The sequence below is a fragment of the Canis lupus genome, chromosome 2 (genome assembly GCF_048164855.1).
Source record: "Canis lupus baileyi chromosome 2, mCanLup2.hap1, whole genome shotgun sequence".
NCBI lineage: Eukaryota > Metazoa > Chordata > Mammalia > Carnivora > Canidae > Canis > Canis lupus.
Window position 1 is genome coordinate 56118996 of NC_132839.1, and position 220228 is coordinate 56339223.

Sequence of the window (220228 nt, forward strand, 5' to 3'; positions counted from 1 at the left end):
CAAGTGGCAGAGGAGAAGCAGGAGGAGCACGGCAAGGCTGGGCAGGTGGGGAGGTGCCCTGGGAGGCCTTGAGGAGGTGGGGAGGTGGGGCTGGACCCGATGCCTCCAGCCTTAGGAAGAGGCCCTGGGCAGCTTCACATAAGAGGAACCAGAGGGTGGAGGAGCTCCGGGATGATGAAGGCCAGGAGGAGGCAGGGGTGTTCTGTCTGCAGACCGTGGCAGGGGTGAAGAGGTCAGACAGCCCGAGGGGAGGTCCCCAAGATCACGAGTCACTGCACAGGCAGCAAAGATGGGAACTCAATTGTGTGGCCAGGGGAGAGAACGTCAAGGGAAAGTGGCCCCAGGCCAGATCCTCAGAGACCTCAACACTCCAAAGCAGGAGGATGAGTGGAAGGAGGAGGGATAGTCAGAGCTAAGACAGGATTGGGAAGAAAAACTTCAGAATTGTGGGAGGATTATTTCAAGACCCAGGTCAACCTGGCCAAATGTCCTAGAGGTAAAACGCAGGACCTGAGGTAGTGTAAGGAGGCCCCCGGGGAGGTAGTAGTGTAAGGAGGCCCCCGGGAAGGTGGTTGTCGCAGTGGTCAGGGTCACAGGCTAACCCACAAGGCAGCTGTGAGGGCCTGCGGCCATCAGCAAACAAGCAGGTACTGGTGGCCACAGAACCACTTCCACTCAGCAGGGAGCTCCCGTGCAAACGCATCTGGCCTATCCAGCAGTCCCTGCAAGTTAAATCACCCTCCACCAGAAACCTTGGCTGTCAAACGGGATGTTCTGCAGAGAGGGCCTAGGACAGCCTCAGGGAGAGTTCTGTAGCATGGGAACATCTGGGTAGTTCTTGTACTCCCAAGCTGCAAGCGCGACACAGAAGTAGCAGAGTGAGAGACAGCAGGGCAGGGGCAGGCACAGAGGATCCCTTGGTAGGCACTACCCCCTCCTCCAAAAACCTTGAAAGATACATGAGCCCCACCCCCACCCCCAGAACCTCTGAAGACTCACACTGGAGTAAAGAGGGGAGTCCCAGAACTGACCAAGACCAAATTGCCTGGGCCCGGAAAAATGCGGACTCAAAACAGAAATGAACTTGAATGAAGGGAAAAGAGAGATGGTCTTACTTTCTCCACTCCTGAGCGGTGGGCTGAGATTCACACCTCCTACATGTGTTTGGGAGAAGTTGCTGTCTGCCTGATGCAGACTTTGTCATGTGAATATCTGTTCAAACAGCTCTGGAAAAATCTTTTCCAGTAGAATAAGTCTCTGGGATTAACTTTCCCCCAACAGCCAGGAATGCAAGCATACACCCTGCTGCCTTCTGCTCAGAAGGCTAGGCCTGCAGAAGAAACTGGTTGGGTTGAGAACAGGTCTGGTATTGACAAAATGTCACCACCTAAAGGGCAGGTGTCCCTTAAGCATACCCAACCACAGGTTGGGTTGCCCCAAAGCAGAAACTGGAAATGTTGGTATACTCGAAAACTCTTATGCTGTTCCACCAAAAGTGTATGGGCCTCAACCCACACTGCCAGCCTTGCTTTAGCTCAGGAAGTGACCCCAGAGAACATCAACTTACCCTTGGGGTGATGAAGAGCTTCTAAAATACCTTAAGACACAAAGGATTTTTGAAATCCTGAAAGATTTTTGTGGACTTAAAAACAGACACAAACATTTTACTGAATTGTGTATTTCTACATAAACAACTCTGTTACAACAAAATCAGGTAAAATTCACAAAGATATACAAGTCTTCAAACGGACATTTTCTTCCCCTTAAATATAAAAAGATAATTTGCCAAATAACATCATACTCAAACCATAAAGAAAAAATCATTAGATACACAAGAGAAATAGACAGAAATTCAACAGTAGTGGGAGACACACACTTTCCTTAGTCTTTAATGGATCGAGTAAAAATTAACAGTCTATAATATAATTAATAAGGTCAAATTAATACAGATAGACTGAATTTTGTTCCCTTCAGACATACACCTTCTTTTCCAGTTTCCTGGGAATATTTATTAAAATTGACAAGTGTTGTTCAGTCCCAAGAAGAGAGCAATAAACTCCAAAATGCAGAAATTGTACAGGCCATACCCTCTTGGACAGCAAAGCGGTTAAACTCAAAATGATTAACAAATATTAAAAACAATAGTAGCAAATAAACTATCTGGAAAGTTAAGAACATAATTTCACATAACTTTCCAGTGAAAAATTAAGTTAGATCTGAAATTACAAATTATTTATAACTTAAAACACTCTACTTAAAAATGAAAGGGAAATGGATAAAGAAATATTCAGAAGAGAAGTCACGGCCTTACAACTGCTAGTAACTGTGTCCATCATTAAACAAGACAAAGCTTGGGAAGCCTGGGTGGCTCAGTGGTTGGGCATCTGCCTTCACCTCTGGTCGTGATCCCGGGGGTCCTGGGATTGAGCCCTGCATCAAGCTCCCCACAGGGAGCCTGTTTCTCCCTCTGCCTATGTCTCTGCCTCTCTCTCTGTGTCTCTCATAAATAAATAAAATCTTAAAAACAACAACAACAACAAGACAAAGCTAAAATGGCAGTCAACTTGAGAAGGTGAAAAAATTAAGGAAATAACAATAACAAAATAATAAAATTGTGAAAGGGTAAATTTGGGTTTAGGTTCTTTGAAAAGACTGATAAAATAGACTAATTCTGGAAAAACTAATCAGGATAAAAGGAAAACACAGACATATAATATTATAAATGAGAAAGGAGAATACTCCATGCTGGTAAATCTGAAAATCTTAACGGAATCATTATTTAGCAAACTTAAATGGGCCAAAACTCACAGAATAGAGTTAAAATTAAAAACAAAAGAGAGTTAATAAAAAAAAAAGTGTCAGGGAATTATTTCCTAAAAAGGCACTAGACGTGGACAGTTTTACACAGGTTATAAAAACTTGAAGGAACAAAAAATTCTAAATATTATTTAAACTGTTTCTAGGGCATAGAAAAGAGAGAGCAAGAGCTCCCCAAGTTCTTGTTGTTTTTTTTTTAAAGAAGTTAACATAAACCCAACACCAGTACCTGACAAAGCAGAGAAAAAAATTACACAACTATCCACCCTAACATATGAAAAATTCCCAAGATAGGAGCAAACCAAATTCAGAATTTTTTTTATTTTAAAGCTCTTTTTATTATACAAGTAATATGTGAGACTTCTGGAAAAATCAGAAAATTCGGTAAGAACACAAAATAAAAATCTACCCTAAACTAACCCACCATAAATAACCACTATTAACATTGAGTAGAGATCTATATGAAAAGAATAATATACCATTACTAAGCCAGTAGTTTTTAGAAATGCAGAAAGGGTTTAGACATTAGCACGTCTATGAAAATGATTCATCTTAGGTTATGATAAAAACCATTCAATCACCTCAAAAAAAAAAAACCATTTAATCATCTTGACAGATGTGAAAAAAAAGGAATTTAATAAATTTCAACATCCACTACTGATAAAGCTTTCAGCAAACTAGAAAGACAGAATTTTAATATAGAAATTAAAATATTAAGAATATCTTACACTAAGTCAAATCTGTACTTTTAGTAAAACACTAGTAGTATTTTTGCTAAGTAAAAAAAAAAATCTTTTTTTTATATATACGTAAAGATTGTACAACGCCGGCACAATGATATATGTGTTACTTAACGTTCTTCCAAAAGTGCTGGTCAATGTGATAAGGAAGAAAATGTGGAGGTAAAACTATCATCACCACCCAGAACTATTAGCTACCTGAGACAGGCAAAAGAATGAACAATAGCAAAACCACCAGAACAACAGAATACTCAGTAATTGTCTAGGTACAAAATAAACCACCAGTTGCTCCATTAAATAAACCAGTATACACCACTATGTAGAGTTAAGGATGAGGTAGATTGATATGTCCTGACACAGAAAGATGCCCAAGCCCTATTGCCAAGTAAAAAATACAAGTAGTGGAAGAGTTGTAGCAGGTGGTCAAAATGATAAAAGAGAAAAACATTTTTAGAAAAAAAAAATTTGAAGAATTTGCACCAATTGTTGACTATCTCAGGGCAGAGGGTATTTTCATTATGGGGCACTTTTGGTCTGTTTTCCACTAATGTGTACATTTATATAACTCATATAATACTTTAAATAAAAATCAGTGAGTCTGATTTTCATTAAAAAAAGTAATACTTAAAAAAAGTAATATTTTATATGGACAATAAGCAGTTGGAAACTATAATGAACAAGGGGGCTCATTTACACTAGTGAGCACAACTACAAAAATTACTGATACTAGAAAAAAATATATGGAGGAACATAATACTTTATTAATGTACTGCAATCAAAGTTAATATCATAAAGATGTTACTTCTCTCTGAAAAGTTAGAGTAAGCCATCAATTTTTACATGATCCAATTTCTGATTCCTCTAAACATTACAAAATGATCCCAAATTTCTTTTAGAAATAGTAATATAAAAAGTACTAACATTTTTTTGAAAAAGTTTAACTAATGGAGACATTTTGTCTAAATGTGTGATGGCCAACAGAGTGGGACCAGCGTCAGAACATACACAAGAGAATGCTCAGAAGCACACTTAATGATATAGAAGGACTGGGTGCAGGGCACCTGGGTGGCTCAGTTGGTAAAGTGTCTGTCTTCACCTCGGGTCATGATCACAGGATCACAGGATTGAGTCCTGCTTTGGGCTCCCTGCTCAGTGGGGAGTCTGCTTCTCCCTCTGCCCCTCCCCCTTGCTTGTGTACTCTCTCTCAAAAAAATAAAATTAAAAAAAAAAGATTCGGTATATAATAAAAATGGAATTTCCTATCAGTAGAGAAAGATTTCCCAATTCCGAAAAAAATTTCAGATGGATCATAGATAACATTTTTTTTCATTTTTATTATTTATTCATTGGTCTCTTTATTTTTTAAATTCCAGTATAGTTGATACAGTGTTCTATTAGTTTCAGGTGTACAACACAGGAATCAAACAATTCTAAATATCCCCCAGTGCTCATCACCATATGTGTGCTCTTCATCCCCTTTGCCTATTTCACCCCCCCACCACCACAGACTTAACTGTTTAAAAACAATGAAAGTATAAGAATAAATCCTGGTGACTATACAATCTTGCAATTGGAATCCGAAAGATCTTCATAAGCCTGAGTGCAAAGGTAGCAGGCATGAAGGAAAAGATAGGTTTGAATAAAAAGAAAAAACTGTTTAAATGTCTAAACATTTAAAAAAGCCATACACACTTTTTTTTTTTTTACGGTATTTATAGGGAAAGGAGGTTCTTAGAAATCATCAAGACAGCTACACATCTTATGAGAAAAGTGACCAGAGGAGATGAATAGGTAAAGTACAAAAGAATATAGTCCAATAAGTATTTTTGCTAGTGAAGGTCACACTTTAATCAAAAAAATGCGTATCAAAACTAGCCCCCAAACCCCCGGGTAACACCAGTAATTACAGGGTAAGGAGGACATTCTTACACATTGCTGGTGGGAGTAGAATTTGGTATCGGTCTTCTGGAAGGCAATTTGAGGCAATATATATTAAAAGTCCTAAAAATATGTGTACCCTCATTAGAATAGAACATGTCACGCTGCAGTGACAAATTAACCCTGAAACCCCAATGGCGTGCCACCGGAGGTTTCTTGCTTATCCACACTCCATGTCTGTGTGGGCAGGCGGGCGGGTGTTGTGAAGGGAGAAGGAGGTTCTTCTGCAGCCACTCAAGGACCCAGGCTGACAAAGTCTCCATGGCTAGGACGCCCCGCATGGAGGCAAGGGCGCAGAACCTGGAAAACTGGTCACGAGCATCTCACGATCTCGGCCTGGGAGTTTCTCAGGTCACTTCTGCCCATGTTTCATCGGCCAGAATGTCAAGGAGGCTCCTGTGTGCCCAGGAGGAGACACAGAGCAGCAGGTGTACTGCCTACTAAACTTCTGAGCCAGCAAGTCCAATTTTAGAAATTATCCTACGTAGATAATTATAAATTTTCTGAAAAGTTTATAAAGACATTAGAATGAAGGATTTCATCATATCCTTGACTGTGACAGTAAAAAAATCAGGAACCGCCCACGTACCCAAGGGACAAATCTATGCAGATACTAAAAATGATGAAATTACATCTTCAGTGATACAGAAACATAGTCACAAATATACTATCACAAGGGAAAAAAGTTATAAAACTGTGTATAACAGAATTGTTATAATTTCATAATTTCATGAAAAAAGTAATAAAATAAATACAGATGCATAGAAAAAAGTCCGAAAAGCTATATATCAGTATGTTAACAGTGGTTATAATCAGATGGTCTAATAGCAGGTAATTTTTTCCTTTTCACTCATCTGTAGTTTCTTTTTTAAAAAATGTATATATTATTTACGTACCAAAAATGCATTTAAAAAGGAAAAAAAAACACACCCTAGTACCCTGGGAGAGTCCCACTTGACCACCTCATACTAATCATTAAATTCTTACATTTGATATAAGAAATGCCTAATGGGCTGTTCTATCACAAGACCTTGATACACCAATTTATTTAAAATCAGGACTTTATATTAAAAGTGGTACAGCAGGGTAAAAACAGTAACACATTCCCCATAACAGCTGCAGATCATCAGATCTGTCAATCATCTGCTAAAACGTCCCACAGTCTGGCCTCCACTGTGGTTTCTCTGGGCTCCTGCCAGGGGCGCCAGGGGTCTGTGTGGCCTGGGGGACCACTTTTCACAAGGCTCTGCATCATCAAAGAGAGTAGGGCACTGTACAATTCCACTTGAAACAAAAGACTCGCAAACTCATCTTCTCCTCAGCGGATTCCAGAACACGTAACGTCACCACCAGGATTATTAAGGACTGTTCTTAGGTATATAGATTTTTTTTTAATTTAAAACCGTTCCTTATAGTTTCTCCCACTTTTTCAAACACACACGCACGCACTCGCAACTCCTGAGTTCACCAGAACATTCCACCCAGCTGCCAAATCATTACCAAAGTCGCCTTCTTGCCTGGCTTGTGTTTAAAGAGGAACCAGAAAATCCCACATCCTTGAGACAGGTGTATGGAAAAGACAAAGACATGTGAAGAACATACATTTCTGTACAGGATTCCCTCTCCGTGATGCCACCCCCACCAACCCCAGAATATGTAATATTTCTTTTGGAGAAACCACGTACTCAGAATTAGGCTCCTTTTAAACCATGCATATCATTTAAAAAGGTATACAGACACGGATTTGCAAGCTTCTAGTTTAAATTGTCAGCGCTTCAAAATCCAGTGACTATCTCAAAGAAATAAAAGAGTCATAACTTCCAGAAGGACCAGCAATACAAACGACCCACTTTCAGTGATTAGCAAAGAGCATGGCCAGCTCCTTCTTATAGGGCAGCCTTTTCAAACGCCTTTGCTAAGTCATCTCATGGCTGCTTTCCTTCCAAGGGTGTGCCTGGCCACATGTGGGGTGCCCCAGGATGGTCCCCGGCATGCCCTGTGGCTGGCTCTCATCCAACACTGCCCCTCACTTCTACAGAAAAGCAGTCCTTTAAAATGGGCAGATGGCAGTACCTCCAGGGAGTGCCTGAACCATACACTCTGTTCTACCTCTGACTCAAGCTTCACGTCCAATGCAGTACAAACCAGCCAGGCAGCACCATCCTCAGGGTGATGCTCATGAGCTGCCCAAGTCTGGAAAGTCCACAGGGAGCCTGCAAGCTGGAGACCAAACGCCCACCCGGACAGTCCTCTGGGGGTCAAGTCAGGTCCTGCTCAACCCACTCTAAGTACTGGGCTGGCCTGCTCCTCCCCCAGGGCTGGCTCCTGTCTGGGAAGGGGATGTGGAGCGGCTGGACAACCTCCCAGCCACAACTCTGCTCACCGCCCTGCCATCTCGGGCCTTCCCGCTTGTTTTGGACAAACCGCTCTACTTCTGCTAAAGCCACCAGTAAAGAACTTGAAGTGTTTGTGTTTCACAAAGCTGGTCTCTCAGAACACGGTTTTAACCAACACTCTCGGAAAGATCCTTGCAAAGCCAGAGCCACTCAAAAATGGAACCTCTTGTCTATAATGAATGTAAATGTAATTCTAGGTCGCTTGCTTACAAATCATCACTTGCTGTGGACATATATTAAAAGAATATAGCTGCAATGTGCTCTCATCAGGACATCAGAGAATTCTTTTCCTGGCATCTAAAGGTCACAAAGGGAGAACGGTGGCATGGCCCACAGAAAGACACCAGACCAACAGCCAGGAGAGCCAGATGCACAGCCGACAAGGCTGCTCGCTAGCTGGGTGACGGTGTGTCACCGTCGGTCTCTGCTTCCCATCTGCAAAATGGGGAATAACTCTGACCAGCCCTCTCACCCACCTGAAGTTTATTGTGAGAGCACACAGGAAAGTGTGGGACTACGTGCCACCCAAGCTCCAGGTCTTGCGTGGACACTGGCTTGCTCTCCCTCTGAGGCATGACCACACTGTCCCAACCTGTCACTTGGGGTCTACATTCCCTGGGCGCTAGGAAGATTTCTCCACTCACCTCTCGATTTTGTGATGCACCCAGCTGGGTCTTTACTTAGAAAATCTTTATTTATTTTAGAGGGAGAAAGAGAGAGTGGTGAGTGGGGGGAGGCACAGAGGGACAGAGACAATCCTGAAGCATGCTGAGCAGGGAGCCCATCACGGGGCTCGATCCCAGGACCGAGACCATAACCTGAGCCGAAATCAAGAGGTGGCCACCTCACTGATGGAACTACCCAGGCGCCCCAGGAGTAGTTATTTTTAGGGCCTGTTATGAAGGGGTTCCATGTTTCTTTCATGTCACCCCCCCTTTGGCCCCAGGTTTCACAGATGTAGGACAAAAGCTAATCCAGGTCCGGGCGGCCAGCCCTGTGCATGTCAAAATCAGGAGACATGACCTGGAAAGGAAATGCAGTCCTGGCTCTAGATCCTCCAGAAGCATGGCTGGCAGGTTCACAAGTGAGAGGCACACCTGCTGCCCATGCTCGGCTCCAGTGGTGGAGCTACATGTCCCGGTAGGTGAGGGCATGTCAACCTGGCTCAGGCGAAACACGGGGTGAATTTAGTGGGTCATTTTCATTCTGTGGAGCCCACCTTCACGGTGCCAGGAGCTGTCAGATGGGTAGTCTCTCCATGGACCCTCCAGGTTGCCCCCAGGGCTATCTTTTTTAAATAAAGTCAATGAAAAAGCATTAAGATCTTCAGAGAAAAGCAGAAGTGAAAGGCCAGTGGTTTTGTACAGCTGTGGTGCTTTCCCTGCTGAACCCAAGCTCCCTTAGAGGAGCCCACCCTGCTCTTAGCTCCTGGGCTGCAACCCACGAGGCCACATCATGCATCCTCACCTACTACCCGCAAGGTGCTTCCAAACTCCCCAGGGACAGGTGAGTAGATATCATGGGTCTCAACCACAGAGGGACACAGCAGCCCACCATGGTCATGGCGCTACTTCTGCCAATGTTTCTCACCATCACTGCTATGGAGTGCATGAAGGGCTTTGGCAACTCTATTATCCTATGAATATGCCACCTGAGTGTGCTCTGGTCAGTCAAGATGGTTCCTTCCAGATCAGTAAGTCACCCAACAGACAGGTGGCAGACACCATAAGACTCAAGCTCAAGTTTGAGATCCCAGTGAGCACTGCTCCCAGACAGCCCTAGGCCTGGTCTGCTGATGGGTGGTCTGATCTGGCCTGAGAAGAACCCCCTATAGCCATTGCTGGGCCACGGGGCCGGACCACGGCCAGCCTGGCTCTCTGGACCAGTAGGGAGCTGCTACCAACTGTCCTGAGGCCCATCTGGAGCTCTGGGGAAAAGGCAGGCCAGCAGCACCCTATCTCAAGTCACCGAGAGGTGACCATGCTCTCCACTTTGTCAGCCACGGGCCCAGTATGCTCAGGCAAAGCCGACGCACTCAGCCTGTGGGTCCCCCCCACCCCTGAGCTGCCTTGCTGCTCTGGATGACTGGCCTTCTCTCATTTCAATGAGACCTCTCTGCTCAGAGATGTGGTCTCAACGGCAGGATTCATCCTGGGGCCAGGGAGGCATCTGTGTGTCCCACCTGCCTCGTCAGGCTGTTTTATTGTTCATCCAAATTCACCAGGGGGGAATTCTAGAAACTCTTTCTAGAAAGGGATGTTCTCTTGGTGGTTTCTCAAAGCAGGTAAGAGGGGGTAAGAAGGAGGCACCAAAGCCTCCACCACCACAAAAGGCATTTAGAAATGCCTATGACCGGCGATTCAAGCCATTTTGCCCCATGCAGGGCACCCACTGAGAAACTCAGTAAGAGAAGGGAGCGTTATGGCTCTGGCCCTTACCTTAGCAGGAACGGAGAAAGACAGAGGCAGAGCTCCTATGTCACTAAGGCCATGGCTCAGCCAGTTTGAGCAAACTCTCCCTCATGGGCTTGTGTGATTCTTTAGTCATCCAGTCCCAACACAGGGTCCTATCCTAGATCCCCAGCCTGGAGAAGAGTGGTCCCGGTTTGAAGGCACCCAGGGGCACAGCACCATGGATGGGCTAGTGAGGGACCTCAGACCAGCTCCTGCTGTTTCCACTGCCACCTGCCCTGCCCTGGGGCCACCCGAGCCCATCCGGTACCTTGACCACACACAATGAACGCCTGTCTGATAATCACCTAACACGGCAAGATGATGGATTATTAAACAGAGTCCGATAGAGGCTGCTGGGGGTGGGGGGTTGATTAACACACTAAGTGCTGTTTATATGTTGAATTGAACAAATATTTATTAAGCACCTACTTTGTGCCAGGCACTGTGCTAAGCACCCTCACTGCACGCTGTTCCCACAGCACAATCATCCGCTTAGAAATTAAAACCCAGGAAAGGAACATTGTCGCAACCCTACAAACTGGAGGCGGGAGGAAGGGGGGCAGAGTGGACGCAGGCGATCCCTGTGCGCCCACCAGAGACTTGTCTTCTTTCTCTGGACGAGCCTCTGCTACGTGGCACTTGCAAACATCTTGGTTCTTACGGGAGGGAAGCTGCTACGTGTCCCACGTGCTGGTGCCCACTGAACGTTCAAACACTCTGAACGCTCTTTCAAAAAAAAAGGAGGTGTAAAGGGTGTTTGTATTTGGATTAGAAAATGCTCTGTTCAGTTGGTATGGTTGCAACAGCCCTTGAGAGAGATACAAACGTCCCTGCCCTGACCGCGTAAAAGTCGAAGGGAGACCGAGCGCAAGGTTCCTGAGTCAGCATCGTCCCGGGCTCGGCAGCCTGGCCAGGCCGGGGAGGTGAGAGGGGACAGCGCCACCGGGGTGCACACACGACGACCCGCACCTGCGCGGACGGACAGACAGACGCTCCCGCCCTCTGCCCCGTGGCCCTAGCTGTCGGCCCCCAGCTTGGAGAGGCCGCGGCGGAAGTCGTGCAGGTCATCGATCTTCCCGTCCAGCACCTCCAGGAAGCTCTTCAGCTCCACCTTCAGGTGGCGCTGGCGGTACTTACTCTCCTCAATGTCCGTCTTTAGGGAACGCACTTTGTCCTCCAGGTTCTGATTGTCTCTCTCTGCCGCCTGGAGGGAGACAAATGGAGAAATGGAGAAATGGAGAAATGGAGAAGGGTCTGGGGCTGGGGTGGGGGGCATCCATGGAGACCAGCCACGCCCCAGCTGGCCTCTCTCCCAGATCTGCACCTCCCAGTGTCCAAGCCTGCCACCCTGGGTGGCAGCACAGAGTTCAGAGCCTTCTGGGGTGTCCCCCCTCCTGCCCATTCCCCAGCAGAGGTGCTAACAGGCAGGGCACGTGACCAGGGTCTGGCCTGATGAAGGACCGCCCTGCAGAGAATGCAGAGCTCGGGTTCTGCCCAGGGGAGCCTGATGCAACTGGGCCCTCTCGCAAAGCCCCGGGCAGAGAAAGTCTATAGACCCAGCACAAGGGGTTTTTCGGCCTCAGGCCCAGAACAGTCAGCTGAGGCCACGTGTTAGTTCCATTCCAGGAGACAGAAACAGGACAAATGGGGCAGTGACTTGTCTCCCTGGTTCCACATAGAGGCCAAGGCCTCCCTGGCCCCAGGCCAGCCTCTGGCTCAGTGAGGAGGGACAGGCTGCGCCAGCCTCAGGGACAGTAGTCTAGGCCCCAGGATCACATGGTGTGACCAGGGAGACCCTCAAGCTCCTCCTCAGGCCTCCTAAGGTGGCTGTGAGTTCATAAATGACGTGCAAGCCCGTGCTCTTCAGTGAGAGCCTCACTTTCTGGACATGATGATCAGACTGTTCTGAACAGCCGTCCAGGAACCAGTGACTAGTACTAGGTTCACACACCTGAAAAAAACGCTCCTGAAGGAGGAGGAAGTGAAAGAGGACGTGGAAACTCTTCTCTGAGAATCTGAGGCCAGGAAGGGGCGCTGCCCAAGGTCATGTTCAAAGTCAGTGGCTGTGGAGTGGCAAGATGGACTAGCTCCGGGGTCTTATGCTCTCTACCCTCCCCTCTGCCCGGCTCCTCACCGCCCCAAGGCTCTGTGGAGACTTCTGTGGGCGGGACATAGTCCCTGCACTATCACTATGCACAGGACACCTTTGTAGAAGTGGAAAAACCATTAGACAAACACAGCTGAGTGTGCACCCAGGAGGCAGAGACGGCATCTGGTGTGCGGTTACTGCTGGTTTTTCATGACTAGAAAGTCGCTCTTCTTTACCAGCAGAGGTGTGAAAGGGGGAAGCCCCAGAGAAACGAGTAACACCATGGATGCCTCCAGGTCGGAGCCAAGGCAGGTGTGCCCCCCACCCTTACCTCTAACTTCTCTGAGACGTATTCACACTCTGACATGAGCTGAGGTATGATTTCACTTTGTTTGCGGAGGTCTTTCAACTCCTACAGGGGACAGAAATTCAAAAAAGAATGTGAAAAGGAGTCGATAAAAGGCGATAAAATGCCTTCTTGAAACAATCTGTGTGCACACCAGCTCTTGGTGTCTGTACCCTCCTCAATAATAACAAAAGTGGTGGAGTTAATAATCAGCACACAGGTAATTCTACGGGCTGTGTTACGGGCATTGCCATGTGAAGTTTATACATCACCACACCACCACAAAGAGACAGGGATTCTTATGATCCCCAACTTCCAGGTAGGGAAACTGAGGCAGGGACATTTGGTGCTTTGCCCACGGTCTCCAGCATCTGTGCACTTAGCTGTCCTGCCACCCATCCTTGCCAGAAAACAAAATGTCTGCCTGGCCGGGGCTCTGGCTGCATGAGCAGGACAGCACAACTCCTCTTCTGACGATAGAGCACCTATAGAAGTTTCTGAGCGTTTCATATATATCCAGCTCCCCCTCAGCTTTGAGCTCAGTACAGCTCTCGGCTGGGCCGGTGCTGATGTCCAGGCAGCTGCCCCCAGGTCCGGTCACCTGCCCCTCAGACACCTGCCATGTCCTGGGTGCATGAGGCCTGCAGGCGCCTCTACTCACCGTCTCCTTCTCCCGCAGTTCGGACTCCAGGTCCTCGATTCTCCTCTTCAGCTGGGTGTTCCTCTCTTTCTCTCTGTTGATCTCGCTGCACTGCTCTTCCAGCTCGTCAATCTTTAACAGACACCACACGCTGAAGCAGGGATGCTGGTTTACTTTGGTCATTAAACAAAAGATCAGCCCGCCTGTTGACGCTGTCTTTTAAGATAAACCATGAACTAACCCACTCACATGTTGTTCCTTGGGGCTGTGAACAAACTCCATGTGGCCCCCCCGTGGGGCTGCCCGCCCTGCTGGCACGAGAGACCCTGCTTCACAGCAGCAGAGCCCCGGCAGTCACAAAATCTGGCTGCAGGACATGCTGGGCTTCGGATTTTCTCTCACCACCTCGGGACAGGAACTTCAGGTTCGCTTTAAAGGATTCATCACGAGTAGGGGCCAGCTGTCCCATGAATCTATCTGCTTCTCCCCATAATGATTTTTTTTTTTTTACATCATTTGGTCATGTCCTGAATTATTCTATTTCATCTCAAAGGTTTAAGACAGCAGGGAAGGGAACCAATCAACTCTGTGGGACAGTGGCCACCAAATGAGATGCAATGACATTTCAAACGCTTTAAATCAGGGTGACCTTTCTTGACTGATGCACGCAGGAAGGGCCTGGCCTGTGAGCCTTCTCCCGGAGAGAAGAGAGTGGCAGACTGTACTGGCAAGTCCCCAGAGTGCCTTCTTCTCCCCTTCCCAAGCCTGAGACCTCAGAAGGGCCTTGCTGTGTGACAGTGTTTCCCAGCGGCCAGCACATGTGTGCAGAGTGGAATAGGACCCACAGGAACACAAAAGCAGCACACTGATGGGGTCCCACAGGCAAGCAGCAGTCCTCGAGCTGAAGGGTGCTGGCTGGTCACGATAAGGTCACTTTCAGGGGTGGCTGTGCACCAGCCCTCAGGACTTGGACCCCCCCAGCCATGGGAACTCGTGGGGAGTCCACCAGCTTCTACCTTGTGCCCTGGAAATCAAGCTCCCAATGCTTCCTGGACAGGGAAGCAGATGCTCCCCTCAGGTGGCGAACTCTATGGGGTGTGCTTCCTCTCCCCCAATCTCCCCACCCCATCACATTCACGCAAAGTGAGAAACCCAGCTCTCTGCTTGGAAAGAGGATAGGGCAATCGATCCCTCTGGCAGACAGATCGGCCAGCCCTCGGGAGGGAATGCACAGTCAGCACCTGGCCTGGTGCCCTCGCTGTCAGCACTTAAGGCACTGAAATGAAAAAAGGACAAGAGGCACTTTTATGTGCCATCTGTACCAAAGCAAGGTGGGGAAATGGGAGAGTGGTCTCCCATGGCTCCATTCAGGCCGAGTGGGCAGGTTACAAATGGTGGGGGGGGGGGGGCAAGAGAGAGTGCATGCCCATCTCAGGGTGATGTGTCTCCCTGAAATCCTGCACTCATGCGGCGGCCGCTGTCCACGGCCTGCTGGATAAATGTGCTGCCCATCCACACCCGGCCACACAGAGACCCCCAGGGTCTCAGCTGGGGATTCTGTGGCCACCCCACAATGACCTCATCAACTCAGCCTGACCACAGACAGCGTGAGAGACTAACTACCGGGAAGGCTGTTGATGAACTGCCTGGATGTGGCGGTCAGAGAGCAGAGGGCACGGGATGGCAGTGAGCACCCATGCGGCTCATACTCAGAGGCCACATTCCCCGTCCAGCCTCTGAATGCAGATTCTCAGACATTGGGATATGCATGCTAGCAGGGTTTCCACGTGAACGCTCCTCACCATGTTCTCAATCCGTTTTCCTTGCTCACCCTCTGGATCCCCCTTTCTCAACAGAGGATCTGGGAACCACAGAAAAGGCCAAAGGAGGCCACCATCCAGGAAGGACCCCCCACAGCTAGCATCAGAGGGATGAGGCTGACTCTCCCATGTGCTCACCTTCCCCTTTGCAATAGCAACTCCAAGACGTGGCTCCCTTGGCTGTGCTCCCACAGAGAAAGTGGGGAGGTAGGCGGAGGGCTGCAAGGGGAGTAGCAGCGAGGCTTCCTCCCACCACAGGGAGGGAGAAGCCCAACAGGGACCCCGGACCCAGGCCCACCCTGACACCCACCTTGTTCCGGAGCCGGTCGTTTTCATCACGGCAGATGGAGAACTGCCTCTTCCACTGCTCCACGCTGGCGGCCGACTCCTGCAGCGCTGTGCTCAGCCGGGCATTGCTCTCTCGCAGGGTCTGCAGCTCAATCTCCCATTTCTTCACATTGGCAGCACTATGGGGTGGCCCAGGTGGTCACCCGGTGGGTGGGTGCCGTCCACCCGGCTCTACCCCCACCTGCCACACCCCCGCCCGACACCCACCTGCCACCCCCTCCCGACCAACGCCCACCTGCCACCCCCCCCCGACCAACGCCCACCTGCCACCCCCCAGCGCAACCCCTAAGTGCCATCCCACCCCACCCACCTGCCTCTGGGGGGGCCACATGCCTGCCCCCCCATCCCTCACCCCGAGAGGCCAGCTACTAAGATCAAATGCCAAGAAGGGCTGGTGCCTCTCTAGTGCCCATGTGTCACCTTGCCAGGCTATTTTCTTAAAGAATTGCTTTAGGAAAGAACCAAACTCATGGAGAAGGAGGAGCCCTGAAGCTAAGAGCAAAGACACAGGATGTGGAGAGGACCCCCTTCCTTCCTACTGGTCCCTGCCCCAGAACCCTCTGTTGTGTCCCTTCCTGACACAAGCCCCCAGGACACATGCTCTGCAGTGGGACTCCAAGGATCTCATGAAAGCTATAGGCCCTTTTGGCCATCCCGGACACCCCAAGACCCCAGGTGTGAGAGACAGCCTGGCTCCAGGTGACAGTGGGCACCTCCCAAGCCTGTGGAGGAATCCAGAGCTGGAGATCAGAGGGCAGAGGGGACAGCGACAGCATGCGAGGGTGCCCTGGCTGAACCTCCATCTCCTCAGGGGCAAGGAAGGACCACAGGTCTACTGGACACCTCCCCTGGACAAAAACAACCTCGAGTCTGCCTTCCATCCTATGTGCTCCACAAAGAAGTTTCCAGAAACAAACTGGAATCAGGGTCCCCTCAGGGGCTTGGCTTTCACATGCCGCTGTCTCCTGGCTTTGCAGCCCACGCAAGCAGGGAGCTGCAGGTGGCCGTGGGCAGAGCTGTGCAGGACACGCAGGATATGCCCTGTGCAGTGTCCCGCTTCTAATTGATCCTGCCTGGCTGAAGTCACTTCTGTCTCGGCAGGCTGTTTTGGGGGTGAGGGTGGGGTAAGTAAATAGAACTGCATCTCGATTATCTGTGTTATCTTCCTTCCATCCCCACAGCCTCAAAGATGTAGGAACGTGACTAGAAATATAAGCTTTCAGTTTCAAACACCACAAGCAAAAAAAAAAAAAGTAAAATGTAATCTGATTAATTTCAGAGCTGTTGATGGAGAATTTAAACTGATTTAGGGAAATGACTTCACGCTCGTTCCTATAATTCACTTGTTCATTAAGTTGGGATTTAAAAACATTTATTTTTAGGGGTGAAATGTTTTTATCCAGGCAACATCTTGTGGCTTAAACAACAGAAGAGTGAAAAGCAGGCAATATGGTGGAGAAACTGACTAGCCATGTGACCTTAGGCATAGACTCACTCTACCCTCCGGGACTCAGTTTCCTCATCTGTAAAATGGAGTTAATATGATCCAGCTCTTTAATGGGGCAAGTTGGGGAGAGCAGCTTCTCAGCCACAGAATGGCTGGGGGAAAGCTGGCCAAACCCCTGCCCGGGGGGACCAGGATGATTCCCAAGGACAGCAGCAATGAGCACCGTCACAGGGCCAGCCCCACCATCAGGAAATGGGCCACAGTCTCAGGGGAAGAAAACATAAGCATGGCCTGTGCGGGTCATTAAAAACTAAATTGTGTTGATGTTATTACAAGGATGTTAAATTTATATGTCAATTTAGGAGAGACCCTTTTTAAAATATGAAGGCATTCTTACCACCTCCCAATAGAATGTATCTTTCTGTTTGTTAAATTAGTTATTTATGGTCCTTGAGAACATTTTAAAGCTTTCTTCACAGAGATACCATGCCCTTCTTAAGTTTTCTGTATTTTATGGTTCTAGTTCATATCGTAATGAAATCTCTTCTTCAAACACATATTCTATGGGATGTGTGTTGGTACACAGAAAAACTGTTGGGGGCAGCCCGGGTGGCTCAGTGGTTTAGTGCTGCCTTCAGCCCAGGGTGTGATCCTGGAGACCCGGGATCGAGTCCCATGTCGGGCTCCCTGCATGGAGCCTGCTTCTCCTCTGCCTGTGTCTCTGCCCCCCCCTCCATGTCTCATGAATAAATAAATAAAATCTTTATTAAAAAAAAAAGAAAAGCTGTTGATTTTTGTGAGAGGTTATATTCTTTTTAATAGTTTGTTAGGGTTTTACAGGTTTTTCTTGGATATTCAAGATTCAATCTTATTATCTATAAATAAGACATTTGGCTCCTCAAAAAACCGAACCAAAACACAAGCATGGGGACGCATCTCTCTCACACTTATCCATGTACAAACACACCTCCTTCATGTACCCTGTAGTCTCACACACACCCCTGGTCTGGTCGGCCAGACAGAACCTCCACAAAACCAGCTGGCCTTCTTTGGCCCGGAGACAGGACTGGACACTTGGAGCAAGACCGAGTCTCCTTGTGAAACCCCGCCTGGTGGGAAAGGCCGAGGGAGGCACTACACTCAGAGCGAATACCATCTGGAGTTTAAACACACTTACCTCTGTGTCAGGGCAATCTTCAGCTTGTCGTTCTCAGACTTGAGGTGTGTGTCAGCAGGACCCACATGAGAGGCCTTTTCATCGTCCGTCCCGTTGACACTGGATGCCTGAGTAGGAGATGGGGTTTCACACCCAGATTCCTGGCCAAAGTGAATCACCTTCACACATTATTGCTCACAGGAGCAGCAAACCAGGCATGAGGAAGGAGCATGTGCGGGAGTGGGGGAGGACCAACTCATCAGACCTGAGTGCTGTAAAGACTAGCATGGCCAGACTATTAATCACCTAGTTCTGCCTCTGAAACTTAGTATAAAAAACAAAACAAAAACCAAACAAACAAAAAAAAAAAACAAAAAACAAAGGAAAAGACCCAGAGGAGTCCACAGGAAGCTCAGAAAAGTCTGTGTATTTTACTGACAAGAGCACACCTGGGGCCCTGGTTTTGTCTTTTTTTACTCAACTTTACAGATAAACCTGATACCTGATAAAGCTTGGATACCTGGTCTCTCTTACTTAACACAGAAGCCACGGATTAAAGGGGGAGGAGGATTTACAACAGGGAGCAAGAGAGAGTGAACGAGGAAAAAGTATTAGCAGCTGGAACAACTCCAAACCCCGGGGCCACGGAGAGAGCAATGCTCATTAAGTAAACAGGAATCAGATGTGGATGTGTGCGGCCTCCACTGCTACTTAGCATTATTATGAATATTCTGAAATATTTTCTGTAATATGTCATGCCACAGGGAGGTGAAATCTCATCTGCTCTCAGGTAAGATCTTAGATCTTATTTAGCTTCCAGTAAACATAAAGGCAAAGGAAAAAACAGGAAGGGAATGATGCATACATTTGACTAACTTTACATTTCTGCACTGTAAAAAAACAAACAAACCACAGATGCCATAAATAAAATTAAAAATGCACACAGAAACTTGGGGAAAGTATCTGCTGCTGAATATTTGCATATATGAAAAACAAGGTGTTAATACCTTTCCAGTACTGAAAAACCCTCCAGGCCTTATCTATTATAGCCACACACTGACATATCTACCAATGAAATGATAAGATGTCTGGGATTTGCTTTAAAATTGAGGGGGAGGGGCAGCCCGGGTGGCTCAGCGATTTAGCACCACCTTCAGCCCGGGACCTGATCCTGGAGACCCCAGATCCAGTCCAATGTCGGGCTCCCTGCATGGAGCCTGCTTCTCCCTCTGCCTGTGTCTCTCTGTCTCTGCCTCTGCCTCTTTCTCTCTCTCTGTCTCTCATGAATAAATGAATAAAATCTTTAAAAAATAAAATAAAATTGAGGGGGAAGGGGGGCACAGATGAAACAATTGGTTATAAATTCCTAATAGTTAAAGCTGACCTATGTGTCCTGTCGAGGTTCATTATATAACTCTGCCTAGCTATGAATACATTCACACAAATTAAAAAATAAAATCCTTCGGGATACCTGGGTGGCTCAGTAGTTGAGCATCTGTCTTTGGCTCAGGTCACGATCCTGTGGTCCAGGGACCAAGTGCCACATCAGGCTCCCCGGACGGAACCTGCTTCTCCCTCTGCCTGTGTCCCTGCCTCTCTCTCTCTCTGTCTCTCATTAATAAATAAAAATAAAATCTTAAAAAAAATTAAAAAATAAAATTCTTAGAAATGAACACGAAAAGCGGTCCTGGGACAGAGTCCCACATCAGGCTTCCTGCTTCAGTGGTGAACCTGCTTCTCCCTCTGCCCCTCCCCCTGCTTGTGCTCATGCTTTCTCTCAAATATAAAAAATCAATGCAAAAAGATTACCACTTAATTTTTTTTAAAGGGGAAAAATACAAAATTGACATTTATAGAAGAATCAGTAGACACAAAAAATATTTAATCTCACTGGTAAAGAGACAAAATGAAAAAAGCAACAGAATACATTTTTCTTCTGTCAAGTCAACAAAGCTTTGCTGGTAAGAGTGTGGGAGGAAATATCGCCCTCAGTCCTGCTGGTGGGAGTTATGATCATACATTCCTGTAGGCTACATCTGCAGTATTTATCAAAAGCTTTTAATATGTCCCTGCCTTTTAACTCAATACTTCCACTTCAAGAACTTATCCTGTAGAAATTACCAAATGCACAAAGAGGTACAAGGATGTTCATCACAGTGTCACTTATGAGTGAAAATGAGAAACCACGTCAATGTCCCAAAGTATAGGTTAATGGGATAAGTTGTGATGCAGACAAATACTAGAATACTGTCTAGACATTAAGACAGTTTTGAGGGACGCCTGGGTGGCTCAGCGGTTGAGCGTCTACCTTTGGCTCAGGGCATGATCCTTGGTCTGGGGATTGAGTCCCACACATTGGGCTCCCCTTAGGGAGCCTGCTTCTCCCTCTATGTCTCTGCCTCTCTCTGTGTCTCTCCTGAATAAATAAATAAAATCTTAAAAAAAAAAGTTTTGAAAAGGGATATTTGAAAACACAGGGAAATGGTCATGACATATTAACGAAAAAGTTAAAAAGAGAAATATAAAACTATACTAGAAAACTCTATCAGGAAGATACACACCAGAACAATAGCAAAATATCTGTGTGTGGTAAGAAAGCAGGAGATTCTTACTCTCTTCTTTAAAGTATGGCATAGTTTTGATTTCTGCCATAAATACATATTGCTTTTGCGTTCAGGGTAAGACCCATATAAAATGTTTAAGGTCTTCAAATAGTTGGAAAAACTGGCAAAGTGTTCACTCCCTAAGAGATTCAGGAAAGCAAGCAATCATATGATTTCTAATAAAAATTAAAAGAAAAATGTACAGTGATCTCTACATCTGGGGAGACATCAGGAAAATAAATTAAAAACTAAAGATTAGGGCTGCCTGGGTGGCTCAGTGGTTGGGTGTCTGCCTTAGGCTCAGAGCCTGGTCCCGGGGTTCCGGGATCGAGTCCCGCATCAGGCTCCCCACGAGGGGTCTGCTTCTCCCTCTGCCTGTGTCTCTGCCTCTATTTCTGTGTCTCTCATGAATAAATATATAAAATCTTTTAAAAAATAAAATAAAAACTAAAGATTAGAGAAAATTGATATATAATTAATACACATAAAATAGCACCTTATGGGTATAGTTGATTTTTTTTAGGGTTTAAAATACTTTTGGGAGGGGGTGCCTGGGTTGGTTGAGCATCTGAATCTTAATTCTGGCTGAGGTCATGATCTCAGGATCATGAGACCAAGTCCCAGGTTGGGCTCTGAGCCTGCTTAAGATTCTCCCTCTCCCTCTGCCCCTCCTTCCATGCACATGATCTTTATTTCAAATGTACAAATACCTCTTTAAAAAAATAAATAAAAAATAAAAAACTTTTTTGGGAGAAATAAACATTAAAACAAAAACCTGGAACGCCCGGGGTGGCTCAGTGGTTTAGCATTTGCCTTCAGCCCAGGGCATGATCCTAGAGTTCCTGGATTGAGTCCCACATCGGGCTCCCTGCATGGAGCCTGCTTCTCCCTTTACCTATGTCTCTGCCTCTCTCTCTGTGTCTCTCATGAATAAATAAATTTTAAAAATCTTAAAAAAACAAAAACAAAAACCTTATATAAAGAACTTCTGATTAAAGTTTAAAGGTATTGCTATAAAATGTGGCATTCAGAAGAAGATTTTGTATTAGAAACTCTTCAGATTATTTCCAGTGTCCAATTTTATAGGTTCTCAGCAATTACTCGGTATGGTAATTATTAGTACATGAAATTAACAGTATCTCTTAAAGATTCCTTAGAAAGATTCAGGAAAGCTCCTCCTGTCCACCTTAAGTCGAATTCACTTCCATGAATTCACATGGGGCATCTTCTATAGGATGAGCCAGGACAGGCGCTGGGAAATCTCTGGTCCTCAGGGTCAGCCACAGCAGCGGACAAACCCAGAGCCCTCTGCTCTGCAGCATGGACACGAACCTCATTGGGTTCAGCAATGGGGAAGGTTCTTCTTCTCTGCTCTTCACTGGCTCCTTTCCCATAGCTGGTGCATTTCCCAAGGCTCTAGCTTTGCCCTCCTCTCCCCACTGCTTTTTGGGACAGCCAACGCTTCAGCTCTTACTTCTTCCAGGCTGCTGGTCAAGTCGAGAATGTCAGTCTTGACAGCTCAAGATGCCCAGCTTCCTGGTTCTCTGCCTACAGGCTGTCCCCGGCATCCATCCCTTACTCTTTATTAAGTCCTGTGGCTGCGTCCTTGCCAATCTACTCCCTGTTGGCTGCTCCCTGACTTCCTCACCACCTGCATGCAACCCTCATGTCAATTCCAGAGAAACAATCATGCAGCGCCTCCAATGTCTGCCCAAACTACCCAATAATAATTGAATAAATGAATACTAAATAATAAACCAGTAATGAAGATTTCCAAGTCTTCTGCAGGATCTCCAAGGGCATCTCTCATTCCTCCCACAGTGCACCTCGCTCCCAGCCATCTGGGTTGTCTGGCTGCTGCACGGTGCTTATTCCTCACCCCAAATCTTTCCCTCTATGTCTCCTTTTGCTTGTCTCTCTGCACAGAACCTCGCTGCCCGGTTAAGCCTTCCACCTCCCACTACACCTATCAAACTAGACATCAAGAATGCAGGTATTTTTACTTTGGGCTAAAATAGATTCCTTTTAGTCAATCATCACACTTTTAAATAGGCAAAATGCTCAATTTCTGACAAAGCCGTATCTCCTTTGCTAAACCAGAGCTGTTAGAATACTATCTCCCACCTGACTTTGTTAAAACAGGGAAACAGAGACAAGGGCTCTCTATAATTACCAAGTTTTTTGTCTTGTGGCCACGAGGCACCTGTATTTGTCCTGTAGACTCACCTGCCAGCACAGAAAGGAAACACATTGCCTCGTCTCTGGTATTGAAACACAGCAACAAAGAATGCCTCTTAGCAGCCATTGCTCTTAGGCATGTAGCAATTCTAATCTCATCAACTGCTTTCTGTCAAAAATACATGAGCACATCTGGAAAACTCAAGAGTCTCATAAAAACATGTCAGATCCACCTCAGTGGGGGCAGGCTAACAGTCAAAAAAAGCCTTCAGAATGCCCTTCTGCGGGTAGTCCCTATTTCTTGTCAAAAGTGACAAGGTGGGATCCCTGGGTGGCACAGCGGTTTAGCGCCTGCCTTTGGCCCAGGGCGCAATCCTGGAGACCTGGGATCGAGTCCCACTTCGGGTTCCCAGGGCATGGAGCCTGCTTCTCCCTCTGCCTGTGTCTCTGCCTCTCTCTCTCTCTCTCATAAATAAATAAAAATTTTTTTAAAAAGTGACAAGGAATGAAGAGTCCCAATTACTGATCACACTCAGTTTTGTGAACAAATTACTTACTTGGGAATGATTGCTTGAGGTCTCGATTTTCTCCTGGGACTTGTCTCTGGCTAGTTTGGCAGCTTCTTTCACCTCCTGGAATTTCTCTGCAAACTGAAGATGATGAACAAGAGTTATTGAGGTTGTTCTCACTGTTACACACTGCTGGTCCTCAGAGCTCACCTTCATTGCTTTGCATTCATTTTAAGTCAACAAACTCTGTATAAATCCAGAAGAATAATTTTATTTGAGATTGAAAAGAAAGGAACATAAGGAATACTTCTTCCAGGATACTACCAGCCCAGATCATATCTGAAGCTCTTTTAAGATTTGAGAGACAGAGAGAGAACACATGTGCCTGGGAGAGGGGCAGAGCGAGGGAGAGAATCTCAAGCAGATTCCCCCTTGAGCATGGAACCTGACACAGGTATTGATCCCAGGACCCTGAGATCATCACCTGAGCTGAAACTAAGAGTCGGATGCTTAACCACCCATGTGCCACCCACGTGCCCCAGATCTGAATCATTTTTTTTTCCTGAATCATTTTTTAAGTTGCTGAAGCTAGTTTAATAATGCTAAAGCAAGTACTAAAAGCAAGTACCTCCAGTGAACGGTAACTCATACAAATGTAAGAACATCAATGTAGCTGTACCACAGAAGGGATCCATGAAAAACTTGATCATCTCTACAAAGGATCCAAGAACTCATACAATATGATGGAAACCAACAAGGGATGCCTGGGTGGCTCAGTGGTTGAGCATCTGCCTTTGGCTCAGGGTGTGATCCTGGGGTCCTGGGATGAGTCCCACGTTGCACTCCCTGCAGGGAGCCTGCTTCTCCCTCTGTCTACGTCTCTGCCTCTCTTGCTGTGTCTCGCATGAATAAATAAATAAAATCTTAAAAAAAAAAAAAAAAAACAAGATCTGAAGAGCTGGGGAGAAGGAACTGTTCTTGATTTTAAAGGCTTAAGCTATAGGGGTACCTGGGTGCTCAGTCAGTTAAGCATCTGCCTTCAGCTCAGGTCATGATCCTAGGGTCCTGGGAGCCTCAGGTCAGGCTCCCTGCTCAGCGGGGAGCCTGCTTCTCCCTCTCCCTCTGCTTCCCACCCCCACTTGTGCTCTCTGGCTCTGTCAAATAAATACATAAAATCTTTAAAAAATTATTTTAATGAAAGCTTAAGATATAAAATAGCAAAATGCAAAACAGCAAAAGGGAACATGGAGCCTATGACTATATTCTGTGCTGAAAAGACCATCTGTAAAAGACTCCTTGAGGAGCAACTAGGGCACCTGGGTGGCTTCAATTGGTTGATCATCTGGCTCTTGGTTTTTCAGTTTAGGTCAAGATCTCAGGGTCATGGGATCAAGCCCCACATCTGGCTCTGTGCTCAGTTTGCTTCAGATTCTCTCTCCCTCTGCCCCTCCCTGCACGTGCTCACTCTCCAAAATGAATAAAACCTTTTTTTAAAAAAGAAATGCCAATGATGTTATGGTCATGAGGGAAATGTCATTATTTTTTTAGAGATAGATACTGAAATGTCTTGATGTCTGCAATGTACCTGGAAGCACTTCAACAACAATAAAATAGATGAAGAAATGTAGCAAATGTTAATGAGGGTTAAATCTGGTGATATGTATATGGGTGTTTATTATATGATGCTTTCTACTTTAAAGAAACGTTTTAATATTTTCATTATAAAACACTCTTCAAATGCCAGAGGTAATCAAATCAATCACTGCCTTATAGTCACTGACAAGGCAACTGATTTTTAATTAGCAAATACATTGTTCAAGCAGAGAACATTCTGTGATAGATAATGCTGGCATTACAAAGCAAGAGAGAGCTAAATGTGGTTGCTGAGAAACACAAAGAGCCAGCAAGTTGCAAGGCTACCGACAGTTCTATGGCTTTTGCTGAGAATGCATTAATTTCTGGGCATGGGCTACCCCCTGAGTATCTCCATGACACAGGCAACAGTGGTCCGCTTTGGAAAACCTTGCCAGATGACAGACACCGGTGAACAAAGCATCTGGCAGAAGCAGAAAAGGTCAGCCCTTCCATTCTGGCCTGTGTTGCTCCTGCAGGACCATAAATAAAGCCACAGCCACGGGGCTTCATATTTAAACATCCCACAGCTGTCAGAGGAAAATCACAGTACTTGTTTGAAACACGTGCGGTCCAGCAGGGACGCACAAAGCCCCTCCCCACCCTGCTTCCTTTGAGGGGGCCCTGAAAGTAAACACATCATGTCAGAAACTCCTTTACAGCATGGTCCACGCCTTTCCTCTTGGCATCCTACCCAATACCGGCAGAAAGCAGGCACAAATAAGTTTGTTCGGTGAATGAATGAACTCTGGGTTCCAGACCCATAGCTCCCCCCACCCCCCTCAGCCACTTGGAAACAAACCATGTCAAAGGCACAGGTCTAGTCTAAGAGTGGGGCAGCTCTTCTTCTGCTAGACAAGTGAGAATGCACTCTGGGAGGAACTGTGGTTAAGTGTCTGGGAGTATTCACAGCCCCAACCCTCTGCTTCCTAAGCTCACCTGACCGGCTCTACCTAGGAACTAGGCAGGGCAACTCCCAGAACATGAACATTATCCCAGAAGAGATTCTGGGCAGGCACATAGAGGCCTTTCAATCTTACTAAGACATTAAAAGATTTGATTTCTAAAGGTCTTAGTTTAAATGTTTTTGGGAAAAAAAGAAAAAAGAAAAAGAAATAAATGTTTTTGGGCCCAGTACCAATGAAAAGTCAAATACGATTTGCAGAAAACTGTAGCAGACACCCTTGCTAACAGCCTCACCCACACCATACTCTGTAAGATCAGGGATGCCTCTCTCCCTGCAAGCGTCTCCATGTTTGTCAGGCCACCCAAACCAGAAGTGCTCTCTTCTTCACGGGTCCTTCATGTCCCTGTCAGGATTCCTTTCTCTCATGGGTCTTGTTTGAAGTTGCTTTTCAACTAGACTGGAAATGTCATTAGCCAGTGTCACACTCATTCAGTCAACAAACATGGTCCAAGCACCAGTTGTTCCTTCAGTGAACACATATTCCCACCATCCTGGGCTGGGCCATGTACACTGTGCAGCTATCGCAGGCTGCTCTGCCCCCCAGAAGGCCACGAGTTGAGCAACAGAGGACACTGGCAAGCAAGTCAGTACCTAAAATTCTGCCCGGCTCTGACAGAACAAGTCACTTCTGGACAGAGCTTGGGCCTCTGTTCCCTCTGTCTTGTACCTCACCCTGAACATCCCTAACTGGTGAAGATCTTGGTTCTACTCTTGGAGACTCTCAGCCTAGGGCATAAGCTTTCAACTCCAATGGCTTCTTGCTTGTCTCTGGACACCCCTCATGATGGCTCCCTGGTGGCCCTACAGTCCTGGCCCTGGTAGGCATACTTACCACCCTCTTCCCCCTGGACCCTCAGGACAACCAGATCTATATGCTAAGGAGTTTAATGACTTCTTTTCTTTTTTTTAAGATTTTATTTATTCATGAGAGACAGAGAGAGAGAGAGAGAGAGAGAGAGAAGCAGAGACACAGGCAGAGGGAGAAGCAGGCTCCATGCAGGAGCCCGACATGGGACTCGATCCCAGGTCTCCAGGATCACACCCCAGGCTGCAGGCAGCACTAAACCGCTGCGCCACCAGGGCTGCCCAGTTTAATGACTTCTTGACGCACCTTCTCTCTTTGGCTTCTCACCAGCATCCTGTAGGATGGGGATTCTCATCTCTGGTTTCCAGATGAGAAAGTACCCATGATCACACAGCTAATAAAGGGTAAACTTGGGATCCCTGGGTGGCACAGCGGTTTAGCGCCTGCCTTTGGCCCAGGGCGCGATCCTGGAGACCCGGGATCGAATCCCACGTTGGGCTCCTGGTGCATGAAGCCTGCTTCTCCTCCCTCTGCCTATGTCTCTGCCTCTCTATCATAAAAAATAAATAAATAAATAAATAAATAAAAAATAAAAATAAACAAATAAATAAAAAATAAAGGGTAAACTCGAACTTGTGCCCAGATCTGTCTTCCACACACCCAGTTACCCTCTTGTGCCAACAAGGATGCCTAGAGTCTTGCCCATAGCAGTTGCTAAGTCTTTACGGATTAGATTTTCCAGTTGCAAAGAGAAGTCCCATGACCTTAAAATTAAACTGGAACTGTATTCACTCCCTCTTTAAATGAAAATTACTTACACAAGTTTCAGCTCAAAACAGGCCATGGGGATCTTTTAGGCAAAGACAAGGCCTGAGACACAAAATATCAGATGTGGAGTGGGGGGCTCGACTCGTTCTGATTGTACAGCTCTCCTCAGTTCCACTGAGTAACTGTCCTTCTCGAGAGTTATAAGAAGACCAGGAGCAGCTGTCATACACACACCTGAACACACATCCCTATAGGACTGCAAGGTGATGGTGCCATATCAGTAATAACAGCCTAGAATAGCCCAGAAAAGGGGAAAGGACACGTCTCCTTGGCTCCCAGGGATGAGCAGAGCAGAGTGGCTGAGGTGTCTCATCTCACTACATACACACTCACAGCAACCCCTGGGTGCTTGGTACACAAATGGGGACAGGTGGCTTTTGTAACCGCCAATGTTACACTGGGATAGAACACAGGACATCTGACACCAGCACTGGATGATAGTGTCTTAAGACCTACCTGCTTAGCGGCCAGCTTAGGTAAGTGGCCCAACTCTGACCCTTACCAGCCTTTCAAGTGCAGGCAAGTGAACCACTCTGAGCCTCGGCCTCATCTATACGATGTGGTAACAATGCTGCCTCTGTGGGCCACTGGAGGAGAAAACATGGGGCTTTGCTGGGTTGGTGGCAAGGGGTCAAGAGAGAGAACTGTAGCATCTCTGGCCTTCTGCAAGTAAAATAAAAGCTAAAGCCTGGAAACCACAATGTTTAGTAAAAGAGACATATCAAAGGGTGAATTCATCCATTCAGAAACATGAACTAGTTATCGCTATGCGCCAGTGACTGAGCTGGGGACCCCGAAATAATTAAGGAAGATTTGGCTTCTGTCTTCAGAGAAATTCTGAGTTTGTAGAGGATTTGGTTTTGCCTTCAAATGGGTAAGAATAAAAAAGAAAATTTCAAAAAATAAGCTTAAAATGTAATGAAGTAGGTAGGATACGCCCTATCAGATAAATTTTAAATTAAAAAAATCCCCTAAAACATGTGGTACCAGTAGATGCACAATAGAAAGAGGTCCTACTGTTTATGTCAACATTAGCCTGTGATAAAGGAGGAATCTTACACTGGTGGGGAAGATGACTGACACAACCTTAGTAAGAAGAGGCAAAGGAGTTTAAATCTTTACTGCAAACATGCAGCATGATCAGTTTTCTTTCTTTTTTTTTTTTTTTTCATGATCAGTTTTCAATGAGGTAAAGGGGTAAGTGTGTTTTTTAAAAATATGGATGCAAACAGAATTGAACATTTATTTAACTTCTGCTTGAAGGGTGAGAGGGTAATATTCTAAACTTGGAAGAAATAAAAGAAAAATCATAGGAATGACAGACTTGATCACACAACAGGGAAAAAACCCCACTAAATCAGAAGGGAAACAACCACCTGGGGAGGACTATGCATAGATAGGCTGGTATCATAGAAAAAGGGCCATTATCTTTAGTAGAGGAAGAGTTTGTGCACACAGAAAAGGAAAATATGAAAAAACCCAACAAATACATGGCAAAATTCACAAATAAAAAAAACACAGTAAGCAAGCAACTGATAAAAACGATTGCTCAGTCCCGCTGGAAATGCAAATCAAAATAATGAGGTACTATTCTTTGCTTGCTAAATTAGCAAACATTAAATACAATTATAATACCCAATGTGGGCAAGATATTTCCAGGCACATTGTGTGGCAGTGCAGCCCCACAGAGAAGCAATTTGGAAATGTGGATCATCAGTGAAAAAAAGCATTCATACCCACTGACCTAGTGATATCACTTCTGGGAAACAATTCTATGAAAAAAATGGAGAACATGAAAAAAAAGAAAAAAGGCTTCAATACAAAAATGCTAATCCTAGCTTTATCTATAACAATGGAAACCCAGCAGCAACCAAGAAGTACCAGAGGATTGTCCTTTGATGAAAAATCCCCTGACTCCAAGTCTTTAGTTTTAAAATCTTCCCGTTATATATATAAAAAAAAGCACATATGCTTGTGAATTTAGACATTGTAGCTTGGAAAAAAATAGTTCTTAAACCTGTAGTCCTATCACCCAGTGATACGCACTGACCACATAAATTTTGAATAGTTTTCTATCTGTGTATATGCGTTCATCACACATTTTTTTAAAAGATTTTATTAATTCAGAGAGAGAGAGAGAAAGCAGGGGGAGGTGCAGAGTGAGAGAAAGAATCCCAAACAGACTCCAAACTCAATGCGGAGCCAGAGACAGGGCTCGATCTCATGACCTGAGCTGAAATCAAGAGTCAGACACTCAACTGACTGAGCCACCCAGGTGCCCCATGACACATACTTCTTTTCAAAGTAGAATGATATGGTACACTTTATTTTATAGTCACTTTTGAAATTAACAGTGTGACATTAATATTTCCATGCAATTATATGACCTTCTACTATAGCATCTGAATTGCCTTGTAGTATAGTACCCTAAAGGATATACTGGAGTTTATTTCACCTAATTGCTTACTGCTGGGCATTTGGCTGGTGTTCTTGGATTTTTGTTTTTGCTATTACAAATGATGCTGCAAGGAAAATTCTTACAGTTAAATCTCTGTGCTCAGTTATAATTATTTCCTAAGAATAGATGCCAATAAATGAGACCAACAGATCAAAGGATATTCAAAGCATAAAGGTTTCTGAAATGTATGCCAAATTCTGATGTTTTTACTTATTAGGATCATTTTCTGCAATTTTTAAACTTGGAGTAATAATCTATAAAAAAATTAAAATCATCATCTTTTTCACCATTATCCTGCTAGAAAATGAAAGACTATTGTTTTATTTGTGGATTTTTTTGGTCTTGTGTATTGAAGACCCCGTGGCAGACACGATTTGCTTATTCAAAATCCATTTATTTTCTCCTGGCTTAACAAAATTTCAAATTTGACTGAAGCAGGAAATATCCTAGCTGGGAGAAAATAAGAACTAGTGTAAACCGGTCATGGCAACCTAATTCTCTCTGCCCCACCCCCTACCCCTCATTGGAAGGTGGCCCAGGGACCCAAGACTGACTGTTGGAAGGAGAAGTCTGCCAAGGGAGCTCACAAGGAGGTAGCTTCTGCCCTCTCCCTCTTGCCATGAATGCAGACGTGATGGACAGAGCTTGAGAAGCCATCTTAGCAACATGAGGAACAGGCCAATAAAAGAAACAAACATGCAGAGCCCTCACACCCAACATCATGGGGCCACCATTATCAATGCTGGCAGCGGCCTTCCTTTGGATTTCTTTTGTGTATGAAAAGAATAAGTCTATTTGCCTCAGCACTGTGATTAGTTCCATTACCTGCAGCCCAAAGCATTCTCACTGAAACATATCAAAAGAATGATTAATATCCCCCACTTAAAAACAATGGCCCTTAAATCAGAAAGGTGGAAGACAGAGCAATGTTGTTACAACTACACAGACTTGATGAGGTGAACTTCAGGATGTAAATTTGGATTACAGATGAAATAATTAAAATGGGTCAACAGCCAATGCCATGTGTATCTGTGTGTCTGAGAGAGAGGATTTAGAAGAACTGATCACAGAGCACTAGCAACATGATCATCCCCTTTGTGGCAGGATGTACTTCCTTCTGTCTGTGATAAATGACAGGGAGCCAAACTTGAAACAGTGACACCCCAAGGTCAGCTGCCAGAAAGAACCTCCATTTAACAACTGGCTCACTCTTAACATTTGGATCTCCTTCCTTTCATCTCTTTTCAGAAGTTCTTCCTCTTCTCAGAATGCAAGCTCCTTCACCGAGGCACCATGTCCCTGCCAGCGGGCGGACAGTCCCCATACTACGTCTGGGCTGGTGGTGTGGGGTGGTCCTCGTAATAGGAGCAGTGAAGACCAAGGTATCTATTTTCCCTTCTGGAAGGTAGGGAGAGATGTGTATATAAAGCATTCTTAAATGAAAATAGCCACACTGGCGTTCCTTTTCTAGCCTCCTTACAGGCTGTGATTACTGATCCCTCTTTTGGGACCGTGGGTGGCTGTTTGGTGGTGTCCGGAACACGTAGCCCCAGCCATCCCCTCAGCCACATGCCCTGGGAGGCTTCGGGCTTGAGCTCCTCTCTGCCAGCTAATTGCCACTTGTCGAGGCTGCCAGCCTCACTTCAGGGTAATTCATCAGTGTGTGGCTAATCGTCCCTGTCACAGAGAAGGGGAAAGTTGACTTGAAACACTTTGAACAAAGGCGACATCTAAGGGCTTATTTGATGAGTCTTTGTGACAACGGCAGGTCATGGCCATACAGCGGAGACTCCAGCGCTGCCAGAGAAGCCTGGGTGACTCACGAAGGAGGGCACTCCTCCCGAACAACAGAACATTCCCTTCCGCTGGAGAGAACCAGGAGAGGCTGCCCATGCACACAGCAAGGCCTGAGGTCTCCTCAGTTCTTGGAGCTGGAAGGAAGTGACCTCTAACCATGATTTTTGTGTTCAGTTCTCCCTTCTTTAGGTTCTTTTCATCAAAACGTTTCCTGTTTATCCTTCCTAGCTCCTCTGATTCCTCCCGAGGTTGGAGAAATTGTTCCAGGCAGCTGAGAGCTGATTCTGTCAAATGGCTGGGGCTTCTGGAAGGCCTGGAGCCTTGGGCTGCATGGGAGGAAGTGACCTCACGGCCGCAGGGCCTTGCCTCTGATGGAGCCTCTGCATCTCCATGGGGCTTCCCTGGAGGTGTGAGGAGGACACCCCTGCCTCCTCCGCCATGGGGAGGAACCATGGAGGGGCTCAGGAGGACCCCTCCCCATCCTTGTCCCCACCAGGCACTGCTTCAGAGGGAAAAGGTGCCCAATCCCTGCTGCTCGCTTCGGACAGTGGTGCTGGTATCATTGGTTCAACAAACCACCATCATACCTGCTTCCACTTCACATCAATTCTGATTCTCACAGCCCTTGTTCTTCCTCATTTCACAAAACAGCAGCTCCAGCTGTCCACCCTCCAGCCCGCCTCACCCTAGAGTTCCTGTGTCTCACATCCACATACTGAGTCCTGCCAGTTCAGCCCCATGGCGGTTCCCGAGGGCCTCCAGCTCTGACTTAGGCATCCCTGGTCCCAGAACAGCCCAGTCTGCCTTGAGGTTGGACAAATCAAGCTACAATGCAAATCTGATCGTTCTCTTTCTTGGCTTAAAATCCTCCACAGAGGGCACCTGGGTGGCTCAGTGTTGAGCATCTGCCTTCAGCTCAGGTCATGATCCCGGGATCCTGGGATTGAGTCCGGCATCAAGCTCCTTGCAGGGGGCCTGCTTCTCCCTCTGCATCTCTCATGAATAAATAAAAATAAAATCTTAAAAAAAAAGGTCCTCCACAGGCCACAGTCTCAAGTCCAGGGCTGGCCTCTGGCCATAGCCTTGCCCACCCCAGAGCCCACAGACCCCATTAACAGAACAGTCTCTCTCATGACAAGGTGCCATGGGTTTGCTCGTGCGGTTCCTGCTACGTGGAGGATGACAGAAAAGGGAAGTCCTCCCCGTGGGCATGACCTGGAACATCTCCTTGTCCAGCATGCATGGCGCAGGTAGCCTGGTGGCAGGGTCCACTCTGAGCCCTGAGGAAATGGTCAGGGGCCCAGCTGCCTGGGTAGGGATCAGGAAACAGCAGAGTCAGAAGGTTAGTGACAAAGAGATTTGGGAAGAGCTGCATCAGCGGAACACAGGGGGGCCAGAGGAACCGAAGTCTGAAAATACTCACATTCCATGTGAATGCTTGCAACTGGCTGAAAGTCCGCATCCCCCTCAAATTCATATGTTGAAATCCTAACCCCCAATGTGATGCATTAGGAGGTGGGGCCACTGAGAGGGGATAAGGTCACGCGGGTGGAGCCCTTAGAAATGGGACTGGTGGCCTCATAAGAGACCCGAGGGCTCTCCATCCACCACATAAGGGCACAGTGAGAAACTGCCAGCATATAACTGGAAAGTGGGCCTTCCTCTGATGCTAGCCATGCTGGCACCCTGATCTCAGACTTCCAGCTTCCAGAGCCCTGAGAAACCAACTTTGTTGTGTATAAGCCACCCAGTGTGTGGTATTTTGTCATAACAGCCTGAATGGACTAGACAATGTTCCTCTGAACCCCTCATCTTGGCACCAAAGAGAATCCTTCAAACCAGGGCAGGAAGGGCTGCCCTATGGACACCGGGTCCTTCTCCCACGGGCAGCACAGTGCCTGTTCCAAAGCCTTCCAGGACACACCGGTCTGGGGGTCAGGGAGAAAGGTACCGTGTGACCTTGACCATCCTTGCTCCTGCTCTCCATGGCCACTGGATCTCTGACCCGCTGAGTGCCAACCACAAACAAGAGTGAGTGAGCCCCAATTCTGCATCATACCCCTAAGTGATTACCGGCTTGGTACAAAGATAACTGCATTGGGCACCTTCATCCAGAGCAAATGGGACTCATCCTCCCTTGATAGGCTCCATGGTCTGTCATGGCTGTGCCAGCCCCACCACTCAGAGACTTGCTTAACGTCCTTTGTGCCACGTAGCACAGCCTCAAGCCAGCAGACTCACTTCTCCACAAATGAAAGGAAGCAAGGGTCTGATAACCCTGGGATTCTCGGTCTTCCCACCTTATAGAACTCTGCTGTGCTGCTGCTGGAACACACACTCTCCAGGCTGGTGGGATGTGGTGCTTCCCCTCAGGGGTACAGCGCACAAGTCTGGGGACCAAGGGACATCGTTTCCCACAATTATACCCAATGGCCCAGAGTCAAGAATCCTGTTACCTTCCCTGTTTCAGGGCCCTGGTGAACTGAAGGGAAGGTTTTATGTATTATTTTTTTAAAGATTTTATTTGAGAGCAAGAGCACAAGTTGGGAGAGGAGCAGGAGAGGGAAAAGCAGGCTCGCCACTGAGCAGGGAGACGGGACATGGGGCTTGATCCCAGGACCCTTAGATCATAACCTGAGCTGAAGGTAGATGCTTCACCAACTGAGCCACCCATGTGCCCCTGGGGGGGGGGGGGGTTAGTCTCTAGAAAAGGATACTTCTGTGAGCAAGTGGCATGAGAAGGATGCTTAGAGTGCCACCAGGCCATTTTGGGTCTCTGGGGCTTCTTAGGAGGTGATGTCCACATGGAAGTACCTGAGGAAGAGAAGAGTCTGTGGGGTGTCCTCCATCAGGGGCTCATTTCTGTGGAGGTAGGATGGCTGGATCCATGGACTGCAGGCCTTTGAGCCCAAGCATGTATGTGCCTGTGTAGGTGCCTGTGTGCCCAAACATGTGTGTCTAAGCGTGTATGTGTACCCAAGCATGTAACTGTGTGCATACATGTCCGAGCTTGTATGTGCGTGCGTGCCAAAGTGTGTATGTGTGTGTACGCACACAGCACATCCACGCACTCTGGACAGATGTGAGGTGCAGATCCGCAGGCCCCTGCAGGGTGGCGTCCTGACTTGTCTTAATGGCCCCTCTTTGCAAGCTGTCATCTGTATACACAGGGAACCCAAGCAGTCAAGTCCATCGTAAGTGACCCTGTCAAGTCCCCAGGAGTCTGGAATTTCGTAAATGCCTCTCAGAATGGACCACGGCCCTGCATCCTTAGCACCTAGCATACCGTTGGCCCAGCGAGAGCTCAATAAATATGTTCAGGGCCATGGTCTAGAGAGAAACACTCCTTAAGCCAAGTTTCCTGAGCCAGACTGGCTCTGGGCCTTCCCTTTCAATTCTCCCTAGGATTCTCTGGGACCCTCTGACATCCTTCCAGTAAGTTCCTGTGTCATGTAAACCAGCCAGTCTTGGAGCTCTTCCAGCATCCTATGAGGAAACCTACTCACTCAAACAAGCTCTGGGTCTGTTAATCAGCTGGACGAGGCGAGGCCTCTCAGAGATGGTCAGTTTGTCCCCGCAGACCTTGGGGCTCTCCAAGCCTGTGGTCAGTCCTGATCCACTCTTAACACCTTTCTGACTGTATACAGAGTGTGTGTGTTAAGCCCTTGAGAGAATCAAAGTTATGAATACCTTCCCCAGAAAAAAGAAAAGCAACATGCACAGCAAATGCTGTGTGACATTTTAAGGGGTGCAGGGACTCCAGGGCAGGAAGTGCTTGCTGTAAGTATGCAGCAGCACCTCCCTCTGCTTACAGGCTCCAGTCAGAGGGTCACTGATGCCAAGGGCTGGCAGGTGCACACTGGGCTCAGGGTGACACACACAGGAAAGGAACCACCGGCAGGGTGGTTTGCTGGGGCTGCGGTCTTAGGCTCTGCAGGAGCAGGTGTCACATAAGCCTTCCTTCCCCAACGACACCACCATTTCAAGGGACCTGGGCTTTCTAAGGGGTCACCTGGCTGGGCAGCCCTACGGCACCAGAAGGGCTGGAGAGGAATCCTGCTCACCAGTGGCACCACTCAGGCCCTTGGCATCCAGGCACCGAGGGACAGAGCATCCGATGAGAGACCCTCATTACCTTGGTCAGGTGCTGCTCCGAGGAAAACCCCAGGCCAAACACCGTGTTGGCTCTGCTGTCAGCCCACTGCCCAAACTTCTGTGACGTTTTGGTGAAGGTCATGTTGGGTGTGATGGTGCTGTTTATAATCACCTGCAGGAAAGAGCCAAAGAACAGAAAGTGAAACCCTGAATGTGCCACCCATGGAGCTCCTTACAAGCTTGGCACAGCAAGCACCTATCATGTGCATCCTGGCACTGCTACACTTGCCCCTGGGACCTCCTGGCACATCCTATGCCGAGTCCAATACATGACCACGATAAGGTGTAATTGAGTTAAAAACAGACAGTCATTCTAAAATAGACCTTACAGCTAGTGGGAGAAAGCATGCCCTAAGGAGAGAATAGTTTCCCAAACTGCTATTTATTTCCTCAAAGCTCTCCGTACCTCCAACGGCCCTTCATGGCCATTTAGCCCTGCCCCACACTCTCTGAGACACTGTGCTATGCACTCTTCTAAGCACCTGGAGCCACCGTGTCCAGCTCAAACAACTTAAAATCTCCACCAGCAATTGGGATTTGCTGTTTCCTGACAAGAAGGAAAAGGTATGGGGCACCTGGGTGGCTCAGCGGTTGAGCATCTGCCTTTGGCTCAAGTTGTGATCCCGGGGTCCTGGAATCCAGTCCCACATCAGGCTCCCCTCAGAGAGCCTGCTTCTCCTGCTGCCTGTGTCTCTGCCTCTCTCTGTGTGTCTCTCATGAATAAATAAATAAAATCTTAAAAACAAAAGAAAAGGTATATTCCAATCAGGATCATTTGTGAAGGGTTAATTTACAAAGAAAGTAATGGTACATGTATGAGCTGGTTGTAGAGAAGCCATAAGTGATGGTATAGGGACTTGGCGCTTAATGTTACCCCCTCCTTGGCCTAAAAGGATGAGGGGAGGAAGAGGTTACAGATTATGGAGGACCAGAGTCACAGACAGCAGACTGCCTTGATATATGGGTACATGCATGGCTTTCCCCAGGAGGGGAGCGTGGGGAACAGAGACCCTCACTCCTCCCCTGTGGTCTCCTGCCCCTGGCCAGACCCAATCAGAAGCCAGAGGCCCCATGCACCAAGTGCTGGACTCTGCAGGTCAGCCTCTCGGAGACCACAGCATGGTAGGAAGGATGGAGAAAGAAGTTGGAAGAGATATCCAGCACATGGCATGTTCATGCATTCAACATTTACAGAGAACATTTACTTGTCAGGCATTCTGTTAACCAAAGACAAGAGATGAACAAGTCAGGATTCCCGATCTTCTTGTTGCAGTTGCAGGAAGAGGGTAGAGACATGTAAATAAATCACCAAATAAATGATAAGCATTAGTAAATATCAATGACAGGCTCATTCTGGCAGAAATCCTTCAAAGCCCTAAGACTCTGAGAAATACTCATGAAAAATGCCCCTGGAAAAAAAGGGATGTTTGCTAACAGGCAAGAGTGGCTTACTTCCCCATCAAACCATGTGTGATGCTCTGAGCAGAAGCAGTAGCATTCTAAGCTTGGGCACAGCTCACTCTGTCGCACTTCACTTTATCACACGCCACTGAGAATTCGCTGTTTTAGGTTTTTTTTAAAAGATTTTATTTATTCATGAGAGACAGAGAGACAGAGAGGCAGGGACATAGGCAGAGGGAGAAGCAGGCTCCCTGCAGGGAACCCAATGTGGGACTCGATCCCCTGGAATGGGATCATGCCCTGAGCCGAAGGCAGATGCTCAACCACTAAGCCATCCAGGTGTTTCGATAATTCGGTTTTTTGTTTGTTTGTTTTTTACAAATTGAAGGTTTGTGGCAACCCTGCTGTCAAGCAAGTCTATCGGCACCATTTTCCCAACAGCATTTTTTGCTCAGTTTGTGTCTCAGTATCACGTTTGGATTATTCTTGTAATATTTCAAACGTTTTCAGTTACTCTATTTGTGATGGTGATCTGTGATCACTGACTGCAACTCACGGAGAGCTCAGATAATAGCATTTTTAGCAATAAAGCATTTTTTAATTAAGACGTACTTTTTTCAAACTAATGCTATTGCACACTCAACAGACTACAGCATGGTATAAATGTAACTATTATATATACTTAGGAAACCAAAACACTCCCTTGATGCGGTTCACTGTGACATTTACTTTATTGTAGTGGTCTGGAACCGAAGCCATAGTATCACTGAAGTGTGCCTGTAAATATTCTCAAGGATGAATCTACTGGCGGTTTTATTAAGGAAATGCTCATTCTCAAAAGTCAACTCTGAACACTTCTGATAAAGCAGGGAAGAAAAGACACTAACTGGCATGGCCTCTGTTTCCTTGGTAGGAACTTTTTTTTTTAAAGATTTTATTTATGTATTCATAAGAGAGAGAGAGAGAGAGAGAGAGAGAGGCAGAGACACAGGCAGAGGGAGAAGCAGGCTCTCCCATGCAGGGAGCCTGATGTGGGTCTCGATCCTGGGTCTCCATGTTCAGGCCCTGGGCTGAAGGTGGTGCTAAACAGCTGAGTCACCCGGGCTGCCCTCCTTGGTAGGAACTTTAATTATTTTGCTGGACAGATTCTGGACAGTCTTCTGGACACAGATTCTTATCTTTGCCAGGCAGGAAGTTAGAGGTGCCTCTAGAAACAGAGGTATCATTGCCACGTATAAGTGAACATGCCTACTGAATTTTCTCCTTAGAAAATTAGCATTAGCTCAAGTATAAACCCTGTTTACTTGGCAAAATAATTTCTGGATGTTAATACTAACAGCAGTAATTACTATTTATCTAGCACATCTTGAGAACTTTCCTTCTATCAGCCCACAGAAGCCTTCAAGGAGGGGCTACCCCTTGCCCCTCCACTTCACAGAAGGAGACAATGACCTGGTAAGGAGCAGGGCCTAGAGATAAAACTCAGGTTGTCTGACCAGAAACCTGCTTGTGGAACTTGTATATAATGTGCTTCTCATTTTGTGCAAGATGACCTCCCTTCTTCTTGCCCATCTGGAAAGTACAGATGCCTCCACTGCACACTGGGTTCTTTCCCTTTGACTATGATAACTCCTATAATAACAAAGTCCACAGGAGTTAAGACACGTTATCAAGCATTTTTTAGATAGCTGGATGCAAGCATGGTTGGTCGGTCAAGAGCTCTGCCTGTTGTCACCTAACACTCTCAGAGATGGGGGCAGAGGAGCAGGGTGTGTGAAATGCAGACCTAAACCAGGGGCAAGTGTAGAATGTTTCTCGGACCTTGGAGGCTGGCAGGGGCTGGCTCAGCCCCATGCGGGATGGGTTAAGGTGGAATCAAGGCAGGCCTAGGGCAGGTGTGTGGCTGGGCACTGGATCACAGTGGATCACATGATCCCAGAAAGCCAACCCCCGTCACCTCTGAATTACCAGGATCCTGGGATGGAAGTCTTCATGCTCCTTCACAGCAGACCTATGCCTCTAGTTAGCCTCCACATCCCTTCCCCAAAGCCCTATTGAGAGGGAGAGACTGAGTATAGAACACACCTGTGAAGCTGGCCCCAAACACACTGTCCCGGAGTCTGGCAGGCTGGAACACCAAAGGTGAGGACCCCTGGTATTCCTTTAGGATGTAATAGTTCCTAAGGCACTTTTTCATACAGTCTTCTATCTCATTCCCATTTTCATAGATGGAAAAACTGAGGTTCAACAAAGTGAAATGACACATTCAAGGCCACACAACTAGTGTGGCTAAAAGGAATATAGTGTATGTACTACTTACAAGGCAATGAGTAACTGGTCTCAAGAGCTAAATCTGTAACAGTTCATGAGCTTCTCAAATCTGTTGACTCAATTTTCTTATCTTTTTTTTTTTTTTTTTTTTTGAAAAATTCTCAATCAGGGCGCCTGGGTGGCTCCGTGGTTCAGTGTCTGCCTTTGGCTCAGGGAGTGATCCCGGGGTCCTGGGCTCCAGTCTCACATTGGGCTCCCCACAGAGAGTCTGATTCTCCCTCTGCCTGTGTCTCTACCTCTGTGTGTCTCTAATGAATAAATAAATTAAATCTTTAAAGAAGGAAAAAAGAAAATTTCTCAACCATTCTATGACTATCACTTCTGCTGTCTCCTCTCTTCTGAGACTCCAAGTACACATATGCTAGACCAGAGTGCATCCAACATGGCTTACATTTTTACCAGCTTTTCACTCCCTGATTCTTGGTTCTCTCTGTTTCTAATCTGGATATTTTCTATTGGTCTATCCTCCAGTTCACATCCTGGCTACTGATACATCCAATCTGCTGCTAAACCTAGTCATTGACTCTTTTTTTTTTTTTAGATTTTATTTATGTATTTGAGACAGAGAGAGAGAGAGAGCACGCATGAGTGGGGAGAGCAGTAGAGGGAGAAGGAGAAGCAGGCTCCCCGCTGAATAGGGAGCCCAATGCAGGACTTGATCCCAGGACCTCAGGATCATGACCTGAGCCAAAGGCAGATGCTTTACTGACTGAGCCACCCAGGTGCCCCTGAACTCCTAATTTTAGACGTTGTGTGTATATATACATATATATTATAATTTATTAATATAATTATATTTATATTTATATTATATATAGTATTATGTATATTATATATTATATTAATCTCTCTCTCTATATATATATATTTAGTTCTAGAATGTCCCTTTGATTCTTTAAAAAAATTCTAAGCCTTTGGGAGCTATCCTCCTTGTCATCTACTTTGTCCATTTTCCTCTCTATTTACTTGGATATATTAATCATAGCTCTTTAAAAATCCTTGATGCTGACCCTAATGTCTGGATTATGCTGGAATCTGCTTCTCCTCATCTGGGTTTTGCTTCTCGTGACTCTAAGCATTTGGTTTTGTCTTTCTGGGTGTCTAGTCATTTTTCACTGTATGGTGGCAAATGGGTATGAAAGAACTTGTGAGGGTTCCATATGACATTACTACCTACAGAAGAAACTTTTCCCCTTTGTCCTTTGGGCAGGTAGGGAATTCAGGAAATCCCTAGTGCATTCAAGGATGGAGCTGGGTCAGGGCCCAGTGTCAGAGCTGGTAAGGCTCAGCTCACCTCTGCTTCACACTGTTTTCTAGGGCTTTCAACTGCGAGCCTGACAGGTCTTTATGTCCTCTTCCCCAAAAGACTTTAGGAGAGTCAGTTCTATTTATCAGAGTTCCTCAGCTTTGCTCTGTAGCTTTCCAAATTTTTTATAAGATTTTATTTATTTATTCATGAGAGACACAGAGAGAGGCAGAGACATAGGCAGAGGGAGAAGCAGGCTCCCTGCAGGGAGCCTGATGTGGGACTCGATCCCAGGACCTCAGGATCACTCCCTGAGCTGAAGGCAGACACTCAACCACTGAGCCACCCAGGCGCACCCCCATAGCTTTCCAAATTTTATTTTATTTTATTTTATTTTATTTTATTTTTAATTTTTTTTAAAATTTTTATTTATTTATGATAGTCACAGAGAGAGAGAGAGAGAGGCAGAGACACAGGCAGAGAGAGAAGCAGGCTCCATGCACCGGGAGCCCGATGTGGGATTCGATCCCGGGTCTCCAGAATCGCGCCCCGGGCCAAAGGCAGGCGCCAAACCGCTGCGCCACCCAGGGATCCCCGCTTTCCAAATTTTAACCTTCAAATTTGGCAAGCCCTGAAGGAGAAACTGGCCATGTGTCTGGGGCCATTCATCCCCAATTCTGTCACTCGAGCTCCAAAATCTCTGCTGGTCTGTCTCTTCCCAGGGGCCAAGCACGGAGTTTCAGCTTCCAGCTCCTCTTCACATCAGCGAGTGCCCCTCCCCCCCCCCCAGAGAGGGTGGCACATGGATGCCCAGCATCAATTCCCTGTGCCCTCTGGCATTTTCGTGCCTTTGCTGTTCTTACCAGACCCTTTGGCAGGTCTTTGCTTTCTAAGCACTGCAAATAGGAGGGAAATTTTACTCAATCTTACAGAAGCATCCAGTCTACCTCTTCAGATGGGCATGCACCTGCAAGTCAGCCACTGTCTTGTGGAGAGTCCAGGTGTGGTCTGAAGGTCCCCCAGCCTCCAGGGCTGCCCCTCTGGCCATGGGCACGGCCGCCTGCTCAGCAGCTTCCTTCTTCCCCCAGCAGCCCTGGCTGGCAGCCAGGCCCAACACAGAAAAGAGCTGCCAAATCCCACTGTCACTGTCATCTCTGAGTGGTCCTTGTCTCTCTGGAATTTCAGTCCCTCATGTCCATGGTGTTTCTATGGTCTTCTGATGCATGCATGCCAGTCTTTCTTTCCTTCCTTCCCTTTCTCTTTCTTCTTTCCTTCTCCTTCCTTCCCTTCTTCTCTCTCTATTTTATTTATTTGAGAGAGGGAAACAGCATGAGCAGGGGAAGGGGCGGAGGGAGAAGTAGACTCCCTGCTAAGCTCAATCCCAAGAACCCCGAGATCATGACCGGAGCCTAGTACAGATGTTTCACCCACTAAGCCACCCAGGCACCCCTCTCCGATGCCTTTCAATTGTCATCACCTGGGTTCTGTGTTTGGCCACCAGAAGGACCGCTGCCTGCCGGCATGTAGATAATTTACTCAAAAGCGGAAGTGCTGACTCTGGGAACGTTCCAAGAGATGTAATGTACTACATGTCTCAGTAGTACATGACACTTTCTGCTGTGGGAAGCATGCAACCTTTCATGGGTTGCTGTTTATACCAAGAAGCAAAACTACTTTGAGGTACCAATCTGGCTTATTAGCAGGACTTCCAGGGGCTGGCTCCAATCAGCTGCAGATATTCCTCAGATCCCCCAGTACCCACCTGGAGCAAAGATCCCAGACCTCTAACCAACTGCCCAGTTCATCCCTCCCCTTCTGTTGCCCATGCTCAAGTATGTCAGTGGGGAGGTATCAGAACACCCAGCCTGTAATTTAGTTCCTGAAACTGCCCCCCCCACCTTATTCTCTCCATTCACCTGCCCCAAATTAAACCACCCCCGTCCCCTGGGTCCCTTCCTCACCCCCACCTCAGGTGTTCCTCTTACCCACCCACCTGCACTGGGCACTCACCACCACAGACCAAGGACAAACAGAAGGTCCATTCACTCTTACAGCACAAATTTCTGCTCCTCCAGGAACTCTCCATAAGGACATTACAGTGGGAGGTAATGTCCCCTCATTCCCTACTGACAGGCCTGCTCTGCCACAGGACTGCCCTACTTCTGGTTCAGCACAGTGACCCTCACTCTGTCACCAGCATCAAGGTATCTGGCATTTAACAAACATGGCCTAGAGCATCCCCCAAGCTGGGAGTCAGCCGGGAGGGAGAAAGAGGAAAGCCCTCTCCCCTCAATGTGCCACTCTTGCAATCAGGCTGGTTCCCTGTACTGTGCAATGTCCCAGTTGTCTCCTGACAGCTTACCCAAGGCTCTGGGACTTCCAGAACTTTCTGAATTCAGAACAGAGGAAGATAGGGGAAGGAAAGCCATCATTCACTTCTATGTTACCTATTATGTTGCTAAAATTCACCGGATATGGCAGGTCTAAACCATTTCCAGGCCATACTGGTAAGCCCATTTCTATGAGAGAGACAAGCAGCTGGCTATTCTCCCAGGACATCCAGGGCACTGACCTTATCAGAAGCAGCAAGACTGACAGTGAGAGCAATCAAGCTGTCAAACATGACCAATCCCAAAGCCCCCATCCTGCACTTCCCACTAATATGGGAAGCTCATCCTGTGCTGACCAGTCTCCTGGGCAGACAGAGGCTTCCAAGGGCAAGCTCCTTCCGGGTGTGTTCCTCTCAGGCGCCCAGATCATTTCTGGCTACCTGCTCTTGTACTTCTGTTTCTCATGAGAGTCTTTCATGCTCCTCAGCCTGTGTGAGGGAGTGAAAGAAGGTGGATATCCATGAAAAGTTCCGTGTGCTCGGGTCTGCGGTGGGAGTGCCTGGTGCAGCTGTAGGGTAGGAGAGACCTCCTGGGGTGTGCAGAGGACGTGGCACCCAAGAGGGGCTCAGCGCTGGGCCGATGAATGGAGCCCTCTCTCAGGAGCCTGATGGACATAAGTTCCACCTCAATTTCACTGGCAATATGGAAAGTGCACTGCCATCAGCATTATATACTCACCAAACTCACAATAGGTCTGGTGATACCAATTGGGGCAAGGATACGGGACAAGGGGAACCCTCAGAGATTGGTAAAGTCGTTTTGAAAAACAGTGTGGCTTTCCCTGATAAAGTAAGAAATGCACATTCCCTATCAACCCAGCAAATCCACCACTAAGTACACACACGAGAGAAATCTTTGCACAGGTGTATCAGGAGAAATAAACAAGAACGTTTTCAGTGGCAGTGTTTGCAAACACAAATGTCCACCACCAGCAGAATGTATATACTGGTCTATTCATCTAACAAAATACTATCCCACAGTGAAAATGAACCAAGGCTATAGGCATCAAGAGGGATGAATCCTTTTTTTTTTTTTTAATATTTTATTTATTTATTCATGAGAATACACAGAGAGGGGGGAGAGAGAGAGAGAGAGAGAGAGAGAGAGAGGCAGAGACAAAGGCAGAGGGAGAAGCAGGCTCCATGCAGGGAGCCTGACGTGGGACTCGATCCCGGTTCTCCAGGATCACTCCCTGGGCTGTAGGCCACGCTAAACCGCTGAGCCACCAGGGCTGCCCAAGAGGGATGAATCCTAAACACAATGCTGGCAGGTGGCCCAAGGTACAAACTTCCTGCTGTAAGATAGATAAATACTGAGGATGGAATATATAACACGAGGGCTACAGCTAACACTGCCGTGCGCTACACAGGAAAGTCAAGAGAGTAGATCCTAAGAGTTCTCATCACAAGGAAAAACTTGTTTTCTCTTCATGGAATCCATAGGAGATGATGGATGTTAGCTGAACCTACTGTGGAATTCATTTCACAATGTATATAAATCAAACCATCATGCTGTATGCCATAAGCTTGTACAGTGATATATATCAATTATTCCTGAATAAAACTAGGGGAGAATCCAACATTAAGCAAAAAAATTAAAAAGGAAGTCACAAAAGGAGATACACAGTATGGGTCACCAGTGGGATTGTATTTATATAAGGTTCGAAATAGGCAAAACTAAATCATGTATTATTTAGGGCCAGAGTCAAGAAACTATAGCCCGCAAACCAAATCCAGCCTGTGGCCTTATCTGTTTTTGTAAACAAACTTTTATTGCACACATCCACATCCATTCATTTATATATTAGTCTACAGCTGTTTTCTTGCCTGAAGAGAAACGCTGAATAGCTCAACAAGGACTGTGCAGTTCATTAAAAAAAAAATTACCATAAGGCCCTTTAGAGAAAAATTTTGCCAACCTCTGGTTTAGGGATACACTCAGATGGCAAAACCATAAAGAAAATTAAAGGATCACTTAATACAAACTTCGAGAGAGTGGTAACCTTTTGAGGGGCATATAATTAGAGACAGGCCCATTAAGGGACTTCTGAAGGAGATTCCTCAACCGGGCGGGCAGGTACAGGAATTTTCACTTTAGTAACAGACAGTTGGTAGTAAGTATGACAAAGTTGTCAGGGAGGCTAATCTCTGTGAGCAGAGGTTTCTGAAAATACAAGGTGGGGAGCCCTGCACTCAGGGACACTGGAAAATTTGTTGGGGACAGAGGAGGGGGCTGGGCCTATAGGTTCTGGCCCCAGGGGACATGGAGGGCTTAGCAGACTATGGGGTGGCAGGAGCGGAGGGTGTCCCCAGCAGGAGGTAACAGAGGAACAAGAGAAGAGGCAGCACCAAGGAAGAGCAGGGGAAGGAGTGCAGGGGGCAGTGAGGACAATCCAGACAGAACAAGACTAATGAGGTCCTGGGTGATGAGATGGAGGGTGTTCTGTGGGTGGTAAATGCTGCAGATGAGTCAGCAGTGCCTCCATGGGAGGGGGGCAATGATGGTGAGTCTAGGGGGAGCTGAAGGCCAGAAGCCCAGAAGGATGCTTCACATAATGCATCCTGGGGAATAGGCTGCAACGGGAGCTCCTGTCTCCTATACACACCCCTTTCCTCTTTTGTGACCTATTTCTGCCACTTGCATAGAAAAAAATGAAAAAGCCTCCCTAATAAAAGCCCCAGCTCCTGTGGATGGCTGGGACCAAGTTCTCAGAAAATGCACACAATCAGCAAGAGTTACTTAGAAGAAGCGACAGCTTGGCCCCTCCAGTCTCCAGCCTTGCTCTGGACTCCAGAGGGCACTGCGTGGCATACAAAATGGGAGACAGCCCTGGTTTCTCTCTAGGGAAAGCCATTCCCAGATCCCAGGAGATGGAAGTTGGAAGGATCTAAACGTTTTCTACAAGAGGCTGGGATTGAGTGACAGCAGTTGACAGACATGCTGCCTACTTCTAGAGTAGCAATTAATAGATGCTTTTTTCCCCCTTTTCTTTTAAACCATAACGAGGGAAGAAAAGAAACCAAATATCCATTGAAAACCTACTGTGCGCCGAGACCCTTCCATATGCTCGTTCCCTTAACATAAGGTGCTCTATTTGATCCAAAAAAAGAAACCACAATGACGGGAAGAAGGGACCCGGCTGCGCTCTTAAGAACAATTTCACATTCCCAGAAGAAAACACCCAGTCAGGGTCTGAAATGCTTGCATCCCCCAGTCACGATCAGGTGGTCCTGGCTACACCATGGGGCTGCTAAGTATTTGTAGAATGGATGACCTCGGAGGGTTCTTCCCACAAAGAGGGAGGATCCTATAAATCTGTGATCCTATAAATAACAGACCCAAGGGCGGCAGAGCCTTCCAGAGCACAGGGGAGAAACACCTGCTCCCAACAAGTCGCGCCCACTGGCAAGGCACTACCACCCAAAGAGGTGGGTCTGAGATGGGTCTGTAAAGAGTGCCAATCGCACAATGAAACCAAGTGCCCTGGCAGCTCAGTTAATAAATGCTCAAGGAAGGGAATGTTCATATATGGTAGAGTTGGCTGTTCTGCCCAAAGACTCACCACAAATCATCTGACTGCTGGCATTTAGCTGGTGGCGATAGAATGGCTTAGGTAGGTGCTCTAGAAAGCTGGGAGATGCCCTCACATGGCTCTCACCTGTCCACATACGGCGGGGTGGGGTTAGTCTGAGGTTTCAGTCCTGGTTCCCTCCTGACACTGACCCCACCCATGCCCGCTGTTCTGTGGACACAGCGCACCTGCCACAGGCTGGAGAGGATGTGGCCAGGTCTGGCCTTGTCACCCACTGACTATGTCACCTGCCTCTGTGCTGCAGCCCCGTCTGGCTTTCTGCTAGAACTCCAAAGGTGAGCTGGGCCCAGTCCCCAGCCCTCAGAGAGGGCAGTGCCCTGGTGCCCCATGCACAGAAAAGGATCCACACAGCCCCCCTGAAGTTCAAGCAATGCTGAGACAATGACCACAGGATTCCTGCCCAGCCCTGCCTTTAGTTGTAGGTGGGGCTGAGACATGAAGTCTTTTCCTGGGGAAGAAGAAAATGCCTAGTGTTTCAGAAGAAAGAACAGGTCTGGGCACAGGTTTCTTCTGTGATGAACAGCGCCAACTGCTCTTAGGGGAAGGACAGGCCTTCTGCATCTTTACCCAAGTACAGCATGACAAATGCTTGGACAGGGCCTAGGAACTTGCTGGGCCCTGGTGTGGGACGACAGCTGCCGGAGCTGCTGGCTGTGCCTCTCCCTTTATGGGGAGCCTGTGTGCTGTGGACTGCCTGCAGTTGACTCAGCGGCTCAGTCTGCTATGGCCTCTCCTCACAGTGACCTCCAAATCCCTTCTACACCAGCAACTTATCATGAAGCCTATCTACTCCTTCATCTGGGAGGGGCAGAGCAGGGCTTCCCATCTCGGCCCATGACGGCCTCCTGCCCCAGGAGGGATAGCTGGCTGAGCAGCATTAAGACGACATTCAAGGTCATGCACTTGACTTGGCCAGGCCAAAAGAGAGGGGCAGGATCCAGGCTCTGGACCTGCCCAAGGTCAGAGTTGCAACCCATGTGCCAAGACATAGTTCCAAAGGCTAAAAATGCCTGACCATTGGCCACCTCAGTTCAGATCCACATTTGGGATCAAAGGTTTAAAACAATGTGATGACCACTATCTGGTGTCCCGTGCTACAGCTCTCCTGGCGGGAAATCTGCCCCCCCATCCCTGCCCTGAGTACCAGTCCCGGTGATTCAATGACTAAAGTTCCTATGTCCCCACCACACTGGCCCTCCTACTCCCCCAGGGCACCTCCTTTTGTACAGCTAGGACCTGTCACAGCTCCTATGCCGCCACAGTAAAATGGGAATCCTGGGCAGATTTCAGGAATACCAGGAGGGATGCACAAGATCCTTGGCTCCAATTCTGAATTCCAGGGTGCCCCACTGCCAGGTTCCCACTCTGTGAGTCCATAACTCAATGGGTCCCCCACACACTGACTGTGAATTGGTTCTATTCTGTGGTGAGGGGGTCAGCAACCCCCACCCCATACCCATCTGACCTCTCGTAGCTGGCTTGCTTGGCTCACACCCTGCCACACTGTCGCAGTCTTTATGCAGAGTGGCGTGATACAGTGGCTGACACTATGACAAATTATTAAAAGTCCAGCTAATAGGAATAAAGCACTTTCTCAAAGAAAGTCATTTTATTGGGGATCCCTGGGTGGCTCAGCGGTTCGGCACCTGCCTTTGGCATAGGGCACGATCCTGGAGTCCCGGGATTGAGTCCCGCATCGGGCTCCTGGCATGGAGCCTGCTTCTCCCTCTGCCTGTGTCTCTGCCTCTCTCTCTCTCGGTCTATCATAAATGAATAAATCTTTGAAAAAAAAAAAAGAAAGAAAGAAGAAGGAAGAAAGGAAGAAAAGGAAGAAAGGAAGAAAGGAAGAAAGGAAGAAAGGAAGAAAGGAAGAAAGGAAGAAAGGAAGAAAGGAAGAAAGAAAGAAAGAAAGAAAGAAAGAAAGAAAGTCATTTTATCTGTATTTAAGCCCAATATAACCTTGAATAACTCAACTCACAAACGTGCAAACCCAGCTTGAGGGCAGATGAACTGATAGCATCTACAGATAAGAGGAAGCAGGTCAGTTGGATTCACCACCCCTGTCAGAACATCCTGGAAGAAGTACGTGATTTCAGTCCAAGCCCAGAGATACCTGTGGTATCACCACATCTCCCAGAAGAAAAACAGTAACAATAATAATAATAATAATAAAGGCACCTTTCCAATATTCACTCAGCAAACATGAGCTGCCTACCTACCAAGTCCCAGGCATGTTCACACTTCCTCAGCACTCACCAGAATCCTGCCAATGTCTTATCCTGCTTGTTTAGAGGAGAAAACCAGCCTCTGCCTCCCTTTAGACATATTTGCCAGACCAGCTATTGCCATCTGAACACAGAAGATGACACCCTGCCTGCAAGGCACCATGTCAGGACACGCTCCTCTACCAGCCAGGGAACGGCCTGCTCCAACCCAAGCGCTAGGAAACTGGTGTCCTAGGAACTAGCCACAGTGCCAGCCTGCCAAGCCTACTGGCAGTGTGAATGTGGCCGGGTAACTGCCTGTCCTTGATCTCAACTGTGAAGTGAGAACTTTGGGGCTCCCTTCTTGAGTAGGGGGAAGGGTTGTGGCAACTAGGTGGAAGTCACAGAGGACGTCGGGGCCCAGCCAATCTCATCTGCAGTTTCTATGAGGCTGAGAGAACACGGCCGCAAAGGGCAATTTTGTCTTAGGACAAGGAGCCTCGTCAGGAGATCAGAAGGCACCGACAGGCTCTCACAGCTTTCTCAGAGGACCTTCTGATGGAGGCATCTCTGTGCCTTCTGCTCTGTGGCTCCAGAGGAGCAGGGAGCCTCCAATCAGGCCCCATTATACTGCCCAACCCCCATCCCCTGCTTCTCACCCTTCAGGATGTGGACTACAGGCAGAGCCAGGAGGGGGGACAGACTATAGGCAGGAGGGGGAGGCCGGTCACAAGACTACTAAGAACTTCAAGTCAGTGAAAAGGTGCTTAACATCCCTCCTCAGTGGGCAAAATGCAAATTAAAACCATGGTGAGATAGCACATCACACCTGTCAGAATGGTTAGCATTAAAAAGAGAGGGATGCCTGGGTGGTTGAGGGTCTGCCTTTGGCTCAGGGTGTGATCCTGGGCTCCTGGGATGGAGTCCCATTTCAGGCTCTCCACAGGGAGCCTGCTTCTCCCTCTCCTTCTCTCTCTGATTTTAAATAAAATCTTTAAAAAGACAAGAGGGGTGTGTGGGTGGTTCAGTCCATTAAGCGTCCCACTCTTGATTTCAGCTCAGGTCATGATCTCAGGGTCGTGGGATTAAGCCCTGCATCTGGCTCCAAGCTCAGTGGAGAGTCTGCTTGGGATTCTCTCCCTTTGCCCCCCACCCCCACTCGCATGCACACACATGAATGCTCTCTCTCTAATCAATCAATCTTTGGGGGAAAAAAGCCAAGAAATAACAGGTGTTGGCAAGGATATGAGAAAAGGGGACCCTCATGTACTGTTGGTATGAACGTAAATTAGTGCAGCCACTGTGGAAAACAGTATGGAAGTTCCTCAAAAAATTAAAAATAAAATTACCATACAATCCAGTAATCCACTACAGGGTATTTACCCAAAGAAAATAGAAACACTAATTCAAAAAGATATGTACCCCTACGTTTACTGAGCATTATTTACAATAGCCAAGATATGTATGGGAAGCAACCCAAGTGTCTATCCATAGATGGATGGATAAAGAGCATGTGGCATATATGCACAATGGAATATAACTCAGGCATATGAAAGAATGAGATCTCACCATTGGTGACAACATGGATGGACCTAGAGGGTATTATGCTGAGTGAAAGAAGTCAGACAAAGACAAACACTATATGATTTCACTCGTATGTGGAATCTGAAAACAAAACAAACAAAAAAAGGGAAAAACCAATGGTTGTCAGACAGGAAGCAGGCAGGAGGAATGGATGAGATATATATGGGCAATTAAGAGGTACAAACTTCCAGCTGTAAAATAAATAAGTCATAGGGATGAAAAGCACAGCATAGGGGATGTTGTCAATAATACTGTAAAAATATTTGGTGACAGATGGTGGCTACACTTCTCGTGATAAGCAGGAGTAATATATGGAGTTGCTGAATCAAGACGTTGGAAACTAATATAACACTGAAACTAATATAACACCTAAAACTAATATAACACTACTATATGTTAATTATACTTCAATAAAAAAAAGACTTTCAAGACAAGTTATGGCCTTAAAACAAAATATTAGGCATAACTGTGAGGCACTTCAAAAGCAAGCTCATTTGACCAACTTAAAAAAAAAAAAGGATGAATTTGTGCTTTTTCTTTCCTTTTTTTTTTTTTTTAGCCCAGATTGATTGGGAATAAAAACTGGGGAGGTGGTTTAGAGGGAAAATCGGGGAATTCAGCTTCAGATACACTAAATTTCATTTTATTTTTTCATAAGTGACTTTGTTTATTTATCTATCTAAAGTAAACTATCTCCAAAATGGGGCTTGAACTCACAATCCCAAGATCAAGAGTTGCATGCTCCACCGACTGAGCCAGTCAGGTGACACAGATACGCTGAATTCCTGGTGACAGCATATAATGTAAATCGTAAACTGTCCAGTGGGATGAACATAGATTAAAGACAGAAAAGAAATTATAAAGCATCAAGTCTAACTTTTTTTTTGTTAACTTGGTGATACTTCTGTTGACATCCTTCTTTATTCTACCCCCATAGCAATGTGGCAAAAATATCAAGGAAGACAGTGGAATAATACAAGTACCTGAAAAAAATTTTATTTCAAGAAATTCTCTAAAATCTTTTTAAAAAAATTTGACTTCCAGGAATAATTAACACCAAAACCAGATTAGATATAACAGCCAGTGCTGGTAAGGGTGCAATACGCTGGCATTCTCATGCATGCTGGAAGAACAGACTCTTGGGAAAGCAATTTGGTCACATCCACCATATGCCATGAATAAATAGTTAATATCTCGACCAACAGTATTCCTTCCAGGAATCTATCCTAAGGAAATAGCCCAAAGAAAGCAATTAGTTATGTGATGAATGAATGAGAGTATTTGTTGTATAAAGATGCTCATTATCTATACAGTAAAAAAAAAAAAAAAAAAACGGAAGCCACTGACATATGCGACCATAAGGGGAGAGATTAAGAACATTATAGGCCTTGGTAGAACTACTACACAGGCATTAAAATGCTAGTTACAAAGACAATATGGTAACAGGGAAATTTTTTTTTCCATTTACAATAAGTTTAAATGAAAAAAAAAAAAAAAGGCAGAGTGTATGATTATACCAGCATCATGATCACAACAGTAAGATCTGTGTTAAGGCGGCAGGATTCGGGTGCATCTCTTCCCCTCCACTTTCAAACATATTGTACAGCTTTTTTGTTAAGATTTCATTTATTTAAAAAAAAAAAAAAAGATTTCATTTATTTGGGGCAGCCCGGGTGGCTCAGCGGTTTAGTGCCGCCTTCAGCCCAGGGCCTGATGATCCTGGAGACCAAGGATCGAGTCCCACGCCGGGCTCTCTGCATGGAGCCTGCTTCTCCCTCTGCCTGTGTCTCTGCCTCTCTCTCTCTCTCTCTCTCTCTCTGTCCCTCATGAATAAATAAAAATCTTAAAAAAGAAAAAAGATTTTATTTTATTTGAGAGAGAGAGAGTGTTTGTGTATATGTGAGCAGGAGAGAGAGGTAAAAAGAATCTGAAGTAGACTCTGCACTGAGCTTGGAGCCTGATGTGGGGCTCGGTCCCACAACCCATGAGATCATGACCTGAGCCAAAACCAAGAGTTGGATGCTTAATGGACTGAACCACCCAGGTGCCCCCGGATTGTACTGTTTTTAACGAGAAGGAAGTGTCTGGGAATGTTAACATTAGCCCCTGGGGTGGTACCTTGGCTCCATCCACACTGATGATGCGATAGCTATTCCTGGTGACATCGTAGAAGTAGGAAACGGTGACTGCCTGCTTGCTCGCAGGCACCCAGTTCTTTTTGGTGCTGGGGTCGATCTGGAAGACGTGCGCCCGCGTGGTGAAGATGGGCTGTTCTCTGCAGGAGGAGAGAGGGCGCGTGAGCTGACTGAACGTGACTTCATGCATCATTTATGATTTCCAGCACCCCCTGCTGCCCCCAAAGATCTTAATAGCTCCTGGGGAGAGATACATATGCATGAGGATAATTAAAATAAGAAAAGGGAGCAAAGAGATGCCAGCACAGGAGTTACAGAAACCCAACACACGCAAGCTGGGGGCAACTGGCCGAACAATCGATCTGCTGTAAATGCTGCTTTGTCCAGCAGTCTTGCTTCCTGTCCAGTGTCCTGGTCCTGTTCTGACATCCTGTGGGCATTCTTGGGACTTTGTGATACATTTATTTTTGGAGGACTCTGCCACAATTTTAGGATTTTGCAATCCATTTGCAACTTTGTATTATATTTCTAGGAAGTATTTCTCAAATTCACAGCCTTTTACAATGATGTGTTCATTCGTAATTGACTGAGCCTTCAAGTTTTATGTTTCCACTTAAAAATCTTTTGAGGTTTAGGAGTTTAATTCAGGAAATCCATCTCTTTTGCTATTCTTGCCTCTGTACGGTTGTTGCTCTTTTGTTCTGCATGCCTGTCAATTCTTAATGTGATCGTCAACCAAATGGGCACACTATTCAGGTTTCTTCCTGGCAAGCAGGGAATTATTTTGATCGTGACAATAAGTGTCAAGAAATAAGGAAGATGGATTAAAAAAATTGTAATGGATTACACTGGATTTCATATTTTAAGGTATCTACTTCATAAAGTAACATAAAATGAAACACAAACTCATTAAGAAACATACTTAATTTTAAAGAGTGTCTTCGGACAAACTGGCTCAAAAATCCTTTAAGTGTTCCAGATAAGATAACATGAGGGAAATGGAACCACCAGGATGTAAAAGTAGCCCCATTACTCACAAAACGCTACAGATTTAATATGCATTTATTAGAGATAAAAACAAAACCAAACAGTAACTCAAATTAAGTTTTAAAATCCTTACGACATCAAAAGGAGTGACGAAAAAACACCAAGTGGATACAAAAAAAAAAAAAATCAATAGGAGAAGGTGAATTTTAAGTGTTGTGGTCTCTAGATGGAGCAGTCTTTGAGCCTGTTCTGCCTAGAAAAGGCTCATTACTGGAAAGAAAGTGCTTTCTTAGGAGAGAAACTTCTTCCTAGAAAAGCAATTTATTATTTGACCCTCATGCAAAGAATACTGAGTATCGCCACAAATATCAGCATCAACCTTCAACTGTGGCCACAAGACAAGTGCAGAAACTTTTTCATGACTACTCTTCCAGAAGAATACAAGCCAAGGGCATGCCATTTGTGCTCCCTCAATGCAGCAGATTCAAGAGGCCAGCTTTCCAGAAGAACCAACAGAAGCATTCCTTGCTCCCCCGAAACTTTCCTTCTAGATCCCAGGCAGGACAAGTGCCTCTGGGGATGTGATTACCAGGACGTTTATCTTTCCTGAACCATGATTAGGTTCACCCACCCACCCAATCCTAAATTGACACCCTTCCAGCAGCAGGGTGACAGGATGTAGAAACAACAGGAACACCCTGGATGTAATTCCCTGCATCTGTTGTCCAGAGGGACCAGCCCAAGGGGGAGCCTGTGTGCACATGGCTGCAAGCTGTCCTCAACAAGTCCACATGGGGAAGTCGGACATCTGGATCCCCCAGCTGTGCCACTGCCAGCCCAGGCACCATATTTTGCTAATCATCTAAGTACAACACCATAAAGGAAAACACTTGCTCACATGGAATTCTCCTGCATATGCAAGAGGAGAGGCTGATTGAAAGGACAGTAACTGCGGAAAAGATTTTTAAAGAAATTCTGCAATGTAAACAAATAGCAAATCATGGTGTGTACCTAAAACTAACGCAATGTTACAGGCTAATTATGCCTCAATAAAACAAATAATAATAATTGCATGGCACTTAGTCTCTCTGCCTCCCTTGCCCAGAGCATGGACAAGCAGGGCAGGGGCCCATGGATCAGGCAGGAGCCCTTGCTGGGGAAGGGGCCTGGCTTTCACACCTTCCCTTATGTACTCCACACTGAGGAAGAGGAACTGGGTCTGGGATTTAGTGCCCTTAGCCCAGTGCTCTCTAAACCTCTGATAGAAATTAGCTGGGGCACTCAATAAAAATACAAGTTCCTGGGCCCCAACCTCCCTCTCCCCCCAGGAACTTGGCTGTCCAGGGAGGGGCCTGGGTAGCTCTGTTTTTAACAAGAGTTCCAGGTGATTTTATCTTCAAAGAAGCAAGGGAGATACCCACAGTAGACATGATCAGATGATCTAGAAAAAAGGTGGAAGAAGTGACCCTACAGCCAGCATCTTTCCTCTAGAAAGACACAGCTAACTTTGAATAACTCCAGAACTTCCTTCCATAGCCCAAAGGGGACTATGTCTGTGGCCAAGAACATGATTTTGGGGTGCAAAGAGTGGGTAGGTACACGGTGAGGCAGAAGAGAGCACTCTGGGTAGAGACTGGGGGGTGGGAAGCTTGTGTGGCCAAGCAATGACCTACTGCAAGCACCCTGTGTCCCTGAGGCCTGCAGGACAAAGAAAGTAAGGAAAGTGGAATGAACGGAGACATGGCAGGAAGGACCAGGAGACGAGAGGGTGGAGGTTCCTGACCAGGGCTAAGCAAAAGCCAAGAGTCATCTGCGTGGCTCGATTCAGGTCAAGGTGAACATATAGACATGAAGACACCCCATCTGCTAATCTGTCTGCTCTGCTATGGGAATGGACCCAAGTGATGGTGAGTCGCCCTGGGGGCCCTATCCAGAAATGAAGGATGTCGGAAGAACACAGTGGACCTTCCGTGGCAGCAGCCCTGGGGTACCATGGTCAGGTCTCGCAGGCCAAGTGGCTGCTCCAGTGTGGAGAGAGGCCCCGAGCCCTGGAAGGGGAGCTGCGGGGAGTCCCACCCCTTCTGAGGACGAGCACCACGGAAGACCAAGGACCTGCATTCCTTGGTCCTGGCCAACGCAGGGCCGGTCTGATAGCAGCTCTGTGCCCAGGAAACTACTCAGAGTACTGAGATTTCCATGTGAATAACCACATCTGAGGCCAGTGGGGAATTCTAATTAATTCTTCTAAACTTCAAAAATCTAATGGTATTTAAAGAAGAGAGGAAAAAAGGATTTTTAAAAAGCCAGTAGTTAATATTTACTGACTACTTCCCATCTGCCAGGCTTTACACGTGACCTCTCCTTTAGGATCATAATGATCCTTTGGGAGAGGTGTACAGGTGGGGAAATGGGGGCTCAGAGAGCCCAAGGACCTGCTGTGGCTTACACAGTAAGTGGCAGATCTGACATGTGAAATCAGTTCTAAGTGACATGGTCACCCTCCCTCTTAATCATTATGCTATGCTCTCTTTCTAAAATAATAGCTGTCTGTAAGAGGCAGTTTTTGATGTGGTTTCCAATGATCCCCACCTCCCGGTAATTATGCCCTTACATAATCCCCTCCCCTTGAGTATGGTGGTAGTGGTTGGGGGGACCTGTGACTTGCTTTTAACTGAAAGAATACAGCAAAGGTGATAGGATGTCATCGTGCAAGTAAGTTCCACGGAACATTAATGTCTGTCTTGCTAGCAGATTCTCTTGACTCTCTTCACAGCTTTGGTGAGGCATGTTGCCATGCTGGGAGACCCACATTTGCAGGAACTGAGAGTGGCCTTCAGCCAACAGCCAGAGGGAAACTGAGGCCCTCTGTTCAACACCCCCTGGGGAACTGAAATTCCTCCAACAACCACTTGGAAACTTGGAGGTCAGATCTTTCCACAGTTGAGACCTCAGATGAGATCCCAGCCCTCGTTTATACCTTAATGACACTTCATAAAAGACCCAAAAGCAGAGGACCCAGCTAAGCCACGCTAGACTCTTGACCCAGAGAAAGGGTTTTAAGCTGGGAAGTTTGTGGCAATTTACCCAGCAAAAGATAACTGATACATTGACCTTCATAGAAAGTTTACTGTGTACCCCAGATCCTTACATCTTGATGGGCAAAATCAGAGAAGTCTACAAACCTCACCACAAAATTCAGAAATGCAGACCCTAGCTCTGGGAGATCATCTTGTCTCACCTGAAAAAAGCAAAAATGCTAGAACTAGGACACCAGAAGTCAGTTCCTATAAGTGTGCAAATCAGTATAAATAGAAAAATTCAAGAGAAGCAGAACTTTCCAACCCAGGAGGCCGCCTTTCCCGCCCAGCAGGGAAAAGCTGAAGCCAGTCTGTATCAGAGAACAGAAACTACCTTCATACCCAATTTTATTCTCCTTTCTTTGGTGTTTGATGCTTAGGGAGTGTATTTCAAAAATACTCCCAATCCTTCTCCAGTGCTTTAAATAGAAAGCAGATGTTTCCGGATGGCAAAACGTTTCTTTAGGCAGACAATATAACCTACTGTTCCCTCGCATAGCCTTTTTAGAGCTGAATAAACACCAATTGCTGCTCATTGAACACATTTTGGAACCTGACAGTAATTGTCTCCAAGAATAATTAGACACTCTGTGCAACATATGTATGTTTGGAATATGAAACCCACTCAGCAGAGACACCACTCCTGCTCTGAACGATTCCTGGCTCCGTGAAAGATAATTCTGCAAAGAACTGGCATGACTACTTTTTGCAAGAAAAAAAAAAAAGAGAAAAATGATGTTTTAATTTATCATAATCCTTCACTTGCAATTGCAATGCTCAGCTCCAGGCTTTTTCTGATATGAATCTGTAAAACCTCACAATTATTATTCCTACTTCTGACTTGAATGAACACAAACCATCCAGATATTATTTTAGAGCTATTTAAGAAGTGTTTCAGAGTCTCATAGGATGCCCTAACTAGTTTATCTACCTTGAGTCTTGAAAGCCTCCAAACATCAATCACACAGCACCAAGAGAAATGCTTGCTCTCAAACTAGATAGATGATAAGGCACAGCCCACCCATTGCAAAGGCCTTCCCTGGCTCTAGCCCCCAGGTGTGTTAGAATGGCCCACCAGCCCTGACCACCTGGCCTTGCTCCTCACCAGAGGGCCCTGCTGTTCTCCTGCCAGCACTTCCAAATCACTTACATTCCCAAATGTCCATGCACATGCCCTGCCTTGAGCCTAAATGTCCTCCCCCTTCGCTGGCCAGAAGAGCTCCTATTTGTCCTTCAAGTCCAGTCACAGCATCCTGAGATGTCTCATCTGTGCCCCTAAAACACAGGCCCTTGTGTCTGGCACAGGGACCAGCAGTATGGGCTCACCTGGCTCCTAGCCCTTGTTCTAGATGGTTAATAAGGCCCTCAGCTATCAGGGTCAAATCTCCAAAGCCTAGACACAGAGTGGGTAAAAAAGGAGATAATGGGTAAAAGGTTCTTCTAGTACATTCTTCCATGCAAAGGATCTAACCTATGAGTGTATTGTGGTTCTACTTTCATACCAATCTCTTATTATGTTATATAATAAATATAACATATTATAATATATATAATAAATAGAACATAATAAAGTTGTTAAAGATAATACAATGGCACACCTAAAACACCCAGGAAAATCAACTGAAAAAGCAATTATGAATAATTACATTCAGTAAGATGACTAGTTATAAAATTAACAAAAAATAAAATCAACAGCCTTCCTATATACACAAACAACCTCATAGTTGATATAATGGATTTTTAAAGATCCCATTAACAGCAGCAACCAAAAAGACACCATTTCTAGAAATCTGTTGAAGTGTGCAAGATATATATTAAGAATATTAAGGTAAGAATTTCTAAAGGCACAGAAAAACAAACTTTAATAAATAACACACATTCTGTTCTTAAATAAGAAAAGTCCATATAAAGATGTCGAGAACCCCTATGTTAATGCATACATTTATCACAATATCAACAAGAATATGTTTAGAATTAGACAGGATTATTCACGTGGGAAACTCACCCTATGAAGATAACTAAGAAAATTCTGAAAATGAAGAGCAATCAGATTTAGCCCTGTCAGAAAATTAACAAAGAAAAAAAAATTAAAATAAATAAATAAATAAATAAATAAATAAATAAATAAATAAGGAAATTAACAAAGCAGGAAGCCACAAATGTTGGAGAGGATGTGGAGAAAAGGGAACCCTATTACACTGTTGGTGGGAATGTGAACTGGTGCAGCCACTCTGGAAAACTGTGTGGAGGTTCCTCAAAGAGTTAAAAATAGACCTGCCCTACGACCCAGCAATTGCACTGCTGGGGATTTACCCCAAAGATTCAGATGCAATGAAACGCCGGGACACCTGCACCCCGATGTTTCTAGCAGCAATGTCCACAATAGCCAAACTGTGGAAGGAGCCTCAGTGTCCATCGAAAGATGAATGGATAAAGAAGATGTGGTCTATGTATACAATGGAATATTCCTCAGCCATTAGAAACAACAAATACCCACCATTTGCTTCAATGTGGATGGAACTGGAAGGTATCATGCTGAGTGAAATAAGTCAATTGGAGAAGGACAAACATTGTATGTTCTCATTCATTTGGGGAATATAAATAATAGTGAAAGGGAATAGAAGGTAAGGGAGAAGAAATGTGTGGAAAATATCAGAAAGGGAGACAGAACATAAAGACTCCTAACTCTGGGAAACGAACTAGAGGTGATGGAAGGGGAGGAGGGCCGGGGGTGGGGGTGAATGGGTGACGGGCACTGAGGGGGTCACTTGACGGGATGAGCACTGGGTGTTATTCTGTATGTTGGTATATTGAACACCAATAAAAAATAAATTTATTATTAAAAAAAAAGATTTAGCCCTGTCAGATGCTGAAATACATAACTGTAGAGTTATAGCACATGAAACGAGGAAGTATTGAGCGAAGAAGTAAATTAATGGAACAGAACAGTTAGAAATAGAAGCCAGAGGAATTAAGTGCACAATGCAGGTGGTACTGATCAGCAGGGGGCACGGGAGTAGGTCCACATACCCCATTACAACAAGGGATTAGCAACTCCTGGGGTGGGGGGACCTGCCCCTCTGGTCCTTAGCCAGAAGCCTGTCTCCTCGCCTGGTCTGAGCACAGCCAAGTGGGTCACAGCAGGCCCATTCTATTAAAGTTACTTCTGCCTGCCCCAAAACTGCCTAGGTTAACACAACTGATAAACGAGAGACCTCATATAAGTCATATTTGTCACAAACTCTCCTCCTCCACTAACGGGATTCTCTGTTTTGGGTCACACTAACATCAGAGAATGGAAGGAGACAAGTGACTCTGATGAATGCTGATGGCCTTTCTTAATGACGCTGCCTCATATCCCAGAGGGCTTGACAGTTTCTCAGGAGCTCTCCGTACACTCATTTGCCGTGGGTCCCCCTATGATGCAGGGTTGATGAAGTTCCAGGACTGATTCACAGCTGTGGGCTGCCCCAGAGGGGCCATCTGATCCAGTCCCCTGTGCTCTGGGAAAGGGTCAGGAGTCTCCAAGTGGGGTGGTGGTCCCGAGCAGTGGGGGGGATCCCAACGGTGAGGAGGGCAAGAGACAGGGTTTCTGAGAAGCAAATCTGATATGAAGGGTAAAGACTAGCAAGGGGTACGGTGGGAGCTTCTCTGAGGACGCAGAATAAGAAAACAGGTTATGGGAGGACAAGACCAAGGGCAGGACCGAGAGAAAATAATGGACGCCTAGGTGGCTCAATGGTTGAGCGTCTGCTTTCAGCTTAGGGCAGGTCCTGGGATGCAGTCCCATATCGGGCTCCCTGAAGGAGCCTGCTTCTCCCTCTGCCCGTGTCTCTGCCCCTCTCTCTGTGTCTCTCATGAATAAAAGATACTAACTTTTAAAAAGAGAGACAGAGAGAGAGAGAATAAAACAAACTCACCAGGGTGATAACTGAGAGACATGAGGGAAACTTCTGGCGTAATATTCAATATCTTCATCTGAGTGATGCTTACTCGGTTGTGTTCACTTTGTGAAAACTCACTGAGGTGTACACTTGTAATTTATGTATGCACTTTCCTGTATATACATAACTTTAAAAATATATCATATGTGGGCAGCCCGGGTGGCTCAGCGGTTTAGCGCCGCCTTCGGCCTGGGGCCTGATCCTGGGGACCCGGGATCGAGTCCCACGTCGGGCTCCCTGCATGGAGCCTGCTTCTCGCTCTGCCTGTATCTCTGCCTCTCTCTCTCTCTCTCTCTCTCTCTCTGTCTCTCTCATGAATAAATAAAATCTTGCAGTTTTACGCAAAACTGACAAAAATGATGATACACCAGAAATGAATCTGGTTAAAGAACTGATTAAAAAACAAACCCACCTCTCTGAAAACTATATAACACTGATGAAAGAAATTGAAATTACAAAGAAATGGAAAGACATTCCACGCTCATGGAGTAGAAGAACAAATCTTGTTAAAACACCTATATTGTCCAAAGCCATCTACACATTTAATGCAATTTCTATCAAAATATCAACAGCATTTTTCACAGAGCTAGGACAAACAATCCTAAAATCTGTATGGAACCACAAAAGACCCTGAATAGCCAAAGCAATGTTTAAAAAGAAAAGTGGAGCTGGAGGCATCACAATTCCTGATTTGCAGCTATGTCACAAAGCTGTAGTCATCGAAACAGTCCGGTACTGGCATAAAAACAGATACACAGGGGATCCCTGGGTGGCTCAGCGGTTTGGCGCCTGCCTTTGGCCCAGGGCACGATCCTGGGGTCCCGGGATTGAGTCTCGCGTCAGGCTCCCGGCGTGGAGCCTGCTTCTCCCCCTGCCTGTGTCTCTGCCTCTCTCTCTCTATCGTGAATAAATAAAATCTTAAAAAAAAAAAAGATTTAAAAAAACAGATACACAGATCAACGGAAACAGAGAACCTAGAAATGAACCCACAATTATATATAGTCAATTAATCTTTGACAAAGCAGGAAAGAATATCCAATGGGAAAAAGACCGTCTCCTCCACAAATGGTGCTGGAAAAACTGGATAGCAACATGCAAAAGAATGAAACTGAACCATCATTCTTTTTTACCATATACAAAAATAAACTGAAAATGGATTAAAGACCTAAATATGAGACCTGAAACCATAAAAATCCTAAAGAGCAAAGGCAGTAAGTTCTCTGACATCAGCTGTAGCAATATTTTTCTAGATTTGTCCCCTGAGGGAAGGGAAACAAAAGTAAAAATGAACTATTGGTACTACACCAAAATTTTAAAAGTTTCTTTCTGCACAACAAAGGAAACTATCAATGCTAAAAGGCAACCTCCAGAATTGGAGAAGATATTTGTACATGACATATCTGATAAAGGGTTAGAATCCAAAATATATTAAGAACTCCTAAAATTCAACACTCCAAAAATGAATCTGATTTTAAAATGGGCAGAAGAAATGAACAGACATTCTTCCAAAGAAGACATCAGATAGTCAACATGACTCATCATCAGGGAAATGTAAATCAAATCACAAAGAAATACCACCTCACACCTGTCAGAATGGCTAAAATCAACACAGGAAACAACAGGTGATGGTGAGGATGCAGAGAAAGGGGAGCCCTCTTGCACTGTTGGTGGGAATGCAAACTGGAGCAGCCATTCTGGAAAACAGTACAGGAGTTCCTCCAAAAATTAAAAATAGAACTACCCTATGATCCAACAATCATACTACTGGGTATTTACTCAATGTATACAAAAACACTAATTCAAAGGGATACATGCACTCTGATATTTATAGCAGCTTTATTCACATTAGCCAAATTATGGAAATAGCCCGTGTCCATCGATAGATGAATAGATGAAGATGTGGTACATATACACAATGGAATATTATTCAGCTATAAAAAGGAATGAAATTTATACTTTTTATTTTATAATAAATAAAAAAGGAATTTATAAAAAAGGAATAAAATCTTGCCATTTGCAATGACATGGATGGAACTAGAGAGTATTATGGTCTAAATGAAATAAATCAGTACAAGAAAGATAAATACCATATGATTTCACTCGTGTGGAATTTAAGAAAACTAACAAAAAAAGAGATGAACCAAAAAACATATTCCTAACTCTAGAGAACACACTGCTGGTCAGCAGAAGGGGAGGATGGGGGAAACAGGTGATGGGGATGAAGGAAGCACCTGTTGTGATGAGCACCTGGGGATGTATGGAAGTGTTGAATCACTATATTGTATACCTGAAACTAATATTACACTGCATGTTAACTGGAATTTGTTTTATTTTATTTTATTTTATTTTATTTTATTTTTATTTTTTATTTTTAACTGGAATTTAAATAAAAACTTTTTTAAAAAACCCACCTCACCAGTAATACTGCAATGTCACCCCATATTCATACGGCACCCCTCTATTCCTATCTAGACCCTCTCTCCCTCCTCCACACATACATCTATCTTTCCTTTGCCCAACCAATCTTCTGGGCTTGGTAGGTGAGGGGGAAGTGGCTCTCCAGATGCAGAAGATGTGCTCGGAGACAAGCCAGCTAACGTAGCTATGGGAGAGGGGACAAGAGATGAAGCCAGAAGGTAGGCCCAAGCTAGATACCCACGGACTCAGGATGCCACACTAAGGAAACCAGTCTCTACCTTGGGGGCCACTATCTCCCAACTGTGCTCCATGGAAAGTTTATGTCAAAGCTATTTTCTCTTCAAATACATTCCAAGAAACACACATTGTAGGAAAAAATGTTAAATGCATTTGGATAGTTGTTTTCTTAATTATGTAACATCATCTTTAAGAAATGGTATTTTAAGGGATGCCAGGGTGGCTCAGTGGTTGAGCTCCTGCCTTTGGCCCAGGGCATGATCTTGAAATCCCCAGACTGAGTCCCACATCGGGCTCCCTGCATGGAGCCTACTTCTCTCTCTGCCTGTGTCTCTGCCATCTCTCTCTGTCTCTTAGTATTTTCAGGGCACCTGAGTGGTTCAGTGGTTGAGCCTCTGCCTCTGGCTCAGGTCATGATCCCAGGATCCTGGGATCGAGTCCCACCTTGGGCTCCCAGAGGGAGCCTGCTTCTCCCTCTGCCTATGTCTCTGCCTCTGTGTGTCTTTCATGAATAGGTGAAAAAAAAATTTTTTTAAGGCTATTTTCAGAGCACCTGGGTGGCTGAGTCAGTTACACATCTGACTTTGGCTCAGGTCATGATCTCAGGGTCCTGGGATGCAGACCCGTGTCAGGCTCCCTGCTCAGCGATGGAGTCTGCTTCTCCCTCTCCTTCTACTCCTCCCTCCACTTGATGAATAAATAAAGATGAATGGATAAATTCATTCTCTCTAATGAATAAATCTCTCTCTAATGAATAAATAAAATCTTTTTTTAAAAAGAAAAAGAAATGGTATTCTCTATCCAAGACTGCTGGAAATCACCTGGGAGCTGTGAAATGCACCAGCTCTTGTCATTGGAGCTGCACAGGAGCGTATGATCTCCACTTGCAAACTGGCCATCACCTCGATGGCACCTTCTGTTCACGTTGTGCCTGTGGAAGATATACTGTCTTAGGATTTTCACATGTATTCATGATTTTATTCCATATGTAGCATATTGAGCATTTACGCTATCAAAACTCCTTCTATCTGAACCTATGATTTTAAAAAAAGGAGTTTTAAACAAAAAAGCAGAGTTCTATGATTCGTGTACTGTGAACACCAAGCCAAGAATCAGAATACATCCCAAGTGACGATTTCTAAAAAGCCAGGTGGCAAGCTGCCCAAGTCATAACGATTAATGAATCCTGGGACAGCTAATTCAGGAGAGCACAAAATATTGCCAAAGGAGCAGTTTGTGCTCTTCTTCTTGCTATAATACATCTGTGCACAGAGTTTCATATTACACTGCAATGAAAACAAAATATAGAAGACTTTATGCCACACCTGATATGAGGCTATGACTTGGCAACATTATGCCCAATCACAACAGATGTGATTTTTCTTAAAGGACTGGAAAAATAATGTTCTCAATTTTAAATGCTGAGGGCTTTTGTATTCATCTATAGCAAAATGAGGAGAATGCAGGGTGACTGCTAATGGGTTCTGGGTTTCTTTGAGGAGGGATAAAAATGTTCTAAAATTAGACTGTGTTGATGGTTGCACAAGTTCTGATTAAAAAAAAATCAATGAATTGTATATTTCATAAAACTGAGTTGCACCGTGCCTACCTGAGTTAAATTGCAATAAAACGACTTTGGTTTTTGTTTAAAGATCAAATGTGACGAGAACAGGGAAAAAAAAGACCCAGTGACTAAGTTTCCCCACTGCGGCTGTTGAGAAGTCTGCATCATGCTAAGCAAGCCCTGCCTACAGACCGTCTAGTGGAGGTGCTGGAAGGCAGATGGGATCACTTCTCGAGGTAACTCTGTGAGGTTAGACTTCCTTGGGGAGTCCGCTGGGTGGATGACACTACTCAGAGAGACCAGGGGAGAAAGCAGAAGATGGATACCTGAACGCAGGGAGGCGCCCAGCACCATGACGGGAAGAGGAGCCAGGAAAGAGTCTTGAAACTCAAGAAAGTCCTCAGAATCACTACGGCTGAAAATCATTTGGCTTCATATCCTATTGAAAGCTACCATGTTGCTCCTCTACCTTTTCTGGGACAGATGTCTGAATGATGCCCTAAAAAGATTTAAGAGTAGGGGCACCTGGGTGGCTCAGTGCCTGAGCATCTGCCTTTGGGTCAGGTAGTGATCTCTAGGTCCTGGGATCGAGTCCCACATCGGCCTCCCCACGGGGAGCCTCCTCCTTTCTCTGCCTAGGTCTCTGTGCCTCTCTTTCTCTCTCATGAATAAATAAAATCTTAAAAAAAAAAAAAAAGATTTGAGTCCTCGCTTGTCTCAGAGACACAATGGGGTTTGATTTTACCTTCTGCTTCTTTCTGGGCACTTTCTTCCTGGCAGGGACAAAGCTGAATTAGTGGAAGAACTCCTTCAAATGGGGCTGTCTCTCATCTTTACGAGTCAGGGAGGAACCACGTCCTGACCCTGGAGTTAGGGATGCTCGCCCCACCTGTGTGACCTAGGAGCAGGTCACTTCACTCTGAAAATAACCAGCCCAGGCAACTGTGAAGAGTCCACGTGGTAATGTGTGCAAAATGCTGGTTATTAACAGCAACCTGTTAAAGGAATGTTATAATACACTAATTATAGACAGAGATGCCACTGCAGGGAAGACAATTCCTTTTCCATCTTAGCTCAACTTGCCCAGACAGGATCTAGCTGCCTCTCCTAAGATCATCAAATTAAAACAAAAAATCTTCAAAAAGAATAACTATGCACAGTCATAATTTAAATTTTTGTTTCAAAGTCTAAAAAATTCAATAGTCTGAGATTTGTTTTCTCCTCTACTGGCAAATTGGTTTCGTGGCTCATTCTTCCCTTTAGGTTCCCAGGTGGCAGCCAGGGGATTCTAGTACAGGTTCAGGAAGCCAACCCCCATTTAAGTGTATGGCTAACACTCTGAATTCGGGTTTTGCGGGAGAAAAGCTATTCTTCTTTTCCTAGGACTTTTGTTCAAAATTAAAAACGCATGTTGGGAAGAGGCTGGTAACTTGCCAACTCAATTGCAAAAGGTGTAAAAGAAAACCAAAGGTGCAGACATACCTCACAAGAGCACCAGTGATGTTTTCATTTATACTAAAAATTGGTCTCTTGGGTTATTTGATCTTTTTATGCATTACAAAAAAACTTTATTTACAAAAACAGGTGGCAAGTATAGAGTTGCCAGATTTGGCATGCACATGTGCGTGTGCACTCTCTCTCTCTCTCACACACACACACACACATCCACACTACAGAATTTCTGGCTCAACTTAAACTTCACATAAACAATGGACAGTTTTTACGTTATTGAGTTATAATTCAGACACATAAAACTCCCTCTTGTAAAGCACACAATTCTGTGAGTTTTAGTTTATTCACAGAATTGTGCAGCACCACCACTATTTAATTTCAGAGCATTTTCATCACCCTTCAAATCCCATACTCATCAGCACTCACTCCCATTTCTCCTCCACCAGCTCCAGGTAACCACTGATACGTGTTCTGTCTCCATGGATTTGCCTGTTCTGGACATGTGACATCAATGCAATCATATACTATGTGGCATTCTGGGTCTGGCTTTTTTCACTGAGCACAGCATTTTCTGGCTTCCTCTATGTTACAGCGTGTCTTGATGTTCCATTGGTTTTTGTGGCTGAACATTAGTCCATGGTATGGATACACTACATTTTGTTTCTCCATTCATCAAGGGACAAACATTTGTATGGTTTCCACCTTTTGGCTATTATAAATAATACTGCTATGAATCATTTGTGTATTACCGTAATGTGAACATGTGTTTTCTTGGCTCTTGGGTACATACCTAGGAGTGGAATTGCTGGGTCACAGGGTAGGTTTGCTGAAAATCTGCCAGACTGATTTCCAAAAGGCTGCACGACTCTGCATTCCCACCGGTAGTGCAGGAGGGTTCCGATCTGTCCACATCCTCCCTAGGTACTTAGCATACTCTAGGACCTAACTGAAGGTGACCCACACCCCAAATTGACAAATGTGTGCCTACTCTGTGTTTCCACTACCTTCCTTGGTTGCTGCTGCCGAGGAGGAGGAACCAGACCGCTTATTTCAAAATCTTTTATTAACAGGAGAATTTTTTTTCATGCTTTTAAAAACACAGAAAAACACAGAGAGATGGAGTTTAGGGAGAGGCAAGAAAGGAATTTGGTAAATAACGCAGCCAATGGTTTTTACATAAGGCAATCTTGGAAGACACAAGCAAACCTACAGACTGTTGGGTGGGCCACATTTCAAGGCTAGGAAGATGTCCTCCTGGGTTCTGCCATTCTCAGCTTGTCTGGAGTGGCCTGGACAGTGACAACTCTGCATCTCTGTGCCCTGGGGGGGGTGCTTAGAGAGGCCCCCAATGCCCACAGGGCATCCCACTTTTCTTACTTTGTCTCTAAGTTACTTTGACCATCCTGCAGAAGCCTGAACTACAAGGAGAGGAGAGCTCCAGATCCTTTTAATACCTCTTTTGTGCAACTGGAAACTCCCTGGCTGCTCCTGGCCTGTGGTGCCTGCCAGCAGGGTCCAACAGCCTGACCTGATAACCCCAGCCCAGAGCCCAAGGCCCTCCTGGTCCTCATATCTCTGCCACTGCCCTCACTTTTGGTATCTCATCCCAAGTAGCACTGTGAGGCCACCTTCCTTACAGCCACAGAAGCCATGCTCAGAAGAGTCATCTATGGATAGGCAGACAAGCAACCACACAGTCCAGCTCTCCAAGCCTTAGGAAATAGTTCTTGCCCCAGTCCCCTGCCTGGACCCTTTGTCCAGACTCCCAGGTATAGGGACTGTACACAGCACAGTCCCTCAGCCTCGTGTTCTGGGAGGTCTCAGGTACTATCTCTCTTTTGTCATTTATTCAGAAAGTATGCAGGGCTTGTGGAAAAAAGTTTGTTGGTCCCTCAAAAGTTAAACATAGAATTATCAGAGGACCAGCAACCCCATGTCAAGGCACATACCCCAAAGAGTTGAGAGCAGGAACTCAAACAGATACTTGTACACTACTGTTCACAGCAGCATGGTTCACCATTGCCAAAAGGCTGAAACAACCTAAGTGTCCACCAACAGACGTGGCTAGACATATAATGGAACAGCATTTAGAGATAAAAGGGATGAAATTTTGATATGTGCTACAACACAGATGAACCCTGAAAATACGCTAAATGAAATAAGCCAGACACACAAGGATAAAAACTGTATGATTCCACTTCCGTGAATCGAACAGTCAAATTCATAGAGACGGAAAGTAGAATGGTGATTATCCAGAGCTGGGGGCGTGGGGAACGGGGTGTTACTGCTTAGTGAGGACAGAGATTCTGTTTGGGAAGATGAAAAGGATCTGGAGGTGGAGGGTGGTGACAGGTGCACAGCAGTGTGAATGTTCTGGATGCCACTGAATTGTGAATACATTTAGAAACAGTTAAAATGGAGAACTTTATGTTAAGAATATTTTACCACAACAGCAGAGGGCTAGGCACAGCTCCTGGGGGGCAAGGAGGAAATGATGACCTCAGGAGGACGTGGCGGGAAGAGCATCTCAATCTAGAGAACAGCTGAAAGGCACAGAAGAAACTGCAAAGGGCACACACTGAGCAGGCAGGTGAAGCACAGGAGGTGGGGAGGCTGGGCAAGCAGAGGGGGATGAGAGAAGAACAGAGAAGAGGGCTAACACTGAAGCCTGGGAGCACAGTTTCCAGGCGGGATGGTCCACAGCATTTAATGGTTCCACAGGACTACGGACGAGGATTAAAGTTATATCTTCTCAGTAAAAGGGACACTGTGAACTAAATCAATGAGAGAGCCTTTCAGCATCAAATTGGAAAGGATGGAAAAAAATGAATTGCTTGCCATGGGGTGTGGTAATGGTCGTGTTAACAATGTGAGCATAATGAAGGCCCCTGAACTGCACACCTGAAAATGGTTAAGATAGTACATCTTATGTATGTTTTACCAGAACAAAAATATTTTAAGAAATCCAGTCTGCTAGAGTGGAATACATTGCTCTCTTGTACGCTACAAATGGGTAAAATTTGATGGAATTCTCTGGGACGTAATTTATCACCACGTAGCCAGAGCTTTAAAACTGTCCACTCCTGAAGCCAACAATTCTGCCTCTAGGAATCTACTCAGGGGTTAAGACAAGGGTGCACAAAGATAGTTAGGCAAAAGAACAGCCACTGAAGAGTGATTTTTGGAAAATGGAAAGAAACACACATATACACAAAAATCTTGTAAATAATCTAACGGCTCCAGAGTGAGGCACTTGCTAAATAAAGCACCATATATACATGCAGTAAATACCATTCAGCCTTTAAAAACTATAAATGCATACTTACTAATGTGGAAAGGTGTTTCTTCTTTATCTGTTATGATTTATTCTCTGCTTCATTTCAGTTCAATGATTTATACCCAGAAGTGACAAAATAAGGGACCACCAAGAGTGTCAGAGTCCCAGATTCTCTAAACAGAACTAGCTAGACCCTGGAGGACTTGGATGTCACCCAAAATCTCTTGCTTCAGCAAAAACAAAGCAAACAACAAAAAAAAGGGGGGGGGGGAACCTCTTAAGTTCCAGGATTCCCACAAAAGCTAGCCAACACTAGGACTGTGGATGTTAAGGACATGGTATTAAGAGAAAAGATAAGGTTACGAAATAGCATCATGCTATGCTATTTTTTTTAATTTTATTTATTTATTCATGAGAGACACACACACACACAGAGAGAGAGAGAGAGGCAGAGACACAGACGGAGAAGCAGGCTCCATGCAGGGAGCCTGATGTGGGATTCGATCCCCGGAGTCCAGGATCACACCCTGGGCTGAAAGCAGTGCCAAACCGCTGAGCCACCTGGGCTGCCCTGCTCTTATTCTTATAAACATGTACACTAATATAGATACATACTTACTTAACAAACTTCTACTACACTAAGAGGGCTGAGCTAAGCACTAAGAATATCCCAGCAAACAAGCCACCGCCACTGCCTGAGGCTCCAGGGTGCTCCCTACCTGTGTGCATGGGATGAGTATGCAATGGTGACCTTGCAGCTGGGGGTTTGTCTGGCAGGAAAGAGAACAGGTTTATGGAATGCATGCAACACGGAATGGTATCTGGACAAGGGAGTGGCCCATGTCTCTTGCTTCCCAAGTTAAAGGTCAAATAATGTACAATCACATGGACCAAATAAGACAGGTCTGAGAGGGCCCCGACACCACAGCGGACAGAGGGAGAGGCAGGTCCTCTCGAGAACTTTCTACAGCATAGTGCCTATACTTAACAATGTGACACTATATATGTAGAAATTTGCAGAGGGTAGATCTTATGGTGTTTCTCCATGCACACGCACATGCAGATAATGATGCAGAGGGCAGGAGGAAGCTTTCAGGGGGAATAGAAATGTTTATGGCAGAGATTGTGGTGACCGTTTCATGGGTGTGTACTTATCTCCAAATTCATTAAGTTGTATGTGTTTTTTTAAACAAAACAGGTTTAATGATTAAAACAGATGAATTATTAGGTTTATATAACCATTAACTAAGGGAAGCCCTAGAGCCAGAAATAAGCATCTTTAAATTGCATGCAAAGTCTAGTTACCATAAAAAACAAGTAATACCAAAATATCTCAGCTTCCTAGTATAGACTCCAGGTCTTTTATTTCCAACTCTTGGTAATCAAAATATGTACACTTTTGCATGCTACTGGTGGTGGAGAAATAAGATTATTTGTGTATGTACAGTTTCTTGTACTTAAATCACTTTTAAGTGATTAAAAAAAAAAGTTTAGATAGCAAGGGGACAGACATGACAGGAACCAGATGGGGACTTGGCATCAAAGGAACTGAACTCACAAGGTCCCCCTGTCCCTGGCCCTGAGCACTCAGGTGCTTGGCTGGAGATCTCCAAACCATGGGCTGATCTAGAAAAAGCCAGAGCCCTCAGTATGAGTTATTATTTGGGTTTGATTCTACCTCACAGTTAAGCCACTGGTTTCCAACCTCGTGACCAGGTAGTAATTTATTATTTGTATCTTCCCTGTAGACCCCATTTATTGAAAGACTTTGGCCTTCCAGGTGGTATTTATGAAAGAATAATTTGTTTTCTCTTTTCTTTATTGATCAAAGTCACCTATAACTGCCAACTAGCTTTCTAATCAGCAGGATTTTACCAAGGTGGCCTTAAGAACTGATAGGATTCCAGCCAAAGGCAGAGGGGTACATTAGCTGCCAGCTCGAGTAGTCTGAGAGCAGAACAACTGCCCTTTGTCTTGGGGAAAGAATGAAACAGCGAGGACACCTGTCCCCGCTTTCCCAGGCCCCTGGGTGGGAACAGCTGGACTGCCATTTCCCTTTGTGCCCAAGAGGTACAAGCACTGGAGGGTTGGGGCGGGGGAGGGAGGGAGGGAGGGGAATCTGTCCAGTGGGGGCAGGAACAAGGACCAGTAGTACATGCATAAGGGAGAAGTGACACGTTCAAAATTTAACATTACCAGGCCGAAGCACTGGAAGTCTCAAGGAGGAAACCTAGTACATAAAGGTAAGCCCATTGTTCTAGAGCCGTGTGCATTTACTGGGACACAGGGAAACTGTGCACCTCCCTCCAGCCCTTTATTCACTGCAGTCTCATGCACACAGTAGGTCCAAAATATTTGCTAAACAAAATTATTTGGCTTTGATGTAATGTGGCAATTCTATCACCTGTGCCCAGCAAGGAAAAACTCCTGTTATTTCCCACAACTGTCAAGCACTCATCTAGTTCAAAGGGACAGGGGTGGGGCCCCAACACAGGCCGCCTTCAGCCCCTGGGGGCAGCCCTGGGCCAGTGGGTGAGGCCTGAGCCCTGCAGGACAGGGCCAGCTGGGTCCCAGGTGGACCAGACACTGTGGAACAGTATAGGGTGGGCATCCTGGAGAGTCCCTGCAGGAAAGCTGGGGCCAGGAGCTGGCAGGGCTGCTGGAGCCTCACACCACTCACACATCAGACTCTGGCCCTCTGTCTGCACTCATAAGAGTCCTTGAAAAATCCAACGCTTGGCCCCAGGAGCAGAAGGATGAATGCAGTACCACACTCCCAGACTGCACTCTCTGTCGGGAACAGCAGGTGAGCACTGAGCACAGAGCTGGCACGTCCTGGGGCTCAGGGAAGGCAGCCAGAGGTCTCTGCCAGGGATCATCTAGGGCAGCAAGATCTTGTTGGGACAGGACACCATGTGCACAGATGCCCCTCCTACCAGGGTCTCATTTCCATTCCACTTCAGTCCCAGGCCCCACAAAAGCAGGGAGCTCACTTGTTCCTGCCTCTTCATCAAGAACTATTCCTACACACTCGCATCTGTAGTGTCAAGTTCCTACACACTCGCATCTGTATGTGAGGACCCCCTGAGTGCACCTGCAGTCCAGGTGCCTCTGCTAAACTCAGCACCTGCACCTCACCTGCTTGCAGGCTCCCTAGCAGCCCTAGTTTATGGACTCCCACTATCGGCTCCATGAGCAAACCAGAAACCAGGGAGCTCATGCACTTCACAGCCTGGGCTCATGCATCTCCCAGCTTCCTTGCATGCATCCTCCTCAAATGGGCCACAGGTGGGCTGAGCCCGCCTGCAAATGGCTATATCACACACAGTCTGAGGGTGTCCAGCTCTGGGTGTTCCTAAAAGATCTGCATACTCCTGTCCAATACCTGGCACATGGCAGATATCCGGAAGGTATCTAGGGAAAGGAGTGTCTTTTTCTCAATTGCACAGACAGCTCTGGGCTGGGAGCAAGAGGTTCTCCCCAAGCTTCTGTGTACAGAGCTAAGCCTGGGGCAACTGGAGTGGCCTGTGGGTCACTCGGACCATGAGTGGTCTCGTCCATCTACCTGCATACCATACTAATATGTGCTATGTGTTGTGACATTAGAAAAAGATTAGGAAACGCCAATTTGATTAGAATAGCCTCTTGCTGTGTCTAGATCCTTTCTGTCAGTACATAAACAAGCTCGGGTTTCTCCCATGTGCCCTGGACCTGCAAGTCAGCCACCCAACACGCCCTCCTGCCTACAGGCCCCTGCCCAGGACAGCAGCACCAGGCCGCTCAGCAGTACAAGACCTGGGGACCCCAGGTCAGGCTGGCCTGGTGCCCGAAACCGTAACGGGGTTGGTCTAGATGAGCCACCCCCCTTCCGAACTAGGTCATCACTCTCACATGTGAGGTCCCGGCCCCCTCCGTACATAATTATACATTACTAGGGGAACGATTCAGTTCTCCAGCTCTTCAACAAAGAGGCTTCACGGATCACCCAGACTGCAGATTCCAGCATTACTTACAAAAAGGTGAACCAGAAATATAATGGAACGTCCGCTACCAGGAGGAGTTAAGTCAGTAACTGAACACAAGAGTACTGTGTATCCACCTAAGAAAAAGCACGTTATTAGGATTACACAAATACTGTTCCTTGAGGACCCAAGAAATGTGCCGGGATCATATTTCTTTCCGGACAGTTTCAATGTCCAGAGCCAAGTGCTCCTCAAAGAAAAAGCTCCTGGCATCAAGGTCAGAGAGAAGCTTTTCATGAATGCTCCCTCAACTGTTTAAAAAGCAGCAGTATAGGGGTACCTGGCTGGCTCAGTGGGTGGTAGAGCATGCAACTCTTGACCTTCGAGCGATGAGTCCAAGCTCCATGTTGGGCATAGAGTTTAATTTTTTTTAAAAATTAAAAAATAAAAGCAAGTGTTACCTTAGTGTGCCTCCTATTTTGAATATTATGTGCTTGTGATTGTTTTTATTTTTTTGTGGAGTTTTTATATTGCCTTCTTTTTCCTATTGAGTAAAAGAAAGAGTCCATCCTATCACCCTAGTGTCTTCCATCATCTTGTTTGTTCTGTCCATCGTCTGGAATCCATTCTAGTCTGTCCCAAAGATATTATTCTTGGAGCCAGTGACTCTCCAGTTCCAAAATACACTGGGTGGCCCGCTCACAGCCATCTGTCTGAGAGTTCTTGTCTCTGGACTCCTGGAAGGCACCCATACCCCCAACTGTCTCCTTCAGAGACATCCTCGTCTTACTGGTGTGGACCCTCAAAATGAGTAGGAAGTAACCCCTAAGAACCTGCACATCTGTAACTGCCTTTATGCTCAATTGGTTTGGCAAGCTCCGCCAGTTTCCTAGAGCTGCTGCAAAGGATCCACACTAACTTGGTGGTTTTAAACAACTGTGCCAGGAGAGCTGTGCTCTCTCCCAAGGCTCTGGGGAAGGATCCGTCTCCAGCCTCCTCATCTGGAAACCACAGCTTAGCATCTTCAAACCACTCTCTGCTGAAGTCCTGACATCCCCTTCCGTCTTCTGCTTCTGCCTCACAAGGGCACCTGTAATTGCATTTAGGGCTCACAGGGATCACCCCAATTTAAGACCCTTACTGTAATCTAATCCCATCTGCAAAGACCCTTTTACCATACACGGTCACATTTGCAGGTTTGCAGAGATTTGGGACCAAATATCTAAGGGGGGCATTTTTCAGTTGACCACACTGGATATGAAATTTTTTTTCAATAGTTAACAAATTATTTTCCCTCAGAGCATTGCTTTACTGCTACTGTCCTGCAACCACTTTATCTGATGAGAAGTTCATTTTGCTGGCTCTTCCTCTTGCTGACTCCTCAATGCTCCAGCACTCCATATTCTCGCCCTGGCTGATCATACTCATACCACAGCTCCAAACACCAACCACCCACACTGGGTGGCCAGACCAGTGTAGACTTTATTCTGCAATACTGGCACCCTCCTCCCAGCCTCGCCCCTGCCTCTAGGAGCTTCAGTTGAAGTTCCAACTGTTAGTACCCCTTCTGTCCCACCCTAGGTGGACCTGTGGGCTTGGTCCAGAGGCTCTCCGGAGTGCTGCAGGGCAGACTGGCCCCACTGCTACCCCAGAGTCCCAACGCTGCACTCTGGGCTCCTCTGACACATTGTTGGCATCACCATTTCCCCTGCCTGCTTTCTATCATCTGGAAATTTGCTGCAATCTCTCAGCTGCTGATAATTCCCACCGTTCACCTTGCTGTTGTAGGATTATGCTCTTAGTAATGGCTTTATTAACATTTTAATGGGTTCCGGGGAGGGAAGGCATAAATAAGCACATGTGCTGAATCTTCCATCTTGGACTCTCGGTTACTCTCATTAATTTTTCAGTTACAACTTGCATATGCTTAAGAGACAGCAAACATTCTATTCTAAGCCCCCTGTCCATGGCTCCTCTTGGTGGGAGTTGGGGTGGGTAGTTGGGCAGGATTCAGACTTACATCCCACCTTGTCCCACCTCTGACACGTGCAGACCCTCCTGGTCTGAGCACCGCTGCTCAAGACACAGATCCGCCAGTACGTGTGAAGGAACTGGCAAACTCCATGCAGGTTTCCTCTTTCCAGGATTTTTTAGAAAAGCAAAGTACTTCTGTGGCCTTCCCCATAACGCTGAATACATGCGCTGAGGCATTCAATGAAAAGCATGGGCAACTTTATGTCGAGAACATCTTTCGCTGATTCCATCAGTCCGAGAGAACCTTTTTACTCAAAAGCAAAGCCTGCATGATACATCCCTGCTTTACAAAGGCTCAAGTTTAAAAATAAACACAGGCATTTAAAGGAGCACAAAAATAGTCTGTGCCCACAGCGCTACAGAGCCTTACAACACTAGGCATATGCTGGCTCGGAAGGAGCGAGAGGCCACGGTCCATGGAAAGTTAGCCCTCGCACACCTCAAACGAGTGACACGAGTTGAAGGGAGCCTTTTTTGCACCCGATCCCCTTGTTGACCCCACCCCATTCAAACCAACCACAGGCGTCCACCCTGTCCAGCTATTCACAAATGGGGTCTGAAGGTGGCCCCCTGGGGGTTGAGATTTGAGGCCTCACCCAGCCTTTGTTTCCACCTGACTTTGTGGTCTCCTCCTCAACAATCCCTAGACCCAACCTCCAGGCTTCACAAAAACAGAAGTCCCTGTTCAGCCCCTATCGGTGCTTTCAGGAAAGCTGTGCCCTCCTCCCAGCATGCTTCTTGCTCAGATCCACCCCCTCCCTGGTCAGAATCCCACACCCTTCAAGGCAAAGTGCAAACTCCTCAGCCCTTTCGTCAGGCACCCAGTTCCACCACCGGACTGCATTCTCTCCTGGGAGCCCAGCTCTCTGTACTTCCTCTGGGGCCCTTCTATCCTGTCTTGTCTTTGGGCACCTATTGGTGAGCTGTCACCCCCAAGCTGGGGTAAGCCCCCTTGGGCAAGGATCAGTCTTCATCTCCAGAGTTCCCACACAACCTCGAGAGAGAAGTGCTCAAAGTTGAAGCCAGAAGCTCTGAGTTGAACTTAAGTAGCCGAGGGCCCAGGGTGACAAGCTGCCAGCTAGTGGGATCCTAGCAGTTCCATGGTGTAAGCAAGCAGATCCCTGTCAGCCAGCAGTGGAAACTCAACAGCAGAGCTGCCAGGTAATGCTTTCTCCCCACATGTACACACGTACATACAGGCGCGCGCAGTCCTACTCAGATCTACTGACCCTCCGAGCTCAGGCTGCAGCAGGATAATCAGAAGCCCAGTTTATGGCTCCCCAACCAGCACCTCCTCCCTTTATGCCAGCGTGCTGCATGAATGACCTTTCCCAATGTGCCCTGCCTGGCCTGAAAGCGCAACTCTGCCACGGCGAGCTTGAGGGCCATGGACTACGCCTTCTGTGCCATGTGACAGCCAGAGCCTGGCACCTCATAAACAGTTCTCAACAAAGGAGTGAAAGAGCAGGGTGCATGGAAAGATAACAATAGGGGTGGGAGCAAACACCTAGCAAATACTTTATCCTTCTTCAGGTTTGGAAGAAAAATGTAGAGTACCAGCAGGCCTGCAACAGCTAGAAATAAAAGCCTTACAGAAGAGTGACGTGTTTTCCTATCACTCTCTGGTTGCTGTGTGGGCTACAGGTTATAATGCATCAAGTGGGGGACTGCAGTACTGGATCTTCCACGGTTTCTTCTCTCTTCCAGAAAAAGGTCTGATGCTTGACTTTTAGCAGAATGAGGCAGCCAGCAGGTGTCAGACAGCTGGGGCCCATGTGTGCGGCCCAGAGTCTGGCCCCAGAACAGCCTGTGCTTGTTCCCCTGTACCAAAGACACATCGCCTGTCCCCTCCAAAGGGCCAGATGGCTGTGTGTACACTTCTCCCTACTTCATTTTTATCTTCTCCAAGATTTGCAGGTTTCTGTGCACATTTACATCTCCAGTGAAATTCATGCCCCACCCCCCACCCCGTATCTGTTTTCTCCATAGGAAATGCCTTTCCATAGTCCTACAGTAAAGTCACCATTCCCCACCCATTCCCAGCTGTACCTCTGAAAAGGTGCTTCCTGGAGGTTTTAGCATGTGTGGGTCAGCAGCTGTGTGCTGCCATCCTGCTGGGCACTGACATCTGAATCTCACCTGATTTTCTCACCAACCTTGAGAAATCAGCATCCGAGTCTTCATTTCACAGAGGAAAACAGAAAAGGGAAAAAGATAAAGGAACTTGCCCAAGGTCACAGCCATTAAGTGACAATCACCGAAGCTGCCTGAGCCCAACACACAGTGAGTGCTTCAGGTGCCCTTCACGCTGGTCCCCAGAGATGTCCTCCATCTGTGCTCCCTAGACCACTTCGGCCACTCTTCCTTCTCTGATCACCACGGTCAGGTCAAGGCTCTCTTGAGGAGCTTGACGGGTCTCTGAGCAAACAGGCTCATCCTTACCTATCTCTCACGTAGGCTATCTTCCTTCAGCATCCCCACAGCCCTTCCCAACATCCCAACAGTCAGCAGAGTCCAAAAAATTCAACCTGAGTTCCTCAGACCTTCAAATTCCTATCCAAGGACTCACAACCCTGAATGGTACCTCTCAGGCCTGTTTGGACTGTGCTGACCAACGAACCACTAGATCAGTAAGATGAGGCTCTCCTGGTGTTTCAACCACCTGCCTCCTAGGTGGCCACAGAACACCTCCCCATGGCCCCACGATCTCTCTGCAGCCTCCAACTACCAAAATGGGTCTCTTCTTCCCATAGCAGTAAACAAACACCTTGGGAAGCTCCCTTCTTCTCCCAAACTCCATGTCCCCCCTGCCCTCCACCCACATGAAGTAGGCCTCCTCCTGAGTATAGCCCTAGAAAGTTCCTGTTCCTTCTTGATGGCCTTTGGACCACACCCACCCACCTGCCACCCTCTCAGGGATGCCTCTTCAGGGAGCTAAGGTGTTACACCCAATTCTAATGTGTGGTTTCCCCCTCATACCACCAAGCAATTCCCTGAGACAACTGTCCCCTGAGCTTCTGACTTACCAGTTCTACATCTGAAGTTTCCTCCTTGGGTTCCATTAACCTGCTAGAGCGGCTCACAAACTCAGAGAAACACTGTACTTATAAGAGCCTCAGTTTATTATGAAAGGACGGAACTCAGGACCAGCGGATAGAAGAGATGCACGGGGTGAGCCATGGGTACGGGATGAGGAGCTTCTGCAGCCTCTGAGTGAGCCATTCTCCCAGGATCTCCACGTGTCTACCAACGTAGAAGCTCTCCGAACCCTGTCCTTTTGGAGTTTTATGGAGGCTTCATTATGTAGGCATGAATGATTAAATCATCGACGACTGGCAACTGATTCAAACTCCAGCCCCTCTCCCCTCCACAGAGGAAGCTGGGACTGCACGTTCCAAGCCTCTAGTCACAGGGCTGGCTCCCCTGTCAACTGGTCCCCTCCCTCAGGTGCTTTCCAAAAGCCACCTCATTAACATAACAAAAGACACCTTCCTGGCTCTCGAGAAATTCCAAAGGTTTTATGAGCTCTGTGCCAGGAATGGGATGAAGACCAAATACATACTCATCATATAATACAGTATCCCAGCCTGTCCAACCTGGGCCAGTACCCCCACTGTAACTCCCCTTTGGAGCACTTCACATCCCTGGACTACCGGTTCCTCACCGCCCCTCCAGACAACTCTCTTCCCTCTCTGCTAAAACTCCCCAGCTTTCAATCTCTTGTCATCAGACCATCATTCACTACCCCATCTCCGCTGCTGTCAACCAGCAACCCCCGTATCACTCCCCTTCATTTCTTGATGATTTTAGCTCCCAGGCCACAGTCCCTCCCTCCTACACGACTCCTGTCTTGAGTCTCAATCACTTCAATACACACATGGATGATCCTCCCCCCATCCCCAGGTGCTCATACTTCTTCCTCCCCTCAACCCTCTATCATAACCTGTCATTTATTTGTAACTCCAACCTATCCATAGTCTTCACATCCTGCTTCCCCCTTTGCAACTGACCCCCGCCCCAGCACATACTTCCAAACACCTTTTCCTGTTTCCCACAGCACTTACCACCTCCCGGCATGCCAAGGAGGGGGAACACAAAATGTCACCCCAAAATACAACATTTTGGCATACTATTTTGAATTAAAGTTACTTTAAAAATGGCAGGTACAAGAGGAATAATTTGACTCTCCTTTGTCCCCCTGAAAGCAGGAGGTAAATCTTCCATAGAAAGGTATCCTCCTGGGACCAAGAGGGCAGAGGTCTTCCTCATCACCAGAGACAGGGAATTCAAGGCTGAGAAAGTTGTATCACCAAACCCTGTTACTTCCTCACTAATTGAGCATACTGAGCCTAAACCTGTCTCTCTAATTCTTCATGAATTTATTGTTTCTTTGTCTAAAAGGGAAAAGAGTTGCTTGCTTTAGTCACTTCCCTGAGCCTCAGATCCTCAGGGCTCCCACATGTAATTACATTTTTCTCTCGTTAATCTGTTCTGTGTACATTTAATTATTAGACCAGCCAAAGAACCAAAAAGGGAGGAGGGGGAAAGTTTTCCTCCCTTACATGATAAAACTTACTTACTTGTTATATTTTAATTTGTTGTCTGTGTCATTTGAATGTAAGCTTCGTGAAGGCAAGTTCTTGTCTGGTTACAGATATCTTCAATACATGAACAGCTCCCAGTGCAACAGACACTCAACAAATCCTTGTTGGATGAATGAATGAATGAATGAATGAATGATAACCAACATCCATTTTCCCTGCTGTACTATAAGCTCTACAAGGACGGGGCACACCCGTCTTCATCACCCCTGGAGGTACTCAGTAAATATGGCTTAAATAGGCGAGTGGAGAAACAGAGGTAGAAAGTAACATCTAGGGATCCCTGGGTGGCGCAGCGGTTTGGCGCCTGCCTTTGGCCCAGGGTGTGATCCTGGAGACCCGGGATCGAATCCCACGTCGGGCTCCCGGTGCATGGAGCCTGCTTCTCCCTCTGCCTATGTCTCTGCCTCTCTCTCTCTCTCTCTCTATCATAAATAAATAAAAATTAAAAAAAAAAAAGTAACATCTATTCAGAATTCAGCTCCCCCCCACCCCCACTCTGCTGGCTGCCACCTTGACACAGGTAACCTATATTAAGCTATTGACTCTGATAAGCCCAAGCACACAACTTGAAGCCCCTGGACACAGAGACAGGAGAACATGCAGTGGTTTCTGCTTCTGCCGTGCAAACGTGATCCTATAGATAAGGGGACACTGGTATTACCTGTTACCAAGAACAGCTCCAGAGACCACTTGAAATTTTTCATTCTAAAAACAGGTGACCTAGAAGACCCTCAACCATGAACTTCTTCCAGCAAAACACACATGACAAGACCCCATCCAGGCTTCAGATCATCATTCCAGCCTGTGACTTCCTCTTCAAGCTGCACTCACCATTCACCAGGTTAGTTTAACCATCAATGAGCAAGACATTTGCTCCAGGGAAAGACACACATATGTAAACCAAACAATGTTTATAATAAGATGCATGGAGAGCACCAAATTTCACTACTTTAGATTCAGTCCAACCGCTTCCCTAGGATGAAGGGGCTTGAAACCCTCAACTGCTACAGGAGATAAAGTGCTGTTTGACTGGAAAACCAGTCCTGAAAACCACATCACTAAGGCACCTTCCCACCTGTCCACTTAGGTTCCTAAGGGGCAAGTCCTGTTACAGCCAGGAGCACCCCAGCTACAACAATGCAGCTAGAACACTAGAAGGAAAAGGAAAGGGAAAGGGAAAAGGAAAAGGAAAAGGAAAAGTGGGTACTCATGCATCTTTGAGGCAAACAATGCAGGCAACCACCTAAAGTGTGAACCAGTGACAAATATGAGAGATTCTGAGTCATCGCCAAGAAGAGGGTGAGCAACGTGGGCTTTGGAGAGCTTACCAGCCCTGCTCCTGTCAAGATTAATAACTATATAACTGATCAGACACAGACCCAGGGACTAACAAGTTTACTTTTCAAAGATTTAGATTCCCATTGCATGATCTGGAAAATGTCTCAGTAGATATGATCACAATGTACAGTTCAACGAGACTGAAGAATCCTGTCGTTCTGAGAGCCTCTACTGAAACCTGAGGGAAAGGACCCGGGCAAAGCTGGGCGGTGGAAGGATGAGGAAGGAAAAACTAGAGAACGGCTCAGGAGATCCCGGGCGGAAGAAATCTGTGGACCGTTCAGACAGACGTTCGAATAGCCGTGTGTGCCCATCAGAGCAAATCCCTGCTATGAACCCTTCCCTTTTAAAGGTGTACTGACAGAACTTCCCTGAGGCACGTCTTTCTAAGTGAAAGATCAGACTGCAAGTTGCTCTTCTGAAACAAGCATCGTTTTTCTCATGGAACCGCGCAAGTCCTACGGAGCGTGGACCTCAGAGCCAGACAACACGGAGATCGGCTGCCAGCCCGTGTCCCGGAGGTATCAGCCAAGCCAAGAACTGACGCTCTCTGAACACCCGTTTCCTCAACCGCAAGTCATAAAGCTTACATGAAATAATATATATCAGTAATCAATGAAATAATACGTGTCAATAATCAATACATTCAGTTCCCTTGCCCTGGCCAAACTCACTCTTCTACAGAAGCAGAGGAAGACACCATAACGCCGGTCTGGCATGACCCTATGTCTGTCCAGCACATACCATTCTGCGACCGCAGTGAGGAGGGTCCCACCTCATCCCAGAACGGGCAGGTGGCTGAGAAATGATCAGCCAGTACCGAGATACCACCATTGCTCCCGGCAAGAGGGTTTTCTGCCAGAAGATAAAGTAGCCTTCTCTTCCCTACACACATTCTCCAGAAATTTCTACCAAGTACATCCAGAAACCAGTGCCAATACTATAGCGGTTGCGAGGATACGGATTTGGCCCGAGGCCACTGTCCTCACTCATGGACAGTCACGTGACAGAGAGTTCACCAGGCAAAAGCAAACAACTGATGGATGTAGCCTCCCAGAGGAAGATGCATGCCATCTTCACCTTCCTTCATGACATTTCCAGGGTTGCGCCAATTTCACCAAATGCCTGAGAGGCGGCTGTCTGAAGCTGCATCAATTTTCCTGAAGATAACCTCTTCAGGCACCCACTCAAGCTCTCCCCTTGAGAAAGAGGCCCCCAGAGGCTACAGTGTGACCTGACCTGGGTGATACCCCTTTCTCAGTATACTCTACTTAATTATTTAAGGAATGAGACATTGTTTCCTTTATGGGCAACGTTTTCAGAACATTTAAAATTCATGGGAGAAGCCAAGGAGTGGTTTTTTTTTTAGCTTCCTCCCTTAAAGCAAGTGATATGGCTTTCAATCAGACTGTGGGATTCCAATTCCAGTTTTCCAGAATATTCCAACCTTGGTGAGGCATGCCTGCTTTTAGAAAAAAAGATTGAGAGTAGAAAACAAAACATTAAAAAAAAAAAAAAAAAGAGGAAGCTCTGACAAAGCTAAACTCGATTAATCATCACTTTTGTCTCATGGGAGCCACTTTTAAATTTAGCAGATCTGATTCTGTTGGTGCCAAAGTAAGGTAGGAGCCCCAGCCATCCCTTGGAACGCATTGGGTGCGGGGGCATACGAGGCCCCCCTAAGAGAGAAAACTGTGTTCAACCCACGAGCCACCCAACTCCACATGGTAGAAGGGAACCCAGTGCCACAGACCCATAGACCATGCAGGTGGGGGACAGATGGCCCATGAGGCAGGCTCACCACCCCGAATGACATGCAGGGAGGACCTAACACCATAAGGAACATACTTTGGCAACACCGTAAGGAACATACTTCTCACATCACAGAGGAGTCAGTCGAGGCCCTGCAGCAGACAGAGGGCCCACTCTCCAAGGTGATATTTAATTCTCAGTCTCGGCAAAGCCAGGCAGGTTTTCCAGGGCCCCTGCAGCCCAGAGCCACACACCTGAGTATCTGGAGGGTTCCATTTCCTCAGCAAAGCTCAGCCTATGAGATGCTCTCCCCAAGGACAGAGAAAACCCAGCAATACCCCAAGTTGTTTACTCCTCAGAACAAGAAGATCTGGACAGAGTTCCTGCTGGCCTCACCGGGGGGGCCCCCCTTCTGTCACTTGACACCTGTGCATATCCCACCTGGGACAGGTGCTTGCAAGTTCCCTCAGGTACCAACAGAGCCAAAACCAGGCTCCCTATGCCTCCTTCTCCCTAACTCTGGTTCCAGCAGTTGAGTCCACACAGAGTGAGCCCAACATCAAATAGCTGGTCATGTGAATGGAAACCGCTCTCTCTTCTCCCCACACCCTCACCTCCTGGGCCCGGCTTTTCCTCTCCAGCTAAATGCACCCCAAGTATTTTCAACAGTGGTTCTAATCTCTTTCAGGTTAAAGACCCTTTTGAAAATCTGATAAAAACTATGGATATTGCCCCCAGAAAAGCATATGCACAGGATTCTCTGTGCAGTTTGGGGGAGGCGTGTTCACAGACCCTTGAACTGCTCGGAGAAGCCACTCCTTAAGACACCCTCCTTCAAACCATCCTCATGGAGTTGCTGGGGGTGGGGAGGCGCCTGGCTGGCTCAGTCGGTGGAGCATGTGACTCTTGATCTCAGGGTTGTGAGTTTGAGCCCCATGTTGGAGGTAGAGATTACTTAAATAAATAAACAGTAAAATATAAAAACAAAACTGGAAACGTCCCTCGCAGAATGTGTCCAGGTCCCTCCCGCCCTGATGGTCCCTCCTCCAGACAGCCTTCCACACACCTCAATTTGGATGCATTCTGTGCCAGAATCAAATATTCTAGCTGCACAGCAAAGCAGACCCATCGCCTCCTTTATTTTATTACAGCTATCACATGCTTCAATGAAGGTCTTCCAAGTTTCTGGTGGCATTTGGGATGGACACATCACCAGGGCTGACTCACAGAGCTCACCTGCAACTGGGAGGCCCTGAGTCTCACATACTTGGAGAGATGTGCTCCATCACCACACCCCAAGACATGAAAGTTCCCCACCTCTTCTCGGGAGAGCCGAGAGACCACACCTTCCTGGCCGCTGGGCTTCACCTGGGCTCCAGGTTCTTCCCTGCCCTGTCCACGCCTCCAGGGACTCGCTGAAATCTGTGCTTAGATCCGCAGGCACCAGCAGCCCAACCAGGTGTTCCCTTCACCTTCACGCCTTCCCTGAAACCAGGCGGGTCCTGAGGCCTGCAGGGCCTGCCACATACGCAGCCCTACCCTTCTCGGCTCCCATGAAGGCAGAACACAGGGAGACAGGGTGATGGGGTGCCTGTGGCACCAGGAGGTGGTTCTCACCGCACCCTTGGAGGCTAGGCCATCCCAGCCAGCTGCCTTCCACCCGTGTTCACCAGCCTCCAAGTCCGTTCCTGCCACGACTCAGGGGCTTCAGCTCCAGGCCAAGCTTCGCTCTCTGCCTACCTCCTGTCACTGTCGCCATGCACCTGGACAACTCCCAGTGCCCTGGACTCAGTCCTCGTCCTCTGCTGCAATGCCTTCTACCCTGCACCCCTTCAGTGGCGCTCTCCCACGGCCATCCACGGAATCCTTCAACTCCAAGAAAGCACTCCCTCCAATGTGACTCTCCAGTCCCTGGCTGCCTGCCCACCCCCATGGCCCATCCTTCCAGCTCCCTTGCTGATGGATGGCCCACCTCAGACACCTCCACTCGCTCTCCACCAGCCACTTCTTGGCTTCCCTCTCTTCCTCCACGGACCCTACCCAATCCCCTGGGTCTGTCACTGCTTCCCACTCTGCGTGAACACCCTACCTCCCCAGCCTGGCGAACCCCCAACCTGGGGCCCCTGCCATCCATCCCCTCCAGACCCACACCCAAGCCACTAGGTGACACCACAAAGGTGGGTGGACAAGTTTCATTTAAATTCATGTTCTCTGACCTCAAACTGTCACTCTGCAGTGGCCCACAAGCTTAGGGTTCTCTAGAAGGCTTGCCACCCACTCCCAGAGGATCCACACCTTCTCCTCAAGCTTCCCACACCCCTCCCTCCACCCTGCTCTCAGCTCACGACCCTGCTCCTGCCCCATACTTTGTGGGGACAACAGCAGCCGCGACCCGAGCTCATGCATCTTCCACCACATCCAAACCTGCCTATGTCTGCCCCTATGGTGGCCTCCTTCCCATGACAGGGTGTCTCCCCCAACAAGGGACAGCCCTTCCCCTGGTGTTGAACCCCACCTCTGCCATCTCCTCGGTCACTCGCCTTCTCTCAGGCAGCATCCCTGTCAGCATCCACCTGTGCTGGGCTCCTCCTCTCTTCTTTTTTTTTTTTTTTTTTTTAATTTTTATTTATTTATGATAGTCACAGAGAGAGAGAGAGAGAGAGAGAGAGAGGCAGAGACACAGGCAGAGGGAGAAGCAGGCTCCATGCACCGGGAGCCCGACGTGGGATTCGATCCCGGGTCTCCAGGATCGTGCCCTGGGCCAAAGGCAGGCGCCAAACCGCTGCGCCACCCAGGGATCCCTGGGCTCCTCCTCTCTTAAACACATCTTCCCTTCTCCAGCAGCTTCTCGTGTCCTTGTCCTACTCCCTGCTTCCTCCCCACTTCCCAGCCTCCCTTCCTGACCAACCAGGTGGCTCCTGGCTCCACCTACCACTGACCCAGTTCCTAGCCAGAGGTCAGAGGTCACTTCCCAGCAGAGCAACAGTGGACACCCAAGCCCTCCACCTAAGACACTTCATCAACCATCCTGATGCCACCAGCCCGGTTCCTCCTCCCTCCCCACCACTGCTCCCCTGTCTTCTTGGCTGGCTCCCCTCTTCTTGGCTGGCTCCCATCCTGTACCACCATGGAGGTGGAGATGTGTGGGATTCCAGGCTCCACCCCCAGCCCTGTCCTCCTCTGCCTACCCTCTCTTCGTCATGACCCTGCCCTATCCTGACTTCTGCTGAGCCCTACACACAGAGTTAATTGCTTTCTTCCCCACTCCACTCATTGCCTCAAGCTTGACATGTGGATTCTTCTTGACCTTGACTCCCCACCCTCGCTCCTGACCTGCTCCTCCTCCAGGCTTCCCCAAATCGATTGGGTGCTTAAACCAGACACCAAAGGAGTCCTCCTGCTTCCTCCCTCTCCCTCATCCCTTACCCTACATCTGGTCCCGTGGAAAGTCCTGGCAAAGCCATCTCCAAGCTCCATGGAATCTGCCCGCTCCACTCCCTCTCCTCCACTCCTGTGACCTTCTGGGCCTCAGACAGCAATCTCTGTCATCTAGAGCCCAGGAGCCTCACACCTGCTCCATTTCTTGCCCCCTTCCTATCCAGTCTCTACGGAGCCCAGGGTAATCTTCCCAAAACTTCAGGAGGACTGTGTCACATCCCTGGAAAAACCATTCCATCCCACTGATGGCAACTCCTCACACTCCCGGCAGCTTCTGTCCACTCTGAACACCTGCCCTTCCCTCCACCGGGAATGCTCTGTTCCCGTTCGTCACATAAGGCAGCAGCTTAAATGTCACGTCTTCAGAGAGGCACCTCCTCTGAGCCACGCATTCTAGAGTCCGCCTCAGCGCTTGCATCATCCCCATGGAGCATGACCTGCAGGTCATTTTGTGAAGCTACTGGCAACTGGATGTCGCGAGGGGACGCATGGCATCTGTCTTCTTCACTAAAATGTAAATGCCACAGTAAGAGGGAGGTGTCTGGTTTACTCACTATCAATCACACGTTGAAACGATGATATTTGGGATATGCTGGCTTAAAACACATTAAAACTTATTTCACCTGTTTCTTTTTTGCTTTTTCAATGTGGACCTTAGAACACGAAAAATCCCATATGTGGCAGTGATATTTCTACTGGGCTGCACTGGTCTGGTTGACAAGGAAGCGGGGAGACGCAGATTATGACATGTTGGACAGAACACTGCATTATAATGAAATGTATTATGTGATAAATGATACACAGGGGCACAGGCCAAGTACTCAGGGTACCCAGAAGACAGGCAGGTCGGGCTAGGTTACAGCAGGCTTGAAATGCCAAACTGATGAGGCTGAAGTCACAGAACATTGCAACTAAGCTGGATGCCTCGCAAGTAGCTTATGTCAACTGTTCAGTACGTGTGCACACGTGAAGACCAACACTGGGATGAGAGAGGACATGTTTCAACATGGTCGGAGAACAAGTATCCCAACACCCGTGCCAACTCTAGTGGGTTCTCAGGCCTTTGTGAATGAACACACAGTCTAGGTATTCTCGTCTGCACAAGATTCAATGCTCCCATCTCCTCCTCTCCCCCACTTAAAGAATTAGACTCATCCAAAGAGACAGGATTTCTCTGAGCACCTCGACTTTGGGCCCCGGGGAGACTCCCTGAGCAGGGCTGACTGGGGAGTGAAGTGCAGCAGCAACCAGCCACCTGGTAAGCCAGGCGGGGGCGGGGAGCACCAATGAGCTGCCACCACCACCCTGCCTCTGCCCTCAGGCGTCGCGCTCACCCTCCAGGTCAGCACATTAATGTCCATCCCTCCCAGAGATTATCTGCTCCCGTGGAGCAAGGAAATCCACTTCTCACAGAGGTTAATAAACTTACAGATCTCATTACTCAAAGGGGTCATGCTGGCAAGAATTTTAATGTATTTTTTAGAAAGGGTCTGGAAGAATTATCAAAAACAGAACAATGACTGGCTGCCCGTAGGAGTGAGGGCAGAAAGGTGACTGAGCAGGCTCCCCCTCCTCCCACACAGCGTACCTCCCTCTGCTGTGGACGGCAGGACACTCAGAGCCCAGCCAGGGCAGCCGGCTCTGAATGCCCCCCACCTGGGTCTGGGACCACTTGCCTCTGCTCCTGCTCCCCAGTCACTTGGTGAGTTTTTAGCTGTGGCGACTGGCACCTTCAGACTCCAACTGGGCCCCCAAGGTCACTCACAAGTGTGTGCCTGCCCCCAGCTAACTCCCTGCCCCGACCTCCACAACCAGATGCACCAAACCATTTATTTCTTCCTGATATACCTCTGGTCCTCAGAGCAGTTCTTTAGCTCACACTGAGAAGGAAAAGCCACCTTATCCAGCTCCTCATTCCCCTTCCCGCCACAGCCTCAGAAAGCCTCTATTCCTGCAACTCACCTTCTTGGAGGACAACTCCCCGGGCCCCTCTGGAGGCTTCCTCCTCCCCTGAGGCTCTTGCTCCAGTTCCCTCCAGCCTCCAGCTCACTGCCTCTCACCTTCTCTGGTAATCTTCAATCTCTTTTCTTTGCCCTCAGTTCCCAACATGCTCAACTTACGAGACAAAGTCAGACCCTGATTGACTCACAAGCTCCCCTTCGTCTTCAGCCAGTGTGTCTACTCCTCCCCATATACCCCCTTCCTTGAAAGGCCTAAAATGGACTGGAGCCTTACACCGAGCTCCCCTTAAAATCCATCCATCCAGGGATCCCTGGGTGGCGCAGTGGTTTGGCCCCTGTCTTTGGCCCGGGGCGCGATCCTGGAGACCCGGGATCGAATCCCACATCGGGCTCCCGGTGCCTGGAGCCTGCTTCTCCCTCTGCCTGTGTCTGCCTCTCTCTCTCTCTCTCTGTGACTATCATAAAAAAAAAAAAAAAAAATCCACCCATCCATGCCCTGACACCCCCCCCCCCAAACACACACACACTGCGGTACTTGGGTCCTCACCTTTCTCCAAGCTTTCTGAGGCTTTGATCCCAAGAGCAGCCACCCAGCTCAACTCCTCTCCTCTGGCTCCCGAGACACCTTTCACCTCTGCTCTCCTCAGACTCTTCTGGCCTCTGTCCCATCCACAGGCTTCTTCTCAATTCCTTCAACTGCCACCCTTATCCAGAGCTGCACTGTCATCTTCCAGGCCTGTCCTCTCCATGGGAGACCAAATCCAAAGGTGATGGCTCCTAAACCCATACTTCTGGTTCCATCCTGACTGCTGAGTGCCAGAGCCGAATTCCTACTAACAGAGGCCACCCCATGGAAGACATGGGGTGGACATTCAGCATATTCACCTAAAACTAAGCTCTCACAATTGTCTCCCCAAAAACTGCACCTCCCTTGTAATCCCAACCTCATCCCATGGCATCAGTCACACAGCTGAGAAACATCTGAACTGTTGGCAACCCAGGTTCTTCCTTGGTCTCATCCCAGCAGTCAAGAGCTGTGCGTCCACTGACCACATGACTTGTACAGTGCATCTGAAGAACAGGGGTTTTGCTCCCAAACAGACTCAAGCTGTATTCCCAAACTCTGCCTTCCTGAGGGAATCCAAACGTATCCCTGAATCTCTCCAGGCCAGTCTCCCAACCAAGAAAGTGGGTGCTGTGAGAGTCAGTGTGATATTGTACAGACACAGTAACTCCAACCTGCTAACGCCTAATGAAGTGATAGTTTCTTTGTGGCTCAATTTAGTGATGCTATAGGAAAGACTCCCCAGCCCTCCTGGTGGGGTGGGAGGCACCAGCGAGGTGCCTTTTATATATCATCCGTTTTCTTGTATTTCGAGGATTCCTGGAGACCACGTCGGATCCCTTACTGAACAGGGCCAGGTTTAGACCTGTGCCATGTCCTCTCCCCTCCACCCCTCTGCTCCCAGCATGGTCCATTAACTCTCCACGCTGCCCCCTTTGCTACTGCCTCCAGAATAACCATCTGGCTCCAAGTATTACTCTCGTCCTTAGGCCTGAAAGTGCTCTCTCATAGTCTACAGACTGGAGTCCAAATTCCCTGGTATACAGCACCCCATCTTTTCCTGCTCCCCGAGCTCACTGCCTAGCACTGCCTCCTCCAGGCCTCTTTCTTTGGTACCAGGACCAACTGCTCCCCTCACCGTGGCCTCACCTCTGGCAGGCTCCCAGCCACCCACAGGATTGAGTCCCAGCACCGAGGCACAGAGGCTATATTTTTCCCACCTTCTGTGCTCCTGAGCTGTCCATGACCTTCACACTCTCCCTCACCTCCCTGCCCACTAGATAGCTAAGGTACATCAAAACATGCGTTTCCTCGACTCCTCATGATGACCCTATGATGTCAGTACTGTTATCATTCACATTTCACAGATGAGGAAACTGAAGTTCAAAGGAGGTCAGTGTCTTGCTCCAGGTCATACAGCCAGGTGCACGGGAAGCCAGGACTGAGTCCAGGGTCTCTGGGCTCAACCTCCATGCTTCACCACTTCCCATGGGCATGGGCAGCTCTAAATATCTTCCACCCACCCCATCCAAACTCTTCCTCATCTGCCCGGGAAACTCCTGCCCATCCTTCAAGACCCAGTTAAAAGGTCACCTCCTTCAAGAAGCCTCCTCACACCTCTTGCAGAAAGAAGCACTTTATCCTTGTTCATATTTCAACAACAGCGTTTCTCTCACTGCCCTCTTGACCTCCCACCCTCCTTTTCCCTCAGGAGGGCAGGGATCCTGTTATATAACCTGTCTTCCTGGTGCCTAGCCCAGAGATGGCACTCAATGGCTCGGTGGTGGTCACTGGTCAGATGCTCAAGAAAGGTACAAGAACTGATGAAGCGATTGGGGTGATGAGAAAGGAGTTCAGACCCCTAGGAACGGGTGAGGGCCGTGAAATGAATGTGAGGTCCTGAAACCTACTGATGCACAGTCCACAAAGTCCCTGGCCCCATATTCCCCAAGTGAATCCATTAGGCAATGTCTGTCTGATGTCCACCTTCACCCACTGGACTTTAAGCCTCGTTCGTGGGGCCCCAGACTTTTATCACTGTGTTTCTGGCACCCAAACCAGCGCTGGACACACAGCAGATGGTCTCTCGCATTTCTTGAATGAATGAGTGAATAAATAGATCAAAAATCGAGTGAATGAAGGGTTCTCTGACCAGCAACATAAATTCTTAGTCTGATGCCCAGATCGGGGAGAAATCTCTACTAATACCTCCCTGTGTCAACAACAGGTTGGGACAGAAGACTGGTCTTGTTGACAAACGTGGGTCAGTCGGCTCTCCTCACCTTCCACCTCTGGCCAGTGACCGTCCACCCACATCACCTGACAGGTTTTGTGGTGTGAGCAAGGCTTCATATTGTCAGGGTTGTCTGATGACAGGGAACTGACTCTGGTGCTGCTCAGGAGTGGCAGCAAGCAGCAGAGGACCAAGGCAGGGGTAGGGGTGGGGTACCCGAGAGGATCCAAGACAAGGGAATGGAACATCCCTGACAGCATATTCCAGAAGGTCCTTCAGGGGTCTCCCTCCAAACCCCACCCAAAGCAGAGAGGATGGTGATGACAATGACAATGGTGATAAACCTGGCCACCATTCACACATTACTTCTGTGCCAGGCATTGTGCTAAACACTTTACACACATTCCCTGCTCAGTTACCTCACTGTGTATTTAACAGATGAAGACAGTGAAGTCAGAGAGAAAAGGACTGCTTCAAGCTCACACAGCTGAGGGGGCTGGGTTCAACTGTACTTAACCATCCTCCTCCATCCACGTCCGTAAACTGGCCACCAGGTGAGACGGCCAGTTCTACCTCTAGTCTCTAGGGGCGTCAGACAGTTCTTCCTCAATCTGCACGAGCGAAATAGGCAAGGAAGCTGGCTCTGCTAGAGCTCCTCTTCCAGCCCCTTGGAGCCTCCCAGATCAGGCTCCATTCCTTTTCCCCATGAGGACCTTCTGGTCCCCTCCTCCCCCAAGGCAACAGAAGTCAAAGCAACTCTCCTTCTCTCCATATATCTGAACAACTCCACTAAAAGCTTTCCCAATTAAAGATCCCAGAAGGAATCCGATACCCAGGCAGCAGGATCTGGGATATTCCTCACTAATTGGGCCCCTGTGGACACCCCCAGCCCAATAATCCACAGATGAGAGCTCCCCCCCAGAGCCAGAGGACAAAGAGCCTCTGCTGCCCTTACTTGTGACCTCCCTGGGGCAAGGTCAAGAGAAAGGGGTCTGCAAGAGCCGCTCCCTTAGCTGGGATCCAGCTTCCATTCGGCTGGGAGACACCTGCACACTGCACACCTCTCAGGCTAACCGCTTTGGCTGGTGGCGATGCCACAGTCCCCAGTTCCCCAGAGGAATAATAATATGACTATCAACCAGGCTTGTGAATAAAAATGTTTTTTTTTTCCTTAAATCTCTCGAATCGTTGACAAATGTCTAAATGTGTTCCCCACAAGCATATTTTTATTCTAACAAGCTAATTTGAAATATAATTTAAATAAATTCTACCAGAATGATACCATATGACTAACAGCACCCGGTGGCAGAACTACTGGAGACTTCATCGTAGTTTAGCAGAGGCTCCCAACCCGGTGCTTCCCACACAAGCACACCCCACTAGGAAACTGGCTCATGACACCAGTGTTCACCTCCTGGCCCATAAGCACTGTACAATATCTAGAAATGCAGACACACTGGGGAAAAAAACAGTCTAACTCTCAAGATCTATAAGGTCAGGATTTGGCATCTGAGATTTCTGATAAAATGCTTTCTCGTCTATCGTAAGCCAGTTTCTGGACTGCTGTTCACCTTTTTTACACTGTTATAAAAATTATTGAAGTACAATTGACATACAATGTTATATTAGTTTTGTGTTCACTGCTTTTTTGGAGAAATGTAAAGTTTTTCAAGTGCTTCGCATCCCCACTCCATGTACCAAAGGTAGATTTTTCCAAAGATTTTAGATGCCTATGCTGGCAGAGGTGACATGTCACAGGATTTATCCAGGTTTTGTGTGTGTGCGTTTTAATTGCCTCATAACTAAGGCAGGGAATACAATGTCCTTCCCATATATACGTCCTTGCCAACCCTCTTGCCAAGGCGATTCTCTGAAGGAGGGGCTATGGTACCCACCAGACAAAGGGCTTTGAAGCAGAAAGGGCACTCAGGGGTGGGCATGGGTGCTTTCTGCTTGCAGAGAACATTCTTGTCCTGGTCTGAAAGGAGAATCACTCTGCCCCGATATTTCCAAACGAGGAGAAACAATCTGAGCAGCTGGGTCCTAGTCCACCAACCACCCTTAGCAACAGTGATGAATCCTTGATGTTCCTACCAAGATTCACTAAGAAGCAGTGACTCACCCAAAATTACACAGTTGCCACAAATTACCCAATGTTAATTGTGATCCTGGTTTCTCTACCATTTCTTTCCTTCGGTAATTCATTTAGAGCAACCAATTGCTTTAAGGAATTGTCAAAATGTCTTTTTTCCCCCCAAATACCCTGCCTTATTCTAGAGGGGATTCAAGCAAGCTTTCAAAGATGCATAAAATTTAGCAAAATGAAGAATCAGAAGTAGGTGTGGATTTAAATACTGATGTGTATTTATAGTTACTGGCATGAAAAGATGTCCACTCAAGGTATTTTAAGTTACAAAACTTACATTTCAAAACAGATGTAGGGTATGATTCCATTTTGTTAAAAATACATTTGTTCCAGGTAGACCTACATCTAGACACCGGGACATACATAGACAAGAAGTCTGCAGACAGACACTTGATTACTGAGGGAGGTCATCCCTGAGACATGGGATAACAAGTAATTTTCACTTCCTTCTCTATGCTGCTATGTTTTTGTATGAACATGTAGCATTTTTATAATTAGAAAAAAGCAAAGCTATTTTCATTTTGTTTAAAAAAAATAAGTGGTAGATGAGCAAGAGAAAAGGCGAACAAGGGAGGGCTGTAAGATGGAGCAAAGAATAAAGGTGATGGATGAGGTCTGATAAATTTTGCTAAGACTGAACACATATTTAACTCTAAGTTCCCCAGGAGCCACTGCAGAAAAGAAAGCTAGTGATTTACACAAATCACAACACCCACTTGACAAAAACAAACCACCTGCTCTGCTCTGAGTTTTCCTCTAAAGGACCGTGTAGGAGCAGCAAATGTGCCCTTGACCCCATCAGAAAACTCTCAAGGGCGAGGGGTTTCGGTGCTGTAGCCTACAAGAATGATGGCCTCTCCCCAAAGTGAAAGTCAACCCAAAGAGTCTTCACTCATTCCTATTCATTCATTCATTCATTCATTCATTCCATACATATCTATTCAGTGCCTACCCCATTCCAAATACTATGGTGGGTTTTTTTTTTTTTTCCAACTCTTGCACAAAGGGAGATGCTAAGGCTGCCTACATAATGAGGGTGATCCTAAATGCTAACAGCCCCCTGGCACTCCCTATGGCATACCAGGGCATCTGTCCTAAGTGCCCCAAATAGGCCGGCACTGCCTCTAACATTTTTGAAGGGCAACATTTTGTTTCAACTCATACTAAAACTGGAACTTCTATATGTGGCTTATCTCTGATTCTAAAACACAAACTCTGTAAAGGCAGGAGTGACCTAGAAGGTCTGCTCATCCTGTGTTCCCAAAAGACCCTCCAAATGCCTTAGAGATGAACAGATCGAAGGAACCTTAGGAAGTGAAGTTTAGAAAACCCAAGGCAGGACCCAGAAAGACAAGTTCCCTCAAGGCATCTGAGAAATGTTACCTGTTTTAGTCAACATGAACCCCAGAGCAAAGTCCTTTGCAGGAGGAATGGAAAGTTAGAGAGGAAGTAATGAACAGCAAGAGAAAGCTAACCAGTCTAGATTACCGAAAGAATGCCCTGGGTGTCAGATAACTTCAACTGTGCCCACCACACCCTGCAACGTAATCTTGGCTGGACAAAATCAAGGGGTGTAAACCGAAGCCAAGCAGAACTACAGTAGATCTTGTTTGTAAACACTGACAAAATCAGCTAAAAGTCACAACAGCAGGCAAGCCGGCTTTTGTTACCTTTTGCAGGCGGGTAAAAAGATAATTTACAACCCCAGTACTCGGATGACAGCTGACAGCTTGAGAATTAACCCAAGTCTTACTAAAAGCTAAGTGGCTTGCTTTAGCGTTAAAAGAAAATTGCATCCAAATGTGATTTCTTTCTCTCTTGGCCCTTGCAACCCTCAATTAAGCAAGCTATATAAAAGGTAATCCAAAAATTATCACAACTTCCAGGCCGGCATCCAAGCAAGGCCACCCACCACAGTCAAGCATTAACTCAATCAAAAAATACTGGGGGCCTATTTGGTGCCTGTCACTGTGCTAAGTGTTGAGAAACACTGGAGAAAGAGGTAAGACCCTATCTTTGTGGGATGCTATTGGGGAAGACGGATTATAATTAAGTAAACAAAGCCCAAATGATTACATGTGTGCTGCAGTGAGCAACTGTAGAAAAAAAGCTGTGGCTATGCTAGCAAGTAAAGGTGGGGGTCAGGAAAGACTCTGCAGGTGACCCTGATGCCGGAATCCAAAGCAGGAGGAAGGTATTTGCAGAGCCAAGGCAAGAGCATCCCAGGCAAAGGGAAGGGCAAGTTCAAAGATCCTCAGGCAGAACAAGAATAGCAATGAGGCTCACGTTAGCAGAAGGCAGTGAGGGATGGCCGGAGTGACAAGGGAAGTTGGGAGATGAGGTATAGGCCAGCCCCTGGTGCTGATGGGTGTTCAAGGAAGAGGATGATATGATTCTGATCTGCAATTTTGAAAGCCAGGCACTCGGGCTCCCGGGTAGGGAATGGACTGGAGATACCCAGGGCAGAAGCTGAGGAAGTTGGTCCAGGAAGGAGGCAAGGGTGGCCAGGACCAGAGTGGGACCCAAGATCCTCAGGACACATGGACACCTAGAGGTAGAACCCTAGGACAGCCTGGACATGGAGGGTGAGGAAGAGGAGAAGCAAGGACCACTCCTAGCAAGAGGGTGGGTAGTGGGGCCACTGACTGGGACAGAGAAGACGGAGGGAAGGGAAGAGCTGGAAGGGTTATCAAGAGCTCCGTTCATGAACAAGAATTGGAAGCCCCCAGAAGCGCCGTGTTGGAAATAAAACCATGGGAATCACCAGCGGGGCGGGGGGGGTGGGGGGTGGGGGGGGGTGGATCATATTACCTGGGAAGAGAGTGTCAACCACACGAAGGAAGCCAGTCTAGTCCCTGAGTGGCCCCATGATGCAGTGGTCAGAGGAGCAAGAGCAGGGAGACTGGAGAGGAACCATCAGGAAGGGGAGCAGAGAAGCAGGGGGAGTGTGGTAGTTAGAAGCTGGAGGGCAGTGGGAAGAGAGGGTGGCCAGTGGATAGGAACACAGCCGAGGGATTAACACAAGGACAGCCATCTGGCCCCATGCAGGTTCCCAGGGACCTGCACTTGGGGTGGGACAGCAGAGCATGGGGGTTAACGAATGGCAGGAGAAGAGAGCCAACGGGGACGGTGGGTTTGGGGTGGATCTTCTGAGTCATCTTCAGGTGAAAAGGAGCAGAGAAGCAGCAGAGAGCCATAAAGTGACAGAAGCTAGAGCTCTGCTCTCCAATATGGCAGCCACCACCCACATGTGGCTTTTCCATTCCAATTAAATTAAAAATTCAGGTCCTTGGTCACACGAGCCACATTTCAGGTGCCCAACAGCCACTCGTGGCAGGTGGCAGCCATATGGGGCCACGCAGACACAGACGGTCTCATGGGTGAGGAAAGGTCTCCTGGACGGCACTGAGCCAAGCCCTAGTGTACACTGCTGGGAAAACCCAGGAGGTGGAAGGAGGAGAGAGAGATGGTGCCTGATGAGGTGAGAGGGGTGGGATGGATGGTCCTGGCCGGGTGACAAGACGAAGGCCTGGCCAGCCACTGAGCCAGGTGGGAAGAAAGCCACCAGGGTAGTGCAGGTGGTAGGAAGACGAGGCTTTCCTCAGTCTGTGGAGGGACCTGTTCTGTCAGCAAAGGGAGGCAGGTATATGTGAGGAGACGAGAGGTCTGAGATGTGAGAAGGTCTGCACCAGCGGCCTCTTCCTCAGGCAGAGAAAACAAACTTACTGGGGAAACCACAGGCTTAATGCAAAAACACTTCACAGAAGAGAAGCAGAAAGTGAATGTGTGAGAGAGGATAAGCATCTTAAGTGAGGAAGAAGTAAACTCAGGGGTTTTCCCCCCCCTTAAGTCTCAGCCATGTCTGCACAGTCGAGCCGTAACAGGGCTACAGGACCACAGTGAGGATCCCTCCTGGCTGCCCTTCTGTTCTTCCCCCTCATCCTACTCAACTCTCGGGGAGGATGACATTGGTACTATTTTAGGTTGAGATGGCTCCCTCCACCCTCTGTCTCAACTGCTCATCCAGCCCCGGCTCCATCTCAATTTACAGCCATGGTTTGTATGTTCACATGAATCACAGAAGACGTGGGTACAGTGAAGCTGGCAGAAGCAGGCAGGAGTTACAAACCAGCCCTCACCTACAAGAAGGGAGTAACACACATGTACCGAGTGATGCTAAAACGACAGGAAAGCCACATTCCCTTTCAACAAGCTCCCTGAGCTACTCCTCCCTGATGCTCCACAAACAAACATTACCTTCTGACATTTTCTTCAAGCTTTTACTAGTAAACATTTTCATTTCCACAGAACTATTTGATCTCAACCACAGAGTTTCAATATTCGTTTTTGATCACGCAAGTGTGTTTGTGCTGTCTGTGGGGGGGGGGGGGGCACAGAGTTAAAATTACCAGATCCCTTTGATCTTCCATATTGAGACCTACATTAGCCAACTCCTTCCCACTGCCCCCACCTCGTACATTTTTTTAAGTATGAAATCTGAGAATCTCAAAGGTTCCCACTGCACAAAGGTTCCTCCTGCAGAGGTCACTGGAAATGTTACAGAAAACCTGCTTTCCAACCAGTGTGCCTCTGGTAAAAATCACCCATAGTTGCTCTATGTGTGAAATCTCCTGGACTGGCACCAATGTCTTAAGCCAATCTCTCGGTCCCTCTGCTCTACTCATGGAGGTGTGGAGCCCTCACACTTTCCTTCAGCGAAATTCCTCTCCACCTGCCTCTGGTTCCTTCTGACACTTGCAGACCCCACAGACAATATTCGCTGGAGAAGATGACTCCAGAAATTTATGTGGAGTGAGGTACAAGAGAGCCACTGACCATGGGAGCTAGGTCAGGCCACCAGGACAATCTCACCCCTTTCCACTCCTCCCCAACCCCATAGAGAAAAGAACGACCTCTAGACCCACCCAGCAGAAGTCTTAGGGTCAGGAGGAGGGCCATTTGAAGGCCGCTAAGCACAGCAGCAGGGGACAATTCAGGAACTCTGGTTCAGGGCCCACACCCCCACCACCCCAGGGTCCCTGTCAGGCTGGGGCTTCCCCTCTGCTGAGGCACAAATGTCCTTCTACGAACGCTCATCAGCTGCCCAACCTGGGGATAGTCACCGAACCACTTAAAGCATCAGTTTCCTCATCTGTAAAATGGGCATAATGAACTGTTCCAGGAAATCGTCACCACGTGCTCCCGGCGGGTGAGCAGGTGTAAGGAGTTAACCGTGTTAGTACAGTGGCTCCCTGACTCACAGCGCCTGCTGCTCGCGGAGACGCCAAAGAGAAATCTATCCTGCTTTTTAAATTACTTTATAGACTGGAGCATTAGTCACTTGCACAGAGTGTTTTAACTTGTCCCCTGAGCATCTTACTCCTCACCCGGCTCCTTCCAGACTCCTCACCCTCCTCCGTCTGGAAGCAGAGTCAAAGTCCACTATTCCTACGCTCGGGGGGGGGGGGGGGGGGGCACGATTATTTGGTCTGCTTCCTTTCCAGGAAAACTTCTATTTCCATTCTGTCGTGGAGGACGACAAGCTGCTTCTCACACTCACAAACACAGGCCCCGGAGTTGGTCGCGCCCGGGGACCGCGGGAGCCCGGCCAGGGTCCCCGTCCCCGTCCCCGCCGCGCCCCGGGGGCCAGCTCGGAGGAGGGGGGCCGAAAGTCCGCGCCCAGGCCGGGCCGCCCGTGCCGGGGGCGGAGGGCGCGGGGTCGGGCCCCCCCGGGCTGGCAGGCGCCGCCCCGCGCTCGCCCCCGGCCCCGGCCCCGGCCCCGGCCCCGGCCCCCGTGCGGCGGGAGGGCGCGCGCGGAGGGCGCCGGCCCCCGAGGCTCGGAGCCGGGGCCGCCTGGCGGCCCCTCCGGCGGGCGCTGGCTCACTCACCCCATCTCGGGCGCTGCTCCGGCCGCCGCTCCGACGGGCCCCCCGGCGCTTGCTCCCAGAGCGCTCCGCAGCCGCTCCCCGCGCCGCACATGCGGCGGCCCGTGCGCGCCCGGCTCAGCCCCGGCGCCGCTCCATTGCGCGGGGTACGCGGTGCCGCCGCCGCCAGGCGCGGGCGGGCGGGGGCTGGGCGGGGGCTGGGCGGCGGGGGCTGGGCGGCCGCGCTCCGGCCCCGCCCCGCCCCGCCCCGCGCCCGCTCCTTACGTAACCTCGGGGGGCCTCCGGCCGCGGCGCCCGCCCCCCGCCGCCCCTTCCCGCGGCGGGCGGTGTGGGCGCGCCCCCGCTCCTGGCCGCCGGGGGCGAGCGTCCCGCCCGCTGGACCCGAGTCGCGCTCGCAGCGGGAGGGACTTTGGGGGCCGCCCTGCGGTCGCAGATGAGGAACTGAGGCCCCGGCAGGGGGAGTGAGGAGCCCAAGGTCACGCTTGCGGACCCGAGGTCAGGCCTCCAGGACCTGAGATGGGCACGGCCATGCCCCTCCCCCGAAGCCCACCCTCCTTTTGCTGCCCATTGCCAGGCTCGGTGGCTCAGGGTACCCGCCGCCAGGAGATTCCGGAAAGCCAACGTGGCAGGAAGGATCCTGCACCTGCGGCAGGTGTTCTGGGCTCTTCCCCCGTGAAGATGGGACTGGGCTCCCGATTAGAGACTAATAGCTTCTAAGGAGGCTTAATTAAGCTTGGTTTTATTCTTAGAGCAAGGGAAACAGAGATGGCAAAAAGAAAAACTAAAGAGCATCCCTGAATTCCCCGTCCACACATCATGTTCTGATTCCCTACCAAAGGCTGGCACTGGGACGAAGCTAATCTGCCCCTGAGGGCCTCCCACCAACCAGATCATCTTCTGCTGAGAACACACTGCCCACATAAACCTGCCACTTCAGGACATTTAAAAAAGAAGAAGAAAGAAGAAAGAAGAAAGAAGAAAGAAGAAGTAAAGGAACAAGCATACGAAGTAGGGCCACCATCTTGAACCTACTGTCCTCTCTTCTGAGACCATAGGTTTATCTATTAACCAGCAAGGTCTCCTGGGGTGGGGAGGAGCACCCACCCCCTGTACTTCACACTGTGGTAATTCTCTCAATTACAAACCTGACCATGCCACTCTTCTTAAAATCCTTCAGTGGCTTCCTTCCCACCATCCTTAGGATAAAGACCAACATACTAAACATGCCTCAAGACCCTACCCCATCACTCTTCCACTGCCTTCTCTGGCCTTTTCTCTCTCCTTCTCTTCCTGCCCTTAGCCAACTGACCATCCTCCTATCAGCCCCAGGACCTTTGCACATGTGAGTCTCTCCCTCTGGGAAGATTTTCTCCTCTCCTATCTGTATCACCCCTAGTCAATTCCTACTCATTCTTCAGATCTCAGCTAAACCATCACTTCCTTGTGGAACCTTTACTTAATGCCCTAGACAAACTGAGAGCTCCCATACTTCATCACACTTATTGTTTGCAATATATATTTGCAAAATTATTAGTTTAATATGTCTCCCAGGCACATCTGCAAACTCTGTGAAGCCCTATATTTTCGCTCATCATTGTATCTCCAGTGCCTGAAACTGTGCCTAAAGCCCTCCATAAATACCTGTTGAATGAATGAACTAGCAGAAGCCAGGCCACAGACACACAAAATTGGCCAGGGTCTGTAAGCACAAATGAGTCTGTTCAGAGGCAGGGCTGGTGCTTGGTGCTGGAGGAAACCTATCTATCATAAACTGAATTCCAAAGACCAGGGGTGGGGGTGGGGGTTGTCCTCAGCAGTGTCCAAGGCAGCAGTCAGCTCAGCTGGAGTGGGGGTATCAGACAGATTCACGGTGCAGCACGGCCAAGCAGTCTCCCAAATCCTGAACAAGAATTTATTTCTGTTCCACTGGTGGGAAGGCACACCCATTTACCTTGGGAGGAAGCAGTGAGGCGAGACAGGTGGAGCTGGTGAATCACTTGGGCTGCTTCCCACAGTATGTGGGAAGCAAAGCGATGCTGGAGGTATGAGCCCACGTAAGGCTCGACATTCCGTGAGTAAAGTGGCTGTCCCTCTGGACAAAGGCCCTCCCTACAGGGTGAGGGGAAAGAAAAGGAAAAGCATGGGCCAGACAAGATTTGGAAACAGATTCCCCTCCTTTCCATCAGCTTTGGGGGAGCTGTGGAGAGGGGCTTCCTTCCTCTTCCAACCCCAACTCAAGGCCCAGATTGGATGCTGCCTCTCCGGAGGTGCAGGGGGATGAACTAAAGCATGTTGGTGTTCCCAGAAAGTAAGAAAGTGCCCGAAAAAAACAAAAGGATGGGGACACAGGCGCTCACTGCAGGAGCTCCTGATGGCCAAAGCTGGAGAAGTTTGAGCAATGAGATAAATGACACTGATTAGGATCATGATGCAACATAAGAAATATTACTCAGCCATTAGAAATGACAAATACCAACCATTTGCTTCAACATGGATGGAACTGGAGGGTATTATGCTGAGTGAAATAAGTCAATCGGAGAAAGACAAACATATATGTTCTCATTCATTTGGGGAATATAAATAATAGTGAAAGGGAATATAAGGGAAGGGAGAAGAAATGTGTGGAAAATATCAGAAAGGGAGACAGAACATAAAGACTCCTCTAACTCTGGGAAACGAACTAGGGGTGGGGGAAGGGGAGGAGGGCGGGGGGTGGAGGTGAATGGGTGACAGGCACTGAGGGGGGCACTTGACGGGATGAGCACTGGGTGTTATTCTGCATGTTGGCAAATTGAACACCAATAAAAAATAAATTTATTGTAAAAAAAAGAAGTAAATACACATCAGTCCGTACTTTAGGTATTAAGTAAGTGGAGAAGAGGCAAATCTTCCCAACCGAAGAATTCCAAATAAGATGTGTAGTTGCTCCCCAACCCAGGAGGTAGAGTGTGACACGCCCCCACTCCCCCACTGCCTTGAGAGGAGGTCTCAGGGTCCTAGTGATTTGCTTCTAAAGAATAGAGTATGGGGGCAGCCCCGGTGGCGCAGCGGCTTGGCGCTGCCTGCAGCCTGGGGTGTGATCCTGGAGACCCAGGATCGAGTCCCACATCGGGCTCCCTGCATGGAGCCTGCGTCTCCCTCTCCCTGTGTCTCTGCCTCTCTCCCTCTGTGTCTATGAATAAATAAATAAATAAATCTAAAAAAAAAAAAAGAATAGAGTATGGACAGGAAAAAATGACAACTCCACAGTGGAGGAACCTGGCAGACCCTGCACTGACCAATCAGGTTAACATCACCAGTGATGAGCCATGTTGGTGCCACGCACCTCTGATACGGTGTGATGAGCCGTGAACTTGACCTGTGTGATGTTTTCTTCCCCCAACCCCATAACCCCAGTCGAATCACGAGAAACACACCAGACAAATCCACATTCAGGAACATTCTACAAAATACCTGACCAGTACTCCTCCACCAAGGTCACGAAAAAGAAAGACCAAGAAATTGTCACAGACCAGAGGAGACCCAGGAGATATGATGACTGAGTGCACATGAAATCCTGGACTCAGTCCTGGAAGAGAAAAAGGAAAACCTGTTGAGGTCCAAATAAAGTCTGGGGTTCAGTTACTAGCAATGCACTAGTACCGGCTTCTTGTGTGGTGTCCTGTGGTAACATCAGACGCTGACAATGGGGGATGCTTGGTGAGGGGTATGTGAGAGCTCTGGGCAGTATCTTTGGCACTTTTCTGCAAATCTAAAATTGGTCTGAAATAAGAAGTTTATTGAAAAAGAAAGGTACCCTGAGTGTCTCCTATAAACCAAATTCTGCACTCCATCTCACCATTGGCCATGTTAGGAAGGTGAGCTTGCAGAGCTCTGAACAAGTAACTGATCTGGTGATACCTGGGGCCTGAAATGGTGTGCACGACTCCCAGAGTAAGCCATGGGTTAGTATCCGTGCTTTTCAACGCAGCTGCAACTTGCAGTGAGAAATACATCTGACACCACAACCCAGGTCCTGCTTCAACTTGCTCTGCAGATACCTATCTATATAAAATGGAAACAAAAGTTATATATATATATATATATATATATATATATATATATATATATATATAAAAGTTATACAGAACAATTCTTTTCCTCTCACCTGCAAAGCATTCAACATTTTCCCTTCTGTTCTATTTTTAAAAGCAGTGCTGCTCACAACCCACTACATTGATTTCAAAACCTGTAATCTCTATTTTTTTTCTCAACAGCAAGATGAGGCTTAACATGTACATGTATGGTATTACTATTAGTGTGTTCATATTTCTGATACTGCTGATCCAGGGACTTCAACCACCTTTTTTCTTCTGACCATACAAGATCAGTCCTTGACGTATGAAACAAATGCCTCTTTAAAGCCATAATGCAATGAATAACTATCAGGTGTTGTGCAGCTACTAGGTTATATTTGTGAAGACTACGTAGTGACATAGAAAAATATTTATTCTTTTGGCAAATATCGATCACCTATTATGTGTCTGATGCTGTGCTGGGCATGAGAGATAAAGTGCTCAGCAAAAAAGACACAATCCTTCCAGCACAGAATTATAATGTTGGGTGGAAACTGTTAATCAAATAATCACACAATACATAAACTGTGATGTATGTGAATGAAAGAGTCCTAATTTAGGTTGAGAAAGGTGGGCAGGAATGGCCTCTAAAGAGGCCCTGGCCAGGGATGGTGCAGAAGAAAGAGGTCCTGGGCAGAGGGGATGTCAGAGACACTGCCATGAGGGAGAAGTGGGAAGGTCAGAAGAACTGGAAGGTCAGGATGGTTCAAATGTGGTGAGTTTCATGAGGCACGAGATGAGAAGGGGGGAATCCAGGGCCCCAGGTCTGGCTAAGGATTGGGATTTGTTCAAGTGCACTGGCAGGTGGGGAATGCTAGGATCTGGTTTACCTTTTTACCTTTTTTTTTTATGATTAATTAAATGTCTTTTTAAAATTTACATTTAATGATTAATATATAATGTATTATTGGTTTCAGAGGCAGAGTTCAGTGATTCATCAGTTGAATGTAACACCCAGTGTTCATCACATCACATGCCCTCCTTAATGTCCATCCCCCAGTGACCCCATCCCCCCACTCCTCTCCCTTCCAGCAACCTTCAGTTTGTTTCCTATGATTAGGAGTCTCTTATGGTTTGTCTTCCTCTCTGATTTCATCTTGTTTTATTTTTTCCTCTCTTCCCCTATGTTCCACTGTTTTGTTTCTTAAATCCCACATAAGTGAGAACATATGATACTTGTCTTTCTCTGATTGACTTATTTTACTTAGCATAATACCCTTTAGTTCCATCCACATCATTGCAAATGGCAAGATTTCATTTTTTGATGGCTGAGTAGTATTCTGGTGTATAAATATGCCACATCTTCTTTATCCATTCATCTGTCAATGGACCATGAGCCTGGTTTGTCTTTTTTAAAGATCACTCTGGTTACTGGGAGGAGAGATAAGAAGGGGGTAGGAGTAAAAACTGTTTAAGAGGCTCAGCAGAAGTCCAGACAGAAGACAAGGGTGGAGCTGAAGGAAAGTGGACTACGGAGCAGACATGTGTTCAGAGGTAGACTCCACAGGACTAGGTGAGGGACCAGGTGTGTGTTTTGATATAAAGTTAAGTTCGGACAGTAAATCCAGGTTGCCATTCTCATGGCGTCAGGACTCTGGTTAGCTAAAACAATTTCTGCGCGTGGACAAGGCCTGGATGCTCAGAACATGAAAGTTCTAGCTCCCGGCACAGCAAGCAGAAGGAATATGGAGCATCAAGGCTAGAGACAGAGAGAGCTGGGCTGTAAGCTGCTGTGCCATGGACCATCTCGGTGATGGTGGGCAAGCTTTCCAACCTCTCTGTTTGCTCACCTGTCGAGAGAGGAGACCTCACTAGAACATGAGCTTGCTCCCTGTGATCCTCACAATCAAGTCTTTTGAAAGCTTAAATGAGATGATACATGGAAAGTGCTTAGCTCAGTCCCCGGAATAGTACTTTTTCTTTTTTTTTTTTTTAAGATTTTATTTATTTATTCTTGAGAGACAGAGAGACAGAGAGAGAGAGAGGCAGAGACACAGACAGAGGGAGAAGCAGGCTCCATGAAGGGAGCCCGACGTGGTACTCAATCCCGGGTCTCCAGGATCACGCCCTGGGCCGAAGGCAGTGCTAAATCGCTGAGCCACCCAGGCTGCCCGGAATAGTACTTTCTTAGTACATGATAAATACTATTATTATTACTGGCTCTCATGATGGAACTGGGGTGAAATTTTCATTCTTTACTATAACTAAATGAAGACTGTTAAATCCTGTTTATATAGTCAACATATTAACATTTAGTAGAGTCAGCATGAGGAATCTGAAACTGTATGAAACAGCTCATGGTAACACTTGGCAAACTCTGTCCCAAACTCTCCATAGCATCAGGATTTCTCTGCAGGTCATCTGAGGGTCAGAGAAGATGAGGGGCCATCTCTTTAAGATGACACCAGATGGATATGGGACCATGGGGATATGTCCATGTGGTTGGCTCAATACTGTGTCGTAGGAAGTGGCCAGGCCTGAGAGGTAAGGTAGGACCACACCAAAAGATCTTGGGGCATGTTAAGAAGTGTGGACCTGACTCTGAGGGCCACAGGGAGTAAGTACAAGTTTTGAAGCATGATCAGATTAGTATCTTAGATCCTCTGGCACCAGTAGGGAGAGTGGCCTAGAGAGGTAGAGACTGCGGGCTGAGTTTTGTTAGGATAGGTTTCAGCCAAGGCTGGGAAGGGAGAGGAGGTGGCTTGATTAGCCTCCAGTAAGGGATGGGAGCCTGAAATAAGGGAGGACAGGGAGTTCTTGTGGCTTCTGGGCAGAGGGGTCTGTCAACAATCCAACAAACCAGAAGAGAGGCTGGACCTCCCTGGCCATCTCTCAGTAACGTTCAGCTATGATGTTCAGCTACGACAGGCAAAACTGGAAATGACTAGATGGGCAGCCTAACTAACTGCAAGCACCTCAGGTTGCCCTGAGCTAGCACCCTATCACCTTTCTTGTGCCTTTGGGATGATTCAGCAGGTGAGTCTCCCTGTAAGACAGTGATCTTTGGGGGCAGGCACCACAAGGAGGACCCCTTGGTCCCTCCCTTGGTCTTTTGGCTCTGTCTAGGCTCTGTTCTTAGGTAGCCTCTCTTCCCAGCTCTGGTCCCACATTCATATGTACCAAGAAATAAGTAAATTCCCCAATGATTTAAGCCACAGTCCCAGAATTGAGCTGTACTTAGTCTGAGTGCCCTGCCTGGGGGCTCGAGCTCATCCCTGAGCGCATACCTGTGGCCAAAGGGATGATGTGCCCTGACAGGCTTAGTTAGGGGTCACATGCAGCCCCAAGTGAGGTGTGGAGGCAGCTCCTCACATAGGATCATGGACTGGGGTCAGGACTGGAGGAGACAGCCATAGGAAAATCAAGAGTTGGGACGATCAAACTAAACAGATGTGGGGGGAGTGGCCAAAGATAATAGATGCCCCCCCATGAACACACACAATTATATTTGTTTCCCAGTGCCCGGCACAGAGTAGATGGATGAATTGTTAGATGAAAATCAAAGATATGATCGAACCATTCCAATTAAGCTACTCCTGGAGAAGAACTTGAAAGACCCAGCCTGGGGAGCTGGAGAATGCACAATTCTGAGACCCCAAGACAGAAAGAGTAGAAAAACATGCTGTAAACCAGCCGTTCCCAACCTTGGCTGAAGATCAAAATCACCTAGAGAGCCTTGACAAAATGCCAGTGCCAGCACTCCACCTACAGAGAGGACAACTTAATTGGCCTGGGTGGTGCCCGAGCATCAGCAATCCTGTAAACTCCCCAGGTGATCCCTATGTGCAGCCAAGGTTATGAACCACTGCTCTAAGGCTCGTGATGCCAAAAGAGCAGTACGGCAAGGCACGGAGCCCCAGGACTTTGGGCACAGGAAGGGACAGAAAAGAACACACCCTAGCTTGTTGCTTGGGCTTTCTTGAGACTTAGGGCTCCAGAGAGGAACTAAGAAACCCAAGGAAATGGTGGGGTGAGGAGGTATGGTGCCTCCTCTAATATGGGGTGGAAGGAATTCATCCAAAAGCTCACCAGCTCTCTCCGGAGAGGCTGGGCTCACATGGTTAGTTGTCTCTGACTGGCAGCAGCCCCAGAACCGAGAGGCACCCGTTTGCACATCTAGAATAGCTCGAATGGGGCAGGCTCAGACAGGTGAGGTGAGGCTCCAGAGCCATGTCTGAGGCAAACTCAATTGAGGATGGTTAAGAAGGTTTCTAACTAGAGACATGGTGTAGATGGTGATGCCTCTCCAGGGTACATGGAAGCCCGGAAGGAGGGCAGCCACAGAGCAGAGAGGAGAGATGGTGGGTGTGATCTTGGACTTGCTGAAATGCTAGATACCAGGGACGAGTGAAAGATGTTCAGTAAGCTCAGAGACTGTGGGGATGGGACACAGAAGGGGGACTTGGGGCCATCCCCGAGACAGGACTCCAGGAGGAGCAGACTGGCGCCGATGGAGCAGAGGTGGGGCTATGGAGGACATAGAATCAACAGGGCAGGGAGGGCAGCCTGGACAATGAAAGAGTGGCCCTCAGCACCCAGGGGCCAGCTGTTCTAGATGTGGGTCAAGCCCCATGGGCTTGATTTAGCTGAATCAAATACCTTAGATGAGACAGAGAGAGAGAGACAGAGAGAGAGAGAGAGAGAAACAACTCTTTACTAGAAAATGAAAACAAATAAAAAGCAAATCCTACAAAATAGAAACGAGTGGGTTTTCAATTCATATCAGTAGCAAACAGTCACTGAACACCTACTACATACCAGACTAGCCACAGATGGCTCGGCTGGCATGGGTAGCTGATCAGACACACAGCCCCACTCCTAGTCCCTACCCCAGTCCCATCTGGGGGGCTGTTGCCTCTAATAAAGCTCAGCTCATCCACCAATTGTTCTAAGTGAGGTCCCCCTGCAAATCCAGGGTCCTTGTGATAAGTCACAGCTTTCCTAAAAACCTCCTGTCTCACGTTGCTGCCCAGTGGGGTTTGGCTCTGTGAGTTTCACAAAGCCCTTGTCTGTGCTGGGCTCCCAGCAAGAGCTGGCTTCTGCTCCAAGCTCTTTTCCATGCTGAGCAGAGATGCATGATCAGGTGGGTTGGTCCAGAAATGAGTTCACCTTTTCTGGCCATTTCTAACCATCTCTCGGACAACTCACCCCTAGGAGTGGGGTGATGGGGGGCGGGGGTCTCCAATTCCTTTCTCCTAACATCAGCATTACAATCCCAGATAGCAGAAAGTCCCTTTATTTTATTTTTATCTTTATTTTTTTAGAAAATAAAAAATCAAGATAATACCTCTCTACTCCCTTGAAGCAAGAGGCCACCCAGCCAAGGAGACCTCCCTGCCATGGTTTCCTCTGCCATCCATTATCCTCTCATTCACTCAGCAAACACTTCCCGGCCCCAGACTAGTGGTTAGGGTGCTGGCTGCCTCCTTGACAAGCCTCCCTTATAGAAATTCTGCTTTTTTCTGTGTGACCTCTTTCACTTGCAAACATCCCCCAATCTCACCTCCTTCAAAACCAACACAGAAGCTGCCTGAGTGTTTGGTTTTCTTTACTCAAGGATCTCTCTAAATTCACACGCTTCTTTACATTTGCTGGTGTATCACTTTGGAAATGTCCTCTTTGGTGGTTACTTGGGTATATCGCCTCCTAAACAAGTTGGTTTTGGTTTGTTTCCTAATTGTGGCAAAATATATGTAAGATGAAATTTATCATTTTAATCATTTTTAAGTGTACAGTTTCCATGAAATTAAGTACATTCAAGTGTCATGCCATCTCCAGAACTTTTTCATTATTCCAAATCCAAACAAATCTTTTAATGCCCAGAGAAAAGGGACATGTTTAACCTATTCTTTATTCCTTGTTCTACACATAATATGTGCCCTATAAATACTCTTGACTATCTAAAGCAGACAAGACATGTAATAAAAAAGATACCAAACAGGCACCAATAGCTCATCAAATCACCTCTTCTAAAATTACTTCTTATTAAACCAAAGGGGAGGGGACACCTGGGTGGCTCAGTGGTTGAGTGTCTGCCTTTGGCTCAGGGTGTGATCCTGGGGTCCTGGGATGGGGTCCTGGGATGGAGTCCTGCATCAGGCTCCCCACAGGGAGCCTGCTTCTCCCTCTGCCTATGTCTCTGCCTCTCTCTGTGTCTCTCATGAATAAATAAATAAAATCTTTAAAAATATATAAAAAATAAACAAACAAATAAATAAATAAATAAATAAAACAAGAGGGAGAAGACTGACCCCCAAAGAGAGAGAAAACAGAAACTTATTCTAGATGGGGCCTGATATCTGGCTATCAGCTGGCCCTGGCCAGAGGGGCTAGGTGTCTAAGACCCTGGAAGAAGACGAGGATGAGGAGGATGAAGCCCTGTCCTCTCTTCTGTGAGAGTTCCAACTCCAGCCAAACAACTGGAGCTGACAACACACAAAAGCACTTGGAGGAATGGACCAAGCCCATTACTCCTGAGTAAGATCCCTTGAACAACTAGAGGAATATTTCCCCAAACTTGGCTCATCACACAGATCTCTGAGAGCATTCATTAAACAGATGGAATCAGTATATTCTGGGGTGGGGTATGGGATTCTGCATATTAATAAGCACCTGGAGTGATTCTTATGAAAGACAAATTTGGGAAAGAATGAACTAGAACGTTCCATCAGCAAGGTGGGGCCAACCTAGCCGCCTAGGGTTTTGAAGATAAAGGCTCACAGGCCGACTTACTTTATGTTCCCAAGAGTGACTCAGACCTGTGGGCTACTTTCCCAAACCCTCCCCAGCCTCCTGGGCCCCAAGACTCCCTCAGGCCTGCTGCCTCCCGCACACTTGGCCCTTCCTCATCCGCCATCCTGCCCTCAGGGCCCATACGTTGCCTCTCATTCTTCCTCTGTGCCGAAGGCCCTGGATGAACCCAAATTCTGGCAGCCCTATCCCCTGGCTTGGCTCCCCGTAGTTGAGGGATGACAATGAGATATAGTCTTAATTTAGAACAAAAGAGCCAGGTAGTCATGGCCAGGTATTAATTAGGGAATGACTACAGATAGTTGGTGACATCATACCCTACCTTTAGATCCAGCTGGGTCGTTACATGGAAATAAGTCTGGAAGCTTATAGCTACCAAATCTGAGGTCACTGTTTACAGGAGGAGACACTGGACACCAACCATATCATCACAGCTGAAATTTCACTCTGGGGCCCTTCTGATACAAGCCAACTGAATGGCCCGGGAGACTGATCTGCATTCAGGTTGTTCCAGTGGGGCCCCCACACCTCTGAGCACCACAGAAACATGACCGCCCTCTCCCACAACCATTCCAGGGTACAATGGGTCAGAGTGGGTTATGGCAAAGCAAGCTGGAAATTCAGGAGTGTCTTCCTTTTAATAATGCCAGGAAGGCTTTGTTTTCAAACAAATTAGAGAAATGACAACAAAATTTCTGAAACAGCTCCGTGTTTATCTTCACTCCAGAAAGTTTACATAAAGCAGTGTTTCCGTGGTATGTCAACAGGTGTTAAGCAAAGGGAAAAGTCTCTGTCCTCCATAGGTTTGGACAAAACTCAGGGAAATAGGTTTCTTTACTGGCTTCTCCCTCTGTCTCTCTCTAACACCAGTACTATGTCAGTATAGATAGGAAACTCCAAGAAGTGAATGCGATGTACTATCTTTTCTAAATTGAATTAATTTATTAACAACAAAACCTTAAGTTTTCCAGAGGACATGTTTTGGGAAATGCTGAAACAAAGGATACTATCGCCCAGAGCCAACTTGACGTATAAGAAATAAGCAGTTGCTACTGTGTTTGCTCTCAGATGAACACCTCCTCCCTCTGATGTACCCTCTTCTGTAACCACAAAAATCACTTTTTAGATTTAAGCAACAGAGAATGGTAGATAAGTAAGCAGGCTATCTGGATTCTTACCTGGGCTCCCCCACTTATTAGGCTCAGGAGTGTTATCTGACCTCTGATGCCTCAGCTTTGTCATCTGGAGAATGCGGTGGGGAGGAACAGACAAAGCCATGCCCTGAGCCATTGCCATCCAGCTATAGAGGTGTTGTCTCCTGAAGGAGGAGGTCTTCCACGCATTGCTGGGCTTGATGGTCCCGCAGATAAGCTAGCAGTCACTTTGGAAGGCACCACACATGTGGGAGAAGAGTAGAATTGAGGGGTAAGTGAGGGGGTGAAAATGAATCCAAGAGGGCTGTCGTGCTAAAACTCAGAGCATCTGGAAGCAATACGGAGGTGCTGGCCAGGGCCACAGGCCCAGGATGAAGGGAAGGGCCACTAAAACGTGCAGAACGAGGAACAGGAAAGAACAAGTCAACCTTGGTGGGCAACTTGGGTCAGCGAGTGCCACTGAGGAGGCCCCAGAGTCAGGAAGATGGTCATGCAGAACCATGGTAAGCAAAGATGAGGAGAGGTTAAGATACAGTACTTTCCCCCCCACCCTCCCACAATTCACTTTCTGGGGTTTCAGTTATCTGTGGTCAACTCGAGGTCCAGAGGCAGATGATCCTCCTCCTGACACATCCCCAGGTCACCAGCAGCTTAACAGGAGGTCACAGACACATGCCCATGTCACCCACCTCATGTCATCTCCTCCCGTAGGCACTTCACCATCTCACATCCTTGCAGAAAGAAGAAATATCACAATAAGGTATTTTGACAGAAGGACAGTTACTCATGTAACTTTTGTTATAGTACATTGTCATAATTCTTCTATTTTACTGAGCTATTGTTAATCTCCTGCTGTGTCTAACTTATACATAGATAGGTATGATCATAGATATGCATGATCACAGGTATACATGATCACAGGTGTGCATGATCACAGGTATGCATGTGCTGGAAAACACATTGTATGCATGGGGTTGGGTGCTCTGTGTAGTTCTAGACATTCACAGGGGGGCTCGGAACATGCCCCCGTTGGACAAAGAGGCATGGCTACTCTGCTAATAACCAAGAGGGAGAATGGGGACGCTCTTGCTGGTGAGTTCCAGTGATAAACTGTGGCCTCTCAAATTAGGATTTCAATCATTTCACTGGCATTTCAGGATTGACATCCATCACCATACAGCAACATGGGCCACAGCAGGCAAAGGGGTTCCTCAGAAAACATCTGAGCAGAAGTGGAACTTTAAGAGCATCCTGTCGGGGATCCCTGGGTGCTCAGTGGTTTAGCAACTGCCTTTGGCCCTGGGCGTGATCCTGGGGTCCCGGGATCGAGTCCCGCATCGGGGTCCCTGCATGGAGCCTGCTGCTTCTCCCTCTGGCTGTGTCTCTGTCTCTCTGTCTCTCTGTCTCTCTCTCTCCCTGTGTGTGTGTGTCTCTCATGAATAAATAAATAAATAAAATCTTTTAAAAAAATAAGAGCATCCTGTCCAACTTTAGCCATCCTCAGATAAGAAACTTTAACTTCCTTAAGATTTCATTATGGCTGAGAATGAACTTACCAGGTCAGTTCTGGGAAAAGCAGTTTGGTCTCTCTAAAACCACAAAGCAATGAATCCAACTCTAAAAAGGCCATCTCTGAGGCAATCTGGGGTATTTGAATACTGCCCTTTGATGATATTAAGGAATGACCCAATTTTTTAGAGATAATAATGCATTATAAATACATTTTTAAAATAGAGTCCTTAGCTATTAGAGATCCACACTGCAGGAGCTATATTTTGCTTCAAAGTAATCTAGTAGGTATAGAGGAGAAGAGGATCAGTGTATAAGTGGAGTTGGATTGGACATGAATTGCTAATTTTTGAAGCTGAGAGGTAAGTGGGGCTCACTACACTGTTCTACTATTGTGTGTGTTTGGAATTTCCCATTAAAACAAAGCAGGGGCACCTGGCTGGTTCAGTTGGTAGAGCTTGAGACTCCTAATCTTGAGGTCATGAGTTTGAGCCTTACAAGTAGAGACGACTTAAAAAAGTTTTTAATTAAAAAAAAGAACTCTACAAAGTGGAGACATCTCATTATGCAGAGAGGCCATCTAATGTAAGTCTGTAAATAAAATAGGCATTTTATTCATTCACTCATTTACTCACTCCAAAATACAATCATGTATAATATGTAAAATTATATATGTATAATTATGGTAAAATTCATATAACACAAAATTCACCATCCTAACTACTTTCAAGAGTGCATTATGTCAATTATACCTCAATAAAAAATGAAGCGTACAACCCAGTGGCATTTTGTACATTCACAATCTTGTGTGACTATCACCACCATCCAGTTTCAGGATATTTCTATCACCCTGAAAGGAAACTCCAAAGCCTATTAAACAGTTACTCCCCCTATTCCCTCTTACTCTTAGCCCCTGGCTACTACTAATCTGCTTTCTGTTTCTACAAATTTACTTATTCTGGATATTTTCAATAAATTCAACATAGATTTTAATTTAAATTTTATTTTTTTATCATTAAAACATTCAACAGGATTGGGGGACCTGAGTGGCTCAGTGGTTGAACATCTGCCTTCAGCTCACAGCGTGATCCCAGGATCCTAGGATCAAGTCCCACACTGGGCTCCCTGCAGGGAGACTCCTTCTCCCTCTGTCTGTCTCTGCCTCTCTCTGTGTGTCTCTCATGTATAAATAAATAAAATCTTTTAAAAAAATGCATTGCATTGATACACCATAACTTACTAAATTATCTCTGCATCCACTTCTGCTTTATAAAGATGCAGGAACCAAAGCCTTAACAGCTGTTTATTTTAAGGAGACAGAGAAATGTCTAAGTTCATACACCAAATGAAACAGGTAATACAGTTGGAACCAGATATGTATATTTGAAAATTATCTCTGTGAAACAGAAACCATACTAATGAATCCTCTCAGGGAGAACACAGGGGTAGGAAGAGGAGAAAAGATGCTGACAGTGAACAGGACTCCAACAGTCACTGGATAGTGAAATAAAACTAAAAACCCTACAAATTAAACCCTGCACATTTATTTAAATAGAATAGAACTCTGTATCCTCAGGAACTACAGAAGAAGTGTGGGAGCATACAAGATAAGTGTTTGCTGGGTTGGACGGAGCCTGCAGCAGAAGGGCATAGCACTTGCAATTCGAGGGAGAGCACTCATGTCCAGCCCACACATCAGGGCCCCACACCATAACTGGACGGGCAAAGGCTCCGGCATAGAAGTGGTAGTGGAAGCCACAGGAATAGACACAATTCCTGTGAAGGGCTTGGAGGATGAATGGAGGTCAAGGATAGAGCCCCAGGCTGCGGAGAGAGTAGTGAATGTTCCAGCAGCCCAGAGCTCTGAGCAAGACCCCACACCAGAAACCCTTCCCACTTCGCCCGGCGGGGGGGTGGGGAGGTGGCAGGAGTGGTGGACAGAGCTGTCAGGAGGGCTTAGGGACCTTTCTGGGGGTCTAGATCCGCAGGGGATTTGACAGGGGAGAGGGGGGCAGAGAGGAGAACTGTTTTAGGGCCCGAGAAGAGCTCTGACAAATGGACAGGACTCTTCCTTCCCTAACAATAGTTTTCCCTGAAAATGGACCTAATAATAGGCCTCACACTACTACCAAGGCTAAATTGGACTCCAGTGACTCATAAGTCTTTTTATGCCTTCAGTTCCGAACTCTGCTTTCCATCCAACTCAGTAAATGACAACACTGTTGTTCTTTTACAGAAGAATCTATTTCAGGGATGGGCAGTGCACAGTTCATAGCCGTCTGTGCTATTATTACCTACTCCTTTCACAGTATTCATTTCCAACTTAAAGGAAAAGAGAAAACACAGAGGGAAGTAGAGTGCTATCTGGCTAGGTAAGTCCTCTGAGATGAATTTGCTTTATAATGAAGTCAGCTGTGTGGAAGGACAAACCCGAACAAACGGCCACTTCGTAAATCTGGCCATACAGCATTGGCAAGGATCCTCATGGGTTACAAACTGGACTGGACTCAGAAAAATAGTTAAATAAAACAGGTCCAGCTCCTGTTTGACCAAAAATGGCTAAAGATGAACAACTCTTACCCCTGGCAAAGTTCAGCTCAGTTTGGCAAATATTTATCAAGTACCAGCTGTGTTCCAGGGATGCAGAGGTGGATGGCCACCACCCATGGCCCTCTAGCTGCACTCAGATCCCCGGACACCAGGAAAAAGCACCAGGTGCTCTAAGTAATCAACGGGAAAGAAGTGGTCCATTCAGAAAGAAGATGTATTTCTCATTGTAAATTAATAAACTGACATCTGGGGACACCTGGGTGGCTCAGTGGTTGAGCATCTGCCGTTGGCTCAGGTGGTAATCCCAGCCAGGGTCCTGGTATGGAGTCCTGCATCAGGCTCCCCAAAGGGAGCCTGCTTCTCTTTCTGCCTATGTTTCTCTGTGTGTGTGTGTGTGTGTCTCTCATGAATAAATAAACAAAATCTTAAAAAAACAATAAACTGACATTTGGTTTACTGAGAAATCGGCATGCTAGTGTGATCATACAAGCTTGGTTGGCATAAGCCAGTTCTCAGTAACAAAGCAACTCTGATTTCTGGATATTTTCAGCTGAGGCCTGGGCTCTGGATCATGCCACAGGTGTGCATAATTAAGATCATGGGGATTAGGGGGTCGGGGGTGGGTAGAGGAGGCTCATGTAGGGGATGCTGATGCACTCCTTCTGTAGCCCCAGCTCTCCAGCGTGCACTGGCCAGTGCTTCTCCCCAACCCTGAGACTCCAGCTCTTTTCTCAGATCTGCACCAGATGGGGGAACAGGTGGAGGTCAAAGGCATGGGATGGAGGGGTGAGTAGAGGTGGAGAGAGCTGGACAGACACACAGAAGGAGATGGACAGATGCTGTTGGGGAGGCAGAGCCACTAACGATATATATATATATATATATATATATATATATATATATATATATATTTTTTTTTTTTTTTTTTTTTTTTTTTTTTTTTTGCTTTGACACCCTTCTCAAATTTTAGTGATTGTGGCACTTAGAATGTCGCACTCTGACATTTCTCTTCAGATGCAACAGCTCTTACCATGGAGAATTTATTTCAAAACTCAAATGGCTTTTAAATGATTCCTGGAAGCAAGAAACTGTGGCTCTTGCTATTAATCTCTGACTCTGCTAAGGTCAGTTTGCTTCTGGACCAGGGCCTCAAAACCCTCCCTTCTCTGTGGAAGGAGAGAGCTGAGGGCGGGGGGGGGGGGGGGGACGGGAGGGAACCAGCCATTTCTGCCAGAGGCATTATTAATATTATGATTGTTGGGGCGCCTGGGTGGCTCAGTCAGTTAAGCGTCCGCATCTTCATTTTGGCTCAGGGCATGATCTCAGGGTCATGGGATTGAGCCCATCGGGCTCTACATCAGTGGGGAGTCTGCTTGAGACCCTCCCTCTCCATCTCCCTCTGCCCCTCCCCTGTTCATGCTCTCCTGCTCTCTCTCTAAAATAAATAAATTGTTTTAAAAATACATTACAATTGTCATCTTTCCAAGAGGACACATTAGTAAGCAGACTACTCAAGGTCGGATGTTTGACACAAAGATTCTAATGATTTACTCCTGCCCTTAACTCTTTCTAGGTCAGAATCTTCTCTTCTATGGTCTGTGGTCCAAAATACTGGGGTTTCACTGAAGTGCTTGCTGTCTATTCAAGCAGATAGAGCTGCTGTTTGTTCTCTCTTTCAACCTCTCTCTCTTGTATAACTTGCATAACCTAAAATGCACCCATTGTCCACAAATGGCTCATGATTTTTAGCCAAGTTATGGAGTTGTGTAGCCATCACCACCACTAACTGAGTTTAGGACATTTCTGTTGCCCCTGGCCTCCAAAAGCTCCTTCGTGGTTATTTATAATCTGTCCCTCTCTCCCACCCAAACCCCAGCAATCACGGGTTTGCTCTCTGTCTCTATCCGAGCCTCTTTGTTGGACATGATTTTGGGTGTAGGCATCCCCAGATTCTTGCACTTCTACCTAAAGATGGGGTGGCCCTCTAGGTAAGAATACAAATTGGATTCTTCAGATTTTACAACAGAATGAAACCGTATTTGTGTGTCTGCAGTAGGTCATGGCCAGGCCTGCCCACAGAAAGAAACTCAGTAGACATAAACGGAAAATTGTTAGGTCTTGCAGGGAAAGGGAGATGGTACGTTCTAGCACCATGGAAGCACCGTGGAAGTTCACAGCCTGGGATGTGGCTCTCAGGCCCAGGTGATGTGGGCTTCTGAGCAGCAGACTGTTGGCTTTATGTGCAGGCACAGGTTGTTCCTAGGTGATAAGCAGTACACACAGTTCTATATGCTTTGGACCTGGTGGACACCTCACCATGTGTGGGCACATCTCCATGGGATACAGAAGAGGCAAGCATCAGGAAGCCCCCTGGACTCCTTGCCTCATCTATGTCTCTGGCATTGCTTTATCCCTGCTTCAGAGATAAACCACAGTAAGAGTAACTATGAATTGAATCTCAGCTGCCCCTTGATACTCGACAGACTCCACGTTCTGGCTCAAGCAATATTTCATGTGAAAGCAAATAGTGCTTGCTTCGCCAATGCCACAAACATCTGGATTCTCATTTCTCAACCACAGAGGGCCATCACAACTGGCCTGTCATATAGCTATTTCTCAAAACTCCAGCTCAGATGTGTTGTCCTTCAGGTCTCTGGGAGGAGAAAGTGGATTCAGATCTCACTTCTGCTTGCTTATGTAACCTTGGGCAAGTTGTCTCTCATATCCAAGGCTTGTTTATACAAGGGGGTTATGTACCAAGGTGGGTTATCATGAGCATAAATGAGATAATGTAGATAGAAAGCATGGTTCCCGGCGTGTAGCCAGTGCTCAGTTGACAGCGATAGTATTTTGACATGATTTTGAAATGACTGGTTTCACAGGGCTATTGCAAAATGTTTGCATCAGAACCTCTCCCTGCTCAAACCAGCCAAGTCAGAATGTCTCGCTTTGGTTTGGAAAACAGTGGGGAAGGAGAGGAGAGACCAGCTAACATTTCTCCATCCTTGTAATCTTGGCAGTGGAGGATAATAATCATTATCGTCTCATTTTAGAAATAAGGAAACCAAGCCTCATTATTGGCTAAAGGCACTCTGGCTGGCCTACACGGAAAGCCAATGCTCTTTCTACCTAAAAATGCTCAAGATCCCCATAGAGCAACAGCTCTCCACCCACCCATGGGAGGGCTCAGACTCTTACCTGCCAGGAGGGAGAACAGAGTCAACAACATCTAATTGGAATATGCTGAAGTCAAAGAGAGACAAGCATTGTCCCAAGTCAGCAGAGATCACAACTCACATCCCAAATATAACAGGAGTGACGTTATGCAGCAGTCTCAGGAGTCTTGGGAAAGAGAGTAGTAAAGAGCTCTGTGATTTGGGGAGTGGAAGGGAAGCAGAACAGTCTTGGAGTCTTTCTCTGAAAAGTATTCAACCTAGAGTGGCCAGTCTCCACCCTCCACACCCAAAACCAGATCCCTCACAGGGTCTCACATCTGGCAATCCATACATGGGGTATGTGCATGTGAGCACGCACACCTTCCCCTAAATTTATTCTGGTTAAGCTCACTTTGCTCTGAGTTTTTCCTCACCCTAGAGTCTGTCTACCCTTAGGTAATCTAGCTGGAATGACCTTTCCCTGCACTCCACAGGATTACCTTGTGCTGTTCTACATAATGCATATGCCACATCCTGACTATCATCTGCTTGACTCTTTGCTTAGATCCTAAGATTTGTGTTCCGCATTTTTTCACTTCTGTCCATTCCCCCCAACATTTAGGCTAGAAATGTGCTGCATAAGGATAAATGCTTATGGAGGGGGAAAATTAAGCAAGGTTACGAGCCCTAAGAAAGTAGAGGGTTTTTTTTTCTAGAGTTCTAACTGAACAGAAATAAAACGTTAAATAACTAAAACTTTGTGTTAGAGTTCACAAAAATGAGCAAACCAAAGTGAAAGCAAACCAAATGCTCCCTAGAAATAATGTGCCTTCTAGCTCATTTCTAGCCAGTGGGGGTTGAGTCATAGCAAAGCTGTCAAACACCTTTCTGAGAAGCTCTTGAGGCACGTGGATCACTGGACAGAACATATGAAGCTCACCACCGGGTGCGAAGGGGTGCCTGTGACCCCACGGAGACACTGTTTGGCCAATGTTCCCGATCCTGCTGGAGAATTCACCTTCGTTCTTACCCACTATCTTAAATGTTTACCTTTCTATCTGCCAGCTGTTTGAATTGGTGTTTCAACTGTTCTGACCATCTGCTGGGAGGAGACGTCCAGATTATGTCACCATTTTCGGAAGCTCAAGTCATACGGTTTTGGAGTTGGAGGACTTAGATAGAAGCCAGCAAGCCTCATTCCTTTACTTGTGGGTTCACAAACGTCTCCTTCCTTGCCTTGAGCATTGGCTCTGGTGCTTAGGTATTCAGGAGGCAGAGTTAACACAGAGGGTCCCGGGGCTCCCAGCACCCACACTCTAGCAGGGAAAATGGGTAGGTTCTACCAAGTGAGGTGAGTACCAGGATAAAGGTGTGTCCGAGGAACCCACATGCTGTGCACAAGAGTGGGGCAGGAGGAGTCTGGGTTTATGGATCAGGGGAGAAAGTAAATGGGAAAAGATTACTCAAATAGAAAACAGAAGAGGAAGGTAGGGGTCAGATCAGTAAACATTTACTGAGCACTATTATATCAGGTCACCAGAGTCAATTGCCAAAGATGTGACAGAGAAAGCCTTGCCCTCAAGGAATTTATAATTTAGGCAGACGTGGCTCTATATTTTAGAGATATACAGGGAGAAGTCATCAGTTGTCCTTGGAGGCAGAGAAAGAGAGGAGGTGTATCACTGAAAGGCCACCCGAAGGTGACATAATAGGCTTAGGTTTACCAAGTAGACCAAAGAAGGGAGGGCACTGCAAACACAAGGAACAGCATGTGTACAACACAACACAAAGTCTTTGGGAACTTGAAGTAGTTTGATATGGCCGGGTGTTTAGTTCTCTTAGAGAGACTGGCAGGAGATGGGGCTGGACAGGTAGGACAGAACTAAGTCTTGCCAAGGCAGCAATTCCTAGAGTGTATGCTAGAAGTAATTAGGAACCCCTGAAAGGTGGATCCACCAAGGGACAGGTATAATCAGGCTTGGGTTTTAGAAAGAATCTACTCTGAGCTGACTGGCTCACAAGAATTGGTTATATTATCATCAATTCTTTTCTGTATGTTTCATAACAAAGAAGAACACTTACTAGTAGGGTGGAGAAGTGTCTGGGGGGACCAGTTAGAGGCTGTCACCTGGGCTGCCTGGGAAGGGATGAAGGTCAGAATCATGGCAGAAGGGAAGAGGAGGCTCTCTGTTTGAAGAGATAGGCAGGAGCTGGGTCCACGGGACGTGGGTGGGGTGAGAGAGGGAGAGGAGTCCAGGATGACCACCAGCTTCTGTGTGGGTAACTGGGAGGATGCATTCTCTAAAACAGAGACAGAGCAGATGAATGGGCGCAGAAAGGAAGATGAATGCACCTGGGGACATGTGCTGGAGATGTCGGCCAGACCAGCAGATAGAAATTTCTAATAGGCAGGGGTATTCATGAGTCTCGAGCTTAGATAGGAAGGCTGGCTAGAGATACCCACCTCTGAGTCATCAGCACAGAGCTGGAGCCATAGAGTAACAGAGTGCGTGAGTGGCACTAGGAGGGTACAGACGGGGCCACTGGACCCTAACATTTAGGGACGAGCAGGAGACAGAGGAGTTGGCCAAGGAGATGGAGTAGAGGAGAGACAGTGACCTGGGGCCAAGAGCATCATGAGAAACCTAGAAACAAAGGAGGAGCAAGGAGACAACAGCGTCAAACACTGCATGGATATAGAATAAATCACCAAAGGTCTTAGGCATTTGGCCCCAGGTCAAACTCTGCCAGGGCAGTTTCAGCCAGTGGGGGTTGAGTCTGAGCCAGACAGGGGTTCAGCGGCCTGTCTGGGGGCAGAAGATGGGGCCGTGCAGTCTCACATGGGTGAACGGTCCACTGGGTGGGGACAGCAGATCTGAGGTGTTCAGAGGACACAGGCCAGAGGGCAAGGTATCAGTTTTGTTCTGAAACTGAGAAACTTGAGCAAGTTTCCGTGGCAGGGGTGGGGGTGAGTTTGCAAATGGAGGAGATGCAAGGAATGACGGCAGGAGCACAGGCCAGAAGAGCAGGGTGTGCGCTGACCAAAGATACAATGGCCCTAAGACCCTGGAATACCCAAGGGGGAAGTGGGGGCACAGGCACACTGTAGGTCTGGGAGTGAGAAGTCCAGGGAATGGAGGCCCAAGTGTCAGCTTCATCAGTGGAACAGAGAACAAGGCAAGGAAAGTACGCCTGGGGACATGGTGACTTGCAGGACGACCACTGGTTCACAAACTGCCCCGCCCCCAGCCCCCTAGCACTGAAGGCAGGGAGGGACCAACGGAAGAGGGGGGCTGCTCCATATCATGGCTGGGGGGCACATTTAATATACATGGGAGCTTCCATCTGAGGCTGGTCCTGGGAGGCCACAAGACAAGTGGATTTGCACACTGCCTGCCGGCTCTCAGAAGTTTGCTGAAGGCTTCAGTGGGGTTCAGTCACACATTCAGGGCAGATGATCTCCAGGTCTCCCTGTCTGCAGGCTGCGTCCCTGAGAGCAGCTTAGGCCGTGGGAATGGTGGACAGGATGAATGCTGCATGGCTGAGGAAGAGGCCAGGAGCTTTCATCCTTATTCCCTGATGTTTTCAGGGTTTAAAACAGTGCCTGGCACCTAAGAGGTTTTTCAAAAGACATCGGTTAAATCAGTGAAGTGTGTCTGAAGGTTCTAGTTCCAGTTCTGCCATTGACCAATTCTGTGATCTTAGAGAAGTCATTTCCTCTCCCACAGCATTAGTTTAAAGAAAAAAAAAAAAAAGTAGGGGCACCTACCTGGGTGGCCCAGTCAATGAGGCGTCTGCCTTCAGCTCAGGTCGTGATCCCAGGTTCCTGGGATGGAGTCCCTGCATTGGGCTCCCTGCTCAGCAGGAGTTTGCTTCTCCCTTTGCCCCTCTCCCCCTACTCACGCTCTATCTGTCTCTCAAATAAAAAAACAAAATCTTTAAAAAATAATAAAAATAAAAAAATAAAGTAAAAAAGCATTCAACCAGATAATCCTTTTCAGTACATCAATATTGATTTTATGTATGCTAGGAGCCATAACACAAGGCAAAATGGGATGTCATAAATCAGAGTGCAGTGGATAACTCACTATTCCTTGTCTGCCAGCATCTTTTGAATATCCTTCTTCTGTTTAGAGGATTTACCATCTTGAGTCCTGTCTCTATCAAAAGGAAACTAAAAGCTCACTTACCCAGCCTTCCTTTCAGTTGGGAACCAGCCCTAAGATGCAGGTCCTGCCTGTGAGATACACCTTCAAGAAATTCTTTAAACGGCAAGGAATGTGAGGCAATAGGTATGTTGTCCTGGTTGCATTTTTTGGTGGGGAGGCTGCAGGAGCGGAGTCCCCAGATGTGGGGAGTCTGTGTTGTGCGGCAGGATTTGTGGAGTATGGAAGGGAAAGAGGAAAATGTGTTCCACTGTGGAGAAGAGCGAGGCTTTGTGAATATCACAGCCTTGATCCAAACCCTGCTGCCACTTACCAGCTGGGCCCTTGAAACAATTGCATAACCTCTTGAACCCCAGTTTCACCATCTTGAAAGTGGTCTTTATCCAAGGTCACTCACAGCTGCTGAAAGTAGGAGTCTTTAGCTTCTAGGATTAGCCCGGGACGTCTGTTGCTATGTTTTGCCTCTAGATCACTTGGTTGATGTGAGCCTTGAAATTATGGGTAAAATTAGTTTAATTTACAGAGTTGGTTGAAGATAAAACACTGAGATATAACACCAGTAAGAGAAAAAAAGTCAACTAACACAAGGCAATCTTTTCCAGACGTATCCACAGGCCCAAGGACATTACTATTCAGCTGATTCTTGGTTTCAACTCAGGTTGTGATATCCTGGTGGTGGGATCTAGTAGCCCTGCATTAGGCTCTGTGCTCAGTGGGGAGTCTGCTTGAGATTCTCTCCGTCTCCCCACCCAACCCATCCACTCTCTCTCTTTCTCTAGGGAGGGTAAATAAATCTTTTAAAAAATAATTTTTTTAAAGATTTTATTTGAGAGAGATAGCAAGAGAAAAAGCACAAGCTGGGGCATGGTAGTAAGAAGGAGAAGCAGACTCCCCACTGAGCAGGGAGCCCAACCTGGGACTGTAGCCCAGAACCCTGAGATCATGACCTGAGCCAAAGGCAGACACTTCACCAACTGGACACATCACCAACTGAGCCACTCAGGTGCCCCAATAAATCTTAAAAAAAAAAAAAAAAAAAAAAGACAAAAAAAAGAATATAAAAAAGCTAATGGGCAGAAAGTTTCATTTGAAAATTGGTTCAAATACCTAGAGTTGGGGATCCCTGGGTGGCTCAGCAGTTTGGTGCCTGCCTTTGGCCGGGGGCACGATCCTGGAGTCCCGGGATCGAGTCCCACGTCGGGCTCCTGGCATGGAGCCTGCTTCTCCCTCCTCCTGTGTCTCTGCCTCTCTCTCTCTCTTTCTCTAGGTTTATCATAAATAAATAAATCTTAAAAAAAAAAACCCACAAAAAACCCAAATACCTAGAGTTCACAGAAACTCTCAGAAGCATAGGAGCTCCTAAGTACTTATGATATTAAAGAAGTAAACTCTTTCCTATGCAATTCCTCATCACCTGGAAATAAAGCCATAAGAAACTCATAAGGAAGCCAGCAAACTGGTCTTCAACCATCCTCTTTTCCAGCTATCCCCCCTGACTCCTCATACCAGGTGGGGAAGCAGTCTTATGAGTTTTTCAAGTGTTACACTGCTGCCATGTATTTAATCTCTTCAAGTTTGTATTTCCTATTCCTGCCTCCTAAATATGGGTATTTCCTGAGGCGTAGGCCTTGGCCTTCTGCTCTTCTCTATAAATACTTTCTCCTTTGGGTAGATCATATACACTGATGGTTTCAACTGTTGTTTCTTCACGGATGACTCATACATTTACATATTTAGGCATAACCTCTCTTTTCTCCAGCTTTAGTCCTGTATTCCTAATATACCCTTTCAAATTCTACAGATCTTTTGGAGCATGGAGTTCATTTCTGCTTCAAAATCAATTCGCCCTAGGGGGCGCACGGGTGGCTCAGTGGTTTAAGCCTCCTACTCTTGGTTTCTGCTCAGGTCCTGATCTCAGGGTTGTTGGATCCAGCTGTCAGCTCCGTGCTTGACGGAGTTGGCTTGGGATTCTCTGTCTCTGTCTCTCTCTCTCTGCCCCTCCCCCATTTGCACTTTCTCTCTCCCAAGTAAATAAATTTTTTAAAAGATTTTATTTATTTATTCAAGAGAGGCAGAGACATAGGCAGAGGGATGCAGGGACTCAATCCCAGGACTCCAGGATCACCACCTGAGCCAAAGGCAAATGTTCGACTACTGAGCCACCCAGGTGCCCAAATAAATAAATCTTTAGGGCAGCCTGGGTGGCTCAGCGGTTTAGTGCTGCCTTCAGCCCAGGGTGTGATCCTGGAGACCCGGGACGGGTCCCACATCAGGCTCCCTGCATGGAGTCTGCTTCTCCCTCTGCCTGTGTCTCTTCCTCTGTGTGTGTGTGTGTGTGTGTGTCTCATGAATGAATAAATAAAATCTTTAAAAAAAACTTTAAATAAATAAAACCAACTCACGCTATGGCTATCCCATCTCAGTTCCAATTTCCCAGGCTTACAGGGCTGCAGTCTTCCCTGATTCCTTCTAATCCTTTTCCCCCCACCATCCACTCTGTTACTAAGGAGTGTGCTACTCAGTTATTGTAACCTTGCTGTTTACCTTCTCACCTTTACTATCCAACATGGAGACTACCAGAGCTCCTCCTCCCTACTGTCCTATTCGCCTTGGCTGGGTCAGTGTTTCTAAAACATGGCTTGGAATGTCCACAGCTCCACATCGATTCCATATTCACCGAGTTCTCCCTTTGTGGAAAGCATGATGTGACACATTCTAGGATGCAGAAATGATGAAGGTCTGCTTACAGTCTATTGGGGGAAGAGTTGTACACAATTTTAGTTCAAAAATAGAAAGCAGTACTAACCGAATGAATGAATGCATGAAGAATGGCCCAGAAAAGTATAATGGACATTCGGTAGGAAAGACAACTTATTTCTAGATGGAGAGGCCACTTGATCTGACTTTAAAGGACAGATTTTTAACATCTTAAGAAGATGGGGCGGGAAGGCAACTCCAAAGAGAAAGGAGGAGCACGCTCTAGGAAGGGAACGGTAACTCGTGCAGGAGGTGCTTCACACGGTCTGGCCACCCCACGGGAAGGGAGGAAGGGGGACAGCAGAAAAAAAAGAGTTTTGAATCCAAGTTATCAATGTGGCCGTGAGCCTACAGGTGCAGATTTCTGATCACCGCTGCGCTGGCAGCTGGCAAGCCGGGGATGCTGCAGGAAGGACATCTGAGCGGAAAGCAGCGCGCCTGCTCTGTTCAGGGGATGCTGAGAACCGCCTGGGGGAGGTGCGGGCAGCGGGTACGCAGAGGGCACGGACGCCAGATTCCCGCACAGGCGGACTCGACAGAACTTGACCACGGGTGGGGGGTGGGGGGGGTGGGCAGTAAACGGAGAGGGGTGGAATGGCATCAATTACGGGCCTCCGGCTTCCAGGGGGGCTGGCGGGCGTGCCAACAAGAGGGGGCGCACCGTTTGGGGATCCCGCGCGGTGCGCCCGCCCAGGGGCAGCTGAGCGCCGACCGCTCCCTCCGACACGCTCCTCCGCGGCCGGCCGGGCTGGAAGCCCCGCGCTCGTGCCCGCCGCCACCGCCGCCCTCTTCCTGAACGCTCCCCACTCGTCCCCACCGGTCCCCGGCGCCCAGCCAGGGGGCACCGCGCACACACACACACATACACACACACCCCGACGCCGTGTCCCGCCCGGGGCGCGCGGGCTGAGGGCGCACACAGGGCATCGCCCGTCCCGCGAGCCGCGAGCCGCGAGCCGCCAGCCACACTCCGCACGCAGCCCCCTCCGGCCCTCCAAAGACGCGGAGGGACTCGCACTGCGCGCCCGTCATCTCGCGAGACCCGGCAGGCCCGCCCCCGCGCTTGCCCGCCGGAAGCGGAAGTCGGGCGAATGTCGGCCTGCCGCCGGGGTGGCTCCGTTTCCTTGGAGAGCTGAAGTAGTGGCGGATCCTTTGGCCGCGGTGTGGGCCAGAGGTGGGTGCTCCTGCGTGTGCGGCGGGCCTGCTGCCCGAGGGGGGCCTCGGGGAGCGAGGAGCCGAAGGGCCGCACGGAGAGGGGACCCCTCGGCCTGCGCCTGCCCTGGCGTCTGGGGCGCGGAGGCGCTCCGGGAGGGAGCAGCCGGGCCGGGCCCTGGGGGCGGCCTGGGGCGTCTCCAGAGCAGCGGTGTCCGGCGTCGGTCCCCCGCACCGGAGTTGCGTGCGATATAACTTATAAACTAGAAGTGCTGCGGGACGAGTCCGGAGGGCTGAGCCCTTCCTCCTCCCCTTCCACAGAGAGAACGTGCCCGGTTCCCCTCCGCGCTCCGAGGGGCGTGCTGGTTTGGGAGGCCCCGCGGGGCACCGAGATCCAGCCACCGCCCCCCCCCACACACACACCTATTGAGGGTTTTCTTCAAGGGAATCAAGTGGGTTTTTTTTCTCTCCCACAGATCGAAACAACATAAACATTACACGTTGCAGCTGCCTCAGATTGCTGGGGTGAGTAAAGCTCAGATGCGCCAGAATTCTGTTTAAATCTCATTCTCACTGATGAGCTGATGAAGGTGTCTGTCCACTTGCGGGACGGCATCGCGGAGAACATGTAACAACAGAGGAGCATTGTTGTGTGCCTTATACTCTTCGTTCCCCGTCGGGGGTGGGAGGATATGGGTCGTCCTTGTGCAGATTCCTGGGATTCTTCTAGATCCTGGCATGATCTTCCTTAGCTGAATTTATGACCCATCATCTCTTGGCTTTGAGGGTTTGACATCAGTTTGCCGATCCTGGACATCCTGAAAGCCTGAGGGCAGTAGCCTCAAGGAGAAAATTTCTGGGTAGTGCTTCTTGCATCCACACAATACTCCTGGTTTAGTTTTGTTGGGACGAGGGCAAGAGTATAAATATTGGCCTATGTTTTGAGGAATTTGGAGGAAAAACTAATGAAGAAGCTGTCTTTGGCCATCATGTGTCTTTGTCAAAGGCTTTTACTGTAAATTGAAGTAATATGGGAAGAAAAATGATTTTAGGATGTCAGACAGGAGGGAAAGATTTGGTTTTAAAGTTTTAGTGTGATGATACATATGTCCCAAATCAGAACATAGGCTTTAGGAGTCTTGAGGCAGAGAGCAGAAAGATGAAGTTTGAGTTAGGAGAGGCAGGGATGGGAGCACTGACGGCTGCTTGGCCAGGGCAGACAAGGGGGTGGGGGGGCCTGCCTACAGAGTCCTGGTTGAGCGGGCTTCCAGGTCCTAGATAAAGACGAAGTGAGTGAACTCTCTGTTCCCTGGCTTCTCAAGGATGAGCCCTCTTGTAGCCTAAGCCACATATTTCTCTCTCAGGATGTGGGTGCAGAAATACTACCTGAATGAATCCATACTTGGCCTGGGGAACCCAGCTGAGAACAGGTTTCAGGGTGTTTTTGGCCCTTAGACAGTATCTATAGTTATATAGTTATATATTTTTCATTTTGTTACAGAGCAGAGTACACTGGATGCCTTTAAAGTACCCTCAACTTCAGTAGCTAGTAGCTGTTCATTTAAATGTCTATTTGCCTTTCCATTTTCATGTCTCTCCTGTATTTTCAGTCTTTTTTACTGGTTTTCTTTTTCTATAAACAACCTCAGGTACACTGTCCTGGGAAAAACTGGAGATAATCTCCCAGCAACCCCTTGGCTCCTGCCCTTTTTTTTCCCTCATGTTCAGCAAAGCTTCTTGAAAGCCTAGTCTGTAATCTGTAGATTTCTACTTCTTACCTTCCAGTTACTTCTTAATGAACTACAGTCCTGCTTCAATCCCTAGTACTCTAAAATAATCACCTCCTAATGGCTAACTCTAATTTTCTCTTCTTGGTTCTATCATTGTGCCATTTAACACAGAGGACCATACTATCCTCTTGCCTTCTGTGGGGAGCTCTCCTGGTTCTTATTTGTGTGTGTTGTTTTCCCCCTTCTTTATCTCCAGCTTCCTCATAGGTCCGTGTTGAGGATTCTGTTCCTTCATACTCTTCTCATTCCACATTCTTCCTGAGGAATCTCATCCATTCTTATAGCATTAGCCACCAACAAATTGCCGATGTCGCCCACATTTATCATCACCTGAGTCCTCAGTTCCAGATAGGTAACTTGGAGTTGGCTCTCCATGTGGATGGACAGACCATAACTAACTTCAGACAGTATCCTCACCCACGCTTCTTTCTGTGGTACCTATGGCACCGCAGCACATCCAGTTATTTGGCTAGAAGCCTGGAAGTTATCCTTTATTCTCCTCTCTTCTCCCAATATCGAATTAATGTTTCCTGGAGTTCTTAGAAAACTGTGCTCAGGGTTATTGCCGCAGATTGAGCCCTCCAGTACCACAGTAATCTGCCTTTGGTCTGTCCTCACTAATCTCTTCTCTACCTGTTAGAAAAGTGGTCCTTCCTGATAGTTTGCTCTTTAGGTTTCTCTGCTTAAACCACTTAGGTTTAGGACTCCCCCTTTCCTACCAGGATAAGTGCAGAGTTGTTTACATTGAACACAGTTTTTCACAGTTCAGTCCCTGCCTATTTTTCCAGCTTTGTTTATTTTTTTTTAAGATTTTATTTATGCATTCATAAGACACACAGAGAAAGAGAGATAGAAAGAGAGAGGCAGAGATACAGGCAGAGGGAGAAGCAGGCTCCACGCAGGGAGACGGGACTCAATCCCGGGTCTCCAGGATCACGCCCTGGGCGGAAGGCAGCGCTAAACCGCTAAGCCACCCGGGCTGCCCTCCAGCTTTGTTTCTTGACATTCACTGTTTCTCTCTTCGTATTTATACCGCATCTGTCTCAGACTAGACTGAGAGCTCTTTGGGGATAGAGACCATGACCTTTTTTTTTTTTTTTTTTTTTTGAGACCATGACCTATTGTTCATCTTTGTATCTCAGGCACCAGTTAGCACAATGCATATATTACAGAATTGAATGTTTAAAACTTAAAATGGTTTAAAAGTATACAAAGACTTTTATGAATACCTTGCCTAAAATTAGTCATTTCTTAGTTTTTCACTGTCTGGTGACACAGTCTTTTTTTTTTTTTTTTTTTTTAAGAATTCTCACAAAAACATTAAAAACTGTACAGAATTTCAGAATGACAGACACTTCTGAAGCTGTTCCCAATTTTGAAGAGATGTTTGCCAGTAGATTCACAGAAGATGACAAAGAGTACCAGGAATACCTGAAACGCCCTCCTGAGTCCCCTCCAATCATTGAGGAATGGAATAGCAGAGCTGGTGGGAACCAGAGAAACAGAGGCAATCGGTATGTATTACTTCAGGAGACATGCAGATACCTGATGTGGGAGAGGACAGCTTTAATCTGTGAGCCCATAAGGCCAGTGAGGGCAGGGACCAGTGTTTCTGTTAAGTATAGTATACCTCGTGCCTGGTACCTGCCTACACACAGTGAGTGGCTGATACATTTTGCTTTAATATTTTGTCAGCACTGTTTATTTTTTCCCTTGTTCAATTGTGTATGTGTTTTAATGTTCTTTCTTAAAATGTTCCTTCTGTGGACTAACATTTTATTTTCTCTGCAAATATGCTATACAAACCTAGAATCTTCTACAAAACTTGTGCTGGATTCCATAAAGAAGGCATTATCTTTGGTTTTACTTTAGAAAGTTATACAACGGAAATTTCATCTACTTAATAATTCAAAGTAGATAAAAGGAATAAATGACCATACTGTTTTTGTATAATCCAATAGAATTGTTTGATTCAAAACTATCATTTTGTGAGTTTTGTGTTGTGATCTTCCTATTTCTCTGCAAAGTGTATCCAGTATAATACTGGAAGAATGATTTAAATCTTAGGGAAGTTTTGAACAACTGGGGCTGTATATAACATTCTGCAGAGAAAAATGTTTTTTACTCTCTTATTTACAGAGTATTAGACTGAGAAATAAAATGCACTGGAATAGATTTGTCATTTGTGTTACTTAAAGAAGAAGTATAAAAATCTCTTTGTTTTTTGTTATAGGTTGCAAGATAACAGACAGTTTCGAGGTAGGGATAGCAGACGGGGGTGGCCAAGTGACAATCGATCCAATCAGTGGCATGGACGATCCTGGGGTAGCAATTACCCACAGCACAGACAAGAACCTTACTACCCCCACCAGTATGGACACTATGGTTACAACCAGCGGCCTCCCTATGGTTACTATTGATGGAATGTCAGCCGCTCTTAGTAAAACCATTTCCTCTGTTAACATGACAAAAGTTTGTATCTTCTGTTGGTCATAGTTTTACATGATTTCAGAGAATGGATTATTAACTTTTTGGGACTTGTGACTTTAAAAAAAAAAAATGAAATCTTACCGGAGATGTGATGGTTCAGTATGCCCCTAAAAGGTTGTGGATTATATTGCCTGACTTCTACCTCAGATTCTTCTGTTTCCTGGCTTAATAGTGCTTTGAATTTGGTGTCTGTTTTCCTTGTTTGACCTCCAGGAGTTCTTTGTTTTACACAGAAATAAAAACTTTGAAGTAGAAAATGCTTGATTCTACTTTGTAAGGTAAGGAAGTATCCATATACTCAGATGTGCTCATTCCTAAATTTTTACAGAGGTTGGTACAGTCAACTCATGAATGTACAACTATGCTTACTTGTATTGTACGTAACATCAGCAGTTAAAGGTAAAACAGTTGTAGATGCTTCTTTTGGCTTTTGTTGTCATGACCATGGTACTTTATCATTACTTATTCCAGGTATGAGTCAGCTCCACAATCGCTTTGTTCTCTTTTTTAGAGGGATATCAAGAACAAAGCGGTAAACTGAGGAAGGGACCCTCCTCAGTTTCAGTGTCTAGTGGTGGTGAGATTGGGGCACACAGTCATTTCATTGCAAACTGTAAGGCTTTTGCTAACTTAAACGAAGCAGATCAGAATTCACATGTTATACAAAAGTCTGTGTAAATGTTGCCCCTTCCTTTCCTGTAGTATGTATATAATGCTGCATTCTGACTACTGATTTTTCTGGTATTTAATGTACCAATGACTTGATTGTACGGTATTATATTCACTTCCAAATGTGCACTTTTGCTGCTTCCTCTTGTATAAGTATAGTGATGCTATAACTTCCTTGTAGACTGATCATTTTATTCCAGATCACTTTAATGGCCATTATAATGGTGTAATTCAAATAAAATACAAGATTAAGCAATTTCTCGAGTTTTGGCAGTTAGAGCATCCATTAATATGATGAACCTTCTGGCTTTTTTTTTTTTTTTTTTTTTTTTGCACTTTTCCTTCAAATCTGTTGAAAAGGCTTATTTGGCTTAAGAGTAGTATTAAGAGTAGAAATGTCATCATAGGGAAAAAGAATATAAAGGCAACTTCCTAAATCTGCCTTCTGCTGCCTTCTCTCTTAGCACTCCACTCTAAGCCTTGAGGTTGACTTCTCCAGGCACTACTTTTCCATGCTTGGGATCCAGCTCTCCTCTCCACTCCCCTTCCTGAAGAGCAATCCTTTCAGGTAGTTGTTTGATTGGAAAGGATCTAATAAATCAGGTCTTCACACTAAGAGGTACATAAAATTTTAACAGTAAGATAAGGGTTTTCCCTGTACCCCTCTAATTACATCAGTAGGCATAGTGCTGTTACATCTTTATCTTGATACTATAGATAGCCTAGAGAATTAAGAATGGCTTCACTGTACCCCAAGATCTTAAAAATATCTTGTCAACCAATAAAGCACAGTACTGACTTGCTGGGATAGTAGCTGGCCACAGCTTCAGAACAGGATCCTGAAGGTCCTCTGCTGTGCCAGCTACTCGCACTAATTAGGGGGACCCATGGGTACATGGGGCAGGGTTGGAGTGAGGGATGGGTCTCAGGAAGCCTCAAGGAAAGGTTATTTTCCTGCAGTATTTAAATATTTTAATCCTGATACAGTATGATCACAGATGGCTTGAGTATCAGCCCTACTTGAAAATATAAGAGTCCTTTGAGTATGAATTATTTCTGCATTCTGCATGAGTAGCCTCTGTGGTGGTGGTTTTTTGTTGGTTTTTAAATAGTCACCATTGGGATCCCTGGGTGGCGCAGCGGTTTGGTGCCTGCCTTTGGCCCAGGGCGTGATCCTGGAGACCCAGGATCAAATCCCACGTCAGGCTCCCGGTGCATGGAGCCTGCTTCTCCCTCTGCCTGTGTCTCTGCCTCTCTCTCTCTCTGTGTGACTATCATAAAAAAAAAAAAAAAAAAAAAAAGTCACCATTAGACTCACCCCTATATGCTAAAAACTGAGAGGAAGTAAAAGTCATGGTTTCTGCTTTATGTGGGAAAGACAAAGTAACATTTTTAAAAAATTAAGGATAATTTAAAAGAAAGTTAAAATAGTGTCAAATGTAACTAACCTCAAATAGTCTGTTGTAATAGCCTAAAGCATTAAGCATAAGGAGTCCTGGCTTCCACTCCTGTCCTTACTAAGTGTATGACCTTGAGAAAAATTAGTTAAACAGGAGCTTATTTGCTCTCCTGTAAAAATGAGGCTAATACTCACCCTGCCAGTCTTCACAGGGTCCTGATAAACGTAAGTGACCAAACATACAAGTGCTTACGATAGAAACTAGAGTTTCTGACTATTAACCCCCCAGTGGCACATAACTGGTACCATATAAACATCTGTTGACCAATGAGAGGGAATTTCTAAATTGTAAAGCACAGTGTAGATCTAAAGGATGTCGAGTAACTGATAGAAGATAAGGTAGGGCAGGAGACTTTGAGAGTAAAGATTTGTGATTCTTACATGAATTAGTATATGAATTAGCAAAAGAAGAAACTATATCCTTCAAAATATAACATTTCAAATATCAAAGAAAATTTATGTAAATATTGAGCTAAAATTAGTAGCATTTGCTGTTTGGAAATTGGCACTGATTTAAAAATGTCAAATGCTGATGATGTTAATAGCCAGGTTAATATCCTTTTGAGACTTAAGATAGAAGGGTTTGTTTTTTTTCTTTCTTGAGTGCTAGAAGGATTTGAGGTTATCTAAAGTATTCATAACCATGGGTCACAGCTCTAAGGATAGTTTGAACTCTTGAAACCAGACAGGAAAAAGACATCTTGTGAGATTTCTAGAATGATTTTGGTTTTCAAATTTGCATTCCTTATAATGCTCAACAGACAGGATGTAATTTTCCCTTTGCTAATTGGTGCCTAAAGGAAAATCTAGAACTTGATGATAGAATTAAGAGTTATGAAATATCAGCTTTTAGTTTAGAATACTAAAATGGAAGGAAATGATCTTCTGCCCTGAATACTACTGATAACATTAATTCTGGATTCTAATAAAAGCACCACACTGTTTCTGAAGACCGTTATTTTAACTCCTTAAAAATTTTTCCTAGACCTATCCTGTTTGATTCATTCAACCCAAACACAGTTTTGGCTGTTAAGGAAACCTATGCCCCTGGCCTTTGCCTTCTAGTTTTTGTATCCCCAACAAGTAGATTCAAATAGATTATACCACTGGACTCCAAGGTAGCCTTGAGCAAGCATCTCCTCCTTTCCAGAAGTCTAGACCTCTACTAGGACCAGCTTTTGAGGAAAATAAGGACAGTAGCAGAGATCCCTGAACCCATGGTCTTTCTGGGAAAGAATGGCCTGGGTCCTGCTGGCTAGCTGGGCTCATCAGTAGGGCTACATAGCTTCAATTCCTGTACCACTGCTGAGGCTGCCAGGTGCCTGAGAAACATTCTTATCTGAGGAATTGGTTACCAATGCCCTCAGACTGGGAAAGTGAAGATAAGCTGTGGGTAATACCCCCCATATTTTAAGATTTATAGGATGGTATGGGAGAACAGGTTAATGAAGAGGACAGGTTTTCCGCCAAAACTGCTAACATCTAATCTGACTGCCCCTTGCAGAATTAAGTGAAAGCATTTACAGAAAGTATGCATCATGGGTATCAGCTGTGCCTCCAGAAGTAGAGTGGGATGTGGGGGGACCTCTGGGCTGACTTGGGTACAAGAAATGCAGCTCACAGGTCCTTCCCCAGTGTCTCCATGGGCTGATGGGTTAGTTGGTGTTTTCATTCCTGTCCCTAAGGGACACACAAAGCCCCATGTATTAATTACCAGTTAGAAAAACCAGTATTAAAACCATGTATTAAAAACCAGTTTCTCTGGGTTTCAGTGACTTCTCCTGAGACAGCTTCAGGGGATGATGTGATGATGATCTCATGGTTTTTTTCCACTGCCAGTGCCTTTAACTCCCTAAAGGATCTCCAGCCTTTGTCTGAATTACATAAATAAAGCTGCTCTAATTGCTAAAGCCCAGAGCTTTTTCACTTGAGTGTTTGCTCATTTTAAAATGTATGTTTGGTGTGCATACAAAATAATGAACATTATAAAAGTGAAGCACCACCAGTAGGAAGAATCTGCACTCACCCTGCAATTATAGCCTGTTGTGCATGCTTCTCTTTTACCATGCCAACACAAAGAACTGTAAACTTTATATACATTTGTATTTTTCCTTTTTTACTAAAGTGAGATTGTACATATAAATATATACACACACATATATTATTTTTTGCTCATAATATAATAGACATCACTCCAGGTCAGTAACTATAGATGAAAAATTAACAGCCTAATACTCTATAGAATGGATTTTCTGTTCTTCTATAGGTAGACAATTAGTGTTCCCTTTTTTGCCTTTTTCACATTTTTATGTGTTCTATGAGGTATTCTCCAAAGTAGTATTAGGTTAAAACATCTGTATTTTGGGGCCACTGGGTAGCTCAGTCAATTAAGTGACTGCCTTTGGCTCTGGTCATGATCCTGGGATCTTGGGTTCAAGCTCCAGCATCAAGCTTCTTGCTCCTCAGGGAGTCTGCTTCTCTCTCTCTCCCTCTGCCCCTGCCCACTACTTGCCCTCTCTCTCTCTCATAAATAAAATCTTTAAACACACACACACACAAAAACCCTGTATTTTTATTGTCATATTTTCTAACTAACACTTAGTAATTCACATTCCCATTAGTAACATACGAATGTACATGTACCTGTCTCCCCTCTTCCTTCCTAGGACGTCAGCTGTTTGTCTAGATGGCCATGGGCTTTTTTGCTTTTGAAATCAGAGACCTTTACTAGGTTTTATCTCCTTGTCAATCATTCTTTGTCAGTGTTCCCCCCCACCCCCGCCCCGGGACACTGCACTTCTTATTCTTTAAAATCTTTTTTTTTTTTTTTTTTCAGTATTTTCTTGATTATATCTTGTAATCTTTGTTCAGTTTTGGGGGTTCTTTTTCAGAATCTCAATTATGTCTGTGTTGACTTCCCTTTGCCTGACTTAGCCTTGTCATTTTCTTTCTTTGCTCACCTTTCTCTATCCTGGCCTCCAGATTGTCATATTTTCAGCTTCTTCTTTGTTGTTTGCAACATGGCCTTTATTTCCATTATGCTTTTTATTTTTTTAAAAGTTTGAGTAGCCACATTTCAAGTGCTCAGTAACCACATGTGCCTAGCAGCTACCATAATGACAGCACAGTTTGGGAAGAGGACTAAAGGCCTGGAGTTCTGTTGACTTGACTCCCTTATTCTCCACAGTTCTCCAACCCCCCAACGTATCTCTAGGGAAACGGAAGGCTCTGAAACAATCGGAAAGCCAATGTGATAGTAAAACCACTTCTGGAGGAGTTTCATGTAGAAATGACCACTGAGTTTATAAACTGTGCTGCCAAGTGTGCCCAGACTGTTTGCCCATACAAGGGGATTGGCTGGGCCCTGGGGCACACAGCTAGAAAAGGATTACAAAATGCTGAAAACTATCAATTGAATAAGAAAGACTGTCAGAGGAACACATGTGTGGGCAGAAGTTGGTGGTCTTTCCCAAGCCTAGAGAAGGGGAGCTCCTGTGCCAGGAAGTGTCCACATCCAGTGTTATCCCAGGAGAAGGGATGATGAGATAGAGTCTATCTCAGATGGTCATAGCTCCTCTGCCCCACCCCCTAATTTCCTGGGTTCTGAATCCAAGCATCTTCAAATGATGACTGGCTTCTTGAAGAGATTTCCCAAAGCAACAGAATGTACTCACTAGAGGATCCCACTATACAGTCTATTTGGCAGGTGTGTCCTTCACTCGAATTAATAACCTGGCATTGTGTTTAGAAATAAATCCCTTGCCAATTTTTCAGCCTGATTGCATTTTCAAAAACACCAACTAAATGGGATTTCTGAAAGCTGCAGAATGAAAGGAGACATTCGGGGCCATGCTGACTCCACTGAGGTACTGAGCTGGGACCTCCAAGTACCCAGGGTGTTTACCACCTCACTGGCCCACACTGAACTCAAGGAATGAGGGGATAAGCCTAAGAAATGTCTCCAAGACCAGACAAGAAGGATCTGTGACACTGGTAGGTACTACAGAAGACATTTCCTACTAGTACTACTCACTTCAAAAGGAACTGGTTAGTCCCTTCAAATTGTGTGGCTTTCTGCTGTTGCGTTATGGTGCCACCTCTTGGATGTAAATTGAAAATCTAGCTTCTTAAAAATTTTAGTCTCTAGTTACATTTTAAAAACCTATAGTTGGGGGACATCTGGGTGTCTCAGTGGTTGAGCATCTGCCTTCGGCTCATGTTGTGATCCCAGGGTCTTGGGAATGAGTCCCACGTCCAGCTCCCCACAGGGAGCCTGCTTCTCCCTCTGCCTTTGTCTCTGCCTCTCTGTATCTTTCATGAATAGGTAAACAAAATCTTTAAAAAATAAAATCAAAAAAATAAAAATCTGTAGTTGGGGTCACAATGGGTTTTTAAATTTATATTCTGTATTACAGCTCAGGAAACTACTTAACCAAATCCCTGGAATCTATAAAAGGGGGAGGGAGGGTATGCTGGCAGCCCACAGCCCAGAGAACTGCCTCCTGAAGTCTAAGTTTTTAGCTGTTGGAACTTTAAACATTGCAAAGTTGCCACCTACATCTGCTTCTCCCCACCCCCTAGACACCAAAGGAGTGGGGAGAAGCTGAGAGCTTTTGGAAAATAGCAGAGCTTTTCTGAGTGGCCTCTTTTCCTGCTGGAGGGGGTAACGTGGACATGAAGCCTAGAGCTGTTGCCTTTTTGCCTCTGTGAAGGAAGTGGGACCTAAGGATGAAACTGGCATTGCAAGCTAGTGAGTCAGGGGAAGGAAAGAAAGGGATCCTTTATGACATTACTGAGCTGCTGCATCAGACTAATCCCTAAGTAAACCCTACCTCTGAACTTGCCAGGTATTGGGCAAATTCCTTTATTGTATAAGCCAGATAGAGCTGGGTTTCTCTTGTCAAGGAAAGCATCTTAACCGTGATCCAAAAAACATAAGTAAAATGCCTTTAGAGCTAACACATTGGAATGTATAGGGAAAGAGTAGGAAAAGTTTTGAAGCCAAGACCAGGTACTACAGAAGCACATTTGGAGGCGGTATGGCTTGATGGTTAGAAAAGAAGGCAGTGAGCATAACTCATGTTCTGTCGTTAGTGTTGGCTGTGATCTTGGGTAATCCAGGTGACTCTTGTCCTTGGTTCCTATCAACAGAGTAAGACTTGTACTAGATGACTGTTTCCCAGCTCTTTCACCATCAGTAGTTTTTATTATTGGTCCTTCTTGGAGATTTTGTATTTTTATTTTTTTGAGATTTTGTATTTTTAAACATTTTGTCTACCAGTACATTTTCTCACATACTTAGACAAAAGCACACATCAGCTTTGATTCTGATCAGCAAAGATAATGAACTTATTTATCTGCCCAAGTCACTATAATTTGCATTGGATATTTAAAAACAAAGTATTTATTATTAGCTTCTGAAGCTTTAATGTAGATATGATTTAAAAAAATTTTTTTTTGTAGATATGATTTCTGATAGGCCTTTACAAATACTGAAAGTAGCTTCCAGGCCTGCTTCTTTTAAGGATCTTTGGAGATTCATAAGAACTACCAGTTTGAAGACTGTAAGTTACAATCCAATGAGGATGAAAATTCAGTGACTTCCCCAAAATACTTAACATTAAATTATAAGTCCTGATTACTATTTACTTTTTCACAAAATGCTCCATAGAGTTTTAAAAAGACAAAAAAAGCATTTTTGTATTTAGATAAGCCTTTTAAAATATAAAGTAAGACCACAAAACAGTGTGACGGGTTTTCTTCTGTCACTTGTAAACTCTAGAGAAGGGAATCCTCAGAACACTGGAAGTGCTGTGGAAATAATCTTCATTTACAATCAGGATAAACTGCATTCAGCCAGGAGTCAAAGGGTCTTGGTTCTAGCTGCCATCCTGTACGATGTGATCCTGAACAAGTCTCTCAACTTCTGGAAGCCCCACCACAGGATGAAAGGGGCTTAAAGATCCCTTCCAGCTGTTCCTGTGTAGCGCGATGAGATTGGACTAATGTTCCAACCTCTCTGGGGTCAGGGATGTTAGAACCTGAATTGAACAGAAGTACTTTTAAAATTCCTGCTTCTTTTTTGAGTCCTATTCTTAATTTTTTTTCATATTCTTCCATGCACTGAAATATATTTTCCTACTTAACAGCCTCTTCACTAATAGCAATTTAAAAAGCTTCTCAAGAATGTATTTCTCATAACTTGCTTTTATTTCTTCTCGACTTGTTGCTTTAATTTCTCCAAGATCTCTTCAGCAGTTGTGGATGCTAATAGCTTCACCACTTTTTCACGAGATTTACCACCCTGGACCAAAAGGAAAAAATGGTGTCAGGATGACCCACTGAACATTTTAGTGCTATTAGAGACAGCAGAGCTCAGCTGCATCCATCACAGCTGTGTCTTTAGGGGGCTGCCACAGGTGGACTAAGCTATTGCTTTCTCTCGGTCATTTCTGGATTTCTGGTCTAACTGAAGATTCTCTTAGATTCCACCTTACTACTAATGTGTACAACTCTGCAGGGTTTTTACCTTCATACATAGATTTCTGTAATAAAAACTGGCATTAAAATTTCAAAATGAAGAGAGTCCAGATGTAGAATATTGTATTTTTAAGTACTTCTTTGTTTAAATTAAAAGTGAAAAATTATTTGTAAATTACCAAACACTGGGGTTTTATATAAACTTTGTATAAAAATAATTCCAAATATAGAACAAATTGCTGTTCTGTTACATATTTCTGAAAACTCCAAAAAAAAAAAAAAAAAAGCACAAATGCTGTAATTCCACAACCAACTGAGCCTAGGGTTTCATTTTAAAACATCCTTTAAAGGAGGTAAGATCTGAGCAAGGATTATCTATAGGGGTAGAAGAGTGGGAAGTGCCTTTCAGGCAAATGTCAGAGTGTGTGCACCGACAGAGAATCAGAAATGACCTGCCACAGGTGGGAGATATATTGAGGGAAGTGGCCCAATGGGAGAAATTTTTAGATGCAGCCTTTTAACCAAAGACTCTGAATGCCCACTGGAACCTGATCTAAAGAGTGTATCTCTAGAAGCATAGTTGGATCTCACTCCTGCAAATAATGTTTCAGTAAGTCTAGAGTGATGCCCAGGAATGTGTGTTTCAGACATCATTCCCAGGTGATTCTGATACCCACACTTACAGAAAATTCGTAATACTAATGATTTCATCTGGCTTTCTCTCTTCCTAAAGGAACCCTTTCAGATTTGTCAGTATAGTGATGACTTGAAGGAAGAGACAAGCAAGATCAATCTGACAGCAGGTACAGGGATACATGTAGAAAGAAAATGCTCGAAACGGTAGCTAAAGAACACGTACAGAACATGGTCAGTCCAAGTAAGGATCAGGGCATCAGGAATGAAGACTACACAAAACTCACACATTTTAGTGATTAAATGAGAGTTTAAAAAAAAACCTAATTTTTCAACTACTTGGAAAAGAATCCATTTTTATAAAAGAATGGCTAATGTGTAATTATCGAAGCTGTTTCCAGAGAGAGAGACCTACCTTATCCAAAACCACATCACTCTTCCTGAGCTCCAGGACCTTGGAAAGGTACCGACAGAGCTCGGCATTAGCCTCTCCTTCTGATGGGGGAGCTGCGATGGCCACGCTCACGGCTTCTGCTGTCACGTCTGGAATGAAATCAGTGAGGACTGTATCCTTAAGGAGCAAGGATATTTTGTAAAAGGGTTTGCAGTTGCCTGGCACAGAGTGGGTTTTTCACTGATAACTACTGCATGAAGAAATGAGCAAGTAAACTACTCCCACTTGAGGGAACATAAACATGATAAATATGCCTCCACCATTTCAGGAAACAAAGCCAGAGAAAACCGACATTTACCCTGCCCTGTGGACCAAGACAGGCCTAGTGTCCCGTGCCTTAGGCAACTAGAAATTGCCCAATTGATAGGAAGAGAGAGCCCCAAGGCAGGACCAGGAGCTGGGTGTGAATGGGCAAATTCACAGGTTCTGTCATCAGGAAAAGGAGTACTGAGCTAGATTGAGCTTATGTGGAATGCTTCTTAATGCTTTTATAATACAGCATTTAAACATTTACATAGCACTTGGCACAACCTAGTTCTAGTTCTCCATGGTTATTCTGGAGAAAGAGAAATATGTACTCAAAGGAGCTTGCAAGTGAGCATAAGCTGGTCCCCATGTGGGGTCACACAGCCATTTTCACAAACTTACACCCTGTCCACCTGAATGACGCGGCCACAGAATACACAAGCACTAGGTGGCACAACAGCCTACCTCCTGTCCTGTCACCAATTCCAGTTCTAAGATGTCCCCATTTTCCACACTTCAGTACCTTTCAAATGCACCTACTGTGTCTCTCAATAGGTGGGAAGAAAGCATTCATGTGGATTGTCTTGCCAGTACACAAAATACTTGTGTACCTCCTGGCTGATGGCACCTGGGATTTAATGACACATGACATATGCCGAAAGCAGACTGTTCACTGGGACTCCTCAGAAAACGCTGGCCACGGTGGGTGCAGCCCACACACAGCCAAGCTAATATGGCCACTAGCACAAATGAGGCCCAACACCGCAATCCTGAGAATTCTCAGGTCTTGTTTTCAAAGTATAAAAAGAGAAAAGAGAAAGACCCTCACAACAATTCAGATCAATGGTCCTCAAACTTCTTTCCCCACCTAGAATACCATCCCCAACCCCACCCCCACACAAGTTCCCTTGGACTCCCAACATGTACAATAGATGGAAACACAGCTCCTCTGGAGCCCTGCCTGTTGACCGACCGGCGTCCCACCTAAGAGATCTCTGAGGCACCTTTGGGCTCCAGGGAACGGACTGAAAGCCTCTTAGTCCAGTACCCCACCCCACAGAGAGAACTGGGCCCAGACCAGAGCTCTCAGATACCAGGTTTTCCCTTCCTCCTTGGGTCGATGGTCATTAAACTCAACCAATTGTCTCTTCTCTCTTTCTCTGGCCAATGCCTCTAGCTCTGAAATAGGACAAACTAGTTAATTCTAGGCTACCCATCTGTCTACATGTGCTCTTTCTAAAATACCGTATTTTAGAAAGCATACTTGGTATGCTTTCAGCATCGTATGTTCACTTTTGACACTGGATTTACACCTTTACATTAGAATCTAGAATTTTAAAATGGGGAAGCGTCTAATCCCACGTGCGAGAAGTAGACCAACTGGACGGATCAACTCTGAGCTACCCCAGGCAGAGGGAGGATGGAGGGGGCCCCCGTGACTCCCACCTCATGTCCACATATACCTGTCACAGCGTTTTGTTTGGACCCTGGCTTGGCGCGGATGGCTATGGTGACACTACCTCTGGGATCCACCGTCACAGGGCCTAAGGAAGGAGGTGGTCTCTCTGGCTCCTGGCTCTTCCCCTAGAACGACAACCACCACTCGACAACTTGACGGGCTAGAGGATACCTTCCCACACGTGTGGCTCCCTTTCGCGTTAACCAAGACGAGCCAGTCGCGCGCGGGGATTTCTGGCCACCGGGAGAGGTTTCCCAAGCGTTGGGAATCAGTTCTCCACGAAGCCCTCCGATCCGCCCGATCGGCCCGGGCTCCCCGTCCTCGCACCTCCGCAGCACGCGCTGACCAACGCCGCGAGCCACCGGGCCGGAGGTGTGCGTCCGGGGGAGCGGAGGGGACGGGAGCCGTGCCACAGCCGCCGGCTCCAGTCACCGGCCAGAGGGCGGCGGAAGGCCGCAGCAGCCCCCGCGCCCCGCCTCTCTCCCGCGCGCCTCCCCCCCTCCCCCTGCCACGGGGCTCGCACTGGCCTTGTTCGTCGCACCAGCCTTCTTGGGCATCTCGGCGCCCAGGGGGAGCCCCGCGGAGGCTCGCGCCCCGCGTGCCGACAGGAGCCGCCTCAGCCCGCGGCCCAGCCGCAGCATCCCCGCGGGGGAGCCGGGCGGCGGCGGAGCGGCGCCGGAAGAGCCCTCTGCGCCTGCGCACGCGGCGGGCGGGAGCGGCCTGGCAGCCTCGCGCCCCCGCTCCGGCTCGAGGGCGACCCCGCGGCCGGCGGGAGCGTGGCGGCTCGTCCCGGAAGGCTGGAGAGCTGGGCCGGGATCCGTCCGGGCAGTGACGGCCCTACCCCTACCGCACCCCTCGCCGCACCCAGCCGGGAGGAAGGCCGTGCTACCGCTGGTCTTCTCTGCTCTCGCGAGTAAAGGGTCGCAGTGAGCGGCGCGGCTAGCCCAGGGCCAGGAGCCCCCGCCCGGTGCCGGCGCCGAGGGCCGCCCGCTGTCCAGGACAGGAAGTGCCATTCTGACGTGCGGAACGGCAGGAGACGAAGCTGGAGGCGGGCAGCCCCGTGTGTTGCGGCGCGGCCGGTGGGGCCGGAGGTGGGCGCCCGCCGCCGACGTGGGGCATGAGGGCGGGGGCCAGAGCCATCATCTCCGGGACCTTCGGGAGTGCAGCCGGGGAGCGAGCCCGGGGCTCAGCCCTGCTCCCCAAGACGCACCTTCTCGACCACGGAATCTGCCTGGGAGGTGGGCCTCCTAACCACGTACCTCATCCCGGCCGCGTCGGCGCCTCACGCGGCGACACTCAGGCTGTTAGGAACACTGGTCGCAGAGTCAAGACCGGAGTAGTCTCCCTTCGCCCTCCTGAGGGCAGCACAAGGGGGAAAACCTGAGGCCCCAAAAGAGATCAAGCAGCAGAGGTTCCTGCTCTATGGCCCTAAGGCAGCAGCCAGGCATCATTTGTGTGGCAGTACTTCCTAAATGTAAAATTAAACCTCACTTAACTAGAACCCTTATTCCAAAACGGTGTCTTACACTCAGCTTTCAGAAGAAAAGACAATGACAAAAAATAATAATAATAAAATAAAAGGATAATAGGTATTTATTTTTTTTCAAATTCCAGGGGATGTCCACATCAGTCAACAGTTCCAGTCCTTACACCCTCTACAGCTACCTTCAGTTACAATCATCCTTCAGTACAACACACATGAGAAGCATCCAAAAGGCTTCGAATGTCAAAAACACATGAACTGACCCAGGGCACACCATACTTTGTAAGGTACGAGTACTTCCCATAAGTTACTACAGAGTGTTTGCTGGTTAATCTTTAGTTAACCAGAGCCACACACCCCATAGATGTTCCAGTTAACTGAGGTTTAGAGCCCTAAGACGATGTTACCAGAGAAAAATGCCCCTTCTTCAGCTATTCTGAGACCTCTGCCACCAACACACCTCACTACCTTCTTGAAAATATAAAAGGAAGTACGATTTTGGATGAGAATTTTTTTGTCCTAATTACTATTATTTAGAAAACCTCAATTCTTTTTACATTGTTACTTAAAAGAACTGTGATTTTTAACAATCTCACCAAACTATTTGATACAACTTCATTACACATAAGTTTTATTTTTTTACAAGATAATCACTTTCAAGGGAAAAAAGTATTTATATAAAAATTCTGCTTTATAAAAAAGTACGTAAATGTTATTCTACCAGGCATACTTCCTATCCCCTCCTAATACAGCTGCACCTGTGACACGAGAGGCCATAAATATGAAACTCATCTTCCCTCAGGTAGAACTGTGTAGGTGACAGAAAGTATACTTTCAGCAGGAGTGATTCTGTTGGATATCTTTAAAATTTCAAAGTAGCTGTTAGAAAGGTCAGTATTTTATTGTTTCTTGTTCTGTAATATTATCGCCTGGCCACCACCACCAGCGCCATCTCAATCTTGGGCATTCTCAGGAGCATCCCCCATACAGATATACAAGTACAGTGCTGCACTTTAGTGATACAGAATCCAGTCTAGACTATACCTTTATATTCTCTGTTTATGCCATATTATTGTGAATCTATACAAACTCCATTTATATTTTAAAACCGTACTATGTAACACATGACTATATACTATTATAAAATATCCTTTTTTGTAAATACATGGAAAATTTTCTTGGGCATTTTATTAGGCCAACTTTAGCAATATTCCAAATGCTAACAACTGATTACTTCAAAACTCCAAATATAAAGTCAATTTTCTTAATTTTCTGAAATTAGTTATGGGAATTAATGAGAATTCTGCAGGAACACTGACCCATCTCAGCTCATGTAACCTTCAGAATACATAAGCCGGTAAGTCCAACTCCTCTGATCTTCACAACAGTTAAGGCAACAACACTACCAGCTGTCTGAAACAAGGATCTTTCTATAAACTGTTGAAAGACCGTGAGTCAGCTATCTACAAAATTATACAAGATAAAGCTGAAAGAACCGCATGGTTTTTTTTTTTAAGTTCTCTTTAAAAAGAGAATCCAGTTCTCTTTTCCCTTAAGGTTATAAGAAAATGGAAATTCTGCTTTTAAACCATGCAGAGATTTAAATCAACATTCTTCATCTCCTCTAAGAAACTAAAATGTTTCTTATCTTACAATTATAAATATTCATGACGCTCAAACTATTTTTTTGTGGCCAGTTTTTTATGCCTTTGAGATTAGACAGTATGGTACTATTTAGCCAAGATGTATGAGAATGCTAAATTATGTATAAAATATTATTTCTGGTATTTGTCCATCTTCTATTGAAGTGCCATTATTATTGCCAGGGGAGCTGAAAAAGAAAAAAACAGTCTTGCTAGCAGCAGGTGTCTCATGCACGACTTTCTTCAATCCTTTTGTGCCATAGTGGGAATCTGGACCCTAAATGAGAACAAAAGGTTCATTAGTCATTTTCACTTAATAAGCAATTTAATGTGTTTTAATTAGATTAATGATCTATTATATTTCATTATAGTTCTTATATGAAATTTTATGTTAAGCCATTTAATGGAAAATAAAGTTTCTGCTACTTTAAAGTAGCAGAAAATCATTAAATCATTAAATTTTAAATCATTTAAAATCATTAAAGCCAGTTAATGATTAAAAATACTGACTGTAGAGGTCAGCTTTTAGACAAGAGTGAAATGGTTTTATTTTTTTAAAGATTTTATTTACCTATTCATGAGAGACACAGAGAGAGGCAGAGACGCAGGCAGAGGGAGAAGCAGGCTCCATGCAGGGAGCCTGATGTGGGATTTGATCCTGGGATTCCAGGATCACACCCTGAGCCAAAGGCAGACGGTTAACTGCTGAGCCACCCAGGCATCCTGTGAAATGGTTTTAATAATTATCTCCTGTCAAACATTAATCTCCTGCTCAAAGGGCTATGTCTTAGCTCCCAGCTTCCGTCTTTCTCCTCATCCTAAAGGTTTTACTGTCAGTGACTCTCAGCTTCTGTGGAAAATTGCTGTGACATGCAAGAAGAAACCCACCAGTTCACCCCCTGGGACATCCTGGAAGACCCTTACTTTGAGTGTTGCGCATGCTGTGTAGCACACGTTGGGCAGGATCTCTATAGGTTCTTTGAACATCACCCTGAATGTGTTAGCAGTTCCATCGCAACTGAATCCAGTATCGTTTTGTCCCAGGGTCTGTTTTTTTTCATATTCGATGATCTGAAATGTTTCAAAGAGAAGATACACTTCAGTTGATGTAACTAAAGTTTCAGAAAATACAGAGCCCTTAAAACAGCGGCTGTGTCTCTGCCGTGTAATTCTTCTCACCCCCAGAGACAGCTCTAACAGGCAGTCAGGAGTGGGGAGGATGCTAGCTCATGAGCTCGGCGGAAGACACACAGTTCGGGGAACTGGTTTTAGAACGCTTGGATTTTAGATACTGTGGAAAATGGGCCTTTGCGCCTTGCTAGTCTTGCCGCTAGAAAATTTGCAGAGCCATTTCCTATGTCTAAATGTTATTTACTGAATTAAAATGACCTGAAATGCAGTATTCAAGTATGCATATATCAAAAATGTGAAAACCTTGTGTTTTCAATTTTGTTCCATCATCTGTGCCAGGCACTGAAGGACTCACCCTCAAGGAACTTCCAGCCACTAGACCTATGTACAGTGACAACTCAGTACAGCATTTGTAGTAAGGGCTATGCATAAGGTCAAGCAGTTCAGTGGAGGAGAATTTTATCTTGTCAGGAAGGGGTTAGGCCGCACAGAGGAGAGCTTTAAAAGCTCCAGTTAGAGCCCACCCCGGGTTACAAAGGTCCATTTGAGGGGGCAGCAGGTGCAGAGGCGGAGGCTCACAGACCTGCCTTTTTTGCATACATCAGATAAAAACAGGAATGGTAAAAAAGACCAAACCAGTAGATGCTGTGTGAGGTGAGGACAGTGGTCATCTCTGCAGGGATAGTGACCAGAAGAGATCACAGGGAGACTCCCAGGGCGCTCAAACATCTTGTTCCTTGATCTGGCTGCTGGCTGCACAAGTGTGTTCAGTTTGTGAAAAGTGAAACACACGTACTGCTTAGAAATACGTGCACTTTTCTATACATAGATCACAGATCCATAAAAAACTTAAAGACCCAGCATGCTGGTGTCCTGGGGTAAAGTAGTAAGCCCCAGGTTCTGGCTGTGGCAGTATAATCCACAGCAAACTGCCACACTTCCCTGAGCCCCAGTTGTTTCATTTGGTGGAAACCCTGCTTTGCCTTCCTCCTAAGGCGGCTGTAGGAATCCCATTAGAAACTCCAATTTTGCTGCCCAATTGAGCACCTATTAGAAACTCCAGCAACACCAGTGGCAGATCATGTTGCAAACACTTCAAGTGCATCCCATCACAAAGCTATACGGTGGGCACCACGGCTGCCACAGCAGACAAGGAAACTGAGGCTGAGACACACTACATTATTTGCCCACGATCGCAGCTCGAGGTGGTGGAGCTGAGACTCAAACCGAGGAGGATCTGCCTGGTGGTGGATCTGGAGGGGGCGTGACGCTAGCCACTGGGGGAAGAAAATAAACACAAGTCCTATTTCTACTCATTTTACTCAGTTTTTATTATTCTACCATTTCAATATACCTATATCCCTGATGCCCTCTCTTGGGTCTGCAGATTATACAGCCTGCTTAAGTGGGTTCACGGATCCTCCTGGGATAGGATCTTAACACTACTTATAAAGTGAAATGGGGAGTGCTCATGAAAAGCCTTTATACCCCTCAGAGGTTTGCTATGGCTTTACTGTACTTAACACAAGAAAAATAAAATTTTCTAACCATTGAAATCTTTCAAATAAATAATTTCAGTGGGTTTTGAACCTCAATTTGTTAAAAATATTTAAAATGTCATTAACTGGTTTGTAAGAGTAACAAATTTACATCAGTGATGTAAATTTATCAGCTGATTTCTTATTCAAAAAATATTTATTCAAATAATCTCTATGCCCAAGGAGGGGCTCAAAGTCACAACCTCGAGATCGAGAGTTGCATACTCTTCTGACAGAGCCAGATAGGCACCCATCAGCTGAATTTTTTTTAAGATTTATTTGAGAGCCTGAGCGGCAAGGGCAGAGAGGAAGACTCTCAAGCAGACTCTGCACTGAGCCCAACATGGGATGGACTCCATGTCACGACCCGAGCCAAAACCAAGAGTTGGGGGTCTGACTGCACCTCCCAGGTACCCCAACCGAGTTCCGCTATAACTGTAGCAAACAGGATTAGACTATGAGCATGTCACGAGCAAAGCCAATAATGTGGTTCTTACATTCGTAGCAAGGTGTCTTTGTGAGGTGGTGAGGAATCTTTTTCAGCTATCATCCAATCAGACCTCTGAATCGTTCCATATTTGGAAAACTAATGATGCATTCTGAACACAAAGGTCACCAAGGTTTTCACTATTAAAACTAATGTATTAATAACATTTTAGGGAAGGCAGTTATTTTTTTTTAATTTTTATTTATTTATGATAGTCATACACACAGAGAGAGGGGCAGAGACACAGGCAGAGGGAGAAGCAGGCTCCATGCACCGGGAGCCCGACGTGGGATTCGATCCCGGGTCTCCAGGACCGCGCCCTGGGCCAAAGGCAGGTGCCAAACCGCTGCGCCACCCAGGGATCCCAGGCAGTTATTTTAATAAAAGTTTTCAAACACTGTTTACTTCCTCTTCTCATTTCTATTGTTTTCTTATGCAAAATTATCAAAATTCAGTATTGCATTGCATGTGCATAGTTTGTAAATACAAGTCCACTTCATAGATGTGTTTCAAATACGATTTTACTAATTGGGTGTGTAATCACGATAGTGGAAGAACACTGGTTTACTGGAAGGGAATGAGAGGTACCTAACTGAGGTGGAACACATCTCAAGAATGAGGCAGGGCAGAGTCCAACAACCAGAAATCAGAAGGTGTTTAGTTTTGAGAAATTAGACAGTTTCAAGGGCTAAAGTTCCAAGTGCTGTGAAAAACAGCAGGTGGATGTTTTAAGACAGCCAATGCACAACAGGAATGCCCGGCAGAAGTATTCCTGGAGAAAGGAGAGCTCTTTATATGCTAATGCTTCTGTGAAGGACCCCAATTCCCTTAAAACTCCTCTTTGATCGGCTATAAAACAAAAATGTTCTGGCTTTCTGATGGCTTTGATAATTCTACTGAAACCTGGATTTTGTTAAAATGAGATCTTATTGTAATATCACATTGGTTATATTTCGAGATGATATATAGTGAGGAAGAAAGTGTACCTGTATATTCACTTGATAATCCGTGGGACCATGAATAGATCCATATAAACCAAATCCGACTATAGAGATTCTTCTATTAACTGTGAACCTGAGAGAATGAAGCCAAATACAAAATAATACACATAATTCAGTAAGTATTCATAGTCTGAAGGCTTATAAAACTTTTTTAAGTGTTACCTGGAATATCTAATTTTGCCCATAAAAAGGAGAACTGTCATAAATGTGACATCCTTGGAGGTGTCCTCTGTTTACCAAAACTCTAGTAAATTTAACTTAATGCTAACACTTTTAAATAGAATTTTTCTCTACTATAATTCTTGAGAGTCAAAGAAAATTTAACCTAAATACCCATTTTTGTTATATTGGTAATTTTAATGGTATATTAGTCTAAATATGTTTGCATATCTTCATGAACACAAACGTGTCCATCATTAGGCCCAAAGCCCAACAGCCCAAACTACAACTTAACAGCTTGAGGCATACCTAACTCAGAGCCTGTCAGGTTCAGGTAGTGGGCCTGGCACCAGGGAAATAATGGTCAACAGGCCAGTCTGCCCACACTGCACCCATAGCCTAATGGAGGACACTAGTAACAGGCAAGTGAGCAAAGGACTCCATCAGTAATTACGGGCAGTGATTGGAGCAGGGAAGAAAGCAGGCTGCCACACAGAACACTGGTGGTGCAGTGCTGTGGCCAGGACCTAATTTATGCAGGTGGATCAGGATGAGGTTTCGCACAAAAACAATGGGCAAGTCAAGAAACAGACCCACCTCACTCCATTTTATGAATGTATAAAACTGACAGTAAGTACAAACAGCCCTGGGAGACTGATCAGAGATGATCTGTGAACGTAAAGCAGGGACTCTAATCGTCTTCTGTAGCAACTTGAGTGATCATTGTTCTCACTACCACACCAGTTACTTCCTGTCCCGGGTGCTGGGCTTTGGGTTTTTAAGTGAATTATTTCCTTTAATCATCATAACAGCTCTATAAACTAAGTAACAGTATTGTGTTTATTATCTTCAGTTATAGTTCAAGAAACCGAGGTTTAAAAAAAAAAAAAAAGAAACTGAGGTTTAAGAGAAATAAACTTGCCTATATCAAAAAGTCTGGGACACAAGTACAGGACTGCTTGGATCAAAAAGCCAATGCTCTTAATACTATGTCAACCTCTCAGTACAGTCCAAGGACCACCTTAAAATTTTTAAAATATATCATTTACAGTTTATTTTAAAAAGTTAATATATTCTCTGTAAAAAAAAATTTAGAAAATGCAGCTAAGCAAACAAAGTAATTTTAAAGCATTTCTAAATCCAAAGATAGCCCCCATTTATCTTTTGGTGCATTCTCTTTTCAGACTTTTAGTTCTACTTTTTAACAATGGGAAAAGAAGAGTTATTTTCTATGACCATGTTATTTTAAAAATCATCTCAAAAAATGTATATATATATTTGCAACTTCCTTTTAATTTTAAAAGGTAAACAATTACTGTATTTAATTCCTCGTTGTTGGATAATCTAGGTTATTTGCAGTTTTTGTTATACAATATTGCCATATGAACAATCTTGTAGGGCCTCAATTATGTCCTTAGAATAAATTCCTAGAAGTACAATTGCTGAGAAAAATGAAAGGCATGTTCTTAAGGCTTTAGATAAACATTATCAAATTGCTTTCCGCAAAGACTAGCACACTTTCCATCCCACAGGAAACAAAGATCGACTCTATGTCACACTCAGTAATCCTGAGTATTTTCATTTCTTTGTGCCACCAAGAAACTGATGACTGACAAATTCTATTTACGTTTCTTTGATTACCAGGGAGTTAAAACATTTGCTCATATGCTTACTGTCTACTGGATTTTCTCTTTAATAAGAAATACTCATGTTCTTTTCCCATTTTTCTCTGCTGATGTCTTTTTCATGTGGATTTGAAAGGCCATGTTATACAGCTGTGCTTTGTCATTAAATATTCACTACAGAAAGCATCCTGTTTGTCATTTATTTATCAACTTTATGGTGGCTTTGCAAATAAAAATTTTGGATTATCTACAGTCAAATTATGATCTCTGCAAAATTTAAAGAGACCTATCTCACCCACATCGTAACATTCACCTCCTCTAGCATTCTCATGATTTCATTTTTTTAATGTTAAAATTTAACTTTATACAAATATTGGTAGATGGGATAAAAAAGGATCTAACCTTATTTTCCCAGCAGTTAATCCTTTTTTCGCCTTCTAAATTCCTTCCCTTATATTTTAAATGCTCATTTATGTTAGACTGGTTTCTGAACTCTGTAGCATGTTCCATGCAACACTTATTTTAACTTTATAATACTTTTCACATTCAATCCATACTTTTTTTTTTTTTTTAAGATTTTATTTATTTGACACAGAGAGAGAGAGAGAATATACACAGGGGAGAAAGAACCAGGCTCCCCGCTGAGCAGGGAGCCCCGACTCAGGGCTCAATCCCAGGACCTGGGGATCAGGTCATGACCTGAATGTGAAGGCAGATGCTCAACTGACTGAGCCACCCAGGCGCCCCCATACTGCTCTTCTAAAAAGAGAAACATTTAGTCTTCCAGATTAATTTTAGAATAATTTTCCCAAGCCGCTCCTCCGTACCAAACACAAGTGACTTTGGAAAGGAACTGCATAACATACCCAGTTAGCCTGGAAAGATTGATTCCAAAGTTCTCTAGTTCTTCATAAAGGTATGAGTCTGTGTTTCTTTTCTTTCTTTCTTTTTTTTTTTAAGATTTTATTTATTTATTCATGATAAGACACAGAGAGAGGCAGAGGCAGAGGCAGAGGGAGAAGCAGGCTCCATGTAAGAAGCCCGACACGGGACTCGATCCTGGATCTCCAAGATCACGCACTGTGCTGAAGGCGGTGCTAAACCACTGAGCCACCTGGGATGCCCTAAGTCTGTGTTTCTTACTGGATTTATTCCTGCTCCTTTACATTGTCACAACAATAAATGGGATCTTTTTTATTTAATATTATAACTGAAAATCTAAACATTTTAAAATTTTATCTTTTTATTGTGGCAAAATATACAACAAAATGTACAACCAACTTAATCATTATTAAGTGTGCAGTTCAGTGGAATTGAGGACTTTCAACCCTCGCCATCATCCATCTCTGTAACTAAATTCTTTTTTTAAGATTTCATCCATTTGTTCATGAGAGACACACAGAGAGAGGCAGAGACACAGGCAGAGGGAGAAGGAGGCTCCCCAAAGGAGCCTGATTGGAACTTGATCCCGGGACTGGGATCATGCCCTGAGCCAAAGGCAGACACTCAACCACTGAGTCACCCAGGTGTTCCTATAACTGAATTCTGATGACACATGGGAACATCACTGGTCTTTGCATATACATTTCACAAGTGGCCACTATTCTCTTTTATTGGTTCTAACAGATTTTTATTAATCCTGAGGTTATCCAGATGAATCCATTGTTCTCAAAAGGAATTCTATCCTCAAGAAGACCATGCTCGGGATCCTTGGGTGGCGCAGCGGTTTGGCGCCTGCCTTTGGCCCAGAGCGTGATCCTGGAGACCCGGGATCGAATCCCACGTCGGGCTCCCGGTGCATGGAGCCTGTTTCTCCCTCTGCCTGTGTCTCTGCGCCTCTCTCTCTCTGTGACTATCATAAATAAATAAAAAATTAAAAAAAAAAAAAAAAGAAGACCATGCTCTGTTTTCACAAAGGTTTAGGGGCACTACTGGCAGGGAGCCAGGGGCACCAGATTTACTGCAATGATTATGACAGTCTCCCAAAACAAAGGATCCAAAGCAACTTTCAAATATCCTATCAGAATTCACATAGGTGAAAAACTACAAGAGTTCAACCTAATTCTACTTTATGTACAAACCAAAGATTTTTGTTGTTGTTATAAAGCAAGATTACTTCTACAGAGGATGTATCTTATGTCTCTGCACAGAAAGAAATCAGGGGATTAGATCCAACTCTGTTCTCTGCAGAGCAGGGGGTTCTTCAAATCTCAAACATCACACACTGTTTCAGCATAAACCAAAGATTTTTTAAGGCAATTTTAATATTCACTGACCTTTACAAGAGGTGATTACCATATAAATAGAAAGTATTTTATAGTGAATTCTTGTTATTTGTAGCAATTATATTCTATAAAGTTGCCACAAATACTAAACCACTGCTCCTAGGGGGGGAACATGTGTGTATTATCTCTCTCTCTCAATCTCTCTCTCTCTCTCTCTCTCTCTCTCTCTCTCTCTCACACACACACACACACACACACACACACACGCACAACCTCACAGAGATTATAATCTTAAATCCTAAAAACAACTCTATCCTAGTAAATTCCATTATCTTTATTTTACAAAAGAGAAAACAAAGGTTCAGAAGTGTTAAGTGACTTTGCCTGAGGCCCCCCACCAATGGTGGAGAGTTAGGATTCACATTGCCCAAATGACCCCAGGGCCAGTGTCCTGCCCTATATTGCATGGCCCTCAACTGTCCCCATTTCTACAGGAAAGCTGAAATAAGGCAGAGAGTATCTTCTTGTGATCTCAAGTCGGAAAATACTTCCCAGGCAACTATAATCTTTCCTATGACTTAAGAAAGCCCTGCAAGTATCGATTTTGAGAGTACAAATAAATTTTAGTGAATAGGTGAGTCGCAAATCTGGAAAATAATAAATATGACTGACTGTACTTTGTTTTATTTGAAACCTTTAAAAAAATGACACGATTGGCAGCACCAATGCTCCTGGTTTTTGACACATTAATATGATACACCTGTCCCCTGCCACGATGGCTGTCTCAGCATGCTGGTGTGTACACAGACTATCTTCTAGTGTGGTCCTGCCCAAGTGCCTACATTTGAAGTATGTATTTTATCTCAGTAACACTGCTTCATTACATTACAACTAGGTCATCATGTTGATTAAAAATAATGTGTGAAGTATATGATCTATGAATTTCATCAGGTAAAGAGGGAATACAAAATATTTTATTATAAAAAAGAGAAAACTGGTACTAATGTAGATAATGTTATCTGCAAAAATAATGAAAGACATCTTCCTTTCCAGTATTCAAGGCTCGAATTTCCTTATCTTTTATGACAAACATAAACAAATCACATCACCCAGAATCATAAGAATACTCCTGAAACACAGCAAGGTTGGCCAGCCTCATTATTTGAGGTTTTGATAGTCTATCACGTGAAAGAATTTTTCTAGACCCCATCTATTAACAGTTATATCTGGAATGAAAGTGAAATTTTTATCAAGTCTTCCTGACAACTATTGAACCAATCAAATTCCTTTTCTTCTTTGATCTGCTACTGTGATGAATAGATATTAATACATTTCCTAAAACTAAGTCATTTTTTTTTCAATCTTCAAATAAACCCAGTTTGCTCACATAGTACTATTTTTCTGAGGTACTGCTAGATTCAAGACACTGATATCTTATGTCGAAGTTCTTCTGGATCAAAGAGACAGACCTAGAAAAGTTTTGGTCTCATCAGACTGCTGTATAAGGGTTATGCTTCTTTCAATAATTAACCAAAAGTATTTTCTTCTTTTAATGCTCAAGGAAATGACTTGTTCCTTGAAGTTTTGATAAAACTCACCTGTAAAAACCACCTTGTGAAGGGACAGTTCTTTGATAACTTTTAATTCCTTCCATTGGTCTATTCAGGCTTTCTTCTTCAGTCAATTTTGATAATTTATATTTGCCTATAAAATGATCCATTCCATCAAGATGTTCAATTTATTAGCACAGGGTAAGCTCAGAATTAAAAAAAAATTGCCTTAGTGAATGATTTATTCCAATTATTATTTCTAAATGTATGTTTTTTTCCTTTACTATCTTTGAGGTTTATTTATTTTGTTGATTATTTTAAGGAAACAGCTTATGCGTTTAATTCTACTGTTTTAAATTCATTAATTCCTACATTTATCTAATTTTTCTTCTCATTTCTATTGTTCTTTCGCTATTCATTTTCCAGCTATTTGAGTTCAATGCTTAAATCATTTATTTCTACTCTATTAAAACTAGATTATTACTGTTCTTTTGTGTGATACTTTGGCCTCATCTCATAAGTTTACATATAAAACATTCTCATTGTGACTGATTATCAAATAGTCCACAAATGCATTTATTTCCATTTTCACCCAGTCATTTATAAGTCCTCCCCCTCAGAATTGTTTTTTTTAACAAATTTGTTTTATTAAGTTCCTAGTTTGATGCTAAAGTGCCATTAAGTAAGTAAAAATCCAAAAGGTCTATTTTATGAAAACTGGTACTTATTTTATTTTTACATTTAACCTAAAGAAAACACAGTAGAGCAAAGATAAATTGCTCAACAGGATTATATCCATGCATCTTTCAAAATTCTTGGATTTTTTTTTTAGCCATTTCAGCTTTCGTAGCATACATGGAGCTATATCCCCTGTGCAGTATCCCATGCAAAGAAAAAGCTCAAGTTAAACGCTATAATAGCAAGTGTTTGATTCAAGGTGCAGAGCCCACTGGCCAGCGGTGGCAGTCCAAACAGAACCCAGGCCGTAGGAAACCACCCCCCCAGCCCTTCTACCTTCACTTGTTTCCTGAGAGGTCCTCTCACTCATGGTCCAGTGAGGAGATAGCTGTACCTCCCTGACTCTTGACTGTTGTAGTAACTCAGAGATGTATTAAACAAAGTTGAAACTAAAATGTGGTCAAAGATCTTCTGCAACATACAGAGAAGGGAGCCCGCACTTGTGGTGAAGAAGCTACCTGATGCGGTCGCTTGTGCCACTGTAACCCCAGCGGCTCTCCACCTGCTGGAACCTGTTGATGCAGCACTCTTTCCCCCGCAGGCAGCATCGGGGCCGATCGATATATTCAACTCGTGGTTTAGGGTTGACAGTAAAATGAAGAAAGAGATTTACCACCTCACGATCGGACAAAATTCCAGACTGAGCGGGACCTGCAGAAATAAAAATATAACCTAGGAAAAGCACCTTGATTTCAATACAACATTTGGTAATACTCCACATAATCATGTGAATTCAAATCCAGAAAATGTAAAGTAACAATGAGGCAGAAAAATTTTAGTATGTATTTAATTTTAAAGATTTCTAAATCCATTTGATGTTAATCTAACAGAACGTAAGTGTTAATAGTGCTCTCTCTCAAATCAATCAATCTTTAAAAAACAACCACAAACGAACAAAATCCTCAACAAAGAAAACTTCAGATTCAGATAACCTCGCTGGTTAATTTTCCTAAACATTTCAGGAAAAAACAACACCAATCTTAAACTCTTGAACGCTAAAAAAAGAAACATTAACTTTTGTATGAGACCAGCATAAACTTGGTAATCAAAATCTCACAATTTCATTACAAGAAAGGAAAAATTATAGGCTAATTTCTCTCATGTAGTAGTCATAAAAATATTTTTATAAATTCAGCAAATTGGATTTGGTTACATAGGATAAAGCAAGACAACTAAGTCTGGCTTATATAAGGAATCCAAAATAGGTTTAATTTGGAAAATCAGTGTTGTTCACCATATTAGGAAAACAAAACAAAGAGCATCTCTCTACTTGCTAGATGGGATGCTGCCCAATTCATGCATTCCTTAATAAAATCAATTACATATTTTAAAAAAGAAAATAAAGGGGAAAATTACTGTATCACTATCTGAAAATAAGAGAAGTAATTGATAAAGTTAATGATAAAACCCTCAGCAGACTAGTAATAGAAGGAAGCATCCTTAATCTAATAAAAGGTATCTACAAAATATTCACAGCAAACATACTCTGTGAGGAAATACTTAGAGCTTTCTGTTTCTGTGTAAGACTGGAATGAAACAAAGATGTTCACTATCAGTACTTCTATTCACCAATATGCCAGAGGTCCTAGACCATATAATAAGGCAAGAAAAAGAAATAAAATGTCTAAAGATTAGAAAGGAAGTACAATTATTATTGTTTGCAGATGGCATGATTGTACATGTGTACTATGTACAGTGATCTACAAATAAATTATTAGAATTAGTGAATTTAGCAAGGTCACTAGATACAAGGTCAATATAGGAAAATCAACTGTATTTTTATCCACCACCAGTTCCAACACAGACATTTAAAAAAACAATCATGGGGGATCCCTGGGTGGCGCAGCGGTTTGGCGCCTGCCTTTGGCCCAGGGCGCGATCCTGGAGACCCAGGATCGAATCCCACATCAGGCTCCCGGTGCATGGAGCCTGCTTATCCCTCTGCCTATGTCTCTGCCTCTCTCTCTCTCTCTCTCTGTGACTATCATAAATAAATAAAAAATAAAAAAAAAAAACAATCATGGGGTGCCTGGATGGCTCAGCCAGTTAAATGTCTGCCTTTGGCTTAGGTCATGATCCCACGGTCCTGGGATGGAGCCCCACATCAGGCTCCCTGCTCAGTGGGGAGTCTGCTTCTCCCTCTCCCCCTACTTGTGTTCTCTCTATCTCTCTCAAATAAATAAAATCTTTTAAAAAACAAAGATAAAAAACCAATAACTTATAGTAGCATTTAAAAATCAAATACCTAGGCAATAAACCTACTAAGAAGCATACAAGACTGCTACCAGAAAACTCAAAATATTACTGAGAGAAATTTTAAAGGACTTAAATAAGTGTTTCATGGTTTGGAAGACTCAATACCATCAAAATGTCAATTATCTCCTCACCAATCTATAGATTCAATGCAATCCCTATCAAAATCTCATGATTTTGGAAGGTAAAAACTGAGAAGCTGAATACAAATTTTATTTATACGAAAAATGCAAAAAGACCAAAATTAGCCTACATAATTTTGAAGAAGAACAAAGCTGGAGAATTTTTACTACCAGATACCAAGATTTAGTGTGAAGTTATGCAGAATTGGTAAAAGAATAAATAAATATAACATTGGAATAGAACAGAACTCCAGAAACATATTCATTCAAACAAAATGACCTGATTTACAAAAAATTTGTCCAGCAATGTACAGGGCAAGGATAGTTTTTTAATATGTAGCTATATGGGGAAAAAAAAATGAACCTTAACCTCTACCTCACACCATATATATGTGTGAGAAAACAATATAGAAAACAAAAATACAGTTGGTTTATAGATCTAAACATTAAATGTAAATCAATAAAACTCCTTGAAGAGAACCTAAGACAATATCTTAATCATTTTGAGGATGTCAAGCTTCTTAAAGAGGACACAGAAAGAGAAAAAAAAGGGGGGGGGGCACAGAAAGCCTTCGCCTTACTAAAGAAAAAGATTGATAAAGTAACTTCACCCTCTTCGCCGATGACATGATACTCTACATAGAAAACCCAAAAGTCTCCACCCCAAGATTGCTAGAACTCATACAGCAATTCGGTAGCGTGGCAGGATACAAAATCAATGCCCAGAAGTCAGTGGCATTTCTATACACAAACAATGAGACTGAAGAAAGAGAAATTAAGGAGTCAATCCCATTTACAATTGCACCCAAAAGCATAAGATACCTAGGAATAAACCTCACCAAAGATGTAAAGGATCTATACCCTCAAAACTATAGAACACTTCTGAAAGAAATTGAGGAAGACACAAAGAGATGGAAAAATATTCCATGCTCATGGATTGGCAGAATTAATATTGTGAAAATGTCAATGTTACCCAGGGCAATATACACGTTTAATGCAATCCCTATCAAAATACCATGGACTTTCTTCAGAGAGTCAGAACAAATTATTTTAAGATTTGTGTGGAATCAGAAAAGACCCCGAATAGCCAGGGGAATTTTAAAAAAGAAAACCATATCTGGGGGCATCACAATGCCAGATTTCAGGTTGTACTACAAAGCTGTGGTCATCAAGGCAGTGTGGTACTGGCACAAAAACAGACACATAGATCAGTGGAACAGAATAGAGAATCCAGAAGTGGACCCTGAACTTTATGGGCAACTAATATTCGATAAAGGAGGAAAGACTATCCATTGGAAGAAAGACAGTCTCTTCAATAAATGGTGCTGGGAAAATTGGACATCCACATGCAGAAGAATGAAACTAGACCACTCTCTTTCACCATACACAAAGATAAACTCAAAATGGATGAAAGATCTAAATGTGAGACAAGATTCCATCAAAATCCTAGAGAAGAACACAGGCAACACCCTTTTTGAACTCGGCCATAGTAACTTCTTGCAAGATACATCCACGAAGGCAAAAGAAACAAAAGCAAAAATGAACTATTGGGACTTCATCAAGATAAGAAGCTTTTGCACAGCAAAGGATACAGTCAACAAAACTCAAAGACAACCTACAGAATGGGAGAAGATATTTGCAAATGACATATCAGATAAAGGGCTAGTTTCCAAGATCTATAAAGAACTTATTAAACTCAACACCAAAGAAACAAACAATCCAATCATGAAATGGGCAAAAGACATGAACAGAAATCTCACAGAGGAAGACATAGACATGGCCAACATGCATATGAGAAAATGCTCTGCATCACTTGCCATCAGGGAAATACAAATCAAAACTACAATGAGATACTACCTCACACCAGTGAGAATGGGGAAAATTAACAAGGCAGGAAACAACAAATGTTGGAGAGGATGCGGAGAAAAGGGAACCCTCTTACACTGTTGGTGGGAATGTGAACTGGTGCAGCCACTCTGGAAAACTGTGTGGAGGTTCCTCAAACAGTTAAAAATAGACCTGCCCTACGACCCAGCAATTGCACTGTTGGGGATTTACCCCAAAGATACAAATGCAATGAAACGCCGGGACACCTGCACCCCGATGTTTCTAGCAGCAATGGCCACTATAGCCAAACTGTGGAAGGAGCCTCGGTGTCCAACGAAAGATGAATGGATAAAGAAGATGTGGTTTATGTATACAATGGAATATTACTCAGCTATTAGAAATGACAAATACCCACCATTTGCTTCAACGTGGATGGAACTGGAGGGTATTATGCTGAGTGAAGTAAGTCAGTCGGAGAAGGACAAACATTATATGTTCTCATTCATTTGGGGAATATAAATAATAGTGAAAGGGAAAATAAGGGAAGGGAGAAGAAATGGGTGGGAAATATCAGAAAGGGAGACAGAACATAAAGACTGCTAACTCTGGGAAACGAACTAGGGGTGGTAGAAGGGGAGGAGGGCGGGGGGTGGGAGTGAATGGGTGACGGGCACTGGGTGTTATTCTGTATGTTAGTAAATTGAACACCAATAAAAAAAAAAAATAAAAAAAATAAAAAAAAATAAAAATAAAAAAAAGTAACTTCATTAAAATTAAGATTTTCTTTTTATCAAAAGCCAAGATATAGAAGCAACCCAAGTGTCCATCAATACACAAAAAGATAAAGAAAATGTGGTACACATTACAATGGAATATTATTCATAAAAAAGAATGAGATCTTGCCATTTGAAACAACATGGATAGAGCTAGAGGATATTATGTTAAAGTGAAGTCAAACAGTGAAAGACATATACCATATGGTTTCATATATATGTGGAAACTAAAAAACTAATGAACAAACAAACAAAATAAACAAGCTCTTAAATACAGAGAACAAACTGTTGCCAGAGGGGAAGTCGTTGAGGGGGATGAGCAAAGTAGGTAGAGGGGATTAAGAAGTACAAACTTTCAGTTATAAAATAAGTCATGGAGATGAGAAGAACGGCATAGAGAATATACCCAATAATATTATAACAACATTAATTGGTGATAGATGGTGACTATACTTTTACAGAATAGTTGAAACACTATGTCATACACCTCAAACTAGGATAGCACTGTATATCTACTATACTTCCATAATAATTTTTTTAAAAGAAAAATTATCTCATGAAGGAGGATATCAAGTTATTGGCACAATCAGCATCATTAATTGTCAGAAACACAAAAAATTAAAACCACAATAAAGTATGTCCTCATCCTACTATATGACTAAAACTACAAAAACTGACAATACCAAGTTTTGCAGAGGATGTGGGACAACTAGAATGTACTCTTAACTCTCTTAACTTGGCAGTTGAGCATGAACTGATATAATCACTTTGGGTAACTATTTGGTAAGATCTAATGTTGACTACATGCACACTCTATGACATAACGATTCCACTTGTATAATACTCAACAGAAATGTTTACATATGCACCCTAAGTGACATGTATAAGAATGTTCTTAATGGCCCCCAAACAGAAATAACCCAGATGTTCAGCAAGAGTTAAATGCATAAATGAATCATGGCACATTCATACAACAGATTATACAACAATGAAAAAGAATGAGCTACTGTCACACACAACCACTGGGATGAATCTAAGACATGTTAAGAGAAAAAAGCCATACACAAAAGAACACATACTGTACATATAATTTCCTTTATATACGTTCAAAAACAGAAGACATGAACATTTCTCCAAAAATGACATCCAGATGGCCAACAGACACATGAAAAGATGCTCAACATCACTCACATCTGTCAAAATGGCTAAAAGATTTTTAAAGATTTTATTTATTTATTCATGAGAGACACAGAGAGAGAGGCAGAGACACAGGCAGAGGGAGAAGCAGGCTCCATGCAGGGAGCTTGATGTGGGACTCCATCCTGGGACTCCAGGATCACACCCTGGACCGAAGGCAGGCACTCAATTGCTGAACTAGCCAGATGTCCCAAAATACATGATTTTTGTATAGTTATACAAACTATACAAAATATACATGGTATTTTAAAAATATAACCTATGTTCACTCATATGTGTGGAAATCTAAAAAAACAAAATAAAAACAAAAGAATAAACAAACAAAAGGTAGGATCAGACCCACAAACACAGAAACTGGTGGTTGCCAGAGGGGAGGATAGGCAAAATGGGTGAAGGGGTGTGGGAGGTCCAGACTTCCAGGGATGAGTTAATTCACAGGAATAAAAAGGCACAGCACAGGGAATACAGTCAATGATACTGTAACAGCCTTGTATGGTGACAGGTGGTGGCTACACTGGTGGTGAGCACATAACCTTATAGAACAGAATCACCATGTTGTACACCTGAAACTAATGTAACCTGTGTGTGCCTCTACTCAAACAAACCAACAAAAAGAACCTAATACACATATCGAAATAAATATCCTATAATGTTATCCTGAAGGGCTACCAGGAGACATAAATGAAATTACATGCACATACCCACATTCATATATTGTGTAACTAGAACGCAATGAATACCAGCTGCTTCTCCTCCTGCACAGGGAGGCTAGCTGACTGCCTATTTGTTTTACACAGATTTTGGTCAGGTTATAGCCTTACCTGCTGCAAACTCCTCAATAGTCATCAGTGGAAACCGGATCAAGGACAGTGCTTTTCCCAGAACTTTCTGTTTGTTTCCAAAAGTCACAGGTAATTGTTGTCTTTGACATTCTGCTTCTGCCCATCGTACAACAGCTCCAAAAAGTCGACTTTCTCTAATACTAAGTGTGTCTCTTTCTAGAACCGCACAGAGTGTGTCTACAAGTAAAATACAAAAATAAATCAAATTAGGAATATTTTGCTCTTTAACAAAAAACACAAACAAGTTTATATTAAGTTTTCAAATTTCAACAAAAAACAGGCTAGATACTTAAAACTCTATACTTAAAAATATTAAAGAATGAAAAGAATTAAATGGCAGTTTTATTTAAAAAAATTGCTATAAGGTTAACATTCAACTTATTCCTTATTATACATGGAAACTTAGGTATAGCATCTCCTTGTATATTCATGCCATTTATTAAGCAAACTCAAATATCCAGAGTAAGATTAATAGTAACTGTCAGAGAAAGCGGCTTCAAATTAGTAATATAAATGTATAAAGTCTACAGATAACCATGCATTCATTCCCTAAATATTCCTTATTAAGTACTTTTTTAAAAATAAAGATTTTATTCATTTATTCATGAGAGACACAGAGAAAGAGAGACATAGGCAGAGGAAGAACCAGACTTCCTGCGGGGAGTCCAATGCAGGACTCAATCCCAGGATCATGACCTGAGCCAAAGGCAGACACTCAGATGCCCCCTTCATTAAGCACTCTTTATGGGTCAGTCACCATTTTAGATGCTGAAGATATATCACTGAACAAAAAGTTAAAAATTCCTTGCCTTCATGGAGCTTATATTCTAATGGGGGGAGAACATTAAACATAAATAAATTTAGTACGTTAGAAAATAAGTATAGAACAAATAGCAGGATAAGGAGTCATAAATGCAGTTTTGGTGGCTCATCTGAGCTAAGACTTGTTTGGGGTGGGGGTGGGGGGCCATCAGCCAAACAGAGGCCTCGCGAGAGGCAGTGCTCCAGGACCGACCATGTGAAGGCCCTCACACGAAAGTGTGCCTGGCAACTCTGAGGACCAGCCAGTGTGGCTACAGTGCAGTGTGCAAGAGGGAGGCCAGTATGGCTAGAGTGCAGTGAGCAAGAGGGAAAGTGGTAGGTGATGAGGCCAGAAATGGTTGGGGAAACGGCATATAATCCTATAGTACCCTATAGATCATTTGCCTTCTACTCTGAGTGGAAAGGGGAACAAACCTGTGGAAGATGTGGGGCTGTGACATTTTATGTTGTAAAACGATCACACTGGCAGCTGTGTTGAGAAGAGAGCCTACCAGAGGTAAGAGTAGAGAGGAGACTGAGCAGGCTCCTGCTCTGATCCAAGTCAGAGGTGAAGATGGCTGGGACCAGAAGGATGAGGTGATAAACACTCAGCTTCAGGATACGTTCTAAAGGATGACTCACTCTGATGTCCTCAGAGACTGAATATAGAGGGTGACGGGGGCAGAAGGGGGGTGTTGCGGGTCAAGGGTAATTCCTGGGCTTCTAGTCTAAGCAATGGATGGATGACAGTGGTGTCAATCAACTGAGACAGGAAAGCCTACGGAGGAGGTTCTGGGGGATGGTGAGAGGTGAGATCTGGAGTTAAATTTGGGACATCTTAAGTTTGAACTCTCTGACATCCCAAGTATAAATGTCATGCCCGAAACTCAGGCCCTCACTCAGAGTCCTTCTTTTACCAGAAGGCAAAATTAAAATCAGCTCAGCTTCTATAGTAGACCAGAACCAGAAGTCCAGAGAGGTGGCCTTATAGGCGAACAGACTAGAATAAAAAGACAGGCTGCAACCAAACAGAAGCAGAGAAGAGAGGAAATCTGTGAAAAGTAGATGGAGATGCCTGAAAAGCACTATAGTCAAGAGTCTTTTACACAAAGAGGAAGATTAAAAAATAAACACACAGGGGTGCCTGGGTGGCTCAGTCAGTTGAGTTCCGACCCTTGGTTTCAGCTCAAGTCATGATCTCAGGTTCAAGGGATCCAGCACTGAGTCAGGCTCTGCACTCAGGAGGGAGTCAGCCTGAGGAACCCCCCAACCCCGGTCTCCCTCTACCCCTCCTCTCTGCTCTTGCCTCCCACCTCCATCCAAAATAAATCAATCTTTAAAAACAAAACAAAAAACCATACAAAAAAAACCACTTTAGAGGCCTGAGGGCTTCACTATACCATAACTGATAGTCATAATAATGAGCACTAATAATTCTAAGATTCAAATAAAAATAAGGATGCCATACTTATATACAGCAGAAATCAATGAAGACATTAAATATACTTAAATTACCCAGTATTACACATCTAAGAAAATTTTATTTATTTACTTAAGATTTTATTTATTCATGAGAGATAGAGACAGAGACCCAGGCAGAGATAGAAGCAGACTACTTGCAGACAGCCCAATGCAGGACTCAATCCCAGAATCCCGGGATCATGACCTGAGTCAAAGGCAGACAGTCAACCACTGAGACACTCAGGTGCCCCTAAGAAAATTTTATTTAAAAAAATTTGTATTCCATAATGGTCTATACATTCATACTACAGCCAAATATTTGGACAATATCAAACCACAGCTATCATTCCAGCAAAGATGTCTCAGTCCTCAGAACACAGTAGAGGCTCAACAATATGTTAAAAATGAAATATTATACATGATTTTTTAAATCACTTTCTTCCTTCTCTTGTAGCTGAGCAAATGAATATAAACTAAGGCTCCGAAAACTTTTTCATAGGTAAATGAATGTAAACCAATATGCCTTAATACTTGTAGGAGGATTAGGACTATCCACTGACCAAAATTAATCATTCAATGGAAAAACAGACAACCTTGGATCTACACATCTCTATTCTATATGCTAATAAACTTTGCTAAAGATAAACACAAACTTAAAATATCAGCAGGGGATATAAAAAGCTTATTATACTACCTTTGGCATAATGTAAATTCGTTTTCCTATCATCATGACATATTATCTTCTTCCTTTAGCAAAAAAGCTCTGAGAGAGAAACTGTGTATTTCTGCTTGGAAGAATAGTAAGCACATCCATCCAGAACATATATTCAAATCCCAGAGGAGAAAAAAACTTCCCCAAAATCTAAAACTATAAATCTGTAAGGGCTCCTGAAGCCTGGCCCAGCTTTCTCTCAACTCTTGGACTTCTCTTTCAACCCCAATTTTTTTTTGTTAAGATTTTATTTATTTATCCATGAGAGACAGAGAGAGAGAGGCAGAGACACAGACAGAGGAGAAGCAGGCTCCCTGCAGGGAGCCCGGCGTCGGACTCGATTCCAGGACTCCAGGATCATGCCCTGGGCCGAAGGCAGGCGCCAAACCGCCGAGCCACCCAGGGATCCCCCTCAACCCCAATTTTTAATAAGCACATAAAAAAAATGTTTTTATTTATTCATAAGAGGCACAGAGACACAGAGATATGGAGGGAGAAGCAGGCTCCTTATAGGAAACCTGATGCAGAACTCAATCCCTGGACCCAGGATCACGTCCTGAACTGAAGGCAGACGCTCAACCGCTGAGGCACCCAAGCACCCCAACAAGTGCATTTGAGGCAAACTAGACTGTGATGTGGAAAACACACATAGGTCTCCTATTGGCAGCTGAGAGCTCAATAAAGATCATAAAAACCTCTAAGATTATGTTTTGTGAAGATTTTAACATAAGTAACTGTGAGTCAAATCAACAAATATTTGGAGAGCACTGACCCTGTACTAGGCACCTACCTCAAGAATCCCAGGTTCCAAAGGCACCATGCCTGACCTGGGGGCCATTTACAAAACAGTTTCCAGGAGAAAGTCATCTACCTACAAGCAGTATTTCAAACACAAACTGAAGCACAAATGGAGTACCTGGTAACCCCTTAAGGGGGAGAAAATTAGGATTAAGTACTGTTTCCTTAGCAATGTGGGCAGTGCTTGGGCTCTCAAACATCCAGTCAATGGCCTGTTATGTACACTGGGGAGGAATCCAGCCCCTGCCCTTCAGGATCATTAATGCAGAATGAGTATAAATCCTTCCCCACATACTGTGCAACAGACAGGCACACTATGAGATGTTATGACAGAAAATGCTAAACATCAAGGAAGAGGGTGGGACGTCAGTTCTTAAGAAAGGAGTCACTGCAGAAGTATAATTTGAGCCAAGATGTTAAGACTGAAGGAGAACTAGCCAAGGTGGAAAGGAAAGGCAACATTCTAGACACAGTCCAGTTGGTCAGCAAATATTAACTGAACAGGTACTAGGTTCTATTGTCTTCAGTGCTAGAGATACAGTGGTAAACAAGACAAAGTCCCTGCCTTCAAAGAATTTACAATCAGGAGTGCCTGGCTGGCTCCGTTAGTAATCACAGGACTCTGGATCTTGGGGTTGTAGTTCAAGCCCCATGATGGGTGTAGAGATTACTGAGAAATAAAGTCTTAAAAAAATTTTACAGTCTAGGTGGGGGAGGTAGACAATCATCATAAACACACATAGACAAACACCTATTTAAGAATTTCAAAAAAAAAAAAAAAAAAAGAATTTCAAATAGGGATCCCTGGGTGGCGCAGCGGTTTAGCGCCTGCCTTTGGCCCAGGGTGCGATCCTGGAGACCCGGGATCAAATCCCACGTCAGGCTCCCGGTGCATAGAGCCTGCTTCTCCCTCTGCCTCTGTCTCTGCCTCTCTCTCTCTCACTGTGTGCCTATCATAAATAAAAATTAAAAAAAAAAAAAAGGAATTTCAAATAGTGAAAGGTATTATGAGGAAATCAGAGTAACAGCACAGGGATATTTAGGGGAACATGGTATCTACTTTTATGGTATCTACTTTTAAGGTCCGAGATGGCCTGTCTCAAGTCTCATTTAACTTGGTATCAGAATAATTAAGAGGAGGAAGACACATGCAGATTCAGGGGAACAGTAAACACAAAGGCTTAAAGATAAATAACCCTGGCCAGTGTGTGTGAAGAGCAGGGATTGACAAGGAGGAGGGCAGGGGACTAGGTCAGGTATAGACAGAGGACGCAGTGAGTGCTGCTTTTCTTCCTCATGACCATCCTCTGAAGGTACTCCTCTGAAGGTACGTGGGATCATGTGACTGAATTCAAGACAGTAAAGAGCGAAAAGCGGGTGCCACTTCAAGGCCAAAGCTCTCAAAATGGGGGTGTTTTCCCTGCCATACTCTTTCCTGTCTGCCAGCAAGAGAGATGATAAGAAATAATCATAGATATCTAATATACATTTTGTGTTCATCATGATGAAGAGATACTTAAGGTCACAGGCCTAGGTCAGCTCTCCCTACTCTCCTCCAATAATAAAAGTCAGACTCCTCAGCCTGTCCTCAGCCGGTCCTGTGCAGCCAGGCTTTAACCTGCGCACACCCCCACCTCTTACACCCACTTCTTCCTGGGATCCACCTGCTTCTCATGCCCTCCCCTCTTCGTTATCCAAATACTACCCATTCTTTACAGCCCAGATCAGAATCTCCCTTGTCAAGACTTTTTTTTTTTTAAAGACTTTATTTATTCATGAGAGAGACACACACACACACACACACACAGAGAGAGAGAGAGAGAGAGAGAGAGGCAGAGACACAGGCAGAGGGAGAAGCAGGCTTCATGCAGGAAGCCTGATGTGGGACTCGATCCCGGGTCTCCAGGATCACACCCTGGGCCGAAGGCGGCACTAAACCGCTGAGCCACCCGGGCTGCCCTGTCAAGACTTTCTTAATGCTACTCAATCTGAGGTAATATTTCCATGTTTTGGATTTGCATAGTAATTATTTTCTATATATTTAGCTCAAAAAAAGCAAAATCACATTTTGCTGTATGCTATCCAGAATTTTCTATTAGTGTCTTAACATTTAACTTTCAATATGTGTTCCTTGATTCTCTAATAAGATTATAGTTTCCTTAAGAAAAATCACATCTGGGATCCCTGGATGGCGCAGCAGTTTGGCGCCTGCCTTTGGCCCAGGGCGCGATACTGGAGACCCAGGATCGAATCCCACGTCGGGCTCTTGGTGCATGGAACCTCCTTCTCACTCTGCCTATGTCTCTGCCTCTCTCTCTCTCTGTGACTATCATAAATAAATAAAAATTAAATAAAATGTTTAAAAAAAAAAAAAAAGAAAAATCACATCTTACTCTCTGTATTTCTTAAAAGACCCTCCTATCCATGCACATGGTATATAATCAATGAATTTGATTTGACATTTTTTAAAAGGTGATAAAGTAGTTATGACTTTTAGGAATATGTCACCAAAATAAAGAAAGCAAAACTCTTAGAGATAGACTTACCAAATTTGGAAAAGCCACCACTTTATAATAACAGCCTGTCCAGCAGAAAGGCTGACTAGTAAGGCATTACTGCACTTAGGTGGCATGACCTGAACAATGGTGGACTTACCTATATCAATGTCGGTAAAGCCCTCTGCGCTTATTGCATCCATTGTGCTTTTGTCTATTGTGTCTAGACAAAGACTAGCAAGCTGAGGTTCATCAAACAATCGAGCCTAAACATACAAAAAGACAGTTATTTTACTTTCATAGTTATTTTACTTTCAGACTATACATATTCAAAGTTAATACTGTAAAGAGTTATAATTGCTAATCATGTAAAAACACCTACTTAACCATTTTAATGTGTATATATTCTCCATTCCACATCAGAAATGAAAAGGTAAAAGCACAGATGTCCTGCTAACAACAAATTCACATTACCACTGATAACTTTGTTATTTTTCTTACCATATGCTCATACACACACACACACACACAGAGCCTGGTTTCTTATACATTATTTTGATCCTTAACAAACACTCTAGGTTAGATAAGGCAGACATTATTATCCCATTTTCCAGAAAGGTGTGCTGACTTGCCTAACGTGATCTAACTAGTTGTGTTGTGAAGCCATTACTTAAATGCAAGTTTTAGGATATTTTCACTAAACGATATCAATTGTCAAACATACCAGTACAAACATTAGATTTTTTTTTTCCATTTTCTGTCTTGACTAGAGGGAGAGAATGATGTACAAGAATTTTAGAGTATGGGGATCCCTGGGTGGCGCAGCAGTTTGGCGCCTGCCTTTGGCCCAGGGCGTGATCCTGGAGACCCGGGATCAAATCCCACGTCGGGCTCCCGGTGCATGGAGCCTGCTTCTCCCTCTGCCTGTGTCTCTGCCTCTCTCTCTCTCTGTGTGACTATCATAAATAAATAAAAATTAAAAAAAAAAAAAAAGAATTTTAGAGTATGAAAGTTCTGAGTACCTAAGTAAAAACTAGGCCCAATTTCTAGTAAAAACTAGAAAAGCAAATAGTCACAGGACAGAATATTCTACAATGAGAGTGATCTACAACCATACACAATAATATGAATGAATCTCACGTGATAAGCAAAAACCATAGTAGAAATTGAGCAAAAATATACCGTAGGATTGCAATAAAGCTAATCTAGGCTTTAAGAAGTCAGAAGTAAGCTTATAATATGTGATTAATTAGGATGCATACTATAATTTTTTTTAAAAAAAAGTTTAGGGGCAACTGGGTGGCTCAGTCAGTTAAGTGTCTGACTCTTGATTCTGGCATAAGACATGTTATCAGGGTTGTGAGACTGAGTCCCACAGTGCACTCCATGCTGGGCATGGAGCCTGCTTAAGATTCTCTCTCTCCCTATCCCACTGCCCAATCAATGAACCAGTGCCCTGGTTCACTCATTCTTCAAAATAAACAAAAACAAGTTTAAACCCAGGCATGGAGGAAAGGGGTAGAGAACCCAACTTCAAATGAGATTTAAAAAACCATAACACTGGGGGTGCCTGGGTGGCTTAGTCAGTTGAGTGTCTGTCTTCAGCTCAAGTCACGATCCCAGTGTTTTGGGATGGTGCCCTTTTTCAGGCTCTTTGCTCAAGGAGGTCTGCTCCTCCCTTTCCCTCTGCTGTTCCCCCTGCTTGTGCTCTCTATCAAAGAAGTAAATAAAACCTTGATAGAAAGATAGATAGATAGATAGATAGATAGATAGATAGATAGATAAATAAATAAATAAATAAATAAATAAATAAATAAATACCTGTAACACGCTGAAAAAACATGCAATGATAGGTATGCCAATGACCAAGCTTTCACACTGGCCTAGGATCAGGTCTATTTCCATTTAATAGTATGGACAAAGACAAAATGCACAAAGTATTCACACTACGTCATACAGAAACCTGCTGAGAATACTATCAATTAATTAACCATTACTTGGCCTGGCTGATGACTCTTCATTTACTTGTGAAGTAAAATTCATTTGCAAGGGATTCAGTAACTCAGATGCTACTGAACAAATAATAAATGTCCCTAAACTATACAGTTATCTTGTGTATTATGGGGGAGAGATGAGGGCAATAAACACACCAGATTAAATTTAAAACAGATATATATAGGGGCACCTGGGTGATTCGGTCAGTTAAATATCTGACTTGACTTTGGCTCAGGTCATGATCTCAAGATTGTGAGATCATGCCCCACATCAAGCTCCACACTCAGTGGGGAGTCTGCCTGAGATTCATCTTCCTCTGCCACCACCCTCCTGCTTGCTCTGTCCCTCTAAAATAAATAAATAAAATCTTTATAAAAAAAATAAAATAGGAATGCCTGGCTGGCTCAGTCGGTGAAGTGTCTGCCTTCAGCTCAGGTCATGGGTTCTGGGATTGAGTCCTACATCAGGCTCCCTGCTCAACTGAGAGTCTGCTTCTCCCTCTTCCCTCCCCTCCCCACTCATGTTCTCTCTCTAGCTAACTCTGCTCTCTCTCAAATAATCTTTTAAATAATAAATAAAAGATATATATTATACATGATATATACTTACATACATAAAATATGTATTTTAAGTCAGTATTTCTTAAAATTATGTTTGAAAATGCTCTTCTTAGATTATACATTGGGCTTTTTTTTTTTTTTTAATTTATTTATTTATGATAGTCACAGAGAGAGAGAGAGAGAGAGAGGCAGAGACACAGGCAGAGGGAGAAGCAGGCTCCATGCACCGGGAGCCCGATGTGGGATTCGATCCCGGGTCTCCAGGATCACGCCCTGGGCCAAAGGCAGGCGCTAAACCGCTGAGCCACCCAGGAATCTCTATACATTGGGCTTATATTAATTTGTTTAGTCAAATTTTTCCACAAAAAATATATCACCTGTATTTAGTAGGCTAAAATTAACTCTATTCCTTGTAATTTTAAATTTTTAAAATTGAGAAATAATTTCAAAAAAAAAGAATTTCAAATTTACAGAAAAGCTGCAAGTGAAAAGAACACCCATATCTCCTTTACCCAGATTTACCCACCTAAATATTATTTATCTAATATTTTGCCTCTATTTTATCATGTGCACTCTCTCTATATACATAATAGAGGCACACACACACGTTTTTTATATATATATTTATGAAAGGGATAATGACATGTAAGAAAATAGGTAACGTATAGTGTCTGTGTATTTGAAGTAAACTATTCAGTAATATATTACACACATCGTTGTCCTTACTCTTAAATACCTCAGTATGTATTTCCTAAGAATCAGAATATTCTTATAACCCACAGTAATTAACTTTATTAAATAACCATATAATATTTTTATCTAATCTACTATATTTCAATTTTGCCAACTGACCCAACGTTGTTTGAGGCAGAAATAGGGACGCCTGGGTGGCTAAGTGGTTGAGCATCTACTTTCGGCTCAGGGAGTGATCCCTGAGTCCCGGGATCAAGTCCTACATCACGCTTCCCATGGGGAGTCTGCTTCTCCCTCTGCCTATGTCTCTGCCTCTCTGTGTCTCTCATGAATAAATAAAAATTTAAAAATCTTTAAAAAGAGTGAGGGCAGCCCAGGTGGCTCAGTGGGTTGGTGCCGCCTTCAGCCCAGGGCCTGACCCTGGAGACCCGGGATCAAGTCCCACATCGGGCTCCCTGCATGGAGCCTGCTTCTCCCTCTGCCTGTGCCTGTGCCTCTCTCTCTCTCTTTCTCTCTCTCTCTCTCTCGAATAAATAAAATATTTTAAAAAATAAAAAATAAAAAGAGAGAGTGAACAAACATGCACGTGCACACAAACAGGGAGGTGGGGTAAAGGGAGAGAGAGAAACAAACCTAAGCAGATTCCACGCTGAGAGCAGAGCTGACCTGGCACTCAATTTCATGACCCTGAGATCATGACCTGAGCCAAAAACCAAGAGTCAGTCACTTAACTAACTGCACCACCCAGGCAACCGTGGACTCGGTGTTTTTTGTAACACATTTCCTTTTGGAACAGGATCCAATCTAGGATCATAGTTCATGCATTTTTAAAATATGAAAAGTACACTTTCATCAAGTGAAATTCTAATATCAGTAAGTATTTTAATGGGCCAACTCAATTATATTTTTAGTGTTCACACAAAACTGTATTTTTTCATTCCAGGAAAAACAGTTTTTATAAAAATTGTTAATTATTCAGAATACAATATCTCAGGTACTCCTCCTCAGATTACACAGGCAATATCAAGTTTCCTATGAAATCTATTGCTGCTACTTAGAGTAAAATAAAATACATTTTTCTCAAAATTTAGTTTGAGTCTGGCATTATCTCTGAAAAAATATCACCATGATTGTATTACTTCATAAAATGTGTTTTTTCCCTGTATAATTCATGATGGTACAGCATACTAGCCTTTTGTTTTAGTGTGAGGCTGGCATCGGTCCTCTCAAGTAAATGAACATGTTCAGTTCAAATGACTCACTTGGCAGGAATAAGTGGTTCACATGACAATCTGTGGGCTGATTCACATGACCCCACCAATGGAAAAATGTAAAATAATACTGGGTTCCCTGACCAACAAGGCACTAAAAGGTTCCTTTTTGTTCTCATGGTGACATCTGTTAACCCTTACTACTCAAAGTGTGGTCCAGAAGCACTGGCATCATCTGAAAGCCCATGAGAAATGTACACTTTCAGGCCACACCTTGGACCTGCTGAACTGTTTGTACTTTATCATAGTTTAATTTATTGGTTTCCAAATTTTTCAATAAACTTTTAAATTAAAGTAATTAAGTGATCCTCTCCACATACCTTAAAACTGTTGGACAATAAAGAATCTTTTAATATCAATTTCCATATTAGATTTTCATCACAAATTCAAAAGAGGAAAAAATGCAGAAAGACACTGCCTAAATAGTTCTAGGACCTTGGTCAAATTATTTCACGTTTCTCTACTTCTATCTCCTTATCTATAAAATGGGGACAATAAGAAAACTTTCACCCAGAACACTTATGCCTCCCAAAGTTACTACAGAAGATTAAATGAACGAATAAACACAAAGTGCTGGCACATAATCATCACTCAGTACATTCTGCTATTATCACCACCATCAGTAGCACCACACCTTAACAACAACTGGTTGAACATTGGGATCTTAGTTTTACCACTTGCTGTCTAACATTAAGTAAGGTATTTCCCTAAGCTTCCATTTCCTCATCTTTAAAACAGGTATAACAGTAAATAACATCCCAGAGTTGTAATGCAGAGTAAATGTTGGTAATACATGCAAAGCGACTAGCTTAGCGTCAGGCATACTATATGCAGACATGGGGTTCTGTGATTATGTCCAAGAGGTGACATTAGCATGTTTTTCTCCCATTACTACAAATGGCAAAAGATGGATGATGGCAAAAGATGGGGGAAAAAAACCTCAACAACACAAAGTGCCATCAGACATTCTCCGTCTGACAGAACAGACGCAGGGCGGAAAACCTGAGCTCTGGGCTCTGGCCCCAGCTAGCCTGTTGTAAGCCTTTATGCAGGTAGTTCGTCAGCCCAGGTTTTAGTCTTACCACTTGGAAAATGAAAGGGTTGAGCTAGGGGACATCTGTGACTGGTTCCAGAACAAACAGTCAATAGGATTCCACATTATCAGCCTTAGAACTTTTTCTTCTCCTCATTTTAACTTGCTTACCTCTGTATAGACCCTATCTCCAAATAAGATCACAGTCTGACGTACTGGGAATTAGGATTTTAACACATACATTTTGGAGACACAATTCAACCCTTAACACATGGCTATAGGCTAGCTTAGAAATTTTTTTTTTAAGATTTTATTTATTTATTCATAGAGACACAGAGAGAGAGAGAGAGAGAGAGAGAGAGAGAGAGAGAGGCAGAGACACAGGCAGAGGGAGAAGCAGGCTCCATGCAGGGAGCCTGATGTGGGACTCGATCCTGGGACTCCAGGATCACACCCCAGGATCACATCCCACTACCCCACTGGGGCTGCCCTAGCTTAGAATTTTTAAAACAATTCGTATAAGGGCATTATAACTTTGTCTAAAAAGAAAAATAGTGATTTATTTATATCCAAAGTACAAAGCTCAGATTACAGGCATTTAATAAATGCCAAGTAATATGGTAAAGACTGCCTAATGGTTCCATAGATGTGTTCAGTTTGTAAAAATCCATCAGATTGTGTACTTACGATAATGTGTACTTCTCTATACATACACTGTATTTAGTGAAAACTTTTAAATATTAGAGAAAGAACATTCCATATAAACCTTAAATTCTCACTCCTCCAAGCTTCCAAAGATAGTATATGTTACAACTCTTCTGGACTTGAAACCTCAATCTTTATTCCAGACCCAACAAAAATTGAGATCAAAGATGTCTAGAAAATCTCATGCTATCATACTCTCAAATCCTACCAGGCACAACACTGGATCCTAATTCCAACTCCAATTGTACACAACTGTATAGCTCTGTGTCAGAACAGCCTACTTACATAAGGCTTCACTTTTTTCACCTATATGGTAATGTATTAACTCTAATTTGCTTTTCTGTTCTAAAAGCATATGAATCTAATATATTTCCCTGAATGGTACTATAAAAATAATTACACACACTTTAATGATGTACAATTCTCCAGGGAATATGTTAATACTCATATGTAGTTATATGCAATTTTTAAAACTACGATGATACACACCTTAGCTATATTTACTTACCTGAGTAAGTAACATAAAGGCATTATCTGCCCTAAGATGTTTCGTGAGAAATTCCACACAATGTGCTTCCAGGGCTGGGACTGCATATTTTTTAGCAGTGTAAAGAGTGGTCATAACGGTCTCTGGGCCAATTTGAACTTCATCAGAATATAGAAATCTGGAAAGCAAATGGGAAAGTATAGAAATAGCCGTTAATAATTTAGATAAGCAATCCATCAGAGTGAAACCTCTGAGAAATATTTTAAAAGATAATGAGCAAACTGAAAAACCACCTGAAATTGATATCAGACTTTGCAGGGCTACAGGGCATTTGCACATATATATCATTTCATATTTATGCTTACTCAATCCTGAGAGATGGGTAGTGTCCCCATTTTACCGACAGAACTGAAGACCACAAGACAGACCCATCTCTCTTAAGCAAAATTTTCAGAGGTCTTTCGGCACCCAACAGCAGCTTAGGACAGCAGTGATTCACTTACTTCTCCTTCAAAGAATGTTCATTTAAACAAATCTACAGAGAGCTGAAGTTTCCATTTCTAGATGTCAAAACAGTCATTATTTGCTGATAATGGTATTCTGGGCATCTTTTAACCTTTCATTGTTATTCTCAAATTAGCATAATACCCAAAGACTAGCAAACTGGGTCTTTGGAGGAATAAAACAATTTAATAATATCTTAAATGACCCATGTGCTTTTTGGGTATTTAGGTTTTGTGCTTTTTGGGTATTTCGGTCCAATTTTCCCTCAGAACCCATCCAATACTGCCTCCTCCCAGTGAGCTGCTTCTAACTGTGGATCACTAGATAGATCAGCAGTTCTATCTGATAGCAGTTCTATCTGATTGCAGTTCTACTGCAAATGAGGTATAAGATGCTTCAGGGAAAGCCTGGGCAGTTCTAGTTGAATTATCCTGGAGCTTCTGCATATCAATTTTAGGCCTTTTTTGTGGCTCTTCAGAGACCCTGTGTGTACTGCTCAGTTCTCAACTATATGCAGGAAAGCCAAGGGGGGTGAATGGCATGAAGAACATGAATCGCATTCTGCTTGGCACCTAGGTGGCTCAGTTGGTTGAGCATCCCTCTCTGATTTCAGCTCAGATCCTGATCTCAGGGTCGTGAGATCCAGCCCTGCACTGGGCTCTGTGCTCAGAAGGGAGTCTGCTTGGGATTCTGGCTCTCTGTCTGCCCCTCCCCCTGCTAATGCACACACTCTCTAAAATAAATAAATCTTTCTAAAAATGGCGTTTTTGTGATACTAAAAACACTACTTATTATATGTATATTCCTAGGACCCAAGTCATAAAATAAGAAAACCCATTAACATCTTTCAAATCCTTTTTTACACTGAAGGGAGTGAAGAAAGAAGTTCTATTTCCTGTTGCTACCCTCTACCTTTCAACTTCCTCTTCTCTCATTCCTGTGTTCATTATCACCACACAAGAAACCCTGGCCCATTACATCCCCCAACCTGTTGCCCTAACCAGAAGCCTGTGCTCCTCGAATAACATCACCGAGCTTACAACTCTCTCTAGTGGAGAATGCTCATTATCATTCTCCTCTTTAGCTTAGCCTTTGACGTGAGGCTTGCTGATTTTCAGGATCACACCGTTTTAAAACTTTTTTTTCCCCAAAACCTTTTAGAAACCTAAGTCAACCATCTGTATTGCCCTCACAATATTTACCCTAAAGTTATATGCCACACTTTGTGATGAGTACAGGGAATTAAAAACCAAGTAAGGCACAGTCACTTGTAGTCAGGGGGAGGGAGATGAACAAAAAGGAGAGAGAGAAAAATCAGCGTTTGTTGAGTGCATACCCTGTGAGACGCCAATCCATTTAATCTTCCCATGAGGAAGGCAGATGCTGTTACCTGCATGAAGGTGGTGGGAAAGACACAAAGCTGACTACCATGGAACACACCATTTCTGGGCCTGGGCCTGCATCCAGGGCTAGCCTGGCAAGCCAGCCAGGTGAGAGCTGTTTTCACCTCTGTGGTCTCAGGAAAAGATGGCTCAAGTTTGAGTCTGTCCCCTCACTGCCAGCTCTGTGACTTTAAACAAGCTATCATCCTTATATTCCTTTCTGAAACGACAGTAACAGTATCTCCATCATGCTCTCTTGGAGATTAGCATAAACTGAAATAGCGCCTGACAAATACTTAGCCTCAGCAAGTGTTAGCTGCTTATTTTTATATTGCTTCATTTTTTCCTATTTTCCTCTATGTTTCAGATGTCTGTGCTGTCATCTTCTGGCCTTCTATTCCCACCCCGCCCCCCCCCCCCAGCAACACATGCGCACATTTCTAAGAATTCTTGTTGCTTTCTTAGTCATTCCTTTTTTTTCTCCGCAGCACCATGTCTCAGTTTCATGGGTGCAAAAAAATGTTCTCAAGTCTCCAAGATGATATTAACCAAGTTTTTAAGGTTCCTTTCTTTTCCCTGAATTATCTGTTTCCTCCAGGACCAGCTACTCTTGGTCTTTGTCTTCAAGTTCCCATTCCCCTCATATGCTAAATGATCAATGGTTGTCTCCAGTTCATTATTCCAGTAGCTGGTCTTGGTTTTCTTTGCCGCTGTGTAGATGGGCCTGTTTTCCAGCTAAACCATCCCTAAAATGGACAGGCTGGCTGGGAGCTCTGTGTATGTGGGAGGCTTGCTGACTGGTACCTAGGGTGAGAATAGGAAACCACCCTCTAGGTTAGGGACCCTTAATGCCATGACACTATAGTCCCTAAGCTCTCCCAGACAGTTTGTTCAGCTTATTCAAAGAGGAGCCTGTCAGGAGGAAGTCATGAGAGTTAGTCTGCAAGAGCTGGGTGAGGATGCAATCTAAAAGCAAGCTTTTAATTCCCACGTTTTAGCTCCACCTTCTCATCTCACCCACCTCCCTACAAGCCTGGCCTAGAACCTGAGGGGCAGGGGTTTCTTCCAGGGAAGACAGCTCCCACCTCCACTACGGTTCACGGTTCATGTTCACGGAGCCCTGGATTCTGTCCCTCTCACCCCCCCACCCACCCCTGCCATCATCCCCTCCCTCCCATCATCAACACTCTCAGGGACTCTATCCCTCTTTCACACTGCTGGCTTTGTGCCCATCTCCCTTTCCCCCTTCATTCTTTTGGATTTATTCTTTTGTATTTTCTTAGTCACTTAAATTGGGAAAGAAGGCTTACTGCATGCTCAGGTCCCTTCTTGAATTAGAAACCTGTGACATCTTCATTTAAAGGGCAAAGTAGGAAGAATCTTTATATCTGCCTTCATTTTTTTTCAGGTAAAAATCACTAGAGTTATAAAATAAAGAGCAGAAATGTGGGGCCTTTATCACCATTTGCCTTTGTACGTGAGTAGACGAGAAGGCAAGCACCACAAAGTTGAAGTATGTGGTTCTACAAGTATCTGGGAGGTTTGTCAGAGAGATCTGCAAAAACGTCCTAGAGAAATTTCTTCTTAAAATACGACTAAACAATGACAAGAGAGTGGGAAGAAAATGCCAGGAACAAGAGAGAATGGGTTTTTAGATTATTATATTTGAGATAGACACACACACACACACACCCCCATTCAAACTGCTGTTATTAAGCTACACTTTGGTAATATACCTTTGGTTTATATCAAGGGATTTTTCTAAAGATTTTATTTATTTATTCATGAGTGGCAGAGAAAGGCAGAGACATAGGCAGAGGGAGAAGTAGGTACCCCGCAGGGAGCCCGATACAGGACTCGATCCCAGGACCCTGGGATCATGACCTGAGCCAGAGGCAAAGACTTAACTGACTGAGCCACCCAGGTGCCCCCCACATTCACTTTTAATGTGGAAATAGACTACTTAAAAATCCAGGAACCATCTTGGTTCATATTTTACTTATATGTTTTCTTACATTCTATTAAAATTTCTAGAATAAAAAATAAGCCAAAGTTTACAAAATATAACTAAAAATCAATCATATTACCATAATTCTTTTTTTTTTTAAGGTTTATGCATTAATTTAAGAGAGGGGGAGAGAGAGTGTGTGTGGCCTGGAGAAGCAGAGGAAGATGGAGATAGAGAACCCCAAGCAGACTCCCCACCGAGCGTGGAGCCCAAAGCACGAGCTGATCCCAAGACCCTGAGATCACACAACCTGAGCTAAAATCAAGAGGCAGGTGCTTAACCAACTGAGCCACCCAGGCACCCCAATTCTTTGCATTTTAAAATGCACATTTCAGCCTTCATTTACTACATTTAAGGACAGGAGCACAAGAGAAATTATGCCATTAAACTATTCCTATTCCCCTCACACCAAAGACTAATGGTTTTCTAAAAGATAAAATTTAGATTATAATTAAGCAAAAATTTTAAAAAGCTATGGTGAAAACTTCACTTTAAATAAGAAAAGCCACAAGATCACACATAAGAACCTTTTTATCACTACTGACTCATTCATTTTACTCAAAAACATGTACTGAGCAACTATATAATACCGGGCACTGGGATGCCTGGGTGGCTCAGCGGTTGAGCATCTGCCTTCGGCTCAGGACGTGATCCCAGAGTCCCAGGATCAAGTCCCACATCAGGCTCCCTGCGTGGGCCCTGTTTCTCCCTCTGCCTGTGTCTTTGCCTCTTCCTCTCTGTCTCTCTCATGAATAAATAAATAAAATCCTTAAAAAAAAAAAAAAATACTGGGCACTGTGACAGGTCTGAGAAATACAAACATGGGTAAGATAGCTCTGCCCACAGGGTTAGCAATGAAATGATTAAAATGTTACAATTATAACAGAATTATATATCAGGCACAGTATGATAACTCATCTCTGAAGATGGCCCCAGTAAATCATGCCTTCTATTGTCCATGGCCTTTTTTTTTTTTTTTTTAATTTTTTATTTATTTATGATAGTCACAGAGAGAAAGAGAGAGAGGCAGAGACACAGGCAGAGGGAGAAGCAGGCTCCATGCACCGGGAGCCTGATGTGGGATTCGATCCTGGGTCTCCAGGATCGTGCCCTGGGCCAAAGGCAGGCGCCAAACCGCTGCGCCACCCAGGGATCCCTGTCCATGGCCTTATAGAAACCTGCCCCATAATCAACTGGGTTGGCCCTGTGTGACTCCCTCTAACTCAAAGAACGTGGCAGAAGGGACACCATCAGAAAGAGAACTGGCTAGCAAAGTGTAAAATGAGGAGAGCTGAGAGTAAAGGCACAGTTTGGTTGAAGCCATGCAGGAAAGCAAATTAAGAAGAGGGAGAACCCTCACAAATAGTCCACGAAGGATAAGAAACACACAGAACAGGACAGGAAGGACACTACAGCTTGGAGTCACAGCTTGTCAGTCACCCAACTGATGCACTAAGAATAGTCACTAGCAAGAATAAATGATTGTTTCCTAAGTCCCCAAATTTTGGGGCACTTTATAGCATTACTGTGGCAAAAGCTGATTGAAAATGAGTGTAATAATAAGAGTGCCTGTTCAGGATGCTTGGCTGGCTGAGTCGGTGGAGCAGGGGACTCTTGATCCCAGGATTATGAATTTGAGCCCCACTTTGGTATAGAGATGACTTAAAAATAAAATTTAAATAAATAAATAAATGAGTACCTGCTCAGAGACTGTGGGAATTTTTTTTTTTTTTAAGATTTTATTTATTTATTCATGAGAGACACAGAGAGAGGCAGAGGGAGAAGCAGGCTCCATGCAGGGAGCCTGATGTGGGACTCGATCCCAGGACTCCAGCATCACACCCTGGGTTGAAGGCAGATTCGCAACCTTTGACCCACCCAGGCGTCCCTGAGACTGTGGGAATTTAAGAGCACAGAAGGTACTTAGGAACAGTAAATACCTGTTAAATGTCACCTTATTTTTATTTATATGTTCATGTGTATGGATATTAGACTTTCATTTTGTGAATGTCAGATTGGAAGTAGGGTTCTAAAACTGAGTAGAGGAGCACCTGAGTGGCTCAGATGGTTGAGGGTCTGCCTTCAGTTCACATCATGATCCCAGGGTCCTGGATTGGAGCACCACCACCCCCACCTTCACCCCCCGTCAGGCTCCCTGCTTAGCAGGGAGTCTGCTTCTCCCTCTCCCTTGCCCGCTCCATCACTGCGTGTTGTCTCTCTCTCAAATAATGTTTTTTAAAAAATAAGACAAAACTGAGTGGAAGTCTGGCAATATAGCTAGGGAAGTATGTAAGGCCATGAGTTAATAGGAGAAAGGAAGAAGGCAGCTGAAGACAGAATCCTGAGGAACAGTTAATCATGTCCCTTCCAGCCACCACTCCATTTCTCTTCCTTTCTGCAATACATCTGCTGCAGAGATGATTGTTTACACTAGCTGCCCCCCCCCCTCCCCGCCTCACGTCCTATTCCATCCCCAATCTACTCCAATCCATTTGCCACTCTTGCCAGGGTTACCAATAGCCTCATTTCACCCAACTCTCAGCAGCATTTAACACAGCTGACAGCTCCCCCTCGGTTGAAACACTTTCTTCACCTTGACTTTCAAGATCCCAGTCTCCTTGCTTCTATTAATTGCACTGCCAGCTGTGTCTCAGTCTCATTTTATTCTGTTCCCCTTCTACATCTCCCCTTGGTGGAGGCCCCCAGGGCTCATCCTGGTGCCTCTGTTCACAATCTGCATTCCCTCCCCAGATAATCTCATTTGGTCTCATGCTTTAAAAATCATCCACTTTTAGCTCTCAAATCTATGTTCTCTTCCCTAAACTCCGGGTTCATATTTATGGCTGTACTCTACAGCCCTCCTTGAACATCTTAGACATCTTGGTTCTACCTTTACAAAATACAGTTGACCTTTGAATAGCACAGGGATTAGGGACATGGCCTCCACTCCCTATCCCCCTCCCTCCACAAAGGTGAAAACCTGCATATAACTTTTGACTCCCCAAAAACTTTACTAATAGCCTACTGTTGACCAGAAGACATACTGATAACATAGTCAATTAATACATTATTTTGTATGTTGTATTATTATATACTGTATTCTTACAATTGAGTGAGCTAGAAAAAAGAAAATGTTATTAAGAAAATCATAAAGGAAAATATTTACTGTACTGTACTTGTTGGAAAAAATCCACATGTATGTGTGCCCATGTGGTTCAAACTCATGTCGTTCAAAGGTCAATCATATATTCACAATGTGATCACCTTTTATCCCAGTCACTCCCATTCTGGTATATATAACCCACTATCATTTTTCTTGCCTGGACTACTGCAAAAGCCTGTTAATTCAACTTGCTGCTCCTCATTTTACTTCCTCTGCAGTCTAATCTCCAAACTGCCAGAATGAGTTTTTAAAAATGTAAATCAGATCCTATCACCTCCCCACTGAAAACTTTCCAAATGCTTCCCACCATATATCAGTCTCTCCACAGGCTATCCAGCCCTGTACAACCTTGTCCAGCCTGTCTTTCTGACCTCTTCCACCACTTCCCCCCTTATTCATTCTGCTCAAATCACACTGCTTTACTCTTGCAGTTCATTCAACAGGAGAAATTAAGGACCTTAGACACGCTTTGCCTTGGTGAGAATGCTCCTTCCCTCACAGCGTGATCATTTTTCTTTAAAATACTTATCAGAGACACCTGAGTGGCTCAGAGGTTGACCATCTGCCTTTGATTCAGGTCAAGATCCCGGGGTCCTGGGATTGAGTCCCACATCGGGATCCCCACAGGGAGCCTGCTTCTCCCTCTGCTGTGTCTCTGCCTCTCTCTGTGTCTCTCATGAATCAGTAAATAAAATCTTTTTTAAAATAAATAAAAATAAATAAATAAATAAAATACTTATCAATACTTGACATTATATCTTTGTTTTTCCTTACTAGATTTTAAACTACATGAGGGCAGGGACTTTTTCTTCTTCACTGCTGTATCCAACATCTAAAACAGTGGCTGGCACAAGGAAGGCATGCACGGTGTTTCTCAAATGAACTGAAGAACATCACTTTAAGGTCAGGCAGATCAAAACAAGCATTTTTTTATAACGCTAACTGACTCGATTTGTAAACATAATGAAAATAGGCCCAAGCTAACCAGTTTTCCCCACTCAGCAAGTACTAACTATGAGACATCTGTTTGTCACACAAGAATAAGTAAGGACAGCATCTATGCTTTCCCGGCCACCAATACCTTTTGGTCCAGATATCATGTAACAATCAGTCCAGATATCATTTCAGAACAGAACAATGACTGGAATCTGAGGAAGGACAAATACAATGACCACACTGAACATAGAAAAATTTCAAAGACTTTAAAATTAACCTACTTATTTTCTATTGATAGAAAGCATTGACTGATTAACAGCTTCAGTAAAAATATCTACTAAGCATTTTTCCCTCTGCATTCTTATTCTACCAATCTGTTTTTATTTTTTTTAAGATTTTTTTTTTGAGAGACAGTGAGCGAGAGAGCACAAGTGGGAGGCAGAGGGAGAAGCAGTCCCCCCCCTCCCCCCGAGCAGGGAGCCCCATGTAGGGCTTGATCCCAGGACCCAGAGATCACAACCTGGTGTCCCCAACCCCTAATTTTATTTTTTTTTAATTTTTTTAAATTTATTTATGATAGTCACAGAGAGAGAGAGAGGCAGAGACATAGGCAGAGGGAGAAGCAGGCTCCATGCACTGGGAGCCCGACGTGGGATTCGATCCCGGGTCTCCAGGATCGCGCTCTGGGCCAAAGGCAGGCGCCAAACCGCTGTGCCACCCAGGGATCCCCCAATCCCTAATTTTAAAGGAAAAAACTGGACAGTATTTTTAGATCAGTGGCTCTCATATTTAGTCGGTACTAGTATTTACAGAGAGTATTAAAAACGCTCTCAAGGTCCCATCTCCAAACATTACAATATTTCAAAGAGGGAGGAAGGGATCTATAAATTTAACAAGCACTCAAGGATATTACAATGCAGGTACACCAACAATCGCTTTAAAATACAGTCTAGAAAATCTAAACAAGCTATAACCAATCCTCCTGTCAATGACCTCAAACCAAAATGAGAATGACCTCGATCCTAGCTTTTGAGCCTTTTTTTTCCCCTCTCTCTTTATAAATGTAATTTAACTAAATTGCATAGATTATGGGAAACAAAGAGAAAAGAGGAAGAAAAAGGCAGTATCATCTCACCACTCCAATAAAGCTCTGGTTAGCATTTTGGTATACTTTCTCCTATCCACATCTCTAGGTATATGTTTGTTCCCTTACTCTTCACAATTTTATCCACAGCACAGTTTCCAGGGCTATTATACACATTTCCCATGTTAATATTACCTCGTCCTCATCAGTCTCCTGCTCAGTAGCATTATACTGCATCTAAAGTACTATCATTGTTTATCTAACCATTCCCTCCAGCTAACTGCTTCCTTACTACTATAAATAACCCAGCTGTAAATATTTTTATACACATTTTTTTCAGTACCTGAACACGGGGGGGGGGGGGGGGGGGGGGGGGGAGGCAGGGCATCTATAGTGCCAAACTGTTCTGCCACCACCTTTATCAGAGAAGGCTTTTCCAATATTATCTTAGCTTTTCCAATATTATCTTTAAAATACTGGGAGGAAAGGGTTTGCTTTTAATTTCTATTTCTTTACTCACTGAGGTTAAACATTCTTTGTTAATCGGCTGTATCTTTTTTTTTTTTATTCATGAGACACAGAGAGAGAGGCAGAGACACAGGCAGAGGGAGAAGCAAGCTCCATGCAGGGAGCCCGACGTGCGACTCGATCCAGGGTCTCCAGGATCAAGCCCTGGGCCGCTAAACCGCTGAGCCACCCGGGCTGCCCAGCTCTATCTTTTCTTTAAGTGAGTTATCTACCCTGCCTTTTGCCCACTTTTTATGGGACTTTAAACTTTTTTTTTTAATATTTTTTATTTATTTATGGTAGTCACAGAGAGAGAGAGAGAGAGAGAGGCAGAGACATAGGCAGAGGGAGAAGCAGGCTCCATGCACCAGGAGCCCGACGTGGGATTCGATCCCGGGTCTCCAGGATCGCGCCCTGGGCCAAAGGCAGGCGCCAAACCGCTGCGCCACCCAGGGATCCCTTATGGGACTTTAGTATTCCTTTTCTACTTCTTTTATCTTTGTATTGTTTCCCACTAATCTTCCTGATCGAGCTGTGGACGGACTAGGTATCTGTTCACGACCTGTTTTTTTGGCTCAGCACCACCCAAGACTCTGCTAGTTTAGGAAGACACTGTTGTCAGGCACCCTCTAGATGGAATGAAGCACTCACGGTCTTCCTTCCGAGGCTGCTGTTACCTTGGCCAGTCGCTTGACTTTTCTGGACCCCAATCCCAAATGGGGAAGTATAAAAAAACAATACCTACACTTCCCCAACCGGACTTCTGTGAATGCAAGCTAATAATGCCAAACGATTAGCTCCCTTCCGTGAACTAGAATGAATCAGAAGCCCGTGTAGCATTCTCCGATGAGCCAAAAGCAAACTCCTCAACACTGGCGGCTGGGTTTGTTTTTAAGCAGATGTGACCTTGTCTGCAGAAAGGCCACACCTACCTGTTTTGGTCCTGCCTCCCTGGGTCCTGACAACCGAGGCAGAGGCTAACGAAAAAGGAGTCGGAATTTATAACGCAAAAAATGGGTCCTACGAGAGTTCTCCGCTCCCCGACCCCCACCCCCCGCCGGTCCCCAAGAAAAGGACAAGTAAAACTTGGCGAATGGGCCCTCGGGACAAGCTGGTCCACACCGCAGCCCACCGGTGCTCCGATCCCGAAGGTCGGCGACAGTCGGGGGCCGGACCCGACCAGGAGGGCGCTCGCCCAGCGGACGCGGACACGGGACGGTGCCCGGCCGCCGGGAGGAAACTGAGGCCCGGACCCGCGGGAGAGGGCCGCGGGGGGCCGCTCACCTCAGCAGCGCCAGGAAGGCGGCGGGCTCCACGTCGGGCAGCTCGATCTCGGCCGACGTGGTGGCCATGCCGCCGTTGAACATGGCGTCGAAGACGGCGCTGCCGGCCGCCAGCACGAAGCGGTGCGCGGGGATGCGCTGCGGGCCCCCGGCCGCCGCCGCGCCGCGGCCCTTGCCCAGCACGAAGCGCACATCGCTCAGCAGCTCCGAGTTGAAGAGGAAGGCGAAGCGCTCCTTCAGCGACGCCTTGGTCGCCTGCCAGTTGTACAGCGGCTCCCGCTGCAGGGGGAGCAGGGGCCCCAGAGAGGACGGCGGCGGCGGCGGCGGCGGCGGCGGAGGCCCCGCGGCGCCCGGTTCCGCCTCGGCCCCCGGGACCTGCTCGCCCGCAGCGGCCGGCCCGAGCGAGGCCATCCTCCAGCGGCGCGGCAACTCGGGCTAGGCAGAGAGCTCCCGCCGCCCAGCAGCCATCACCGAGGCCGCCCCGGAGGCCGGCGCCGCCTGGGTGCCTTCCGGGAAAGGCGCTTCCGGCGGCCGCGCCCCGCCCCGCCCCGCCCACGGCTGCCCCGCCCCGCCCACGGCTGCCCGGCGCGCGCCTCTCTGGCCCCGCCCCGCTCCGCTCCGCCCCGCCCACGGCTGCCCGGCGCGCGCGCGACCGCCGGAGCCGAGCCCCCGAAGCTCGAAGCCCTGAGCGGTGGGCGGGGGTTCCCGAGGCCCTGTGCACGCCCCTGCGCACCCCGACCCACAGCCTGCCCTCATCAGCTGCAGTGCCTCCCACGTGTCCCAGGGGCAGGTCCCTAGGCTGTCCCTCCAGGACTTTCCCCGCCTGCAAACGGGCGGGGGGGGGGGGGGGGCGCCGAGGACTTGGCCACAGGAGCACGGGGGAGGGGACGACAGGATTTCCCCCCCCTTCCCTTATAATGTCCCCTCCTCCGCAGGGTAGCAGAGCTTGGACTCCTCTCTGCTCAGCAGCCCCCATTCTTCCTCTCTGTTGTCTCTGTATCACTGTGGACTCATGGAATCTTTTTTAAAATGTCTTATAATCCATTGCTAAAAATTAACAGTATCTTAAATCTAAAAACAAAACAACAACAACAAAAAACCCCACAACCACTCAAGTGTACCAGAGCAAAAATAGAGGCTATATTATCTGGTACTGAGCAATGATCATAATTTAATCGCAGGAAATCTGAGGACACGGCGTTTCAAAACTTGCGGAATGCAACGAAAGCTGAGTTCAAGGCTAAAGTATAGCCCAAGCCACTCTTTCTGCGCAACTGGAAATAGTAAAAATTAAATGAAGTAGAGGATTCTGGGAAGGTGGCAGAGGAGGAAGCACCCGGGAATCTAGCTCCCCTCCTAGATAGCAGCTGCTGGCGGGATCTGTGTGGTGGGGCTATTTTGGAGGCCTGGAGCCTGTTGAAAGCAGTAACTTCTAGGGGAAGATTTGGACAGTACGTCACTGTCAATTTCTGTCAATTTCAGATCTTTGCACAGAAGCAGCTACCCATCCCTCATCCCCAGCCACATGGAAGGCAGGCAGCTGCACCCATGTTCATGGAGCACCAAGCACACCGTCTGGAGGAGCCACAGTGGGCAAAAGGAACCTGTTCTCAGAATATCCGGGCTCTGGGCGTGGATTCTTGCTTGCAATCACAATCCAAAGAGGCAGGCAGCAGGTCGTCTTTGCATTTCTTCCTTTGTTGCAAGCACTTCCTTCCTCCAGCAGAAATGACTTCCACTGTATTTAAAGGACCAGCACCCAATTCACCCTCCATTTTCTTACGTTTTCCCCTTTTGGGAGTCAGACATTAAAAACTACTGCAATAGAAAAACAACTGCAGACGCTTGGGTGGCTCAGCAGTTGAGCATCTGTTTTTGGCTCAGGGTGTGATTGTGGTCCCCTGGTCCCGGGATCAAGTCCCACATTGGGCTCCATGCCGGGAGCCCGCCTCTCCCTCTGTTTATGTCTCTGCCTCTCCTCTGTGTCTCTTGTGAATAAATAAATAAAATATTTTTTTTAAAAAAAGCTGCATATTGGGGCAAATTAGAAAATGATCATCCATACCCAAGGAAAGGCTGAGTGAAGACCTTAAATTTACACCTCAGGCTGATCCTTGGCATAGAGAAAATAATCCTACAGCAATAAAAAAAACAAAACAATAACAAAAAAGCAGCAAACCCCAGGGAAGCAGGAGAATCTGATTTCCAGAGTTACCATATTACTAGATTTAAATGTCCCATGTTCAACAAAAAGTTGCAAGGCATACAAAGAAACAGGAAAGTATGGTCCATTCAAAGGGAAAAAATAAGCAGAAACAGTCCTTGAAGAAGATCTAGTGGCAGATGATAGGGGAACACAGGGCAAGCTGAGGACAAGGCTTTATTTAGCTTGGGGCAGCACATTGACAATTCCTTGACAATTTAGGCAAGGGACATCCCTCAACGGACTCAACTGCCTCGATGTTCATACTCTGCTAAGGGCAGAAGGCAATCTTAGCCCAACCCCCAGGAGCCTGTAAGTCTACTTTAACATATAAAAATTCCTTTAGAAATTTCCTTTATCTCTACCCACCAGGATATGTGTTGGTGATCATCCCCCAAGCACATAGCGCACCCCGATACACATCTGAAGGGTCTCATGACTCAGGTCTTATTAGCCAGTAATAAGTGACCTTTCCCCAACAATAGCTAACCTCCTCAAGGTCCTGGAAAACTTGCTTCCAAAATTCCTTAGTACGCTATCCCCAAAACCCTCCCAACTTCCAGGTATATAATCAATCACCCCTCATAGACCTGGGGTGGCAACTCTTGATTGATCTGTCTGTCCATAGATCCTGTCCCTGTGCTTTAATAAAGCCACCATTTTGCACCAAAGACGTCTCAAGAATTCTTGGCCATCAGCTCCAGACTTCACCTATATTCCAAAACTTCATCAGCAGATATACAAGGCAAACTTTAAAATAACTGTCCCCCCCACTTTTTTTAAGATTTTATTTATTTGACAGGGACCACAAGTAGAGGGAGGGGCAGAGGGAGAGGGAGAAGCAGGCTCCCCAATGCCAATGCCCATGCCAATGATGGGGCTCCATGCCAGGACCCTGGTATTATGATAACCCACTGAGCCACCCAGGTGCCCCTAAAATAACTGTCTGACAGTTGTTCAGAGAATTTAAGGAAAATATGGAAGAGACCAAGAAAATGATGTATGAACAGAATGGAAATGTCAATGAAAAGATAGAAAACCTAAAAAGAAACAAACAAAAAACACCCCACAATTTCTGGAGCTGAAAAGTACAATAACTACGTGAAAAATGCCCTAGAGGTATTCAAAGGCAAATTTGAGCAGAAGGAAGAAAGAATCTGCAAACTTGAAGATGAGACCATAGAAATTATTGAGGTAGAGAACAGAATGAAGAAAGAGAGGAAAAGCAAACAGAGCCTAAAGGAGATACCAGACACCCTAAAACAGACCAACCTACACATTGTGGGGGCCCTGGAAGATGAAAGAGAGAAAGCAGCAGAGAGAATATTTGAAGAAATAATAGCTGAAAACTTACAAACCAAAAACTGATGGAAATGAAGGAGGAAATAGTTCTACAACAATGGTTGAAGATTTAAATATCCTATGCATAATAATGGATAGGACAAACAGAAGATAAATAAGGAACTAGAGGACTTAATGCAACAGACCACCAAGGTCCTACAAACATAATAGCACTCTCTACGCGACAATAGCATACACATTCTTACCAAGGGCACATGGGACATTTTCCAGGATAGACCATAGGTTAGAACAGAGATTAAGTCCCAGGAGATTTAAATAGATGTTATATAAAACATCTCCTGGGGCCCCAACACGATGAAGTTAGAAATCAAAAGGAAAACTGGAAGACCCTCAAAATTGTGGAAATGAAACAACATACTTTTAAACAACCAATGGGTCAAAGGAAAAATCACCAGGGAAATTAGAAAATACTTAGAGACAAATGAAGATGAAAACACAATATGACAAAACTTATGGGACACGGTGAAAGCAAGTGCTAAGGGAGAAATTTACAGCCATAAATGGGTACAGTTAAAAAAAAATGAGCAATTTCAAATCAACAACCCAACTTTACAATTACAGAACTAGAAGAAGAAATTAAGCTTAAAGCTAGCAGAAGGAAGGAAATACTAAAGTTGGAGCACTGATAAATGAAACAGAGAAAAGAGAAAAAAAAATGAAACAGAGAATAGGAAAACAGTACGGAAAATCAATAAAACCAAAGGTTGGTTCTTTGAAAAGATCAACAAAATTGATAAACCTTTAGCTAGAGGGACTAAAAGAGAGAAGGTTTGAATTACTAAATCAGAAATGAAAGCAGGGATGTTATTACCCATGTTACAGAAGTTATAAAAGGGTTAAAGAGAGTACTATGGACAAACCCTAAGACAGTCTGAACTATAGGAAACTGAGGGTCGCTGGAGGAGAGGAGGGTGGAAGGATGGGCGTTCAGGAGGGCACATGATGTGATGAGCACTGGGTGTTACAGGCAACTGAAGAATCAACACTGAATTCTACCTCTGAACCTAGTAATATACTATATGTTAATTAATTCAATTTAAATTTTAAAAAGTAAAAAATAAATTATGGTATATAAAAAAATAGTAATATGAACAATCATATGGCCCCAAAATTGGATTACCTAAATGAAATGGGAAATTCTTAGAAATACAGAACAAAAACTTTTTTTTTTTTTAACACTTGTATAAAATGGTTAGACTTCATTCAAGTCTGTTGCAATAGGGGAGAGTAATCAGGCTCCACACCCAGGGTGCCAATAACAGCTGGGGATTTGCAACCAACCAGCAAAGTGCAGCAGGTGGTAGGCAGGAGGAGCAGTAGATGGGAAGTGGCCAAGAGGAGACATCACGGTGGGGGCATTCATGTTCAGCGAATTCAGGATTTTTTTAAAAAACTATGTTATTTATTTATTCATGAGAGACACACAGAGAGAGGCAGAGACATAAGCAGAGAGAGAAGTAGGCTCCCTATAGGGAGCCTGATGTGGGATTCTATCCCAGGACCCCAGGATCTCGACCTGAGCTGAAGGCAGCCACTCAACCACTGAGCCACCCGGGTGTCCCCCAAATTCAGGATTCTTGATGAAGGCAAGCCAACATGTTCAGATACCAAGGGTGGGGGAGAAGGAACATGATCAGATATGGAGAGTAAGCAGAAAAAGGGTGAGGGTATTGTCACTAATCTAACTTCACAAGATTCTTGCTGAGATGAGTCAGGCAAACCCAAGAAAGGCCTGGAGCCCAAGCCGAGGCCCAGTCGAGAAGAACACTCAGAAGAAAGCCTAAGGTTTGGGCAAGTGCAGTCTTTGTCAGTATTAAAAAATAACACAGGCAAAACCTGAAAATATCTTCCTTCAGGGAAACTCGTGAGATTGACTCCTGCTATGTCCCTGAGGACAATCTCTGATTCATTGCTTGTTCTCAATCAGAAACAACCCTGGGTGATGGAGTAGGAAGCTGCCAGAAGTAGTTGGGCAAAGTCCTGGAAAGAAGGGAACCACAGAGGGGTGCCTGTGTGGTTCCATTGGTGAAGCATCTTCCTTTGGCTCTGGTCATGATACCCGGGGTCCTATGATTTAGCCCCACGTCAGGCTCCCTGCTCCACAGGGAGCCTGCTTCTCCCTTTTCCTCTCCCTCTGCCCTCCCCCTGCTTGTCCTCTCTCTCCTCATCAAATAAATAAATAAAATCTTAAAAAAAAAAAAAAAGAAGAGAACTACAGAGAAGTGAACCTCCAAATCTTCCTACAAATGAATGTCATGCTATTGGATAGCTTCTAAGTGGGACATGTACACAGAGAAACAACCACATCAGGATGCTAAGAGAGACCTAGAGGCTTCACATAGGCTGCACATCGTCAGGGGATCTGAGCTTGTAGTTCAAGTGCCACCAAGAGGGAGGAGCCTTAGTAAACACAAGGGACTTTTGGTTGAGATCTCAAAGGGCCATGCCCTAGAAGTAAGGATGACACAGTAGTTAGTAAGAGAAAAATGAATTAGCAGGATGCCTGGGTGGCTCAGTGGTTGAGTATCTGCCTTTGGCTCAGGGCGTAGTCCCGGGATCCGAGATAGAGTCCCACCTCAGGCTCCCTGCAGGGAGCCTGCTTCTCTATCTGCCTGTGTCTCTGCCTCTCTCTCTCTGTGTCTCTCATGAATAAATAAATAAAACCTTTGAAAAAAAAGAAAAATGAATTAACTACAACCAACCTTTGACATGTTTAAGGTGCTCTGTACAAGCGCCATAAGAAGACTAAATCATATTAATCAAGATATATCATCCAGAGACTCAACAAGTTTTTTCTTCTACAATGTTGTTAGGGAAAAAATAAAAGTTATGAGGCATATATATATATATATATATATATATATATATATATATATATATATAAAATCTTAAAAAGCAAACAAACCATGCTTGATATTGATGAGGAAAATAGAAGATGGAGAATCTCACCAGAGAATCAGAATCCATGAAAAGGGGACAAATGGAGGTTCTGGACCTGAAAAAATACTATGAACAAATTAATAGCTAAATAATTTGTGTTTAATAGCAAATTACAGCAGGGCAGATGATGAGGTGGCTCAGTGGTTGAGCACCTGCCTTCGGCCCAGGGCCTGATTCTGGAGTCCCAGGATCAATTCCCACATCAGGCTCCCTGCATGGAGCCTGCTTCTCGCTCTGCCTGTGTCTCTGCCTCTCTCTCTCTCTCTCTCTGTGTGTGTCTCTCATGAATAAATAAATAAAATCTTTAAAAATAAACAAACAAATAAATAAATAAAAGCTGAAAAATATCACAAACAGCACAAACCCAGAAAATAACATAATCTTTTTTTTTTAAATCAGGTAACTGCTAAAATATTTCTATAATACTACCCCCCTCATTATGGCTTCATACTCTTTGATGATCTCTTCACATGAGAATGATTTTGGTATGTCATTTTCTAGAGAAAAAACAGAAAAACTACTTGTGTTTTTCCCCCCAGCAGGAGCAAAAAAATCTATTATTGGCTGTTTAGCAAAGTTTCTTGATTTTCAGAACTTATTGATGAAAATATGCACATTTTCAGGGTTATTGTGAAATGTGGGAAACCCTTTTAACCCTCTGTGGTGTTGCTTTTCTGTACAAGCTACAATCCACCCTTAAATAGTATTGCAACAGTGTTGTGCCCCACAAACACAGGCATTCCAATAAATGTTATTTTGTGTGATTCCTGTTTCAAAAGAGTATGATTATCTGTAAGTGTAATGATGAATTATCAAGACTATTTTTGAGGAGAGGACTTCTTTTTTTGACCATGTGTTCATAGGAACCAAATTTTACACTTTGATGGACTAGAAAATATTGCACACACTAGTTTCTATCACTATATATTTTTAACCTTGTTTCCCTCCACTACCCATATACTTCTGGAGATGGGTCCTAGTGGGATCCATTTATATTGTAATAGCACCACGTTGGGTGTAGAGATTACTTAAAAATAAAGTCTTTTTTTTTAATGTTTTATTTATTTATTCATGAGAGACACAAAGAGAGAGGCAGAGACACAGGCAGAGGGAGAAGGAGCCAGATGCAGGACTCAATCGCAGGACCCCAGGATCACGACCTGAGGCAAAGGCAGACACTCAACCCCTGAACCACCCAGGTGCCCCAAAAATAAAATCTTAAAAAAAAAAAAAAAGAACAAGAGTTCTGGCTCAATACTTTTGTATCGTGATGCTGGGTAAGTTAGCACAACAGGCAGGAGGAGTATTTGTGGAAGCTATTTCCATAGTGGGCACCAAGCAAAAGTGACTGGTAACCATATGAGGAAATCCTACTAAACCTAACTGAATGTATTCCTGACTCAGCTTCTCCTTAATGCCAGAGGCCACTCCAGTGCTTCCTAGCAATACAGGGGGATTCTGATGGAAGATTTGTCAGAAACAGCAGTCTTAACCAATTGTCATTGCAATATATTACTCTGCAAATTTTATAAAAATACAACATTGTGTGAATATTTTGCTAGAGCCCCTCCTGGGGTCTTGGAAGAGGTTGGTGCAATTGAAGGGCCCTAAAGCTTAAACTTCATTAGTTTCATGATAAATCTGCCTCTGCATGGACTCAACGTGACAGTTAACTGAATTAATATATGGAAAACATTTAGAACAGCCTGGTAAGAAGGTAAGTGCTCAATAAATATTATCTAGTATACATCACTGATACAGAAATAAAAAATACAGCACACTAAGAAGTCCAGAAACAGGCTCAATTATATATATATATATATATATATATATATATATCCTATTGGAGCTAGATTGTATTTCACTTTGTACCTGAAAAGAATAAATCTCTGCATAAAAGATGACAATAACAAAGAAGAGAAAGAACAACAGTAAGACATAAAAGAACCAGAATAAAGCACAAGTGAAATGATCTGGTTTTGAGGTGGGGAATGCCTTTCCAAATAGAACACCAAAGACTAAATCCATAAAATAAAAACACTGGCATAATAATGTTAAAGTTCTGTTCATCTACAAATAAAACATAATATCCATAGAAGTAAAAAGACAAAGAAAAATGATTGTATAATTTATGATTTTATGAAAAGGGAAGTATCCTTCAGATATAAAGAATCCTTTATATCTGGTCCTCATCTCAAGGTCCTGGGATTGAGCCCCAGAAGCAGACTCCTCAGTGAGTCTCTCTGTTTCCCCTCCACCGCCCCCCCATGCTCTCTCTCAAATAAAAAAAAATAAACTTAAAAAAAAAGAGTGATTCAGAAATGTGTGTCTACAGTTTAAAATCTCCGTATCTCTTGTTTTAGCAATTTTACATATGGTAACATATCCTGAAGAAAGAAGAGCCGGGTAACAGAATTTAAATCAACAACAAGGATATCAAAACATTATACTTGTAAAAAATGAAAACAACCTAGATGGATAATTGGTTAGGTAAATTACTGAACAATCAATCATGTAATGGAGTAATAAATGCCTATTGAAGAGTATTTACTGATATGAGAGAATGTTCTCAACCCGTAATGCTGAGTGCCAAAGCAGGTTCCAGAACAAGGTGTGTAGCATCCCATCTTGCCCTATGAGCTCAGAGTGCACCATCTTGTTTAAATTTCAGCATTATGTATTTAAAAGACCAAAAGTTTACAAAACACTGTTATTAATGTGGTATTTTTCAGTGTGAGTGATTTTTCTCCCTACTTAAAAAAAAAAAAAACATTTAATTTATTTATTCATGAGAGACACAGAGAGAGGCAGAGACATAGGCAGAGAGAGAAGCAGGTTCCCTATGGGGAGCCCGATGTAGGACTCAATCCCAGGACCCCAGGATCACGACCTGAGGCAAAGGCAGACACTCATCCACTGAGGCACCCAGGTGGGTGCCTTACCTTTTTATTTGAGAGTAAGAAAGTGTCATTTGTTGTTGGTTTTTTTTTTTTTTTTTTCAATTTTCATTTATTTATGATAGAGAGAGAGAGAGAGAGAGAGGCAGAGACACAGGCAGAGGGATAAGCAGGCTCCATGCACCGGGATGCCCGATGTGGGATTCGATCCCGGGTCTCCAGGATCGCGCCCTGGGCCAAAGGCAGGCGCCAAACCGCTGCGCCACCCAGGGATCCCTGTTGTTGTTTTTTAAGCAAAAATATGAGATTTGACTACATACAATTTTTGAGTTAGCTAACCAGTAAGCTATGGCAAGGACAATAGCCTGTCCATACCATAAGGTGGTTTATTTCTTTGATTTTTTCTGAGCTGCTATTAGGTATCACCATTTATTCGACTAAATGTAACTCAATTCACTTCCACACTCAGACATGCCCCTAGGTGTAAGGCACTAAACATGAGATTGTAAAGATGATTAGAAGGTTTTACTTGCCCCAAAGAAGCTAATAATTTAGTAGGAGGGGGAAACCCACTAGGACCTGCTCAGCTAGAAACAACATTTCTTTTTTGGATTAAAAAAAAAAATGCAGCAGCAAAGGCAATTTGCCATGCCCAAGACTAAATTCAGCTTACTTATGGAGCTCTTCTTTCTTTGCTTGTCATTGCTTTCTGGAATTCAGCCTAGGAAAGTAATATATGTCACCATGTGTGCTAGTTTATAATTAGAACAAATGTGAGGACTTATAAGAAAAAGACCTATTGGCAAAAAAAAAAAAAAAATAGTAAAACTCTAGAAAGGCAGGCAGGAGAAAGAAGGAGGAAGAGATCTATTTTGGAGATTAATTTAATGCCAAGAAAAAGAAGACATTTAAAAAATATAAAAGGCAATTATTATGTCCTTTGCATTTTTATATTCCAGGAGAGCACAAAAACGTAGCTGCTATTGGATTACCCTCTATTTGAAAGGATGAGCATTATAGGTATAAATAGAAGCTAAGGTCAAGAAGCTAAAGGCAGAAAAAGATTCACGTGTCCTGCAGAGGCTGATAAGCATGTGAAATCATACCCTGGGCTCAGAAGGCTGTAACTATGCCTGTGACCGGAGTTTGAGCTCCAGGGAAGAAGCGGGGTGGGTAAGAGTCAGAAGGACCGGAAGTTGTCCCTCTTGCAAATTTCAAACCGGTTCCAACCTTCACCAAACTTCACAATAGCCCGAACACAGAGCAGAGAATCAGTTTGAAGATCTCTGAGATGACCCAGTGACTTTCTTCCTACACTTCACCTGTTTCCAATTGCATATCAACACATTTCAGAGGCGTGCTTGGCCCAGGCCCTAAAAACCTACAGGAGGTCGCCCTCCCCATTTAGGGTTGCTGGCTTCTGAGGTGTTCCTGGAGGCATGCCTCCAGGAATTAGGGAGCAGAGAGAGAGAGGGACCCCCCTGGCCCCAAGCAGCTGGCTTTTTTCTACCATCTTTCCACACCTGGGCCCTCACCATGCTGACCTCCTCTGTCCCAGATCTGCCACGTTCTGCTTTCCGCACAGACCAGGGCTGCTCAGCTCCCATCCTCCCCCTCTGTCCCTTCCGCTCCTGGGTCTCAGACTCCATCCAACAGGATGTTTCCCTGGGCACCTGGGTCTGAGGCTCCGAGCGGTGGTGGGCCACCTGGAGGCTCCATGGATCCATGCCCTTTCCTCTACATCTGTGCTCCGTCCCTGGAGGCCAAACCCTCTTGGGGAAGAGGAGAGAGAGACCACAGCTCTTCCTCAGACACGCCTCGTTTTCTTGTAGAAGGAAAGTTTTCTTCCCTACGTGGCCTCCCAGCCATTCTTCTGGACCTCACTGATTGCTGAATGACCCATACACACTGTTACTGTGTCCCCACCTGGGTCCACTCGCTCCTGAGCAGATTCCTGGCACTGACGTTTCTGGCTCCTGGGTGAGAATAGGAGATGATGTCTGCCCCTTACCTGTGGACCTCTCCTGTCTCGTAGGTCCCCACAGGCAGGAACATTCCCTTAATCCAGGTTTCTGGGAGATGAATAACGGGAAAGCTGATGGGTGTAACTTCAAATAGCCCTGGTTTCTTAATTTCAACATCTGTCTTCAGGGCCCAACACATGGTTTATCTTTATTGCTTTCCCACCATTTTTCTTTTCTTTTCTTTTAAAGATTTTATGTATTTATTCATGAGAGACACACACAGAGAGAGGCAGAGACACAGAGGGAGAAGCAGGCTCCATGAAGGGAGGCCGATATGGGACTTGATCCAGGGACCCCAGGATCACATCCTGGGCCAAAGGCAGGCACTAAACCCCTGAGCCACCTAGGAGTCCCTCCCACCATTTTTTTTAGGAACCCCAGATCCTGCAAAACTCTCATGGACTCCCTGAGTCCATCATCTTATGTCAAAATGTCACCCCCTTTCTCTGACCCCATTAGAGCACGCATTATCCTGGGCCAGTAGAACAGAACCAAATTAGGTTTTTAGTTGACTAATGCACAGGGGCTTGTTCAATAAAGAAGAGCGTACAGGGAAGCTAGAGTTGTTAATCAAGTAGAAATCCAAGTCAGGGCATTCTGAGGACAGCTTATTTATATGCTGTAATAATTTTTCTGATGAAGACTTCATACATCTTTTAGGAACTTTTCATTTTTTATTTTTTGAACTTTTCATTTTTTTTTTTTTTTTTAAATTTTTTTTAATTTTTATTTATTTATGATAGTCACAGAGAGAGAGAGAGAGAGAGAGAGGCAGAGACACAGGCAGAGGGAGAAGCAGGCTCCATGCACCGGGAGCCCGATGTGGGATTCGATCCCGGGTCTCCAGGATCGCGCCCTGGGCCAAAGGCAGGCACCAAACCGCTGCGCCACCCAGGGATCCCTTTGAACTTTTCATTTTTTAAAAAAAGATTTATTTATTTATTTGACAGAAAGAGAGCAGGAGCAGGGGGCAGGAGGAACAGAGGGAGAGGGAAAACAGACACCCCACTGAGCAAGGAGACTGACGTGGGGCTTGATCCCAGGACCTGAGGCCATGACTCTAGCTGATGGCAGATGCTTAACCAATTGAGCCAACTGGGCGCCCCTATGAACTTTTTATAATTTTTTTTTAAACCCTGGGCTATTGTTCTTAGATACAAGTCCTCTTTTTTCTTTTACAAATGGTGGCCCTCACATGATACAAAAAATCTATTCCAGATATAAGTGTAAAAGGCTCCCTCCAAAAAATCCTAAGTCAAAAACATAGGAGGAGTGCCTGGGTGACTCAGTTGGTGATGTGTCTGCCTCTGGATTAGGTCATGATCTTGGGATCCTGGGATCAAGCCCTGCATTGGGCTCCCTGCTCAGCGAGTGGGGAACCTGCTTCTCCCTTTCCCTTGGTCTGCTGCTCCTCCTGCTTGTGCTCTCTATCTGTCAAATAAATAAATAAAATCTTTAAAAAAACCAACAACATAGGAGTACATACTGGAACAGACAAAAATGTTGCAAAAAGGAAATAAAGAGCATTTCACTCACCAAAGAAAAATTAATAAATTGGATTATATTAAAATGAAGAAACCCTGTTTATCAAAGATGGCAATAAAGAGAATAAAAAGTAAGCCATGGATTAGGAAAATATATTTACACTATGTATATCTGACAAAGGACTACCAACCCAAATGTGTAAATTGATAAGAGAAAGGGCCAAATGAATACAAAATGGGCAACATATTTGAATAGGCACTTCATTAATAAGGTAATGCAAAATGTCAAAAACGCATGCAAAGTTTTTCAACATCACCATAACTAGAGAAATGTAAATTAAAACTACAAATGTAAACTAAAACTACACCGGGACCATAGTGGCAAAAAATTAAATGGCTGATAACAAGTGTTGGCAAGGACGTAGAACAATTAGAATGCTCATACTGTCCTGATGGGAATGTAAATTGATGCAATCATTTTGTTTTTTTTGTTTTTTTTTTAATTTTTATTTCTTTATGATAGTCACAGAGAGAGAGAGAGAGAGAGAGGGGGGCAGAGACATAGGCAGATGGAGAAGCAGGCTCCATGCACCGGGATCCCGATGTGGGATTCGATTTCAGGTCTCCAGGATCTTGCCCTGGACCAAAGGCAGGCACTAAACCGCTGCGCCACCCAGGGATCCCTGATGCAATCATTTTGGAAAAGAGTTTGACATTATTTCTCAAAGATGAACACACCTATAATCTATGACCTAGAGATTTGACTCCTAGGGATAATTCCAATGGAGATATGTACACGTTTACCAAAAGACATGCCCAAAAATATTCAGAGGAGTATTATTTGTAATAAAAGCTAGAGGCTAGTGTTCATCTTCAGTAGAACAGAAATATGAATTATGGCATATTAATACAATGAAAATATACACAAAATAAATCAATACATGTTACAGAATAGATGCATTTCACAAACATAATATGAATAAAAAGAGCCAGACCCCGAAGAGTATGTGATGTATAATCCTGCATATGTAAAGATCAGAACCAAGAAATGAATCTTTGGTGTGAGAAGCCAAGCAATGGAAATGATATGGGGTGGGCTTCTGGGGGCTGTTGTTATTCTGTTTCTAGGTCTAGGTGTAACTAAAGGGGTGTAGAACCCATTTTGAAAATTCACTGGGACAGCCCGGGGGGGGGGCGGGTCAGTGTTTTAGTGCCGCCTTTGGCCCAGGGTGTGATCCTGGAGACCTGGGATCAAGTCCCACGTCCGGCTTCCTGCACAGAGCCTGCTTTTCCCTCTGCCTGTGTCTCTGCCTCTCTCTCTCTCTTTCTCTCTGTCATGAATAAAATAAATAAAATCTTTAAAAAAAAAAAAAGAAAATTCACTGAACAATATACTTAGGATTTGTGCAGGTTCCAGTGACGACTGGACTCCATTAGAATTTTCCAAAAAATATTGGATATTTATTCTCCAAATTCTTGCATTTCTTCAGGATGGTTTTGTCAAGAAATTTTCCTCAGGCTCTTCCTGCTTTTCACTGTCATTTTTCTTAGATTAGTTTTTGTTTGCCTGAGTATTGGTGACAAGGTTTTGCACACAATAAATGGTGGTGTTTTATTTCCCTCTTACATAATGGCTACAAGCCTTCTCTCTCTAAAACAGGAAGCTTATCTTCCCAGAGCAGGAAAGGGTGAATGTTTGGCCTCTTTATCAAGGTGAATGATTTAAAATTAGTGTGGCTAGGGAGAAGATGTGGTGTTCACTCCCGAGCTTCTTTTAGCCCCCAGGAATGCAAGATTGAGAGCCAACAGCCCTGCCATGGATCTAAAGGGATGAGGGTAAGGTGACCCCACTGCCTAGATCTCCTGGTCAGGGGCCAGGTGGACAATGTGGTAGTGATTCAGTGGAGCCCACAGGTCAGTGAAAACCAAGACGAGGCGGAGCCAGCTGGAGAGCAACCCTCAGGCTCTAACCAAGAGAAGTAAGACTGGACTCTAGGTTACAACAAGCACAGGGTTCAGCTATGGGCACCAGAAGCCAGGGCCCAGGCTAGTTGCACTTCAGTGGTCACCGGCTCACACATATTGAAGGGCCAGTATGAGGCAACAATACCTTGAGGTTACATGGGGCCCCTTCCTTGAACCCAAATGCTACTAGACATAATCTGGAGAGGTGGGTGGGTGATGAACTGAGTCATTTTGCCTCTGAGGCAGCCTGACTTAGGGGGATCGGTCACATTCCTGGCTTGGACTAATTGTCCTGGAAGAGACTAGAACACATTTGTTTCCTTGTCATCTGATCAGTGGGATCTGGAAAGACCAAATCACTTAAAAATAAATAAAGGAGCTGTATTTCTTCAGCACTTCTGATGATAGTATGAATAAATTTGCAGCTCTCTTCCTCTCTTTTGTTTATTTTTCTTCACTTTTTCCAACTTGTAAGCTTTCATTGCTGCTGAAAAGAGTTAGTTTTAGGAATTTTTCTAAGTATTTGAATAGAATTTGAGAAGAAACCTCCTGACATTGCAACTCCCCACCATCATCCCTTTATTCATGAGTATAACAATTTAATTGTTTCTCTTACTTTGTCAATTTATTCATCATCCAGCCATCAATAATCATGTGCAAGTTTTGTTTGTTTGTTTGTTTGTTTTTAAAGATCTTATTTATTTATTCACGAGAGACACACAGAGAGAGGCAGAGACACAGGCAGAAGGAGAAGCAGGCTCCCTGCAAGGAAACCAATGTGGGACTCAATCCTGGATCCCGGGATAATGCCGAGCCGAAGGCAGACGCCCAACCGCCGAGCCACCCAGGTGTTCCACAAGGTTTCGATCTAGAAGATGAATAGTAGTCTTGGGGCGCCTGGGTGACACATTCGATTAAGTGTTCAACTCTTGGTTTTAGCTCAGGTCATGATCTCAAGGTTGTGAGATAGAGCCCCACATTGGGCTCCATGCTTAGCTCAGAGTCTGCTTAAGACTCTCCCTCTGAAAAAAAAAAAAAGACTCTCCCTCTGCTCCTCCTCCCTACTCTCTCTCTCTAAAATAAATAAATAAATTTTAGAAGATGAATCACAGTCCTTGCCATCAAGTTTCAAGTACAGAAAGTATGCAGACAATGAACACTGCTCCATGGTCACCTTTCCATCTATCTCCATGGACTTGTTTTTGGTTTTGGTGTCTAGGCATTTTCATTGTCAGTCATTGCTCAAAGCACTGGGTTTCTGAATCGTAGGACACAAGGGCAGTAGTCTTTGAGAGCTTCCTTGCTTTGTAGTATGTCAAGATGTACATCTGCTGTCCCAGAACTGGAATCAGCCTTTTCTCTAAGGAACCTCAGTTCCCTTTAGGAGAAATATATTTAGAAACCAGAATCTGTCCTCTAAGGAAGCTCATTTATTCTGGGTTGGTTACTATTTCTAGTTCCCCTCAGTGGACAGAGATGAAAGAAAGAAACTCAGGAGAGGAGCAGATTTTGGAAGGTAAAGGAAAAACTAACTTTTCTCAGTGATTTGTCTATTACTAATCATTTAGATGGTATTTTTTATTATAATAAGAAATATATCTACATACCTTTATTTGTAGTTTTTTTCTCCCTCTCAATGAATTTGCTTAGGATGATTTACTTTTGTAGGTTTATTAGGACATGGACAGGAACACTCTGGTGTCTTCTTAATTATTTCCTCAGAGACTCTATACAGGACCAGCTGCATGATTTATAGCCCCCTAAAAAATGAAAATGCAGGCCCTGGTCCAAAAACCACTAAGTTACTAATATTAAAAACTTTAAAAATTTTTCTTGTCTTTCCCTTTTATCCCCTCTCCACCTGTCCTGCTGTTTTCTATTTACTATTTAATTTGCCTATCCTCTAGACACAGGGATACAAACAGGCTGAGTGCCCCCCTCCCGGTGCCCCCAGGGCCCATCCCCTGGCAATATATAAGGACCATACCAGCTGCTGGCATTTTCCTTCCAGCCAGGCCCCTGAGTGATGCCAGGGATGTTCCCCTCCCATAGATCTGCTCCCCAAGCCACAGAGATGGGCACTCAAAGGCACTGCAGCCTTCATGCCAGGACTTGGTAGGTAATACGTCTGGGGATGGGTGAGGGATTTGCCTTGTGAATTGTCTGCTTAATGCAACACAGCATTTCCACTCTTGGGTGGGGTCAGCTGCCACCAGGCCTTCCCCTGAATCACCATAGGGTGTATGTGCCTGACTGGGATCCTTTCCATTCTAAGCCAAGGCCCCCACCATGGATGAGGGTGACAGTGGTTGCTGGGCAGAAGCAGGGAGGGGAGGCCAGGTAAAGCCCGGGGCATCAGGGGGTGAGGAACAGGTGGCTTGAGTTGGTCCCTGGGAAGCAGGGAGGCAGCAGGAGGTGGGGCAGTGCATGAGCCAAGGCTCTGAATCTCAGTGCAATGCCCCATTGTCCCATTGGTCTTCACCTACAAAACATAAATCAAAGATAAAATTCTTAGGAATTTGGGCAGCCTGGGTAGCTCAGTGGTTTAGTGCTGCCTTCAGCCCAGGGCGTGATCCTAGAGACCTGGGATTGAGTCCCAAGTTGGGCTCCCTGCATGGAGCCTGGTTCTCCCTCTGCCTGTGTCTCTGCCTCTCTCTCTCTGTGTCTCTCATGAATAAATAAATAAAATCTTAAAAAAAAATTCTTAGGAATTTAAAGATGAGGATCGTAGAACATAAAACCCCAAATTTAGGGCTGTGTGATTGGTCCAAGCATAAGGTCCCTGTGTGATTGTGCTGGTCCCATGCCTGTGAAGTTGTCCCTTCCTATACAGCATTCAGCGGCAGGTTTTAAAATATGATTGGGGCCCCTGGGGTTCTTGGGGGACCCTTCCAGGGGTTCTGTGAGGTCAAAACTACTTTCACAGTAAGGCAAAGACATAATTTACCTTCTTCACATTTATTATTCATTGCCTCAGGAGCACACGCTGAGGTTCTTCTAAAGTTGCCTGACAAAGGAGAGGTATAGGAGAGATGGGTCATCATTAGAAATGTGATGTCTGCAAAGGAAAGAGTGCAGCTAACCCAAGGAAGGCTTGGAAAAGAGGTATCCTTGGGTCGATCTAGACTCAGGTTTGCCAGGCTGGCACGGCAGTAGAACAGAAGTTAGGATAATGTCTGGGACGCCTGAGTGGCTCAGCAGTTGAGCTTCTGCCTTTGGCTCAGGTCATAATCCCGCCATCCCAGGATCAGACTCCCTGCTTGGAGCCTGCTTCTCCTTCTGCCTCTCTCTGTGTATCTCTCATGAATAAGTAAATAAAATATTCTTAAAAAGAAAAAAAAATATAAAGTTGCCTGACAGTGGAGTATTTTATTTTATTTTATTTTTTTAACTTTTCCTCTTTTAATGTTTGGCCCCGGTGCACATCCCCATATACATCTGAACTTTTTTCACTCGGATCCCATCTTGCCACACACCAACTTTCTGTTTAAAAGTCGCCACTTTATCTGCCTCGAAGGAACGTAAGCCCTGAAGCTCCTGTAAAGATTCGGGTATTTCTCAGGTCTCAGAGTAATTCTAGAGCTGAAGGAGTAATCATCAACTTCAGATTCAGAATACATGCCAGCTCATCATCGACCACAGTGGGGTATTTTAATAGGTTGAAAGCAGAAGAGAGAATCCTGCTGTCTTCCATTAAGCCAGGCATTCAAGAGGTTTTTAAAAATGTAAAGCAATATTACTCTTTTCACTAATCTCTGTTGTGGAAAATGTAGCTATTTTCCATAAAATCATTTTGCTGTTATTTTAAATTTTTCCATATTTATTTCTACATATTCGTTTTTGTTTTTTGCTTTGTTTTGTTTTTGTTTTCGTTTTTATTTTAAAATGAATACCTAAAGATATTTTACATTTCCCAGTTTTGATTCCTAACACAACAAAAATTGATAGATATAATCCGTGTAAATAAGAGCTGATGCGCATCCTCAGTACTTCCTTAAATGAACACATTTTAAAAATTGAGGTTAAGGAGGACGTCTGGGTGGTTCAGCAGTTGAGCGACTGTCTTCGGCTCAGGTCATTATCCCGGGGTCCTGGGAAGGAGTCTCACATCAGGCTCCCGCAAGGAGCCTGCTTGTCCCTCTACCTGTGTCTCTGCCTCTCTTAATGTGTCTCTCATGGGGATCCCTGGGTGGCGCAGCGGTTTAGCGCCTGCCTTTGGCCCAGGGCGTGATCCTGGAGACCCGGGATCGAATCCCACGTCGGGCTTCCGGTGCATGGAGCCTGCTTCTCCCTCTGCCTGTGTCTCTGCCTCTCTCTCTGTGTGACTATCATAAATAAATTTAAAAAATTAAAAAAAAAAGAAATGTTTAAAAAAAAAAATGTGTCTCTCATGAATAAATAAATTCTTAAAAAAAAAAAAGCATCTGCCTTCTTTCACTTAGCACAATGTTTTTGGGGTTTACCCACAAGGTAGCATGAATCAGTACTTCATTCCTTTTTATATTCTGTTGTACGACCAATATACCACATTTTGTTTATCCATTCATCAGTAGATGGATTGGGGTTTTTTCCATCCCTGTGAATAGTAATGTTATGAACATTTGTATGCAAGGATTTGTTGGAATGTGTGTTTTGAGTTCTTTGGACTATGAAACCTAGAATTAGTGGATCATATGATAATTCTACATTTAATTTTTTTGTTTGTTTGTTTAGAGAGAGACTGCATATATGAGCTGGAGGTGGGGTGCAGAAGAGAGGGAGAGTGAGAAAATCTTAAGCAAGCTTCACACCCAGGGTGGAGCTGGATGCAGGGCTCCATCTCAGGACCCTGAGATCTTGACTTGAGCTTAAATCAAGCCACCCAGGTGCCCCTTTATGTTTAATTTTGGAGGGAACTGACAAACTTTTCCAGAGCAGCTGCATCATCTAACATTCTTACCTGTAATGTAGGATGGTTCCAATTTCTCCTTGTCTTCCACACTGGTTGTCTCCCTTTTTTTTTTTCCCTTTTTTTTTTTTATTATTGTCATTCTACTGGGTGTGAAGTGGCATCTCATTTGTGGTTTTGATTTGCATTTCCCTACTGATTAGTGATGAGCATCTTTTTATGTGCTTACTGGCCATTTGTATGTCTTCTTTCCAGAAATGTCTATTCAAATTCTCTGCTCATTTTTAAATTGGGTTGCCTTTCATTTCAGAGTTGGATTATCTTTTTGTTACAGAGTTTTAATAGTTTTCTATATTCCAGATACCAGACCTTTATCAGATAGATAGATGATTTACAAATATTTTCTCCAATTTTGTAGGTTGTCATCTTTCTTGATAGTCTTTCTTTTAATATTTTATTTATTTATTTATTCATGAAAGACAGAAAGAGAGAGGCAGAGACACAAGCAGGAGAAGCAGGCTCCATGCAGGGAGCCCGATGTGGGACTTGATCCCAGATCCCGGGATCACACCCTGAGCCAAAAGCAGACGCTCAACAGCTGAGCCACCCAGGTGTCCCTGGTAGTGTTTTTTGATGTACAGAAGTTTTAATTTTGATTAAGTCCATTGGTTTGGTTTCTCTTTTGTCACTTGTGTTTTTGGTATCATTTCTAGGAATATCTTGCCAAATCCAAACTTATGAAGATTTGCCCCTATGTTTTCTTCTGAGAGTTTTTAGTTTTAGCTTTCATATTTAGATCTATTAGCCATTTTGAGTTACTTTTTGTATATTGTGTGAGGTAGGGGTCTAACTTCACCCTTTTGCATGTGGATACCCAGTTCTACCAGCACCATTTGTAAAAGAAACTTCTTTTCTCCACTGAATGGTCTTGGCACTTTGTTGAAAGTCAATTGACCAGAGATCTTTGGACTTCTTTCTGGACTCTCTCAGTACTATTCCAATGATCTCTCTCTCTATATATATATCTGTCCTTATTCCAGTACCACACTGTCTTGATTCCCATAGCTTTGAAATTGGGAAATAGGAGTCCTCCAGCTTTGTTTTTCCTTTTCAAGATTGTTTTGGCTATTCAGAGCCCCTTGCAATTCTGTATCAATTTTACAATCACCTGGTCAATTTCTGCAGAAAAGAGCATTAGGATTTTCCCAGAGCTTGCAATGAATCTGTAGATTACAATGGGCAGCCTTACCATTTTAACAGTATTAAGTCTTGTAATCCATGAACCCAGAATGTCTTTTCCATATATTTAGATCTTAATTTTCTTTCAGCAACATTTTGTGGTGTTCGGTGCATAAGTATTACACCAACTTGGCTGAATTTATTCCCAAGTATTTTATTCTTTCTGGTGCTGTTATTACTGGAATTGTTTTTTTGAAAAATTTTATTTTCAGATTGTTCATCGCCAATACATAGAAATACAACTGATTTCTACGTGTTGATCTTCTATATGATGATTTTGCTAAATCCATTAATTAGCTCTAATAGGTTTTTGTGTGTGTCTTCTTTGGGATATTCTATATATGATGCTATCTGTTAATAAAGATAATTTCACTGGGGCACCTGGGCTGCACAGTCCAGTTTAGCGTCTGACTCTTGGTTTTGGCTCAGGGTAGTGATCTCAAGGTTGTGAGATGGAGCCCTGCGTCAGGCTCCGTGCTCAGCATGGAGTCTGCCTGAGAATCTCTCTCCCTCTGCCCCTCACCCCCTTGCACACACTCTGTCTGTTTCTCTCTAAAATAAATAAATAAATAAATCTTAAAATATATATATAATTTACTTCCTCTTTTGCTTTTATTCCTTTTTTTTTTTTCCTTCCTCTTTTCTAATTTGGATGCCTTTGCTTCTTTTTTTTTTTTTTTTTTTTTTTAATTTATGATAGTCACAGAGAGAGAGAGAGAGGCAGAGCAGAGACACAGGCAGAGGGAGAAGCAGGCTCCATGCACCGGGAGCCCGACGTGGGATTCGATCCCGGGTCTCCAGGATCGTGCCCTGGGCCAAAGGCAGGCGCCAAACCGCTGCGCCACCCAGGGATCCCCCTTTGCTTCTTTTTCTTCCATAATTGCTCTGGCTAGGACTTCCTATACAGTGTTGTTGACTAACAAGTGGTGAAAGTAGGCATCCTTACCTTGTTCCTGATTTTAGGGGTAAAGTTTTTCCTCTCTTATTGTTGAGCATATTAGCTTTGGGTTTGTTGAGTGTTTTTATCATGAAAGGCTCACTAATCTGAAAGAATGTAAAGGAGTCCTGCTGGTAGAGAGTATTAGTTAAGAACAGGGCCTTTGAAATCCATCTGCCTGGTTTGAATCACAGCTTGGTCACTTCCTTGTTTCAAGACCTTGGACAATTTGCTGAACTCTTCCATTTGTTTATTGGGACAAAGTTTCCTTATCTGGAAAATCGAGATGCCAATAGGGACATAATCTACCTCCGAGAGTTAAGTGAAGATTAGATGAATACTCATCGAAACAGTGCCTGATACGGAGCAAATGCTCAGTAAATGTTAGCAATTACTCAGAGAACTGAACCAACTTAAATATTTACTGGCACTTTCTGTATTGCTATTTTCCTGAAGTCTACCTCTCATAAATTTGATAATTTGACTTCACTTTTGATTATTTAATAAATGGTGCCTCATTTTTCAAATTAGATTTACATTCCTATAATTACGGTGGAGCTTAAACAGTTTTTATTTTTATTCACTTTTTTAAAAAGTTTTTGTTTACCTATTTGATAGAGAGGAGAGAAAGACATGTCGAGCTCAGTAGTGGTAGGGGCAGAGGGAGAGGGAGGAGACGACTCCTGGCAGAGCAGCGAACCTCCTCAAGTCTCCATCCCTGGATGCTGAGGAAGTTAAACAGTTTTTAGATTTTTGCCACATTTGCGACTTTTTCCCCTTTTCACTCTATTTTAACCGTCCAGTTGTACTCTCATTATTAGCTGGCTCACATCCTATTCTGATGCAATCAGGAATAAGACAAATAACCAAAATTAGTCTAGTTTACACCCCATTATCAAGGCTGTTGTCATGTTCATAAAAATAGTATTAGGGATCCAAGGATAGTCAGGAGCTGGAATGATCTGCCCCACATGTTCGGAGCCTCTGAAAGAAGCCACTGAGACTGAGCAGTTGCTGCAACTCTGCTGCAGGGATCTAAATATGACCTTCCACGAAAAAGCATGTCATGTCCAGAAATGTGATTCAAAACAGCAGGCTGGGTTTCAGAGTCCACATCCCTAGGACATGCTGCCTCTCTGGTTACAGGAAAGTAAATATAGACCAGGCTGCTGATGTGAACACATTTCATTTAACTTTGCCCATCTCTACTCATTTCCCAGCAACAGAAACTGGATTAATCCAGTTCTAAGTAGGTCTGCTTCTTATTTTCCCTTCTGCCTCTGAAACTAAACTTTATGAGGCTGATTTTTCCCTTTGCTCTCACGTTCATTCCCTCCCAATCTTTTTTTTTTTTTTTTTTTTTTAAGATTTTATTTACTTATTCATGAGACACACAGAAGGAGAGAGGCAGAGACACAGGCAGAGGGAGAAGCAGGCTCCATGCAGGGAGCCCTACGCGGGACTCGATCCCGGAACTCCAGGATCACGCCCTGGGCTGAAGGCAGACACTCAACTGCTGAGCCACCCAGGCGTCCCCATCCCGTCCCAATCTCATTGTGGTATCTCTTTTCTCTCTGGTGACTTCAATGTCCCCATTGCTACTGACACTTTTTCCTGGTCCCCACAAATATTTAAGTATGCTCCCCAACAGAAAAGATATCTTCAACTGGATATTTATGGTATATTGCTGCTGCTTGGTTAAAAAAAAAAAAAAGAAAGAAAATCCAGCTGAAATCCTGGCAATTAAGTAGAAAGAATGTTCTGCTGTTTGATATTAGCCTTTGGCCTCAATAGATAGATTGATACCAGAATGCAACAGAATTATGTTCTGTATGTCATAAAACTGTTCAGAGACGAGGGAGGCCATGTGCTGACACCCCTATCTTGGGTAATGGGTAATGCCAACCAGTCAGCAGCATGCTCTGGCCGCAAGTCCCTGAGCCCTGTTTCCTGGCCTGGTGGGCTCATTGCTCACTAGGTGAGTGTGGGCAAGCTGCCACTTCTTCATCTGTCAAATAAAGATAATCGCATTGCAGTTTACCCACCTGAGATAACACAAAAATCAGGATTCTTCCATCAGACTCCCAAGAAATCAGAGATCTTGTCCAATGTTGTCCTTTCCTAGTAATTCCAAAGATATGTGAGACTTTGAGACTTGAGACATGAAGAAGTCTGGGATGCCCCAGGTAGCTCCAGATCCTTCCTCATCACATAAAGCTGCACCCTGGCCCACAATGAACATCAGTGCTCTCTGAGGGCTGCACGTGGGGCTGTGCTTACACAAAGGGGTCAGGAAACAGCTTCATTTTATACTCCGGTAATGACACAGCTGATACTCGACCCGTAGGCCAAAGCCCCACGAAGGGATCCATTCCCAGCAGGTTTTCCATAAGGAACTTAAACAGACCAGTTATATCCTGGCAAGTGCCTTGCATAGATAAGGCCTTTTTGTTTTCTTTCTCATGGTAAACGATATCAAGAGCTATTTAGGAGGAAGCTGACTTGGGTCATTTCTTTTTTTTTTTTTTTTTTTTTTTGCCCCCATCCTCTCTGCCTGTGTCTTGAAGGCAGGAAATATGACTTAAGACCACTATCTACCTCTTACCTCTTCTTTCTTCTCTGTAAGACCTGATTTTATTTGGGCAGCAACAACTACAAGGAAGGGACAGAGCCTCAGAGAAAAACCGTATTTGGTTCTAAAATGAGCACGCAACCAGTTTGGCATGGAATAAGTCTGGGAGCAGGCTCTTGGGAAGGACTTTGCAGCCCAGTTAAAGACAAAAGCCAAGATGGGGCCCCTGGGTGGCTCAGTCAGTGGAGTAGGCGACTCTTGATCTTGAGGTTGTGAGTTCGAGCCCCAGGTTGTGTGTAGAGATGACTTAAAAATAAAAAAATAAATCTAGGGGCATCTGGGTGACTTGGTTGGTTAAGCTCAGGTCATGATCTCAGGGTCCTGGGATCCAGTCTACCATCAGGCTTCTTGCTCAGCGGAGAGCTCCCTCTCTCTCTGTGCCTCCCCGCACCCCATTCATTCTCTCTCTCAAATAAATAAATAAAAATTAAAAAATAAATATAAAAAAGTAAAAAATAAAAGCCAAGAGAGGAAAGCACTGTGCACTGACCAGCTTAAGGGTGAAAAGCCACTGGGCCGAGGATGGGGATTAGGAAGCCACAAAACAACTGGATCCTTAGTTGACATCCTTGAGCTACCGCAGCTAACAGGGGCACCTCCTTTCTCCAGGACTCTTGTTATGTCAGATTTTCAAATGTCTTCATGGCTTAAGGCCAGTGTGACTCACACATTCTGCTACTTGCAGGTCTAAGTACTCCTCCCAGTGCTGCAAGGCGGTCGGGTTGCTTGAGGATCAAGAGAGACACCGGCAAGGACGCGTCAAGCCCATCACAGAGCCAATATTTCCTACACCTGCTGCCCAACAGTTCTTCCTTTCTCAGTTTATAAAACTTGGTTTATTTGGGCAGCAGCAAGCATAAGGGAGGAGAGAGGACTGTCTTCCAGCCTTAGAGAGGAACCACAGTAGGTCTGAATATCTCTTTGGCCCTTGGTTCCCTGACTCTCTCCTTCCTGCCACCAGCTGCCATCTCTACATTCCTCTCTGGCCTGTGTCCCTCACATCCAAGCCTCAAGCTCTGAGGAGACCAGTCCTAATTAGTTTCTCCTTTCTACCGTCACTGTATCTGTCCTGGTCCCAGATCCCCTTTGATTTTTGGCTTAGATAGCTGCTCCTCTCTCCGCTCTGCTTCCCATTTCATCCTCTCCTCTCCATCTCTGCACATCTAGCAGGGTAAACTTCTAAAATGGCCCAAGTGAACATGTCCCTCTCCAGCTTAAAACCCTCACTAGGTCCCCTACCCCCCAGGGGTGGGGTGGGGGTGGCTGGTAGTTTCCACATTGTGCTGCAGTGTTTTAGTCTCTGTTCCATATATTCTAGGAAACTTCTTTCTGAGATGCTGTCTCTGCCCTGGTCCTTCCGGAATCACTTTCCTCTCTTCTCTGACTTGCCGGCCAACCTGGCTAAATTAATCACTCCCTCCCTCCCTGTGTGCCTTTGAACCTTATTCTTTTTGTCCTTCCCAGGTACAACTTTGTGATAATTTGTTTACAGGGCTGAGTCACCTGTACATTGTGAATGGATTGGTAACTCAGTTCAGACTTTCCATTTTTAGAACTACAGTGCCTGCTACAGGGTATAGCACACTATATGCGTTCAATAAACAAACATGTATTGGGTGGGTGAGTTTTTTTTTTTTAAGATTTTATTTCTTTATTCATGGGAGACACCGAGAGAGAGGCAGAGACATAGGCAGAGGGAGAAGCAGGCTCCATGTAGGGAGCCCAATGCGGGACTCGATCCCAGGACCCTGGGATCACGACCTGAGCCAAAGGCAGATGCTCAACCACTGAGCCACCCAGGCTGCCCTGGATGATGAGTTTTAAATGTGGTCATTTGCATGGGCATTAAGCTAGCTCTCCAAGTGCCTGGAGCTGGTTGTAAACTGTAGAGCTTGTGTAGCCCTTACCTATCTTTCCTTCCTATTTCTCCTTTCTAATGCATGTGGTTTTTTAAAAATTTAATTTAATTTATTTTTTAAATATTTATTTATTTATTCATGAGAGACACAGAGAGAGGCAGAGACATAGGCAGAGGGAGAAGTAGGCTCCCTGCAGGAGCTTAATGTGGGACTCGATTCCAGGACCCTAGAATCCTGACCTGAGCCAAAGGCAGACGCTTAACCACTGAGCCACCCAGGTGCCTGTTGGCTGCCTGCTTTTATGTTAATTTCTTCCAATCCTGTGTGTCAAGCTGGTGGTGAACCAATGTGCAAGCTGTGACTGTGACCATGAGGTCAGCCAATTTTACCACAAACAGAATTCTTATGGAGTATTCATTTTTCAAGACTCCACAGTTTGAGTGTATATAAAGTGCCAAATGTCATCAACCTTCTAGCCTGTTCACTAATGAACTGGTCCAGTATGAATATGATCCCCACTGGATTAGCCTCAGAGTCCACGCCTGCCCATTGAGTCAATGGCTATTTTTTTTTCTAGTGGTCAGTCTGCCTCTCTTGGATTGTTGGGTTGCAAAATTTCATAAAGTTGATTAAAGCAATGTTGGGGAAGGGCTTTTCACAAATGAGATGTGAATAAAACTAATAAAACTAACAAATGAAGAACAAAGTCGCAAAGATAAAGACGTGGTGTGTGCCTCCAAGATGGTGATTCAAACATCAAAGGATTAAGAGCGGCCTTTGGAAAATCAACTAATCTCTTGAACACTTACACCTGAATTGGATCTTGTATAGAATCTTGCTGCAAAACTCAAAAATGAAATGAATGTTGGGTCTTATGCCATCATACCCATTCTATTTACGTATTTGTTTTTATCAAAGTTATACGTGTATTTAATGAAAGTAGATTTAGAAGGCTGGATACAAAGGCAGGAATACCTTGCCCTCCTTTGCCCACCCCTGATTTCTGCCTCCAAGGTAATATCTTCCAATGCTTGCTTTTGCCCCCATATTTCCAAGTAACACACTGACACTGCTATTTCATGATTTTTTCAGGTTTTGATGTTATTTTTTTACTTTCTCCTATGGGGAAATGAGATGGCATGCTTGGTTTCGACTTCCTCTCACTACTTCAGCCTTAAACTCTGCTGTTTCTCTTCTCTAAGTACCTTCACACACACTCAGCCACCTAACAATTCCATCTTTTTCTAGACACAGCTCTCTTGGAGTTGCCTTCCTCCTGCCCTAAGCTGAGCTGCTCATTCTCTCAGTGACACAGCTGTTACTCCTCATCCTGGGGACCCCTTGGCCTCATTCACGAGCTGGAGCTCCTGCTTCTGAATCTCACATCCTCCTCTGTGTTGGATACTTCCTTGTTTGGATATACCATGTTCTCCAGTAGCTTTCTGAGAAAAGGCTCAAGGGGAGGTTGATTTTTTGAGAACTTGCATTTCTGAAAATGTCCTTTTTAGGGGCACCCGTTACTTGATAGTTTAATTTTAACTTGAGAGTTAAAGTTCTGGGCTCCTGGGTGGCTCAGTGGTTGAGCATCTGCCTTTGGCTCAGGTCGTGATCCCGGGGTCTTGGGATGGAGTCCAGCATTGGGGTCCCCTGCAGGGAGCCTGCTTCTCCCTCTGCCTGTGTCTCTGCCTCTCTGCATGAATAAATAAATAAAATCTTTAAAAAAAGAGAGAGTAAAAGTCCTGAGCTATCCAGATTAAATTGTCTTTAAACTCTCCCACTAAAATACACCTGAAAAAACTCATATACGATTCATATAACAGAACCACTTAAGCACATGACCAGAACTTGCACAAACCTAAGTGAAGCCCACAGAGGCTAAGAGGAAACCAAATTCAGGGGCCTGGGGTCTGTGAGTGATGAGGTACATGCACTCTAAGGGAGGTTGTCATTTCAATAACCTGGAAACTTGATTTTTATGTCTATACTAGGCTGGAAGACCTGGCTTTGAGTTCACCAGGTGAAGAAGGTTGAAGCTGCTGTCCCTGAAGACAGTTGGGACCTCTAAGGAGATATATACCTGTGTTAAAAGAGTGAACCAGTAAAACATTTCCCATCACATAAGAGTTAAAAATGAAGCTTTTATGTCATGACTTGAATTCAGAGTAGGGGGAAAACTCTCCCTTGTAAAACTATAGCCATTCAATACCGCTGTTTGAGATCTGAATTTCTGCTACTAGCATGTTCTGGGGAAAATGACTGACCTTTCCCATCGGGTTCCTCTGATGATCAGTCGTACCTTTTCCCGATGTCTGATTTAGGTTTGAAGGTGTTGTCTGTCTCTAGCCATGGATTAGGACAGTTTCTTAGAGTACAGATTGGAGCAATTTGTTTTCCAGGCTCTGATGTTGTTACTGTTAGATGACAGTTCTGTTTCTCATCCTTTTGCAGGAAATCCCCCAAATTCTAGAATTTCCTATTTATATTTGGAGTTATGAAATTTTACCATGATGTGTCTATCTAGATTTTATTTATTTTTTTATTTTTTTAGATTTTATTTATTTATTCATGATAGACAGAGAGAGAGAGAGAGAGAGAGAGAGAGAGAGGCAGATACACAGGCAGAGGGAGAAGCAGGCTCCAAGCCGGGAGCCCAACACAGTACTCGATCCCGGGACTCCAGGAGCAGGCCCTGGGCCAAAGGCAGGCACTGAACCACTGAGCCACCCAGGGATCCCCTCTATCTAGATTTTAAATCAACACAAATATTTACTTATGCCTACTAGATGTCAGGTGGCAGGCTTCACCAAACAATGAATAAATCAGGAAAGATTCCTGTCCTCTTGGAGCTTACAATTTAGCAGGAAGAGATAGGCCATAGATTATATGCATAATGGATAAGAAAGTTGTATAGCATGCTAGCAGGTGGAAAGTGCTCTGGGAAAGGGGGATGAGTAAATTAGGGTAAGGGAGGTTGGGAGAGCTTAGTGGGAAGAGTTTAGTCTTTTCTTTAATCTTGTTCAGTGGGCCTTCTCAGTCTTGAATACTCATGTATTTCTTGAGCCTAAGAAAATATTGTTGTTTCTTCTCTGGTTAGTTTCTCTCCACTTTCTCTATTCTTTCCTAATCAGTCAGATGCTGGACCTCTTGGTTCTTCTCTATTCTCTTATATTTTCTGCCTCTTTACTTTTCTTGCTCTATATTCTTTAAGATTCCATGATTCTAGATTAACTGCTCTTTAGCTGTGCCTAAATTATTATTCAGCTCATTAATTGAATTTTTCCTGTCGTGTTGCAATCCCATTTTTATTTTTTATTTTTATTTTAAAAAGTATTTAAATTCATTTTAGTTAACATACACTGTATTATGAGTTTCAGAGGTGGAATTTATTTATTTATTTATTTACTTTTAAGATTTTATTTATTTGTTCCTGAGAGACACACAGAGAGAGAGACACACACAGGCAGAGGGAGAAGCAGGCTCCATGCAGGGAGTACAACGTGGGACTCGATCCCGGGTCTCCAGGATATGCCCTGGGCTGAAGGCGGCACTAAACCACTGAACCACCGGGCTGTCCAGAGGTGGAATTTAGTGATGGATCAGTTGCATATAACACCAGTGTTCATTACATGAAGTGCCTTCCTTTTTTTTTTTTCATGAAGTGCCTTCCTTAATGCCCATCACCCAGTGACCCCATCCTCCCCATCCCCCTCCACTCCAGCAACACTCAGTTTGTTTCCTAGAGTTCAGTGTCTCTTATGGTTTGCCTCCCTCTCTATGGTTTTCCTCCCTTCCCTTATGTTTATCTGTTTTGTTTCTTAAATTATACATATGAGTGAGATCATATGATAATTGTCTTTCTCTGACTGACTTACTTCACTTAGCATCATACCTTCTAGTTCCATCCATGTTGTTGCAAATGGCAAGATTTCATCCTTTCTGATGGCTGAGTAGTATTCCATTGTGTATATACATTACATCTTCTTTATCCTTTCATCTGTGGATGGACACCTGGGCTTTCCCCACAGTCTGGCTCATTTGGACATTGCTGCTATAAACATCGGCGTGCACCTGCCCCTTTGGATCACTATGATTATGCATTCCCATTCTTAATTTCCAAGAACTTTCTCTTGTTCTCTGTTCCCTTCTGATGGCCACTCCTTCCACTTTCTTGGTTGACACATCTCAAGTTTCTCTAAGGATATTCATTGCAATTTTTATAAAGTCCTCTCTTCTTTCCTAAATTGCTCTGTTAACTCCAAGGTCAGTTTTTCTATTGTTTTAACTTGAGTCTTCTCTTCCTTGCTATGGATTTTCCTGATATATTTAGCAGACTGCCCACCTTCTGCAGAGAGAAGTCTACCTGACTAATGCCCATGGTTCTGCCTATTCCATGTTATTGCCTGGAGATAGAGAAGGGCCAACCGCCTCCATGCTGTACCTCCCTGAGTGCTTGTCCAAAGCCTCCTCTACTTTGCATCTATTATACTCTGAACTGGGACCTGCTCCCTGTCTCTCTTGGGAGGAGTTTTGGTGTGTGAGGCTTACATTTCCTCTGCTTTTCCTCCATCACTGCTTTCTGTTTCTCAGTTGCCTGCGGCATGACAAACCACCCCAAACTTCAGTGCTTCAAACACCAAAAACATGTTATTTTTTAATGATTCTGTGGGTTGATAATGCACTTGTTTTCCTTCATGGGGTGTTGACATTGAGATGGTAAAAAATTTTGAACCAACCTTCTCCCATATGGATGCTGGCTACTGGCTGGAATCTCAGCTCAGGCTGTCAGCAAGGCCCCTTGTTTTTTTTCTATGTCTGCCTTTCCATGTGGCTGCTTGGGCCTCCTCACTGCATGGTGGCTGGACTCCAAGAAAGTATCCCAAGAGGACAAGCTCTAACATGCAAGCCCTTATAAACTTCTATTTCAATTATGCTTTCTAAGGTCCCATTGGCCAAAGCAAGCCAGCCACACACCAAGTCCAGAGTCAATGCAGAAGGGATCTAACATAGGGCACAAATAATGGGAAATGCGGGTCATGGGACCACCAGAGTAAAAGCCACCACAACCTTCTAGGTATCTGTCAAATTTCTGGTCTACCAGGAGCATCCTCTCCTGTTTTAAGCATTGGATTATTTCTTCTTTTTTGAAAAAATATATTTATTGGGAGCACCTGGGTAGCACAGTCAGCTGAGCATCCAATTCTTGGTTTTGACTCAGGTCCTGATCTCAGGGTCATGAAATTGAGCCCTGCATCGAGGTCTGCACTCAGCAAGGCATTTGCCTGAGATTGACTTTCCTTCTGTCCCTCTCCACTGCATACACATACACATGCTTTCTTTCTCTCTCAAATCAATTAATTAATTAAATAAATTTTTTAAAATTTTACTTATTTATTTGAGAGAGAGAGAGTATGCACACATGAGCAGGGGGGAGGGGCAGAGGGAGAGGGAGAAGTAGGTTCCCCACTGAGCAGGGAGTCCAACCAGGGGCTGACCTGAGCCAAAGGTAGATGCTTAACCAACCAAGCCACCAAGTGTCCCTGCCCCCATATATATATATTTATCGGCCAGTTAATTATGTTAATTATTCTATGTTACCTATCATGCCACCTCTTGAATCAGAGGTTCAAAAAGCATCTAGAGTAGGGAAGTAACTGTCAAGGAAGCCCCTCAACCTCCTCTCCAATCAGTGCTGTCTAACCCACACCCTAGCATATGAGGTCTTTTTGTTATCCCTCAGGAAAAGTCTGAATCCTGCAGCAACCTTGGGTTTGGATTTAGTCCTTGTCCAATGCTCAGCCCTTTCATGCAAGAATGTCAAGTTGCCCTCCATTTGTTTGCCTGTCTAACCATAATGTTCTGTCCTTCCTTATCAATGCAGATGATTTCTTCTTTCTTGCCAGCTCCTATAATTTCAAACTCCCTATTGCCTCATTTGTGAAACATTATTATATGAAGCAATATTCCTAGAACATTGCCTGAAGGATATTCCCGAATACCCTTTGATCAGAGCTGGCAGATGGATTCAGGTTGGCAGGTGAGAAGAACCCTACTGGTGTGCCCCATTGAGAAGGTCTATGGGGTGACGCTCAACCTCTGTGGGAGAGTTCAGTGATCACTGGTGATGTCTGCCCTGGGAAATGATGGTGTGCCTGTCAGGAAGGTATTTTCCAGCTTTTCCCCCAGATATTATAAAATGTTATCACTGCAGCACACCAAACCTTCAGAGAGTTGCTTATCTGTATGAAATTCTTTTGGCTCCTTGAGTATATTGAGTGGGTCTTGGCACCATGCCGATCACCTGCACTGAGGGTGTACTGAGAGACAACTGTGCAGAATTTGATTCTATATTTATTGTAGGAATGTTGCTAAGGACATACTGTATGACACGGTGTTCCCTTTAAGAGGAGCCATGGAAGAGCTCTTCTGAACAACTGATCTGTTTTTATCCTATGGATACTG

The 220228-nt window shown here is 44.9% G+C and overlaps 4 protein-coding genes, 1 long non-coding RNA gene and 1 other non-coding gene across 15 annotated transcripts; 2 read left to right on the forward strand and 4 right to left on the reverse strand.

Annotated features, from left to right (window-relative positions):
* Positions 1–1662: 1662 nt before the first annotated feature.
* On the reverse strand, positions 1663–126019 carry HOMER2 (homer scaffold protein 2). Of its 6 annotated transcripts, XM_072801284.1 has the most exons (12): positions 125831–126019; positions 123592–123766; positions 112588–112629; positions 111923–112125; positions 52989–53145; positions 36103–36234; positions 23529–23621; positions 18212–18351; positions 15550–15706; positions 13441–13551; positions 12765–12845; positions 1663–11548 (listed from the first exon to the last, which is right to left on the reverse strand). In XM_072801284.1, exons 6-12 carry the CDS (start codon positions 36202–36204, stop codon positions 11360–11362), a joined length of 873 nt encoding a protein of 290 aa, XP_072657385.1. In that variant the 5' UTR covers positions 36205–36234; positions 52989–53145; positions 111923–112125; positions 112588–112629; positions 123592–123766; positions 125831–126019; the 3' UTR covers positions 1663–11359. The 6 variants fall into 6 exon arrangements, with proteins under 6 accessions (XP_072657385.1, XP_072657405.1, XP_072657414.1 ...); XM_072801304.1 differs by lacking the exons at positions 123592–123766; positions 125831–126019 and having other exon boundaries at positions 18212–18318; positions 112588–115216; XM_072801313.1 differs by lacking the exons at positions 111923–112125; positions 112588–112629; positions 123592–123766; positions 125831–126019 and adding an exon at positions 103333–103351.
* An 892-nt stretch (positions 126020–126911) lies between these two features.
* RAMAC (RNA guanine-7 methyltransferase activating subunit) lies at positions 126912–132392 on the forward strand. 4 transcript variants are annotated; one of them, XM_072801389.1, is made up of 4 exons: positions 126912–127209; positions 127664–127712; positions 130282–130491; positions 131211–132392. In XM_072801389.1, the coding sequence occupies exons 3-4, from the start codon at positions 130322–130324 to the stop codon at positions 131395–131397; spliced, it is 357 nt and encodes a 118-aa protein (XP_072657490.1). In that variant the 5' UTR covers positions 126912–127209; positions 127664–127712; positions 130282–130321; the 3' UTR covers positions 131398–132392. The 4 variants fall into 4 exon arrangements, with proteins under 4 accessions (XP_072657490.1, XP_072657503.1, XP_072657497.1 ...); XM_072801402.1 differs by having other exon boundaries at positions 127070–127209; positions 130313–130491; XM_072801396.1 differs by lacking the exons at positions 126912–127209; positions 127664–127712 and adding an exon at positions 129213–129329.
* Positions 132393–138812: 6420 nt separating this feature from the next.
* On the reverse strand, positions 138813–143552 carry C2H15orf40 (chromosome 2 C15orf40 homolog). Its single transcript, XM_072801323.1, has 4 exons — positions 143395–143552; positions 142872–142992; positions 141124–141251; positions 138813–139899 (listed from the first exon to the last, which is right to left on the reverse strand). The coding sequence occupies exons 1-4, from the start codon at positions 143506–143508 to the stop codon at positions 139804–139806; spliced, it is 459 nt and encodes a 152-aa protein (XP_072657424.1). The 5' UTR covers positions 143509–143552; the 3' UTR covers positions 138813–139803.
* Positions 143553–143617: 65 nt separating this feature from the next.
* On the forward strand, positions 143618–147139 carry LOC140618619 (uncharacterized). Of its 2 annotated transcripts, none has more exons than XR_012018692.1 (3): positions 143618–143958; positions 144482–144637; positions 146818–147139. It is a non-coding gene; the product is annotated as an uncharacterized lncRNA (long non-coding RNA). The 2 variants fall into 2 exon arrangements; XR_012018687.1 differs by lacking the exon at positions 143618–143958 and adding an exon at positions 143965–144105.
* BTBD1 (BTB domain containing 1) lies at positions 144432–187831 on the reverse strand. Its single transcript, XM_072801255.1, has 8 exons — positions 187341–187831; positions 176494–176650; positions 169889–169994; positions 163441–163638; positions 156906–157098; positions 150136–150223; positions 146918–147064; positions 144432–146270 (listed from the first exon to the last, which is right to left on the reverse strand). The coding sequence occupies exons 1-8, from the start codon at positions 187748–187750 to the stop codon at positions 146112–146114; spliced, it is 1458 nt and encodes a 485-aa protein (XP_072657356.1). The 5' UTR covers positions 187751–187831; the 3' UTR covers positions 144432–146111.
* Positions 187832–205773: 17942 nt separating this feature from the next.
* On the reverse strand, positions 205774–205852 carry LOC140623911 (small nucleolar RNA SNORD45). Its single transcript, XR_012023441.1, has one exon. It is a non-coding gene; the product is annotated as a small nucleolar RNA SNORD45 (small nucleolar RNA).
* Positions 205853–220228: the final 14376 nt, after the last annotated feature.

Coding starts and splice junctions, on each gene's coding strand:
- HOMER2 (XM_072801267.1), bottom strand. Junction 36,235..52,988: donor TCAGTGTGGATGGAGCCAAG/GTACCACCCCAG, acceptor TCTTTCCTGCAG/GTGATTATAAACAGCACCAT. Junction 11,549..12,764: donor ACGTCTCAGAGAAGTTAGAG/GTAAGGGTGGGG, acceptor GTCTCCCTCCAG/GCGGCAGAGAGAGACAATCA.
- RAMAC (XM_072801389.1), top strand. CDS start 130,322: ATGACAGACACTTCTGAAGCTGTTCCCAATTTTGAAGAGATGTTTGCC. Junction 130,492..131,210: donor CAGAGAAACAGAGGCAATCG/GTATGTATTACT, acceptor TTTTTGTTATAG/GTTGCAAGATAACAGACAGT.
- C2H15orf40 (XM_072801323.1), bottom strand. CDS start 143,508: ATGCTGCGGCTGGGCCGCGGGCTGAGGCGGCTCCTGTCGGCACGCGGG. Junction 142,993..143,394: donor AGGCTGGTGCGACGAACAAG/GCCAGTGCGAGC, acceptor TTGTCGTTCTAG/GGGAAGAGCCAGGAGCCAGA. Junction 141,252..142,871: donor CAAACAAAACGCTGTGACAG/GTATATGTGGAC, acceptor ATTTCATTCCAG/ACGTGACAGCAGAAGCCGTG.
- BTBD1 (XM_072801255.1), bottom strand. CDS start 187,750: ATGGCCTCGCTCGGGCCGGCCGCTGCGGGCGAGCAGGTCCCGGGGGCC. Junction 176,651..187,340: donor GCCTTCCTGGCGCTGCTGAG/GTGAGCGGCCCC, acceptor TTTGCTTTCCAG/ATTTCTATATTCTGATGAAG. Junction 146,271..146,917: donor CAGCATGCGCAACACTCAAA/GTAAGGGTCTTC, acceptor GTTCTCATTTAG/GGTCCAGATTCCCACTATGG.